At 40.8% G+C, this 243,793-nt stretch overlaps 7 protein-coding genes across 9 annotated transcripts; 3 read left to right on the top strand and 4 right to left on the bottom strand.

The window, feature by feature from the left end:
• Window positions 1–4,547: 4,547 nt before the first annotated feature.
• Window positions 4,548–125,428, bottom strand: MGAM (maltase-glucoamylase). Its single transcript, XM_055129602.1, is given in 71 exon segments — window positions 4,548–4,625; window positions 6,013–6,183; window positions 6,894–6,943; window positions 8,684–8,772; window positions 10,438–10,562; window positions 13,500–13,556; window positions 14,590–14,674; window positions 15,257–15,405; window positions 19,791–19,907; window positions 20,003–20,037; window positions 20,337–20,470; window positions 21,571–21,709; window positions 23,027–23,111; window positions 23,487–23,621; window positions 24,095–24,157; window positions 24,443–24,553; window positions 24,911–25,039; window positions 26,228–26,353; window positions 27,299–27,411; window positions 28,183–28,279; window positions 28,529–28,697; window positions 31,970–32,124; window positions 34,752–34,952; window positions 35,355–35,507; window positions 36,485–36,652; window positions 38,351–38,400; window positions 39,032–39,120; window positions 44,663–44,787; window positions 46,614–46,670; window positions 47,704–47,788; window positions 48,377–48,525; window positions 52,501–52,617; window positions 52,713–52,747; window positions 53,055–53,188; window positions 54,276–54,414; window positions 55,172–55,256; window positions 55,636–55,770; window positions 57,100–57,162; window positions 58,043–58,153; window positions 58,513–58,641; window positions 59,810–59,935; window positions 60,884–60,996; window positions 61,802–61,898; window positions 62,152–62,320; window positions 64,672–64,826; window positions 66,500–66,700; window positions 67,104–67,256; window positions 68,213–68,380; window positions 68,889–68,938; window positions 69,571–69,659; window positions 74,187–74,311; window positions 74,980–75,036; window positions 75,970–76,054; window positions 77,979–78,133; window positions 78,664–78,780; window positions 80,416–80,587; window positions 82,416–82,533; window positions 87,483–87,567; window positions 88,565–88,678; window positions 89,915–90,028; window positions 90,209–90,340; window positions 91,529–91,654; window positions 91,931–92,043; window positions 94,910–95,009; window positions 96,475–96,646; window positions 97,673–97,824; window positions 98,261–98,370; window positions 100,473–100,593; window positions 111,243–111,325; window positions 114,409–114,544; window positions 125,381–125,428. Coding segments are annotated over 71 exon segments (8,193 nt in total).
• Window positions 125,429–147,473: 22,045 nt separating this feature from the next.
• Window positions 147,474–148,478, top strand: TAS2R38 (taste 2 receptor member 38). The gene has a single exon (XM_004608214.2). It carries the CDS (start codon window positions 147,474–147,476, stop codon window positions 148,476–148,478), a length of 1,005 nt encoding a protein of 334 aa, XP_004608271.2.
• A 33,138-nt stretch (window positions 148,479–181,616) lies between these two features.
• On the top strand, window positions 181,617–189,466 carry CLEC5A (C-type lectin domain containing 5A). 3 transcript variants are annotated; one of them, XM_004608215.2, is made up of 6 exons: window positions 181,617–181,760; window positions 182,547–182,606; window positions 185,043–185,102; window positions 185,426–185,562; window positions 188,822–188,928; window positions 189,314–189,466. In XM_004608215.2, the coding sequence occupies exons 1-6, from the start codon at window positions 181,682–181,684 to the stop codon at window positions 189,426–189,428; spliced, it is 558 nt and encodes a 185-aa protein (XP_004608272.1). In that variant the 5' UTR covers window positions 181,617–181,681; the 3' UTR covers window positions 189,429–189,466. The 3 variants fall into 3 exon arrangements, with proteins under 3 accessions (XP_004608272.1, XP_054979665.1, XP_012788159.1); XM_055123690.1 differs by lacking the exon at window positions 182,547–182,606; XM_012932705.2 differs by lacking the exon at window positions 185,043–185,102.
• A 13,198-nt stretch (window positions 189,467–202,664) lies between these two features.
• On the top strand, window positions 202,665–209,466 carry PRSS37 (serine protease 37). The gene is made up of 5 exons (XM_055129593.1): window positions 202,665–202,698; window positions 204,698–204,839; window positions 207,290–207,543; window positions 208,052–208,188; window positions 209,317–209,466. Exons 1-5 carry the CDS (start codon window positions 202,665–202,667, stop codon window positions 209,464–209,466), a joined length of 717 nt encoding a protein of 238 aa, XP_054985568.1.
• Window positions 209,467–217,471: 8,005 nt separating this feature from the next.
• Window positions 217,472–218,371, bottom strand: TAS2R5 (taste 2 receptor member 5). The gene has a single exon (XM_004608352.2). The coding sequence runs from the start codon at window positions 218,369–218,371 to the stop codon at window positions 217,472–217,474; it is 900 nt and encodes a 299-aa protein (XP_004608409.2).
• Window positions 218,372–221,897: 3,526 nt separating this feature from the next.
• LOC101545939 (taste receptor type 2 member 4-like) lies at window positions 221,898–222,794 on the bottom strand. The gene has a single exon (XM_004608353.1). The coding sequence runs from the start codon at window positions 222,792–222,794 to the stop codon at window positions 221,898–221,900; it is 897 nt and encodes a 298-aa protein (XP_004608410.1).
• A 10,064-nt stretch (window positions 222,795–232,858) lies between these two features.
• On the bottom strand, window positions 232,859–233,773 carry LOC101546200 (taste receptor type 2 member 3-like). Its single transcript, XM_004608354.2, has one exon. The coding sequence runs from the start codon at window positions 233,771–233,773 to the stop codon at window positions 232,859–232,861; it is 915 nt and encodes a 304-aa protein (XP_004608411.2).
• Between the last annotated feature and the right edge of the window lie 10,020 nt (window positions 233,774–243,793).

Genomic DNA, 243,793 nt, shown 5'->3' with positions numbered 1-243,793 from the left:
CCTTGGATCTGGTTGCCTGCCTTCTCCAGCTCTGGGAATTTCTTGGCAATGATGTCTTTAACTGTGCTTTTTTCACTGGGGTTACTTCCCTGAGCTTCTGGTCCTCCAATGATTCTATGTTGTTCCTCTTTAGGTCAACCTAGGACTCTGGTTTTCTCTAGAGCCATTTTGAGGTCTTTTGCCATTACTTGTTGTTTTCTGTAAGCTTTGTGCAGCTCATCTTCAAGCTCACTGATTCTGTCTTTGGCTGTAGCCATTTTACTGTTGAGGGCTCCTACTGAGATTTTTAATTCATCTACTGATTCCTTAATTTGTGTGACTTCTGTTTGTAGCTTTGAAATTTCTGCTCTCATTTCTTCCTGCATTTTCTTGGTGGACCGTTCCAATGCTTCATTAATATTCTCCCTTAATTTATTGGGTGTCTGTTCCATGGTTGCTTGGAGTACATAGACTCTCCTCAAGATTTCCTCTCTGAATTCTTTATCTGAGAGGTCGTATAAGTGGGTAGCCCCTGTTGAGGTTTCTGGGATCTTTTCTTCATCCTCTCTTCATGGAGGGGATTTTTGCTGTTTCTTCATATTGTTATGAAAGTATCAATTTGGATCCTTGTAATTGTCTATCCCTATTCCCTCTTGCTGCAGGGGGGATGGTGCTCTGGCTGTGCTAATTTGATGATGGTAGCCTTGTTCCTATTCCAGAATTGTTCCTAATTCTCGGACACTCCTCCAGATATATGGGGGGCCTCTAGTGAAGGGTTTAAGGCTATGCTCTACTTAAGAAGGTTTTGTGCAAATTCTATTGTTCACTGAGAGTTATTGAGAAGTTAGTATAAGCTAGTGTACTATTTGACATAGAGTGAGATGGCCAGTGTGTTTTTCAGAGAAAAAGGTTATATAGATTATGCTTAATTAAAAGAATAATAACTGCATCTGAGTGAGTGTCCACCACTCCAGCAGGAGGCCACGCCCCTTTGGAGACCACGCCCCCATAGAACCAGGCCACGCCCCCGTAGCCTCTTGGGACTCTGGAATGCCTGGGACCTAGGAAAGCCAGGTTGGCGGGTCCCTGCAGGATAGGGGCGCCTTTAGAGAGTGAGCAGGGAGGCGTGGCGACCTAAAGTGGGGTGCGGGGGCGGGTTCCAGGGAAAGCCGGGAGTGCAGGTCCCTAGTGAGAGTCGTTTGCAGGGCATGTGGGCGGGCTTCAGGATTGGCTGATTACCACCAGGATGGGGCGCCTTTAGAGAGCTAGCAGGGAGGCGTGGAGATGGAAAGCGGGGTAGGGGTCAAAGTGATTTTTTTAATTTATTTTTTAATTAGTGAGTCACAGAGAGGGTACAGTTACAGATTCATACATTTTTGCTCTTGTTATTCCCTCATACAATGTTTGAGAGCCAATCCCTCCACCAGTGTCCATTCTTCACCACCAATGAATCCAGTATCCCTCCCACCCCCCCATTCCCATCCCCTCATCCCACGCTGCCTCTGTGGCAGGGCATTCCAATTTGATATCTCTCTTTCTTTTTGGGTGTTGTGGTTTGATATAGGGGTATTGAGTTGTCATCCTGTTCAGTCCCTATTTTTTTAAAATATATCTTATTTTGAGGCATGTAAACAGTGCCTTTGAAATAATTAAGTGGATCTTATGCTTCTTACTCAGGTCAAATTTTATTTTTGTTTTGCTGTTTTGTTTCTTTGGGGCCACACCTGGAATAATACAAAAGGCTTATGACTGGTTCTGCACTCAGGGATCACTCCTGTTGGGGCTCGGGGGGCCATGTGAGCACCAAGGATGAAACCCAGGGCTTGCCACATGCAAGGCAAATGCCCTACATTCTGAACTATGTCTCTGCCCCACAGGTCAAGTATTTCTTATCCTCTCCCTTCTTCCTATACAGTCTTATCAAAGAATTGCTTTTAACCCTTCATGAAATATCAGGAATATAGAGATATATGCACACCTTCTTTATCATTTTCCCACAAATTTATTATCTGTGATTTAGAGATACCAAGCAATATAATAACGTCTCTATAAGGATCCATTTATGTATGGATCACTTATTTATTTAGTTTTTTTGACACCACATGGTGGTGCTCAGAGCTTACTCCTGACTCTGCGCTACTGGAGGGACTCAAGAAACTCTATGGGGTACCAGGGATCAAATCCAGGTCTGGCAAATATAAGGCAAGTCTTACCCCTTTCTTTCTTTCTCTCTCTCTCTCTCTCTCTCTCTCTCTCTCTTTCTTTCTTTCTTTCTCTATCTCTCTCTTTCTTTCTCTCTCTCTTTCTTTCTATCTTTCTTCCTTCCTTCCTTTCTTTCTCTCTCTTTCTCTTTCTCTTTCTTTCTCTTCCTTCTCTCCTTTCTTTCTTTCTTTCTTTCTTCCTTTCTCTCTTTCTTTCTATCTTCCTTTCTTCTTTTCTTTCTTCCTTTCTTTCTTTCTTTCTTTCTTTCTTTCTTTCTTTCTTTCTTTCTTTCTTTCTTTCTTTCTTCCTTCCGTTCTTTCTTTCTTTCTTTCTTTCTTTCTTTCTTTCTTTCTTTCTTTCTTTCTTTCTTTCTTTCTTTCTTTCTTCCTTTCTTCTTTTCTTTTTCATGTTGGGGGAGGTCACATCCAGCAATGCACAGGGGTTACTCCTGGCTCATGCCATCAGGAATTTCTCCTGGTGGTGCTCAGGGGACCATATGGGATGCTGGGAATCTAACTCAGATCTGCTGCATGCAAGGCAAATACCTTACCAACTGTGCTATCGCTTCAGCCCCCAGAGCTTAGTTTCTTAAGCAGGGGAAAGTGTGGGGGACAATGAGAAAGTAAATAATGAGAGTAATGGGGGGGATTTGGACAATTTATGAAAGGTATAGTGCAGTAATATTGTACATCTAGAGCATAAATATAACACTATTGTGAACTATGTCACCCCAGTAACACTCCTTTTGATAATTATAAAATTTAGTCAATTTAACAATATTCTTCTTCATTACCTTATATTTACACTAAGTGTATAAACAGAAGGTAGATTTCTCATATTGAAAGAAAAAATAGACATTATCATGGAAATATATCTATTACTAAAGCAATCTGTAAATTCATACAAAAATGTGTCAGCTGAGCATTAATATGTAATTTACTTATCTGAAGTTTTAATTATTATTGTAGTTTAAACATTTTTATTGCCATTTTTGTTAAATTTGTGTTACAGGTTTCACATTTTTTAGTTGATACCGTTCCGAATATAATAATTTATATGATGATTAAAGCCACAAAGACCAAATAGTATGCTTCTCACTCTAAATCTTAAAAATATGCTCATGAGAATCATATAGAAAGATACAAATAATCAGGAATCTAATTATTTTACTGGTGGAATAGACTACAGAGACTCGGGGGCAAAGACAAGCTCACAAGAATTTGCTGGACAAAAGGAAATCTTAATCCTAAAGTGAGATGGATTACCACAAAAGTCAAAATACCACAAAACACCACAAAACTCAAAATTTCTTATAAATGTGTTTGTTTTATTTTTCTCTGGAAAGTGCAATACATGTTTTTGTATCAACTATGGTTAAAAACATTGGGCATAGAGTACAGGAAAGTACATTTAAATAAAAATGCTGTTTTGTACACCAAAATTACATCTTCGGTTCTTTTCTTGCTAAAATCTCATCCTCATCCTGATTCCCATAAGCTTAGAGTTTTCCCGATCATTTCTTTTTGCTTTCTTTTTCAATATATGTTTTAAATAAGGTGCTGTGATTTGCAATACTGTTCATGACAGTTGCATGCATACAGCACTCCAACACCACACCCACCACAAGACGTCCCAAAAGTCCCTCCCATCCGAACAATAGTACCCTCCCAATAGTACCCTCCACTAACGTCCCAATAGTCCCTCCCATCCGCCCCTTTTCCCCTGCACTTCCCTTCTAGACACATAACCATACACAGTAAGGGAGCAACAAAAGACCAAAGGCAACAGAACTGAAGAGTTGATCCACAAAACTCTCTTTTCTCTTCTCTGTAAGGTCACTGTCCTTGATATTTTTGTGTTACCACCTGAGTTATCACAAACATTTTAATCCTGCTTCTTGTCATCTTCCTTGCTTTATTTTCCTGATCTTAATATCATGTTTTCAGCTTATTTTCTTCCCTCACCAAACAAGCAAATAGAAGACGTTCTTTCTGGATACTTTACTGGGGTGTGAGTTAGCTCCATGACATGACACTGTCATGTCACAATTTTCCCGGTGTCCTTCTCAGTTGCAAGAATCAGACCCATTCCATGATTATACACACAAATATTTAATCTTCAGAGCATCTTCAGTGCACATTTTCTGAAGATCCACCAGTACCAAATCAATCACATGGAAAATTAAAATAACCCACAAATATTTGCTCACATCCCTGGATGCCTATTTGATCGATCATAGAGAAACAAAGAACAAAATTTTTAAAGTATTTTCTAATAAAGATCATAAATCAATAAACAATAATTTTATGAGCATGAAATATAAGTGGTATCAAATCCATGCATGGATGGGCATTTGCTTTAAAAGTTCATAGAGTGTTTTACCATGTCAATGAAACGAAGTTTTGTAAGCTGATGCTTTCGCTGGTCACAGTAATGCTTAATATCTGTTGGAAACCCAAGGAAAAGTATTAGACATCTTGTGATTGAAATTTCCCGTGCTCAAACAAATTCAGTACTAGCAATTGGTCTCTACAACACAGTGATTCTTCCATTATTTATTGCCAAGTTGACACACTGCCCTTGAGTTTTCAGGTAAGGAGGGTGTTTCTTAACTTCTTACAGTACAAAAATTGCTAAAGTGATAGAGAAAGGACATTCCTCAATAACGTAACTGAAGCGTCAACTTAGAAAGCGTGTTCTCACCTATCTCACACCAAAAAAGCATTTGCTGAAAAGGACATATGCATACCACGACTCACTGTAATACTTGGCACAATAGCTAAGATTGTGTCCTAGGTGCCCTAGGTGTCCAAAGAATGACAAGTAAATAATGAAGTTGTGCTGTATATATAATGGAATACTATACAGCTGCAAGAATGAAATAATGCAATACACCAAAACTTGGGTGAAACTGGAGGCTACCAATCTAAATAAAGTGATTCAGAAGGAGAAAGACAAATGCTGAATGTTCTCACTTATCTGTAGTATATAGAATAACAGGATAAGGAAATGACAGGTTTCAAAGGGGAGATGCCTAGATTACCCTGGTCCCTCAATTGTAGAACTAAGAATGATAAGGAAGGATAGAAACTGAAGAGGGAAGTAGAAAGAAGAAGAAAGGAGCCAACAAGGCTAGGAGGCAGGGGCAGTTTGAATATGAGGCAGTTTATCTCAAATTACTGAGAGCAAGTTGTTCTCAGTAAATATCTGAACCACAGAACAACAACAACGAAGTGAATGAATGAGATCTAAACTACAAGCGTGAAACTTAAAAATGTGTCTGTCAAGGAGGCAGGCTGGGGATATGAGGGAGATTGGGGACATTGGTAGAGGAAAGTTAATAATGGGCTTGTTGTTGGAAAATTCATGCTTGAAATTCAACTAAAAATAACTTTGAGAATCACAATGCTTCAATAAAAATCATTTTCAAATAAGAAATTAAATTTAGGTCTGAAGTGATAGCACAGCGGGTAGGGTGTTTGCTTTGCACACGAGCGACCCGGGTTCGATTCCCAGTATCCCATATGGTCCCCTGAGCACAGCCAGGGGAAATTCCTGAGTGAGAGCCAGGAGTGACCCCTATGCATATTCAGGTGTGACCCAAAAAGAAAAAAAAATAACTTTAAAAAACAACACATAAATTAACTTAAAATGATATAATAAAAATTAAATAAGCTAAAGTACAGAAAATTTGAAAATTATAAGTTAAACTATTCCTTGCAGTTCTTCACATTCAATGTTACCTCATCTAAATTGAAAGGGAATCAGGTAGGAGTTGTACAACCAGCTCAAGGCTGGGAGATACCATCAAATTTTTCAGTGGTCACAAACCTTTGTTGTAGAATTGTAGCTTGCTTTGGGTATAACAAACCCATTGATCAAATTCATCCTGATTTGGGCTGTGGAGGCACTCTCCACTCCCCAGATGTCAATGAATCCCAGCAGCAGAGGGTTTGAGTCAGTAATGTAGTTGTTAGAAACTATGTCACTTTTCATCATTTTCTGTCAATAGGAGATAAAAGAAATTAGAGGAGGTAGAAATAGAAAAACCCTTCAACTTTTTCTTTTTTATTTTTCAATATCAGAGATTGAACCCAAGGCCACAGACATGAAAATCTTATCTATGCTCTGATGTTGAACAATATCCCCGGTACTTCCCAAACTATTTTTACCATTGATAAATGTAGATGATTTCCATGTAGGCATTTACAATGTCAGAGTTATCTTCTGATGCTCTTGGATAGTGCCCTTGAAGGCTATGGTTTTGATACTCTATCCCTTGGTGCCAACTACCCTCTAACTTTGTACTGGCTGAGGGTCTGATAAGTATATAGCATTTCCCTGAATTCCAAGGAGACAAAGAGTCTCAGTATCAGAAACCCTCCATGTGAAGATGTCACAAATGTGCAGGTCAGTCCACAGCAATATGAGTCAGGTACTATAGGAGCAGTCTGTGCAGGTGTGACATAACTAATGAATGAAGCATGAAGGGTTTAATCACAGAAACTGCCCTAGGATCAAACCAAATCGCCATCTTCAGTTCAGAAGAAGTGGATAATGCATATTTAAAGAGTAATGAAGGAACTGTAGGTGGTAGCTTACGCCCTTCAGATTCTCACAGCATCAAGTACCACCTAGAATCCCGGTGCCATGCAGATAACCCAGGACACTGGCAGAACTCCATTATCCCTTGGTTTATCAGCCACACTTACATTGCTGACAGTGAAGTTTGCCAGGTAATAACTGCCTTGTCCAATGGTATCTGCAAACAACAAAATAATAGTCATGCAAACTTATGCTCAAAGTTCTATCACTTGTTAGTAGAGGAAGTAGACATGGATTTTTCTCATTTTCTGCACCATTTTTATTCTCTACAGAGTTTCTTCTTGTGAGGGCAGAGTTGGACTTTTCCCCCAGCCTCAGTTTGTACCAAATGTTTGCAATAAGTGTATACAGATCAGCTGTGTGGCAGAACCACCTCATGGCATGTGGTTTCCTAAACAAACTCTTAATTATTTTCTGTCTTGTGATCTAGCACTATCAAAAGCTCCCCTATCACCTCAGAATTTACAGATCCTGCTAGAGCACACATATGTGCACACACAGGGGTGAACACACCGAAAATACCAGAGCTGATGTCTTCCTTGGTTTAAGTTGAGAAATATTTAGGCAATTTTAAAATACAATCTTCAAAGTATAAACAAAATTTTCTTTCTCTCTTGTGCTTCATGTAAACCACAGGTTCAGGGAAACAGGAAACTCCATTAAAAGTTCCCTAAACAGAAACTTGTTTCAGACTTTTCCATGCTATGTTCTACACTTGGCGCCTCCCTCTTCCCCATGTATTTGCTTCTCATCTAATTTGCTGACATAAATCTAAAAGACAGCAGATATCCTCTAGAGCATTGTTTCCTAAAACAAAGGTGGCCATCCTATCTGGGGTCACATGATTGGATATGGAGTTGCTAAAAATTTGGCAATAGTAAAAAGTTTCTGAACACACAGTGACCAAAAATAAATTCCAAGTCAAAAGTGCCACCATAGATATTTGGGGAAGCTCTTACCTGTGGTACATTTCTTGGGTGAAAAAGGGTCATGAGAAAACAAAAATTTAACAAGTGTTACTCTGGAGTTATATTGTCAAAGACGGACAGTAGCCACTCACAAAATTTAAATTAATTAGTATGAAAAAATATTGGGCTGGAGAGATAGCTCAGCAGGTAGGGCATTCACCTTGCACGCGGCTGACCCAGGTTCGATTCCTTCATCCCTCTCGGAGATCCCGGCAAGCTACTGTGGGTATCCCACCCACACGGCAGAGCCTGGCAAGCTATCCATGGCATATTCGATATTCCAAAAACAGTAACAACAAGTCTCACAATGGAGACATTACTGGTGCCCACTCAAGCAAATCGATGAGCAACGGGATGACAGTGACAGTGACAGTGAAACAATATTCAAAACTTAGGTCCCCAGATGCATTAATTTCGTTTAAATTGCCATTACACAGATATACATAATGACTATTTTATTTGGCCACAGAGATCTAGAACATTCCCATCATAGTTAGTTCTATTGGACAGCACTTGCTGAAAATAGCAGTGCTTGAGCCAACTAGCTAAAAGTTTGTGAATTCCTTCAAGTTAAAAACACCCACACAAATGATAGAAGCACAGTTTTCTTTACTATCATAGTGAACTATATCTTTAGGAAATGTATCCTCCAACAAAAACCAGACAGAAGAATATCTCAGAGGGAATAAAGAGATTTTCCCTACAACTTCCACACTGCTTACACAGAACATTTGGTCATGCGGAAGTAAGTTTTATTAACTCACAGAAATCATGTACAGTATGCATCGAACAATTAGAAGTAATATATGGTTATTCTTCGTCTAACAATGCTGAGCAATAATAACCTTAGAAAGGGAAAAGGCAGGCCTATACAATGCTAAGGAACTTTGCCTCTGAGACGAACATGCATCAGAGCAGCCATTACTTACCAATGGTTTGTCCATCATCCCAGAAGAACTTGCCTTCAGCTGTCCCTTTATCATCCAAGGCAACCTTGAAGCCCATGAAATTTTGACGACTGCAGAGAAAAAGGAGAGAAATATTAGATAAAAACAAAGTCACAGCAACAAGCCCAGGTTTTTCATGAAAACAAAGAAAAGTCCTTCGTGGTGTAAAGATTGCTACCCAGATTCAGAAGACTTGGGATTTGCTTCTGATTCTTTTCTCCTTTAGCTATAGAACTTCAGGTCTGAAATGAGCAAATTAATCAATCACCTGATCAATGGAGATTTTTTTTCTCTAAGGCTACACAAGCCTACAAGAAATGAACAGTATCTCATTGGATTTCTTCCCTTCTCCATTGTGACAAAAATTCTGATATTGAGCTTTTTCTTTGTTTATGCCCTAATTTCCTAAACATGCATGCTGCAAATTCTGTTTCTACATAACCTAAGTTGTTTCATTTTTTGTTTATTTTGTTGGCTTTTGGGCAACACCCAGAGGTTTTCAGGGATTACTCCTGGCTCTGTGCTCAGACAACACTCCTTGCAAGCTTTGGGAGACCATGTGTGGTGCCAGGGAGAGAACCCAGGTCTACCACTTACCAGGCAAGTACCTTATTCACTGTATTGTCATGTTAGCTCTTAAGTTCTTCCACTTTGACTGCATTTTCAGACTTACCTGACAGGTTTCACAAATTTCAGTGTGTAGTTATCATTAGCTAAAATTATCAAAACTTACTGTGAGATTCTGAGTTCATCATTTAACCTCTTGTAGCCCTTTTGTCCAACAGCAAAATGTAAATAATTTTTTATTAGAATAGAAAACACTATTTTCTACCGTTTGGTATGGACCAAAGTTGACTCACAGGTGTGAAAGAACTGAAAATCGCTGATTGAAATCATACATGTTATTTTCTTATTTTTGTTAAGAAAAAATAATCTATAAGTATAACTTCCATTTTTAGTGGAGAACATAGCAAGCATTCATCTGACTTGATATTATTATTATTTCAGAGACTTAGGTCAAGAAATTTAAAAGGGATCCCAGCCTAAGGCATAAGTGGTAATAAGTTTGCACATTTTTTGATAATAACTTTCTTAGTAAAGTATTCACTAAGATCCAAGGTTTTCTAACATAAGCATAAATTACCATTGTCCCTGTATAATTTTTCAAGTAAATATAACTATTTCTAACTATTGTCTCATCTACATAGATATGATGTACTCCTCAATAATAATGGACTGTGGAGGAGGGATTATTGACACTTTGATGATGAGCATGGGTTGGAACATTGATTTTGAAGAGTTGTGAAATGGTATTCCTAAAACAAGAGGTCTTTTAAAAACACAACGGTACCTTAATGGAAAAAAATTAACACATAGGAAAACCCATAGAGCTGAAGAGATAGGATAGGGACTAAGGCACTCTCCTTTCATCCTACTAACCCTGGTTTAATGCCCAACAATACATATGGTCACTTGAACCTCACCAAGGGTTATGTCTGAGTACTTAGCTAGGAATAGCCCTGAACATATTCAGGTGTTGCCCAAAACACCACCAACCCCCACCGCAAAGAAAACTCATAATTACTTGTCAAAAAAATTGCCTGTAGAGATAAAACAAGCAAAACAACCAAAATGCTTAAAGCCCTTTGGAGCCTGAGGGTAAAGTTTTCAGATGACTTGGTTTCAGCATGATCTGAGCTTAGTGACATGCAATGAGTGACTGGTCAGTCACTCACCTGAAGTGTGTGTTTTGTGCAGGCAGTTGCCAGGGCAGAATGTAGCCTCCACGGACATGAAGATTAATGTGGTTGAGAGGGGCTGGCAAGTTCTTCATTACACCCCTTGCTTGAATGTCCTCACCCTGCAGACCAGAGGGAAAGAGATGATGAAGGTAAGAACATGCCTCTCTGAACCGGAAATCCCCATGCATCTTGTCACTCCACAGAACTTGCTGCCCTTCCTGACCTTTCACACACCCTCAACTACACTCTTCACACTTACCCAGCTGCTCCACAAACTGCTGCTCTGTCCAGCACCAGGTCAGGATCCCTTCTCACAGGAGAGGGGGGTTATTCACTTTTTGATGGGCTCTGATATACACCTCACAAGACATTTTTTCCTTCTCTTTCACCTTGATTCATCTTTCTTCCTCAATTTCCACTCCTACTGACTAATTATCACCTGACACATACTTGACAGGAAAGACCTTAGTGCATGGTCTTGTTTTACAAATCTTTCCCATCAATTCACTCTGTCTTCCTTAATGTTCAATATCTTTTTGTTAGGTCACACACAGCTATAGTTTGGGCTTCTACCTGGCACCAGTCTCAGGGATCACTTTTGGAAGTGCTCAGGGGACCATATGTGGTGCTAGGGTCAAACTCAGATCAGGAGTATGCAAGGCAAATGCAGTGCTTTATCAGCTGTACTAGGTCTTCTGATAAGAAGCTGGGCTGGAGCAATAGAACAGCAGGTAGAACGTTTGCCTTACACATGGCCAACTGGGGTTTGATTCCTCCATCTCTCTCCAAGAGCCTGGCAATCTACTGAGAGTATCCCGCCAGCACAGCAGAGCCTGGCAAGCTACCCATGGTGTATTCAATATGCCATAAACAGTAACAAGTCTCACAATGAAGACATTACTGGTGCCCGCTCAAGTGAATCGATGAGCAATGGGATGACAGAGCTACAGTTCTACAGTGCTACTAAGTCTTCGGCCCCAAGCTATAGTATCTTTCCTCCTGTGTAACAGGAATTGGTGGTCTCTGCCCTAAGGGCATAAACTTTAATTCCCAGGAAACCATTCTCCAATTTTCTCAAATTTGAGCACTATGGAAATCTCTGTTAGTGAGATAATCCTCTGTCTGTGAGATAATTCTCTGAGACTGTGCAGTGCTTTGAGAATGCTTACTATTGTTCCTCCAGTAGATGCAGTAACATCTTCCCCACCCCAAACCATCCTGTCTCCATTCATGCCAGTGTTCCTTGATAGGCAAAATCCCCCACTTAAAGACTGGTATTTTGTAATTATGGAGTAACTATACTATAATACATCTTCATTTCTGATTCCTGTTCATTTAGACACCAACGTCTACAGTCTACAGGATTAACAAATCCCATCCCAGAATTCTGAGCTTTTTCAGTTTTCTTTTTGGTGGCATGAAGAATTGCATTATATGATCTCTAAGAAAATTTCATTCTAAAATTTTAGACATTTTCCTCTGTTGATTGTCCTTCCTTCAAGTGAAACCCAAATTTAAAGATGGGCAGATATCTTTTTAATTAAATTCTTTATTTCTCTCAATTCCACTATATATTGTGGCTAAATATGATGATCTTAAATTTCTTAATTATTTAATTTCCAGAACCTAAGATCACAAACACGTTTACTTTCCTTCAAATATTTTGTGATCAATCAATTTCAATAATCTATGCTAAAATACACATAAAGATATGATATAAATTTATCATGTCAATACTACTCTAAAACAAGCAGGATTAAACATAGGAAATTACAACCTAAAAGGCCAATTATAGAGAATTTTTAATTAACTGCATAGCTATTATGATTGAAAACACTATTTTGAAACTCCAACATATGTTCTATGCCGTTAGAATAGAACATATGTTGTTCTATTCTACATAGGCCGTTACCAAGAAAACAACCACAAAGAAAACAATTAATATACAGTCTGCTCTTATTTATTTATTTATTTATTTATTTATTTTTTGCTTTTTGGGTCACACCTGGCAATGCACAGGGGTTAGCTCCTGGCTTTGCACTCAGGAGTTACTCCTGGCGGCGCTCAGGGGACCATATGGGATGCTGGGAATCGAACCCGGGTCGGCCAAGTGCAAGGCAAACGCCCTACCCGCTGTGCTATTGCTCCAGCCCCAGTCTGCTCTTAATGTCACAAAAATTATTAATGAAGAAGACAAATTCAATTAGTTCTATGCCTCCTCTTTTTAAATGAAGGCCATAATCCACTCAAACTATTTAATGCCTTACATGATGAAATATGAGAGGATGAGCAAAAACTGTAGAGAAAAATCTCTGTAGAGAAATATCTCTGGTGTATAGGAATCGGGCTGGAGCGATAGCACAGTGGGTAGGGTGTTTGCCTTGCATGAGGCCGACCAGGGTTGGATTCCTCCACCTCTCTCCGAGAGCCTGGCAAGCTACCGAGAGTATCTCGCCCGCATGGCAGAGCATGTCAAGCTCCCCATGGCATATTCAAAATGCAAAAAACAGTAACAAGTCTCTTAGTGGAGACATTACTGGTGCCTGCTTGAGCAAATCGATGAACAATGGGATGATGGTAAAACAGTGATACAGTGAGAAAAAATAGATTTCATTGCATGTATGTTCACAAAGAACAACAAGGCCATATAAAAAGCACTAAATTTAAAATTGTGCTCCAGATAATTTAATATAACCAAAAACTCTGTTGTTGTATTGGGAACACAGTTACTGTTGATAAGTTAAAATATGCCCATGATGTATTCCAATAAAACTTTATTTAAAAGATCAAGTGCCAGTCAGATTTGACACTGGAGTGTGTTTGACTGCTCAAAAGGAGAAAAAAATCATGGATCTCCTGGCTTTGTGGTAAGGATCCTTTGTGGCTGGGTTCAGGAGAATATATGGGGTGCTGGGGGTGGAAACTAGGGCAACCGCATGCAAGTCAAGCTCCCTCCCCGCGATACATCTCTCTAGTTCCTATTCTGCCAGAATTTTATCTGACATTTGAGCACACTCCTGTTTTCCCAGGTTGCACACACAATCAGAAAAACTTACCGTGTGGTAATCATACCAGCGGGCATCAGGAAAATATGCATTGACGCTTCTGACATTCTAAAATTAAACACAAAGGCATGGACAGTGGGCTGTGTTAGTTATCCAGAGCAGAGTAATCAATTTGCATAAAAGATGGGTCAAAGCGTAGTGACACCTGTCTCAGAGCTCTAGAAGTCAATAATATTGGGGGAGACTCTCCCTGCTTTCTCCTTCTCAAATGGAAAAACATCTCCCTAGGTAAAATGGCCATTTCTATAAAATCTATTGGGACATAGACTTGACAGAGATCATTATACTTGCTTTTAGACTTATCCTGCGGCCTCTCTAAAGAGAAAACTTGAGGCTGGGTTTAAAGCAACCCACGTTTTATGGTGTTTATGATGTCAGGACTTCACAGTACCAGATACATAGTTGACATATTGAGGTGCTTGCCTTGGACATGCTCAACAATAGTTCAGAATATGATACCACATACTGGTTTCAAAACCAGCCCCAAGAAATGATTCCTAAGCAAAGAGCCAAGAGTATTCCCTGAGCCTCATGGGGTATGACCCACATTCAAGCAAACACATAAAACATACTTCAGAAATTATTAGTAATGCAATAAATTTTGTGAGGATATAAATAACTATCATTTTAGTCAGAAATACAGTCACCACCGAAGTAAAGGAGCGGGTATCCCAAATCCTCTGACAGCAGGAAGGGAAGTACTAGCTAACAAGACTATATGCACTGGTGCAGAGAAAACTCTTATCAAAATTTTGTTTTTATGATGGTAGATGATGGCAACAAATTCTTCATAGTTCTACACCCACATGACCCATACTGCTGATTTCAATTAGTAAAGAGATGATTGTGCTTTTAAACATAGAAGGTTTCTCTTTTTCCCTGCTGGATTGTCCAATCAACTGGAATTTGTTGCACTGATTTAAAAGTTGGGGTTCCAAAGGACCAGAGCACTGAGTGAAGGACTTCATCTCTGAGGGAGAGGAGGGGACATAGTAGAATAAGGATCCCTACCAGAACAGTTTTTCTTGCCCTATTCACCTGCCTCTTGATCCCTTTATTTGTCAGAGGACTTCATACTCACAGGTTCCAGAACTGGGCTAACCAGGAAAGCTGGACCCAGCAGGAACTGACGGTCTATGTCCCAAGTGTTCCGGTCTGACACAAACCTGGATTGGAAAGACACGTTACCACCATTAGGATCCTCCAGCAGAACCCCAACCCAAGACCGTAAAGAAATTCTCCTGACTGCCTCTTACTATACTATCCATTACTTTCTGACCAGACACATTACTCACTATCTATAAAGCATGCTTTGCAGCTCCAGGAATGGCTGCATTTATGTATGTTATCACCATAGAATCTCCACGTTCCTCAACCTGGACACATTTCAAGTGCAAATATGGCCTTCATCCTTACAGCTTTCCCTAAAAGCCTTCTTTCATGACATGAAATGACCTGAGCTGCCACAAAAAGAAAAATAGGCAGATATCCTGATGTAAAAACTAGAAAGAAAATATTCTGTGCTATAAGTTATTCTTTCAGAGAAAATAAAAGATTAAATTTAATCTAGCCTTTGATGTAAGACCCAAGGCATGATTGAAAGAGTGCTGAAAGAGTGGGGAAGCATGGGCTGAGCCCAGAAAGCCATGACAAGGCAATCACAGTTTCCTTCTGATGTGAAAGCATTGTTTCCTTAACCCGAACCACAAAGAATGCAAGTGTCACTGGGGCCCCAGTGAGATACTCACTCGTGGAGTAGAGGTCGCACAACAGTACTGCCCTCTCTGTTGGCCTGGTACATCAGGGTATAGAGATATGGCAACAAGGTGTATCTGGTATTCAGGACACTTCTGGAGAGATCCTCAAATTCTTTATCCCAAGACACAGGGTCTTGATTCTGAAAAAGTAACAAAGTACTAACATTGGTGGGATGAGGTGGAGTGGGTGCATGGGGGTTGGGGGGGAATTAAGAAGGTCACTAAATATTTATTCCAAATGATAACAAACAACTAAACTAAGGGTAATTATAGATGAGACAATATTTTTAATAAACCAAAGTAATATTTTTACTGAAACTATTCAGAGGTAGCTAATAAACTACCTGCAGATAGAAAACAGAAAGAATAACATTTTTTTTAAAAAAAAGTGATGATTATTTTTCTTTGTTTTGTTTTTGGTTTTCTTTTTGGGTCACACCCAGCTATGCACAGGGGTTACTCCTGCTTGCATTCAGGAATTCCCTCTGGCGGTACTCACGGAAACATTGGTACCAGTCTATGTACCTGTTGACTATATGTCTTCTTTTAAAAACATCTATTCAGTTCTTGGGGCTGGAGTGATAGCACAGTGGGTAGGGCATTTGCCTTGTACGCGGTCAACCTGGGTTCGTTTCCCAGCATCCGATATGGTCCCTTAGCACCACCAGGAGTAATTCCTGAGCGCAAAGCCAGTAATCCCTGTGTATAGCCGGGTGTGACCCCCCCCCCAAAAAAAAGCAAAAAAATACAAAAAAAAATCTATTTAGTTCTTATGCCCATTTTAAAATGAAAATTTTCTATTTCCGTCACATTGTATTACATGTATGTAAATATTGTCTCCCTACCCAATACATGGTTTGCACATATTTCTACAATTTCAAAAGATTGTCTTTTAATTTTGTTGCTTCTTTTGATCCATGGAAGATTTTCTATTTGATAGAGCCTTGCTTGTTATTTTTGCTAATAGTTTTTGGTCTTAAAGTCATACCTAAAAATTCATGCCAAGAACATAATCAGGAAGCTTCCTCTCTCTTTTTTTCTGGAATCTATTTTACATATTTTCTTCTATAATGTTTCGATTTCTGGTATTATTTTTAGTTTATTTTGGCTAATAATGATATTGGTCTTCATAACCAGAGACCAATTTACTCGGATATATGTTGATTACCTAGTTTTACATAACATCACGTATTAAATATACCATCTTTTCTACACTGAGAATTTCTGGACCTTTCCTCACGTGTTAGTTTTCAGTGTATCCAAAGGTTTGTTTCTAGGCTCTCTCTTATGTGTCTATTTTTATGCCAGTATCATAATGTTAGGTTTATTATGGTTTTGCAGTACCATTGGAAATAAAGATTCATAATATTTCTTACTTTGTTCTTTCTTATGATTGTTTTGACTATGTACAGTCTTTTATAGTTCCATACCATTCTTCAGAGATTTTCTTTGTTACAACTTTAAGAAATTTCATGTGAATTTTTATAGAAATTAGCTCTATGCATGGGTTTAAATTTCACGGTTATCTTAGCAATACTAATTCTACTGATCCATAAGCAAGGAAGGTATTGCCACTTGTTTCTGTTGGACTCCTTTCATTAGTGTCATAGTTTTCAGTGCATGAGTGTTTCACCATCTCAATTATATGCATTTCTAAGTATTTTATTGCTTTTAGATGCATTATAAATGGATCGCTTTCTTTACTTCTTCAGATATTTTTGTGAATAAAATATAATTTCTAGAAACTATATTAGTTCCAATAAGTTTCTTTACCATCTATGGGGTATTTTATATATAAGATCATTAAATTATTGAGAGATCATTTCACATCTCCCTTGATTTTTGTATACCTTTTATATCTTGCTCTTGCCTGACTGATTGCTCTGACTAGGACTTCAACTACTATGTAAATTGGGAGTGATATTAATAGCACCTCTGACTTGTCTCTGATATTTAACAGGTTTTTAATGTTTCACAGTTGAATATAACATGTGTGTGTCAGTAAAGTCTGTATCATGTAGGCTAGATTCCTTCCAGTGGGTGAAACAAACGGAGTAAAAAAAAAAGTTTTTGTTAAGAGTTTTTATCATAAAAGGATGTTGTTCTTGTCATAAATTTTCTCTGCATCTATTGAGATTATGATATAAAACTATTTTTCATTTTTGTTAATGTGGATTCTCAAATTAAGTTGTTTGCATATATTGAACCACCTTTGCATGCCAAGGTTTAAATCATACTTGATAATGTTAACGAATTTATTTTTTATTTTTATTTATTTATTTATTTATTTATTTATTTATTTATTAGTTTGGGATCTACACCTAGCAGTGCCCAGGGTTTGCTCCAATGATCATTCCTGACAGTGTGCAGGGAGCCAGACACATTGCTGGGAACCTATCTGGAATTGTGGCATGCAAGGTAAGTGCCTTAATCACTGCACTATCTGTCTTGTCCAGGCAACTCATTCTTATTATGTTGAAAATTTGTTAGTTTTAAATCTTTATTTCTCAGGTATACTGATGTGCAATTTTCTTTTTTAATAATGTACTTATCCAGCTTTGGTATCAAGGTAATGTTCCTATAAAATGAACATTGGGAATGTTTAGTACACTTCAATTTCCAGGAAGTTTTAAAATAATTGTCATTAGTTCTTAAAATGTTTGATAAAATTCACTATGGAGACTACTTAGTCCTGTTTTTTTTTTTTGACTGCTTTTGACTATTGAATCAGTGTCTTTATTCATTGCTGTTCTGTTCATATTTTTATTTCTTCATGACTCCGTCTTGCTAGGCTTGTTTGTTTGGTATGCCTAGAAATTTATTTGTTTCTTGTAGGTTGTCTTAACATGTTAGTATACAATTAGTAATAGAAGAACCTCATGATTTCTTGTATTATCTTTTGTGTGATGTGCAAGATCATATTTATTTATCATTCTGCTTATTTATTTTATTTATTTATCATATGTTTATGGGGTCTTCAGATTTTAGGAAGTACAACTAGATGTTTGTTCATTTTTCTGTATCTTTTGAAAATCAGCTCTGACTTTTATTCATCTTCTTTATAACTTTATGGTCTATTTTCTTTATTTCTGACCTTATCCTTGGTTCCTTTATTCAACTTGCTTTAATCTCAGTTGATCTTTCTGCTTTTAGTCTCTTTAACTGAAAAGTTAGAGGCCCTTCAAAATTTTTTAACTGCAAAGGGTCAACGAAACAAACCTGTGGCAACTACTGGCTTCAACATGAAGGAAGAATGTGTTCGGTAATAATTTCTTGCAGACACTAAAGTGTCTGTGCAGTTTGGGGTTTGGAGAATTAGAGCCGAGTCCATCAGACGGTGCAGCTTCCTGCTCTAGGGGCTGTGCCTGGCAAGGAAGAGGCCCTTGGACAAGGCTTTCAGGGTCCCAGGACAAGCCTTTCCCTCCTGAGCCGGGCCATGACTAGAGGGAGGGCAAGAATTTTGTTGTTGTTGTTAATGAACATTAGGAATTTATCACGAAAAACTTTTATAGAACTACTTTTGGTGCACTACATGAACCTTTTTTTAAAATTGAATCATCTGTATTTTCATCTATAAACTTTTTAATATTATGTTTGTATTTTCGTTGTAAGATTTTTTTGTAATTTCTATTTCTCATGTTTATTCTTAAGTTCATCCTGTTATTGATACTTAATTTTCATAGATGACATATAACTGGTCAATAGGTATATATGGATAGATGCTAAATATTACTAAATGTGAGAGAAATACAAATAAAAACCAAATGACATATTATCACATACCTCTTTAAATGAATATTATCAAAAACATAAAAGAAAACAAGTTTTAGCTAAGAAGTAGAGGGAAGGGGGAATCTGTGTGCAGCATTGGTCTTAACTTAAGCTTCTGTGTGAAACAGTATATTTTACTAAAAGTTAAAAAGAGAACTGCCATATGATACAGCGATTCCCCTTGTTCCACTTGTGAGTTTGTGTCTGTATAAATATGTCTATATACAGAGGCAAAAGAAATTAATATATTAGATATATATTAGGACTCATATATATGCATAGTTTATGGAATATTACTTAGCCATGAAAAAGAAATCCTATCACTTTCAACAACATAGATGGATCTTAATTTCACCATGCAAAATGATATATGTAAGACCAAAAGAACAATATTAATTACTGTACCATATCATTTATATGTGGTATCTAAAAAAGTAGAACACATGGAAACAAAATGCAGATTGGTGGTTATCAGATATAGAGATGGGGGAAATGGTCAAAGGGTATAAACTTACTGTTGTAAATTGCGTATATTATAGTAATTTAGTATGTGTTATGGTGACTAAAGTTAAGAATACCATGGCATTTATCTGGAAGTTTCTAGGACGGTTGATATTAACGGGTTTCAGTATAAGGGTTTAGTTGTCTTTATGTTGTCTCCAGGGAACATAGATTTCATGAGTTTTAGCTCAGAACTACTGAAGACTATTTTCATGTCTACACAGAACTATTAAAATAAGGGCAAATGTCCTACCCTGGTCCCAATGGTGTTATGGTTCCTCGAGAAGGGGTAAAAGGCCCCCAGCTGCATCCAGCGAGCGCACATCTCATATTCAGCATCTTGGAAGAACCCACAAATATCTGCTCCTGTCTGAAAACAAGAATGGAATAAAATGTGGCTATGAAGGGCTTTTGAAAGATGTCACCATTTACCTGGTGATTGAGAGTGGTGTCAGGGTCACTTACATAGGATATGCCGAAGAGGCTGAACTCCATCATGCCTGCAACGAGAGCACAACTGTGTCAGATAACAAGGCGGCACCTGCCTCCTCCTGCTCTAGTAGACAATTTTTGTGGGTTTTTTTTTCAGGCTTAGGGTGAGGAAGGTTGTGTGAAGGTTGATCCTAGCAGAGCTCAGGGGACCATGCAGTGCCAGATGCAGAGCAGATGCTTCAGCCCATTGAGCTTCATTCCCAGCCTTTCCTCAGGTTTTCATCAGGGACCCTCTCTCCATGCCTCCCTGTCACCATCCCCCTGCCCCACCCCAGCCAGCAGAGACACTGGGAACAAGCCCACACACCAATGATAGATTTCTTCAGCTGGTCCCAGCCAGAAGTGTTGTCTCCCAGCCAGTGTCCTGCCCAGCGACCGGAAGACGGGTACGTGGAGCGGGTGACGACAATGCCTCGCTCTCCAGTCACCTCCTGCACACCCCTGGTTGGAGAGAAGGAAGGAGATGACTGAACCAGAGCAGAGCAGGAGAGGCCACAGAGGTTTTCTTCCCGGAGCTCCCAGGCCTACAGTATGGTGACTAAGTGCCACCGTGTTACTAGAGAGAATGCAGAAATGGAAGTCATGACGAGATCCCAGCTGACTGAGTCCAGATGATGGAAGCAATGATAATGGACATGCTTTTACAGGGCTGGAGCAATAGCACAGCGGGTAGGGCGTTTGAATTGCACCCGGCCAACCCAGGTTCAATTCCTCCATCCCTCTCCGAGAGCCCAGCAAGCTATCAAGAGTATCCGGCCCAAGCAGCAGAGACTGGCAAGCTACCCTTGGTGTGTTCGATATTTCAAAAACACTAACAACAAGTCTCACAATGGAGATGTTACTGGTGACCGCTCGAGCAAATCAATGAACTATGGGACTACAGTGCTACAGTGCTATATGCTTTTACAGAGTAACTTACATACATAATTCTGCAAAAAGAAAGACAATCGGCATGGAATAAACACACTGGGTCAAATTAGAGAAGTTTCTATTGCTATTTATTTGCTCAACACCTAGTGTTATATAGTCAGAATGACTAAAAGACTTTCTTTGGGATAATTCTTGTCATTTGTTCTAATAAATAAACAAAACACAACAATAGTAATTGAGAAAAGCATAAGTTGGCTACCCAATAAGAATGATTTTAATGTGTGTGTTAGAGAAAAGGGGGCGGGGCAGGGGGGAGTTCACCTTAGGAATAAAGGAGAGAGTGAGAGAGCTACCCAGTCCTCTGCATCCTTTTTCTGTGAGAACTCATTAGTTTGCATCAAATGCACTGTGTAACCACTGCTGGTAAACCTTTGTCCTGCCTCTGAGTTTCTCACCAGCAGGACAATGCCTTGTTTAGATCACACACTGCGAGGTCTGGCTTCATGCTACCAAGTGTTTGTATAATAAATGTATAATAAATGTGAGCTTTGACCCTGTTGTTAAAGTCCTATTAGCCCTTGTAAGGGGATTGAAAAGGAAAGTCAGTAGTGTCACCAGACATGGGCAATCCCTGCAGGTTGTACTACAGAAGAAGGGAGATGACAACTCACTCGTATGTCGGTCTGGTCTGGGACCACCCGTACAGGTTATGCACATTGTAGTGTTGCACTCTGGTGCCATCTTCCAGGATCTGCTCACTCTCCATGCACAGGGTCTTGCTGCTCAGACCTCTGTCCCTGGATTCCAGATCTGAGACGAGAGATGCAGTTATGGCAAAGCTACCCAGATGCTGTTCACCCCCAGCTTCTCTTCAAGGCATTGGCCTCCTTGCCACTGTAGGGGTCCCTCTCCTCCCCAGGGGGAATGAGGGCACACTCATCTCTGAGCTGCAGTAACACCCGCAGAGGGTTTCAATATCATTCTTCCAGGTTCCAGGGAGTGGGTAGAGTCACAAGGAAGGACACCCAGTGATCAAACCTTGGTGACTAACAGGCTCTAATCTATGCTTCTCTGTTGTACATTATCACATATAAATTAAGTATATATTACATGTAAATTACCAAAAAATGATTCTATAAATATATTAAGCCTCCCAATTTAGGTAAGCTTAAGTATTTACTGCAAGTCATACAATTATTGGAAAATGATGTTCTATAGTATAAATACTATAGCATAAAGTCTCTTGCCTGCGTGCCTGGCTGTCTTGCCCGGGGCCTCTCGGAGGGGATGGGCTCCAGCTTCCCTCCCAACCCTAAGCAGAGCTCCCGGCAGCCAAAGACCTCCGGTACCTAGCCACAGCCATGCTCAGGACCCTCTCCATACATTTGGACAAGCCTCACGCATGAAGGCACCAGAAGAGGAACTCAGGTGTGTGTAATCCCATCAATGGTCAACATCCAGATTTAAAAGCAAGCTCCCAGAATCTTATAACCTACTTCTCCCTCTGGGAGAAACTCGCAAGCTACTGTGAGTTGCCTGCTCATATGGGAGAGCCTTGGAAGCTTCCCCTGGTGTATTCATATGCCAAAGTAATAAGCTGGGTCTCATTCCCCTGACACTATAAGAGTCTCCAATGTGGCTTAGTTGGGAAGGCCGAGTAGAGAGAGGCTTCTAAAATCTCAGGGATAGGACGAATGGAGAGGTTATTGAGACTTCTCGAGAAATTCATGATCAACAGGATTTTGTGATTCGTGATTCATGATGTTCTATAACCGAGCTATGACAATAAGTGTGAGTCCAATGTCCATGTTGTCATGATAGATGAGGAAACAATTAAATTCCCCATTTGATGACCCAAAAAATAATCACAGAGGAATTGACATGTCTGGATTAGATCTAGCTTTCTGAACAAGTTTGAGGAATTCGTTCAGTGCACCAGTAATTTTCATACACCCATGTGACTGAAGTGCTTGAAGTCTATTTGTCTATGACATCCTCCTCCCACCTATAAAAACACCAGTGTGAATGTGTGCTAGAGGTCAGGAAAAGCCACTGTCTGCTGGACTCCTGCATGGGGTACACCTGATAGCCATCACTCTGCTAGCAGAGAATGCCAAGGATGCTTACGTGGCATATAGGGAGGTCTGTTCAGAGAGGAGTCTTTGCAGCCTTCAACTGCCCCATTCACAAAGCTTGAGGGTTCATTCATATCCTAGAAATGTCAAACAGGTTTATTTTACTTTTGAAAATGATTCATATGCTATCAATTCAGAGGCAAGGAAGTGGTGAATAAAATAATTCACTGTGTCATAAAACCCTGAATATGAACCCAGGGAAATGCACACAGTTCAGCTGAAAATGTAATATCAAGAGAGAGGTGTTTTTTTTAAAGTTCTTGTTTGAGGATGTGAGAGCAGGCTCCATTGCAAGAAATTCCTGGGAATCACATTGGGATTTACTACCAAGTGGACCAATTGCATCTGATATATACAATATCTTTTTCCATGATCACTACTAGTAGATTAAAGGTTAACCACACAAAAATAAATATTCCATTTATGTGTGCACAGACAAAAAACACACTTACAATCCATAAGCCATCATACTTCAGGCTGTTTTGGGGATTCCGCGTATTGGTGTGCAATTCTTTCAACTCATTCTTCCACCAGTTTATAGCTGAGGTTCGGAAAAAGTCTGGGAAAGCTGCATGAGCTCGGTACAGCTGTCATATAATAACAAGATATAATTTATTTCTAATTAAATAATTAATAACTACTCTGATCGTCCCTAAATAATGAATAAATTCTTCATATCTTCACTTTAACTTGGAAGTGAGCCTGAATCAATAGAAGAAGAGCAAGGACCTTATGCCTTACTCCACTGGTTGTGCTTGACCAGTGTGCCTGGTGTCTATTACTAAACCTTGGATTTGAAATCCCCTCTCTATTACTTGAAACCACAAGCAACTCATTTCTGCTCTGAGTCATTCGACTGAGAGTAAGAGTAACCACTTCTCAATTAGAAATTTAAAAAAGATGATGTAAAATAATTGTTACCTAGGGAGATACACAGGGCAGGCTCCCCGAATTTATTCCCTCACTATACCTACACCCAAGGCAAAATAACTCAGCAACCTAAATAAGATTGAATCTTGATGAAAACCATGACTTCCCCATACCCACAAGGGCCCCTTACCTTCACTTGAGTGTCCCAGTCTAGAGAACTGTTTATAACAACACCGGGTAAATCAGGCCAGACCTATGGAAAGAAAAATGTTCAGAAGCAAAGCACTAGGTAATTTCTCTCACCCTGGTAACTCCTAAGAAACTGTATGACGTGGATCTAGGGGTGATATATTTTTGTTTTCAGGTAAGATTGATTGGAGGGAAAGTAGACACCATGATGTACACAGTTCTTAAAAATTCCTTAACCATGCTGATAGGCACTGCTTGACTCAGAACTGTAATGGGAAAAGCCAAGAAACCACCTGCACAAACTAGTACCAAGCCCCCAGCAAAGGCTCAGAATCAACACTGATTTTACCTTTCCCCAGACAATGCTTCCATCAACTGGATCCTTGATGAAAACATCATCCTGTACCCCCAGCTCATATGCAGGATAGGGCTGAGTCTCATTGCCAGAAATGGCTGGATCCTGAAATGAATTCACACAGGTCAGGTGAGAACAGCCAAAGCCAGAGACTTTCTCAAAAAAATGACTCAAAAGAGAAGGCATTGCCTCCACTTGGACTCCTATGAATCTGCAGAAATACACGCACACATATATTATTTATTATTAAGGTAGCATTGGCTTTCACTCCATTTGATTTTGGAGTGCAGTTTTGCACCACATAAGTGTGTTGCCCTCACCCCACACCAGTGTATCAATGTTGCTTCTTCAGGTCCATAAGACCTAGAAATCTCTGTTCAAAAGAAACAGAAGATAAAGCATTCTCCACCAATTCCCATGGACTTTCCCAAAGAAACTCCTCACATTCCCATGGGGACTGACCAGAATGAGGATGATTCGCATCCCATCATTCTTCATGCGATCGATCAGCTGTGGAAAGCCCTGAAACTTGGGGCTGAGGGTGAAGTCCAGCTGTCGCTCCATGTAGTCAATGTCAGAGTATTGCACATCCTGGGGAGGGGAGATGCACAAGAAACTGAGACTGCTGGCTTAGACATCCCCCTTCCAGGTGAAACACCCACCCCCACACACAGCAAGTGATAATAAGTGTCAAGTGACTTCTTTCTTATTCTTTAAAACTCCAGTTTTGTTGTTTGTTAACTAGTATTCTGGGAAATTCACCTAATTTTCTAGTATGTTGTCATAAAATGGGGCAAGACGAAATGAACAAAGTCAAAAAATAGAGGTGATAAGTACTCTGCTAAGGATCTAACCAAAAAAATGAGTGATAAAGTGGCTTGTAATGGCCAATGGATAGAAGGTTCAGTTTTCTTATGATCAAAACCTGTTCTTGGATCCACAAGTGAAGAACAGACTGTGTTTCCATAGGTGTTTCTTCTAAAATGATCCCTACATTAGACTCCGGATCAGTCCAGAGTTCAGGGAATGGTGCATGCAGTTCTCACAAAGATTTTACCTATTACCACTGTGATGGACTGAATTTGACCCTGGTTTTGTTTGTGAATTAAACAACAGTAATTTTGGGGAAATCTTTTGTTCTTATGACACCAAGACTGTTCATAACTAAATGTATTTTAAAGCCGTTTCAGAGATTTGGAGGCATGATATAGTATAAAAGAACCCTTGATTGTTGGAAATGATCATTCTGGACAGGAACTGAGTGTTCAAGTGTGTAAAGGGATATACATGATAACTTTTCAGTATCTGTATTGGAAACCATAATGGCCAAAAGGAGAGAAAGAGAGAAATAGAGAGAGAGAGAGAGAGCAGTGTTTGCCAAAGAGGTGGGGTTGGGTGGGGTAGGAGGAAAACTGGGACTATTTGTAGTGAGAAATGTACACTGAAGGGGACAGGTGTTGGAACATTATATGACTGAAATCCAATCATGGACAACTTTATAGCTGTGTATTTTACTGTGATTCAATTAAAAGAATATTCTTTTTTTGAAAAAAAAGGACCCTTGGTTGACTGTAAGGGTCTCTCCCTTGGTGAGTCACATGAATCTAGATGGGGACAGTAATCTCCCAGAATTGCTGGGTTGCGATGAGTTCTGCATGGTATTCTATGAAAAAGATCTTTGCAAGTTGATCGAACACCTCCCTCCCAAACCAAACAAATGAACCTAGTACTGGCTTTTAGGATGTTTCAGAGCTAGCATACCACAGATTATGAACGTACATAGGGGATTTGGGCAGCCACCATTTTATCATACAAATCGGCAATCTCAGAATCATTCTGGTATCCATAACGGCACAGCTGGAATCCCAAGGACCAGTAAGGAACCATCACTGGCCGACCAACTAGCTAGAAAATTAAATAGAACATATTAGTCGTTAAATGAGAAGGTCTGTGTATTAAAGAATACAAAAAGCGGCACTCTTTTAAGTGCTCCAAGTCTGACAGTCAACAAATTCAATTCCAGAGAGAAAGAAGTGTGCAAAGCTCTTTTCTCATATGGGAGAAAGCATCCTACTAGGATTGATCACCATCTGTACAATTTAGGAGAAATGTGGTTTGATTCAGAAGCATCCTAACGTATTAGCTAATAACAGAATCTAAATGCCAAGCGGCCTGGGTTACCAGACAGGCTACAATCCGGTTGGCTATGTGACTCAGAAAAATTGAACTATCCTTTATATATTTCAATTTCTTCCTCTGAGTTACAGATAATAATGCTCTTTGCTTCATACTGTTTTGGAGGATGATGAAATAAGTGAAAAAATGTTCTGATACTCAGCAAATATCTCAGTGATATTCCATAGGTTTTATATGCAAGTTACTGCTGCTGCCAAACCAGCTGTCATGGTCACTATGACCAACAGAGTCACCAGTGAAATCTTTCTGTCACTTCCACTTCCAACAGCACTAACACCATCAGCATAACTATGCCGTGGCCAAAATCATAACCAATACTTCCACCACCACGTGTCAGTCACCACACCCATCATCATCATCACCACCATCCCTGATTATCACTTCTACCACCACAATCGCCACCACTATTTTTGTGGGCCCCCCCACCCACTGTCATTACTACCATTTATGTCACTCTTAGAGGCTTTGAGATGATAAGAACTGAATGTTTATCTAGATTTTACTTATTGTTGCTTTGTTGCTTGATCTATAAACCTGTATCCCAGAAGCATTCACAATTCCAGTTCCTATTTGAGAGCTGGACTAATGAATATGTCTGTGGGCGCTTTTAACATATTATATACACACATAGTAATCAATGAAATTCATTCTTACCTCCGTATACTGCTGAGTGACAAGTTCTGGAGTGGGCCCCAAGACCACATAAAAGTCCAGAATTCCCCCTATGGTGCGATATGTTAAGGCAGGCATGGGCTGGAATGTCACATCTGAAATTATAGGAAAGTACCAATCAGGCTAGAAAGTTTCACTGTGTGGGATTCCCCTCAAATTCATTCTGTATTCTCCCTCTTCCTGTTTCCCTAGTAGCTAATATTGAGAGGAAGTATTTTTATTATACTTACACAGAGTTGAAAAGTCAAAGTCACATGCTTCTCCCTGGATTTCTCCCCTTGGTGTGTCTTATTGAATACGTCTGATAAATTAGCTCATTTTATATTATTAGTGTAACTTAGGATAACTTATCTTAGAAAAACTTTCCTTTTACATAATCATCATGCATTGTCAAAATCAAGAAGCTGACATTCATAGAATACAACTGACTCAGCTACAGATCTTCTTTAGATTTCACCAATTTTCAAGTGTATGTTTTTCCCACACCACTTCCTGATTTTCCACCCTTTTCTAAATGTACCATACAAATTTCCTTCACCTCATAAGCCCCTCAGAGTATGCACTCTAACCCATAGCTTCACCAGTCCTTCAAAATACACCAACGTCTCTCACTGGTCGTCCTTTAGACTTTTAAGTGTTCCCTTAGTTTTGCTATCCCTGCTTTTGTAATTTCATCCAAGTTTAACTTGGGCTGATTCTTGTTGTCATTGAATAGAAATAAAGAGAAAGTTTGTAAAGAAAAATAATAATAATAACTGCCCAGAAGAAGATAATATTGACACCAGGGAGCATCTAGATCAAACACACTCTAAAATTCCTCAAGGAAGTTTCACAAAAACCAAGGGGAGATGCTGGCATTCTCTTACCCATGGCATTGCTGTTCAGCAGGAGCACCCCGTGGGCACTGCCATCCTCCTCCATGGCCATGTAGTAGGGTTGGACACCATAAGAATTCTTCAGGTACTAAGAGAGTCACGTGAGATAGTTGGTTAAAAGGGACTGTGGCAGAGAAAGAACAAAAATCACAAGCGTAGTTATATCTAGACTTATGTGAAATAAAACAAGTGACAAGTAAAGGACTCTAAAAATGTCCCACATGTCTCAAAGCAGAGTGTGACCTTCCGAGTGCAGTGTCGGAAGCCAGAGCATGATGGGAATCCCATGTGGGTGAAGAGAAGCTGAGTCGCCAGATGCCACCTGCTCTGCTCTTACCCCAGGGGGTTCGTCTCGGGAAAACATGCCCCAGGTGCGCCAGTTCAGGTCTCTTCGGAAAGACGTGTGCTCGTTCTCCCCAAAGCCATAGAGGTAGGTGGAGGGGAGGCGCGTGGAGATGCGAATGAACATGTCATTGAAAGTGAAGCCCAGGACCCGCGAGTCCCATCTGCAACACACACCGCAAAGGGGCATGTTTAGGAGAAAGTCATTCTACTGATTCTAAGTAGTGAACTTTCCAAGGACACTCAGACTTTTGATTCTCTCCCCTACTCAGAATACAGGGAGGGAAAGTCTATTTGATAGAAAGAATCATAGTTGTCCTGGGATCAAGCTGGATTTGATCCCTGGTATCCCATATGTCCCCTGAGGACATGTAGGAGTTATATCTGAGCATAGAGCAAAGACTGACCCCTGAATATCACCAGGTGTAGCCCTGAAACCCCCAATAATAATTATAAATAATAATAATAGTAATTGTTCTGGCCAAAAAAAAAAACCAGGAAGTAATCTTTGCTCTATTTTCCTTGATTTCTCATTCTTTTCAGTTCTCCTTTCAGAATATCAAGTTTTTATCACTCATCTTTGATTGCCATCACTCCTTTCCAACTCTAAGGACTGCTCTTGCTCCCCTAGGAAGATATTTTTAAAAAGACTTCTCGAGGGTTGGACAGACAGTATAAGCATTAAGGTGCTTACCGTGCACATAACCAACCCTAGTTCAATTCCCAGCACCACATATGCAGACCCAGGTGTGGCTGGGAGTGATCCTGGCACCCAGAACCATGTCTAAGGGAGTCCTGAGCACCACTGAGAGTGAAAATAGTCAAAAATTAAATCACGCACATCTCCTAATTATGACTCCCTGGTTTATAATTCTTAGTGATTTCTTCATTGATCACCTGAAGAACACCCAATATTCAGCTCCACATCACCTCACATATTTTCCTTTTCACAGTTTAGCTCAACAGATTGGACTTCTGTCCCTCTTTTCATGCTGGCTTTGCTCCTGTTGTGGTTCTATGAACTTACTAATACATTTATCTATAGCTTACCAACTCTTCTCCCAGATCTGCCTTGTCCTTATCTAAGTCATATGTTATCACTGTTATTAACATTAATTTGAATATAGTTTAAGTATGAAGTCTACAATAGTGCTAATATTTATCAAACCTCACCATCATCAAAGTACCCAAGACCCGCCACCAATATTCATACATTAATTCCTGTCTACTTCTTCCCACACCACCCCTTCCCCGATTTCAACTAAATAATCTCAGTCTTGTAATCTAAGGCCAAGGGTTTATCATTGTTAGATACTGTCTTTTATTTGGGTTTGGTCCATAATCCAAAGATGAGAGAGAGATCAGCTGGTACTGCCTTTCCTCTCTGATTTATTTGACTTATTTGACCTAATATGATATACTCCAGATTCATCCCTTCATCTGTCACTGGATATTTAAGTTGTTTTAAATCCTAGTTATTACACATGGTGCAGCAATGACACTGATAACACACAAAAATTCATTCAAAGAGAATTGAATATTCTTAGTAGTTCATAAAACAAATGAGGGAAAAATATAAGCAGAACTCTCCAAGATATGAAGTCATTTTTAGACAGACTCCATTAGCAAAAATAACAAAAAATGGGGGCTACATCAAATTACTGGGTATCAAGCACTCCAATTCTCAAAAAAAAAATAAGGCTCATCAAAAAAAGAGATCCATCAAAATATTGGAAATGGAGATAAACAAATTCTTTTTCCCAGAAAGGACATAGGGCCAACCATGCCACCAGAAATAATTAAGCCGTGTTTATTATAATATGCTGGTGTAATACAAATCATAATTTGAATGAGATACCATTTAACACTATGGAAAATGGTATACATCACAAAGAATGTAAACAATCAGTATTGGCTGGGACACAGTGAAAAGGGAATCTTCATTCACTATTGGTGGGAATGCCTCTATGGAAAATAGTATGGAGACTTCTCAAAAAATGCATAAAAGTATATACATTATGAACAGGTCCATTTTTTTTACAGATTTTTACATTTTTGTGCTCATGTTTCCCCCATACAAATATTGAGGACCCATCCCTTCACCAGTGCCCATTCTCCACCACCAGTAAACCCAGCATCCCTCCTACCCTCCCCAATCCCATCGCCCCCCACCCCACCCTGCCACTGTGGCAGGGCATTTCTTTTTGTTCTCTCTCTCTAATTAGGTGTTGTGGTTCGCAATAGAGGTGTTGAGTGGCCACTGTGTTCAGTCTCTAGTCTACATTCAGCCTGCATCATCCTTCCCCCGCTTGGCCTCTGACCGGATTATACTTGATGATCCCTTCTCTGAGTTACCCTCTCCCCAGAATGTGAGGTCAGCTTCCAAGCCATGGAGTCAACCTCGTGGTACTTATTTCTACTATTCTTCTACTCTTGGGTGTTAGTCTCCTAGCCTGTTACTTTATATTCCACAGATGAGTGCAATCTTTCTATGTCTTTCTCTTTCTGACTCATTTCACTTATCATGATACTTTGCATGCCGATCCACTTATATACAAAATTCATGACCTCCTTTTTTCTAACAGCTGCATAGTATTCCATTGTATAGATGTACCAAAGTTTCTTCAACCAGTCATCTGTTCTAGGGCACTCGGTTTTTTTCCAGATTCTGGCTATTGTAAACAGTGCTGCAAAGAACATATAAGTGCAGATGTCATTTTGACTATACTTTTTTGCCTCTCTGGGATATATTCCCAGCAGTGGTATTGCTGGGTCAAATGGGAGCTCAATATCTAATTTTTTGAGAATCGTCCATATTGTTTTCCAAAAGGGCTGAACTAGTCGGCATTCCCACCAGCAGTGCAGAAGAGTCCCTTTCTCCCCACATCCTCTCCAACAGTGGTTGCTTTTGTTCTTTTGGATGTGTGCTAGTCTCTGTGGTGTGAGGTGGTATCTCATGGTTCTTTTGATCTGCATCTCCCTGATGATTAGTGATGTAGAGCACTTTTTCATGTGCCTTTTGGTGAACAGGTCCATTTTAATTACACTCCTTAAAGAGGCTTACTTTAAGCATACATCAAAAGCACAGCATCAGAGGATCACCAGGTTAGTTTTCCCACCTATTCGCTGTCATTATCTAAACCCCATTGTGTATATTTTGAACTTATCTTTGTTATTTGCTAATTACATTTTCTTTGGTCATGAGAAGAGAGACCTCATTTTCTACAACCACCTTCTATAACATTTCTTAAATGAATCCCCAGGTTTCTGCTATTGCCTTGGTAACTATTCTGAGTGGATGGAACATTGCTTATAAGAATTGACATAAAAGAATGGATGATGTGATGTTTTGACTCAGAATATGACCTGCAGTGACATAAAGATAGAAAGACAATTGATCAACACCAGTTCCAAAACCAGACATGGAGATACTTGCATGATGGTGTCTGTGCTCTTCCGAATAATTAGAATCCCAAATGGATCTTCTGTAATTTTGACTTCATAGAGTCTACCTGCAGGGGTGCTGGATGGAGCATTCGGTAAGTTGAGAGGAACTGGGACTTCATAGCGTTTGTTGTTGGGATCATAAATCTAGAATAGAAAAAAATAGATTGTAGGTGAGAACAGTACTTTTGAAACCTTTACCCTTCATGGAATTTTGATATTTTTGACAAAGTCTGAAGGCTATATTACCTTATCTTCTTTATGCTCATTTGGATTTTATTGACATGTCAAAGAATAATGTTATAATTCTGACATTATTCAAATATGATTCAAATCTATTGCATTTATTTTAAAGGAATATATTGATATGAAAATACAATCATTTTGACATTGGTGCTCTCTTAAGAAAATCAATCTGTTATTTGGCGCTTATGTATATATTATTATTTTTTCAGTACATCGTATTTAAGTATATGAGGACATACAAATATATGAAAATTTCCAAACTGAAAAAAAGAATACCCTCCCAAAACATTAACTCTACATTGATTAGAAAAATTACTGCCCTTGCTAAATTGATTCATTAAGTATCCATTTTATTTCTGCTTGCCATACTACTAAAATGAAGATGTTGTCTTTAAGAAGAGAATGATCACCAGTGAAAATGAGAAGGACCAGCACAGTAAGACTCTTTACATTGGGGGGAAATTTTCTCCTGCTATTTCTAGCTAAGAGGGAAAGTTTAGAGGGGAAAATATAGGCTGAGTATGAAAAGCTCTGCAACCATTGATCGAATAAAGAAAAAAAGAACTTCGACTATCTTGAAGAAAGTTCCTTCTAAGGTATTTTGGTGAGAGTTTTCATTAAATGGGTGTTGGATCTTGTCAAATGCTTTCTCTGCATCTATTGAAATGATCATATGGTTTTTATTTTTACTTTTGTTGACATGATGGATTATGTTGATTGATTTCCGGATGTTAAACCATCCTTGCATCCCCGGGATGAATCCTACTTGGTTGTGATGTATGATTTTTTTGATGAGTTGTTGAATTCTATTTGCCAATATTTTGCTGAAAATCTTTGCATTCGTGTTTATCAGGGATATTGGCCTGTAGTTTTCTTTGTTAGTGGTATCTTTGTTTGCCTTTGGTATTAGGGAGATATGAGCCTCATAGAACCTGTTTGGTAGAGTCTGTGTTTCTTCAATTTCCTTAAAAAGCTTAAAGAGAACAGGCAACAGGTCCTCTTTAAAGATTTGGAAGAATTCACTAGTGAATCCATCCGGGCCTGGGCTTTTGTTTTTTGGGAAGACATTTGATAACAGCTTCAATTTCCTTGATATTAATGGGTCTATTCAAGTATTCCAAGTCATCTTGATTCAGTATTGGGAGATTATAGGAATCAAGAAATTTGTTCATCACTAATCATCAGGTTATGCAGATAAAAACAACTCCGAGATACAATGAGCTACACTGGCATCTCTCACACCAAGAGACTGGCTCACATTCAAAAGAACAAAAGCAACCACTGTTGGCATGGATGTGGGGAGAAAGGAACCCTCCTACACTACTGCTGGGAATGCCGACTGGTTCAGCCCTTTTGAAAAACAATATGGTCAGTTCTCAAAAAATTAGAAATTGAGTTCCTATATGACCCAGCAATACCACTTCTGGGAATATATCCCGGAGAGGCAAAAAAGTACAGTTGAAATGACATCTGCACCTGTATGTTCATCGTAGCACTGTTTACAATAGCCAGAATCTGAAAAAAAAACTAAATGCCCTAGAACAGATGACGGGTTAAAGAAACTTTGGTACATCTACACAATGGAATACTATGCAGCTGTCACAGAGGATGAAGTCATGAACTTTGCATATAAGTGGATCAACATGGAAAGTATCATGCTAAGTGAAATGAGTCAGAAAGAAAGAGACGGACACAGAAAAATTGCACTCATTTGCAGAATATAAAACAACAGAATGGGAGACTAACACCAAAGAGTTGGGTATGAGATTAGGAAGACCTTTTAATCAAGCTACACTGGCATCATTCATTCATTCCCTCACTCTCTCAATAAACATCTGAACGTTAACATTTTTTGTGCCAGAGTTCAGAAACATAAAGATGAAAAGACCTGACTCTGAAAAATAATTTTGCAGAAAAATACGCATAAAGGTAGCCCATCAGTATTTTATTTCATTCCTAGAAATTAAAAGATCACAACACTGTTTTGACTCTTTTTACACATTCTCCAAATTTAGTGTCTAAAATTTAACTGAGTCTTATTTTGCATAAGTCCAAGCCTTTTCAATGATCCCAGACCAATGAAAGATACCACCTTGTTACCACCTTGTGTAGGGGTACAAACTAGGGACCCTTTGTTTTTCCAGTCCTTTCCTCTCTTAGCTGACCAACTGATGATCAATAACCAGATACCAGCATCCTACTTCCTACCTCTCCCAAAGTTGAGCACAGTTCTGTATCTCTTTCCCTGTACCAGGTCTGACTCCGCTGGATCCCTCACATGAATCATATAACTCATCCCCTTCTAATATGACTCTCCTTTGCATTATTGTCCTCCTGATCATTTTCATTTTGCATTAGTACTTGCCAGATGAGAATAGATCTGCCTGTTGTTTGATTGCTCTCAGATAGTGATATGGAGTCAGGATAGCTTAGAAGAGCACATTTGTTTCAGTTACTATGACTAGCAAAGCTTTGTGGCACTGAGAAAACTGTCACTAGTAATTGACATATATACTGCAAACACTTACCTTAAACTGCAGCATCTCGTTCTTGTGGTAGGTGACACTCAGACTGAGCTCTCTCACAGGTGTGGAGGGGAAAGCGCTGGCAGGAGCCTCGGGTTTTAGGGAAAGGGAAGCTGTAATCCCATTTGAAACATTCTGAATATTGTGGACAGAGTACAGACTGTCTTTAAAATAGCAGTAAGGGACTCGCTCAGCGTTGGTTTCCTGGAAAGTAAAGTCAAAGTTAGTTCCACAACAGTCTGAGGACGATTAGAAAAAGAGGGGTTAGGGAAGGCATTTTAAAGGAAAGAAAACCAGACATTTCTCAATCCTTCAATTCTATCACTGATGCATATCCCTAGTCCGAATCTCCTTGAATCATATACACTCCTCAGGAGTGACATCGTTTGAATTCTTAGTCATCATTTAAATATGTGTAAAAACAGAAACATTCCCTCCACATTCCCTCCCTGCTCCTATTGATCCTTCACATTCAAAAGAAAAATTTAGGTTCCTTTCAGAATTCCTTTCTTTTCAAGGATTTTCAGGACAGACATGGGAGCTGGAGCTACATTCCCCAAAATACAAAGTACAAAGGGTCTGAATGTCTGATAACACAATGGTTACCTCCCAGACACAACCACGTGCAATGCATTTCTCCTGGGTGACACCATCCTGGTCAGGATAACAGTCTATTTTATCTTCATTCCTTGTATTCATTCTCCACTCCAAGGTATATGCTTCTCCCAGGGTAAGTTTAAGATTTGTGATGTAAGTGATCTGTATGAATAGAGAACGAGCAAGGGAAAGCATGCTCAGGAATGCAAGAGCTGACAGGTCAGATAGGTCCTTCGAATTTAGATACCTCAGACCTTTTACCTTTTTACATACTTTAACCTTTTTACATCTTCAGACTAGGACACCTGTTTGACCTCCTAGTCTATGGGCTGGTAGTTAAAACCATGGCAGCAAACTAATGGTTTTCAACCCCAACTTCACACCAATACCGGTTCATGGACCAGTGGTCGAGATAACTACCTTAAACCCTTCAAAGTCTGATCACAAATTCAATCCAAACTGATCTTTTTCAAAAAATGAATCCTGCCTATTGTACTTGTATACTTACAGATTAACACAAAGCTATTTTCAGTCCTTAGGGTCCTTAGATGGGTCTGGTCTACATTCTTGGTCTGAGTATTGTATCTGTGTAAATGCCCTTTCTGGAAAAACCATGCCTGCTTGTAGAATACACTGATAGTTGCCTACCCCATGTAAACGTTTCCTCTTACTCACTGTTTTCTGTTTGGAAAACAAAATTTCCAGATAATAACTAATTATTGAATTCATACCTACGGATATATGGACTAGCTGGCGATTCTTTACTCTCTTGCTTTGAGGGTCTGTTCCTTATTTTATTTATTTCCTCCCTGCATGCTCTTTTATACTGCTGTAACCAATCCCATTATAGCAGTTACTTCAAATTAAGCAGTTACTTCAAATCACAGAGGAAAAACATCCTCAATCCTGACAGTGTCAAACCCTGAACTAGTGCCAGCACCACTTCCAAAATGGAGGCAAAATGTGCACAGTTTCTCTAATTCATTCTAGCCCAGTCATCCTTCTTCTCCAAATCTTCTGTCCTTCCTAAACAGGTATTAAAGCATGCCTTAGTCCTTCAGGGATCCATGCAACTTGTCAAAAAGAACATTGTAAGCTATGAAAATCCTAATAAGCTATCCCAATAAATGGAGTTTTACCTGTCGTGTATTGTCATTAGTGATTTTGGGAGACATTTGAATTGGAGCACCATTGTGTTTCACTGTTACGTGCATAATAGGTGGGATCCCGAGTATTGTAATGTTTTGAAATTCTAAATTATTAGGATCTTTGTAGGTTGAAGGCAAAGTCTTCATATCCAAGCGGTCCTATAAAACAAGCAGAAGTATTTGCCAATAATAAACAGTTTCTCAAATACATTTTAGGATAACATTGGTTTTTGCTTTCTCCTCTGCCACAGGCACTTAGGTTTACTGAGTAACATCCATCACAATTCTCCCAAGGCACTTCCATTCCTCTGTGTTTGTCTGTAACCTCTTTCTTTGTGCTCTGCATCCCCAACCGGTCAATCACCTTTATTCCCAAATCAGACTCTGTTGACTTGTTAGGTCAAATCCTTCTTGGACACTGGATTTGTATTTTTAAGTGCAATATTGCTCTTCTCTTCTCCTTATGTGTTTGTATATTTACTTTAGAGCAATGTCATTTTTGTATAGACATAGAAAGACAGTTAATGTTATGCTTCTGTAACTTGGCTGTTAAATGACTCCAAAGAATATTCAGTCTTGGGCATCTGTTTTCTCAACCTAAGCCTCAGTTGCCCTTAGTTCCTAGCACCCCAAAAGCAGGGTCCTGACGAGGGCCTAATGGGCCCAAGGCAAGCTATGAGCTGCCCTGGCATTGTAATGGACCAGACCAAGTACCATAATACAAAAAAAAGTACAAATTCTTTCATGATTCAAAGAGTAAGAACTAGACTAGGACCCTGCTAGGGTTAGGAAAGACTAATCTGGCCTAAACACTGTATTCTGGGATCTATAGTGGGGCATTCCCAGGAGAACCAGCTACAAACTCAACGTATCTCTATGTCCATATAAAATGACTAATGTTATTAAGAAATAGAATTAAGATGAATGTTTAAGTGATTGCTGGACTAAGGAAAGGGAAAAAAAAAACCACCCCTAGGTGGTATTTCACCTTGAGCAGATCAATGTCTTATCTTTGTTTTATCTTTCATATGTTGATTGTGCTACCTGATCTGGGTGTAGTGGCTACCCCCATTGTTTAGAGGTTGGGACTAGACCGGGACTCTGTGAAGGAACATGAAGAGAGGAGCATGGGGGACAGGAGGGGATGGGAATGAGGGGCAGAGTGAGACTGGAATGGGGCGCTTAGTGTAATTGGAACAGACGCATGGGGAGAATGGAGTAAACGACCACTGGTCACCAACCAACCTAGAGGTCCTGTTCCTCCTTCACACGTCTATTGGCAGCGGCTGTAGGCCAGGGTGGGAAAGTGGCTCATGGCCACCCAATGCATGTGGAGGGACAGAGACTGTTGCAGCCCACTCACCACCTCAGTTACTTATTTTGTGATTACACAATACATCTTAGGCCAGATACCCAAAGCTCTCTGAATGGCTGTTAGCTGTTATTACTAATATGGACTCAAGAAACAGCAACACAGACAAATGTTCTTAAAACAGAACTTTTAAAGACTGACTACACTGAGATTCAAGTATTCTAAGCTAACTCATATATCGAAATGTGCTCATCCATAGTCATAAAAATATGACTAAAAATGTAATTATACACATCTGCTAATAGACAAATCTCACACCCAGATCTCATAAAAATATGCTATTTGTGGACAGGAAAGATCACTTAAAGGACTGGAGCAGATGCTTTGTATGCAGGAGCTCAGGGTATGTTCGTCAACACCAATAGCATGGATCCCAAACATGGTACCAGGAGTACCCCCAAGTGTTACAAGCTGGGGCCAAAAACAACAACAATAACAAATATAACACAAAATACACACACACACAACCACACACGAGTACTCACTTGGGTGACAGAAAACTCATAGAAGATATGTTTGTCTTGGGTCAAAGTATCTGAAAGTGAGAGAAAAGTAGTCAGACTGCTGTCTGCTTGCCAAAATAGAACAGATTTCACCCTGGTTCTCCTCGAAGCTACCTCTGACGAATGATGAGACTATAGTCTCCAAGGCCAAGCCTCCCTTTTCCCATTTCCTTCAACTCCAAGTTTTTTCATTGCATACTTCTTAGGCAAATCCATTCCCTGTGCTTAAGTTATAGTAACATTACTATGAAAAATGGCTAAGGTGCCCCGCAGCTAGATCGAGGCACCTTCACAAAGTGTTTTCTTAAGGTCTCACTAACAGGAGCGTGTCTTTCATATTATTCACAATAGTTCACAAGTAGTTGGGAAAGAAACATCCACTTCAAATGGCAGGAACAGTAAAGCCTCTCTCAGAAGTTCTTTGACAATACAAAGAAGCCTAGAATTACTTAGCTCAGCAATAGAAAAATTCTAAGAGGTAGAAATGTATTTTCTTTCCACTTTTGGTTCCTCTACCACCACCCCTAAACATTATACCTCAAACTAAACTTCTCAAGAATGGTTAATGGTTCTGTGCCTAGTGAGATTTCTTCCACAGTGGAGTGGTAGGGTAGCTTAGAGATGCAGGCTTGAGTGTAGCAACAAGGTAGTAATAGCGCTTACCTATCGATTGTCCATCATCCCAGAAGAGTTCACCTTTCGCTTCTTTTTTCTCATCCAGGGCAATGATAAGACCAAGAGCGTTCTTCCGGCTGTGGAAAAAAATACATGTATGAGACAGGCTTAGGATTCAAAGAATCTTTTTTCCACAGATTTCAACTGGGGAAGATTAGACACAGCAGAAAGTTCTGTTTCTTCATATATGTCAAGATCAAAAGGAGCCTCTTCCAATAGAATCAGAATCTTCAGTCAGAGGAGATAAGAATACCCTGAAAGACCGGCAAGGAGCTGGAATCACTGCAACAGGGACAATTAAAGCTGTGGGTGCAGCTATACTTCAGAATACAGATGACTAGAAGATAAAGAAATTGTAGACAATAATTGGTTCAACTGAATAACCAGTGGTGACATACAAAAGAGCCTGAGGATGTAGCTCAGTGATAAAGCACTTGCCTTGCATATATGAGGCATTGGGTTTAATCCTCAGTTCTCTCTCTCTCTCTCTCTCTCTCTCTCTCTCTCTCTCTCTCTCTCTCTCTCTCTCTCTCTCTCTCTCACACACACACACACACACACACATGTTTATTTCATTGGGGAACTTACAGATCTTCCCTCATTTAAATTTCTTTGACTCAAAAACCAATAAAATTGATTAAAAATTATTTTATGAAATGACAACTTTCCTAATTTGATTATCGATTTCTCTTAACAGAAAAGTGAAACAATATGGTATCCAGCTTTATAGTTTAGAAATCACAAAATAATATTTCAAAAGCACCTAAAATTGAAAAATAGAAATAACTATAAAGAAAGGCCATTTCAGCCAGTTGTTTTCAACGTCTAGTCTGCTGGTCTGTAGATACTTAAGCCCCAATTTCCTGCTTCTGCTGAATGCACCAGTGACCCCACATTCACTATTGCGGTCTTTTAGGGTTCAACTCTCCACTCTGTCAACTAGATTACTTGCTTTTATGTAACACATGTTGGTTGAGTATCTTTTACTTGCTAAGAAGTCTAAAAGACCCAAAGAGAAATTGATCACAGCTCCATAGAGGACCGAGAATATTATAAGAGAGATCCAACAATTTTAGTCAATGAAGCAGAAAGCAAAGAGTGACGCCGAAGGTAAAATACGTATATGAAACACAGAATGATGGGGTGCCCCGGAGGGGTGTGGGTGAGACCCCTCCCCACCCCAAGGGACCAGCCCTGGCAGCTGAAAGCTTCCAGAACTCAACTGCCACCATGCTCATGGCCACTCTCCACATGTTCAGGCCGAGCCTCACCCACAAGTGAATCTATTCCTGGACAATTTATACCACATACCCTACACATACCTGAAGAGTATCGCAACATATTTGATGGGGTTCTAAGTAGGAGGCAACCACTTTTAGAGGGAAATATTTTGTTTACATATATATGTATATGTATGTACATACATATATTCATATATACATAAACACAAGGTTCAACCTTTAATAACATGTTAGTGATTTCTTATAGAAGGGCTTAATGACCCCTTGGTGAAACATTTTTGTAGTATTATCAGCAGTTCTTCATAACAAACAATACAAAATATATTATTTCGGTTTTGCATTGGGGCAGGGCTTGGGGTTCAAGATGGAAACATCCGAAATATGGTAGCGGGAAGGTGTAATGGTGGTGAGATTGGTGTTTGAATATTAAATGTAATCAAATATTGTGACTACTTTATAAACTAAAAAATATTTTTTTAAAAGTACCCAGAATAACATTTCTAGGGTCCCAAAGACCTAGATGACCCAGAAAGATCCACACGCTCAATAGTGCCTGATCCCAGATTACCTACAACACAAGATCCCTGTTCTGGCTTCCGACCTAGGAGAGTAGAAACTATCTATCTCTACAGGAAGGGACCCATGTTTAGATCAACAAATTTGAAAACAAAAAGTTGTTAATCAGCATACAAGGAAACTACCCAACACATAGGATTCTATTCCCCTAAAAACTTGAGGTAGTAGAGCTTTCAGAGTATAAAATAATGGTGATTGAGCTACTTAATATTACAGATATAAGAAAACTCAGCTATGGAGCAAGAGAGTCCAGAAAGAAAAATGCTCAGAAAATTGTCGGTGGCAGCACTCCCTCTGCTGGAAGGGTTGGAGAAGATCTCTGCAGGTGGAATTGGAGTTAGGTATGAAGGAAAACAGTGAGTATAGCAAGGTATAGCCAGGGATGGGCCAATGACAAACAAAGAAACTAAAAATTGAACAATAAACATAGTGAAATAAATGGGTAGATTTAAGAAGAGTGATATTTTTGGTGAGACTCGTCCATAGAGTATATTAAGGAGAAGTGGTGGTTGGGTTGTTTGTTTTTGTTTGTTTGTTTTTAGTGGGGCTCCCAAATAGTGTTTGGGGACTCTTAGAGTCACTCCTGATAATTTTCAGCCAACCAGATTGGTGATTCAATGCAATAACCAAGAATATGGTGTTTCTGGGGCCCTGCAGGATCACAGATCACCAGGACATGCTCAGCAGTAATCAGGGGATGATATGTGGAATCAGAATGTGAATAGCCCTGAGTACTATTCAAATAAATAGCCTTTGAACTTCAAGTAGGAGAAAAACAAACTGAGGTTTTTCATTTTGAATACATGCTTGTGGTATCTGAATGCAGAAGAACCTAAAGGTGGCAACCAACTGGTCTTAGACACAAATGTGTTTTCCATAAATACCATTAAAATAAATATCTACATTTTGTAAAATCTAAAAGAAAAGGAAGCTCAAATACAGACTCCTAGTCTCCAATCAACTTGCTGTCTATTAAAAACACTCAGAGTCTTTAAGAGACAGATACAGAATGAGCCTCCTTTGTAGAAAGGGGGACTGTGATTTGAGACTTAAATCAGAGCAATGAGAGAACTGGAACAAAAGGAGGGGACAGAAAGTTCACAAGAAACTTTTAAGCCCATTTCTTATCACAGAATTACTCAGTGGGAAAAAATGAGAAGTTGAGGCAATAGGAAAAAGAAGATGGACCTCCCCGCTCCAGTTCCTCACCCCCCACCATACACACTCATCAATAACTTAGAAATGAAAGAAAATGAATCAAAAGCACAGCCTGATAAATTGATGGCTGGGCTGAGGCAGGCAGGGTGATACAAACACCTCATTTGCTGAAACTGAGAGGTTTTAGGGCTAAATTTCCAGCAGTTCTGAAAAAGAAACTGAAGTTTGACCATTTGGCAGTCAGTGTGTTTTGAAGAAAAATGCAATAGATTTAGGAGGGGCAGAGATTAAGGTTTTTTGTTCCAAATAATCTGAACAAAAACTCTAAATCACAGCTTTCTTGGATGATGACAGCAGGCATGAGTCATCCAGGGCACCCCAGAGTGGGGCTGGTGAGCCCAGCACCTTCCCAAACAAAGCCCCAGTAGCCAAAAACCTCCACACTGCACAATTGCCGCCATGCTCATGGCTGGACTTCACTACTGGGAATGAACCTCATCCAGAAATTGATCTGTTGAAAATCTCAATTATGCAGGTTTTGTGACTGAAATCTCCAGGCTCTCACAGAGTTGGGGGTGGATACCTCTCCACATCTCCCTGTTCTTCTGGAAGCCTCAGCAGTCATGCCCATGAACTGCCTCTGGTGCCAAATAAACTCATTAACCGGCAATGATCCAGAGACTCATAAATAAGTCTGGAAAGTTGCAGAGATGCTTCTGGATTCCATGAATCAGGTTGAGTCATCCATGGCACCCAAAGTCACCATCCACTTAAAAATTTCACTTGAGCTGTATCATCCCATTTAAAATTTTTGAATTCCTGGAGCACACAGCCTCATTTGCAGCCATGCAGCATCTCAAACTCTGCGTCACTGATTAACCAGGAAAAGCACACCACATTGGATAGCATGTAAAATAGATGACAACCAGTAGCAGTTAACAAAATATTAACATATAAATTTTATCCTGTAAACTTAGGACTTAATGACTGACTCCATGGTGCAGATACAACAATCTTCACACACTTTGTTTTAAGGAAATGTGTTTTGATCACTAATTGAGAATTATTTATAAAAATCTATGTAAAATAAAATAATCAGGGCCTGTGATAGGTGCAGGCTTGAGGGGTGGTTGGGAAAATTGGAAACAACGGTGGTGGGAAGGTGCAATTGTAGGGGATACTGGTGTTGAAATATTGAATGCACAAACTACTATGAGCAATTTTTAATAAATAAATTTTTAAAAGTTTAAAATAAGAATATACCACAGGGATGAGAGAAAGAGAGAGAGAGACAGAGAGAGAGAGAGAGAGAGAGAGAGAGAGAGAGAGAAGAGCCTGTCATTGAGGCAGGCGGGGCTGGGGTGGCATAAGGGTCCATTAAGATCCAAGGTTTTCTAACATAATTTTTCAAGTGCATATAACTGTTTCTAACTATTCTCTCATCTACATAGATCTGATGTACTCCTCAATAATAATGGACTGTGGAGGAGGGATTCTTGACACTTTGATGATGAACATGGGGTTCGAACATTGATTTTGAAGAGTTGTGTAATGGTATTCCTAAAACAAGACGGTCTTTTAAAAACACAACGGTAACTTAATGGAAAAAAATTAACACATAGGAAAACCGATAGAGCTGAAGAGATAGGATAGGGACTAAGGCACTCTCCTTTCATCCTTGTAACCATGGTTCAATGCCCAATAATATATATGGTCACTTGAACCTCACCAAGGGTTATGTCTGAGTACTTAGCTAGGAATAGCCCTGAACATATTCAGGTATTGCCCAAAACACCACCAAACCCCACTGCAAAGAAAACCCATAATCACTTGTCAAAAAAAATTGCCTATGTAGGCATATGCTACCCGAGCCCATGTGCTGCTTGCGCCCACGTGGCCGAACACATGTGGTGCCTGTGCCTTGTCGCCCGCATCTCCCCTCTTGACATGTGTGCTTTTGTGCTTTCCTATCTAACGCTGGGATGAGTGTAAGGGCTCTCTCCGCCCTTGGAGAAGCCTGCGTTTTCTCACGAGTGTATCACTCTGTTTCTCTTACTCTCTACTCTCTCCCACTTCTCTTCCTCCTTCCTTCCCCAAACCCTCCAAATAAAATCTGTTTACTTCACTGCTTGTCTATTCCTGAAATTCTGCGAGTGAGACAAGAACCTTGGAAACCCTGGGCCTTGTAACTTTTAGCATTGCTATGTATTCATATATTTGATGCAGGCGGGTAGATAGGCAAAGGCCCTCAGCAATGAAACTTAGGTCAACAAACTTCTGGGAAGGAAAGTTCTAAGTGACTCACGCTAAGAAGACTCCAGAACATTCTGGATCAAGAACACCCAAGAAGAGCCTATAAAAGCCAGCCCAAGAGCCCATTCAAGGCTCTCTCTACCCTTAGAGAAGCCCACATTCTTTAATGCATTACTCTCTCTCTCTCTCTCTCTCTCTCCTCAAACACCCTCAAACACCTTCCAAATAAAATCTGTTTTACTTTTAAAAAAATTGCCTATATAGATCAAACAAGCAAAACAACCAAAATTCTTAAAGCTCTTTGGAGCCTGAGGGTAAAGTTTTCAAATGACTGGGTTTCAGCATGATCTGAGCTTAGTGACATGCAATGAGTGACCGGTCAGTCACTCACCTGAAGTGTGTGTTTAGTGCAGGCAGTTGCCAGGGCAGAATGTAGCCTCCACGGACATGAAGATTAATGTGGTTGAGAGGGGCTGGCAAGTCCTTCATTACACCCCTTGCTTGAATGTCCTCACCCTGCAGACCAGAGGGAAAGAGATGATGAAGGTAAGAACATGCCTCTCTGAACCGGAAATCCCCATGCATCTTGTCACTCCACAGAACTTGCTGCCCTTCCTGACCTTTCACACACCCTCAACTACACTCTTCACACTTACCCAGCTGCTCCACAAACTGCTGCTCTGTCCAGCACCAGGTCAGGATCCCTTCTCACAGGAGAGGGGGGTTATTCACTTTCTGATGGGCTCTGATATACACCTCACAAGACATTTTTTCCTTCTCTTTCACCTTGATTCATCTCTCTCCCTCAATTTCCACTCCTACTGACTAACACCTGACACATACTTGACAGGAAAGACCTTAGTGCATGGTCTTGTTTTACGAATCTTTCCCATCAACTCACTCTGTCGTCCTTAACATCCAATATCTTTTTGTTAGGTCACACACCGCTATACTTGGGGCTTCTACCTGGCACCAGTCTCAGGGATCACTTCTGAAAATGCTCAGGGTGGTGCTAGGGCCAAACTCAGATTAGTAGTATGCAAGGCAAGTGCAGTGCTTTACCAGCTGTACTAGGTCTTCTGATAAGAAGCTGGGCTGGAGTGATAGCACAGCAGGTAGAATGTTTGCCTTACACATGGCCAACTGGGGTTCGATTCCTCCATTCCTCTCCGAGAGCCTGGCAATCTACCGAGAGTATCGCGCCCGCACGGCAGAGCCTGGCAAGCTACCCATGGTGTATTCAATATGCCATAAACAATAGTAACAAGTCTCATAGTGGAGACATTACTGGTGCCAGCTCGAGCAAATCGATGAGCAATGGCATAACAGTAATACAGTGATACAGCGAGCAAAAATAGATTTCATTGCATGTATGTTCACAAGCCCTCTATAAAAAGTTATTAACTGAATCAGAGGGTAGTTGTATTCTTTTCTTCAAAATCCCCAGTTCTAGTCTCCATAGTGACTGAAGCTACTTACATTCCCACCTGCAGTTTGCTGGGCATTTTTTCCCTCCACTTAGTTATCACTTTGTCTTTTAATCATTTTTTGATGGTCATTCTTGCAGTGGGAAGTGGTACATCTTGTTGCTCAAAAATGATTAATTTTGCTTTCCATTTTCTACTGTTTGACCTTCTGCATGTTTGGATTTTTATCAGTGAAGGTACTTTGAATTTCCTAGTGGACTTTTTAAAATCCATCTATCTTTCAGGATATCTTTTCAACAATACCCAACTCCCCCAAAGGTTTTCTATTTTAACCTAGTCTGTCTGAATTCCACAACGTTTTTAGATAATTGCTCTATTCCTTTCACATGATCACATACATTTCAGTAATAAGTTCCATCAGTTTGTTTATTCTCTGTAGCAGGTATTAATAAATTTTGAATGCAAGGGCCATATAAGAAGCGCTAAATTTAAAATTGTGCTCCAGGTATTTCTTTTTTTTATTTTTTTTCTGCTCCAGATATTTCTGATATAACAAAAGAACTCTGTTGTTCTACTAGGAACACAGTTACTATTGATTAGTTTAAAAAAATCCCATGATTTATTCCAATAAAACTTTATTTACAAGATCAAGTGCCAGTCAGATTTGACACTGGAGTGTATTTGACTGCTCTAAAGGAGAAAAAAATCATGGATCTCCTGGCTTTGTGCTAGGGATTCTTCTCGGCTGGGTTCAGGAAACTATATGAGGTGTTAAGGGTGGAAACTAGGGCAATCGCATGCAAGTCAAGCTCCCTCCCCGATATACATCTCCAGTTCCTATTCTGCCAGAATTTTATCTGACATTTGAGCACACTCCTGTTTTCCCAGGTTGCACACACAATCAGAAAAACTTACCGTGTGGTAATCATACCAGAGGGCATCAGGAAAATATGCATTGACGCTTCTGACATTCTAAAATTAAACACAAAGGCACGGACAGTGGGCTGTGTTAGTTATCCAGAGCAGAGTAATCAATTTGATAAAAGATGGGTCAAAGAGTAGTGACAACTGTCTCAGAGCTCTAGAAGTCAATAATAATGGGGGAGACTCTCCCCACTTTCTCCTTATCAAATGGAAAAACATCTCCCTAGTTAAAATGGCCATTTCTATAAAATCTATTGGGACATAGACTTGACAGAGATCATTATACTTGCTTTTAGACTTATCCTGCGGCCTCTCTAAAGAGAAAACTTGAGGCTGGGTTTAAGGCATGCCAAGTTTTATGGTGTTTATGATGTCAGGACTTCACAGTACCAGATACATAGTTGACATATTGAGGTGCTTGCCTTGGACATGCTCAACAATAGTTCAGAATATGATACCACATACTGGTTTCAAAACCAGCCCCAAGAAATGATTCCTAAGCAAAGAGCCAAGATAAGCCCCAAGCATGACGGAGTATAACTCATAGTCAAGCAAACACACAAAATATACTTCAGAAATTATTAGTAATGTAATAAATTTTGGGAGGATATAAATAACTATCATTTTAGTCTGAAATACAGTCACCACCAAAGTAAAGGAGCGGGTATCCCAAATCCTCTGACAGCAGGAAGAGAAGTACTAGCTAATAACAAGACTATATGCACTGGTGCAGAGAAAACTCTTATCAAAATTTTGTTTTTATGATGGTAGATGATGGCAACAAATTCTTCATAGTTCTACACCACATGACCCACACTGCTGATTTCAATTAATAAAGAGAAGATTGTGATTTTAAACATAGAAGGTTTCTCTTTTTCCCTGCTGCATTGTCCAATCAACCAGAATTTGTTGCACTGATTTGAAAGTTGGGGTTCCAAAGGACCAGGGCACCTAGTGAAGGACTTCAGCTCTGAGGGAGAGGAGGGGACATAGTAGAATAAGGATCCCTACCAGAACAGTTCTTCTTGCCCTATTCACCTGCCTCTGGATGCCTCTACTTGCCAGAGGACTTCATACTCACAGGTTCCAGGACAGGGCTGACCAGGAGAGCTGGACCCAGCAGGAACTGACTGTCTATGTCCCAAGTTTTCCGGTCTGACACAAACCTGGAAAGAGAAGACACGTTACCACCATTGGGATCCTCCAGCAGAACCCCAAGCCAAGACCGTAAAGAGACCCTCCTGTTTAGACTGGACTGCCTCTTACTATACTATCCACTACTTTTTGACCAGACACATTACTCACTATCCATAAGGCATGCTTTGCAGCTCCAGAAATGGCTGGATCTATGTATGTTATCACCATAGACTCTCCACGTTCCTCAACCTGGACACATTTCAAGTGCAAATATGGCCTTCATCCTTACAGCTTTCCCTAAATGCCTTCTTTCATGACCTGAGATGACCTGAGCTGCCACAAAAAGAAAAATAGGCAGATATCCTGATGTAAAAACTAGAAAGAAAATATTCTGTGCTATAAGTTATTCTTTCAGAGAAAAAAATTAAATTTAATCTAGTTTTTTATGTAAGACCCAAGGCATGATTGAAAGAGTGCTGAAAGAGTGGTGACACATGGGCTGTGCCCAGAAAGCGATGACAAGGCAATCACAGTTTCCTTCTCATGTGAAAGCATTGTTTCCTTAACCCGAACCACAAAGAATGCAAGTGTCACTGGGGCCCCAGTGAGATACTCACTCGTGGAGTAGAGGTCGCACAACAGTACTGCCCTCTGCGTTGGCCTGGTACATCAGGGTATAGAGATACGGCAACAAGGTGTATCTGGTATTCAGGACACTTCTGGAGAGATCCTCAAATTCTTTATCCCAAGACACAGGGTCTTGATTCTGAAAGAGTTACAAAGTGCCAACATTGGTGGGATGAGGTGGAGTGGGTGCATGGGGGTGGGGGGGGGAATTAAGAAGGTCACTAAATATTTATTCCAAATGATGATGACAAACAACTAAACTAAGGATAATTATAGATGAGACAATTATAGATGAGACTCAGGAATTCCCTCTGGCGGTCTCACTGAAGCATGGGCACCAGCCTATGTACCTGTTGACTATAGGTCTTCTTTTTAAAACATCTATTCAGTTCTTATGCCCATTTTTAAATGAAAATTTTCTATTTCATTACATTGTATTACATGTATGTAAATATTGTCTCCCTACCCAATACATGGTTTGCACATATTTTCTCCAATTCCAAAAGATCGTCTTTTCATTTTTTTGCTTCTGTTGATCCATGGAAGATTTTCTATTTGATATAGTCTTTCTTGCTATTTTTGCTAATAATTTTTGTCTTAAAGTCATACCTAAAAATTTCAATGCCAAGAACAGAATCAAGAACCTTCCTCTCACTCTTTTTCTGGAATCTTTTTTACATATTTTCTTTTATAATCTTTCTAGTTTTGGGTATTATTTTTAGTTTATTTTGGCTAGTAGTGATATTGGTCTTCACAACCAGAGACCAATTTACTCGGCTATATGTTGATTACCTAGCTTTACATAACATCACATATTAAATATACCATCTTTTCTACACTGAAAATTCCTGGACCTACCATCAAGTGTTAGTTTTCAGTGTATCCAAAGGTTTCTTTCTTGGCTCTCTCTTATGTGTCGATTTTTATGCCAGTATCATAATGTTAGGTTTATTATGGTTTTGCAGTACCATTGGAAATAACAATTCAGAATATTTTTAACTTTGTTCTTCTTTCTTATGATTGTTTTGACTATGTACAGACTTTTATAGTTCCTTATCATTTTCCAGAGATTTTTTTGCTACAACTTTAAGAAATTTCATGTGAATTTTTGTAGAAATTAGCTCTATGCATGGGTTTAAATTTCACGGTTATCTTAGCAATACTAATTCTACTGATCCATAAGCAAGGAAGGTGTTGCCACTTGTTTCTGTTGGACTTCTTTCATCAGTCTCATAGTTTTCAGTGCATGAGTGTTTCACCATCTCAATTATATGCATTTCTAAGTATTTTCTTGCTTTTAGATGCATTATAAATGGATCGCTTTCTTTACTTCTTCAGATATTTTTGTGAAGAAATATAATTTCTAGAAACTATATTAGTTCCAATAAGTTTTTTTACCATCTATGGGGTATTTTATATATAAGATCATTAAATTATTGAGAGATTATTTCACATCTCCCTTTATTTTTGTATACCTTTTATATCTTGCTCTTGCCTGACTGATTGCTCTGACTAGGACTTCAACTACTATGTAAATTGGGAGTGGTATTAATAGCACCTCTGACTTGTCTCTGATATTTAACAGGTTTTTAATGTTTCACAGTTGAATATAACATGTGTGTGTCAGTAAAGTCTGTATCATGTAGGATAGATTCCTTCCAGTGGGTGAAACAAACAGAGTAAAAAAAAAACGTTTTTGTTAAGAGTTTTTATCATAAAAGGATGTTGTTCTTGTCATAAATTTTGTCTGAATCTATTGAGATTATGATATAATTTTATCTTTCATTTTTGTTAATGTGCATTATCACATTAAATTGTTTGCATATATTGAACCACCTTTGCATGCCAAGGTTTAAATCATACTTCATAATGTCAACGAATTTTTTAATTTATTTATTAGTTTGGGATCTTCACCTAGCAGTGCCCAGGGTTTGCTCCAATGATCATTCCTGGAATTGTGCAGGGAGCCAGACACATTGCTGGGAACCTATCTGGAATTGTGGCATGCAAGGTAAGTGCCTTAGTCAGTGCACTATCTGTCTTGTCCAGGCAACTAATTCTTATTATGTTGAAAATTTGTTAGTTTTAAATCTTTATTTCTCAGGTATACTGATGTGCAATTTTCTTTTTTAATAATGTACTTATCCAGCTTTGGTATCAAGGTAATGTTCCTATAAAATGAACATTGGGAAAGTTTAGTACACTTCAATTTTTAGCAAGTTTTAAAATAATTTTCATTAGTTCTTAAAATGTTTGATAAAATTCACCAAGGAGACCACTTAGTCCTGTTTCTTTTTTTGGACTGTTTTTGACTATTGAATCAGTGTCTGTATTCATTGCTGTTCTGTTCATATTTTTATTTCTTCATGACTCAGTCTTGCTAGGGCTTGTTTGTTTGGTATGCCTAGAAAGTTCTTTGTTTCTTGTAGGTTGTCAAAAGATGTTAGTATACAATCAATAATAGAAGAACCTCATGATTTCTTGTATTATTTTTTGTGTGATGTGCAAGATCTTATGGATTTATCATTTTGATTATTTATTTTATTTATTTATCATATGTTTATGGGGTCTTCAGATTTTACGAAGTCCATGTTTTGTTAATTTTTCTGTATCTTTTGAAAATCAGCTCTGACTTTTATTCATCTTCTCAATCACTTTTATGGTCTATTTTCTTTATTTCTGACCTTATCCTTGGTTCCTTTATTCATCTTGCTTTAGTCTCAGATGATCTTTCTGCTTTTAGTCTCTTTAACTGAAAAGTTAGAGGCCCTTCAAAATTTTTTAACTGCAAAGGGTCAACGAAACAAGGCTGTGGCAACTACTGGCTTCAACATGAAGGAAGAATGTGTTCGGTAATAATTTCTTGCAGACACTAAAGTGTCTGTGCAGTTTGGGGTTTGGAGAATTAGAGCTGAGTCCATCAGACGGTGCAGCTTCCTGCTCTAGGGGCTGTGCTTGGCAGGAAGAGGCCCTTGGACAAGGCTTTCAGGGTCCCAGGACAAGCCTTTCCCTCCTGAGCCAGGCCATGACGAGAGGGAGGGCAAGAATTTTGTTGTTGTTGTTAATGAACATTAGGAATTTATCACGAAAAACTTTTATAGAACTACTTTTGGTGCACTACATGAACCTTTTTTAAATTGAATCATCTGTATGCTCATCTATAAACTTTTTAATAATATGTTTATATTTTTGTTTTAAGATTTTTTATAATTTCTATTTTCTCATGTTTATTCTTTAGCTCACCCTGTTATTGATACTTAAATTTCATAGATGACATATAACTGGTCAATAGGTATATATGGATAGATGCTAAATATTACTAAATGTGAGAGAAATAAAAATAAAAACCAAATGGCATATTATCACATACCTCTTAAAATGTATATTATCAAAAACATAAAAGATAACAAGTTTTTGCTAAGAAGTGGAGGGAAGGGGAAATCTGTGTGCAGCATTGGTCTTAGTTTAAAGCTTCTGTGTTAAACAGTATGCTCTTTCTCAAAGTTGAAAAGAGAACTGCCATAAGATAGAGCAATTCCCCTTATTCCACTTGTGAGTTTGTGTCTTTATAAATGTGTGTCTATATAGAGATGCAAAAGAAATTAATATATTAGATATATATTGGGACTCATGTGTATGCATACTTTGTGGAATATTAAATTTAGACATGAAAAAGAAATCCTATCACTTTCAACAACATAGATGGATCTTAATTTCACCGTGCAAAATGAAATATGTAAGACTGAGAGTCAATACAAATTGCTGTACCATATCATTTATATGTGATATATAAAAAAGTAGAACACAGGGAAACAAAATGCAGACTGGTGGTTATCAGATATAGAGATGGGGGAAGTGGTCAAAGGGCATAAACTTGCTGTTGTAAATTGCATATATTCTGGTAATTTTGCATGTGGTATGGTGACTGAAGTTAACAATACCATGGCATTTATCTGAAAGTTTCTAGCAGGGTAGATATTAACGGGTTTCAGTATAAGAGTTTAGTTGTCTTTATGTTGTCTCCAGTGAACATACATTCGATGACTTGTACCTCAGAACTGGAGACTCTTTTCATGTCCACACAGAACTATTGAAATAAGGGCAAATGTCCTACCCTGGTCCCAATGGTGTTATGGTTCCTCGAGAAGGGGTAAAAGGCCCCCAGCTGCATCCAGCGAGCGCACATCTCATATTCAGCATCTTGGAAGAACCCACAAATATCTGCTCCTGTCTGAAAACAAGAATGGAATAAAGTGTGGCTATGAAGGGCTTTTGAAAGCTGTCTCCATTTACCTGGTGATTGAGAGTGGTGTCAGGGTCACTTACATAGGATATGCCGAAGAGGCTGAACTCCATCATGCCTGCAACGAGAGCACAACTGTGTCAGATAACAAGGCGGCACCTGCCTCCTCCTGCTCTAGTAGATCATTTTTGTGGGTTTTGTTTGTTTGTTTTCGGACTTAGGGTGAGGAAGGTTGTGTGAAGGTTGATGCCAGCAGAGCTCAGGGGACCATGCAGTGCCAGATGTGGACCAGGTGTTTCAGCCCACTGAGCTTCATTCTCAGCCTTTCCTCAGGTTTTCATCAGGGACCCTCTCTCCATGCCTCCCTGTCACCGTCCCCCCGCCACACCCCAGCCAGCAGAGACCCTGGGAACAAGCCCACACACCAATGATAGATTTCTTCAGCTGGTCCCAGCCAGAAGTGTTGTCTCCCAGCCAGTGTCCTGCCCAGCGACCGGAAGACGGGTACGTGGAGCGGGTGACGACAATGCCTCGCTCTCCAGTCACCTCCTGCACACCCCTGGTTGGAGAGAAGGAAGGAGATGACTGTGGACCAGAGCAGAGCAGAAGAGGCCACAGAAGTTTTCTTCCCAGAGCTCCTAGGCCTACAGTATGGTGACTAAGTGCCACCGTGTTACCAGAGAGAATGCAGAAATGGAAGTCATGATAAGATCCCAGCTGACTGAGTCCAGATGATGGAAGCAATGATAATGGACATGCTTTTACAGGGCTGGAGTGATAGCGCAGTGGGTAGGGCGTTTGCCTTGCATGCAGCCAACCCAGGTTCAATTCCTCCATCCCTCTCTGAGAGCCCAGCAAGCTACCGAGAGTATCCGGCCCAAGCAGCAGAGACTGGCAAGCTACCCTTGGTGTGTTCGATATTTCAAAAACACTAACAACAAGTCTCACAATGGAGATGTTACTGGTGACAGCTCGAGCAAACCCATGAACAACAGGATGACAGTGCTACAGTGCTATATGCTTTTACAAAGTAACTTACATACATTATTCCGCTAAAAGAAAGATAACCACCTTGGAATAAATGCACTGGTCAAATTAGAGAAGTTTCTATTGCTATTTATTTACTCAACACCTAGTGTTATATAGTCAGAATGACTATAAGACTTTCTTTGGGATAAGTCTTGTCATTTGTTCTAATAAATAAGCAAAACACAACAGTAGTAACTGAGAAAACCATCAGTTGGCTCCCCAATAAGAATGATTTAAATGTGTGTGTTGGAGAGACGACAGGGTGGGGGAGAGGTCACCTCAGGAATAAAGGAGAGAGTGAGAGATCTATGCAGTCCTCTGCATCCTTTTTCTGTGAGAGCTCATTAGTTTGCATCAAATGCACTGTATAACCACTGCTGGTAAACCTCTGTCCTGCCTCTGAGTTTCTCACCAGAAGGACAATGCCTTGTTTAGGTCACACTCTGAGGTGTCTAGCTTCATGCTAGCAAGTGTTTGTATAATAAATGTGAACTGTGACCCTGTTGTTAAAGTCCTATTAGCCCTTGTAAGGGGATTGAAAAGGAAAGTCAGTAGTGTCACCAGACATGGGCAATCCCTGCAGGTTGTACTACAGAAGAAGGGAGATGACAACTCACTCGTATGTCGGTCTGGTCTGGGACCACCCGTACAGGTTATGCACATTGTAGTGTTGCACTTTGGTGCCATCTGCCAGGATCTGCTCACTCTCCATGCACAGGGTCTTGCTGCTCAGACCTCTGTCCCTGGATTCCAGATCTGAGACGAGAGATGCAGTGATGGCAAACCTACCCAGATGCTGTTCACCCCCAGCTTCTCTTCAAGGCATTGGCCTCCTTGCCACTGTAGGGGTCCCTCTCCTCCCCAGGGGGAATGAGGGCACACTCATCTCTGAGCTGCAATGACACCCGCAGAGGGTTTCAATATCAGTCCTCCGGGGAAGGGTGCGCCACAAGGAAGGACACCCAGTGATCAAACCTTGGTGACTAACAGGCTCCAATCTACACTTCTCAATGTACATTATTACATATCAATTGAATATATATTACATGTAAATTACAAAAGTACAAGATTCTATAAACATATTAAGCCTCCCAATTTAGGTAAGCTCAAGCATTCTACTGCGGGTCATACAATTATTCAAAAATTGTGTTCTATAAGCGAGGTATGACAATAAGTGTGAGTCCAATGTCCATGTTGTCATGATAGATAAGGAAACAATTAAATTCCCTATTTGGTGACCCAAAAAATAATCACAGAGGAATTGACATGTCTGGATTATATCTTGCTTTCTGAACAAATTTGAGGAATTCATTCAGTGGGGCCAGTAATTTTCATGCACCTATGTGATTGAAGTGCTTGAAGTCTAATTGTCTATGGCATCCTCCTACCACCACTAAAAACACCAGTGTGAATGTGTGCTAGTGGCCAGGAAAAGCTGCTGACTGCTGGACTTTTGCATGGGGCACTCCTGCTAGCCATTACTCTGCAGGCAGAGAATGCAAAGGATGCTTACGTGGCATATAGGGAGGTCTGTTCAGAGAGGAGTCTTTGCAGCCTTCAACTGCCCCATTCACAAAGCTCGACGGTTCATTCATATCCTGGAAATGTCAAACAGGTTTATTTTACTTTTGAAAATAATATTTATGCTATCAATTCAGAGGCAAGGAAGTGGTGAATAAAATAATTCACTGTATCATAAAACCCTGAATATGAACCCAAGGAAATGCACACAGTTCAAGTGAAAATGAACTGTAATATCTAGAGAGAGGGATTTTTTTAAAGTTCTTGTTTGAAGATGTGAGAACAAACTCCATTGCAAGAAATTCCTGGGAATCACATTGGGATTTACTATCAAGTGGACCAATTGCATCTGATACATACCATATCTTCCTTCATGAGCACTACTAGTAGATTAAAGGTTAGCCACACAAAAATAAACATGCCATCTATGTGTGCACAGACAAAAAACACACTTACAATCCATAAGCCATCATACTTCAGGCTGTTTTGGGGATGCCGCGTATTGGTGTGCAATTCTTTCAACTCATTCTTCCACCAGTTTATAGCTGAGGTTCGGAAAAAGTCTGGGAAAGCTGCATGAGCTCGGTACAGCTGTCATGTAATAACAAAATAATTCATTTGTAATTAAATTATTAATAACTAAATAAAAATTTAATATAAGGATTATATGTAATTTATTTATTCTAAACAAGTATATTGGGCAGCAATGGGCATTAACTGAGACCTTAATTGAGACAAATTGGTGAACTTTGGATTAACAAAAGAAAACAAAGCCTAATAGAGCAAAGCCTAAATAATATTCTGCGGTTATCTCTATTACAATGAGGATGAAGGAAAAAAGCACATTTTAAATGGTTTCTTAGCATTTGGAAAGCAGCCATTAGACGTCCCTTCCCTTTCTATTAATGTAAGAAGCAGAAACTAACACTGTGAATTCACTGTCCTTTGTATTAAATGTTCAACCCTCGACTCTCCCCTGCAGTGTCCTCCGCGTTCCTATGACATGTGGATGGCCTGGAGAGACACAGTCTGGGAAAGAGAGACGGCTGCTGCACGGCTCACAGTCTGGAAAGCCAGAACCTGATGACCCTCCCCTCCTGGCTCCGTACCACTGAGAAAGAAGACTGACATGTAATAGACTAGACTATTTAACTAATGGGGCTGGAGCGATAGCGCAATGGGTAGGGTGTTTGTTTGCCTTACACATGGCCGACCCGAGTTCGATTCCTCTCCCATCTGGAGAGCCCAGCAAGCTACGGAAAGTATCTTGTCTGCATGGCAGAGCCTGGCTAGCTACCCGTGGCGTATTCAATATGCCAAAAACAGTAACAAGTCTCACGATGAAGATGTTACTGGTGCCCGCTTGAGCAAATCGAGGAGCAACAGGAAGACAGTGTCAGTGGCAGTGATTTAACTAATATCAAACTGTGTTTTCTGTGGCTCAGAATAAATTGAAAACTTAATTGTGAATCTAGTAACTGAGAGAAACTAAGAAAGAAGTTTTAGCCCTTCTTACCAATCGTCCCTAAATAATGAATGAATTCTTCATGTCCTCACTTTAACTTGGAAGTGATCCTTAATCAATACAAAAAGAGCAAGGACCTTATGCCTTACTCCACTGGTTGTGCTTGACCAGTGTGCCTGGTGTCTACTACTAAACCTTGGATTTGAAATCCTCTCCCTATTACTTGAAACCATAAGCAACTCATTTCTGCTCTGAGTCATTAGATTGAGAGTAATAGTACCCACCTCCCAATTAGAAATAAAAAAGATGATGTAAAATAATTGTTACACAGGGCAGGCTCCCCGAATTAGTCCCTCACTATACCTACACTCAAGGCAAAAAAAATTCAGCAACCTAAATAAGATTGAATCTTGATGACAACCATGACTTTCCCATACCCACCAAGGGCCCCTTACCTTCACTTGAGTTTCCCAGTCTAGAGAACTGTTTATAACAACACCAGGTAAATCAGGCCAGACCTATGGAAAGAAAAATGTTCAGAAGCAAAGCACTAGGTAATTTCTCTCACTCTGGTATCTCCTAAGAAACTGTACGACGTGGTTCTAGGGGTGATACATTTTAGTTTTCAAGTAAGATTGATTTGAGGGAAAATAGACACCATGATGTACACAGTTCTTAAAAATTCCTTAACCAGAGGTCATGAATTTTGTATTTAAGTGGATCGGCATGAAAAGTTTCATGATGAGTGAAATGAGTCAGAAAGAGAGAGACAGACATAGAAAGATTGCACTCATCTATGGTATATAGAATAACAGAGTGGGAGACTATCACCCGGGAATTGTAGAAATAAGTACCAGGAGGTTGACTCCATGGCTTGGAGGCTGGCCTCACATTCTGGGGAAAGGGCAACTCAGAGAAGGGATCACCAACTATAATGTAGTCAAAGGCCATGTGGGGGAAGGGAGTTGCGGGCTGAATGAGGGCTAGAGACTGAGCACAGTGGCCACTCAACACCTTTATTGCAAACCACAACAGCTAATTAGAGAGAGAGAACAGAAGGGAATTCCCTGCCACAGTGGCATGGTGGGGTGGGGGGAGATGGGATTGGGGAGGGTGGGAGGGATGCTGGGTTTACTGGTGGTGGAGAATGGGCACTGGTGAAGGGATGGGTTCCCGAACTTTGTTTGAGGGAAGCATAAGCACAAAAGTGTATAAATCTGTAAATGTGCCCTCACGGTGATTCACGAATTAAAAATAAATTAATTAATTTTAAAAAATTCCTTAACCATGCTGATAGGCACTGCTTAACTCAGAACTGTAATCGGAAAAGCCAAGAAACCACCTGCTCACACTAGTACCAAGCCCCCAGCAAAGGCTCAGAATCAACACTGATTTTACCTTTCCCCAGACAATGCTTCCATCACTTGGATCCTTGATGAAAACATCATTCTTGACTCCCAGCTCGTATGCAGGATAGGGCTGAGTCTCATTGCCAGAAATGGCTGGATCCTGAAATGAATTCACACAGGTCAGGTTGGAACAGCCAAAGCCAGAGACTTTCTCAAAAAATGACTCAAAAGAGAAGGCATGGCCTCCCCTTGGACTCCTGTGAATCTGCAGAAATACACACACACATATATTATTTTTTATTATAGTAGTGCTAGCTTTCACTCCATTTGATTTTGGAGTGCAGTTTTGCACCACGTAAGTGTGTTGCCCTCACCCCCACAGCCAATGTATCACTGTTCCTTCTTCTCAGTCCATAAGACCTAGGAATATCTGTTCAAGAGAAACAGAAGATGAAGCATTCTCCACCAATCCCCATGGACTTTCCCAAAGAGACTCCTCACATTCCCCTGGGGACTGACCAGAATGAGGATGATTCGCATCCCCTGGTTCTTCATGTCTTTGATCAGTTGTGGAAAGCCCTGAAACTTGGGGCTGAGGGTGAAGTCCAGCTGTCGCTCCATGTAGTCAATGTCAGAGTATTGCACATCCTGGTGATGGGAGATGCACAAGAAACTGAGACTGCTGGCTTAGACATCCCCCTTCCAGGTCAAACCCCCTCCCACACACACACCAAGTGATAATAAGTGTCAAGTGACTTCTTTTTTATTCTTTAAAACTCCAGTTTTGTTGTTTGTTAACTAGTAGTTTGAGAAATTCACCTAATTTTCCAGTATGTTGCCATAAAATGGGGCAAGATTAAATGAACATGGTCAAAAAATAGAGGTGATAAGAACTCTGCTAGGGATATAAGAAAACAAATGATAAAGTGCCTTGTAAAGACCAATGGTTAGAAATATCAGTTTTCTTATGATCAAAACCTGTTCTTGGATCCACAAGTGAAGAACAGAGTGTGTTTCCATAGGTGGTTTCTCTAAAAAATATCCCTACATTAGACTCTGGATCAGCTCAGAGTTCAGGGAACAGTGGCTGCAGTTCTCACAAAGATTTAACCTATAACCACTGTGATGGACTGGATTTTGCCCTGGTTTTGCTTGTGTATTAAACAATAGTATTGTTGGGAAAAGCTTTTGTTCATATGGCACCAAGACTGTTCATAACTAAATGTTTTTTGAAGCAATTTAAGAAATTGGAGGCATGATATAGTATAAAAGAACCCTTGGCTGTTGAAAATGGTCACTCTGGACAGAAACTCAGTGTAGAAGTAGGTAAAGGGATATACATGATAGCTTTTCAGTATCTGTATTGTAAACATAATGGCCAAAAGTAGAGAGAGAGAGAGAGAGAGAGAGAGAGAGAGTGTTTGCCAAAGAGGCTGGGGTGGGTGGGGTAGGAGGAAAACTGAGACCATGGGTGGTGGGAAATGTACACTGAAGGGGACAGGTGTTGGAACATTATATGACTGAAATCCAATCATGGACAACTTTATAGCTGTGTATTTTACTGTGATTCAATTAAAAGAATATTTTTTTAAAAACCCTTGTTTGACTGTAATGGTCTCTCCCTTGGTGAATCACATGACTCTAGATGGGGACAGTGATCTCCCAGAATTGCTGGGTTGGGGTGAGTTCTGCATGGTATTCTGTGAGAAAGATCTTTGCAAGTTGATTGAACACCTCCCTCCCAAATCAAACAAATGAACCCAGTACTGGCTTTTAGGATGTTTCAGAGCTATCACACCACAGATTATGAACGTACATAGGGGATTTGGGCAGCCACCATTCTTTGATACAAATCGGCAATCTCAGCATCATTCTGGTATCCATAACGGCACAGCTGGAATCCTAAAGACCAGTAAGGAACCATCACTGGCCGACCAACTAGCTAGAAAATTAAATAGAACATATTAGTCATTAAATGAGAAGGTCTGTATTAAAGAAAACAAAAGAGGGGACTTTTTGAAGTACTCCAAGTCTGACAGTCAACAAATTCAATTCCAGAGAGAAAGAAGTGTGCAAAGCTCTTTTCTCATCTGGGAGAAAGCATCCTACTAGGCTTGATCACCATCTGTACAATTTAGGAGAAATCTGGTTTGATTCAGAAGCATCCTAACGTATTAGCCAATAACAGAATCTAAATGCCAAATGGCCTGGGTTACCAGACAGGCTCCAATCCTGTTGGCTATGTGACTCAGAAAAATTGAACTATCCTTTGTATATTTCAATTTCTTCTTCTGAGTTACAGATAATAATACTCTTTGCTTCATACTGTTTTGGAGAATGATTAAAATAAGTGAAAAAATGTTCTTATGTTCAGCAAATATCTCAGTGATATTCTATAGGTTTCATATGCAAGTTACTGCTGCTGCCAAAACAGCTGTCATGGTCACTATGACCAACGGAGTCACCAATCAAATCTTTCTGTCACTCCCACTTCCAACAGCACTAACACCATCACCATAACTACACCGTGGCCAAAATCATAACCAATACTTCCACCACCACGTGTCAGTCACCACACCCATCATCATCATCATCATCATCATCACCATTATCCCTCATTATCACTTCTACCACCACAATCACCACCACTATTTTTGTGGCCCCCCCCCACCCACTGTCATTTATGTCACTCTTAGAGGCTTTGAGATGATAAGAACTGAATGTTTATCTAGATTTTACTTATTGTTGCTTTGTTGCTTGATCTATAAACCTGTATCCCAGAAGCATTCACAATTCCAGTTCCTATTTGAGAGCTGGACTAATGAATATGTCTGTGGGCGCTCATAACATATTATCTAAACACATGGTAATCAATGAAATTCATTCTTACCTCCGTGTATTGCTGAGTGACGAGTTCTGGAGTGGGCCCCAAGACCACATAAAAGTCCAGAATTCCCCCTATGGTGCGATATGTTAAGGCAGGCATGGGCTGGAATGTCACATCTGAAATTATAGGAAAGTACCAATCAGGCTAGAAAGTTTCAAGGTGTGGGATTCCCCTCGAATTCATACTATAATCTTCCTTGTCCTGTTTCCCTAGTAGCTAATACTGAGAGGAAGAATTTTATTTATACCTACACAGAGTTGAAAAGTCAAAGTCACATGGTCCTTCCTGGATTTCCCCTGTTGATGTTTCTTATTGAATACGTCGATAAATAAGCTCATTTTATATCATTATTGTAACTTAGAGTAACAAGTCTTAGAAAACTTTCCTCTTACATAACCATCACGCATTGTCAAAATCAAGAAGCTGACATTCATAGAATACAACTGACTCAGCTATAGAACTTCTTTAGATTTCACCAATTTTCAAGTGTATGTTTTTCCCACACCACTTCCTGATCTTCCACCCTTTTATCAATGTACCATACAAATCCTTCATCTCATAAGTCCCTCAGAATAAGCACTCTAACCCATAGCTTCACCAGTTCTTCAAAATACACCAACATCTCTCACTGGCTGTCCTTTAGACTTTAGGAGTTCCCTTAGTTTTGCTGTCCCTACTTTTGTAATTTCAGCCAAGTAAAACTTGGGCTGATTCTTGTTTCACTGAATAGAAATAAATAGAAAGTTTATCCAGAAAGAAAAATAATAATAATAACTGCCCAGAAGATAATAATATTGACTTCAGGGAGCATCTAGAACAAATAAACTCTAAAATTCCTCAAAGGTGTTTCACAAAAAAACATTCTCTTACCCATGGCATTCTCTTACCCATGGTATTCTCTTACCCATGGTATTCTCTTACCCATGGCATTGCTGTTCAGCAGGAGCACCCCGTGGGCACTGCCATCCTCCTCCATGGCCATGTAGTAGGGTTGGACACCATAAGAATTCTTCAGGTACTAAGAGAGTCACGTGAGATAGTTGGTTAAAAGGGACTGTGGCAGAGAGAGAAACAACAAAAATCACAAGCGTAGTTATATCTAGACTTATGTGAAATAAAACAAGTGACAAGCAAAGGACTCTAAAAATGTCCCACATGTCTCAAAGCAGAGTGTGACCTTCCGAGTGCAGTGTCGGAAGCCAGAGCATGATGGGAATCCCATGTGGGTGAAGAGAAGCCGAGTCGCCAGATGCCACCTGCTCTGCTCTTACCCCAGGGGGTTCGTCTCGGGAAAACATGCCCCAGGTGCGCCAGTTCAGGTCTCTTCGGAAAGACGTGTGCTCGTTCTCCCCAAAGCCATAGAGGTAGGTGGAGGGGAGGCGCGTGGAGATGCGAATGAACATGTCATTGAAAGTGAAGCCCAGGACCCGCGAGTCCCATCTGCAACACACACCGCAAAGGGGCATGTTTAGGAGAAAGTCATTCTACTGATTCTAAGTAGTTAACTTTCCAAGGACACTCAGACTTTTGATTCTCTCCCCTACTCAGAATACAGGGAGGGAAAGTCTATTTGATAAAAATAATCATTGTTGTCCTGGGACCAACCTGGATTTGATCCCTGATATCCCATATGTCCCCTGAGGACATGTAGGAGTTATATCTGAGCATAGAGCAAAGACTGACCCCTGAATATCACCAGGTGTAGCCCTGAAACCCCCAATAATAATTATAAATAATAATAATAGTAATTGTTCTGGCCAAAAAAAAAACCAGGAAGTAATCTTTGCTCTATTTTCCTTGATTTCTCATTCTTTTCAGTTCTCCTTTCAGAATATCAAGTTTTTATCACTCATCTTTGATTGCCATCACTCCTTTCCAACTCTAAGGACTGCTCTTGCTCCCCTAGGAAGATATTCTTAAAGAGACTTCTCGAGGGTTGGACAGACAGTATAAGCATTAAGGTGCTTACCGTGCACATAACCAACCCTAGTTCAATTCCCAGCACCACATATGCAGACCCAGGTGTGGCTGGGAGTGATCCTGGCACCCAGAACCATGTCTAAGGGAGTCCTGAGCACCTCTGAGAGTGAAAATAGTCAAAAATTAAATCACGCACATCTCCTAATTATGACTCCCTGGTTTATAATTCTTAGTGATTTCTTCATCGGTCACCTGAAAATCACCCAATTCCAAGCTCCACCTCACGTCACATATTTTCCTATTCACAATTTAGCTCAACAGATTGGACTTCTGTCCCTCTTTTCATTCTGGCTTTGCTCCTGTCTGTGGTTCTATGAACTTACTAATACATTTATCTAAAGCTTACCAACTCTTCTCCCAGATCCGCCTTATCCTTATTTATCTAAGTCATATGTCATCACTATTATTAACATTAATTTGATTATGGTTTAGGTATGAAGTCTACAATAGTGTTAATATTTATCAAACCTCACCATCATCAAAGTACCCAAGACCCGCCACCAATATTCATACATTAATTTCTGTCTACCTCTTCCTTCCCCCACCACCCCTTCCCCGATTTCAACTAAATAATCTCAGTCCTGTAATCTGAGGCCAAGGCTTTGTCATTGTTAGATACTGTCTTTTATTTGGGTTTGCTCCATATGCCAAAGATGAGAGAGATCAGCTGGTACTGCCTTTCCTCTCTGATTTATTTGACTTATTTGACCTAACATGATATACTCTAGATTCATCCCTTCATCTGTCACTGGATATTTAAGTTGTTTTAAATCCTAGCTATTACATTAGGTGCAGCAATGACACTGGATCACAAACAAAAATTTATTCAGAGGATTGAATATTCTTAGTAATTCATAAAACAAATGAGGGAAAAATATAAGCTGAACTCTCCAAGATATGAAGTCATTTTTAGACAGACTCCATTAGCAAAAATAACAAAAAATGGGTGATACATCAAATTACTGGGTATCAAGCACTCCAATTCTCAAAAAACAAAATAAGGCTCATCAAAAAAAGAGATCCATCAAAATACTGGAAATGGAGATAAACAAATTCTTTTCCCCAGAAAGGACATACGGCCAACCATGCCACCAGACATAATTAATTAAACTGTGTTTATTGTAATATGCTGGTGTAATACAAATCATAATTTGAATGAGATACCATTTAACACTATGGAAAATGGTATACATCAAAAAGAATAGAAACAATCAATATTGGCTGGGACGCAGTGAAAAAGGAATCTTCATTCACTATTGGTGGGATTGCCTCTATGGAAAATAGTATGGAGACTTCTCAAAAAATACATATCAGTATATACATTACATATATAGAACTTTCATGTGACCCAGTGATTAATTTCTTGGCATCTGCCTCCAGAACAGAAAATCATTCATTTGGACAGGTCCATTTTAATGGCACTCCTTAAGGAGGCTTACTTTAAGCATAGCATCAAAAGCATAGCATTGAGGATCACCAGGTTAGTTTTCCCACCTATTCGCTGTCATTATCTAAACCTCATTGTGTGTATTTTGAACTTATCTTTGTTATTTGCTAATTACATTTTCTTTGGTCATGAGAAGAGAGACCTCATTTTCTACAACCACCTTCTATAACATTTCTTAAATGAATCCCCAGGTTTCTGCTATTGCCTTGGTAACTATTCTGAGTGGATGGAACATTTCTTCTAAGAATTGACATAAAAGAATGGATGATGTGATGTTTTGACTCAGAATATGACATGCAGTGACATAAAGATGGAAAGACAATTGATCAACACCAGTTCCAAAACCAGACATGGAGATACTTGCATGATGGTGTCTGTGCTCTTCCGAATAATTAGAATCCCAAATGGATCTTCTGTAATTTTGACTTCATAGAGTCTACCTGCAGGGGTGCTGGATGGAGTTTTGGGTAAGTTGAGAGGAACTGGGACTTCATAGCGTTTGTTGTTGGGATCATAAATCTAGAATAGAAAAAAATAGATTGTAGGTGAGAACAGTACTTTTGAAACCTTTACCCTTCATGGAATTTTGATATTTTGATAAACTCTGAAGGCTATATTACCTTATCTTCTTTATGCTCATTTGGATTTTATTGACATGTCAAAGAATAATGTTATAATTCTGACATTATTCAAATATGATTCAAATCTATTGCATTTATTTTAAAGGAATATATTGATATGAAAATACAATCATTTTGACATTGGTGCTCTCTTAAGAAAATCAATCTGTTATTTGGCGCTTATGTATATATGATTATTTTTTCAGTACATCATATTTAAGTATATGTGTATATACAAATACCTGAAAATTTCAAAACTGAAAAAACGAATACCCTCCCAAAACATTAACTCTACTTTGATTAGAAAAATTACTGCCCTTGCTAAATTGATTCATTAAGTATCCATTTTATTTCTGCTTGCCATACTACTAAACAGAAGAAGTAGTTGGCTTTGAGAAGAGAATAATCACCAAAATAAAATGAGAAGGACCAGCAGAGTAGGACTCTATAAATTGAGAAAAGAAAATGTCACCTGCTATTTCTAGGTAGCAGAGATAGTTTAGAGTGGAAAATATAGGTCGAGTATGAAAATCTCTGCAACCATTAACCACATAAAGAAAAAAAAAAGACCATGTAGAAAAACACATGCAAAGACACAGAGAATTAAAATAGAGCAAAAGAGGCAAATAATGTGGAGAGAGCTACTAGTTAGTCAGGATAAACAGTGATGAATCGCACAGCAAGGAACTTAGGCAAATTTATTTATTTCTTAATTTCAAGACCAGTTCAAGCCTCCCCTGCGTTGTAGCGCTGTGATGATCACCTTTATGGTGAATTGAAAAGAGCATCGTCCTCGATGAGATGTTGTGAAAGAAACCAGTACAGTTTGGTATGAGATTATGAAGACCTTTCAGGCACGCTACACTGGCTTCATTAATTCAATTATTCACACTCTCAATATACATCTGAGTGCTAACAATTCTGTGCCAGAGATCAGAAACGTAAAGATGAAAGGACAAATACCTGACTCTTAAAAATAATTTTGCAGAAAAATAGACATAAAGGTAGCCTATCAGTATTGTATTTCATTCCTAGAAATCAAAAGATCACTACATTGTTCTGGCTCTTTTCACACATCCCCCAAATTCAGTGTCATAAGTCCAAGCCTTTTCAATGATCCCAGACCAATGAAAGATACCACCTTGTTACCACCTTGTGTAGGGGCACAAACTAGGGACCCTGTGTTTTTCCAGTCCTTTCCTCTCTTAGCTGACCAACTGATGATCAATAACCAGATACCAGCATCTACTTCCTACCTCTCCCAAAGTTGAGCACAGTTCTGTATCTCTTTCCCTGTACCAGGTCTGACTCAGCTGGATCCCTACATGAATCATCTAACTCATCACCTCCTAATATGACTCTCCTTTGCATTATTGTCCTGATCATTTTCTTTTTGCATTAGTACTTGCCAGATGAGAATAGATCTGCCTATTGTTTGATTGCTCTCAGATAGTGATATGGAGTCAGGATAGCTTAGAAGAGCACATTTCTTTCAGTTACTATGACTAGCAAAGCTTTGTGGCACTGAGGAAACTGTCACTAATACTTGACATATATACTGCAAACACTTACCTTAAACTGCAGCATCTCGTTCTTGTGGTAGGTGACATTCAGACTGAGCTCTTTTACAGGTGTTGAGGGGAAAGCTCTGGCACGAGCCTGGGGCTTTAGGGAAAGGGAAGCTGTAACCCCATTTGGAACATTCTGAATATTGTGGACAGAGTACAGACTGTCTTTAAAATAGCAGTAAGGGACTCCCTCAGCGTTGGTTTCCTGGAAAGTAAAGTCAAAGTTAGTTCCACAACAGTCTGAGGACGATCAGATAAAGAGGGGTTAGGGAAGGCATTTTAAAGGAAAGAAAACCAGACATTTCTCAATCCTTCAATTCTATCACTGATGCATATCCCTAGTCTGAATCTCCTTGAATCATATACACTCCTCGGGAGTGACATCATTTGAATTCTTAGTCATCATGTAAAATATGTGTAAAAACAGAAACATTCCCTCCACATTCCCTCCCTGCTCCTATTGATCCTTCACATTCAAAAGAAAAATTTAGGTTCCTTTCAGAATTCCTTTCTTTTCAAGGATTTTCAGGACCGACATGGAAGCTGGAGCTACACTCCCCAAATTACAAAGTACAAAGGGTCTGAATGTCTGATAACACAATGGTTACCTCCCAGACACAACCACGTGCAATGCATTTCTCCTGGGTGGCACCATCCTGGTCAGGATAACAGTCTATTTTATCTTCATTCATTGTACGCATTTCCCACTCCAAGGTATATGCTTCTCCCAGGGTAAGTTTAAGATTTGTGATGTAAGCGATCTGTATGAATAGAGAAAGAGCAAGGGAACATGCTCAGGAATGCAAGAGCTGACAGGTCAGATAGGTCCTTCGAATTTAGATACCTCAGACCTTTTACCTTTTTACATACTTTAACCTTTTTACATCTTCAGACTAGCACACCTGTTCGACCTACTGGTCTATTGACTGGCAGTTAAAACTATGGCAGCAAACTAATGGTTTTCAACCCCAACTTCACACCAATACCGGTTCATGGGCCAGTGGTCGAGACAACTACCTTAAACCCTTCAAAGTCTGATCACAAATTCAATCCAAACTGATCATTTTCCAAAAGTGAATCCTGCCTATTGTACTTGTATACTTACAGATTAACACAAAGCTATTTTCAGTCCTTAGTGTCCTTAGATGGGTCTGGTCTACTTTCTTGGTCTGAGTATTGTATCTGTCTAAATGCCCTTTCTGGAAAAACCATGCCTGCTTGTAGAATACACTGATAGTTGCCTACCCCATGTAAAAGTTTCCTCTTACTCACTTTTTTTCTGTTTGGAAAACAAAATTTCCAGGTGAGAACTAATTACTGAGTTCATAGCTGTGCATGTTTGCACTAGCTGGCCAATCTATACTCTCTTGCTTTGAGGGTCTGTTCCTTATTTTATTTATTTACTCGCTATATACACTTTTATACTGCTGTAACCAATCCCATTATAGCAGTTACTTCAAATCACAGAGGAAAAACATCCTCAATCCTGACAATGTCGAACCCTGAACTAGTGCCAGCACCACTTCCAAAATGGAGGCAAAATATGCAGTTTCTCTAATTCATTCTAACCCAGTCATGCTTCTTTTCCAAATTTTCTGTCTGTCATAAAGAAGAATTAAAGCATTCCTTAGTCCTTCAGGAATCCATGCAACTTGTCAAAAAGAACATTGTAAGCTATGAAAATCCTAATAGGCTATCCCAATAAATGGACTTTTACCTGTCGTTTATTGTCATAGGTGACATCGGGAGATGTTTGAATTGGAGCACCATTCTGTTTCACTATTACGTTCATAACAGATGGGATCCCGAGTATTGTAATGTTTTGAAATTCTAAATTATTAGGATCTTTGTAGGTTGAAGGTGAAGTCTTCATATCCAAGCGGTTCTATAAAACAAGCAGAAGTATTTGCCAATAATACACAGGTTGTCAAACAATACATTTTAGGATAACATTGGTTTGTGCTTTCTCCTCTGCCACAAGCGGCTTAGGTTTACTGAGTAACATGAATCACAGTGCTCCCAAGGCACTCCCATTCCTCTGTGTTTGTCTGTAATCTCTTTCTTTGTGCTCTGCATCCCCAACCAGTCAATCGCCTTTATCCCCAAATCAGACTTTGTTGACTTGTAATGTCAGATCCTAATAGACAAATCTCACACCCAGATTTCATAAAAATATGCTACTTGTGGACCAGAAAGATAACTCAAAGGACTGGAGCAGATGATTTGTATGCAGGAGCTCAGGGTTAGTTCGTCAACACCAATAGCCTGGTTCCCAAACATACATGGTACCAGGAATATCACCCAAGTGTCACTAACTTGGGGCCAAAAACAACAACACCAAATACAACAAACAATACACACACACACACACACACACACACACGAGTACTCACTTGGGTGACAGAAAACTCATAGAAGATATGTTTGTCTTGGGTCAAAGTATCTGAAAGTGAGAGAAAAGTGAGTCAGACTGCTGTCTAGTTGTCGTAATAGGACAGATTTCACCCTGGTTCTCCTCGAAGCTACCTCTGACGAATGATGAGACTATAGTCTCCAAGGCCAAGCCTCCCTTTTCCCATTTCCTTCAACTCCAAGTTCTTTCATTGCATACCTCTTACGCAAACCTATTCCCTGTGCTTGTTATAGCAACATTAGTATGAAAAATGGCTAATGTGTCCCACAGCTAGATCGAGGCACCTTCACAAAGTGTTTTCTTAAGGTCTCACTAACAGGAGCGTGTCTTTCATATTGTTCACAATAGTTCACAAGTAGTTGGGAAAGAAACATCCACTTCAAATGGCAGGAACAGTAAAGCCTCTCTCTCAGAAGTTCTTTGACAATACAAAGAAAGCCTTGAATTACTTTGCTCAGCAATACAAAAGTTCTAAAAGGTAGAAATTTATTTTCTTTCACCTTTGGTTCATCTACCACCACCTCTAAACATTGCACCTCAAACTAAACTTCTCGAGAATAGTTAATGGTTCTGTGCCTAGTGAGATTTCTTCCACAGTGGAGTGGTGAGGTAGCTCAAAGATGCAGACTTGGGTGTAGCAACATGGTAGTAATAACACTCACCTATAGATTCTCCATCATCCCAGAAGAGTTCACCTTTCGCTTCTTTTTTCTCATCCAGGGCAATGATAAGACCAAGAGGGTTCTTCCGGCTGTGGAAAAAAATACATGTATGAGACAGGCTTAGGATTCAAAGAATCTTTTTTCCACAGATTTCAACTCGGGAACATTAGCCACAGCAGAAAGTTCTGTTTCTTCATATATGTCAAGATCAAAAGGAGCCTCTTCCAGTAGAATAAGAATCTGCAGTCAGAGGAGATAAGAATACCCTGAAAGACCAGCAAGGAGCTGGAATCACTGCAACAGAGACAATTAAAGCTGTGGGTGCAGCTATTCTTTAGAATACAGATGACTAGAAGATAAAGAAATCATAGACAAAAATTGGTTCAACTGGATAACCAGTGGTGACATACAAAAGAGCCCAGGGATGTAGCTCAGTGATAAAGCACTCGCCTTGCATATGTGAGGCATTGGGTTTAATCCTCAGTTTCACACACACACACACACACACACACACACATTTATTGCAGTTGGGGAACTTACAGACTTTCCCTCATTAAAATTGTTTTGACTCCAAAGCCAGTAAAATTGATTAAAAAACATTTTATGAAATGACAACTTTCCTAATTTGATTATCGGTTTCTCTTAACAGAAAGTGAAACAATATGGTATCCATTTTTAGTTTAGAAATCACAAAATAATATTTCAAAAGCACCTAAAATTGAAAAAAATAACTATAGAGAAAGGCCATTTCAGCCAGTGGTTTTCAAAGTCTAGTCTGCTGGTCTGTAGATACCTAACCCCTAATTTCCTTCTGCTGAATGCACCAGTGACCCCACATTCACTATTGCGGTCTTTTAGGGTTCAACTCTCCACTCTGACAACTAGATTACTTGCTTTAATGCAACACATGTTGGTTGAGTATCTTTCACTTGCTAAGAAGTCTAAAAGACCCAAAGAGAAATTGGTCACAGCTCCATAGAGGACCTAGAATATTATAAGAGAAATTCAACAATTTTAGTCAATGAAGCAGAAAGCAAGGAGTAACGCAGAAGGTAAAGAATGTATAAGAACGCAGAATGATGGGGTGCCCCGGAGGGGTGTAGGTGAGACCCTCCCCACCCCAAGGGACCAGCACTGGCAGCTGAAAGCTTCCAGAACTCAACTGCTACCATGCTCATGGCCACTCTCCACATGTTCAGGCCGAGCCTCACCCACAAGTGAATCTATTCCTGGACAATTTATACCACATACCCTACGCATACCTGAAGAGTATCGCAACATATCTGATGGGGTTCTAAGTAGGAGGCAACCAATTTTAGAGGGAAATATTTTGTTTACATATATATGTATATGTATGTACATACATATATTCATATATGCATAAACACAAGGTTCAACCTTTAATAACATGTTAGTAATCTCTTATAGAAGGGCTGAATGACCCCTTGGTGAAACATTTTTGTAGTATTATCAGCAGTTTTTCATAACAAACAATACAAAATATATTATTTCAGTTTTGCTTTGGGGCAGGGCTTGGGGTTTAGGATGGAAACATCTGAAATATGGTAGCGATGGTAGCGGGAAGGTGTAATGGTGGTGAGATTGGTGTTTGAATATTAAATGTAATCAAATAGTGTGAACTACTTTATAAACTAAAAAATATTTTTTAAAAGAACCCAGAATGACATTTCTATGGGCCCAAAGACCTAGATTATCAAGAAAGATCCACACGCTCAATAGTGCCTGATCCCAGATTACCTACAACACAAGATCCCTGTTCTGGCTTCTGACCAAGGAGAGTAGAAACTATCTATCTCTACAGGAAGGGACCCATGTTTAGATCAACAAATTTGAAAACAAATAGTTGTTAATCAGCATACAAGGAAACTGTCCAACACGTAGGTTTCTGTTCCCCTAAAAACTTGAGGTAGTAGAACTTTCAGAGTATAAAATAATGATGATTGAGCTACTTAATATTACAGATATAAGAAAACTCAGCTACGGAGCAAGAGAGTCCAGAAAAAAAAAAATGCTCAGAAAATTGTCGGTGGCAGCACTCCCTCTGCTGGAAGGGTTGGAGAAGATCTCTGCAGGTGGAATTGGAGTTAGGTGTGAAGGAAAACAGTGAGTATAGCAAGGTATAGCCAGGGATGGTCCAATGACAAACAAACTAAAAATTGAACAATAAATGTAGTAAAATAAATGGGTAGCTTTAAGAAGAGAGATATTTTTGGTGAGACGCATCCATAGACTATATTATGAAGAAGTAGTGGTTGGGTTGTTTGTTTTTGTTTGTTTGTTTTTAGTGGGGTCTCGTAAATAGTGTTTGGGGACTCTTAGAGTCACTCTTGATAATTTTCAGCCAACCAGACTGGTGAGTCAATGCAAGAACCAAGAATATGGTGTTTCTGGGGCCCTGCAGGATCACAGATCACCAGGACATGCTCAGCAGTAATCAGGGGAAGACATGTGGAATCAGAATGTGAATAGCCCTGAGTGCCCTTCAAATAAACAGCCCTTGAACTTCGAGTAGGAGAAAAACAAACTGAGGTTTTTCATTTTGAATAAATGCTTTTGATGTCTAAATGCAGAACAACCTAAAGGTGGATAATAGGAAAAGGTAACCAACCGGTCTTAAACACAAATGTGTTTTCCATAAATACCATTAAAACAAAATCTACATTTTGTAAAATCAAAAAGAAAAGGAAGCTCAAATACAGGCTCGTAGTCTCCAATCAACATGCTGTCCGTTAAAAACACTCAGATTCTTTAAGAGACAGATACAGAGTGAGCCTTAGTAGAAAGGGGGTCTGTGATTTGAGTCTTAAATCAGGGCAATGAGAGAACTGGAACATGCGGGGACAGAAAGTTCACAAGTAACTTTTAAGTCCATTTCATACCACAAAATTACTCAGTGTGAGAAAATGAGAAATTAAAGCAATAGGAATGGGAAGATGAGCCTCCTCCCTACTGCTGTTACCCTGCCCCCCGCCACACACACAGACACACACCAATAACCTAGAAATGAAAGTAAATGAATCAAAAGCACAGCCTGATTGATGGATCATTGGACTGAGGCAGACAGGGTGATACACAGACCTCATTTGCTGAAATTGAGAGGTTTTAGGGCTAAAGTTCCATCAGTTCTGAAAAAAACACTGAAGTTTGACCATTTGGCAGTCAGTGTGTTTTGAAGAAAAATGCAATAGATTTAGGAGGGGCAGAGATTAATGTTTTTCGTTCCCAATCATCTGAACAAAAACTCTAAATCACAGCTTTCTTAGATGATGACAGCAGGCATGAGTCATCCAGGGCACCCCAGAGTGGGGCTGGTGAGTCCAGCACCTTCCAAAAAAAAAGTCCCAATAGCCGAAAACCTCCACACTGCACAGTTGCCGCCATGCTCATGGCTGAACTTCACTATTGGGAATAAAACTCATCTAGAAATTGATTTGTTGAAAATCTCAATTATGCAGGTTTTGTGGCTGAAATCTCTAGGGTCTCACAGAGTTGGGGGTGGCTACCTCTCCACATCTCCCTGTTCTTCTGGAAGCCTCAGCAGTCATGCCCATGAACTGCCTCTGGTACCAAATAAACTCATTAACCGGCAATGATCCAGAGACTCATAAATAAATCTGGAAAGTTGCAGAGATGCTTCCGGATCCCATGATCAGGCTGAGTCATCCATGGCACCCAAAGTCACCATCCACTTAAAAATTTCACTTGAGATGTATCATCTCATTCAAATTTTTTGAATTCCTGGAGCATACAGCCTCATTTGCAGCCATGCAACATCTCAAACTCTGCATTACTGATAAACCAGGAAAAGCACACCACATTGGATAGCATGTAAAATAGATGACAACCAGTCACAATTAACAAAATATTAACATACAGATTTTATCCTGTAAACTTAGGACTTAATGACTGACTCCATGGTGCAGATACAGCAATCTTCACACACTTTGTTTTAAGGAAACGTGTTTTGATCACTTATTGAGAATTCTTTGTAAAAATCAATGTAAAATAAAATATTCAGGGCCTGTGATAGGTGCAGGCTTGAGGGGTGGTTGGGAACATTGGAAACAACGGTGGTGGGAAGGTGCAATGGTAGGGGATATTGGTGTTGAAATATTGAATGTTACAAACAATTTTGAACCATTTATTAATAAATAAATTTAAAAAATTTAAAAATAAGAATATGCCACAGGGATGGGAGAAAGAGAGAGAGAGAGAGAGAGAGAGAGAGAGAGAGAGAGAGAAGTCCCTGTCATTGAGGCAGGCGAGGCTGGGGTGGTGTAGGCTGGAAGAAAATTGGGCACTGATGGTGGGAAATGTACACTGGTGAAAGGGCAAAAGGATGGATATTGGAATATTGTATGACTGAGCCCCAATCATAAACAACTTTGTAGCTGTTTATCACATAGTGGTGCAATAAAAAACAAGGGGCAGAGTTTGATGACACACACCCCACCCAAACACACACACACCCTAGTGATCTTCCTCTCCACCACCCACACCATGCTTCAGCTTCTTCCATTTGGACAACACGTGAAAACAGTTTGCTCAGCTTAGTCAGCATTTCTGTTCAGTGGAAATTCCCCGCTGGGCAGTACCTGGCCACTGTGGTTGTCGCTGGCTGCTGGGTGGGGAAGATGTAGCCTCCTCGGAGGTGAAGTCCGATTTTGTCTTTAGGAAGCATCATGGTCTTTGTTTCCTTCCTCCAGTTCAGTTGGGCCCCCTGAGGCAGGCAGACAAAGCCAAGACCTGAGTCCCATCACAGACTCACCTCTAGCTCATGGGCTCAGTTATCCACACTTCTCTCCTCTCCCCACCCAACCCAATGTCTTGTTTTATCAATCATGCATGAGAAAAAGAAAATTCAGAGTAATCTGTTTTACATTAGCTGAGAGAACATTTTGATCAGAATCAGGCTGTCACTGTATCATTGTCATCCCATTGCTCATCGATTTGCTCGAGTGGGCACCTGTAACGTCTCCATCATGAGACTCCATTGTGAGACTTGTTGTTACTGTTTTTGGCATATTAAATACGCCACGGGTAGCTTGCCAGGCTCTGTCGTGCTAGATAAATATTATAGGAATTGGTCATTACTATAACAAGGTATCTGACTACCAATCAAGGTCAAATTGTCCATCGGTCCCCACAATAATTGTCCATATACTGAAGTCGACCTTGTTGCTGAAATAAAGTGTATGGAAGTATTTTTTCAGATATTATCAGATTGTTACAAAGCAACGTAGACTTGCTTCTTTAATTTAGCCTCAGATTTGCAGCAAACACTAGAGGAACACTGCTCAGTCACACAAATGGACGTGCTTATGCACACCTTGTCTTACACCTGCAACTTGGCCTCAGGGAGTTTGAGAAAAAGTCAAAGATACTCACGGTCTCATAATCATACCAGACAGCATCCGGTATATATGCCTCCACTTTGTCTGCACCCTGGAATCAAAACAAGATATTGTTCTTCATTTCTAATATTTACTAAGGAATGTTTTTTAAACCAATTCACATTTAACTGAGTATATAAATGGTCTTTGTGTTTGCTATCAAATAGCACCTACCCTCCGCCTATTTTCTGATAGGAATAGTAGCAATAACTTGGCAAACATTCCTCCACCCCAAAAGGCAAAAGGCATGTTTATCATCTTCATCTTCATCATTATCATCATTAAATGGAGCATATTATGGTTAAAAAAAAGACCCTCAGCTTTGGGGGCCAGAGAGATATTACAGTGGGTAGGGCACTTGCCTTATATGTGGACAGCCCAGGTTCAATCTCCAGTATTCCATATGTACCCCGGAGCACAACCAGGAGTAAATCCTGAGTGCAGAGTCAGGAGTAACCCCTGATCATCACCAGGAATGGCCCTCCAGTTTTTTTAATTCCAGCTTTTATCAGTGGATTCCTAACAGTCCCCAGAGATGAGTGCCATTATTCTGTCCTCTTCAAGGTTGAGGCACGTGGCCTCTCTCTGACCAGCACGAAGCAGCAGAGACAACAGTCTTCCTGGTCTCTGTCCTACCTTGTCTCTTGACACAGAGCAAGTCTTCTAGGATGCTCTGGAGACAGAGAACACTGCACCCAAACTTACAGGAAGACGCTGATGCTTCCGCACTATCTGGGAACCTGGTCCCACAGGTCCCACCACATACTTAAGTCTTTAACTTGTTGCTTAAAAAAACCTATGGAAGTATTTTTTTCAGATGTTATCAATATTGGTGTCAATTTTGATGTCCTCTTTGGTATCCTTTAAATATCTCTTGATATTCTCTTTGGAACAAAATCAAGAGCAATGCTTGCAGAAAGGGACATGCAGGGTACAACAGGAATGAAAACTGAGACCAGTGTATCTGGGTGGGGGGCACACTTGCCTGCTGCAGCACAGGTGTGATGAGGAGGCCAGGACCCCATAAGAACTGTTGGTGCACATCCCACGTGCTGTTGTCAGTATAGAACCTGGAAGTGGGAGAGATGACCATTGAGATGCAGGCGATGTTCCTAACAGTTCTCCCCACAAGCTGACTAAAAGAAGTCGGCTGTCTCCTGGGGCAACTCCTTCCAAATTACTCTGACATGCTCAAACCCCACCACCCTTCTTCTACAATCAGATCCAACCCACCAGCCCAATTACCCTCTGATTCTTTTCCAAGATTGGAAAAAATTTCCTTTTTTCAGTACCTATGCCAGGCAATGATTTCAGACAGTAACTTAATTTTCTATGCCCCTCTTTGAAAAATTAATGAAATCACCTGTAGGATAACATAGCCACAAGGAGCTTAGGTTTATTCCAGTCACACCCATCAAGGTGCTCCCGAGTCACTCCCATTTCTTTGCTAACTGTAACCACTTCTATGTTCTCTTCCCCAAACAGTTAATCAGCATTTCCCCCTAATCAGACTGTCAATTTGTAAGGTCAGATCTTTCTAGGACACTGAACTTATATTGTAAGTTAATATTGCCTTTCTCCTCTCCTTGTGTGTTTTGAATAGTTTACTTTAAAGCAATGTCCCTTTTGTATAGACACAAGAAAACAATATTATGCTTTTGTAACTTGGGATTTAATTGGCTTCGAATATTATCTATTCCCGGGCATCTGCTTTCTCGACTTAAGCCTCAGTTGCCCTCAGTTCCTAGCACCCCAAAAGCAGGGTCCTGACAAGGGATGGGATGGACCCAGGGTAAGCGGTGAGTTATGTGTTACCCTCATATCGAGATGGGCCTAGCCAAAGTGCCTAATTCTTAACAATAAGTTAAGAGCTTGATCATGGACAAATGCTGTCATGATCCAAAAGGAACGACGAGACTAGGACCCTGCTAGGGATAAGAAAGACTAATCTGGCCTGAGCACTGTAGTCTGAGATCGAGATGGCCCCAGGAGAGCAGTCTTGTAAGCTTAATGCATCTCTTCCTGTGTCCATACAAAATGATTAATATTATGAATGCTTATATGTTTGCTGGACGAGGAGAGGAGAAATACACTCATGCATGGGATTGACCCTTCTGTGGGTTGTCCTGCTGAAAGAGAATCTGTCCTAGGAGCAGCATCCCCTAAGGGAAAGAATTTTAACCCTATTGACTGTGACCACACCTATGTTTAAGCCCCAACCCCCTCATGCTGGGGGGATTTAACTAGGCTGGAAGAGCAGGTTGGGGGAGAGATTCAGAGCTGGGAGAGACTGGAACAGGTGCGTGGAGAGAATGAAATAAACGGCAACTGATCAATCAACCGGCTTGGCCCTCTTGGGCCCTCGTTTCCTCCTACATCTGCCCCGTGGCCTGGGTCGCCCCAGCTGGGCGAGCGGCCTGGGACCGACTCCTCCAAACTCCGGGGTCAGCCGACAAGGAATATGACTGAAACCTGATCATGAATAGTTTTGTAATTGTGTATCTCATGGTGATTCAATAAAATAAATAATTTCTTAAAAGAGAGGTTCTTAAATATTTTTATTTGTTAGTAGGCAATAACCAATCTGGAACTCATTATTTTATTAAATGGAAGACTTGTCCCTAAAGCCTGAACATAGTGTGATGCAGAAGAGATGGTTACCTTCTGGATATTGAATCTTTTAAATGATTCAAAAGAAAGAACTTTGATGATTTTTCTAAGAGAATTAGTTGGTTGCAGAACAGAGAACAGACACCAAGTCCCAGGAACGGGAGGGCAGTTTTCTGCCACAAAGAGAACAGTCTACAAAGATAGACACTGAATCCCTAATATAGTATGTGGGTAGCAATAGCTTTGCAAATACCAACTGCATACCAGGGTTTTACATGTATCCCCATATATAATGGGAGACTACTTTAGCCTTTGCTCTGGTGTCTCGCCAAGTCAATGACACCCACTTACATTAACAAAATCCCTTAGGTTTGGTCAACTCACTCATGCACAAGGGGCCTCGCCACGGTGTCTCCCCTGGTGTGGGCGCGATAGAAGAGGGTGTAGAGGTAGGGCAGTAGGGTGTAGCGAATGTTCAGGTACTTCCTGGAGGATTTCACCACTTCAGAATCTGCTCCAAAGAAGGCGGGATCCTGTTCCTATGAGGGAAACAAGGGTTTGTACATGCAATATGGTTCCAGGCAAGGTTCCTGCAAGGTTCCAGGCTCCATTCAAAACAACCCTGAGTTTCTTTGTGGAAAGACCTTAGTGGCCTAACGGCATCCCAGTTAAGCAATGGGCCATCAGTTCCCCAAGCAGGTGGCCATTCTTCACCTGGCATCTCATCCTGCCTCATTCACAGCTTAGGGTGCTTTTCTCTGGAGGCTGCTGCAGGTCTCATTTTAAAGTTTTGCCTCATTAAATTCTTATTGCAAGATAAGCAATGGAGTTCGTGTGCACAGATGGAACCCCTTAGACCCACCATTCCCAGGAGGCTGTAGGAGCAGGCACAGGGTCTGGGACAGCACGTGTGTGAATGGAACAATGCAAGCTCTGGTCCACTGTAAACAGCAGCATTTATTGGCCAGAGTGAAGCACCTACAGGAACTGTATCCACAGACATCTTGCCAAGGACCCAGACAGAATCCAGTCCCAGTGTGTGCCATGTTCATTCTGACGGGGGACTTACCATGAGATCTTTGCTGTTGTGATTTCTGGAAAATGGATAAAAGGCTCCCAGCTGCATCCAGCGTGTGCAGAGCTCCTCAGTGGTGTTCATTAAGAAGCCACAGATGTCAGCTCCTACCTGGAAGGACACCCAAGCATCGTGTGTGCTTAATTCCTCAACCCCACCTGAGATTCCTATCCCAAGTGATCTTTGTTGACCTCTTCCCAAGGAGGCTAATACAACGTGCTCGGGAGTGAGTAGTACCCTGTGTTCACTCTGTTCCATGTTCCATTGGTTGGCTTGAGTAGATTGCTTTCCTTTACTGTGTCTCAGTTTCTTCCTTGTATTAAAGTAGCCACTAATGGGTACATAGGGTTTTAGTAAATGGGGTAATATAAGTAAATCTCTTTTTAATGAGTAGTTAGAAATATTGATGGTATATATATGTATATATATATTGTTTTGGGTCCACCACTGGTGCTCAGGACATACACTAGCTCAATGCTCAGGGATCACTCCTAAAGATATCAGGGGACCATATGGGGTGTCAGGGATTGAACGCAGGCCAGCTGCTTGCAAGGAAAGCACTCTACTCACTCTGCTATCTATCCATTTCAAGCTATTATTACTTTGCCCATACACTACCAGAATTAATCTTCCAAAGGCCACACCTCCATGGTCACTCCCTATTAAAATATACTTCATACTGTTGGGGTCTACTCTTTTAGTCCTCAATACCTAGTTCCAAGCAATCTTCCACAAAGCATTGCCTATTCGTCACTTGTACACACCAATCCTTAGAATTACATCAAATGAGCCCCCAAAACTGCTTTTGCTAGACTGTAGGTTAACTTCTGAACCTACCTTGTAAGTCTTGTAAAGCCTTGTAAAAAAAAATTATGTAATTTTTCAAAGTTAAGTGCCATCTTCCCCAAAGGATTTCTCTCAACTCTCTCCTGCAACTCCTTGTATGTCATATTCTTGTCAGAGTTAGTAAAACCCTTTCTCAAAATCTCTCCTAACATTTTATTATATATTCTTTGAGTTATACATCCCTCTTGCCACTTGTTATAACTCTTTGCTTACATCTATATCTTCTTTACTAAATTGTGAAGACTTTGGTGAAAAAAAAGCTATTTCTAACAGTATAGTTTTTTCATCCTCCATCATCACCAGGCATACCTAGTCAACACCTTGCATGTAGATGACCTCAGTGGATACATATGATGAATTTAACTAAAACGTTCCAAAGCCGTTTTGAATGCAGGCAGCATCACGCACCTCTCTGAGTGCAGGATTCAGAGATGTGTTCCGTTTGTGAAATGATCCATAGCATGTATAAGGATTTGAGCATATTATTGCATATATATATTACACTGGGTTGTACTTTTATCTTTATAAGGCAGCCTAAGAAAGAATACCATGGGAGCAAACTTATGTGCTCTACTTTCAAAAGAATATGTACTCTCAAAAGAGTAAATTTCTGGGGCCAGAGCGATAGCACAGAGGGTAGTACATTTGCCTTGCATGCGGCTGACCCGGGTTCGATCCCTGGCATCCCATATGGTCCCCAAGCACCACCAGTAGTGAGTCCTAAGTGCACAGCCAGGAGTAACCCCTGAGTATCGCTGGGTATGACCCAAAAAGCAAAAAAAAAAAGAGTAAATTTCTGATCGTGGATTGTAGAAAGGAGAGCCTTATGATTCAGACAGTTTCTAGAATGGGAATGCCTAAGAATTGAGGTTTGTGAAAGAGCTTAAAATCAGGACTGACCATTGGAATACCAAACAGGTTGAACTCAAGCATGCCAGCAATGGACCACTGGAGGTCATCCCAGGTAGCTGCATTGTCTCCTAACCAATGGCCTGCAAACTTGCCAGATCCCGCAAAGGTAGAGCGGGTTAGTATAAAGCTCCTCTTTCCAGGGTACAGTTTCTTGGCAGCTCTAGAAGAAAGAGAGAGAGAGAGAGAGATTTGGGGAGTTAGAAGGTATCACCAGTGTGCTGCAGCTCTTGGGAAAAAGCCATAACACTGAGGATCTAAACAGTGAATAGTACTCCGCTTCTTTGTTTCTAATACTCTCCTTGAAGGTTGTTCTTGGGACCAGACCACATCAGTATGTTTATGTTGTGCTTTGTTGTATATTAAGATGTGTTACAAACATCATTAATGTCATCATTTCAAATAATTTCAAAATCAGTCTTGAAAAGACTAATTATTCAAGGCACACAATTTTTATGAAACAAAGATAAAATTTAACTGGACATAGATGTATGTGCATTGGTCTGTCACAGCAGGGCGTTTTAAACATACACAAAAATAAACTTATTAATATCCTTTTGGGACTTCATTTTGAGTAATATTCTTTTTAAGTAGAAATACTTTAAACATACAGTTGTAATAAGAAGATACTTGTAAGAATTCTATTTGAGTCTCACTCTAGCACTCTGTCAAAAAATTTTAGAATTCCAAGAGCATGTACCCTGAAATTTCATACAATTATGCTACTTATATACCAAGAGTAGCATACCACATTTGATGGGTGTAAGGTAGAAAATAACCAATCTTGATTTAAAAATATATACTTATATGATTATATATGTACATTTGTATATATTAGCACACAAGACTCAAACTCTAACAACATACTAATGATCTCTAATTCAGAGGCTTAATGGCTCCAAGGTGAGATACAACAACTTTCACACACTTTCCTCTAAGGAAATCTTCTTGTATCATGTTTAGTCAAATATTTGTAACAAGCAATAAAAAATGAATTATTTAGCATCTTCTTTTAGGGAAGACTTGGGTGGTGGTGGGAAAATTTGAAATAATGGTGGTGGGAAGGTGTAATGGTGGTGGGATTAGTGTTGAAATATTGAATGTAATCAATTACTGTGAACAACTCTGAAAATAGACAAATTAACAAAGAATTCTATTTGTACCAGTCCACTTATATAAGTAAACATAACTTTTTAATCATCTGTATTTTTAACTTAAAAGTCTATACACATTATTTTTCTTTGGGGGCCACATCCAGCAGTGCTCAGGGCTTACTCCCGGCTCTGCATTCAGGGATTAACCTGGTAGGATTTAGGGACCATTTGTGGCACTGGGGATTAAGTCCCTCAAGGCAAGCACCCTATTAGCTGTACTATCACATCAGCCCATACATCCTTAAAAGATTTTGGTCTATAAATTTTTCCAATCCATTATAAGAAGGCTGGAATTGCATCTATGACTGTAGTACTAACTATTTTGGGTTTGGGTCTGACTCTCTTGTTGTTATAGTGTCAGGGTGTGATTACCAGTGCATTTTTCTCCCTATAGAATGGGTTCACACACAGATGTAGATAAAACATGGGAGCAGATGCTGAGTCAGTATCTAAAACCCCAAAGCATGTGAGGTCTGGAAGTTACTCAGTCCTTCATACTCTATTCTAGGCAGTGTGCCCCAAAGGAAAATGTATGGGTCTGGATTTACACATAAATGGACTTGAGTTCTGCTTTTACAACGTATTGATTAATCCCTGTACCTCATTCGAGCTACTCTTTATGTCATTCATTCATTTTGCCATTCCTTTTTCTCCTATTTTATGCTTCCTATAAATATATACTGGATTGCTTCTTCCCTCTGTGCCAGGTAGTATCTTCCTTCATCAATCTCACTAACTCTGCTTATCTTGTAGAGTTCTTTAAAATGGTAAACTGATCCACAGATCTACCCAGGTCAATCATTGGATCCCATGACAGCATAGCAACAGTGGCCTTACTCTGCTGTGGCAATTGCCATGGAGTAGCCGTACAGACTATGGACATCATACTGCTTGCCCCAGTGCTGTACCGCATCTAAGCAGAGAGTAGTGCTGAACAAGAAGCCATCCAGAACTCCTGGGAAAAAAGAGAAATACGTCTGTCAGTCAAAGTCTTAGAAATAAATTCTCTACTAGACCATCATAGAATTATAAAAGGTGTCCTCCTGGACTGACACTAGGCATGGCTGTCCTCCCAAAGATCACCCAGCTTTATATTATCAGTTTGCTATATATGCACAGTAGTTTCTCTGGTAGCTTATACACATTTTCTTTCCAGGGAACTCAGGAGACCACAGGCAAGCATTTAAAAGTAAGAGGATCAAGTAAGACCAGTAGTACAATTTCAGTTCTTCAAACGTGGCTTAGGTTAAGTGGTTCAAGAATAGTGATATTGGGCTGTTTACAATAGCCAGAATCTGGAAAAAACCCGAATGCCCCAGAACGGATGACTGGTTGAGGAAACTTTGGTACATCTATACAATGGAATACTATGCAGCTGTTAGAAAAAAGGAGGTCAAGAATTTTGTAGTCAAGTGGATGGGCATGAAAAGTTTCATGCTGAGTGAAATGAGTCAGAAAGAGAGAGACAGACATAGAAAGATTGCACTCATCTATGGTATATAGAATAACAGAGTGGGAGACTAACACCCAAGAACTGTAGAAATAAGTACCAGGAGGTTGACTCCATGGCTTCGAGGCTGGCCTCACGTTCCGGGGAAAGGTCAACTCAGAGAAGCGATCACCAACTACATTGTAGTCGAAGGCCATGTGGGGGAAGGGAGTTGCGGGCTGAATGAGGGCTAGAGACTGAGCACAGCGGCCACTCAACACCTTTATTGCAAACCACAACAGCTAATTAGAGAGAGAAAACAGAAGGGAATGCCTTGCCACAGTGGCAGGGTGGGGTGGGGGGGAGATGGGATTGGGGAGGGTGGGAGGGACACTGGGTTTACGGGTGGTGGAGAATGGGCACTGGTGAAGGGATGGGTTCCAAACTTTGTATGAGGGAAGTATAAGCACAAAAGTGTATAAATCTGTAACTGTACCCTCACGGTGATTCTCTAATTAAAAATAAATAAATTAAAAAAAAAAAAGAATAGTGATATTGGGGCTGGAGTGATAATATTGCAGGCGGCCGACCCGGATTTGATTCCCAGCATCCCATATGGTCCCCTGAGCACCACCAGGACTAATTCTTGAGTGCGGAGCCAAGAGTAACCCTGTGCATTGCCAGGTGTGACCCAAAAGCAAAAAAAAAAAAAGAATAGTGATTAATAAAAAGGTGGGAAGCATCACCTTTCCCAGCTCCAAACTTACCACAAAGTGGTAGTAATTAAAAAGGCATGGTATTTCAATAAAGATAGACATGCTGACCAATAGAATAGAGTTGAATACCTGACACACACCCTCAAATATATGATCATTTAATCTTTGGTAAAGGAACAACAAATAGTAAGTGGAGCAAGGAAAATCCCTCCAACAGGTGGTACTGGACAGCTACATGCAGAAAAAATGAATTTAGAATTCTTTCTAATAATGCCATGCACAGAAATCAGATCAAAATGAATTAAAGATCTTAACATCAGACTTGTATTCATAAGGTACATAGAAGAAAACGTAGGCAAAACCTCCATCACGTTGGAGCTAAAGGTTTCTTCAAAGATAAAACATCACTGAACAAGCGAGTAGAAGCAAAGGTAAATAAATGTGACTACATTAAATTAAGAAACTTATGCACCTCAAAAGAAATATGGTCTAATATACAGAGATAGCCCACAGAATGGGAAATTTTTACCCAATACTCATCTGACAAAGAGTTAATATCAACGTTATATAAGACACCAGCAGTACTTTACAAGAAAAACATCCAATCCCATCAAAAATGGGAGAGGAATTAAAATTTTAGAATTCCTGTAGTGCGTGGCCATAAAAGTGGCCACAGGACATCTCATATTCTGCATGATCTACCATGAGTAGCACACCACAATGGAAGAGACGTTATGTAGAAGGCAACCAATCTCAGTTAAGAAAATATTAATACACAAGGCTTAACCTGTAGCAACAAGTTATCAACACAAAATAAATCATTTAGGGCCTGATATTGGGGCAGGTTTGGGTGGTAGTTGAGATAATAAGAAATAATGATGGTGGGAAGGTGTAATGGTGGTGCGATTGGTTTAGAATATTTAATGTAATAAATAATGGTCAACAATTTTATAAAAATAAAATAAGTTTTTAAATAGGGAGAGAAAATAAACAGAAACTTTCTAAAAGAAAAAAATTTGGATAACCAAAAGGCATATGAAAAACTGTTCTACATCACTAATCATCAGGGATATTCTAATCAAAACAACAATGAGATATCATCTCACACCACAGAAACTGGTACATATCAAAAAAAAAAAACAGAGCGACAAGTGCTGGTGCAGATGTGGGGAGAAGGGACTCTCCTTCATTGTTGGTGGGAATGCCAATTGGTGGGAATGCCAATTGGTCCAGTCTTTTTGAAAAACAATATGTACATTCCTCAAAAATCTAGAAATTGAGCTAATATTTGACCAGGCAATACCACTTCTGGGAATATACCCTGGGATACACAGCAGAAAAGTCTAGAGTTCTTTTTTTTTTCTTTTTGGGTCACACCTAGCATTGCACAGGGATTACTCCTAGATAAAGTCATGAAATTTGCTTACAAATGGATAGACATAGAGAGAATCATGCTGAATGAAAATGAGTCAAAAGAGACAGATACAAACTCGAAGTGGTCCCGGCCGTCGGAAGTCATGCCCTCGACCCACCCTCGGCGCCATCTTGCCACAATCCACAGAGAAGCGGCAGGCATTCTGGTGAGCAACGTGGCCCGGACAATGCTCCGGACCTGAATCGGGGCCAGCAACACCGGGGGGGGGGGGGGGGCGGAAGGAGGAGGTGCCGCCAGCACACCTTCTCCAGATGGAGCCCTGGCAACACTGAGCAGCAACTAACATGGCTCCTGGATTTGGGACTGGGACACATCCTAGCCACGCGGCCGCTAATGCGGCCGCGCAACCTTTTCTAAAACCTGAAAACATATAATCTTTTAATGGAAAACTAATTATCAATTGCCTCCTTATTAGGGTTATCTTGTTTGGGGATATAACTCCCACAACAATAGTGAGTTTTGTGTTGAAATATGGAACGTAATCAAGGTGAAGAGAAAATGAAGTGAAATTCATCAGTTATACAGTTGGGGTGGGGGACGGGGGGTATACCGGGGATTTTGGTGGTGGAATATGGGCACTGGTGAAGGGATGGTGTTTGAATACGGTATAACTGAGACATAAACCTGAGAACTCTGTAACTTTCCACATGGTGATAAAATTTTTTAAAAAAATAAAAAATAAATTAAAAAAAAAAGAGACAGATACAGAATGACTGCATTCATTTGAGACTAATGTCCAAGTCCAGGGAAAACAGGGGCTAGGAGGACTGCTCAATGGTTGGAAGCTTGCCACATGAGTGTCTGGGGAGTGAAGGGCAGAAAAGATATAGAAGGACCAGTAGGACAATGATAGTTGGGAATGATCATTTTGGATAGGAACTGAGTGTTGAAAGTGGGTAAAGGGATATACCTGATAACCTTTCAGTATCTGTACTGCAAACCATAAGGCCCAAAAGGAAACAGAGAGAGAGAGAGAGAGAGAGAGAGAAGGATTGCCTGCCATGGAGGGAGGTAGTGGACATTGGTGGTAAGAAATGTACATTGGTGAAGAAATGGGTGTTGGAACATTATATCACTGAAACACAATCATGAACAACTTTGTAACTGTGTACTCACTGTGATTCAATTGTTAATTTTTTAGAAAAGAATAGTGATATTGACTGAAAGGGTAAGTTACTGTTTCACTCTACTAATAACATCTAGTCAAGAAAGGAGCTCCATTCTCTTTTATTAATCTCTCTTAACTTCCTATTGAACCTCACTGGTTCAGATACAAATTAGATCTTAATTATTGCAAAATTTTTCAAAAGTTTGCTTGCTTCTAATTTATTCATCTTTGAATTCATGACATACATTAATGCCAGATCAATATTTCTAAAACCGTCTTACTATTCTATTTTTCTCTTACTAAACAAACAAGTTTCTATAATCAAAAGAATAGAGAGAAAACTATTTAAGCACAGATTTTAATCCCTTTACATTTCATTCCAACATATCTGTCCCAAATTTCTATTTCCCATCAGAAGATAGGAAGTCTTTAGAAGTGTTATAACCCTAGTTTCTCATCACATTCTTCATCGTGATCCATTAATTTTTGTATTATGTCATTTGGGAGCTACAGCCAATAGTACTCAAGACTTATTCCTGGCTCTGCACTCAGGGATCACTCCTGTCAAGGAATAGTATAGAGTGCTGGGGATCAAGCCCAGGTTAGCCAGGTGTGTAAGGTAGTGCCATTTACTTGCTATACTATCTCTTCAGTTCTCAATGTTCATTTCTTAATAAAGACAATACAACTCATCTGTGAGCTCTAGCTACAAAGTTTTTTATAAGTTCTGTGATTTCAGAACTACAACCCTAACATTGTTGTCAAAATTCAATCAGAGCACACAAACATATTCACTGACTTGACCTCACAAGTCATAGGCTCTGACTCCCCTCTATCTTATGGTTCATGTCTATTCCTTACATTCTGAATATCATCAAATTTGATCATCATCTAAAAAACAAACCTGATTATGTGGTCTCTCTTTCGTAAATCTGGCCCATAGAGTAACACACTTGAGATCTACATAAACTAGCCACTATCCTCTGTCTTCTGCACCGTGTCTTCTCAAAAACAATTTAGACTATAGCTTATCCATTCTGAATTTATGCCACTGAAGGAATACATAAAGTACTTTGATTTTCTTTCTTAGTTTTATGCGTACACTCCCACATTTTTCTTTCCCTGTGCACAGTTACTTGCAAATGTCCTTGCCAGTTTGCTCATTTCTATTTTAATTAATATAAAGGACCAAATATGCATTGCCAGCAAGACTTACTGGGAGTGAATGGGGGATAATTTAGATTGCTTCTGGAACATCCCGTAACTGAACCATGAACAAAGTTGGCGACCTCATTCATATCCTATAAGACAGGGAAAATATATCAAGAAAATGGATTGTGTTATACTAATGGTATCCTCTTTATGTAAATAATCAGAGAAATAATCATAGACATTTCTGTTTCAAAAAAATTCTGTGTACATGGGAAGAAATAAATCTTCCTGTCTCCTTTACCCACTGAAGATTTCATGCTGAAGTTTCTTAGAATCCCTTTGAGATGATATGCTTAGAGTTACTAGAACTGAAAATGCTCTAAACAATGGAAAATATTTTATTATTATCTGTGTATATGATTTGCACATTTTCTACATTTACAAATAAAACTGTCAACACACAAAATTGCATATTCATAGTCATAAAAACAATGAGAGGGCAAGCTTGTGCTAACAGCTATGCAATTGAGATGGCAACCAAAGTCCTGTTGGTAAACATCTTTGGTTGATAAATATCATTTTAGAAGGCTTTTCCTTCCAGCTTTTTAGATCTATGGATAATTTGAATATTCTACATTTCTCTAATAAATAGGAAAAAGGTCCAGTTCTTGAGCTTCCTGAATATTGCTGAACAGCTGCTGCTTTACATTTGTTTTCAATTAACCTTACAGGAGGCATTAAACCGTAGCACTGCCATGGTTTTGTCAGACAGCTGGGGACTTTAGCTCTGGACAGTTGGTCCAACATGTGCAAATGAAAGAGCACTGAACTGGCCATATTTTGAATAGATTCTATACTTTGCAACAGCATGATGTATTTTTATTTTAGCCCATTCATTTATAAAGGAAAGCAAGACTTGGGGAAAAGAGAAGATCTGAGCTGACTGTCAACTCTAATAATTTTAGTTTCACTCTAAGCTAAAGGTTTCAGTAAAATGGTTAAAATAGTGAGAGAGTATTTGATAGAGGCATTATAGCTATCCTTGCTTTTCTTTCCCTTTCCTTCTATTCTCTATGATTTTCTGATACAGATGTACACACTCTGCATGTCATCCATGAAAAGAAAATCAAAATATTCAAGACTCACAATCCAGATTCCATCATACTCCACTTCTTTAAAGAAACGCTCAAATTCATCTGTCCACCAAGCAGCACACTGAGGGTTGGTATAATCAGGAAACACAGTTTTTCCAGGCCAGACCTGTAGCAGAGAAAAAAAATTACTGATCAGATTAAATTGACTGAATAGAGGACTGGGACTTGCCTTGTGTCCAACCCAGGTTTAATCCCCAACACCTCATGTGGTCCCCCAAGCACTGCCCGGAGTGATCCTTGAATGAACCCTGAGAGTAAGCCCTAACTACCACTGCGTGTGACCGCAATACAAACAGTCACAAATTAATTAATTAACTAATTAATTGACTGAGTATATATAGTTAGAGAGCAGTTTTTTAAACTAATCTCAAAGAGATGCCAATTGTTTCAGTTCCACAGCTCCTGGACACTTCTAAATTTGACAATACTGACATCCCAGTAGGAGCACAATTATTGTTTCAAGGGACTTGCCAGTGCTTGGAATGTAAGAATGAGAAATATGGGTAGGTATTTAGGGAAGAAAGATGAAGGGTAGGGGTTTCAGCCTGGGTGCCCATGCCTCTGCACAGCCGGTGGATGTGGAACGAGCGGGAACCAGAGACAATTTAGGATTTGGGGTTCCAGCAAGTGCTTGCACCCATGTATGGAGACTGTGAACTAAGCTTTTGCTACATGCTGTTTCAGGAAGGGAAATGATTCATTTTCAAACCTAAATCTTCGCGGACTTAATTACTATAATACAGAAATTGTAAACCGCGCGACATTTTATCTCTTCATTCTCATCAGTGGAAAACTTATTATCAAATATTTCCTTGTTAAAAGAGCTGTATTCTTGGGGGATAAATTCCAACAAAAATAGTGAGTCTGTTTTGAAACTCTAATAACAATAGTGAGTTGTGTGTTGAAATCTGAAATGTCATCAAGGTAAAAAGAAAAGGAAGTGAAATTATCACTCACGCACGGTGGGGGGAGGGTTGGGGGATGAGGTGTAAGATGTATACTGTTTTTTGTTTTTGTTTTTGTTTTTGTTTTTGTTTTTATTGGTGGTGGAAATTGGGCACTGGTGAAGGGATGGGTGTTTGAGCATTGTATAACGGAGATATAAACCTGAGAACTTTGTTACTTTCCACTTGGTGATTCAATAAAATAAATTTAAAAAATTTAAAAAAAATAAAAGAGGCTTTAACCTGTCAAAAAAAAAAAGATGAAGGGTAAAGTTTACCCCAACATGTAAGGCAACTGGTAACATAAAACAGAACAGTTTTACACAGAAACACACACACACACACACACAAACACGACAACTCACTCTGCCATTCCACAACTTTCCCCTTTGACTTGCCTCTCCGATGATTGGAGTTCCATCAGGAGTTTCCACCCACACCTTCATATTTGAGCCCCTGTCATATGGTCCATAGGGATTAGTCTGAGAAGAGTTGTTAGAGATGGCTGGATCCTAAAAAGGGGGCAGAAGGGACAATGAATAATTTTATATTAGGTTAGACGCAATGATAATATATTGAATCAGTGACTTTGTGAGTCATAATTCTTAAATTGAATTTTTTAAATACACAAAAAATAAAAGAGAAGGTATTGGAAATTGGCAGGCAAAGAAGGGGGTTGAAGTGGCACATACCACAATGATGACCAATTTCTGCCCATTATTGTGCAACTCCTTAGCAAAATTAGGGAAGTCCTTGTATTGTACTGGATTGTAAGTGAAGTCCTTTCTTTGATCCATATAGTCAATATCAGCGTGTTGCACATCCTAAAAATATACAGATGCCCACAAATCAGCACATAGATGTTTTGTTGTTAAAATGAGTTGGAAAGCTTACCATTATGATTATTCCTGAGAACAACTGATTCTGTGTGGGACTCTCAAGAGAATTCTTTTTTAATGTTCCTGATTTTATTTGAGATGTCATGATAAGCATTACTGTTAATGATAGGGTTTCAAGCCTACAGTCTTCCAACACCAACCCTCCACCAGAGTGTCCACTTCCCTCCCATCATCTGGATCCAGCCCTGGCATTGAAGTGCTTCTTTTCCAATAGCAATTTCCAAAGCAAGTGATCAGTTGTTACCTACGACTTTATCTCACGTAGGCATCATGCTATTAACATCATCTTACCCTGCCCACAGGCATCAAAAATCAATCTCACTGATACCTCACAATTATTTTTAAAAATCACTAAAACTGTCAAAATATATACAGAGCCAGAGATGTCTATCTACCTATCTCTCTATATATACATATATATATACATATATATACTGTGACATATGTATATACACATATCTGTGACATAAGTCCTAATAAATCTAAGATAAAGGGTGAAGGTATTGTCTCTCCCACTTCCTTCATTTCACTTTACTACCCCCATTATTTTATTTTTCTCTTCTACTTCAAGTCTTTATCAATTGTTCCTTCTGAGTTTGCCTAAATTAAAACATAGACCCCAAAATAAAATTGACTCTTGTTCTAGGGTCTAAATGTCTGCCTTTCAGGGAATGAGGTAATGAAAGTAGAAAGTTATCCCAGAAACTTTTTGGTTTTCCCCTTTGTCTCTCTAATAAACCCTCATCCCTTTTATGATATATTAGATTCAAAACGTTAAAAATAATTACACGTATGGATTGTATCATTTTGTCACTTAAACAAGGGGAAAAATGGCTGAAGAACTCAAAAATGCATTATTTAAAATTAAGTCAAGGAAAATTTTCCTAATATGACATTAAAAAAGGCAAAGAAATGGATTGCTTCCAACCGCATAATTATGGCCTGTTTCCTACTAAAATGAATCTGTCCATGGGAAAATGGTTGGTCCAGCAGAATTGTCTGGCTTTTTGCCTATGTAAAACTCTTGTGTATATCACTCAGGCAAGAATCACTCAGGGGAGAAAGTAAGACAAGGAGATTCTGACTGGGGAGGATTCCTAAGGCCTTACTCACAAAAGGAATCTGGGCGTCCCGGTTTCTCTTCACGACTGTTTTCATGTTATCTAGGGATCCATAATCATAACGGCTGAGATGAAATCCAAGTGACCAGTAGGTGGGAAGGACTGGCCGTCCAGTGAGCTGAAAGAAAGTTTTATTCTGCTTTAATAAAACTTTCTCTAAACCTTGGTTGGCGGGTACAAAGCATGCTCCCTTTTCTCTGCATACTAGTTCACTAATGTCAGAACATTGTTCTATTTTTTAACCCCTTTATAACTCATCCCTGAGGTACTCCACTCAAAATAGTAGATTTATATAAGAATAGGCATTTTTTGTGAGCCCTATTGCTTATTTGGTTGATTTTTCTTTGCGCTATTTAGGATTTTCTTGGTCAGCACCATGACAAAATGAGATTACCTCTAGATACTCTTGAACAACTTGCTCTGGAGTGTCTCCCAGGAACACATAGAAGTCAAAAATGCCTCCAATGGTGCGGTAAGTGATGGCTGGGGCAGGCTGGAGAGTAATCTCTGGAAAAATTTTATAAAGGAGAGAGAAGTTAGAATTTATCCTAGAGTAATAATTATAACATTTTAGATTAGAGGATCACCACTCATGTGAACTTAAATAGTTGACTCTAATGCCGCAACATTTGGCAATGAGGGAACAAATGTTGATAATTACAGTCTCACAGCACCCCAGATCCCAAGGCATGAGAAGAGACTAATTCCCAACATTGGTGGTTACAGTATAATATTCCCATGTCAGAAAATAGGTTTCATAAAAATTCCATTAGTTTCATGGTGTTCCAGATACTATGTCACCAAAACTACTTTAAGTTAAAGGCCCTTGAGTTTTTGGACTCCCCTATCAACCTGAAACCAGAATCTCTGTAAACAAATAACTTGGTCATAACCACACCCCGACCCAAGAACTCTGTTATCTCTGAGACAAAGAATTTATGCCCCATCAAATAGCTGTCATCAAAAGCAGGCTGTTTCACCCAGTTTTTCTTCCTCAGCATCATTTATCTTTCCATGTCATTTGTTATCCCACTGGTGCCCTTTTTATATCCCATTTCTTCCTAGAAACTATGAGTCACCAAAAGAGCCAATATCTCTCCTATTTACCGATCAGGAATTCTAGGCTATCAGCCCCCAACTCTAATTGCTCTTCTCCAAAGCCCTTGTGTGCACATCTGTTGCTCTGAGATGAATTTTGTCTTTTTCTCTTACTAGCTTCTCTTGTCAGTTTGCTTTATAGGTTCCCATGAATTAAACCTAAGAGGGTAGAAAGTTTGCTGAGAGTTAGCCATAGAACATGCTGTTTTTATCCCCATAATCTTCCACAGTTATAAGAATGCAACCCACCTAGGTGCTAGCTCAGTGAGTCTCAGAGCAAGCAAGAGTCAAACTTAAGCCAAAAAAAAGGCCAGACATTGTATCATAAATTCTAAACTCCAAACACAAGTCTCAGAAGTGATGCTCCTGGTACTTTTTTTTAAGTAAAACAGATTTTATTTGGAGGTTTTGAAGGGAAGGAGGAAGAGAAAGTGGGAGAGAGAGGAGAGTATCATACTCAAGAGAGAACCCAGTCTTCTCCAAGGGCAGAGAGCCCCGACACACATCCCAGCATTAGACAGTAAAGCATGAAAGTACACATCTCAAGATGGAAGATGAAGGTGACAGGTGTGCTTGACCACATGGGCACAAACAGCATATGGGCTCGGGCAGCATATGCTCCATTCCTGGTACTCGGTCATAGCACAACTCATAGAGTGTCATGATTCCAGGACTTTTCTCCTGAAACCTGACTTGACTTGGGCAAGAGGGAGTGGTAGAGAGTCCTTATTGCACCCATGAGTACTACCTGAGTACTGCTAAGTACTAAACACAGCATGGTAGAAATAGTAGGAAGTGTTAAGATAGAGGATCTGCCTTACACCCCTGAGTATACTGCCTGAGTACTACCCATAGCATAGTCTCACACCACAAAAGTGATTCCCCAGTACCACAACAAAAGTGACCCCCAGCACATTGCAGTCAAGTTTGAGGTCGAACTTCCATGGTCTGTATTCATACTGAAAATCAAGATCAAGTAAGCTTTTGACCTTCCACTTCACAGCAGGTTTTTGTCCTCCCTGAGCTCACCTTAGGACACCTGTGTTACCGTTTGACAGTTGTCCCACTCCAGTCAAGTGCCAAATTCTCCACAAAAACTCTTACCACAACAATTAATAGGTATGTAGATAGAGAGAGATGATATAGAAAGAGAGAGAGAGATGAGTAATTTGCTTTCTGTTCCTTTCCTATTCTGAAACCATGGGGGGGCGGGGTCTTTGAATCATCCAAGATTCAATTAGATGTCTTAGAATCATCTTGGATCACATATATTGAGTCTCAAAGTTGCTGAAAAATTTATATCTTTATTTTTTATTTAAAATTCCCTGAAAAGTAGATGCATTTGTAAACTGATTTGAAGGTGGCTTACAAGACAGAGATTCATGAATGAACTAGAGGCTACAATTTTGAGAGCAAGGTTTGCTCTCAATTTCTATGCTCATCTTATTGCAGGTCAAAAATGGTTTCTGAACCATCCAGGCTATTTGGAGCACAGAACCTGTCTTGTGCTTCTCAGGAGAGAAGAAGATCAGTGTTCTATGCCCAACATCAACATAAAGAGTCTATTGTTGATTTCCTAAGATGATTGCACTGGTATGTGACTCATTGCCACCTGAGATGTACTATTGATGTAACAGGAAAACAAGATGAGAAACACCTATCTAGTCTAAAACCTTCAATAATACCTAGCTAGCTCAGGTGGTAGAGCATGAGAGCATAAAACCTTCAAAGATGGGTGATCTAGACACTTTCTAGTATCCTATCATGTTACCTCATTTGATCTTAAATAATTTGATCTTACACTGCATGATCCTGGAATTTCATTTGACCTTGCTCACCTTGGATGGCTGAAAAATAATGTTCACTGTTCAATCTTAGCTCCCTGGTTAGACTCAACACCTGTCATCATCAACACCTGACTCAGAGGAATTGTTGCTTTCCTCTCAGTGCCTCAATCAACCCCTCTACAGGATCAAAGTTGAAAAAGTAAAAGCACATTAGTAAAATTGTCTTAGTGTTCGCTGTCTTCCCTATATTCTATGAAAACTAGGCTAACAGAGGTTAGACTAGACTCAGCATCATAAGCCTGGAAAGAAACCCTAAACTACAGGAAATGTTAATGAAGAACAAAGAACAGGAAGTCCAAGAACACATTAAGCCCCAAACTTCCATTTAGCCATTACTATAGAACTCTGTTCCTTTTTTCTCAATGTTTCAAGAAAAGGACTACATATCACTCATGCACTATCTCACACACATTCCTTCCGTCTCTTACCCATGGCATTGCTGTTCATCAGAAACACGCCAAAGGAGGATCCACTTGTATCTTCTAGGCACAAGAAGAATGTCTGTACACCATACAGGTTAGTTCTATCCTGCAGAAAGATAATATAAAAATAAAAGTGTAAAATCGTCTAGTCTAAACCTTATAGAGTTCTAATATCTGCCAGGCAACCAATATGTGGCTAAAAAGCAGATATCTGAGCCCTAACAGATTTCTGTGAGGCCTGACAGGCCTTCTAACACTTGTCTTCTAAACTCAAGAACGACTTGAAAGTTTTGGAAGAACCGTTTTGGACACATGCTACATCTCAACCCAAGTGGAATCCTAGGTATGGAGACAGACTTGGATATTTTGTTCAATTTCACCCTGTCTTTTCAACATGCAGTCACATTTGATAATCACTATTCTCAAATGATATGTTTAAAAATTTGGTATACAGGCAACTGGCATTGTAGATAAATAATAGAAGAAAGAAGGAATACAGATCCCGCACTATACACTTTGAGGATCAAAGGCTCCTGTTTTCTTCATTGATCCATCATTAGTTCTGCGTAATCAGATAAGTTGCTGACAGACCTGTCAGAGGTATTACTGGGCCTAGAAATTAACTCTTCTTTGGATTTAGCAATCAAACAAAACAGATGTGAAAAAGCAAAAGAGAAACTGAGGAGAGAAAAAATACACCAAAATTCTATTTCTTCTATTCTTGCAGTGCTCTAAATTTTCTTCACACAAAGAATGATTAAAATAGAGCTTTGTAGGGGCCGGAGCAATAGTACAGCGAGTGGCGCATTGCCTTGCATGTGGCTGACCCAAGTTTGATCCCTGAACACTAAAAGGAGTAATTCCTGAGTACAGAGCCAAGAGTAACCCTTGAGCATTATCAGATGTGACCAAAAAAGCCAGAAAGACATGGAACTTTGTGGATAGTTTATCCTTTTTTACTAACAGCCCTGTTAAGTTAGTAAATTATGAGAGTCAACTCCCTACTAAAAGTGGTATCATAACATATTGTAAACAGCACAATTCAAAGTAAGTGTGATTTAATACCTTATGTTGTTAAACTCTTAGTACTTTTAGTAACTATCAGTAATGCGTAGTAACTCTGAGACTCATTACTTGAAAAAGTATGATGCACATAGGTTACTATTTAAAGAGCAGGAGCAGGTGCTGGGTCAGATAGTAAGCAGGTAAGGTGTTTGTCCTGCATGCAACTGACCTGGGTCTGACTTTCAGCACTAGATATGGCCCCCCAAGAGTAATTCCTGAGAAGCGCTGGGTGTGGCCTCCAAACCAAAATAAATAAAGAACATGTACTATATGGCAGATAGTTTTCTTGTGGCTCTATACATATAAATTCATTTAGCTTATATCATAACCCTTTGAGAATAGCATATTGACCCATTTTATAAATGGAGAAAGAGAAGTACCAGAATCCAGACCCAAGTGAGCTCCACCTAGAATCTAAACCTTAACCATGCTACTGCTATCTAGGAGTGACTCTTCTAGATGAGACTGAGCTTTTCTGTGGAGAGAGATGGATCCTAAAAGCCTACCCTATTGGGGACTGTGTCTCTGGAAAACAGAGTCCAGGTCTTCCAATTCATATCATGCCTGTACTGCTGGTGCACGTGTTCCCCCAGGCCATACACATTGGCACTGGGCAGTCGCATAGAGATCTGCAGGAACTGGTCAGCAAATATGAGCGGCCCGATGCTGGAGTCCAACCTAGACACATGTGCAAAACACAGGGTCATGACGGCAAGTAGAGAGAACACAGTTGCTTAGTGAAGGGCTCTTAAATTTCAGTGATTCCATGCCTTCTATTTAACTGCCCCACTGAGTTCCTGTGACAGTTTTCCATGGATGCAAGAACTCAGGATTTCTCAAGAGTGAGTACTGTATTGCAAATTTCTTAGGTTTATCCCTAGCCATCCTACCATAGGACCAGATCACTCTTCCTGATATAGAAGTTATTCCACAAATAGTTATGGCTGGACAAATGATTAGAAAGACGGAAGATACACATGCTGAGTGAAATGAGTCAGAAGGAGAGAGAGACATAGACTGATAGCACTCATTTGTGGAATATGAAAAAAGTATGAGATTAATACCCAAGGACAGTATTAACAAGGACTAGGAGACCTCGTCCACATTTGGAAGCTGGCAACAAGGAGGGAGTGAGGGTGGAGGCAATTAGGATAGAGACGGGACCACTATGAAAATGGTAGTTGGAAATAATCGCTCTGGTCAAGAATTGAGTGCAAAATGTAGCTAAAGGGATATACAGGATAACCTGTCAATATCTGTATTGCAAACCATCATGCCCAGAAGGAAAGAGAGAAATAAAGAGAGAGAGAAAGGTTGTAGGGGCATGGTGAGAGGGAAATTGGGGCTATTGGCTGTAGTAATCTTACACCGGAGAAGAAACAGGTGTTGGAACATTGTATGACTGAAACCCATCCATGAACAACTTTGTAACTGTACTTCCCAGTGATTCAATTTTTTAAAAAAATGGAGATAACTAAAGGTAAAAATGAACAAACAAGGAGGAAAGATGAAGGAGGGAAGAAACAAAATAGTGTACACTTAGAGCTGTCCTCTGGCCACCAGCCACGGCAGGTCACCTTCAGAAAGATTGCTGAAATGCACACCTTCTAGGCTCGTCTCCCTTCCCCAGAAGTGTCCCTTTGCTGAGCCTCAGAATGGTTTTTAATACTTACAGAACACGTTTTTATAGTTTGTAATACTTACAGAACACGTCCGTTGCTCTTCCTGATCACTTGGATGCCAAAAGGGTTCTGGGAGACCTTCACATCATAGAGCAAGTTAGAAGCGGCGTTTCCTTGGAAGGGCTTCACATTTTCATGAGGCACCTCAAATCTTTTCTTGTCTGCATCTGTCAACTGCCCAGAGAGAGGAGGCAAAGAGAGCCAAAATGAAAACTCGCTGTCTCCAAAATGGGAAGAGCTCCTGGGCTTCCCAATCTCTCTGTACTGGAACTTAGGCACGAACCCAGTGAACACAATATCTGAAGGACATGTGCACTTTATTTCATCCATGCCAGCCCCTATCTCTATGGCCTCAATTAGTCTTGAGGTGGATACGCTGAGAGCCGTGACCTCTAGAATTACCCAGATTCACCAGTTTCCTCTACACTGTATTTATTTAGGGAGTTATCACACTAAGGAAAGCTTAGCTCTATCAGCCAGGTGCTACATAAGAATCATCACCATTGAAGAAAACCCCTGCATTAGCCAAACTTTATTTTCTCATGGTCACTTCACTCTTCAGGTTTGGAACAAAAGCCTCTAAAATTCAAGACATTAAAGCCCCCAGAACCTTGAAGTGGAAGCGGCGAGAGGTCTGCTTTTCAGCTGTGAGGAGAATGTTCCTGATGCTGTTTCCATAGACAGATGGAGCTGGCAAACTTCGCAGCTGTGCAGTGAAGCCTAAAGCGAGAGAGAGAGAGAGAGAGAGAGGGTTTTCAGAGCTGACTATATGAATGTATAAGACAGTAGGCACAGAAAATTCGACTTTTGCTTAAAGGGGTTGGTAAAACGGCTTTATTCTCCAAAAGAAAAGAGAGGCAGATAGAGACATCATTCACACCTTGACTCAGGTTCAGAATCAACTTCCAGGCAACTCTCCTGCAAAATATGATTGAAAACTGGACACACACAGAAATCTCAGACCCGAGCAACTTGCCGCAAAGATGGCCCGGGACTTTGCAATCGGCCTTCTCCGCTGGGCCACTCCAGATTGGGGCAGGTGCCGTCCCACCACCTGCCTTCTAAGAGCTCCGGCGGTCACCCTTTTCTAGAAGTCAGTAAGAAGCACCAGCTCCCACATGGCCACGATCCAGAGACACACACAGGAATCTCGGACATGAGCAACCTGCAGCAGCAACTTCTTCAGGCCCTAATTATTAAAAACTTAGAATTCCTAAAGTGTGCAGGCACTTTTGTGGCTGTGTGACATTATATTATATCCATAGCAAGCAATACAAAACACATTGTCTAGCAATTGTATTTTCAGCAGGTATGGGGGAGGTAGGACTGGTCTCAAAATATCTAAGGTAACTAACGTAGAGAAAGAATACCTTGCCAGTTCTCTGCCTCACAAGCCGGAGGAGGTATGGAAAGTGAGGGGAGGGGAACATTGGGGATTTGGGTGGTGGAAAATGTGCACTGGTGAAGGGATGGATGTTGGAGGACTGTATGATCGAAGTTCAAACATGAAACTTTTATTACTGTATCTCATGGTGAATTAACAAAAAATAAAATTAAAAATATATATATATCATTGAAAACTTCTCCAAATGCCTAACACTATTGTACCCATGGAAACAAAGACATTCGGCAACAGCCTTTGCACTCTGTGTGTATGTCTGACTAATATCCCTGCCCGGTTATCTTCAGGCTACGTCACAGCTGCTTCATTGCCCTTGTTACATGATAAACCAGGTCATAGTCGAGATTGTCCTAAGTCCATTAGGACAAGAGGCCCAGGAGGGTAAGAAGCTTCTCCCTTGATGTTAATGGGCTCCCCAGAGGTGTCGCCTTCCACTATTCCCCAGAACGTTCATCATTATTCCGCTCTATACCTGGGGGCTAGGGAGGGATCAGAATGAGCTGTTCACTCCCCAGATGCTGACACTGACTAGCTAACATTCATCAGATGTTTCCAAACTGACAATAATTTTCATGTCATTAAAGCTGCACTTTAGAGGATGGAGGTTAAGGTGCATGCTTTGCTTAGAGCCAAGCCTGTTCCATCCCTGACACTGCATGGTGCCTCGAGCACTGTCAGTTATAGCTCTGGTGGGCCTGCACACACCACGAAGGTAGCCTGGTGGTCCCTGGAACTGCAGGGTCCAAGCAGCACCATATCCTCAGACCCTCACATTGAACAACCGTCTTGACTGGGCCAAAATCATCAACAATACATCTCTTCCCCAACCCCCTAAACAATACTTGGGAATAGATTCTAATTCTAATTTCAATGCTAATTTAAAAGCGGTACCTGCCTTACACCACAATTAAATAAGTAGAATCAATGAAGACTGAAACGTATCTTTCTAAGTAACTTGGAAGTAGCAGTCAGCTTAAGTACAAAAAGGTATTAATAACCTGTTCTTTTTTATTTTTAATTTATTTAGTCATAGTCAAGTTGAAGAGTTACTCATGAATGGGTTTCAGGCATACAAGAACCCATTCTTCTTAAGTGGGCAAGTCCCAATGACTCTAAACTAGTGGTATATAGTAAAAAAGAAACAAAGTGATAAATAGATAAAATCATGTATTATCAGAGTTGTAAAGTCATTTCAGAATCAACTCCTTTTCTCTGTAAGTTAGAAACCTGGTTTTCCCAGGGTTACAAAGGTAAGTCCAGAGTGGGCAATCTCTGAATTCCCGAGAAGGTAATTTTTCTTGGTGTCAAATAAATTGTAGTTTTTATTATCATGGGCAGGCACCTGTGCCAAACCTTCCTTCTGCAGCCCAGGGGCCGTCCTCTGAGTATCTGGCCTCCTGTTCCTGCCAATGCAGCTTACCTGCATTTGTGTCTTTCACGGGACCCTCCATTTGATAGCCATGATTCTTAGAATAGTAGCACCAAGGAATTTTGATGTCCCCTTCAGGGTTCCAGCAACAACCACGCTGTATACAGATAGCCTGAAATGAGAGACTAGTTAAGAAATTGCATGGATCGGTAGATTCCATTTATAAATTAAACTTACCATTTATAAATACGAGAGTATCTTGCCCACACGGCAAAGCCTGGCAAGCTACATTCGATATGCCAAAAACAGTAACAAGTCTCACAATGGAGACGTTACTAGTACCCGCTCGAGCAAATCGATGAGCAATGGGATGAAAGTGATTTATAAATGGCACAGTAACATTACTCTCATTTTACAAATAAGGGAATTGATACTTGGAGAAATTATGCTTTATCACTCATGGCAGAGTTTGTACTCGTAACTGATGGTTTTAAACCAACATCCTGCCTTGTTACTGTCATTTTTAATAGGGATTGTAACCAATTCCATATCTGTCGCACAATAAAATTAAGAAATTGAATTAATATTCTGAAATGAAATAGTTATAGCACCAGTAACCCAAAATTATAAGTGGAGTTTCTTTTATAATAGTTGGGCGGATAAAAAAAAAGTTAAGTTTATTCATGCACCTTGAAATCAAATCAATTCTACACGAACTTAGAAATGAAGATGCATATGTGACATACATGATCTATATTAACATATACATGAGTATATATCTATGTATATTTATCTATGTGTATATTAAATATTGATATTTACAAATATACATTTATATACCTATAGTCTAAACTCCTACCAAGGCAGAGAGGAATTTTTATTTGAAATAGTAAAAGACTCTAGTTCTTAAAGACTAGGTCTTCACCTTACACCCCAATTTAAGACAAATTCAAAGACTGAAATGAATACAATCCCTTTCTCACAAGTAATCTGGGAGCAGTAATCAGGTTAGGTTCAAAAAAATACAAAGAACCAGCTCCTCATGATTGGGAGCAAGTCCAGTAATTCAAAACTCTACAGAACATAGTTCAGCAACTAGAGTGTAGTGAAAGAACTTGACCTTGCTCATTAGATTACAGGAAAACCTTATCTCTTTCTTGCTCTCCTTTCACTTGTTCTCTTGCAGCCCTCACCCTACATATGGGGGTTGTATCAAGGAGGAGCCCACCAGGCACAGGAAGTGAAGGACCCTCTGACCAAGAGCCCATGAGGAATTGAGTCCTTCAGTCCAACAACCGTTGAGTAACTGAGTGACATCAATGCAGGGATCAAAAAGGAGCCTCTCAAGGGGTCCCAGGAGATTCCTTGACTGCAGTGGTCAACAGCTCTTAGCCAAAAGCACCAGCTCGCCCAAGATTACATCTCCATGGCCACTTAATACCTCTATTGCAAACCACAACACCCAAAAGGAGAGAGAGAGAGCAAAAGGGAATGCCCTGCACAGAGGCAGGGACGGGGTGGGAGTGGTGGGAGGGATGCTGGGACCATTGGTGGTGGAAAACGGGCACTGGTGGAGGAATGGGTATTCAATAATTGTATTACTGAAAAGCAAGTGTGAAAGGTTGTAAGTCTGTACCTCATGGTGATTCATTAATAAGATTTTTTTAATTGCATCTCCAACCACAAAAATTGGGAGAGATATGTTCAGCCACTCAACTTGGGGGTCACTTTTTACAATAGTCCAGAGAGATACTTTTGTTCACAGAGTTTAGTATAACATTGGTTTGTCCTTGCTGCCTTGCCACAGGGAGTTTAGGTTTATTGGGTTACTCCCATCACAGTGCTCCCATTCCTCTCTGTTTATATGTAACCTCTTTGTGCTCTGCTTCCCCAGTCAATAACCTTCATCACCTAATCAAACTCTGTTAACTTGTAAATATTGCTTTTCTCTTCTCCTTAAGTCCTTTGCATAGTTAATTCAGAGCAATGTCCTTTTTGTATGGACACAGGAAGACAGTTAATGCTATGCTTTTGTAACTTAGGATTTAATTGACTCCAAATGATATTCACTCCTGGGCATCTGTTTTCTTGACTTAAGCCTCAGTTGCCCTTGCTTCCTAGCACCCCAAAAGCAGGGTCCCGATGAGGGACTGGATGGACCCAGGGCAAGCTGTGAGCTACCCTGGCATCAAAATGGGCCAGATCGAAGCACCATAATACCTAACTATAAGTTAAAAGCATGGTCATGGACAACCTCTGTCATGATCCAAAAAGTAACAGCTGGATTAGGATCCTGCTACAGTTAGGACAGATTAATCTGGCCTGAGCACTTTAGTCTGAGGTCTATAGCAAGATGTCCCCAGGAGAGCCACCCTCCAAGCTCAATGTATCTCTGTGTCCATACAAAATAACTAATATTAAGAATTAGAATTAAGATGTTAATTAATATGTTAATTAAGGTATTGGACTAAGGAGAGGAGAAACATCCCTAAATGGTATTTTCCCTTGAGCAGAATAAGGGCTTTCATATGTTGATTGTGTTACCAAACTGGGTGTGGTGACTACCCCCATTATGGGGAGATGGGGAGAGACTAGAGAGAGACCAGGGGCAGCGAGAGGGAGCATAGAGAGACTAGCGTGGTGGACAGGAGGAGACAGAAATGAGGGGCAGTGTGAGACTAGAACGCGGAATTTAGTGAGATTGGAACAGGAGCGTGGAGAGAATGGAATAAACGGCAACTGATCACCAACCAGCCTGACCCTCATCTCATCCTTCGTCTGCCCTTAGCATCGGCCAACCCAGGTTGGGGAGCGGCCCAAGACCACCAAATGCAGGTGGCAAGAGACCCATGGAGGATTTTCCTAGCCACCCGGAGATTACACAACAGAGGAAGAACCTGAGACCTACAGATATAAAGGTCAGATTCCATAGCTAGTAGGAGGGCAGAGACCAAAGTTGAGTTCTCATAACCTGCATTTCCCTTTTCCTGGTTGAATTCTGCTGAGCACATTTTCAGCAAGTTAAGTTTTGACAAAAAAAAAAAAAAAAACAGAAATTTGCATGACTATTTGAACAATCAGATTTCATCAAAGGCTAATTTTTTGCACCAATAGCCATAGGGAGGAGAGAATAACCATGTCTTTCTGCAATAACATCATCACGAGACCAGCTTTAATGACGCATTCAATGTTCATCAGTAGTTACTAATTTTTCCTTTCACTCAGTTAAGACTTTAGTGTTTTATTACAAAGAAAGGGGAATGTGTTGATAAAAATGTTAAAGAAAACGATTTTTGCTTACTTCCCAGAGATAAATTGTTTCTTCTATGGATTGGGGAAAAAAATCAAAGAGTGATTGAACAGCTTGATGAAGGGCTTATTGTTATTGACTCATGTCAAAACACCAGTCTCCTTTCAGCTCGAACATGATGCCCACTCAATACATATATTGCAAACCACAATACCCAAAAGGAGAGAGAGAGCAAAAGGGAATGCCCTGTCACAGTGGGGGGATGGGGTTGGGGTGGTGGGAGAGATACTGGATCATTGGTGGTGGAGAATGGGCAATGGTGGAGGGATGGGTACTCAATCATTGTATGACTGAAATGTAAGCACAAAAGTTTGTAAGTCTGTAACTGTACCTCACAGTGATTCATTTAAATTACTTTTTAAATAAAAAAATTAAAATTAAAAAAACATCAGTCTCCATCATGGAGCTGAGCAGTAGTGAGAACTGGAGAGTGGGGCAGAGTTTGGGGCATATAAAATTAAAATGAGTGTTGAAACCAAGGAAAATAGTTATAGCAAGAAGCTATCAAGATGATACATAAAGGTACATGAAAATAATTAGACCCCAGACACGAAATTCCTCTTTAAGTTGGACAAGAATTACAACTTAAGTGAAACTGGAAAAATAATATAGAATTTGGTATGATCTCCAATGCAGTATCAAGGTGAAAGCCGCAGAAAAAAATTCTGTAGTGTGTGAAATAAGGAAGTAAAACAAAGGTAAAATTTAAGGGTTCCAGAGTGGAGTATAAATGTTTCAGAAAAAGTGAAAGTTCTACTCAAAGTGAATGTGACAAGAAAAACTATCAAAAGAGCTTGCCACTTCTGCAATTCCCACGGTCTGGGTGCTTTACATTCCCAAACTGTGCTTATGTTTGCCATAAGTATTCGGAGAACATTGGGCAGGACTTGAGAGATCACTAAAATTTAAATTATGCTTTCACCACAATTTAATGAAATTCCTTTAATTTTATGAAATTCCTTGCACTCGGTCAACAGCTATTTTTTTTTTAGCTTGTGAACTTTCCTGAGCATACTCTCATTTCACTGATAAGAATTTGAGAGTTTGCAAGCAAACAGTGATTAGGTCACGGCATTTTTCAGAAGCAAAAGCTGGACAGTTCCTAGCGCATAGAATCAGGCTGCCTTAACAGGCTGCGACCTAATGGTAAAACCATCAGTTTAAGGCATAAAACAAAACCAAGGTTTTATCCAGAGCTCTATAACTTACTGCTCTTCCTAAACGATGCTTCTCCACTAATGCTGTGCAAACACAGAGTCATTCTGAGGGTGGACACTCACAGCAGAAAGCAATATACTCTGATACATTATAAAACTTGACTCATTAAATACTCATTTGATAGGAAAATGGAATTTGGAAAAATATATCATAAGCTAATATATAACAACTAGTTGATAGTGTCTGTTATCAAAGATGACAAAGTTTCTAATAAAATAACCTTTCAAATACTATCATAAAGATTATTATTAGCACTGTAGCTATCCATATGATAACACGGACTTGCTAACTATTCTCAGCCTTGTCATTTGGTATGGTTACAGGGGTCTGCAGGCTTTTCTAATCATTTATAGGAATCTTGAAAAGAGAAAGGGTGGTTTTGCTTGTTTGTTTGTTTGTTTTGGTTTTTTTCGGTTTTTTGTGTGTGTTTTGGGTCACACCCAGCAATGCACAGGGGTTACTCCTGGCTCTGCACTCAGGAATTACTCCTGGTGGTGGTCAGGGGACCATATGCGATGCTGGGAATCAAACCCAGGCCAGCCGCTTGCAAGGCAAACACCCTACCCGCTGTGCTATCACTTCAGCCCTCAAAAAGGTTTTAAATTATCCACCAACCCAACCCTTTCCTGAACTACATTTCTGGAATTTGCACTAAACTTTGGACCCCCTGTCATCGGTGGATCTTTTAGCTCTGAAATTATGAATAAAAAGCTTCATCAAGGAAGCAGAAAGAGATGGGTTATCTCAAAATGCCCAGATTTGGAATAAGTTTAGAGCTCTCCCTATCAAATCTGCATGGGAGGATGTCCAAGTAGTGTTCCCCAAAGTGGGCAATAGCGCCCCCCCTAAGGAGTACTGGAATGATGGGGATGAGATTAGTCACTGGTACAGTTTGGAGGGTTCTTTCTGTTTGTTCATACCAGATTGGGGGTTACTGAGAGATGTTTTTAAGAGTCAAATAATTTTGAGAAGTCTGGTCTAAGTGGAGCCATACAGACACAAAGAAAAATAACTAGGAAGCAAAGAGATAGTACAGTGGCTAATGCACCCATCTTGCTCTTGATCCACCCACCATTCAATTCCGGCATCCCATGTAGTTCCCCCATGAGTTATTCCTGAATGCAGAGCCAGGAGTAACCACTGAGTGTTGCTGGTAGTGACCCAAAAACCAAGGGGAAAAAGAAAATGAACTAGTTTTCTACCGACTAGTTCCTAGTACACTGTGACAGGTCAAAGTATGGCATGGGGGGGAGATCAAACATCTCCTGACTTAGTTAGCCCAAAACTCTATGTAAGTACAACATGTCTAGACCACAAATTCTAAACCTTGACAAAGTAACACATAAAAGGACCTCTATCTTAGACTCCAACTTTATTACAGTCATATTTCTCTTTCCCATCTAATATTTTGGTTAAGTAGAGTGATCCGCTAGGTGACATACACACCTCTTATTTCCTCCTCTCTTCATTCCATTGGTCAAAAGCCTATTTATCTTTCCAGACTGTCATTTTCTCTTTGATACTAATCTCTTCTATCTTATGATTCCCAATATCTTTGTTATTTTTGATATCTTTATTTTATCACTGTATCATCACTATATCACTGTCATCCCGTTGTTCATCGATTTGCTCGAGCGGGCACCAGTAACGTCTTCATTTGTCCCTGTCACATGCTAGTGTAGCCCAATGGCATCTGCTCATTCCAGGAACATGAAGAGCACATTGTTGTTACTGCTTTTGGCATATCAAATACGTCACGGGTAGCTTGCCAGGCTCTGCTGTGTGAGCACCTTCTTGCAGATTATTTAGTTGGCATCTCTACTAGTGGAATTTATGACAAGGAAAATGAACTTAATCGACCCCATGGCCCTCTTGATAACCGCTGTAATATTTGTCCTCATACTCAAGTGGACTTCTACCCCTATAAAGGAGAGAGGATAATAAGAAAAGGAAATGAAGTCTTTTTGTAGTATGACCTTTGGGCAGACCGAAATAGCAGCTCTGAAAAGCACTGGGCATTACTGCAGCCTCTTCACAGGGATGGCTATAGTGTTACAGGGGCCAGCACTCCCACCTGCAGCAAGCTTCTATTCTGTGCCTGATAGAAACTTGCTGATGTATGCCACAAAGCATCACTCAGAAAGCTGCACTTGGTTTTTATGCTTAACAAGAAAAGTGATAGATAGTGTATGTGTGGTGCACATTACAATCACAATATCTGTTGGATATCATTGGTTTGTCCTTTCTCCCTTGCCACAGAGTTTGGGCTTATCTGGTAATAATCTCTAAACTATTCTAGACTACATTGGTATGTCCTGCTCCCCTGCCACTAGGAGCTTAGTTAGATCAGTCACGCCCATCAGGGTGCTCCCGAGTCACTCCCATTCCTTTGTTTATCCATAATCACTTCTATGCTCCCTTCCCCAACTAGTTATTCAGTCCTTCCCCTAATCAAACTCTGTTAATCTGTAAGGTCAGACCTTGCTAGGACAGTGAACTTGTATTGTAAGTTAATATTGTCTTTGTCCTCTATTATGTCTTTTGAATAGTTTACTTTAAAACAATATCCTTTTTGTATGGACAAAGAAAGACATTTATTAATATGCTTTGGTAACATGGGATTTAATTGGCTTCAAATATTATTCACTCCCGGACTGTAAAAGTCAGAAAAATATGAAAATATATAGGGACATGGTATTATAGAATTGGAAACAAGTTTATCTTTGGATATTATTAATGACTGCATGCTAATTAATTAATGAATGCTCAGAGATAGGAAAATTATTAAAACTTGAACTAAATGAAGGAAACATACAATCTGTAGTATTAATTCATATCTCTGAGAAATGGCCAACATCCAGAGACTATAAAACCAAGCTCCCGGAAGAGAGCGACACAAGAGTCTCCTGGCTCATTGCCTGGCTATATTCACCAGGGCCCCTTGGAGGGGGTGGGTTGAGTTTCCCTCCCTGCCCCAAGCAGAGCTCTGGCAGAAGACTTCCAGAACCCAGCCGCAACCATGCTCAAGGCCCCTCTCCACATATTCAAACCAGCCTCATGCATGAAGGAAGCAGCAGAGGAACTCAGGTGTGCAGGACTGGGGCTGAGATCTCTAAGTCTGCTTGGATCAGGACTGGGCCTCTTCCGCCCAGATCCCCCATTTTCCAGTAGCTAGGTGGTCATATCCAGAAACTGCCCCCAGGGCCGTGTAATCCCATCAATGGCCAACATACAGAGACTATAAAACCAAGCTCCCGGTTTATAGTGTTTATAGCCTAGTTCTCCCTCTCTGAGAACCTAGCAAGCTACTGAGAGTTTCCTGCCTGCATGGGAGAGCCTGGCAAGTTCCCTGTGGCGTATTCATATGCCAAAGCCAGTAACAATGATGGGTCTCTAACCCTGAAAGAGCCTCCAATGAGGCACTGCTGAGAAGAATGAGTAAAGAGAGGCTGCTAAAATCTCAGGGCTAGGACAAATGGAGACATTGCTGAGACCATTCGAGAAAATTGACAATCAATGGGATGTTGATGATGATGAAAGTATCAAAACTCAATAAACCAAACACCTCACAACAAATACTCTATCCACTAGATTATCATTCATATTTGAAGTAACTATACAGAACTTCAGGAATCAATAACAGCTCAGTTTAGGGAATTCATGGCTTTAAAACCAGTTATGTAAAATGTGTTAAAAGAGCTTTTTTTTGAATTACAGGAGAAACTTACCACATGGTATTGAATATGGTACTCACTAACGGTATATATGGGTTGTCCTCTACTAGGTTAAGAAAGTTTAAAAACATAGAACAACTAGTCATTACAAATGGATTTTTATTGATTTATTTTATAATAATTCTATTTGCCACTTTAAGTGTTTTGTGACCAAGGAATATGAAGTAAATTTGCTATATGCCTGACAAGGGGGCAAAAAATAAAAGAAGCTTCTTTTGTGACAGGAAAGATATGATGATTACTGCAGTAAGGTTCAAGAACAAAATAAAATTCAATGCAATGTCTTAGATGCCAGATTGAAATCTAAGCTATGCAAATGAGAATATGAGTATACTGTATTTGGTTAAATAATTAAAATTGTCTTATTGACATGGGTTAAAATTATATAGCAATTAATCCTCTTATATTTATTTTGTTGATTGATCTTCTGATATTTTCATTTGCCATTTCTTTAAATTCTGTTGTAGCAAGCAATAGAAAATTACTGTTTTATGCCTGCTAAGGGTTAGATTAGGGGGTGTTAGGGGCCTTGGGGACACTGGTGGTGGGACTGATGTTGCAATATTGTAAGCTTGAAGCAATTCTATTATGAATAGTTTTGTAAATCATGATGTCTTAATAAAATTTTTTAAAGAAAAAAAAAAATATTATTCACTCCCGGGCATCTGCTTTCTGGACTTAAGCCTCAGCTGCCCTTACTTCCTAGCACTCCCAAAAGCAGGGTCCCGACGAGGGACAGGACGGACCCAGGGCAAGCGGTGAGTTATGTGCTACCCTGGCATCGAGATGGGCCTGGTCAAAGTGCCTAATGCTTAACTATATGTTAAGAGATTGGCCATGGACATGTCATGTCATGATCCAAAAGCAACGACGAGACTAGGACCCTGCTAGGGCTAGGAAAGACTAATCTGGCCTGGGCACTGTAGTCTGAGATTGAGGTGACCCCAGGAGAGCAATTCTATAAGCTTAATGATCTCTTGCTATGTCCATACAAAATGATTTATAATATGAACACTTATATGTTAGTTGGACAAAGAGAGGAGAAACACACCCATGGGATTCCGCTCTTGGGCGGATGTCCTGCTGAAAGAGATTCTGTCCTAGTGAAAGCATCCCCTAAGGGATAGAACTTTACCCCCTATTAATTGTAACCACACCTATGCATAAGCCCCAGTGCAGCATCCTGCACTGGATTTGAGGTGGCTGTAGGAGGGAGTTGGAGGGGAAGCAGAGAGAGAGAATGAAGTAGGATGGGAGAGGAAGAAGCAGGAAGAGAATCAGAGGAGAATGGAGATGGGAATGGAATAAACTGCAACTGAGACCAACCAGTCTCGCTTCCATTCCTTCCTTCACCTGCCTTATCATCACCATCAACCTCCCCGGGGTGGGGGAAGCAACTGGAGACTACTGAACGTGGATGGCGGGAGAGTCAGCGCCGCTGCCCTGTGCCCTGTGCCTGGCGCAGTGCCGTGAGGCGCTCCTCGCCCCTTTCTTTTCTTTTTTGTGTTTTTACACAATATCTAGCTGGACTTCAGCATATTATGAAAAAACACTGTGCTACATTGCAGTCTAGAGAATCTGCCACAGAGCCAGCACCAAGCCTGTGAACCGGAAACTCCTGGTTTATCTATTAGCAAAACAAGAACAGGTAGGTGAGGGGACAGAGGTTTATGATAGGTAGAATAAGGAGAAAGGCAGAATTGGCAGACAAGAGCTGGAAAGCTTATTCCAAAGGTTTCCCAAACTGTATTCCAGACCTACTTCTGAGTTGGAAAACCACTGAGGCAAGGCTCCAGGGTGCCCATTTCTGCTTAAGGAAATACCCCTTGAGATAAACCCACTTAAACTTTTGTCCGGATATGCACAGAGTGTTCAATATGCAAAACTTTGGCTGGGTTAGCTTAGCATCAATAGGCAACTGACTGTACAATGCCACCCTTGTTTCTCTAAAGATCATTGGTTCAAAGCAGTAAGTATCAATTGTGAAGAGAAGTTGAAATTCTCAGTCCTCAGCTGTTAAGCCCTTCACCCCACACTTCTGTCTCTTATTTCTGTCGTTTTTTCTTAATCCCTAGTGGTTCCTCTGCTTCAACCCTATTTTCTGGGACTGGTCTCTGGCAAATATCTAGCTGAACTTCAGCAGATTATCAAGACTGAAGTAATAACCCAGATGCATGCACTCTCTTTAATCTGTTGCCTATTACTATCTTCCTCCCAAAATACAACTGTCGAAACGTTGTCCTTATTTAAAATTACCTTGACCCCCTGTGCATGGCTTTGTTTTTCTGTTTTAGATCCTAGATAACCCGTGGAACTGTGAACGAAGAGGGACAGACAGATAGTAATAAACAAGCGGTTTTAAAGGCAGAAAAGACACCCAGTTGTAGAATGAATCTGACTTTTGTATGAGACATGCTTATACAGGAAACAGTTTAAATAAAATAATGAAATTCAGATTTGTGGGTAAACTGTGCTTCTTTGGTTTTTTACAAAGCCTATGGACACAAGGGAATTTTCCAACTCTTCCTGTTTATACTATCATGCAAGTATGGATGATACCTCTGTGGGTGTCTGGTCAAGGATGCAGCTGATCCGATCTTCTTTATTTATTTTCGCACACTCAGTAGCATCAGGAACTGCACCTAAAAGCCAGCATGAAATAATAATTAGACAGATTCAATATCAAGCATTCAATATTCCCATAGTTCTCAACACCTTTGATTATATGCACTCCGCAAATGATCAAGTTTCCTTCACTCTGAGGTCTTGCAATGCATACATTCACTCTACAAAGACTCCTTTTGCTTCTGTTGACTGTAGGTATGTATGCCTGTATCATTTCCTACAAACAAGAACCTTCCCTACAAGACAGCACCTACAAGATCAAGCACTTGACTCCACCACTAGCTTGGGAACCCCCCAAGGAAAAAAATCAGTTATCTCTAATTCTGGAATCAATAAACTATGGTCTGAGGACTGAATCAGGTCATTGCCTAATTTTCTTTTCTTTTCTTTCCCTTTTTTTTTACTTTTTAACTTTATTTTTAATTATAGTATCCTTAGGCCTAAGCCACATGAGGTATTTTCTGGTATTTTGTGGTGGGGGGAGGAATTTGGGGCCACACTTGGTGACCCTCAAGGCTTACTCCTGGCTCTGTGCTCAGAGGATGATATACAGTAATAGCCATTGAGCAGAATCTGCCATATGCAAGACAAGCACCTTAACCCCTGTACTCTCTTCAGCCCAGGTTTTATACTTTTTAATGCATTGTCTATAGTCGCTCTTTCACTAAGAAGGGAAAATTGAATGGTTAGGACAGAGATTCACAAAAGGTAAGACATTAGTTATCTGGTTCTTTACCAAAACATCTGGAGGTGTTGCTCTGTCCTTCTCTACCCCCTGCTCTGGTCCTTCTCTATCCCCAGCTGCTGATTTATACATGCAGAGGAGGATGTTGCATTGAATGTTACTCGCTAATCCTAAGAACCTGAATTCTGCTTACTCTGTCTTTAAACAATACTTTTGAGGGAGAACATTCTGATGGAAATGTAGTCTTCTGTGACAAAAACTGTAGAGAGAGACCAATAACATAGACATTGGCAGCTAGATTTCACCAAGGCACTTTAATTGGATTTAAGAAACGATCAAGTAGAAAATTCAGGTTGATTGTGTACTACCATCAGGAAGAGAGATTTCTTTAAGGTGTTCTGCAATAAGCTAATAGAAGCATTCAGACAAAATAATGAGGGTTGGAACCGGTTTTCTTTTCATTTGCCTTTCTAGTTCGAATTGGTGAGTTGAAAAATCCCATATGGAGACTAGCTTCTGCCTGAAATGAAAATTCCATCTTCAGGATTATAAAATGGTCAGTTGAGTCATTGTTTAATCAATCTAACTTCTCACAAGTGTAGATTGCATGATCTGGGTTCGAGGGGACAAGGAAGAAGGACATGCCAGGTACAGATTGCTCCTGGAAGGTATGGGTTCATCTGGCTCTTAGATGAATCTCAGTTAAGTCATGAATAACTCAGCATGACTCATTTTAGAGCAAAACGGTTCAACAACTTTTTTAATATAAATAATTTATTCATTCCTTCAGAATAGTAGGAACTTGTTCTTTAAATACTAGAAAGATGAGTTTCTGTTGACATTAATTCAAATAATGATTCTCCCACCTCCCCTTCCCACACACCCCCTTGTACACACACACACACACACACACACACACAAGCACACACATGTACACACCGCATTTTTCCCCTGGAGGTCGTCCAAGTCAGTTTAGGAAAACTATGCTGTCATTGTTCCTTTTTCTGTTTGTTTTTTTCATTTCATGAAAAGTTTATTAGAAGCAAACACTAGAGAGGCATAAAATCTACCAATATAAAATACATGCATTTTCAGTGATGTTTGGGCCTAGAATTCCAAGTCAAGCATTGGTAGCATATCAATAACATCTTGTAAATTTATCCAACAGCTATTAGAGCATGGTTATGTGCTAGTTATCTGGCAGGTACTTGGAGAACATCAATGAGCAAATAAACATATTCTTAACAGATGAATATACCAGAAATGTGGTACAAACATACACTGGAATATGTTAAAGAGGGGAATTCTGAATATTATGTATCTTAGAATTAGTATTATTATTATTATTAATTATTATTATTATTATTCTGTTTTTGTTATAGAATCAGGACCCTTAGGCTCCAGCAACCTTTTGTCTGCTGGAACCTGAGTTCAGCCCCCAGGACTGCATAGCCCCCAAACACCACTGGGAGCAGTCCCCATCACAGAGCTGAAAGTAGCCCATGAACATCACCGGTGTGATTTCCACATCAAAACAAAATAAAGTTAAAATTTAATAAATTAATAAATCAAGGAATATGCAGCATGTACAACATAAAGAGGAAATGAAGACATTGTACTCAGTAAAATAAGTCAGTCTCTGAGAGACGGATTCAGCCTCCTTGGTGTCTAGTTCTGAATACCCAGTGGTCAAATTCATTACGTGTAACATCTTAAACTCAAGGTTTACTGAATGATAAACTGAATTAATGTAAAGAGAAAGCACTTATATGAATAGCTCCAAGCAGTAGTGTGCTGGCAAACTGACTCTTCAAAACAATTAAAATAAGAAGAAAAAAATAAGTCTTTGATTTATAACTTTTGCTAATTAAAAAAAATTATCTGGGACCACAAATTTTTAACAAGCCTTCTCTGTTAGATTTTTTAAGAACAAAATATGCCTGAAATACTTTAATTTATTATTTGGTATCTCATTGCTTTCAATATTCTTCTTTCAAGGGTCAGAGATGTCACTCAGCATATGTAAGGATCTGGTTTGACTCTTTGTATACACCCACACACACACACATACAACAAAACAGCATATTGTTAATTGTTAGTCTTAATAGAAATAAAATTTTTCATTGAAAATCAACAAATGATTTCAAGAATTGCTGTGAAATCATGCACCAGGTTAAGCGGGAAGAGAGTCAGGAGTTAGTCTAACTACAGTGAATGCCTCTTGTACAGGCACTGCTCACCAACACACATGTACATTTATGCACTCTATATACATCTATGGACAACACACATGTGTAAAACATCTATGCACTCCTGCCAACATGAAAGCATCACTTCCTTGCCATGGATGAAGCATTTGCTCCAATCAGAGTGACCACAGAATCAGAAAGATGGGAGTTCTTGGGTTGTTTTTACCTGTTGACTCAGATGCAGAAGAACCATCTTTGAATAAAAGCACAATTAGAGGAATCGTGACAATAAACAGTGTAAACAGAAGAAAAGTGAGCATAAGCTCAAAGCCACTGAGTTTTTTCAGCTTTTTTATTGCCATCTGTAAAAAAAAAAGAGAGAGAGAAAACAGTTTTAGATTTGAGTTTTACTTATCATATAGCTAGCAAGTTTCCTAAGAGAAAGCTTAAATGGATAATGAAGAGGAAACAAATTACATAACAATCCACCCCCAAAACCACACATTATGTCGATTAAAAGTCAACACTTAACCAGTCTCATCTGGTTTTTATGCTTCTTAACTCCTTAATGCACCTGTGCAACTTACTAGAATCATGTTCACAAACTATATGTCCTCCGGAAACCTTCTCACATACTTTATGCCTATAGTTATAATGCTGACAGTCCGTCTGCTTCTACTACTTTTTAACAGGACAGTGAAAATGAGTCTTTTACCCTACCTGAGTTACCACTCTAAGCTGGACAGTCATAAAGTGAACGTTCTCTGCTCAGTAAACACTGAATGAGGCATGGGCCAAAAGTACTGGGCCCTTATTCCACAGGGGGCTGCTTCCCTTGGAAACCCACAACTTTTTCCATGAATCTAGCAATGTCAATCATCATTTTCTCCATAGTCAGTGACATGGAAAATGTTGAGAATTCTGAAATGTGGTGCTGAGCCTCTCAAAAGTACTCTACAGGAATATTTTCTGATTGAGGAATAAGACTGAGTTAAAGGCATTGCCCAAGACCCTTTGTGTCAGTAGGCACCCAAGTCTAATTGTGAGCTGAGATATTTTTCTCTGAAACCCCAAGCACAGTGTCTGCTTCTCTTTCTTCATACTTGCAGGTTAATTTCATTTCGTCCATCTTTACAGGAAGGTATATATACAGCAGTTTGGAAAGGGGGGTGAGGAAAGACTCAATCTATGATACTAAACTTTCTAGTAGGTTTTTAAAGCACTCCTGGTGACTCAAATATTCAATTCCCTTTCTCTCCTGTTAGAGAATGGCTGTGAACATTTTTAGTTCATCAATGGGTTTGATACTATAGCATCGGACATTCTTCTAAGAGGATGGTTGGCAGAGGGGTAGGAATGTGAAACTGAGGGTAGCGAAATAAGGGGCAAAAACCAAGAAGTAGACAATAGCAAAGGAAAATAAAATCACATGTTCTGAAACAACGCTGGAATTAGGTGGTGGCTGTTTAGGAAAAATCTGCTTCCATCAATATCCAATCAAGTACCTCCAGAGTAGCCCTTCTACTGTTCATTTGTGATTACAAATGAAAGGTTTTCCTTGGTATGAAAACTTTCAAACAAAGTAAGTATGAATTCCCATATGACCCAGCAATTCTACTTCTGGGCATCTACCCCAAGAACACAAAAGCATTCATTTGAAAATATAAATGCATGCCTATGTTCATTGTAGCACTAAGTACAGTAGCTAGGATATGGAAGCAACCTAAATTCCCATTAATGAATTGAAGAATTTTTTTAAAAAGCTGTGGCATATGTACACAATAAGAATTCTATGCAGGAACAGAAGTTTACTCAAAAAAGAAATACAAATGGCCAAAAGGCACATGAAAAAATGTTTCTCCACATCACTAGTCATCAGGAAGATTCAAATCAAAACAACAATGAGATACCATCTCATACCACAGAGACTGGCACACATTCAAAAGAACAAAATCAACCAGTTCTGGTGTGGATGTGGGGAAAAAGGGACACTCTTTCACTGTTGGTGGGAATGCCGACTGGTCCAGTCTTTCTGAAAAACAATATGGACAGTCCTTCAAAAACTAGAAATTGAGCTTCCATATGACCCTGCAATACCACTGCTGGGAATAGATCCCGAGGATGCAAAAAAGCACAGTAGAAATGGCATCTGTACCTATATGTTCATTGCAGCCCTATTCACAATAGCCAAAATCTGGAAACAACCCAAGTGCCCTAGAACAGAAGACTGGCTAAAGAAACTTTGGTACATTTACACGATGGAATACTATGCAGCTGTTAGGAGAGATGAAGTCATGATATTTGCTTAATAAATGGATAGATATGAACAGAATCATGCTAAGTGAAATGAGTTAGAAAGAGAGGGACAGACATACAGGGACTGCACCCATTTGTGGAGTATAGAATAACATAACATGAGGCTGACACCCAAAGACAGTAGATACAAGGGCCAGAAGGATTGCCCCATAGTTGGAACCCTGCTTCATGAGCAGAGGGGAGAAGACATATGGAATAGAGAAGGAATTACTAAGAAAATAATGGCTGGATGAATCATTCGGGATGGGAGATGTGTGCCGAAAGTAGATAATGGACCAAACATGATGACCTCTCAGTGTCTGTGTTGCAAGCCATAATGCCCAAAAGTAGAGAGAGAGAGTATGGGGAATATTTCCTGCCATGGAGGCAGGGGGAGGGTGGGAAAGGAAGGGGTATACCTGGGATATTGGTGGTGGGGAATGTACACTGGTGGAGGGATGAGTGTTTGAACATTGTGTGATTGTAACCAAATATGAAAGCTTGTAACTATCTCACAGTATCACTATATCACTTGTATCACTGTCATCCAGTTGCTCATCGATTTGCTTGAGTGGGCACCAGTAACGTCACCATTGTGAGACTTGTTACTGTTTTTGGAATATCGAATACACCACAGGGAGTTGCCAGGCTCTGCCGTGCAGGTGGGATACTCTCAGTAGCTTACCAGGCTCTCCAAGAGGGGCGGAGGAATCAAACCCGGGTTTGCCACATGCAAGGCAAACTCCCTACCCGCTGTGCTATCACTTCACCCCATCTCACAGTGATTCAATAAATTTTTTTTTCATCTGGACTTTATAGATCTAATAAAATTACATTAAGAATTGAAATGAATTATACATTATTGTGCTCATGTTTCCCCCATACAAAGTTCAAGAACCCTTCCCTTCACCAGTGCCCATTCTCCACCACCAGTAAACCCAGCGTCACTCCCACCCTCCCCAGTCCCGTCTCCCCCCCACCCCACACTGCCACTATGGCAGGGTATTCCCTTTTGTTCTCTCTCTCTGATTAGGTGTTGTGGTTTGCAATAAAGGTGTTGAGTGGCCATTGTGTTCAGTCTCTAGTCTACATTCGGCACGCATCACCCTTCCCCCGCATGAATTCCGACCACATTTTACTTGGTGTTCCCTTCTCTGAATTGCCCAAAATGAGAGACCAGCCTCCAAGCCATGGAGTCAACCTCCTGGTACTTATTTCTACTATTCTTGGGTGTTAGTCTCCTACTCTGTTATTCTATATTCTAAGATGAGTGCAATCTTTCTATGTCTGTCTCTCTCTTTCTGACTCATTTCACTTAGCATGATACTTTCCATGCTGATCCACTTATATGCAAACTTCATGACCTCATTTTTTCTAACAGCTGCATAGTATTCCATTGTATAGATGTACCAAAGTTTCTTCAACCAGTCATCTGTTCTAGGGCACTCAGGTTTTTTCCAGATTCTGGTTATTGTAAACAGTGCTGCGATGAACATATAAGTGCAGATGTCATTTCGACTATACTTTTTTGCTTCTCTGGGATATATTCCCAGCAGTGGTATTGCTGGGTCAAATGGGAGCTCAACCTCTAGTTTTTTGAGTGATTCAATAAAATTTTTTTAAAAAAGAATACTATACAGCAGTGATAAAAGATGAAATTTTGCTGTTTGCTGCTACAGGGATGGAACTGGAGATAGCCTGTTAAGCAAAACAAATCAGAAGAAGGAAGACAAATACTGAATGTTCTCACTCATCTGTGGAATACATAGATACAAAAAAGGGAATAAATAATTGAATGAAGACAAACCCTTGGCCTTTGAGTCTAACACTGAGATTTCCCAGCAGGTGGTCAGGGGTGGAGGGAGGGGGAAAGGACAAGGCAGACCACTTAAGAGAGATGGAGGGTCTTTGGCATTTTGGTGTTGAAGACCTCTTTTCCTCAAGTATGCCTAATTCCTTAGGTTCACAATACCAATTTTACCCCAAATTATGAGTATCCAGAGAGTGATGATTCTACTGCTTCTTCCTCTTTATTGTTCTCTAATAGTATAAGCTTAAGTACCTCCTAGTAGAATAAGCTTAATCAATCCTAACTGAAAATGTTCTACTCCCTGATCAAATATTTACCAAATAGCTAAATAGTTGCTAATTATAGGGGCACTCTGATGTATTTTAAAGGATAAAATAGCATCTCCCTTCTGTGAGCTTAAAGTCCAGTATTATCATGCTATTTTCTTCTCCTCAGTAAAAGCAGCAGCATATAAGAAGAGTATCCTTACTGCATAATAGATGTGAAATTCATTCCTCGTCCTGAAAATAACTAGTGAGATGACCTTGAGAAATTTGTTTAAATGGTCTGGTTCTAAGTTTCATTTGCATTGAAACTACAGGAGCTAAAATAGTCGAGTCAGCTTCCGAAAGTCGTTTTTCCCCCACACCTCATGGTGCTCAGGGCATACTTGTGACTCTGCATTCAGGAATCTCTCCTTGCACTGCTTGGGTTTGGGGATTGAACCCAGGTCAGCCTACTAAACTGTCATGCCGGTTCATCCACCGGCCATTTTTGAGTAGATCACACCACTTGCTGGAGTCTTGATTGCTCCCTTCCACAAAAGATGTCTGTATCCTGTTACTCCTTTCTTCCTTCCTTCCCATTGTATCACCAAGTTCTACCTCTGAGCTTGAAGAGACTGAAACTTGGTTCTCAGTCTTGCCATTTTATGCCGTGCTTGTCAAAAGGAAATTTACTTTAGACCCTTGACTCCCAGTGTTCTTTTTGGTAAAAAATGGCACTAATCATCCCTTCTGTTACTATAAACCATTGTCACCTTACTGTGAGAATTAAAGACTCTTCCCATGATAAAACATGTCATCATTATGGTAGCATTTACAAGAGGATAAAGCTAATGTAACATAGTTAGCATAGAGGATGCAGTTAGGTCTCGAATAAAACCTGTCTATCCACTTTGTAAGCATGACATTGAACCTAGCTCTTTGTTTGACAAAGGGACAGATGCAAACTCCCCGCCCCTGTTCCATGAACCCTCTCGTATATGACCTCCTATCTGCTGAGTGCTTTATGGTTTCCCACATCAGGTGATGTACTCAATCTTTATCTAAGACGGAAAAAAAGAAAATCAGAAAGAGTCATGGGCCATCCTGTGAAAATAAAACCCACTTTCTCCACGAACCCATCCAGTTCTCCTCTCCCAAACTGTCTTGGAAGTTACAGTTATCTTCACTCCAAAAATAACACATCCCTACTGTTCTTCCTTCAACTTTTAGATCAAAACTCCCTAGCTTAAAAATCATAAATTTTCTGTTCAAAGCTATTGTTCAACATTTGCTGGCTTCTCCACCCAATTGATGTGTCTTCACTCAACCTCCAGCAGAAGAAGCTTCCCTGAGTCTTTCTCTCAATGATTAAAGCTAAGAGGGTCTGCTTCTCATACAGGATGAGAAACTGCCGCTTCTCAGTAATAACCCTTTACAAAATGAAAGGGGATACACTTGGATGAAACTAGAGGTTAAACTTGGATGAAAGTGAAGTGAGTCAGAAGAAAAAGAACAAATGCCAGATGATCTCACTTATCTGTGGTATATAGAATAACAGGACAAATGGAATGGAAGGATCCAAAGATTCATGACCTTGGATTATATAAATGAGGTAGATAGGGAAGAAAAGAAATTGAAGGGAAAGTAAGAAGAGGTGGACAGTAGGGTCAGGGATCTCAGGTACATTGGTGGTGTAGTATATGTGGTATATGTATATATGTAAACTATACCACCAACAGCAACGTAATCATAAGATCCAAACCACAACAATCACATCTGAAAATGTTCATGTCAGCAGCTGGAGAAATAGCACAGTGGGTAGGGCATTTGCCTTGCACATGACCAATTTGAGTTCAATCCTTGGCATCACATATGGTTCCCCTGTACAGTCCTCCAGGAGTGATCCCCAAGTGCAGAGTCAGGAGTAATCCCTAAGGACCACCGCATATGTTCCCCAAACAAGAAAAAACTAAAAAGTTCCTGCCTAGAAGGCAAGTTGGGAAATGAGATGGAGCCTGGGGACATTGGGGGATGAAGCGGACATAAGTGATGAGAATTAGTGTTGGGACACTAAACGAAAGTCATCTATGAAAAACTGTAAATCATGGTGCATTCATAGAAAATTTAAAATAAAAAGTAAAATATCTTTATATATAATATAATAACCAAAACTCAGAACAACAACAACAATAAACCCTGAAAATAAAAAATAAAAGAAAGGGGATCTAATCTTCCTCTAAAAGGTGGGTTAGTTGTCTTGTTTTCTCCAAAATAAATGACCCAACTCAAACCATTCTAATTTATTCATTTATTCTTTCCCCAGTAGCTCACAATCCAAAAGGCTTTACAATATTTACATTGCATGTGAAAATCTCATAAAGGCTGATAGCTTTTCATGCCTAATAGAATTAAGTTAAAATATGAAATAGAGTGAAATAAAGTTTAAAGCAAGGAGAGGAGTTACCAAAAGACCCCCTCAAGGGCTATGTCTCCTTTTCATTGGTTATTGCTAATAGCTGTAAAATGGGATGGAGACTGGGGTACGCCCCGGTTCCCACGCGGCCGCCCGACATCAGACCTTTAGCCGCCACCCCGTCCTGTGCCCCGCGACCCCTGCCATCCCATCCGGCTCCCTCCAATGGGCCCTTTTCCCAGGCCTCGAGTTCCGAGAGCCCCCACAACGTAGAAACTGGGGCGTGGCCTGTATCTCAGGGGGCGTGATCTAAAAGGGGCGTGGCCTCCTGCCGGAGCAGCGGCCTCTAACGCGGTCTCAGTTATTATTTTCTACCTTAGCACATTAGGTATAGTCTTTTTCTTTGAAAATCGCTTTGGCCCATCTCAATCACTTATGCGAAATAGCCCATTAGGTTACTTCAACTTTAGAAAAACTATCAGTGAATAAGAGAAGCTTAGCAAAATCTTTGTAAAGAGAACTTAGCCTTAAGTCTTCATTAAAGCCCCCACATCAATAAGGAAGAAACGCCTGAGTATAAGGAAGAACTCTAGAATAGGAACAAGGCTGCCATCAGCAATAGCACAACCAGAGCCCAAACCAGACTGAAGAAAAGAAATAATAAAAATTAGAGCAGAAATTAATGACGTGGAAACCAAAAAGACAATCCGAAAGATCAATGAAACAAAGAGCTGGTTCTTCGAGAAAATAGATAAGATTGATAAACCGCTAGCAAGACTCACAAAGAAAGGGAGAGAGAGAACCCTAATAAACCGAATCAGAAAGGTCTATACGCCACAAAACAAGAGAACCTAAAAGAAATGGATGAATTCCTTGATTCCTACAATCTCCCAAGACTGAACAAAGAAGACTTGGAATACCTGAATAGACCCATTAATATTAAGGAAATTGAAACTGTAATCAAAAATCTCCCCAAAAACAAAAGCCCAGGCCCAGATGGATTCACTGGCGAATTCTTCCAAACATTCAAAGAAGACTTATTGCCAGTTTTCCTCAAGCTTTTCCAGGAAATTGAAAAAACAGGAACTCTCCCAAACAGTTTCTATGAAGCACACATCTCCCTAATACCAAAAGCAAACAAAGACGTCACTAAGAAAGAAAATTATAGACCAATATTCCTGGTGAACACCGATGCAAAGATCCTCAACAAAATACTAGCAAATAGGATCCAAAAACTCATCAAGAAGATCATACACCATAACCAAGTGGGAATCATCCCGGGGATGCAAGGATGGTTTAACATTAGGAAATCAACATAATCCATCATATCAACAAAAGAAATATAAAAACCATATGATCATATCAATAGATGCACAGAAAGCATTTGACAAGATCCAACATCCGTTCATGATGAAAACCCTCACCAAAATGGGTTTTGGAGGAACTTTCCTCAAGATAGTCGAAGCCATCTACCACAAGCCTACAGCAAGCATTATCCACAATGGAGAAAAACTAAGGGCCTTTCCTCTAAGATCAGGCACAAGACAAGGATGCCCACTCTCACCACTTCTCTTCAATATAGTATTGGAAGTACTTGCGATAGCTGTTAGACAAGAAAAAGAGATTAAGGGCATCCAGATAGGGAAGGAAGAAATCAAACTCTCACTATTTGCAGACGATATGATAATATATCTAGAGAAGCCTAAAGCCTCTACTAAGAAACTCTTAGAAACAATAGACTTATACAGTAAAGTTGCAGGCTACAAAATCAATACCCAGTAATCCATGGCCTTCCTATATACAAACAATGAGGCAGAGGAAAGGGACGTGAAAAAAGCAATCCCATTCACAATCGTACCCCAGAAAATCAAGTACCTCAGAATCAGCTTAACCAAGGAAGTAAAAGACCTCTACAAAGAAAACTATAAAACGCTACTCCATGAAATAAAAGAGGACATGAGGAAATGGAAACATATACCTTGCTCATGGATAGGGAGAATCAATCTTGTCAAAATGGCAATACTCCCCAAAGCATTATACAGATTCAACGCGATCCCTATAAGGATACCCATGACATTCTTCAAAGAAACGGATCAAGCCATCCTAAAATTCATATGGAACAACAAACGTCCACGGATTGCTAAAACAATTATTGGGAAAAAGATGATGGGAGGCATCACCCTCCTCAACCTCAAACTTTATTACAAAGCGGTAATAATTAAAACAGCATGGTACTGGAACAAAGGCAGACCCGCAGACCAATGGAACAGGGTGGAATATCCCTACACACAACGCCACATGTATGATCATCTAATCTTTGATAAGGGAGCAAGAGATGTGAAGTGGAGCAAGGAAAACCTCTTTAACAAATGGTGCTGGCACAACTGGACAACCACATGCAAAAGAATGGGCTTAGACCTCGACCTGAAACCATGCACAAAAGTCAGATCAAAATGGATTAAAGACCTCAACATCAGACCACAAACCATAAGGTACATTGAAGACAAGGTAGGCAAAACCCTCCACGATATTGAAGATAAAGGTATCTTCAAAGATGACATGCAACTGGCCAACCAAGTGGAAACAGAGATCAACACATGGGACTACATTAAACTAAAAAGCTTCTGCACCTCAAAAGATACAGTGACCAGAATACAAAGACTATCTACAGAATGGGAAAGCATATTTACACAATACCCATCAGATAAGGGGGTAATATCAATGGTATATGAAGCACTGGTTGAACTCTACAAGAAGAAAACATCCAACCCCATCAGAAAATGGGGCGAAGAAATGAACAGAAACTTTCCCAAGGAAGAGATACGAATGGCCAAAAGGCACATGAAAAAGTGCTCTCCATCACTAATCATCAGGGAGATGCAGATCAAAACAACCATGAGATGCCATCTCACACCACAGAGACTAGTACACATCCAAAAGAACAAAAGCAACCGCTGTTGGAGAAAATGTGGGGAGAAAGGGACCCTTCTACACTGCTGGTGGGAATGCCGACTGGTTCAGCCCTTTTGGAAAACAATATGGACTCTTCTCAAAAGATTAGAAATCAAGCTCCCATTTGACTCAGTAATACCATTTGACCAGCAATATATTCTCTGGGAATATATCCCAGAGAAGCAAAAAAGTATAGTCGAAATGACATCTGCACTTATATGTTCATCGCAGCACTGTTTACAATAACCAGAATCTGGAAAAAACCTGAGTGCCCTAGAACAGATGACTGGTTGAAGAAACTTTGGTACATCTATACAGTGGAATACTATGCAGCTGTTAGAAAAAAGGAGGTCATGAATTTTGCATATAAGTGGATCGGCATGGAAAGTATCATGCTAAGTGAAATGAGTCAGAAAGAGAGAGACAGACATAGAAAGATTGCACTCATCTTAGAATATAGAATAACAGAGTACGAGACTAACACCCAAGAATAGTAGTAATAAGTAACAGGAGGATGACTCCATGGCTTGGTGGCTGGCCTCACATTCTGGGGAGAGGGCAACTCAGAGAAGGGATCACCAAGTATAATGCGGTCGGAGGCCATGCGGGGGAAGGGTGATGCGGGCTGAATGTGGGCTAGAGACTGAACACAGTGGCCACTCAACACCTTTATTGCGAACCACAACACCTAATTAGAGAGAGAGAACAAAAGGAAATACCCTGCCACAGTGGCGGGGCGGGGTGTGGGGAGATGGGATTGGGGAGGGTAGGAGGGATGCTGGGTTTACTGGTGGTGGAGAATGGGCACTGGTGAAGGGATGAGTTCTCAAACTTTGTATGAGAGAAACAAGAGCACAAAGATGAGTAAATCTGTAACTGTACCCTCACGGTGATTCACTAATTAAAAATAAATTAAGGGGAAAAAATTTTTTAAAATGGGATGGAGACTGTCCTTACATCAATATTTAAGATTTAGTGTTTATCAGCATGATGTGTTGAACACTGAAAAAAATGGCACCCAATACTGAGAGTCAAACTAATTACTGTATGCTGAATGAAGATTTTCCAAAACTATTATAGTCACTGATACTCATAATATGAAATTTCACTGAGAGAAATTCAACTCATAAATGCAGTTGTTCACATGTAAAAACGATGTATACATATATAAGGGTTTCTCATTGTACACGATATATTTTAAAAAGCTGAGAAAAATGTAGAAACTCAGAGGAATGAATAAAATGTAAAATTAAATCCAAAAGTATTCATTACGGATGTTTTTTAAAGGCCTGCAAACTTTTAGCCAGTCTGCTAACCAAGGGGTGGAGCCTAGCTCCCTGTCCCTCACTGTTTAAGAGAGGCCTGGACAGAGGGCCTCGATCCTAACAAACAGAATGTGACAGGACTGAGGGTGTGTGGTTCCCAAGACCGGGTTATCAAAGGTGTTCTCACTACTTCCCTACACTTTCTCTTGGATTATTACCTTGTTCCTCCTTCCTTGAATCATTCTTGAGAAAGCCAGGTGGTACATCGTAATGGAATTCAAGGAGAAAAAGCTCAAAGGTCAAGCACTAAGGTCTTTTCCCGAAGTGCTGTGAGGGAAGCATTTCAGAGATGAATATCCCAGCCTCAGTCAAGCCTTCACATGACCTGACTGCATAGAGCCCCAAAAACTGTTGACTGTAACTTCATAAAAGACCTTGAACAAGAATCACCCAGCTAAACTGCTCTTGCAATTATTTATTTATTTATTTATGTATTTATTTATTTATTTATTTGCTTTTTTTGGGTCATACTTAGCTATGCACAGGGTTATTCCTGGGTCTGCACTCAAGAATTACTCCTGGTGGTGCTCTGGGGACCATATGATGCTGGGAATCAAATCCAGGTCAGTTGCATGTAAGGCAAATGAGGCAAATGCCCTACCCACTGTGCTACTGCTCCAGGCCCCTGCTCCTGCATTCTTAACCCACAGAAACTGTGAGATGATAAATGCTTGTTGTTCAAGCTGCTGAAGTTTATAGTAATTGACTCCACAGAAATAATTAATATAGATGAATAATATGACTTTTGAGTAAAATTCCAGTTTCATTATAAAAATCTGCCTCTTATTGAAAATCTTTATTTCATCTATATTTAAATATGGATAACCGGGGCTGGAGCGATAGCACAGCGGGTAGGGCGCTTGCCTTGGGTTCAAATCTCAGCATCCCATATGGTCCCCTGAGCACCGCCAGGGGTAATTCCTGAGTGAAGAGCCAGGAGTAACCCCTGTGCATTATCGGGTGTGACCCAAAAAGCAATAAATATATACATAAATAAATACATAAATAAATATGGATAACCTATGAAAATATATTTATATGTAGGCATATGATGAACTGTATCTGTAGATAATAATATATAAGTATATTTGTATATTTGAGAGAAACAGGCAGAATCATCTGCTTGATTTCCTCAATTCTAGGATCTTATTTGGCTATATTTATAATGTTAAGAAAACAGCTTAGAATTTTTTAAAAAATAAGAAAATTGGCAAAAGCATATGAAATAGGAAGGTAATTTAAAGATTTTTAAGAAAAAGTATTCAAAAGCTTATATTTATCAGTCCATCATCAATACTCATTACTTTGAGTATTTTATTATCTATGTAAACTTCAATGTCAGTGGAAACTGTAATGCCCTTTACCAGTGACTAAGAAAATGCACTAAGAGGTTCACATAATCTACTTTAACAGTCCACATTAGTTACTGCCATTAGTCACTCCCCAATAAGGAAACCTCAGCAAGGTTCAGTACACCTGCCTGCTGTAACACATTTGATAAAAAGCAAATCCATAATTTGTACATCTGCCCTTTGGGCTCCACAGCCAGAACTTTTTAACTTTCACTCTATATTCAATGTCCTGCCCCACATTGCACACCAGATTAGGTGTTCTGTGGAATTGTGGGTTCATCAACTATCTGCGTCATTAGCCAAATACCTATAAAGTGCCTGGCATGGAAGAAAGCACTTTCATGCGCTATTTCTTACCGTGTGCCTCACAGCTACCAAACCAGTAGGCTCCTCTGTTCCCATTCTACAGGCAAGCCAACCAAGGCTTGTGGAGGAGACATTGCCCAAGCAATCTGAAGATGAAAGCGACCCCCACCACAGGATGCAAGTGCAGAAAACTTACAAATCTTTGAACAGTTTGGATTTCTAAATGAAGATGACATAGGATATGTGGGAGATAGCTTCATCTTTTTAAGGACAAATACATGGCTACAAAGCTTATGGAGAGGAAGAAAAAAGAACATTCTGCAACCCTCTGTCTCCAAAGCACCTGGGGAATTAGAACACTGGATGACTGAAACCTAATATGAACAGCTTTGTCAGGGTCTATCTCACAGTAATTTAATTTTAAAAGTTTTTTTAATAAATAAAAAATAAAAAGGGTTCTGAAAGCATGTGAGGTGATCAACCCTCTGCAAGTTCATGGTCCCTGTCACTGTTTTAACTTCTCTAGAAAAGAGCGAGGAGAATGCGCTACCTTTTCTCTATCACTGCAGATCATTTCTACCCCAATATGAAATTGCTTCCTCACGTTCTACATGAAGGTGTACAAGCTGCATACAAGTTTAACTATACTGGGGTGATAGATACAGACTTGGTAGAGAGGAAGGAGCACACACACACACACACACACACACACACACACACCAAAAAAGAAAAGAGGATCAATTTTTGTTTTTGTTGTTGTTTTTGAGTCACACCCTGCAATGCTCAGGAAATAGTTCTGGTGGCACTCGGGTTACCATACCATAGGATTCCGGGGATTGAACCTGGGTCAGCCGAGTGCAAGGCAGACGCCCTACCCGCTGTATTATCGCTCAGGCCCCGAGGACCAAATTTTATCTGTGCATATATCACATTATGTTTTACTATTGACATTTCTTTTTCATTTGTGGTAACAAGTTAATAAAGGCATTTTGACTAGAGCTCAGCACAAATGCACCCATATCATACTCACACACCCAGGCACACGAGTCGAAAACATACCTCATTGCTTCTCACAGTTCAGCTCTCTCTGAAGACAATGTAGGGATGGAAAAAGAGGAGCCGAGGCTGCGGAGAAGACAGAGCCCAGGCACTGTGACAGTGGCTTCACAAGCAAATAACAATTCAACTTTTATTCTCACTGTCATATTTTCTGGTTAATGAGTAATCCTGGTTTGAACATGCCTGCAACCTTGGAGTAAAATGCATTCACCAAGCTAAAGTCCCCATCAAAACCAGGAACTCAATGTGCACAAAATACATGGTCTGAGTCAAAGGCTAGAGAATGAAAAAAATCAAAAAATATATAAGGCCCTGGGTGTCTAGAAAGAGTCCTAATCTATTCTGTAATCAATCCCTCGGAAACTTGCTACAGGAATTAGTAGATCAAATTTCTATTTGTGTTAAAAAGAAACGGTTTTTTAAAAATGTTTCCTGATACAACTTCTTCTCTCCCCTACTTGAAGAGAAACTTAAGCCTGTTGGTGTTGTGAAGACCTGAAAGAGCCTCTGACACTTCCTAGAGACCTCTCGAGAATTCCCTTTTTCCAATGTTTGAGATCAGATTAGGAAAGAGTAGGAAACACACCAGTTCTGTGGCACTAGAGCTGCTAGAATACTTGTTTTAAAAAGCAATCTGTTTCTTTAATGATCTCTTAACTAAGAGAACAAGCTGCAGCTCTAAAGGCCGCTGCAACTTCCAAAGAGTATGAGTTGCACATCAGGATGATTGTCGCCATTGGAACACCACTGGGATCCCTGCTGGCAGCAAAGACTTGGGGCTGCTAGCACTACTGTGGCCAGCAGCCTAACATTATCTTTGGAAGACTGCAAGCTTCCGTTGGATTCTAGCCAATAAAAAATCTATATTATCTCCCCCTTCCAGTTCACTGGAAGGATCTGTGTCTGCCAGGGGACAGATGCTCTCTCGGCAGGGAGCTGCCCTTCCAGTGAAGCAAGAACTTGGCTGCCACTGTTACCAAGAAATTGAAAATGAAAGTGAGGACAGGTGTTCAGAAACTGATTTTTTGCCACTGGACAGTAAATGTAGGTATGATGTCCCAAATAATTTTTTTTAAAAAGAGGAGCTATGCTGATATTTACATAGTTTCAAATTTTGTTTTGTGATATTTTATTTTTAAGATTATAAACATCTCAATCTGTCACTAGAAAATTTATTTTTTTAATTGTTCTTTACCAGATAGTTTTTAAAATCCTTATTAGTTATTGTTGTTCCCAAACATTTGCTTTCACAAACCAGTAAAAATTCCTGGGGCGGGGGGGATAAAACGAGACCAAAGATCAGTTGTATATGTCACATGAAAAAATTCAACAAATTCCTCCACCTATTATCACTGTCATTTCATAGTAGATTGACTGTTCATAAGAAATCAGTTCATCCTTTTGAAAAAATCTATTTTTTTGTCTTAACTTTTCTCATTTCACTGACCACTAGTAAAACATCTCAGGAACCCCCAGAACCTGATATTAGGAGCCAAGAAATACCATAGTTGTTTGCAACACAAAATCGAGGAATCTGACCTAGCAGCAGCCCAGATATAGACTATCGTCTGAATCCTCAGCCATTCCACCCAAGTGGACTATTCAATGTTGCATCTGAAGCACTTTGATGCTCAGCAATACAACCCCCCTCAGTTTTACAGATAAGGAAAATGGAAGCAGAAATGTAGTGAGATTCCGAGGCTGTAGTTATAAAGAAGAGGCCTTAATGATGGGACATCTCAGCAAAAAGAGCTATAGAAGGCAGTTGTGGGGGAGTTGGGGGTGGCAGACATACAGTGAGAACAGACATTCAGCTCACAGCTCACAACGAAACATGTGAGTTTTCCATGTGGGTGGGTGGGACAGGGGGGTTAGTGAGAAGCTGTTGTAGCATAAAACTGACTCTAACCCCCTGCGCAGACCTCAGAGAACTAGATGGTCTGTCTCTTGCAGTCTTGACTCAAGACTTGACTCCGACCTATGCCTCTGAACAAAACAAACCAATGTCTGAAGGGGGCTCTGCCTACGGTGGCAACTGCTCACCTTTGGAGTGGCACAAAATAGGAGGCCCAGCTATCCCGGGAGCTTCCACAGACCCGTCCCTCAATGCCATGGCTGGTGAGTCACGGTCATACTGAGTGCAGACATCTCTTCCTTGCCAGCCTTCCCCAAACCAGTCCACTCACTTTGAAAATGTATTTAAAGACAACTGCTTTCACTTACTTGATCTGCCATGAGGTCATGACTCATAGCTTAAGAAGCTAGACCCTAAGCAACACTATTCAGTCTTCTGTTCTAAAACCTATAATCCTCAGGGTCTAATCTTTTGGACGAACTTCAATCTCTTTATCCTCTCCTTAATACCCCTTTATCGTACTTATTCCATATGCTAATTTTTTCTCACCAGGCATCCATAAACTTGGCTCAGCATTACTTTAGTATAAAATATGTAACTTAAGTCCAGTCCTCTAGCAGAAACATGCATATCCTCTCTGTCCCTATGCAAATCTCTTCTGTGGAAAAGTCAGGTTTAAGAATTCACTTTGAAGGGGAGGGGGAGGGGAAACTCACTTTGGTGCCAGATAAATACTGCAAGGATTAAAGCACTTGCTATGGGGCTGGAGCAATAGTACAGCAGGTAGGGTGTTTGCCTTGCACACAACTGACCCGGTTTCAATCCCCGGCATCCCATATGGTTCCCCAAGCACTGCCAGGAGTAATTCCTGAGTGCAGATCTGGGAGTAACCCCTGAGCATCGCTGAGTGTAACCCAAAAAGAAAACAAAAAAGCACTTGCTATGCATGCAGGCAGCTGATGCTGGTTCAATTGCCAGCAGTCACGTGGTCCCCTGAGGATCATCAGGAGTGACCTCCCAAAGCAAAGAGCCAGGAGTAGTCCCTGAAGATGACTGGGTATGACCACAAAGTGATCCTCCCCACCAAAAGAAAAAAAAACTTACTGTATCATTAAATGTCTTCAAATGTTTGATTTATGTTGTCTCCATTTTCTAACAACCAGAGTAATAGAGTCTTCAAGAACATACTGTTTTGAAAAAGAGGAGAGGCATCACCTTCCCCAGCCTCAAACTGTACTACAGAGCAGTAATAATTTTTAAAAGCATGGTACTGGAACAAAGAATATATTGTTTTTTAAGTGAACCACTCCAAAGTATTTGCAGGAACACTAGCCCCAGATTGGAGCCCTGCTGATGGTTCCCTTGCAGTCTCAAGCAAAGGTGGATGCTGAAGAGCTTATTCTATACTGGTCAAGAGGGAACAGTTGAGCCCAAGAGTGTTTGGGATTATTCACTGAATAACGTCCTGAAAGAAAATAGGGTAACTGTCTGTTACCAGGTTAGATGATCTTGAAATTAGTCCTGTGAGCCTTTAGCTGGGAAAAGATGGCTATAACATTGAAATCAGTGTTAACTCGGGCCAGAAAGATAATACAGCAGGCAAGGTGCTTGTCTTGCATGCAACTGATCCAGGTTCGATCCCCCATATCCATATGGTTCCCCGAGTCCTGCCAAGACTGACCCATGAGAGTATCACCAGGTATGCCCATCCACAGAAAAATAGAAATCAAGATAAATCATTTCTTGGACAGTTGTCTCTACATAAAATCTTCAGGTGTTGTATAATATAATGTTTCTTGTCCAGGAGCCAAATGTCTCCCAGTGGGCCCCCAGATATTTCAAGGAATCCACAGGTAACAACCAGGCCAATAGGGATACAGCATGAGACTAGGGACCCACCAGTAGGATGCGGGGACACTGGATAGGAACAAGTTCAGAAGGGGACCAAAATCAGAAAGCATTTGAGAAACACTGGATTAGTGTAGACCCTGTTGTATCACAGGATTCATCTTGGGGATTCAATTAGAATCAAACTAGCCTGAACCTGACTGTCCTATCCACTATTTACTTGCTACCAACTTGGGCAGCATTTAAATTTTCTGAAGCTCAGTTTCCCTTCTCAGTAAATTATAGGCAATAATATGCGTGCCAGAACATTATTTATAGTGCCTGACACAGTTTCCCAGTGTCTCTTATCTTTTTTGAAAGTGAAGTCAAATACAATACAGTTATCTTAAATTCTCTTACGAGCTCTTTGCCTAGCTCACCAGCCTTCAAATCAGCAATTGTGTCACAGGGCCAGAGCAATAGAACAGCAGGTAGGGTTCATGCCTTGCACAAGGTTGACCCAGGTTCCATCCCCAGTGTGGCCACCCAAGCACTGCCAGGAGTGACCCCTGAGCATTGCCGGGTATGACCCAAAAAAGACCTCCTCAAAAAGAAAAAATTAACATTACTAGATTAATTTGGAAGATGTGGTGTCTTCCATCCATGGAGCAGCATCATAGACAAGCAGAAAGCACAACAAACTCATTTGTACCTTCCACAACAAATTGATTCCAGAGCAGTGAAGGAAAACCAGGCCTAATCCATTACTTAGTTCTGTGGATCTCTTTGGAGTTTTCCTTCCCCCTCACCTCTGCCTCCAAACTTCTGTCTCCTACCCCCTCCGCTTCTCTCACACATGCATCTCACTACATCACAACACATCACATCGCTCAGGCTTCGAACCTCCTAATCCCTAATCACAAACCATCTCTCCCAGCTCATGGAGCCTGCACGCTTTCAGCTGTACCTCTCTTCCTTTTTTAACTGAAGCTGGGCTGGTTTTATTTCTTTCCTTTCAGATACCAGTCCTTCACATCTGAGACTAACTGGAAAGTGAGCACAAGAGAGAGAGAGAGAGAGAAGGTGACAGAGAGAGAGACAGAGACAGAGAGAGAGAGGAGAGAGAAAATTTAGGGGGTAAGTCACCTCTCTGCCCAGAAACACCGTGAGCAAGGTGTAAGTAGAGGGGACTTACTACAGAGAGATCTATGACTCAGGGTTTTGCACAGCCTTTCCTCCTTGTCTATCTGTTAATCTCCCATGTGCCAACAGCGTGTACTCACTATGGGTGTCCAAGGAAAGAGCTATTTGGAGCACGAAGTACTCACGTGCTAGTAATAAAAGTCTACATCTGTGTCACACATGGCCATTGTCAGAGCACTTTAGTCTATATTATCACTTTATATACAATCTGTGCAATGGTGCAGATATTTTAACCCCCATTGTATAAATGAGGAAACAATTCTCAGCTACTAAAGGTCACTCAGGTGATTGCAGACTCAATACTTTTAAACTCCAGGATTATGTATCAATGTTCTTATACTGAGGTCAATAAAGTCAGAAGGTTTCCCTTTTAGACTGAATATTTGATCACTTATAAAAATTTTCACAAGCTGAGAAGGTTCAGGTATTTAGGTCCTTGCTTTGTATGCAATCAACCATAGTCTGATCACCGGCATCATATTTGGCCCCCTGAAGGATCCCCTGAGTGTAGAGCCAGAGTAAGCCCTAAAGATCACTACCAGTTATAGCCCATACCACCACCCTCCTCCCCAAAAACTGTTTAAGGTGAACTTTCCACCATGATCTCTAAATAAAAACTCTCCAAATCCTCCCATCTTTACTACACAGGTAACTTAATTTTTTAATTCCAATCTTGAGTATATGATTGACTATATAAAGATGATTTCCACATCTTTCATGCTCGGACTCCACATTCAGCCACACCTGCACAATCCTAGAGGCAAACACAACCTACTCGTAACCCACTAAACACAGCTTCTTGGACCAGAACAAAACACCTCACTTGTTCTCGTCCAAGAAGCTGTGTTGAACCAATCTCACTTGAGCCAATCTAAACAGGCTCTTCCCCCAAGAACTGAGTATTTGAGACAGATTCTGAAACATATTGAACTGAGTCTTTGTGAACATGTCATGTTGTTGAGGAACAGAAATTGGGGTCTTTTACTGAAAACCTTTGCTTTCCAAAAAAGAACAGAACAAAGATGTAGAAAGTAGCAGGAATGAGAGTTCAGTCAAGCTCATGCAAGAAAAAGCAAAGAGACCAGCTTCTACTGTTTTCTTATTTCTGTAAAGGCCAGCATACAACTGAATTTTATGTGATTCCCCCTGCTTCGTCACCAAAATACTATCTCTACTGCAACTACCACCACCACTTCCAGCACTAAAGACAGCATCACCATCATCACTGTCATTTACTGAGGGTCTCTGCCTAGAAACCAACTGGTCTCTGCTTCCCCGCAATGGCGGGCTTCACTGCCTGCCTTATCCAGCACAGCTACCTTCACTAAGAACCATTCTAGCCAGACCTATAAACAACCCCTATTTTTCTCACACTATCAGGTTTTTCTGTCTTTTAAGATCATTGCCAAAGATCTTCATCCCCCACAGTCTCTGAGAATTGTTTAGCATTTCCATTTGTTCCCTTTAGATAAGGATACATACAGTCTAGAATGTTAAATACTGAGAGCTACATAGTATATTTTAGAAGTTCAAATTTATGGGCCCAGCATGCTTCTGCTGTGCTACCCTATTAACCTAGAAGTTCAGTTTTACTCAAAGATCATTGGGAAAGAATAATTTGAATCAATTATTTTTAATTAACAGTTTTTAACTAAAAATAACTAAATTTTAGTTAGTTATCGTATCATAACATGCAAATATACAACGTTTTTCAGCATAACCTACTAAATCATACAGAAATTATCCTCTGTGATAAGGCCCTGGTTAGCTCTGTCCCATGAAGTCCCACCTCCATCGATAAAATCTGATGAGTCCTAATAGCAAAACCTCCATTATCGGGCTAAGAGGTGATACTGCTATAAAACACTATTCAACAGATTCCTGGTTTCAGGCACAAACCAGGATGCAGGAAATCAGCATGGAACCTACTAGAAGATACAAACCATAAATCCCTCAGTTAATCACAATGAAGAGATAAGCCCCTGTCTCAGTAGGTCACTGTTCCCTTACAACTCAGAAATACTAATCAGTAGGATGCAGGGAACATTTGATCCACAGGAAAAAGTTATCCTGGGCCTGACTCCAAGGTCTAAATCACTTAAATAACTTCCCACACATGGCAAAATGGGCCCACATCCAAGAAAGATACATAATTCCGGACAAGGCACAACACTGGGTCTTAACTCTGGAGTAAATGTTTCTTTTCCTCTTCTTTGCAAGTGACCTCTTTCCCTACTAAATTTCTGTCTATAATGCTGTCTGTACTCTTTCGTGAGCTGTACACTCCCTCTCTCCCCGCAACAAAATGCTAAAAGAATATTACGGAAACCATTTTGCCTCTCGAGCAAATCGATGAGCAATGGGATGACAGTGGCAGTGACAGTGACCATCCTGAAAGCACTGACAGTATCTTTTCACCACGCACAGGCTCTATCAGCCCTTCTTGCCCTCTACCTCAGTTTCCCTTCCCTGCATACTTTCCTCTCTTCTGCTCCCTTGAAATGTATCATGCTTGTGTTCTCTCCACTGCTGGACAGAGAACTCTCAAAGTGCCAGCACCGGGAAATGTTCTCTTAAATTTTTATTTATGAAACAGAACAGAGCTGTGATCATTCAATGTCTTACCTACCAACCAACTTTAACTTAAAATTATTTCATCCTTAAATAATATTTGTGAACACAATGAAGGAAGCATGAAAAGGGGTTCCAAGGCATATGCAGATGGATTCTCTTCCCACCAAGAAAATTACCTGTATCTAAGCTTGAGGCTGGAGTGATAGCACAGCGGGTAGGGCTTTGCCTTGCACACGACTGACCCAGGTTTGATTCCCAGCATCCCATATGGTCCCCCAAGCACTGCCAGGAGTAATCCCTGAGTGCATGAGCCAGGAGTAACCCCTATGCATTGAGAGCTGTGACCCAAAAAGAAAAAAAAAGGCCTTTAGTAGATCCCAATACACAAGATTCCATGTTGCTACAAAGCTGATTTGATCAGGAGTGGGCACCTAACTCAAAGTCAATCCTCAAATTGGCTGGCGTCTTAGAATACAATTTGTTTCTAATGACTATTTGACTCAGATTGTCTCTCTGGCTGGAAGACAGTCTTAGCAGGTTCGGTTGCCTAGCAAGATCAAAATATAAAAGCAAAGAATCAGAAATAAGATCTGTGTGAGACGTTAATCTTATCCACCCCTGCCAGCACCACTCTGCCCACCTCCTTTTGGCCATGAATGGACAAAAAGCACTGTAAGAAGGAGCAAAAATGGCATCCTTTCATTTCCTCCTTTGACTTCCTGTTTCTTGCCTCTTCAAAAGCAAATCTGCTGGAGGGCAAGCCAGCCATATCCTCTCACAGGCTTCACAAACTTAGATGAGCACCAGGATTTGGAGCCTTTTGCACAGGCAAATAGGCAGTCAGTAACCTGATTCAGCTTCCAGGACATTCTTCTGAAAGACATAAAGGGATCACGATGATTTAAAGAAAGAGATTTCCTTTCTTAGATAATGAATGAGCAACCTGGAGCAGAGATTCTTTTTTGGCATGGTTTCAAGTGCTCAAAATTCCAATGAATGGACTTTGAAATTCTGTTGGCTTTTCCCGCTCACAGTTCAAGTGCCAAACATAACGTCCAACCTCAGGCACAGACAAGGAGGGAAGTAAGGATTCTTTCTGTGAAATCCCAGCCGATGTTTGCGTTTTCTGGGCTGCTCATATCAGAAAGAAAGGTAGCACAAGACAGATTTATCTTTTGCTGAGAATATTTTAAAAATCAACTATTAGCACATTGCCACGATCGGCAATGAAGAGGCGAGAATTCAGACGTGAAATACAGAGAAACAAAACAGAACAACAAAACCAAAACAAAATCTACAAAAGAATGGTGATGCCAGAAGAAAGGGGGCGGGCATGGGAAGAATAAAGAGAGACATCAGCTCAATGAAACTTCCAGGTACACTAGTTTTCAGATTGAAAACTCTGGGCCCCTCTGGGAAGAAGGAAGTCCTCTGCCTGCCAGAGCTCCAGCAGCTGCCCCCACCCCCCACGGCGTCTGACATGTTAACAGCCCAGCTTCCCAGTTACATAATATCCGAAGACTAATACCAAGTCAATGAAACATCCGGGTAACTGGGGTTTTCTCAGAGTGGGAGACCCGCAGCTTCCCCCACGACCCCAGTACTGCTAGAGCCCCACCAGCCACATCCTCACTCTGCCTCCTCCAACATATAAACGGCTCAGCTTCACAGCTTCACAACTAACCTCAAGAGTTGCACAAAACTTTAAGAAAACCTTTCCTGGTGTGCGCACGTTGAGGGTTCTCTGCGCAGCGGTGAAGAGAATGCAAACCTGATTTCCAGAGAGCAGAAGAGAGAGGAACGTGGATAGGGAAGCCAAAGAATTGTCCCCATTCGACAGCTCCCAGAGTGCACAGCTGCATACATGGCTGTGTGATGCCTCCAAATTCCACAGCCCTGACAGCCCAATAAGAGCACAGCAAATTAAATTGGAAAGTAGAATAGAAGCCTTCTGAGCTCAATAAATAGAAACGATAACACAGAAGATTCAGCTAGCAACAGTTCGCTAAATCCTCAGACAATGACTTTAATATTAATATTGTAAGATGTAATAATTTTCACAAACTTTCTTTTACTGAACTATTTTTATTAATTCCATTTACCATTTTGTCATAATCAAATCAATATAATTTGCACTGTCCTCCCATCGTTCATCCATTTACTCGAGCGGACACCAGTAATGTCTCCATTGTGAGACTTGTCGTTACTGTTTTTGGCTTAGCAATACACCATGGGTAGCTTGCCAGGCTCTCCTGTGCAGACCGGATACTGTCGGTAGCTTGCTGGGCTCTCTTAGAGGGATGGAGCAATCGAACCTGGGTCGGCCACATGCAAGGCAAACATTCTACCTGCTGTGCTACCACTCCAGTTGGAAACCAATATAAAATAAACAATTTTGTGCTTGCTAAGGGAGGGGCTGGCACATGGCCAACCCAACTTCAATTCCTCCACCCCTCTCAGAGAGCCTGGCAAGCTACCAAGAGTATCTTGCCCGCACAGCAGAGCCTGGCAAGCTACCCATGGAGGATTCGATATGCCAAAACACTAACAACAAGTCTCACAATGGAGACATTAGTGGTGCCCACTCGAGAAAATCGATGAGCAATGGGATGACAGTGATACAGTGATGCAGTTGCTAAGGGAGTAGGCTTGGAGGTGGGTGGGAAATGGGACAATGGTGGAAGGAAGGTCACACTGGCAGTAGGATTGGTGTTGAAACATTGAATACCCAAAACAATTGTATTATGAGCAACTTTATAAACCACAAGTTTTTAAGTAAAGTTATAAAAAAAAAGAAGGAATTTACTAGGTGGTAGATAGAAGCCAGACCTTTGGTTGTAGGCGTGGTATGGTATGTACATTTAGTCATGACGAAAGCTTTACTCCAGATAATTACAACAGTACTATAAATCAGTATCACCTCAATAAAAAAAAATTAAAACGTGAAGGGATGAAACCAACATTAGCAACACCTGCCATAAGAAAAAATGGTAAATTGGATATGTGGAGTATGCCTTTAATACAGGATAGGCTTTAATACAGCTTTATTGGACAACTCTTCTGGCTTTTAACAAAATAACACACACCCTACACCCCGCTTTCATGATTCTCATGGAACAAGCTGCTCACAGCATGATTGGAGAATGCCTGGACTCAGGCTATCTGCCATCCCAAACAACTCTCATCTTCACCTTCTAACAAGTAGCTGCCATTTAGGGTCAAGAGTCCTGCTAGCATTTGGCAGTTAATTCCTACTCCAAAAAAAAAAAGATCATATGGATTCTGAACAAAATCCCAGCTTCTCTGCCATGTTCCCTGTTTTGGGAGGTGTGTGTTACATATATTACATGTCCTTCAGAGGGCGGGCGGCTCTGAGATTAAAAGGACTATCAGCTCTTCATAGTACATTAAGTGAGGCCTAAGAATTCAACTGTAAGTGGCCTGGCCTCTCTGAGAAAGTGAACGCAATGGCTAGAGGCAGCGGGAAGGCAAGGCAGGAACACCAGGTGTGATGGTGTTCTACACACCACCAGGTGGTAGCTCTGATGTAAAGGTGAGGGTTTGTGTTGCGGGCTGGCTGGAACTAGGGGGAAACCAGCTTGGATTCCAGAACTAGAGGGGTCGCCTTCATTGTTCCATTACCCGGAGAGACAGGCGATAAGGATCGCATCCTCAGTCTCCGGGATTCTTGGATCAGGACACCTGTTCTTTACCCTCAGAGACTCCGCCATGGTAGGATGAGCATGAAGACAGTCGCCAGATGGGAGAGGAAGTGGATGAAGGATGTGAGAGGAAGACCCCGTTGCTGTAGAGGCCAGCGCGCTAGGAGAAACGTTAGTACAGGGAGAAGATGTTTGTCTTGCACGCGGTCAACCTCAGTTCCATACCTGGCACCATATGGTGCTGGAGCACCACCAGGAGTGACCCCACAGAAAAGGGAGGAGCCCCTGACAACACCAGATGTGTTCCCTAACACCCCACCCCTATATATTGCAATAAGCACAAAGGTAAAAAAAAAATTAGAGTTGGTCACTCTCACATTAGGAGCTGAGCTAGGGCCACGTGCATCTGGAAGCCAGTCCCATGGGCCTCAGATGGTCCATAAAGCACAGAGGCACCTTTTGACATCAGTGTCTAGTCACTAACATGATCCTCGTTGCATTCCTAGTGATGAGGTGAGGGGGTTGAGGTGCAGGCAACAACTCCATTCCTGTTTTCCACATCATGATGATTTCATATATGTACATGTTGTATCTAACACTCATCCCCTCCATCTCTCTGTGTATAATTTTCTACATACAAATATCTGTTCTTATCACAAGAACATCTAAGTCCCACTTTCTGAGTAATTTTTAATTCTATAATAAAGTTATACTAACAATAGTCATATATTATGTCTTCAGATCTGATTCATCGTAGAACTTTATAAGTAATGTAAGTAATGACATTTTTCTCTAGTTTACTTGACTTTGACTAGTGCCCTTGAGGTCCACTATGCTGCCCTTCTTCCTCATGGTTGAATTATAGCCCATTTTGTTGGACACATCTCCTTCGTCATATTATCCAGGAATGACACTCAGCGTGTTTCCATAATAATGAATGATCCTGTAGTGGACATGGGAGGCCAGATATCTCTTTAGAGATCCTGTTTTAATTGTTTCAAAATATATGCCCAGAGTAGAATTGTTGGAACCTGATACTTCTTTTTGATTTCTGGAAGAGTCTCCACACTTTCCCACAGTGCTATAACTCATCTACTTCCCACCTGTGGTGCGTAAGGGCACTACGGGTCTTGTCTATATTTTGATGATTTATTTTTTTTTACCTAATACAGCTCCAACATGTCATTTAGCCTGTAACCACTCATATATAAAGAAATCCTTAATTGCATTCTTTGCGTTTTTACTTTAAAAAGAACATCTTTATTGATTGAGATTTTGTATCTGACAATACTGTTAGTAATGCTTTCCGATGAATGTAATTCCAACATCATACCAGTGTACCCACCTCCCTCCCCCAAGGACCTCAACATCCCACCATTTCAGAACCTGCCCCCCAATCAGCTGTATGGATCTATTCTCCCTGTATGTTGCCTGGGGCTCTTTGTTGCTCCCTTTCGGTGTTTCTTTAAGTCCCACATATGAGAGAGATCATTCTGAATCTATCACTTTCCTTCTGACTGACTCTTCTCATCCTCTAGTCCTATGCATGTTACTATGAATTGCACGACTTTGTTCTTTCTTAGAGATAGAACAGCTCAGTTTGGATGACCACCTATTAAGTAGTCAATAGCCAATAATGTTGGACAGAAAAGCTGTTGTCAAATGTGTTAGTAGTGCATGCCTTTCAGTTGCTGTCTAGTATACTACTGTATAAATATACTACAAATTATTCATATATTTACCTGTTGAGAGACACCAGGTTGTCTATAGTGGCAGTGTTGATATGAATAAAGCTGTTACAAATGTGATTACATAAGACTTCTTGCAAATGAATTTATCTTTTGATAATGGCCATTCTAACAGGTATAGAGTGATGTATCTGGGTAGCATCCCATATCCCCAATTCTCAGATATGATCTACTCCTCTGTACTAAGTAACACTTCTAATCCTTTATTTTACATTTATGTCTTTTTCCTTTATGTCTTCAATGTCCACCTCAACCTTTGAAATACTCTTGCCCTCAATAAACATCATTTAAGATCCCCATCAATCTGGTCATTAAAAATATTTGAGCAAGGCTTTCCCAGCGAATAAGTTTTGGTATTATCAGTAAAGTTATTATCAATACCTATTTATTAATATTTGTGGATTCTGTTGATTGACTTATCCATGGTTTTCTTTATTACCAATAGTTTTTGCATCGAACTAATTTATAGTAAGTTTTTAAAGTCCATCCAAAGAAATAAATTCCAAGATCCAAAAAATAACCACAATGAAATCCAAACACAATTTTTTATTTTATACAATTTTTAAATCCACTAACATTTTTGGGGGGAAGGTCACATCCAGTGATGCACAGGGGCTACTCCTGACTCATGCACTCAGGAATTACTCCTGGAGGTGCTCAGGGAACCATGTGGGATGCTGGGAATCAAACTCGGATTGGTCGCATGCAAGGCAACAGCCCTACCCGCTATGCTGTTGTTCTAACCCCTTATATCCACTAACTTTAAAAACTCAAGTGAATACATGTCTCTACATCTGATCAAAAAATTGGTTCCTGCCACTATTTTTATTAGCACTTTAGTAATTTAGCTGCTTTTAAGTCCCTGGTTAAACCAGTTTTCAAAAAGCATCTACTTGCTAAATATTATGCACACACAAGGGACTGTTGATCCCAAACACCGTGTGTTCTTAAGTTACTTGGAGGAAGTATCCATGTGAACCTTTCTACTTGTCTCTGAAAAAACTTTTAGTTATTGAAATATTAATGGGGGATTTGATCCTTCCACAATCAACCTAGAGCAATGACTTTATTGGTTGTTAAATAAAAGTTACCATCTTGGTATAAGTTGCTAACTCTGAGGTGATACATTTCTCTGAATTTAGGAACACAGCTCCTTTCCCACAGACTTTTGGTGGGATACTGTCACCTGGTGCGTTGAAGAGAGTGGCAAGCTAGCTGCAGTAGAAAACACAGTTCTGTCTCAGTATTCTCAAGAAAGGCAGGACAAGTGAAGTGAATGAATGAACAAATATATTAAATTAAAATTCTTTGCTATGTGATCATGTACAATGAAGTACCGTTTATCTGCATATTAAGTGTTTAGAATAAAACAGGAATAAAACATTACTAAAACTGTAATGACTGACTCCTATCACATTGCTTTAAAAAAAAGCTTTCATGAAAAGAAAATACACACAAAAAAGCCATAGCATAACTGAAACAAACAAGGAGAGAATTCTAAAAATCAGGAAAATAATTAAGGACAGAGAACAGCAAGTAAGGCATTTTGCCTTGTATGCACTGACCATGGTGGGCTAAGTTCTGAGTAACCACCAGCAGGTGGGACCTAAAAAAAATTGCAAGGGGTATGTAAGAATAAAACAGGAACATCATCAAAGACAAGCACTTTACAGCCATGGGAATGATTACTTTTATTATATTTTCTCCATAAACATACTTATTTAGGTATTTTTCTAATAATACCATATTCTCTGCGTGGCTCTCTTCTGGGAGCTTTATTTTATAGTCTCTGGATCTTGGCCATTGATGGGATTACACAAACTGGGGGCAGTTTGTGGGTGTGACTGCCTACCTACTGGAAGAGGGGGAATCTGAGTAGAGGAATCCCAGTCCTGTTGCGAGCAGGCTTGGAGATCTCAGCCCCGGGTCCCGCACACCTGGGTTCCTCTGCCTGTTCCTTCATGTGTGAGGCTCATCTGAGCGTGTGGAGAGTGGCCTTGAGCATGACTGTGGCTGGGTTCTAGAGGTCTTTGGCTGCCGGGGCTCTGCTCAGGGCAGGGAGTAAAACTCAACCTGCCCCCCTCCAAGGGCCCCTGGTAAAGACAGCCAGGCACAGGGGCAAGAGACTCTGCCAAGATCAACCGTCAACTCTGCCATCAACAGCCAAGATCCAGAGACTATAAAAACAAAGTTCCCGAAAGCATGTGGCAGCTTTTGAGGCCACATGATCTCTTATTGTCTAGTTCTCCCTCTCAGAGAACTCGGCAAGCTACCAAGAGTATCCTGCCAGCCCAGCAGAGCCTGGCAAGCTCCACATGGAGTATTCTATATGCCAAAAATAGTAAAATGATGGGTTCATTTCCCTGACCCTGAAAGAGCCTCCAATGCGGCACTGTTGGGAAGAACGAGTAAAGAGAGGCAGCTAAAATCTCAGGGCTAGGATGAATGGAGATGTTACTGGGGCCTGCTTGAGCAAATTGATGAACAACGGGATGACAGTGATACAGTGATACCATATTCTCAATAATTTCTTATATATTTTCTGTTAAATTATTCCTCAGCATTATATTTTTAAATTTTCAATTGTGTAGTATAGCATGGGTTTTTGTAATACACCCATATATATTTAACATATACATGACACTCTGCTCCACGTACACTTCTTGAAATTACTTCTTCAGCCAATGATATTAATATATCCCAAGGTAACCTTTCCATAGTTACCTTGGGCATATGTGTGTGAAAATCCCTGCTATCTGTTGTTCTCTTAGCAAATCATTAACTATATTAACTATTATTATCTATAGTTTTCTTTCTGTGCAATAGATCTCTGAAACTTATCCATCTTCTATAACCACAACATTTACCCTTTGAACACCATCTCCCCATGTCCCTGTCTCCCAACTTCTGACAATCAATCAACAGTCTACTTTCTATTTCTACGAATTTAACATTTTTAAAAGTTTCTACATATAATTGATATTACACAATCTTTTTCTTGAGATATTGGACCTACTTAACACAATGCCTCCTATGTTCAAAATGCAGGATCCTTTTTCTTCCACTTTAAAAAAATTAAGTACACTTATTTACAAAGTTATTCATAATTGAATTTAGACAGACAATATTGCAGTACAGATCCCACCATTAGTGTCAATTTCCCTCCACCAGTGTTCCCAGGTTTCCTCCCATCTCCCCACTCCACCCCACGCCAGCCTGCCCCCGTGACAGACACCTTTCTAGGTTTGATTGTAAAAGTGTGGGTCTCTTGATTTCAGTGTTGTTGACTCTGGTTTGGATATTTGGTTCTATTATTTCTTAACACCACCTTTGTACCTGACTCCCCTGAGCTGGCCCCTATTGCTTCTTAACTGTCTCTTATCCGCCAGCCCCCATTCTTTCTTTCCTTCTCCCTATAGTCTACAGTCAGGGTTGATCAGGGCATTTCTCCCTTTAAAATATTATATTCCCTCATCCAGTTATTCTAAATACCACATATAAGTGATATTCTTCTTCTTCTGGCTTACTTTATTTAGCATGATGTCTTCCAGTTCCATCCATGTCATTGTGAATTGTGTAATCTCATCATTGCTTACAGCTGTGTAATATTCCATTGTGTATATTTACCACTGCTCACTGACTTTCAGTTTGGACCTGGGAGTGAGGGGTCTATTCCAACCTGGTGTAAGACTGAAAGTTCATAGACGCAGATGCAATCTACTGACTGGAATCCATAGATGCAGGTCAACGACTGATGGTCCATTGGCAAATTCATTCAGGGCAAACTATGGTTATATATGGACAAAGGCATGCAGTACATGCAGGATGTGTAGGACTAGTGGTAAGAGGGAAATGGAAAAGAGGAGAGTCAAAGGCTACGTGGGCTATGTGCTGATATAGAGGGCATGTGCAATGTGAGGTCTTTGAATATTCTACTAAGCAAAGTTGTCTAAGTAATAACAAGGTTGTCAGTCTGATCAATACATTCTAGTGGTGGCCCATATGATGAGGTATCCCATTACAAGCCCGGTCTTCAATAGACAGCCAATCTTTAATCCCCAGGAGATGTCAGTCTCTTACCATCAGTCTGGTACCATTGTCTGTAACTGGGAGGGTTGGTGGAGGGGGGGTTGCCCATTTGGCTATTCTAGAGCTTCCCCACAGATCATCTAATCCAGATCATTTAAGAGCTGACCCAGCAAGAACGCCTACATACCACATCTTCATAGGATCTCCTTTTTAAGGCAGAATAAAATTCCACCGTCTGTATATGCCACCATTTCTTTATCCAATTATCCACAGATGGGACGTCTCCATATCTCCTGTACTTTTCCATAAAACAATAAAGAATGTGCAAGCTGTCTTTCCTAGGTTCGGAACCCTTGGCTTTTAGATATACACCCTGAAGAATGGTTGTTGGAACATATGATAGCTTATAACACTTACTGATCAAGTGTCACGTGCCAAGCACGTTTCCAAGCATGAACTGTGCAATAATTCACTAATTGTCTCAACTCTCCGAGGTCAATGTCACTTTGATCATCATCTCCATTTCATAATAAATAAATGAAGACATATAACCAAGTGATAGGGCCATAAAGAAGGGCAGCGGCAAAACCAGTCTGTATATCCAAGGTCCCTGCCTCTAGATGCCACAAAAGCCCTTTCTCTAGGGCATATCCTAGTACCCAGCATGCTCAGAGGCAGTCAACTGCCCAGAGGGAAAGGGAAGAACTATCGAACTCTGCCCCTTAATCTCCCCATAGAGACCAACATTCAGCTTCACCTCTCATATGCATTCAGTCAACAGAATAAATGAGTGTCTAAGAGAAGCATGAAGGATGATAAGAAAAAGAACATGAAAATTTAGAGCACTTGTAAGAATGGAAAAGAAACACTATAACACTTTCTAGATGTGAAAATGAAATCAGTCATCTTCAGTCCCCTGGAGATGAAAGTGAATTAAAGATATTGAAAAACCAGAGCATACCCCCTCTCTGAGAATATTTCAAAGGGGAGAAAACTGGACTTCAGAAATTATAAGCATGTCTGTTAAGACCTACTGCTCAGGAATATTAAAGTGTCCTAGATAAAATCTATGAGGACATTGCTAAATACTTCCATTGTTAAACATTTCATTCATTTATTCATTCAAAGAAATTTTTACTGAATACCTTCTATGTGACCTTCTGAGACATATTTTTTCAAGTGGTAGAGAGATGTGATAAATCATTGAACAGAAGCAGAAGCACAAGAGAGATGAGATCAGGTTGTGAGTGCCCCACTGGGGATAAGGGTTTCTGTGTCTGAGATGCTCATCAATGAACTCTCTGATGAGATGACTTCAGAGACCTTTTGAGAAGATAGTTAAACACTGGATCATGGAGAAGGAAAATAATCAGATCGTGGGCTAAGCCAACACCAAGTTTCTGTAGTAGGAAAGTACATGGTGAGTTAACAGGATAGGAGAGAGGATCAGGTGGCAAGAGTGGAAGGACAGGGAAAGCTTGTGTCACCAAGAGTATCTGAACAGGGACAGATACCCTGAATATGCAGGGGCTCTAGAAGTCACTAATGGCTTAGATTCCATGAGAATGAAGATGGGAGTCCCCGAAAGGATTAAACAGAGCAACAATATGACCTAAGTTATATTTGAACAAAGTGGTGACTATGGTTTTGTGGAAGATGGAATGAGTAGGGATGGTCAGGCAAGCACATAGCTAAGAGCTTCTGTGATGATCCAGGCTATCTCCCTTCCTGGCAAGGTTAGTCTTGTTCATGTTCATATTCCCCTTGCCATAACACAGCACCTACCATAATCTCAAATTTTGGATAAAATTTTTGTCAGTGGTCATCCCACCAAGCTTGTGCTAGTATCCTGAGAAGAATATGCATACTTAGTAGCACTGTAGCACTGTCGTCCCTATTTGCTTGAGCGAGCACCAGTAACATCTCCATTGTGAGACTTGTTGTTACTGTTCTTTGGCATATCGAATAAGCCACTGGTAGCTTGCCAGGCTCTGCTGTGCAGGCGGGATACTCTTGGGAACTTGCCAGGCTCTCTGAGAGAAATGAAGGAATCGATAGTATAATGAGATGCAAAAATAATACAATAAAAGTCCTATCTTAAGGGGTGATATACAGCATGCAATAAGAAAGAGAGAGAGAGAGAGAGAGAGAGAGAGAGAGAGAGTGTGTGTGTAAGTGTTCAGACCTTTGTCCACTAGGAGTGTATGCTTTGCCTGTTGCCAGGTGCCATGAAACCATAAACAAATTCTACTCCACCTCTCCACCCACCCAGGTGCAGATGGCATGCAAATGGGGGACTTGGGAAATTGGAAGCTTGCCCTGTTTGCATCCCTGGGGCTGTGCCATGGTTCTCTGGGAAATTTGTTGTTCAGAAAACAGCAAAATATCCTGCCTCACACAAGGAGTCGAACCATCATTCCTCCACTCTTAAGATGTGCCCTAGTGTGTATCCAAGAAATTCAGCACCACTACTCTACACGTCCTGCCAGAACTCTTTGTGCAGCTGCTCAGGGACAGATCGAAGGCAGAAACCTGAAGACTTGTGAAGGGAAGGTCTTGGTTCTGGATGGACATTCGTTCGTCTCTGTCGGTGAATAGGTGGTAAGGTTTGGATTCGCCCAGTAAGAAGAGACAGCATGGTGAGACTCTCTCCTGTTGTCACTGTGTCCTATGAAGTCAAGGGTGCATTTCTGTTCATTTCCTTTCTGCAATTCATTGCGGGAACCCTTGCCAATGCCTTCATTGTCTTGGTGAATTTGAGGGACGTGGTGAGGAGGCAGCCACTGACCAACTCTGACCTTGTCCTGCTGTGCCTCAGCCTCACCCGGCTGTTCCTGCACGGGCTGCTGCTTCTGGATGCCATACAGCTGACCCACTTTCAGCGGATGAAAGACCCGCTGAACCTCAGCTACCAAATCATCATCATCCTCTGGATGATTACCAAGCTAATTGGCCTCTGGTTGGCCACCTGCCTCAGTCTCCTCTATTGCTCCAAGATTATCCGTTTCTCTCACCCTCTCCTGGTTGCCTTGGCTTTCTGGATCCCCAGGAAGATCCGGCAAATGCTCCTGGGCAGTCTCTTCTTCTCCTTTGTCTGCACCACTTTCTGTTTGGGCAGCTACTTTAGTCAACCTGGCTTCGCCACAACTGCGCAATTCGTGAATAACAGCATGAAACTCAACTTGCAAATTGAAAAACTTCATTTATTCCATTCATTACTCTACTGCAGCCTGGGGTCCGTCCCCCCTTTCCTGATTTTTCTGCTTTCTTCTGGCATGTTGATTGTGTCCTTAGGGAAGCACCTGGGGACAATGAGGGCCATATGTAGGAACACTCAGGACCCCAGCCTGGAGGCTCACATCAGAGCACTCAAATCCCTCGTCTCCTTTCTCTGTTTTTTTGTGCTGTCGTTCTGTGCTGCCTTCACGTCGGTGCCTCTGCTAATGCTGTGGCACAATAAAATCGGGGTGATGATCTGCGTGGGGATCATGGCAACTTGTCCCTTGGGACATGCAATTATCTTGATCTCAAGCAATGCTAAGCTGAGGAGAGCAGTGGAAACCATTTTTCTCTGGGCTCAGAGCAACCAAAAGGTAAGGGCAGGCCACGAGGCAGATGCCAGGACACCAAATCTCTGTTGAGAGCAAAAGTGAAATGTTCGAATTTATATGAAGTTGCCTCTGACTGGCCATCAGACTTTCAGAAACCTGTTTCATTTCCTCCTTAAAACACAACTGAGACTCACTCCACTCTATATCAGATTAGTCATAGAAGAATAAAATGATTAAAACTCTATACAGAGTCCATCCAAGTAGAGTGGCATTTGTTCCCAGGTTGACTCTGACTAAAGGGACCAAACAGAGAGGGGAGGTCAATCCTTTGTGTTCTGTAATTAGTGCTTGTTGTAAGCCAGCCCATTAGAAAGGTCCTCTTTGGAACTAACATTTAAGGCCCAAGAGATAGCACGGAGGTTTAAGATACTTTTCTTGCATGTGGCTGACCCTGGTTCTGTGCCCTGAGCAGAGGATTCAGAGTCCCCCCCACCCCCGGCACTGCTAAATATGGCCCAAACATACCACCCAAAAAAAATTAAACCTCAAGATAATACGGTGATTTTTCACATGACAAATAAAACTGATTTCATGTGTGTATATATTCCAATAAAATGTTATACATTGTCAACCTTGGCTTACAGTATCATCTTCATTTGATTTTTCTGCAGCGTGTGTCACAAGGCTGTTGGTTAGAATACCACCATCCAAATGATTTCTCTGGGGTGAATATGATTCTTCACCTACTCATATGGCTGCTGGTAACGTTCCCTGTGGGCTATTGGAATAAGGCCCTCAATTCCTGTCACTCAGGCCTCTCCAGAAGGCAGTTCACAGCTTCCTTTACCAGAGGGAGTGAGAGTGTGATCAAGACACAGGCACAGTCCTCCTTAATCTTATCTTGGAGAACACAGTCCTCTCCATTGGCCAAATTCTCCTTGTTGGAAGCAAGTCACTGTGTTCAGCCCACATTCAAGGGCAGAATGTGGACTAGGAGAGGGGACTCTGACTGTGCTTGAAGTCTGCATAGTTCAGGAAGAAAAGAACTTGTAGTAGGTTAAGAATCAGGGTCTTCAGACAATAGAAATACTGGAAGCTCAAAAAAATGGAATTAAATACCAGGAAAAACAAGGTAATTTTAGGAGGGAGATGTAACTTCTAGAGCTATGACTTTGCAGTCATACTGTAACCCTAAACATTAAATACATACATGTTCTCATCATTGGATTGATGGCACAAGAGGAAATACATGTGGAGGTGTGTGTAAGAAAACTTAGCCCTCTACTCTCAGAGTGAGTCAGTAAATGACAGAATTTAAAACATGGAAGAAATAGATACAATAATATAGTGTTAAAATCAGTGCTAGCATAATATTTCAACATACTATCCTGGAAACTATATAAGCTTCAAGCTCTGTAATTTTCATGGAAGCAGAAAATATGAAAAGAGAAACCTAGGAGAACAATTATGTCATCACTTAAGCTTCAAGGTGTCTACTGTGTTAAAATTCCTACAGAAACTGCAGGCTAGGGATCACTTTGACATTTCACTGATTCAAAAATGTAGTCTAGATTGCACTCATCTGTGGAATATAAAATAACAGAATAGTAGACTAACACCCAAGAATAGTAGAGATAAGTACCAGGAGGTTGGCTCCAAGGCTTGGAAGCCAACCTCACACGCTGGAGGAAGGGGCAGCTCAGATAGAGAACGGAACACCAGGTAAAGTGTGGTTTGAGGACCCGCACGGGATAGGAGATGCGTCCTCAAAATAGACTATAGACCAAACACGAGGGCCACTCAGTGCCTCTATTGCAAACCACAACACCCAAAAGGAGATAGAGAATAAAAGGGAGTTCCCTGCCACAGAGGTGGGGTGGGGTGGGAGGGTTGGAGTGAAAGGTGGGAGGGATACTGGGAAAACTGGTGGAGAATGGGCACTGGTGGAGGGATGTAAACAAAATGCAAACATCAAAGTTCATAAGTTTGTAACTGTATATCAAGGTGATTCACTAATAAAATTTTTTAATAAAAAAATATACACAATGAGATGGTTGATGTTAAAATCATTTTTTTAACTTAAAATGAAAAGCAAAGCAAAGGCAAACATAAATATATCACTGTGCTAACTTGGATGACATTTCAAATGTGAATGATGCTATTCAATGCATTTCTATTTTAATAGTGATGATCAAATAAAATGTTTTAATACATTCAAAGCAGTCATTTCTCAGGCTAAAAGGCTGAGTAATAATTATGTGAAGTGTTCATCATCCATGCAGGAGAGATTTCTGCCAAAGAAAAATAATCAATCCAGTCTATAGATTTGAAATAACACGATGAAATTCTAATTGTTAAAATGTCAATGAAATAAATGCCCATCTAGTTTAAAATATTTAGTGGAAAACTTGAAATTATATATTTTTCTAAAAATCATGTAAGCATACTATCATGCATTTTTGTGCATTACTCCCATGAATTAGTATGATGGTATTATTTAAATCTTGATATTTAACCATGGAGTTAAAGTTAAAAATTACCCCTCCTATCCCACCCGGGAAGGGAGATGCGTGCTGAAAGTAGACTAGAGACTGAACAGGAAAGGACCAACTTGCAGGAAGCTTGCAGGAAGGGACCAACTCTCAATACCCCTATTGCAAACCACAACACCCAAAAGGAAAGAGAAAGATCAAATTGGAATGCCCTGCTACAGAGGCGGGGTGGGGGGGATGGGATTGGTGGGTAGGAGGGATACTGGATTCATTGGTGGTGGAGAATGGACACTGGTGGAGGGATGGGCTCTCAAACATTGCATGAGGGGAAAAACAAGCACGAAAATATGTGAATCTGTAACTGTACCCTCACTGTGACTCACTAATTAAAAAATAAATTAATTTTTAAAAATTTACCCCTCCTGTTTGTCAAATAGGTCAAAATTCTTTAAAAATCCAATACCACATCACATTAGAGCTAATGGGTTATTTTTAACTAAACTATGACTTAATGTATAAATATGTATTTTTTAATAAAATTTAACTACTGTGTACATTAAAAAAATGTAGTCTACCTGCTTCACAGAGAGAAGGGAGAGTGATAGATATTTGCTCAGTGGGCATCCTGAACCCCAGAGCCTCTGTGTGCCCTCAAACTCCCTGTCCTTTTGAAGATGACACTTGGCCCCTTGTTCAGTGTTTTGGGAGACCTTGCCCAAACTCCACAGCTGAAAGGAATGTTTGTGGCGGTTGGAGCAATAATACAGTGGCCAGTCAGTGTTCGTGCCTTGACTCAGCTGACCCAGGTTCAATCCCCAGCACCCTATATGAACCCCTGAGCCTTGACAGGAGTGGTGTCTGAACACCACTAGTTGTGGTTTAAGAACCAGAAGGAAGAATCACAAAGATGGGAAGGAATGTTTGTGGAGATGCTGTCTTCTCTTCTACTGCCTCCACAGTAAGCAGAGTCTTGCTGCACACTTGGAGTCCCATCAGAAAGCCTCTCCTAAAAACACATCCTGAAGGTCTCCCGAGAAAGTCTCCTGCACACAGACATGTCAACTGGCTTCAGAGACACCACAGACCACCCAGAGAGGCTCCCGGTCCTGCTCTCTGTGGGCACCAAAAAGGTGCCGCACCCACATCTCGGGCACTTGGACTTGACAAACCAGTTCCTCCTCCGAGACTTTCCAAACACCTCCTTTCCTCACCTCCAAAGGCTACAAGTGCAGGGGCCCCTGCTTTGCTTACCTCCTCCTGGACAGCAAAGCTGCCTAAGTGACCCTCAAGGTGGTGGTCTCCACCCTTCACTGCACATTAAGATAGACTGTGGAGCTTTGAAAAATCTGAATTCCCAGGTCACAGAGAGGTGCATGAAATAGCATCCCAGCAGGTGGGACCCAGGTGTCCTTTTGGAAGCTCCAGACATAATTCCAGGGTGCAATCAGCTGCAGGGATCACTCTTCTTTTTTTTTTTTTTTTGCTTTTTGGGTCACACCCGGCGATGCACAGGGGTCACTCCTGGCTCATGCACTCAGGAATCACCCCTGGCGGCGCTCAGGGGACCATATGGGATGCTGGGATTCGAACCCGGGTCGGCCGCGTGCAAGGCAAACGCCCTACCCGCTGTGCTATCACTCCAGCCCCAGGGATCACTCTTCTTTGTCAGGTTTTCTTGAAGGGTTATCTCGGCCTTGTAAGAGCAAAAATGTTTCCATCTTTATTTTCTTTAAGAAATGAATTTTTTTTTACTAAAATACAGAAATCCAAAACCGTGTGGCTGCTAGTGTGGCCGCTTGACCTCATATCTCTTCGTTCTCAGCAATGGAAAACAAATTATCAAATGCTTCCTTTTCAGCAGGTCCGACTTTAGGGGGAAGAAGCTCCAAATAATAATAGTGAGACTTTTTTGTTGAAATATTGAATGTAATCAAATAAAGTGAAAGAAAAGTGAAATTTATCAGTTACACAGGCGGGGTAGGGGGCTGGGGAGGTGGGGGGTTGGGGGAGGTAAACTGTGGTTCTTGGTGGTGGAATATGTGCACTGGTGAAGGGATGGCTGTTTGAGCATTGTATAAATGGTACTTAAACCTAAAAGCTTTGTAACTTTCCACATGGTGATTCAATAAAAGAATAAATTTTTTAAAAAAAGAAATGAATTTCTTTTTGCTTTTTGGGTCACACCTGGAGATGCACAGGGGTTACTCCTGGCTCTGCACTCAGGAATTACTCCTGGTGGTGCTCAGGGGACCATATAGGATGCTGGGATTCAAACCCGGGTCTGCCGCATGCAAGGCATATGCCCTACCCTCTGTGCTATCACTCCAGCCCCAAGAAATGAATTTCTTTTGAAAAATGTTCTTTATAAAATTTAAATTTTTCCAACCTGACATATTTGATAGCATTCACCAGAAAAATCATTTGGCCCTAAAATTTCCAAATGTAATAATAAAAATTGTTTTTCTTAATAGAAAATGTATCAAATTAAAAGCTATGTAATAGATATTGTTAGGATTTTTTCTTCTATGTCTTTGATAAACTTTATTTTTCCAAGTAATGAATTTATCTTATGTAAGACAAAAATGTATTATAATAAATTTCATTATAATATCCTTTTACTATTATTGAGTATCTGTAGTTTTTTTGCTGTCCTCTTTCATTCCCAATTTTAATAATGTGTAATCTCTTTTCAATTTATTTCTTTAGTGAAATATCTTATCAATTTATTGATATTTTTGAGAAATAGACTTTTGGTTTCACTTTTTTCTATGTATCTTTTATTTTCTAATAGTCCTTTAAACTAATTCTTTCCATCCTAATTTCTTAGATGTAATATCTCTTCTTGATATAGCTTGTTGTTGTTTATTTTCTTTTTGGGTCACACTTAGCGATGCTCAGGGGTTTCTCCTAGCTTTGCACTCAGGAATTATTTCTTGCGGTGCTTGGGAGACCATGTGGGATGCTGGGAATCAAACCCAGGTCAGCTACATGCAAGGCAGAATTCCCTCCCCGCTGTGCTATCACTCCAGCCCTAGATAGCTTGTTTTTGAGGGGAATCTTCCAAGTTGTGCTCAGGGGACCCAGCAAGGTCAGTGGTTTAATGCAAGGACCTGAGGGTTTGGTGCTGCCAAGGTCCTACAATGCAGGGTTTGCTGGTGGCGTCAGGGGTCTCCAGGGTTGCACCTGACAATGCTTGCGGAATCACGCAGCACCTTGGCCCTAAATTCCTGTACTATCTCCCCAGCCCCCCGATATGGCTTCTTAAGAGAGAGAATTAGACATAGATTTGAAATCTTTTATTTTCTGTTCTAAAACAAATATTCAAAAGTATATAGTTTGCATATTTTCTCTCCCCTATAATTTCAAATGTTTACCATAATAAGATGCACTAAAACACTCTCTCCTCACCTAATTATCAATTATTAATTATTGTTCTGGTGAGAACATTAAACCTCTGTTCTCACATCAGTTTTCCAGTAGAAGATTCATCACTGTTAAGGAGAGTTGCTATGTTGTACCTTTGAGCACTGTTACTCAACTGGGGTTCCCCAGGGTATCACAAGGGGTAAATATTTCACTATGTGTGAGTGGATGGTAATGGGACAGGACTAGGGTGTGGGGCTGGGTGGGGGCCACAGGAAGGAAGCAAGACTGGGGTACGGCGACTGTTGGAAAGAGACTGAGAAACACAAAAAGTTACTGATCTGATTATTTTTTTTCACCCTTTAGACAATATCTCATTTTCCCCGCACTATATGCCCTGCTAACCTTTATTCTATTTCTATAATTTACAGTTTTAGATTTTAAATATAAGTGAGGCTATATAGAATTCATCTTTGCCTGAATTGTTTTAGTGGAGCTGCTCGAGCAAATCGATGAGCAACAGGATGACAGTAACAGCGATTTTATATAAATTTATTTATTGAATCACGGTGAGAGCAGTCACAAAGCTTTTGGGTTAAGTCTCAGTCATACAATGATGAAACACCTCTCCCTTCACCAGTGCACATTTCCACCACCAAAACCCCCAGTATACCCCCCATCCCACACCCTCCCCCTACCTGTGTGGCAGATGATTTCCTCCACATTACTCTCTCTCTACTTTGATTGCATTTAATATTTCAACACCAGACCCACCACTATTATTTGGGATTTTACCACCGTACTCAGATCTGCCAAAAGGCAACATTAGACAATTTGTTTTCTGTTGCTGTTTATGGATAGCATATGATGCCATGCGGCCGCAGTAGTGGCTGCACGATTTTGGAATTCTGAAATTTTAATAATTAAATCTGGAGGAATTTCTGCCGAAAGCCACTGGGTTCCGAGATTTATTTCTGAGTCTCTGGGATCATGGCCTTTAAGCAGCTTGATCAGTAGCTAGAGGGGCTGTTTGTGGGCAGCGACTTGGGGTCTTGGGATGGGGGAGGAAAGGGCCAGCTCCACCTCTCTCCCATGAGGCCCCCTGCGTCTCATCACTGCTGGTTCATACCTGACTGTCCATTGACCTCTGAAAGATGGTAGCCACCGAGCCACCAGGGGGGATAGGCATAGGGTGGCCCAGGACCAATATCCTATTCGAAGTCTGGATGTATTTCTACCAAAAGCCGCTGGGTTCCAAAATTTGTTTCTGAGTCTCTGGTATCATGACGTTAAGCAGCTTGATCAGTAGCCAGAGAGGTCGTTCCAATTCTACTTCCTAATATGTTATTTTGTATGGACACGGTAAGAGATACTTTGAGCGTGTAGGGTGGCTCTCCTAGGGACATCTCGCCACAGACTCAGACTACAGTGCTCAGGCCAGATTAATCATTCCTAACCCTAGCAGAGTCCGAATCTAGTTATTACTTTTTGGATCATGACAGAATTTGTCCATGACCATGCTCTTAACTTATAGTTAAATATTATTACACTTTGGCCAGGCCCATTTCGATGGGGTGCTAGGAAGTAAGGGCAACTGAGGCTTAGGTCGAGAGAACAGATGCCCTAACGTGACTATCATTTGGAGTACATTAACTCCCGGGGCTGGAGAGATAGCACAGCGGGTAGGGCATTTGCCTTGCATGCGGCCGACCCGGGTTCAAATCCCAGCATCCCATATGGTCCCCTGAGCACCGCCAGGGGTAATTCCTGAGTGCAGAGCCAGGAGTAACCTCTGTGCATCGCCAGGTGTGACCCAAAAAGCAAAAAAAAAAAAATGGAGTACATTAACTCCCAAGTTACAAAAGCATAGCATTAACTGTCTTCCTGTGTCCGTACAAAAAGGACATTGCTCTGAATTAACTATGCAAAGGACTTAAGGAGAAGATTTTCTCTTCTTGCAATATATACAAGTTAACAGAGCACAAAGAAAGAAGTTACATATAAACACAGAGGAGAGGGAGCACTGTGATGGGAGTAACCCAATAAACCTAAACTCCCTGTGGCAAGGCAGAAAGGACAAAGCAATGTTATCCTAGACAGCAGTGCTATCAGGTCACTGGTTAAATATACACCTATCAAAGTCACAGCCTTCTGCTTACAGGATTGGCACTTTAAGTCACTGAGCCATGCCCCCAGCTACTCGTTCACCTTTGCAGGCTGCCTCCCACCTGGGTCATCCATCTGCCTCAGGCCAAATCAGTCTACTGTCAGAGCAAGAACAAGCCTTGAGAACCACTGGGTGTGGCTAAGAGCAAACAAGTAAAAAACTTTCTTAATAAAAATATTTCCGTGTGTTTCTCCCTTGAATATTGTATATTTGTGCATTTTTCAATAAATACTTCAGAGAAGGATAACATTAGGGGATTTTCAATTCAGGTGATTTATGAATTTTAAGATATAAAGAAAAAGAAAACAATGTCTATTTGCTGTAAGTGCTTCAATTTACTTGAAGGAAACACACCATCACATCAGGAACAATTAAGTAGTGTTAAGAAGTTACATGCAGGGGCTGGAGCAATAGCACAATCAGTAGGGCATTTGCCTTGCACGCAGCCAACCTTGGTTCAATTCCCAGCGTCCCATATCGTCCCCTAAGCCCCGCCAGGAGTAGTTTCTGAGTGCAGAGCCAGGAGTAACCCCTGTGCATCGCTGGATGTGACCCCCCCCCCCAAAAAAATGGAAGCTACATGCAATTAAGGTCAGAATTGTACTGGAGCACATCACTGATGTCTAAAAAGTTGGTGAAAATAAGTAACTTATTCATAATTAAAATTCATGACCAGAATTTTAGATGAGAAATCTAGTGAAAATTCATAGACAAAGGTTTAGAGGTAAAAAAAGGAGCACAGAAGGTTCAAGGTATGCAGATTAAGTTCTGATTATAAAGTCAAATCAAATTAATGTTTGTTGTTATCACAGAAACTTAAGTAGGGAAGTGACATAATGTGTGGTCTAATATTGTTTTCAACAGGAAGAATCATGTTTTACCCATTTTCATTCCAACCATAATGAAAGATTTAGACTAGGACAGGGTCGGTTGGACCAGTGGAGGTAGAATAAAAATAAGATTTTCTTTTTTTGAAGAACAATGTCAACTAGTTTCTAGGTAAGATTCTTGATGGAGGAATAAAATCAGGGAGTTTTTTAGGGTGAGAGTATATTATAATGTGCTATAATCACTAGCAAAAATAAAGAAGTTAATAAAGGAAGTCAAACTGAGATGGGGGAAATGGTAAGTGTGGTTTAGGGCATATTACAACTAGCTGACACCATGTCATGAAATTGGAAAATTCCAGAAAATTTTTGTAAATTGAACCGAAATTGATGTCAGAATGTAGAACTAGATTTTGTGAACATCAAGAGAGTCGCTGGCCTAGAAGAGCATAAGGGTGTTTTTGGTCCCTTTTAAATTTTATTTATTGAAAAACATAAATTTTGATTGGTTATAAAAGTAGAGTTGGTAAGCCTAGAGATGCAAACTTATGTAACAAGGGACAAATGGTAATGAAATGGTTAGAATAGATCATACTTTTTTTTTTACTTCCAAAACCTTGTTTCTTCTGAGAACAGTCACGTTCAGAGGGGTAACTGCTTCTCTCTCATTCTTCATGAAATGTTTATCATGACCCTGCCTCAGTCATATTTGGGGAGGTCCATTCCAGATCCCTCCATTTCAAGTTAACACTTGGAATTTCCTAATTTGTTCTGAGAAGGTTGTTTAGTCCATGGTATTCAGCAACTTCCTGCCATATTTTCTCTCACAAGTCAGAATGAGTGGAAACAAGAAGAGGGTATAGCAAAACCTGATTATATTTGGTTCCTGATCTTTCAAATGTCCAGCTGCACTCTTGTCAGGTCTTAGTTTTCTTGTACAATATATTATGCTCTTGTGTAAACCAATATACACATTTGCCTAAATTTGTTTGATTTTCTTATATTTGCAACCCAAAGGACTTTGATACTGTGAGTAGTACAAACCCATACGTGGAACCGTGTCTATAAGCAGACACAAAGAGAAGGAACAACTATTTCAGTTTTCTGTGTACCATGAAATAAAAACATAGATTTTATAATGGCCTTACACAGCCTCTATTCTAAAATAATGAAGAAGTAATTTCCAAAATCTTCTATAAAAGTAAGTAGCTGGGGTCAGAGCACTAGTAAAGTGAGTAGCGATCTTGCTTTGCATGCAACCGACCTGGGTTCGATCCCTGTCACCCCATATGATCCCCCAAGCCCACCAGGAGTGATCCCTGAGCACAGAGCTAGGAGTAAGCCATGAACACTGCCAGGTGTGTCCAAAAAACTAAAACAAAATAAAAAACAATAAAAGTAAATAACTATAGTATATACAAAGAGAATTACTTCTAAGACCTTTCTCATAATAGGTGTCATTCTATATGATCTATTTTATTTGTAAGAAATGGCTAATTTACCATTCTTAAGATCAATTTCACAGGGGCCTAAGAGATAGCACAGTAGGTAAGGCACTTGCTTTTCACATGACTGACTGCTGGTGAAAACAGTCAGCCTGCTCATTATCAGACACCCTCTTGACTGACTGTTGGTGAAAACAGTCAGCCTGCTCATTATCAGACACCCTCTATGGTTCCCCAAGCCTGTCAGGAGTTATCCTTGAGCACAGATTCAGGAGTAAACCCTCAGCAATGATGGTGTGGTCCAAAAATCAAAACAAAGAAATATCAAGTTTACATGGTCTATTTTTATGTAAGTAATTATAAACCACTTCAATGAGTGTCCTTAGCCATGTCTTTACTGATTCAACTCCATTAGCAAGGAGAACAAAAGCAAAAATAAAGGAGACGACAGCAACATAAAAACTACTTCACTGAGAAAGAAATCACTATAACAAAAAGCACCCTGCAAAATGGGAGGAAACTATTCACACACCACACATCTGACAAGAAGGGTAATATCCCGGATATATAAAGCACTCATAAAACTCAGTAACAACAGCAATCCATAAAAAGCTATCGGGGGATGGAATCTTCAAAGAAAACAGTTACATAGGAAAAACTCGGTATCCTTGATTATCAGGGGAATTCAAGTTAAAACAATTATACATTAATTCACACCAGTGAAAATGGTCAATATCAATAAGACACAGTGGTGTGGGGGTCTTGTCCTGTCCAGCAGGGAGGACCCTTCGTGGGGTTGAGGAGAGGACGCAGCTGAATGAACAGACACAGAGCCAGAAAAGCAGCAAGAAAGAGGAGAGAGAGCTTTATTCCACTGGCAGCTACAGCATTTATACTTGCCTGCTGGGAGGCAGTGGTATGGTATGCCCGGACCCCCGTACAAACAGTAGTCAATCACAGATTGTGACATGTCCATTTATCATGTCAGGCACAGGTATCGGCTAGTGTAAACAATGGTGGAACAGTAAGGTCAGTAAGGTCGGTAATGGCAACCTTGTTACAGGAATTTTAAGTAAGCCCATGTTTGAGAAGAGCCAGGCTCTGTCTTACTTGAAGATGAGTTAGGCGTGTAAAATGGCTCCCTACACAGTGGCAGTGCAGATGTGGAGAAAAAGTTACTATCATCCACTGCTAGTGGGAATGTTCAAGCTTCCACCTCTATGAAAAACAGCATGGAGGCTTTGCAAAAAGCTTAAACTAGAACTACCATACGATCCAGCAATTTCATTCTGGCATCTGTCCCAAGAACACAAAAAAAAATACTCATTCAAAAACATATGTGCACACGTATGTTCAGTGCAGCACTACTTACAACAGCCGAGATCTGAGTATCTAGAAGTTGAGGTACCTTCACACAATGGAATACTACTCAGCTATCACTTCACTTGTATCACTTGTCCTGCTGCTCATCAATTTGTTCAAGTGGGCGCCAGTAACATCTCCATTTGCCCCTGTAGCGTGCTAGTGTAACCCAACAAACGTTGTTCGTTCCAGGAGCACAAAGAGCCTCAAACCATTCATTCAGGGTTTTGATGAAGAAGTCTGACCATCTCGTTGGTGGACGTCCTGTGGAATCCAGCCAGTAACAGCTCTAGTCCAGCGGTCATCTCCAAGTCGAGTTACGTGTCAGGCTCATCTGATTTTCGATGCATTGGCAAACGAGGCAGCATCCCTGATTCTTGATCATCCACAGAGGTGGGAACTCTGGATTGCTTCTCTCACTTGAGTGAAATGTGATACTCCAAGCATAGCTCTTTTGATTCCTCCTTGGGATACCCAAATAGCATTCTCATCCTGTTTTTATAGGGCCCAGCTCTCTGAGGCTTATGTTAGTGCAGGAAGAACGGTGGAGTCAAAAAGATGTGCCGAGAGCCAGAGGTTCTTTGCTCTCTTCGATGCTCTTGAAGGTGTTCCATGCCACTTTCTTCCTCCTGCGCAGTTCTGGTGCCACATTCATTTGTCACATTGAGTTCTCGACCGAGGTACACATGGCTGCTGCACTCAAAGATTTTTGATCCATTGAGAGCAAATGGAACATCAGGAATTAGTCTGTTTCTCATGAACATTGTCTTCGTGAGATTCAGCTACAGTCTGACCTTTCCACACTAGTGGTGGAAGTCAGCCAGCATTTGTGCCACTTGGCTAATGTTTGGTGTTATTAGAACGATGTCATCAGCGAAGCAGAGGTGGTGTAGTTGCCAACAATCTATCTTCACTCCCATTACTTCCCATTCCAGTTGTCGCATGTCGTTCTCGTTGGTGGCACTGAAGAGTTTCGGTGAAATGGTATCACCCTGCCGAACCCCTCTCATGTGGTGAGTGGGCCTTCAGCATGTAGCTTGCAGTCAAACATTCGCATAAACAGGTTGAGAAAGCCATTTTACAAGAACTAGAGGACTGGGACATTTTTACAAGAGCAGGATGGTTAGCCAACAGGAACAGACAGATCAGCGGTCTGGACGTCTTCTGTTATCTCCCCTAGTTGCCCCGGGTGCCATTAGTTACTTTTAGTTTTACCTTAAGGCCACGACACAAGTAGATTGAAGTCTAAGCATACATAAGAGCTGTGGAGTTACAATAAAGTATCTTTTGCTTTTGCTCGCCTCTGTGTGTGTGTGTGTTTGTCTCCCCTCTCCCTATCACTCTCGCACCCTCTCCCCGTGAACCCCGTTATCCAGTTCCGTGGGACGGGACAGTTTCAGTGAAATGGCATCACCCTGCCGAACCCCTTTCTTTTTTTTATAATTTATTGATTTTTTAATTAGTGAGTCACAGTGAGGGTACAGTTACAGATTCACACATGTTCGTGCTTGTTTTACCCTCATGCAATGTTCGAGAGCCCATCCCTCCACCAGTGTCCATTATCCATCATTTATGAACCCAGTGTCCCTCCCACCCTCCTATCCCATCCCCCCCACCCCACTCCGCCTCTGTGGCAGAGCATTCCAATTTGTTCTCTCTCTCTCCTTTTGGGTTCTGTGGTTTGCAATAGGGGTATTGAGTGGCCGTCATGCTCAGTCTCTAGTCCACTTTCAGCGTGCATCTCACTCCCGCTTGGGATTTCCAATCACATTTTACTTGGTGTTCCCTTCTCTATCTGGGATGACTTTCCCCCAGCCCGAACCCCTTTCTTAATGTCGATGATCACTTCCTTGTAGAATGGTGAGATCCTGGTGGTGAACCCGCAATACAGCTCACGGAGGATCCTGATATACTGAGTTTGAACACCCTGTTTGGCTCAGGCTTCAATGACTGCTTCAGTCTCAACAGAATTAAAGGCCTTCTTTAAATCAATGAACGTTAGACAGAGGGGTATCTTGAACTCTCATGAAACCTCAGTGAACTTGTTCACTGTGTGGATATGGTCGATCATGCTGAATCCTTTTCAGAACCTGGCTTTCTCTCAGGCTGTTCTTCATCTAGTGTTCTGCTAATCTTATTCAGGATGACACGAGTGAACAACTTGTAGACGACGGACAACAGGCAATAGTTGTCGATGTTGTGGATATCTCCCTTCTTGTACAACAGAACGGTCCTGATGCTTTTCCATATGGACAGGTAGCATGTGAAGAGCCAATTCACATTATATTCACATTATATTCAGCTATAAGAAAATAAAAAGTCCTGCATTTTATTCAGTGTGAACTTAACTGGAAAATGTCATGCTAAGCAATATAATAGGAAACAGAGACAAATTCTGGATTATCACACTCTTAAAAGGCAAAAAAAAAATATTTTCCACTAGAAGAAAAGCAAGAAACAGTGTTCAGTATAAAAAACAAACAAACTCTTTTTTTTGTTTGTTTCTTTTTTTTTCAGAGTGTAAAAAGCCCTTTACACTCTGATGGCAAAATTAAAGTTATCTTAAGTTGGAGGACAGAGAAGAACAGAAAGGAAGCAACCTATGGACTGTGGTGTGTAGGATAACATAGCCTCAGGTAGTTTAGGTTTATTGGGTTACTCTCATTAAGGTGCTCCCATTCCTCTGTTTATTTGTAGCTTCTCTCTTAGTGTTCTGTTGACTTGTAAATGTTGTTTTTCTCTTCTCCTTGAGTCCTTTGCATAGTTTATTCAGAGCAATGGCCTTTTTGTATGAACACAGGAAGACTTAGCAAATGCCATGCTTTTGTAACCTGGGAGTCATTTGACTCTACAGGATATTTTCCTCCTGGGCATCTGTTCTCTCGACCTAAGCCTCAGCTGCCCTTATTTCCTAGCACCCCCAAAAGCAGGGTCCCGACGAGGGACGAGACGGACCCAGGGCAAGCGGTGAGTTGTGTACTACCCTGGCATCGAGATGGGCCTGGCCAAAGTGCCTAATGCTTAACTATAAGTTAAGAGCTTGATCATGGACAAATGTTGTCATGATCCAAACAGTGATAACTAGATTTGGACCCTGCTAGGGTGAGGAATGATTAATCTGGCCTGAGTGCTGTGGTCTGAGTCTGTGGCAAGATGTTCTCAGGAGAGCTGCCTTGCAAGCCTCAATGTATCTCTTGCTATGTCCATACAAAAATAACTAGTATTAAGATGTTAATGAGTGTTTGGAATAAGAAGAGGAAAAAACCCTTAAGAGGTACCTTGCCTACTGGCAGTCAGGAAGGACTTTGGAATGCCCCTAGGTTGTGTTCCCTTTGAACCTGACAGCCCTCAAGAAGGGCTTTCTTATGTTGATTTTGCTACCTAGCAGTGTGTAATCTAGGGGCAAGGGTGAGAGAGGAAAGAGGGAGGAGAGAGATGGGAGAGAGGCTGCAGTAGATCCAGAGAGAGGACGGAGCTGGGAGTGCGGGAGAGGAGAAAGATGGAAGATTGAATAAACGGTAACTAATCAGCAACCAGCTTGGTCCTCATTCTTCCTTCGCCTATCCTTGGCCAACGGCCGTCCCGATCCAGCCCATACACAGCGATTCCAGAGCACCGAACACGGGCAGTGAGACACAGCCGCCCAGAGGGCTCATGAATGCACACGCCCCTCGGTGTGCCTTAGTTTTTTACAGTGGTGAAGGATAATTGACTTGGTAATTTTGTAGTGGCCATAACATTGTATTTCTAAAACATCAAGCATTCATACTTTGTGTTGTTTATTTCTGAGAGTTAGTGACTTGTTTTTTTCAAATATCAAGTTTCCGTTTTATTTTTTTTCTTTTTACTTAAATTTCAAATAAATGTGTTTATTTATTGAGCAATTTTTAATTTTTATTATAGTTTAGATAATAGGGTTGGGAAGCATTTACAGTCTTAAGACCATTAACTTAAAAATATTTTAAAAGGCAAATTTGGAGATAATTAATTAATATAAATACAATACCACTTATATGTGCCTCAAATACCTATAAAATTTCCTCACATTATATAAAGTTATGGAATTATGTCATTACATATGTGTGTGTGCGTGTGTGTATAGAACTATACAAGAATTATAAATATCAAATCAGGTGTATATTTGCTGCTGGATGAAATAAAAGAAGTGACTGCGAATAGTACAAAAGGAGTTTTAGTTGTATTGTGACATTTCATTTTTTTTAACTTTGGTTTTATTTCTTGCAAAATAGATACGATAACATCAGAATTACAAGTAACATTACTATAATTTATGGAGACAAAATATGTAAGATACCTAAGAAAGTGCTCTTGATGATGTTCAACAAATATAGCAACTTTTGTTTTGTTCTGATATGTATTTAATCTCATAATAGTTACTTAAAATGAAAACTACATTGATGCATGAGATGAGATAGTTTTTGACAAAAGAAAATTATCAGTGGGTTACAGAGAATATTTCATTTCTTGATTTTGGTGTTCTACTTCCAATGATTCAAGGCTAAGTTTCATATTTTTGTATAATCACTGTATCACTGTCATCCTATTGCTCATTTATTTGCTCAAGTGGGAGCAAGTAACATTTCCATTCACCCCTGTTGCGTTCAGGGTCAGGGGAATGAGGCCCATTATTGTTACTGGTTTTGGCGTATCGAATACACCATGGGGAGCTTGCCAGGCTCTACCATGCAAGATTCTGTATTTGTAGAATAATAAATAATATTAACCCATAATTAATTCTTACAGTCTAAAAAAAGAATTAGTGTTCTAGTTTCAAATCAGAGACTAACAGAATAATAAAACATAGACTGTTATTTAAACTTCTTTACTTTAAACAGAGATCAACAAATGGGACTACATTAAACTAAAAAGCTTCTGCACCGCAAGAGATACAGTGACCAGAATCCAAAGACTATCCACAGAATGGGAAAGGATATTTACACAATACCCATCAGATAAGGGGTTGATATCAATGGTATATAAAGCACTGGTTGAACTCTACAAGAAGAAAACATCCAACCCCATCAAAAAATGGGGCGAAGAAATGAACAGAAACTTTACCAAGGAAGAAATACGAATGGCCAAAAGGCACATGAAAAAGTGTTCTGCATCACTAATCATCAGAGAGATGCAGATCAAAACAACTTTGAGATACCACCTCACACCACAGAGACTAGCACACATCCAAAAGAACAAAAGCAACCGCTGTTGGAGAGGATGTGGGGAGAAAGGGACCCTTCTTCACTGCTGGTGGGAATGCCGACTGGTTCAGCCCTTCTGGAAAACAATTTGGACGACTCTCAAAAAATTAGATATTGAATTCCCATTTGACCCAGCAATACCACTGCTGGGAATATATCCCAGAGAGGCAAAAAAGTACAATCGAAACAACATCTGCACATGTATGTTCATCGCAGCACTGTTTACAATAGCCAGAATCTGGAAAAAACCCGAATGCCCCAGAACGGATGACTGGTTGAGGAAACTTTGGTACATCTATACAATGGAATACTATGCAGCTGTTAGAAAAAAGGAGGTCAAGAATTTTGTAGTCAAGTGGATGGGCATGAAAAGTTTCATGCTGAGTGAAATGAGTCAGAAAGAGAGAGACAGACATAGAAAGATTGCACTCATCTATGGTATATAGAATAACAGAGTGGGAGACTAACACCCAAGAACTGTAGAAATAAGTACCAGGAGGTTGACTCCATGGCTTCGAGGCTGGCCTCACGTTCCGGGGAAAGGTCAACTCAGAGAAGCGATCACCAACTACATTGTAGTTGAAGGCCATGTGGGGGAAGGGAGTTGCGGGCTGAATGAGGGCTAGAGACTGAGCACAGCGGCCACTCAACACCTTTATTGCAAACCACAACAGCTAATTAGAGAGAGAAAACAGAAGGGAATGCCTTGCCACAGTGGCAGGGTGGGGTGGGGGGGAGATGGGATTGGGGAGGGTGGGAGGGACACTGGGTTTACGGGTGGTGGAGAATGGGCACTGGTGAAGGGATGGGTTCCAAACTTTGTATGAGGGAAGTATAAGCACAAAAGTGTATAAATCTGTAACTGTACCCTCACGGTGATTCTCTAATTAAAAATAAATAAATTTAAAAAAAAAAAAAAACTTCTTTACTTTTGAATTTGAGTTTTTTTAAATAGAGTTAAAATATTTCCTCCAGGATCTGAAGGACTTGCATGCCTTGCACTTGGCTCCAAACACACCAGAAATGGCCTCTGAGCACCTCCTGACTACCCTCACCAACTCTCACTGTCTCTCAGGCTTGAACAAGTCACATTCTCAGTCTCCACTAACCATCCCTCACTGTCTCCCAGGCTTGAACAAATCCACAGTCTCAGTCTCCAGCATGGCCCCAGGAGTACCCCTCAACCCGTATCACTTAGGAGGTTGTCCCCAAAAGTATTTTCTTCAGTGTGAGTCATTTGTCCAATTAAGTCAAAATGCATATAGTTCTGACAGATATTTTTCTTATACCTACTTAACTTTCACTCACATCACCTGTGAAGGCCTTCTGAGTCTGTAAATCACCGGATGTTGAGCCATAGTAATGCAAAAGCATATGAAGGAGAGAGTTTTCCTTTACTTAAAAAAGTGGGTGAGGGGCAGGAGACGTCGGAACTTAACTTTGGAAAATCATGTACAATATTCATTGTCAAACAAAACAATGAAATATGTGGCTTGATGTACCGTGATAGCAGTAAATTCACTATTTCAGTCTCTTTAACTACAAGTGTGCTGGCCGTAACTATAATCATGTATGTGAACTATTCAACAGGTTTTCTAAAACCAAAGAATGCTGTTCCTCAAAAATATTCCAAATTTCATCTTAACAAAGAAATTGACTCTTTTCTTTAATTTTTAATTTTATAAGGTAGTTCACAATATTTGATTACATTTAATATTCAAATACCAATCCCGCCACCTTTACACCTTCCCACCACCACACTTGGGATGTCCCACCCCAAGCCCCAAGGCCTGACTGACTCTTCTTAAAGCATTTCCTTGTAGTTCTTACTTTAACAATTTAGCAAAAGATTACACCATCTGTTTGCAGAGACGTCTTAGCTTCTATTTCTCAAATTGATTTTGGTAAGTAATATTTGTATAGTAACTTTTCTATTTTCTTTTATAAGTCTAAAGCTCAGTGGCTTAGATCTGTTTGTAGTAGTATGCTATGCTCACCTCCCTCCTGCCCCGGTCAGCTCTGTAGACCTGCTGTCCAGTTCCTCTGCCCTTGGCCGTGGTTTCCTCTTGCTGTGTGTCCACAGGTCTCACACACGAGACCCTTGTGCCCGCCACTCTCTGGCTCGGTTCGTGTCGCTGCAGGCTGTATGATTTTTCTCCTCCTTACAGCTCGTCGTGCTCCCTATGTGTATAGGCGACAGTTCCTGGCTCTGTTCATCTGTAGTTGGGCAACTGGGTTGTTTCCGTGTCCCAATATCATAGCAGGTGCTGCAGTGAACACAGGAACACAGGTCTGGAGCAATAGCACAGTGGATAGGGCATTTGCCTTGCACGCAGCTGACCCTGGTTCGATTCCTCCATCCCTCTCAGAGAGCCCAGCAAGCTAATGAGAGTATCCCGCCCGCACGGCAGAGCCTGGCAAGCTACCCATGAAGTATTTGATATGCCAAAAACAGTAATAACAAGTCTCACAATAGAGACGTTACTGGTGCCCACTCGAGCAAATCCATGAGCAACAGGATGACAGTGATGCTCATCATATTTCACAGAATTTAAGATAGCATCAATTAATTGTGTACATCTTTATTTTGTACACAATTGAGGACGAATAATGAGAATCTGCCAATTTGATTACATCACAATGTTATCATTGATCATGATATATGAATCCATATAGGCCAATAATGTTCGACATGATTGCTTCTCAGCATCAGTGAAATATGACATCAAATCTGTGTATGTGTTCATCAGTTCCTAATGTTGATTAGCTCATGCGCAGAACACAGCAGAGAGTACAACAGAGAATACAACTGAGTAGAACAGAAGACATCAGCCAATCATATAGTGAATTTGTGAGTCCAATTTATCCTGCTTGTGTTTCCAGACTTTTCAAGACTTGGCTAATCCACAGCTTTGATTACCACAGCCATGAACAATGCTTCATGAGGAGTGATGCAATGGACAGATTGCAATCCTTGCCATTGCAAAGTGTTGCCATAGTGGTTTTAAGTTCACTAACACTAAGAATTTTTCTCCAGTGACACTTTACTAAGTTTACCTTTCTATAGAAATATATTAATCTTCGCTCAGACACAAATAAACAAGTTCTTGGTGCTTTCATTTTCACAGACACCATTTTAATAAATTCATTATTTTCATAAGCTTTTCCATCAGTGCCACAAATCAACATAGTTGCTTGGAATTATTATTTATAATCTGCTTTCATCTTCTTGGGTCCTTTCACCTGTTACAAAACAGCATGCTACTTAAGCCTTCTCCACTGATTTCTCAGGTTTCAATATTCTAAGCAATAACATTTCTTTTTATAATATAGCCATGACTATTTGGTTCTGTTGAATACATATAATTCCTTCACTACACATAAAATATTTCAGAAATCCATCTTCTGTAAAAAAAATTATGGGAACAGTTTCATAAAAATGTTTGTGAAATATATTTTTTATTTGCGTTCAGAAATTAAACCTGTGGAAATTCTAGTTCCAGTTAATTAAGTTTACATCATCTTTCTTTTCTCTAGAAAAAAATTGTAGTTCTTTAATTATTTTATAATTGAATCTTAAGTTTATTTCTTGGCAGACACATTTTGCATTTTCAATGTATAAAATATAGTTTATTTCTCACAAAGCAGTGTGTGTTCTCCATATTTATGGAAGCAAGTAAACTCTATACTATCTTTTGTTTTCTTTCTTTTGTTTTGTAAAGTATGACCCTAATAAATGCCTATTCTAAGAAAAATAAATTGCTTTGCAAATATAGCAGCTGGATTCTTCCCTTTGAGTACTGCACAAAAGACATAGTCATGAACCCTGAGCCCTGCTCCTACTAACTTTTGCCCTGGTTTAAGTGTGTCTTTAGTACTGACAGAGTTTTTAAAATTGTAAATACTTATTTAAGTATTTACTTAAATACTTAAAACTTTAAAATGCTGAGTCAAATTTCTCAAATCCGCTGCAAAAATCAAATAAATTTTATTTAGAAGCTATGGACCACTAGTTCTACCAATCCACAACTCTCTAACAGGATATGAAAATGAGAGGTTTTCCATTTGAGCAGAAAAGAAAGAGAAGAAGAGAAAGAGAGAAAGAGGGAGGGAGGGAGGGAGAGAGAGAAAGATTAATGAGATAAATTCTTAAGACGTGTCACTTTGGTGAAATAACCCAAATTGAAAAGGTGGAGTAGAGAGAGACAGACATCGAAGGACTGCACTCATTTGTGGAGTATAGAATAACATCACATGAGACTGACACCCAAGGACAGTAGATACAAGGGCCAGGGGGATTGCCCCATAGCTGGAAGCCTGCTTCGTGAGTGGATGGGAGAAAGCAGATGGAATAGAGAAAGAATCACTAAGAAAATGATGGCTGGAGAAATCAGTCAGGATGGGAGATATGTGCCAAAAGATAATGGATCAAACATGATGACCTCTCTGTGTCTGTGTTGCAAGCCATAATGCCCAAAAGTAGAGAGAGAGTATGGGGAATATTGTCTGCCACGGAGGCAGGGGGAGAGTGGGAAAGGGGGGGGGGGGTATACCCGGAATATGTGCACTGGTGGAGGGATGGGTGTCGGGCTGTGTTTCCCTGCGGCAGAGAGACAGAGAACTGACCAGCAGCTTCTCTCTCTGCAGCCGGGGCAGTCCGACGGTGTGGGTGAAAGTCTCTCCTGAGGGACCTGTAAAGGTGAAAGGGTTAAGGAATGACTCAAGACTCGTGAGGGTCTAGAGCGTTTATTCAAGGCAGAGTTGATGCTTATATACTTTGCAGGGGGATTGAGAAACTCGTAGGTCACGTACACAACGTACACAGCAAATGGGCAGTGAAGATAGGGGGCTTGTGCGTATAACCATTAACTTACACATCCTTGACAATTTGATCAGAGTGAGAGCAGGAACAGAGCTGTCAGCCCTAACTGTTTTCATTGTGGCTCAATATCCTGTTAGCGGGGGCTCGTGAACGTCTGTTTTCAGTCCCTCTGTTGAGGCAGGCGGAGGTCATGCAGAGATCACAAGCTGTGGGGGAGAGGGGCCTAAGACTTCTCGTCCACGGCTCCCCACAGCTCCCCCTTTTTTCTTTACTTTAGCAGACAGGCGGCAACTCACGGGTCCGCTGCGGACGGTTGCAGCAGGAGCGCAGCCTTCGCCACGCTCTGGCTACTCTGGATCGCACCGACGGAGGCTTCTTGCTGAGCATCTCGAAAGCCGCAAGGTTGAGATATTCAGGTGGTGACATCTCAACAGTCTCCAGGCGCTGGTACATTACGTTGGGATGACTTTTTGTAGCTTCGTCGATTTGAGTCTTCACGAAGGTGGTCAGGCGTCGAAAAACCCATGGGCCAAAGGATATGAGCAACATAAAGCCAATAAAGGGTCCCAGTAAAGCTGGGAGCAATGTAGATAACCACGGTGTGGTTGAAAACCAGTTCTTGTACCAGCTCTCACTCTGATCAATTTCTCTGCGTCTATCTTCTAAATTTTTCTCTACACGTCTGATACTATCTCTGACTAGGCCTGTTTCATCTTTAAAAACACAACACTCTTCTTTTAAAGCAACACACACTCCCCCTTCCCTTAAAAACGCTAAATTTAAGCCACGACGGTTCTGGAGGACCATTTCTGCCAAGGAGTTAACAGTATTAGTGAGATGGTCAAGGCCCTGTTTTAGATCAGCAATGTCCGCATCAACCAGTCTCTGGAGAGTGGCAAGATGACCACGCGTCTCAACTAGGGAGGCGATGCCAGTTCCAGCTCCAGCAGCACCAACCGCCAGGAGGAGTCCGACTGTGATGGCCGTAATGGGCTCGCGGCGGTAGCGTTGGGAGCCGCGCAGGGCGAGGTCGGAGAGCAGATCTGTAGGGGAAGAAGAAGGGGGATCCTCAGGGGCCGAGGCCCTGGGTTGGGTGAACGGCTTGATAAGGCGCTCCGGGAGCCAGCGGGTTTCTTCCGTATCAGGGTTATGGACGCAGGCGTGGCCTTTTCCGTAGATGCATCCTGGCAGAAAGGAGTCCATCCCCTCCCTTTTTCAGGGCTGGGAGAGATCCTGGTTTCCAGGGTTTTTCTTGATGCTGAGTAGGCCCAGATTGTGTCAGTCACACAGATTGCCGGATTTCTCATTTTCCATAGCAGTGATGATTTCCATTCTTTCCTTAAGCCAGCCGGCCTCTAGGGTCTCCCTGAGGTTTGTAGGGTACTTGAAACAGTACCTGTTAAATACCTGCTCCTGTCATTTAGACCAATCCCTTGACTGTTTCCCTGAAAGAGGGCTTTGGGGTCCCATAACTGATTTTCCTGTCTGCATGAGGGGTAGACCCTATTACAGAGAGGAAAGACTTTTGTCTGGATTTATGCAAACCAACATAGTGCCATGAAGCATCAAAAACATACTGAAGGTACAAAAGAAGAGAAAAGCAAACATTTCACTTTACTCACAGTGAGATGCAACACACCCATTTGTTGTGGGTCCTAGTCAAAGAAGCTAAAATCTGTAGAGGAAAAGTGTACAATTTAACATCATATTTAACCCATTCAATCCCATGTTGAAAACCTTGACTTCCTATTAATGAGAGCACTGTACTGGAAGTCCAGTGTACAGTTAAACATGTCTAATTCATTTAATCCCATTTGAAAAACCCTTGATTTTCCGCAATTTTTGAAGAATTCAATTATCTAAGAGCACTGTAACAGGAGTCCAGACAATCCATCCAATATCTCTTCCATAAATCCTACCAAAAAACATACTAGAACAATTCTGCATGTGATTTAAAGAGTTTCTTAAAACAGTGATCAGTTTCTTTCCTTCAAACACAACCTCAAACCTTCTACACTTCCCTTTATGTTCATTCTGTCCTGTAACTTTCCTTCAACTCATTTCAAAATCAACTTCACTTTAACAGGATTCCTTTCCTTTTTCCAACTGATGATATCTGCATCCATTATCTTTCTGACTTAAGACATACATCTATATTCTTTATAGTCCCACAAGTTTAAACTCCTATTTTACTGAACTCAGTACAACATGATTTCCCAAATTTGGACACTAGTTATCAATCATTTCATTTAACATGACAAAACTACTTTCAGTGTTATTTCAAAAGCATTAGGTCAGTTCTATAGATATTCAACAACTTTAAAGATGCTCACAACTAAAGTTCTTACAACATATTCATTGGGCAAAGGTTCATTCCACATTAGAAATTAACCAGGAGACATCTTAGAATTCTGATTTCTAGGAAAACACAAATATAAAGATTAAAACACTCATAGATTACCATAAAACATTAAGGATCTCACACTTGCATACAAACTTCTATGTGATGGTCAGAGCTAGATATGATATCTGGTGACAAAGCTTTGCAATGAATAAAGTTATCAGAATAATAACATGCATCTACATGTACTAGACAGACTGATTTAACAATAGTCAGTAAAATTTCCCACATTTTCCATGAAATACTCCATTCTTATCTCAAACTTTAACCAAGGCACAATGCTATGGCTTCAGACTATCAGGCTGACACCTGAGATTAATCTATTATAATTCTTTGCTAAGTATCTCTAGAAATTTTAGTTACCAAAAGTCTCAGAGATCAAATAAAATACCAGTAGGATAAGATTTGCAACCAAATTCATAACTCTAGAAACTCATGTTTTAACTAAACTATTACTCTTTGAACCTGCTTTTCCACAATTATTTCAGCTCACATTCTAATAATCCAATGCAGATGCATATGTACACTGACACAACAGCATAAGACCTTTAAACCATCAATTTTTATAAAACATGAGTAAACCTTCTTTGGCTTAAATCCAATAGTTTTTGTATCTTAGTTATTTCAAATCATGAGCTCTCTAACAATTCCACAATACAAACATGCTTTCAGACACAAAAAGAGTTCCCTTTTTTTTTTTTTTTTTGACTAACCTTTGATAATAACATAGAAAAGACACTTGGACTGTCAATGTTTATGGAAACATAAGAAAACTATTTTGATGGCTTCTGTACCTCTGTTTGTAAACTGGCTAAATTCCTCATTAAGATTGGCTGAATCTTGTAAAATAAAGCCTTGCATCCTCTGAACGCTTTATTTCACTTTAGTTTTAGGTGCTACTTCTGCAGCTCTTCCTAGATAGTAGAGACTCTGAACTTCAGAAGAATTACAACTGTTAATAGCCATTAATGTTCTTACAATAAGAAATCTAGATTGAGAATTTTGCATTTTCCATAGGTTCAACATAGGCTCAACATTCGGATAAGAAATCTCTGTTTAACAGAGGTTAATCTCTGTTTAACTTGGTCTAACAAGTTCCAAAAAACACCTCAACCCTTTAAATTGCTTGACTACATACCACTTTGATCTCTTGTAGTGATCCTGCTTTCCCTGGTCTAATTTTTACTGCTGATTTTCACTCTGACTCCAACACTCAAGTTCAAGTGTTCCACATAGAGACAGACAGACAGACAGACAGACAATGAATTTACTAACAAAAAAAAAAAACACCACTACATGTGCACATGTATGCATTTGATCGATCGATCTGACCCTTCAAAAAATGGCAGGAAGAGAACTGACAGACTGAGAAAGGAAGGAGAAGTCCCCAGGGCAAAGTTAAGCCCTGTCGGCCGATTGGGAACATTACTCCCCGTTTCTCTGCCTGACCAGCCGGTTTCCTGCTTGTTAAAAACGGGTCAAGAAAGCGCTTTTGTTGATATAAGCCGGCAAAACTATGACCAAGTTGTTGAAGCTTAAGGTTGCCAGATGTTACTATTTTAAGATCAAGACTACTTCTGAGGTGGATAGACCACCTTAGCGACACTCTTATTCATTCCTGATATTATTAAACACTCAACCACATGATCTTGCATTTTCCTGACTTCTCTGCTGATAATAATAAGCATAACTAAGAGAAATATAATGAGACAAATATACACACACACTAAAGGCACTTGCACAAATCACACTCCTGCACTCATTCGGACCGGTCCTCTTTCATTCCGGTGCGCACCCAACGCAGCACATTCACACAGAAATTGAGTCCACATTACCTTTTTCAAATGGGCAGTGCGGAGCTGCAACTTTTGAGTGCGAACGGAGGAGGGTAAAAGTTCAAAACCCAGAAATAAGTGAGGAGGGTGCAGTTGAATCTTATCTTGGGAAATGGAAAATCCGTGAGATTGAAGGGAGGAGACAAGGTGATTGGCGGCACGGATCAAGAGATCCTGGTCAGAGGAGAGCAAAAGAATATCGTCCATATAGTGATAAAAGGAGACGGAAGTGTAAAGGGAGCGAAAAAGGGTCCACATAGGAGGCTACATAAATCTGACAAAGAGTAGGGCTATTCGCCATGCCCTGTGGAAGAACTTTCCAATGATAGCGAGCTGCCGGGCCGGCAGCGTTAGTGGGAGGTAAGGAAAAGGCAAAACGAGGACAGTCTGTAGGATCAAGGGGAATGGAAAAGAAACAATCCTTAAGATCCAAAACTATCTTATGGGAATCCTTAGGGAAGGCGGTGGGGACAGGGAGACCAGGCTGAGTCGCTCCCATGGGGTGCATTGAGGCGTTAATTTTTCGGAGGTCATGAAGAAGGCGCCAAGCGCCGGATTTCTTCTTAATTACAAAAATGGGGGTATTAAAAGGAGAAGTTGTGGGCTCAATGTGGCCCGCGGCAAGTTGTTCCTGAATTAGGGAAGCGGCGGCGGCCAGCTTTTCAGCCGAAAGAGGCCATTGCGGGACCCAAATGGGGTCATCAGAGGACCATGAAATGCGCAGGGAAGGCCGAGGGTTGGGGGAAACGGGGGGAAGCAAGGAGGAGGCCGGGGGCAGGGCAAACTGTGCATAAACGGAGGTTGGGGAGGGGAGAGGCTGTGTCCCGGAGGTGTAGCCGAGGCCCTGACGGCCAGGGTTGGGGGAGAGGGAGATGGGTTTAGTTATCCCTTGCAAAAAACGGCCGAGGCCTTTAGAGGGAACATAGCCAGAGGCTAGCATTTGGTCAAGGATCTTTCTGTCTTTGCACTTAAGGATAACAAGGCCCATTTGATCCATGAGGTCACGGCCCCAAAGGTTAATAGGGAGGCCGGGAATAATATAGGGGCGAACCAGGCCGGAGTCACCGTCCTCATCTTGCCAGATGAGAGGACAGGCACTGAGAAGGACTCGCTTGGCCGTACCAGCAACACCGCTAACAGGGTTGGGGGAAGGAGAGGTAGGCCAGTCGGCGGGCCAGTCCTCGGGGGAAAAACAGGTGGTATCAGCTCCAGTATCAAGGAGGCCGTGGAAACGGCGACCCTGAATAGATAGGGAAAGAATAGAGGAGGGGCGCTCCTGGCAGATGGTTTTTATCCAGTAAACATCGGAGGAACCAGGGTGGGTGGCGCCGCGGGGGCACTAGCTGTACGGGCTTAAAAGGAGCAACAGCATGGAGAAAAATTTCCCCGGTGTAATCATTATCAACAATAGAAGGCTGAATAATAAGGCCATCAAAGGTGGAGGAAGCTCGGCCAATGATCATAAAAAAATATCCAGGCGGAGGGGGGCCAAAAATGCCAGTGGGGATGGAATAAACACCGCCCTGGGGTGTTAATAAGTGTGGGGCGGAGGCACAGAGGTCAAGTCCTGCTGAGCCGGGGGAGGCCCGGAAGAGGGTGGAGGTAGAGGGGCGTAATCCAGCAACGGGTACTGGGGTGCTGGCGGAGGGGCATGAGTTCCCGCATACAGGGCCTGGGCCGGGGCTGGGGAGGTGCCCGCCTGAACCCCCGAGGCTGGGACAAAGGGAGTAAAACGAGGCTTGGGGCGCGGGGCCTGGGGGCGGCCCCTGAGGGAGTTTCCCTGAGCCGCGGGTGGCTGGCGGCGGGTAAGGAGGGGGTTAGGGCCCAAAAAATTCCCATCCAGGTCCGTGGTCGCGCGGCAGGAGGATTTCCAATGGCGGCCGCGGCGGCATCGGGGGCAGAGGGAGGGGCGCTCGGAGGTGGAGCCAGCCTGCACAATAGGGCCACGTCGCTCCGGGCATTTCCCAGCAAAATGGCCAGGGCGACCGCAAGAGTAGCACACGTGGCCAGCATTTTGGCCTTGAAAAGCCACTAAGGCTCCAGCCACCTGTGTTGCAAAGGAATGAGCATTTTTGCAAAGAGAGATCATTTCTTCTAAGGACCGAGAGGGTTTAGGGGAACGAAGAAGTTGACGGCAGGCAGGATTAGCATTTTCAAAGGCAAGCTGCTTAACAAAGGGGTTAGAGGTATCCGAAATGCCTGTGGTTCTGTCAGTAGCTTCCAAAAGGCGGGTAATAAAGGCATGGTACGGTTCATCATCAGCCTGTTGAATTTTGGCAAGGGGAAGAGAGGGGGCAGAGGAAGAGGGAAGGGATTTCCAGGCTTTAAGAGCAGCCTGCGATGTAAGGTTAAGTAAGTGATAAGGGAGGTCCCGCTGTGCATGAATGGAGTCATAGGGCTTTGAGCCCGATATCTGGAGGAATTCTAGTTCATTTGTCCGGGCGAGATCTTTACAGTTATTAATGAACTCCGCCTCCCAAAGAATAATTTGTTCAGGGCGGAGGCAGCGGCGAGCAGTGATGCGCCATTCCTCGGGGAAAAGGTTGCCGCCGTAAGCGAGGCTTTCCAAACAGGAGAGGGTGTAGGGAGCCCGAGCACCATAATCCTGAACGGCTTTACGGAGTTCCCTAAGAGAGGCCTGATCGAGGTCCCTAAACTCGAGTTCCTGGCGATAGATGTCGCCAGGGCCGCGGCGAGGGGGCGGAGGAGAGGGCTGCGGGAGAGCACCCGCCGCCTCCGCAAGGGTCGGAACAGGACGGGGGAAATCAGAGGGCTGGACCGCAGGGACAAGGCGGCGAGCCGCACCCTGAGCCTGTGAGCGGGTCGTCATGGGGTGGATTGAGGAGGCGGAAGATGCAGGGGAGCCCTCCGCCGGAGGGGCAGCAGGGGCGACAGGGGTGGAGGGAGGGTCCTGGGGGACGGGGCGCAAAATAACAGGAAAAGCCTGTGGAGTGTCAGAAGGCGACAGGAGAGAGAGAAGGCGGTCTATAGAGGAGGATAGGCGATCCATCGCTGCAGCCGAAGAGGCCTGCAAAGGGGGATCAGGAGGAGTTGCAGCAAGAGAGATTAGGGGAGGGTCCCCGTGATAGGCTGTTGCCGCGGCATCCAAGTCGGCCTGGTCTTCGGGAGACAGGGGAGTGGGGGAGGGTGAGCGTTCAAGAGCAACAAAAGAAGAAGAGGAAGGAGTGGGAGGCGGAGGGGCCGAAGCTGAGGCAGAGACATAAGGTGGGGGGCATGAATCCGAAGGGAGGACGGGGGTCTGTGCGCGGGAGGCGGAAGCCAAAAGAGCTTGGCCATCCTTGATGATAGCAGCACAGGATTGGAAAATGGGAGCAGCGGTAATAATGCCATCAAGGAGCTGCCAGTATTTTAAGATGCAGTCCTTGAAGGCAGGGTCATGCCGTTCGTCGCAGTAGGTGGACAACTCGTCGCCTAGGGAGAGCCAGGTGGAGCGAGCAATTTTAGGAGCAGTAATAACGAATGAGGGAGAAGCCTTATGTAGGATAGCAAAGAATTGGGAAAGGTCAGCTTTGGAAACATGGACCTTGCGGGAGACTAGTTCGTCGAGGGGGCGGAGGAACTTGGTCTCAGTACTAACAAGGGAGCCCATAACGCAGGGCGAGAAGAGGGAGGCAAAAGCCTGAATACTGTGGTCACGAGGACGTAGCCAGAGGCGAGGGGGTCGACTAAATGTAAAAAATGGGGCGACAGGGTCGCGAGGTGCATGCACGGAGGAAACTCACACGTATTCCGACTCCGAGGGGACGAACACGAGGAGACCCGGGATAGACCGTCGACCGGGGAGGAGAGACGGGGGATCCACCGACGTTGGGCGCCAGTTGTCGGGCTGTGTTTCCCTGCGGCAGAGAGACAGAGAACTGACCAGCAGCTTCTCTCTCTGCAGCCGGGGCAGTCCGACGGTGTGGGTGAAAGTCTCTCCTGAGGGACCTGTAAAGGTGAAAGGGTTAGGGAATGACTCAAGACTCGTGAGGGTCTAGAGCGTTTATTCAAGGCAGAGTTGATGCTTATATACTTTGCAGGGGGATTGAGAAACTCGTAGGTCACGTACACAACGTACACAGCAAATGGGCAGTGAAGATAGGGGGCTTGTGCGTATAACCATTAACTTACACATCCTTGACAATTTGATCAGAGTGAGAGCAGGAACAGAGCTGTCAGCCCTAACTGTTTTCATTGTGGCTCAATATCCTGTTAGCGGGGGCTCGTGAACGTCTGTTTTCAGTCCCTCTGTTGAGGCAGGCGGAGGTCATGCAGAGATCACAAGCTGTGGGGGAGAGGGGCCTAAGACTTCTCGTCCACGGCTCCCCACAGATGGGTGTTTGATCGTTGTGAGATTATAGCCCAAACATGAAAGCTTGTAACTATCTCGCAGTGATTCAATAAAAAAAAATTTTTTTAAAAGGTGGAGCATTACATACTGGTGTTATGTTTAGAGAACAGAAAGCAGTCATAGAGTTAGATGTCTCTTTCAATTCCCACAGAAGAAGAAGTTTCTCGCAGATACATCAGTTTCAGTGCTTCCCCCCAAATCCTCAACAAGAATCTCTTTGTCCTGTGACATTTTATCTCCTCTTGATAATATTTGAAAGATAAGTTCTTTTTGTTTTTGCTATCCAAGAGTATTAATTTTATTGATAAGCTACATCAGAAAGTTCCTCCTCCATTATTTAGAGAGTTCGTAAGAACAAGTTTCTGATCTAGAGTACTAACCTAACTCTAATCATAATCCATATTTGCACCTACCTAACTCTAAAGATAATCAGGAAGGATTCCACACCATGTGAATTCCAGCAAGATGCGGAAGATTTCTGGATTATAATTATCATCTAATACAATGCGGAGTTCCCTCGACCCAGAGCTTGAAACTGATTAAATTGAGGGCACAGAAAATCAGAATCCCAGGAAGTTATGCAAGTAAAATAAAAAGAAGTTTTAATGTTTCAAAATTCTCAAAAATATGTATATCTTTTGAGTCAGCACTTAAATTTAGTAACACAGCACTGTAGCACTGGCGTCAGGTTGTTCATCAATTTGCTCAAGCAGGCACCAGTAACATCTCCATTGTGAGACTTGTTACTGTTTTGGGCATATACAATACGCCATGGGTACCTTGCCAGGCTTTGCCATGCAGGTGGGATACTCTCGTAGCTTGTTGGGCTCTCTGAGAGGGACAGAGGAATCAAACCCCGGTCGACTATGTGCAAGGCAAACCCCCTACCCGCTGTGCTAACATTGACTTGTAGCTAAATGTATGACATGTTTTCTTTAACTTTTTCAATTATCCTTGCCAATATTTTCTATCCACTTCCTATAAAGAGGTCATGTAAGATTCATAACAGAAAAACCATATAACAAAAAACAGCCTTAGTATGCAATAAAATAAAAACTTCTTAACTTCTTAATAATGAGTTGGGTAGTGTTCGCTCCACCCCTTAGATCCAGCAGAGTGCCACCCTCCAGAAACACTGAGCAGCTGCTCCCTCTCATGGTACCCGGTCTAGAAGATGAACAGTGGGAACCAGACAGCAGTCCAGGATAAAGTGGTCAGAGATGGATGACAGTGATGGGTGCAGCTGGGACTCAAAAGATTTGCTCAGAAACGTCACATGGATTTATTCTTTATTTTCTTTATTTATTATGTTTCAAAACATAATTTCAGTTTTGAAAAATAATGCAAGGAAAGTAGAGATACTTTCTAGACAGACTTCACCCAGATTTTCTCTTGATACACATTTTAGTACGTTTTTCTATCCAGCGTATTTCAAGGAGATTCCGACCAGAGAAAGGGAGGGATCTGTGTTGAGGTATTTTGTTTTCCATCTTCTCCTTTAAATGTTCCCCTGTAGTAGAGAACCTCTGGCAGGGACCTTCCTCTTGCAGAGACTGCAAACTTCTTGCCCCACCTTCTCTCTTTGCCAAGAACACTGACAGGAGGAAGTGTTGCCTCCGAGATGTTGCCAAGACAGAAAACCCATATGAAGACAGAAGAAACTTGTCTTAGGAGCATATCCTCAGAAGAAATCAGGTCTGCAACTAACAAAAGATCCCCACCTGCAAACCAGCCAAGGAGAGGGCAGGTAAGTCTGTCTGTCTTCTCTGTCTGTCTTGTTGGCTCTTTTCCATGGTGAGAACTTGGGGACAACCAATCTCATCAGAAAGATTCCTGACACAGTCATGAAGAATGAGGTGCCGGAGAGCTGAAGTCAGTATGGAGGGGGCTGTACCTTAAAGTCCCGAATAGCAAGGCTCATTTCAAGATTCAGAGTTCTTCAAGTCCCGGAGAGGAGTTATTTCATTTGATGGAGCTATAGAAGGCCACTAGTGGGGAGAGAACAGGACGCTGGAGATAAGAGGTCAGTGAAGGGAAGGATGCTTGCTGTGAAGCACAAAGGCCCCCCAAACAACATGGCACAATATTATTTTTTCTTTTGGACAGGGAGGAAATGATACTTTATTTGGTGGCAGAGGATGGAGAGGGTGGTGACTCAGGAGAAAGGAGATACCGCACCCTGTCCACAGGCCGTGCCTGTCCCCAGTGAGGGGCTGAGGCTATGCAGACAGGGCCATGCCACAGGCAGGCATAGGATACTGCTGTCCCCACCCTCCGGGGACCAGGCCCTAGCCACATTGCTCTGGCTCTACCCCCTTTGGGGTGATCCCCACCCTAGTCAGTCTCCTCGCCCATTTCCTCCTGCCCCTCCTGGAGAAGGAGCCAGAGATTTCAAGTCCCACCAATCACTTTCCTGCCCTGCCGCAGGTGTTAATTGTAAGCGCTCTGATGGGGGGTCTGGAGGCTTTGTGCCCAGTATCCTGACAAGTCCCTTTGCAGGCCCCCATCTGTCATCTGCACAATGTCCCTTCCCTGAGGATGTGCAGGGGCTGTCAGCAGCCTGCGGTTCCTCAAGAATAATCTGTGTCTTTATTTGGTCTCAGAATGAGAAAAACGGTTCCAGGATGCTGTGGACAGCCTGTACAGGGCATCACATAAATCCTGCCCAGCTCTTGCCTCCCTACACCCCTGCAAGGGCAGAGACCAGCCCCAGACCCCTGGGGGAGACACCCACTGGCCTCACCGGGCAGCACATGGCCCAGCCAGGCTTGTGACCTAACACCACATTCTTATCCAGCAGAGCTGCCCTGTCTCTTTGGTCATAGGTTCCTCCTAATATCTACTCAAGATGTACCACTCCAAGACACACCACTCAAGACATACCTACTCCAAGTAACCCCCAGAGCTCTGGAGAAAGATACTGGCCCATGTCCTGCCAGAAGGAAGTGGAGTTCTGGATTCTGACCACGGTGCTGCTCTCTAATCCCCACAGCCTTCATCTCCTCCATCATGAACTGGCACTTGATAATCTCGGGGCTTATTGTAGTGGCTCTTAAAGTTGTCGGGATGACCTTCTTCTTGCTTTACTGTGAGTATTTGTACAACCTCTTCTCCCAACCCCATTTTCATCGAGACTGTAAGGGTTAAGAGCCCATGTCTTTCCAGGGTCAAGCTCTGACAACTTGACCATATGCTTCTCACTCCCTGATACACAGTGACCCGGGTTCCTTAGTCTACCTTGCAGATGAAAAACTGACCAGAATCTAATGGGGAGAGCCCTACCCAGGGTTTGACCACATGAGTGTTAGTTCAGTAATCTGAACTGAAGCCCTCAGCAATGTCTGTTATTATTGTTAGCATTTAAAAATACAGCTCAGACCCCCCAGTGAGGGTCTGGTCTGAGCTACGTTTTAAGATGATGACACTTTTATGAGGGAGAAATTTATGTGTATACAGAAACCTAGCCAGAGAGAGAGAGAGAGAGAGAGAGAGAGAGAGAGAGAGAGAGAGATTGCCTCACAAAAGAATTATGGAAGTTGCAGCAAAATGGAATCCATGAGTGGAATCTTCCCCACACCCAGAAGCCAGAATGGAAAGTTAGGGAGGAAGGAAATGTATTGAGAAGGCAGCCTGTGGGCGACAGGAGTCTTCCTTTCTGCCCAGTCTGAAAGCGCAATTCCTGACAAGTAGGAGAATGGGAAGAAGATGCAAGGAGGGAATTCACTCCTCACAGAAAACCCACACACGGTTCTGCTGAGCTGGGCTGGATATTCCACAGGAAGGCACCCAGGGCCTCCAAGGTTCTGTGTGATGATGATTAAACTCATCCTGCTGCTAAAGTAGGGAGTGAGACAACGGTTGATTTTCTTTACAGTTCCACAGATTTTTGGTGAAGGTGACGTCCACTTCACCCCCACCGGAAGCTATGGAACAGGTAACATGCATGACAAATGTTTCCTCTCCATCCTGCCAGTTTTGATGTGCCGAACCCTGACAGGCCTTTCTCAAGGGTGCCTTTTCCAAAAAATTCTTTGGCGTGAAACATCTCTGTAGACCTGCTAATTGTTCAGGGTGGATGGATGAACAGGTTATAGGATCTTAATGTGCAACTGCTGACTCTAGTTTCCAATACTCCAGTCTTGAAAGTTGTAAAGAGAGTGAATCTTCAATGTTATGATCATACACACTGAAAATGGTAGTTCCATGAAGTGAAGGAAGTATTAACTAACTCTGTTTTGGTAATCATTGTACAGTATATGAAATCATCACATTGTATGCCTTAAACTTACCCAGTGGAAAACGGAGAAATGAGTACATCTTGGATGGAAGGGAGATCTTCTGATCAATTCGCTTCCTTTTATAGATGGAAAAGTCTGGGTGAAATTTGTATCTTCCATTTTCTTCCAGGGAATGTAGATCATTTATTGCCATTTGATGTGAAAGTACTTTATAAACTAACATGTTATACATCTGAAGGAATTTTTAGAAAGAAATCTGCGTCCTTCCCATAAAAGAATAAAAGATTGCTTTCTTTATGTGCCAAGCACTGTCTGATAGGCCATAAAGGAATAGTACAAGAAATAGGATTCAATTATCCCTGATAAAGTACCAGACTGAAGCAAGAAGCTAGGAGGGTTGAGAGATGAGTAGACTTGGTCCTCCCTATCAGACTCATCACCTCCTGAAGCCTTCTCTGGGGCTTCCCTATCACTTCCTCATAGGACACCTGCTACTATATACATTTTCAGGAGAAAGAGAATGTCTTGTTCATCATTATATCCTTCAGGGGTGCCCAGTATGGTGAGCAACATGGAGAAGATGCCTGTGGTATATCATGGAGTTCCATCACAACAAAAGCATTTCATTATCTGTAGTCTTTAAGACTGAAAGCCACCGTGTAGAGTTTGTTAACATGTTTTAGTAGTTGACTGGGTGTCTGTGTGTGCTAGAGTAGTCCTCAACCCTGGTGAGCAAATAATTGGGCCTGCAGAGCAACTCTGAAGCTACTTCAGCTTCCTTCTCTGTAAGTTGGCACTCTCACAAGAAATGTGGCATCTTGGAGGTCTTTCAGTTCCCCGGTTTCTTTTTTAGAAAATGGATGCTCGTCTTCACCCAGAATCACTGTCATCCCTTTGTTCATCGATTTGTTTGAGTGGGCACCAGTAATGTCTCTCACTGTGGGACTTATTGTTACTGTTTTTGGCATATTCAATACACCCGGGTAGCTTGCCAGGCTCTGCCGGGCAGGCTCGATACTCTCGGTAGCTTGCCAGGCTCTCCAAGAGGGGCGGAGGAATCGAACACGGGTCACCCACGTGAAAGGCGAACGCCCTACCGCTGTGCTATTGCTCCCCAGAATACTCCCCCAGAAAGTTCTGCAGTGGCTCCCAACTGCACTTGCTTCAGTTAGATTTAATCACATGTTGATAAGAACCCAAAGATTGCCTGTCCAGATTCCAACTTGGCATACAGAGTGTGAGCAATAGAAATAGAGCAGGGGAAGTTGTGTGGATGGGAGGGGACCAAGTCCAAGCTGATCTTTGGAGATCACTCTACCAAAGGAATTAGTAATAAAGGATCCTGAGATTTGCATTCATCCATTGCTCTTATTTTTCCCCTTTCTGCACCTGGGCACTTCATATCAATTGCGACACCAACGAAAAACACAAAACAAGAAACAGCATTGGGGTGTGGAGCATTCAAATGATAGCACTGCACTGCACTGTCGTCCCATTGTTCATCGATTTGCTCGAGTGGGCACCAGTAATGTCTCCTTTGTGAGACTTGTTGTTACTGTTTTTGGCATATCGAATAGGCCATGGGTAGCTTGCCAGGCTCTGCCTTGCGGGCGGGATACTCTTGGTAGCTTGCTGGGCTCTCCAAGAGGGACAGAGGAATCGAACCCGGGTCAGCCTGCTGTGCAAGGCAAACGCCCTACCTGCTGTGCTATGGCTCCAGTCCACATTCAAATGTACTAAGACAAATAATGATACTAATTAGGTAGAAGGCTCAGAGAAGGAAAGTAGCTGGGAAATTCTGACACAACACAGCTAAGAACCCTTACCATATTATTTCCTTTTTTTTATTTTTTTAATTTTTTTGCTTCTTGGGTCACACCCAGCGAAGCTCAGGGGTTACTCCTGGCTTTGCACTCAGGAATTACTCCTGGCAGTGCTTGGGGGACCATATGGGGTGCCGGGGATCGAACCTGGGTCGGCCGCGTGCAAGGCAAACGCCCTACCCGCTGTGCTATCGCTCCGGCCCCACCATATTATTTCTAAGGGAACTGCCCCGGGCTCCAAAGGGCTGCTCTAGTGCTGGAGTCCTACCTGCTTCATGAAGCTACCTCCATGATTTCTTTTCATTTCAGTCACAGAGATTTTTGGGACCAGCAACACCAGCGTCATGCCTACAGAGAGCTCCGGAACAGGTAAATCACATGGTTATAGCCTCCTCCCCACTGCCCACAAATCTGATATATTGACTTCGCTAAAATTTGTCTTTCTCATTGCCTCTTCCCCTCTGAAATATTTTTTGTTGAAAGAGGCCTGAAAATGTCTTAATTCCTTCCCTTCGTGGTTTATACAGAAAAACTGAGATGAGTTTGGGTGAAACTTCTTCCCAGAAAAAGTGATTTGTATCAACACCACTGTTTACCGAGAAATCCACATCTCACTAATTTATCACTCAATTCCAAGATCCACACCCCCAAACCACTAATGTCTATCTCTATTTTCTCTTGGATATCTTTAGCCTGTCCCAGAGGTTGGGATTTTTATGAAGGATCATGTTTCTTCCTGTCTTCCTTTGAGTTACCTTGGAATAAAAGCAGAGAGTTTTGCGAAGCACAAGAGTCAACTCTGGCCATTGTCAACACACCAAACAAACTGGTGAGAGTGTGGGATGGGACAGGAACACAGTGGACCCCACGCCAGCTTCCTTGCGGGGACCACAGGGCAACTGTACTGGTGGAGCATGTGGAACTCCACAGGGGAGGTAGGGTGTAAAATGCAGAGGAATTGTCTGAGTGCTCAAGCCCCTTGTTCTGAAACTAGGATTGGGTGGCCCTTTACGGAAACTTAGGGTTATGCCTTCGATCCATTTGAATGAGAGAAACCACACTCTATGTTCTCAGTCATGGATTGGTTGGTCTATGGTTGGCCAGGATATTGAAGACAGGAGTGGAAAAATTAAAAATTAAAAAAAAAAACACAGAATGGGTCAAATGAGTCAATGTTTATAAAAGATGTCTTGAAAACCTTTAGAAGGTCTGGAGAGATAGTACTGCAGTTAAGGTGCTTGCACTGTATGCAGTGAACCCAGTTCAATCCCTAGCACCACATTTTTCCCCCAAGCATCTTTAGGAGTGATTCCTAAGCACAGAGCCAAGAGTAAGCCCTCATGAATATGGCCAACAAACAAAAAAATCAGCAAACAAACAAAACTATAGAATGCTTCATTATGGGTTATCAGTAGTCATCTCAGTCTGACTACTAATAATGAAGATGCAAATGAACAAATTATGCCAGAGAGATAGTACTGCAGGTAGGGCATTTGCCTTGCTCATAGCCAACCCAGGGTTAATCTCTGATGTTCTATATGGTACCTTTAACACACCAGAAGTGATCTCTGAGTTTACAGCTGGCAGTGCAGAACAAAAAAAAAAAACACATTAACAAATTAGTAATATTTTTAAAAAGAAACAATTATTCATAGAAGTGAGACTGTAGAATGCAATGATTATAATGAAATTAGCTAATAATTATAATAAAATTTTTACTTCATTTTATCCTTGTGATAATTGAGCAGGCATTTTAATATCCTATCTAAGAAGATACTAGAGCCCAGAAAAACAATTTGACCAAAGTCAGACTGCTACTACCTGGAAGAACCTTGAATTGAACTTAAATGTCTCTAACTCTAAACTCAGGCATCGGGATGCTAAACTCAGGCATCGGGATGCTAAAGACATTCAGACTAAGGATCCAGGTAGGAAGTGGAAAATGCTTACGTAGGAACCAGAAACAAGGCAGGAGAGAAAAGGCAAAAGAAGAGATGAAAGAAAAGTGGAATGTGAGGTTTACAACCTTGAAGGACTCTGTCACTGTCACTGTCATCCCGTTGCTCATTGATTTGCTCAAGCGGGCACCAATAACATCTCCATTGTGAGACTTGTTGCTACTGTTTTTGGCATATTGAATATGCCACGGGTAGCTTGCCAGGCTCTGCTGTGCAGGCAAAATACTCTCGGTAGCTTGCCAGGCTCTCTGAGAGGGCGGAGGAATTGAACCCAGGTCAGCCGCATGCAAGGCAAATGCCCAACCCACTGTGCTATCGCTCCAGCCCCTTAAGGACTCTACCCCTAAGTTTTCTGATAACTCAAGGCCATTCTAGGCATTTTCCACCTAATATTTAAATGCTAATCACACACCTCCATAAAAAAAATAAGCTCACCACTTCAATGGCTTGCTTCTGGCACTGGAATCTATATTTCCAGCTTAGCTTTCTCCTCTAGATTTATCAAATCCCTCTCTAGTGTTACAGAAGCACCAAAACTTCCCATGTTCAAAACTAAGTCCTTGATTTTTCCTCACTACTGTTGTATCACTACCTCCTCTTGTATTCCAAGTCCCAAGGAATAGCTGTGTCACTCAAGAGGGAACAGAAGTGGGTTTGGGAAATTCAATTATTTATCCAAATTTCTTGCTAGCCAAGCTCTTTCCTTTCTACTCCCACTGATAATCTCTCATCTGGATTTCTTCAGAATTATTCTGACTCTCTTTGCCAGAGGTTTTACCCTTTCTTATCCATGCCCAAAGGGACATATCATTGGTAGACCTCTGAACTGTGCTGTTTCTATATAAAAGTTAGGGAATGCCCAGATTATCTCAGTGACACACGAGGTGTATGTAGTAAAGCCTCTATCTTCTCTCTGGGTTTATCTCCAGTCCACTTGCCCTCTCCCTCTACATCAAGACTGAACAACTGCAGCTCTTCCACTGTCCGGGACAGCTCTGTGATCTACCTGGATCCTGTACTCCTTAGAAGTCCAATTCTGACTCATCCCTCTCCTACTTTAATCTAATGAACAACCATCTCCCAAAATTCATCACATGTTACCACCTTACCTACCATCTCTCTAGAAAACACTCTGTGCATGAGAATCAGTCACTTCCTACTTGTGCAGCCGAAGAAAGTTAATTGATTACATTTGGTGATTAATCTCTAAACAAAATAAAATCCAATGTTTCAAGGAAGGGGAACATTGGGAAAGAAGGGATAAAAGCAATGCCAAAGGGCTGGAAAGAGCATTCAAGTGAGCATGGAAAACCCCTGGTACATGAGTCCAAAAGAAAGTGCAGGAACCCCCAAATTTTACAGTGCTCAGTGATGTTTTTCATGTAGAAACTCGGATATATTTTATTAGTGTCTGTCTTACAACTACTTAGCACTAATATTTCTTATGGAATTATCTGACATCGCAACATGCATTTTGTTTGTTTATGTAGGGCCACATTACCTAACAGTGCTCAGGAGTCACTCCTGGCTCTGTCCTTAGAGATCACTCCTGGTGGTACTCAGGGGACCATATGTGCTGTTGGGGATAAAACCAGGGTAGGCCACATGCACAGCAAAAGACCTAGCCATTGTCTCCGGTAATACACCTTTAAATTTCTGTTTTAATTTACCAAGGATTTGAGTAATTTCCTTGACTTTTCTGGAAATAAAACAACCCTAGAAGTAAAAAATTATTCTAAATCATCCTTTTTTGAAATGTTTAGTACCCCTTCTCTTCATTTTCAGTGTGGTCTCTTCATTTATAAAGCGACACAAAATCACCTTGGATTGGGTTAGAAATGAAAATTTTTGGACACGTATACCAGATACACCAAACCAGAATCCAAGAAATTGCTAGTACATTTGGTGTACATTTTTCACAAAACCTTTAGGTGACCCGGGTGCTTTGTGTACATTGAGAATGATTTCTCTTGGGTTGATGGTGAGAGTCAGAGCAGCCATCCTCAGACTCTTCCCAGTCTTCTTCCCAGAGTCATAGACAGCCATGGGGCCAATGAGGATGGTCACTAGCAAAGGTCAGACAGCAGCACAAAAACTCTTCATGTAACTGATTTGCTTTTTAATTTCTAGACATTTCTCCAGAACATTGCTGGTGATGAGCGCTATTTTATTGGTTTATTCTACCAGCATGCAGAGAATCAGTGGCGTTGGATCAACAATTCCATATTCAAGGGCGAGTATGTTAATATCCCGCATTTGTGAGGGAATCTTGATTTGCCTCCAAAGACCAGACCTGAGGTCCAGAGGGGGGCGGGGGGGTTTCTGAAATAGCATAAAGACTGGGATTTGGCTCTGTCTTCTATTCCTCTCCTTTCTTCCAATCCACCTGATCCCAGAGAAATATTTTTGTCAATATTTTGTCCTGGAAAATATCAAATATATCTAAATGGAGAGAAGATCTTGATTAGGAAGCAGGAGGGGAGGGGAGGAGAGTTGGATTGGGAGGGAGAGGAGGGCGGAAGGAGAGCTGTGTTGTGGAACAGAGGAGGACAGTTGGGAGCAAGTCAAAGGCAAGAGAGACACCATGGGCCTTACCCACACATACTCTCTCTTCTCATTTAGAGTCTCCAATATGAACCCAAATTTCAACTGTGTGATCATAGGTTTAACAAGTACATATGACGCCGCCTCCTGTGACACCAAACGCCGATGGATCTGTGAGAAGAGGGCCAAATGAGTGTGGTTCTTTGGCCTCTGAGGAGGAGGAGAAGAAAGGAGAGAGAGAGAGAGAGAGAGAGAGAGAGAGAGAGAGAGAGATTTCTAATTGGGACAATGCAGGAGCCTTGGATTATAGTCAACCTCCCACAGGTTGCTAGTTAGGCTCTTTAATGAATCCTCAGTTCACACACAGGCCCCTTTCCAAATAAATTTATAAACATTAGAGGGAAACCAATTTCCCATTCTGCACCAGCAATTTCCTCAAGACTCCATCTCCCGGTAGGAGGCACCTCTGACTGGATTAGAGTTAATAATGCCTTTCTCATCTCCATATCGAGATGCCCTTGCGTCTAAAATAAAGAGAGCCTGTATTCTGTTTGGGGGATGACCAAGACAGCCATCTGCAGCCATCTCTTGGATGACCAAGAGATGATCAGTCTAGCAGAGACAATGGATGTTTCTATAAAACTGAACATTCCTGATGATCAGTGGGGCTTCACTTCTCGCTAGCATCAGTTTTATCCTTGGAGCACATAGTGGCACCCAGAAACTACAGACTAAACAGGTGTTACCATTACTCCAAAAAGAACATGAGGGAGAGGAATAAGTTCTTGTGACCACAGCTCTGTTCCTAAGAGACCCCTGCTCACATTGTCCCAACCCAAGGCAGGACAGCAGAGGCCCTCTTTGGTTTAAATTGAGGTAGTGAGAGAGGGAAGCATTCCTGGAACTTGAGTTGGTTCCTGGTAATGCAGAGGGCTCTGGGTAGAGCAAGATTCTACTCAGACAACCCAAGAGCCAAGATGACCCGTCATTGAAAGTCTGTGACTCAACAAAGTCCTAAAAAGACACTCAGTCTTGGCATATTATTAGTCTTGACCTAAATTTCCATTTTACCAGATTTTGACTACCTGACTGTGTTGGTCTGGTCTATTTTAAGAAATATGTACCACCTCTTATGTCCCAGTTGTCACAACATATTTCTGCCTGCAAGTCGAGCAAGATCCTGCAACCTGGCATGGTCTAGAGACCCAGAGAAGCCACAGCCTTGCACTGATTAGCATTACACTTCCCCCAGGTCTGGTTCAGTTGACTAAACAGTAGAAAAGAGTTGACAAATGCAGAAAGGAAATGCCAAAATAAACAAAAAGTCTCAGGCAAAAAGAAAAAGTTTATTTGACTATCCTTGAAGAAAGACAAGACAAACGTAGACAAGCCTTGGGGTGTGTTGGCTACCCTATGCACGTGGAAGATAACCAAGAGTCAATCATCCGCCACTCATGGGAAAGAGAAAAGAGGTGTCTTTTGTGTATTCTGAATAACATGAATTAAGCCATAATGGAAGATTGTTAAAAAAAAAAACAATAGAAATTATGGTCACCTAAGGAAACTGTTGACCATTCATACATAGAGCAATGTGCCCCATGACTGTGCAACAGTAGATATGTGCTAGAGAAAATTATTTCATTTTTTTTACAGTACTAAGTTCTTTTCCTGTATTGTCAGGCTTCACAATTTGGAGTTAATTAGCATGACCACTAACAGTTTCTTAAAAGGAGGGAGAATACTGTTCAAACTACTAGAAAGAGGTGGTGAGAGATCATAGGTGTTTGGGATGGAGAGGCTGTTTGAATCATGTTGGCAATCTGACTGAATACAAGTTCCTGTGTGTTAGAAAAGAACAGATTCTGTAGTCAAGGAGTTGGGGTGGGGATGGGAAGAGAGTCTAAAAAAAACTAAACAGAATTATACTCTGAAGTTAAGCTCCAGAACTCAGTCCAAAGGAAGAAAACCACAGTCATCTGTTTGGAGAAGGGAGAACTAAGATTGCCACACTTCCTTTCTATGACAAAATAAATTGCAGAATTCTATAACCAGGAAATGGAGACATCTATCAATTTCTCTGGTAGACAGTCAAGATGAGGAAGTATTTCTGAGGGAGTTTTAAAAGATGGTCATAGAAAAAAAAAAGATGGTCATAGAGACTTAGGTTCTTCTCTTAGAAGAGAGCATAAAACTCACCATAGCTGTGCCGCTGGACCCTGTGCCAGGATATTTCATTTGGGGCTCCCAGGAGGGGGCAGGTGAGGTCCCTCCCCACCCCAAGGGACCCAGCCCCGGCCGCTGCAAACCTCCAGAACTCAACTGCCGCCATGCTCACAGCGTCTCTCCACACTCTCAATCCAAGCCTCACCCACAAGTAAATCTATTCCTGGACATCTCATGCTTTACACCACTCATATCCCAAGAGTAGCATGCCACATTTGATGGAATTTAAAGTAGACAGCAACCAATCTTAGAGGGAAATATATTTTTACAGATGTATATATATGTGTGTGTGTGTGTGTGTGTGTGTGTGTGTGTGTGTGTGTGTGTGGTCATAGGGCTATAATGGGATGGGTGCAAAGAGCATGTAGGGCTATGTGCACTTAATTTACTACTGGAGGGATGAGGAGATTGCTGGAATTTTGGAAGGGTAGATAAGTCGGATCTTATTGGTTGGTAACGGTTCATGTAACTTTTAAAGCTATGGAAGTTATTGAATTTTAGACCAGTTGTAGAACATGTGTCTTGCAAGTGTGAAGTCCTTGCTTCAACCCTGTTATGCCTCCCAAATAAAAAATAATAATTTTTAAAATTGGAAATTTAGTAAACAATTGGTTTAGGATTATGCCTTTTCTTCCAATACGCTATGAGAATCTATATATATCATTGCCTTTTCTGTATCTTTATCACCTTATTTACAAAGTAGGGTGGTATTACTTATATAATGGAATTTTTGTGCATTATGATCCTTACTATGTATCTGATGGTATCAGATAATAGGGAAAGCACTTTGTGATAGATGTGTCATTGAGATCTTTATCCAAAAAATGATCTTCGATTTGCTAGGAGGTGAAGGTAGGCAAGTAACTTAGTTTTTCACAGCCTATTTGTTTACATGGGGATGGGTGGGGAGTGAGCCTGAGTGAGGGCTAAATTACATAGATATTAAATGCTTATCTTCATACTCTCTGGCTTACATTCAAATTATCTTTTAAAAGAGCTACTGGCCTCATGACCAACAACCTTAGTCATGAGACTTTGTGTTTGCTCCAGTCCTCTATATTGATTTGCCATGACTGATTCATGACTGGGAACTTCTTTTTTCCATCCCCACCCCAAAGTCTCCTCTTTTGGTGACCTTTGCTTTCTGATGAGTAAGGTTTCACTTCCTGTGCCCCTCTCCACACAGCTGAGTAATAATGCAATGGGCACCCATGATTTCTCCAACATCTTCACTATGACCAGTCAGAAAGTTAGAAACAACAGACATATTTGATTATCTTGCAAGCCAATTCATGGTCAATCTTTCTCAATTTTAAAGCATCATATTATTTCATTCTAAGACACTTTCATAACCTGAGCTTGCGTGATCACCTTTTAGGTGTTGTTCATATTTAAAGTTGTACATGTACAACTGCCCAACATGAAAACTAGAATCTTCATCATAATTTGCATCTTATGAACTCTGCTCCTAAACAACCCTTTGGTCTTCTCCCAACACAGATAATCCCCTTCCTAATCCAACTTATTATTTAATTGTGAATTTACATGTCGTAGCACCATAGTACCTCCAAATTTCCCTCTTCATGATATGAACAACATATGACCATCAGTAAATGTTCACAAGAGCTCAAACACATTCACAACTTTGTAAGATAATGAAAAGTTATTTTCAAAAGATTAAACCCATTTTCAATTGTACTGTAATGAAATGATAAAAACATATGAGAGGGGCTGGAGCAATAGCACAGCAGGTAGGATGTTTGCCTTGCACTTGGACGACCAGGTTTCAATTCCCAGCATCCCATATGGTCCCCCAGCACCGCCAGGAGTAATTCCTGAATGAAAAGCCAGGAGTAACCCCTGTGCATCGCTGGGTGTGACCCAAAAAGCAAAACAAAAACAAAAGCAAAAAAATATGAGAAATTGTATTGATTCACATGTGACCTAAATCTGCTTTTCCCTATTCACTATGTAATGATTATATTAAAATTTTTTAATTTTAAATGGAAATTCTGAAAATAAATTTATTATATGTCACAGAGCTTTTCACTTATATGTTAAATAGTAAAAGCTGATGTAATCTTCCTTATTGTGCTTGCTGTCTTAATCAATTATCTACATAGCAGTTAGAAAATTTTTATTAGAACATAAGCTAGTTAGAACAATAGTGAGGAGAACTGAAACTAAGGTGGAGAGTGTGGTGTTGGGATATTTTATGCACAAAACCCTATTCACTAGGTTCTGTCCCTTTTCTTCAACATCCAGCCACAGTTTTCCAATTATCTTCTATAAAGAAGTTAGTCTTCTAAAAGCTCACAAAGCTTTATTTTATCTAACTTCTGTGATCGCTAATTTTATTTTCTCTAATAGTCCCTTTTGTTCAACTCATTTCAGTATTTTTCCCTCTGGTTCCTTTCCATTTATTGTTCATTATTGTTCACAGCACCCAGAATGTTCTTTGATACCTAAATCACTTACTCTTTGGCCTCTCTTAAACTCTCCATTAAAAACTTACTTTAATTGTCAAGGTTCCCAACAGATAATCCTTTCAATTCCTACTTTTCTTCACAGAATTTTTGTTTTACCGTAAAACATATTAATAACTCTACTTAGATAGAACTGAATATTAATAATTTGACAGCAGTGCACCAGATTCATCTTTATTAGTATTATTCAAATATTAATTATTTTGCTTTATTATCCTTTGATGTCTTAATTTTCTTGTGCAATGAAAAGTTTCCTGTGACTGGATTTAATAAATTATTTTATAATTTTAAACTTCAAGGTGTCTTATTTGCAGCACCTTTCTTTACTATGTTGTAGGACGAAAGTAGAACTATAGATCCATAAAAGAACTCAACTATGTCACTGCATTCTTCTGTTTGTTTGCTTAAAGAAGGTAGATTTCTGGAGAAGAGATGGTAAACCGAGCAAGTTTGGGAGCCTCTGAATTCGATGAATTTACTGACTTACTTCAGAAGAGAAACACCTGTCGGTGACTGAAGCTTTCCCAGACCCTCTGTGGCTACAATTGTTCCACTCTTCCTGTACCCTCTTGTGGCAAGATTCATAAATGTGTACATGCCCTTCATTCTGCAAAGCGCTGGGCCAGGAGTTTGACAGTCTCACTTTTGTCTTCCCAGGGACACAACTACTGATCAAATGCATAGTCTCCCTTGCATACAGACTTTCTGCACCCACACCCCAGCCTTCTTCCTAATCTCTTTAAGCTACAATCAGGAATGGACATGGGGAACCAGCCACAGAGTGTGGGATGGGGCTGGAGGGAGGTATGGTTATTAGTGAGACACACTAAGTCCTGAGGTGGATATGGGGCATTTGGAAAGAATTCAGGCAACATAGCCCCAGAACTTGGCAAGCAGGCCTTTCTTTCTGACCAAATGATGCTGAATTAATAACAATGTAGAGTCTTTTTAGCTGGATGCAATCCACTTGTTTAATTTTGTTTGTTTTCATTGACAATGGAATTGCATCAATGGAAATACCACTGAATCTAATACCATAACATGTTCTGCCTGCCTATGCATTCTTCAGTGTATTCTTTGGATTTGGGTCTAACAACCTTGTTCCAGCCTTCTCCCTTTGTCTGGCTCTCACATTCCTCAGCACACTGAGAGAACTGACTCCCACCGTTGTCATGTAGATGTACAGCAATTTCAGAGCTGCTAACTCAGACACATTCACCCTCACTCAACCCCCACTCAAGTAAGACAAGGTATTACTAGCAAGAACACTAGGGTTCTGCATGGTTCCTTTATTCAACTTGTCTTAGAGATTCCAGCCCAAACGTTTTTATTTTTTACTTATTGTTTATTATTGAATCACTGTGAGAATGGTTACAAAGCCTTCTGGCTTAAGTCATACAATGATCAAACACCCATCCCTTCACCAGTGCACATGTTCCACCACCAAGAACCCCAGTATACCCCAATCCCACCCTCCACCCTGCCTTTGTGGCAGATGGTTTTCACTTTACTCTCTCTTTACTTTGATTACATTCTAATTTTGATAGAAAACCCACTATTATTATTTGGAATTTTCCCCCAACAATCAGACCTGCTGACAAGGCATTATTAGATAATTTGTCTTCTATTGCTGATAATGAAGAGCATATGATGTCGCAACCTCGCAGTTTTGGAATTCTGGTGTTCTAGTAATTAAGTCCAGAGGTATTTCTGCAGTAGCAAGAGAGACCACACTATTGCCATTGCTCACCTATTTATTTTGTGATTATACCGTGGGTATTATGATTTGCAATACAGATGAGAGAAGGCAAGTGTACTTAAGGAAGAAAGGAGAAGAAAGCAGAGGGCTGGCACCTGGTTGTACAGCCCTTGTTTGTTGTCAGAACTAAGTTTCTAATCTTCTCTCACTGCAGGAGATTTGGTGCCCAGCTCCTCTCCTCTGCAGCATCCCCACCCACTCTTCAAGTTCTAGGTGTTGTGATTCTAGGAGAGAAGCAAAAATGTCTAGAGCATTGTATGACCCTCTCCTCACTCCCAGGAGCGGGAACCTCTTGTTAGATACTCACCTGTGGAGAAAGAGACTGAACTGGACCCTTCTATGACTTCCCAGAACTCTAACACATGCAACATCCTCTCTGACCACTGGTGAGCATGCTCTGTATGTGAAAGCAGACTTCTACAATCTCTGCTCCTCACCCTAGCACATAGGGAAAGCCAAGAACAACAGTGGGGAACACAATTGCCTCTCACTTTCTCACTCCTTGCCTACTCCTCTTTGTCCCCAGAGAGAGATATTCACCCAGGAACTACATTTGTCAAGTTCATGGAAACAGTAGGGATGCAGCTCAGGTAAAGCCAGAGAAACTCGCCCCTTTTCCTCCCGAGGCTAATCAAATTTGGGACCACAGTCATATTAAGTAACTTGAAATTCCCCACTTAAGAACTCCTAAATTAATCCTTTCAAGTTTTCAACTTTTATCTACTTTTTATGATTTTGTATATACTTTGATACTTTTTTTAAAATATTAACCAAGTTTTTGGTGGTCCCAATTTTACATTCTAGTAAATGATGATGATGATGAAGATAATGAGTAAACCATTTCTTCTGACTGGTTATAACATCTGATGTGCTCTTCCCTAACACATCAGATGTTCTAACTTTTAAGCATTTATATTGTTCCTTTTTTATTTCTTTTCTTCCCTCATCTGTGTTCTTTGAAATTCTTTCCATCATATTATTTCTCTCAAAATGAAAGTCCTTCTTAATTATACCTGTTCCTTGACATTTATTTTTCTCTCTAACTTTTTAAGCTATGCATTGTATATCTGTAGTTCAAAAATCTAGTACTTCCCCATTTGATTTTATTTGAGATTAATGTATTAATCTTGTCTTCCCCAGCAGTTGTGGTGGATGCTGGGTGAGTGGATGAAGAGATAGAACAACATCCTAGTTTGACAGTGGACTATGAGAGTTCCTGGCATGTAGGATTATCATTTTTAAACTGGAGAAATCCTAGGGCATGGGGTGAGTGGCCATCTTATCTATAGAACAAGGATTCCCCTACCTAGACAGAAAATGCAGGTGATTCATTGCCTAACTGTTCTGCATACAATTTTTTCATTAATATCACTTTTTACCCTGTGTAGAAGGTGCTGGAGTGATAGTACAACAGGTATGCTTGCCTTGCCATCAGCAGTCTGCTCTTAGAGCCCTAGCATCTCATATGGCTCCCCAGCATTACCCAGAATGATCCATATGCACAGAGCCAGCAGTAAGCCTGAGCACCACTGGGAGCAGCCAAAAATGAATTAATTAATAATAAAATGAGGACCTGGTTATCTGAACCTTCCTTCATCACTTCCTGACTAACATAATCATATACAAAAATGAGACAACTTTAGGGAAAGGGAGACAGCTCAAAGAGCTAGAGTACATACTTTATATGCAGGAACTGCAGCTTCAATCCCCAGCACCACATGGCCCCCTAAACCAGAAGCAACTCCTAAATAATGTGTTGGAAATAACCAGAAAGCACCCTGTGACCCCAAAACAAAAATAAATAAATAAATAAAAACACAGATCTAGAAGAGTCAATGCTGGAAACAGCCTACATGTACTTCAGGGGCCGGAAAGTCAAATCATGTGCATCCAGACCATACTCCATAATTTAGAAAAATGAGCAAACTATTGATATGCACAAAACTTGAACAGGTCTCAAGGAAATTAGTTAATAAGTGAAAAAAAATAAGTCAGTCCTAAAATGCAACTTACTTACTGTGTGACTCCATTTTTAAGACATGATTTAAGACATTTTTTTTTATTGAATCACCATGTGGAAAGTTAGATTTAAGATATTTTTAAGACATGCTCAAAACAACAAAACAATAGAAATGGAGAACCAATCATGGAAGGATTATGGAAGGAGAAAAGATAATAAATTGGTGTGTTCAGAGAAGGCAACCTGAGGGTCTAGATAAAAGCCTATATCTAGTGTTTACACAAAACAACTAGCATATTATTAGGAAGTAAATGTAATACAGTTGTTTAAATGGATTACCAGTAAAGGAAAGGAGAAAACAACATGCCCTACATGGAATTTCACCTCTGGGCAGATGTCCTAGAAGGAATCTAGAGTGCTGAATCTCCTAGATGGAATACCAGCCTTGTGTGGTCCTCCTAGAAGATTTTTCCCTGAAGAAGATGCTTTACATCTGTTTATTGGTTTATTGTTTATGTTATGTTGATAAAGTTGAATAAAGTGCTACTGGTTACAGTCTGTGGACTCGTTTCTTTGTCTATCATCCTGGGGAATGGTCATCAACCCAGAACACACCAGAGGACCCTGCTCACTGTGGTGAATCAGACACTCTTCAACACAGTTCTGCGCATCCCTTTTCTCCTAGCCCTAAACAACTTGATAAGGCAATACCCTCAGGTATTTGCCAAACACCTTCAACAAATTTGACAGAAGACACTTCATGCTGATACTTGAATCCTGTTCTAAATATATGCAAGTATAAACTGTTTGTAAAAAACTATCACTAAGAAAGTGGGGGGTCTGAACTACATGAAGTAGAAAGTGCAGGTGGGAGAATTAGAAATGAATATTCTAAAATTTTATGTTGTCTAGAGTTTTCCTTCCAGTCCCGATCATTAAAGTAGAAGAGGATTCATCAGTCATACCTTCATGCTCTCAGTTAGTCGGCATGAGAATTTATTCTCAGTAAACTAAAATCTTCCCTAAGGAAAGAGAAAGTTCAGGAATCTGAGCTTAATTCACACCATATAAGGAAAAAAAATCAAAATAAGGACAAAGTTAACCTTCTGTAGAATTAAAATTCATCCCATACTTAAAACCAGTCAATTCTTTTCATCAGTTTCTTATTCAGACTATGTGACCAGCAACTCTTGTTCTCCAAGTCCTACTGACTCCTCTCCTTTCTGGGATTCTGATGTCACCAGCCCTGTGTATGATGTAAGCTGCATGTCACACACAGTCCATCCCTCCTCAGGAATATTACACAGTACAGGCTATAGATCAAAGACCAAATATGTATAAAAGTTGACAACAAGTCCTATTACACTACTGGCTCTTGTTAGACCTCTAAATCTGTTCTTACCCCCTCCAGACATAGTCTCTCTCTCTCTCTCTCTCTCTCTCTCTCTCTCTCTCTCTCTCTCTCTCTCTCTCTCTCTCTCTGTGGCTGACTTTTTACAGATTGATGGCAAAATATTAAAATAAACTATTCTCTCTGTTTATGTCCATTCTCCACTTTCTTTTAGAAGTAAAATATATTCCTTTTTCTGGTTTCAATTTTTATTTCTTCCCCCAGTTTTACTGAGCTATAATTGACACTTAACATTGTGTAAGTTTAAGGAAAACCATGGTTTGTGTTAGTACATTTACACACTACAACATAATTATCCTCCTGGCTTTAGCTGACACATCTAGCTTGCATAATTATAACTGGTCAGGGTAATTATATTATAATTAATTGGTCACCTGGAAACTTTTGATGCATAATAGCACAAAGTTATGCATGAATCACAATGACATATTCATCTTCTAACAACATACACGCAAGTTCTCAATATATCTACAAGTTTCAATCCCATTCCCCCACCTCCCGAGTCCTGGTAATTGCCATTCTAGTCTCTGATTTATGGTTGTTGTTGTTTTTATAGATTTCACACAGAGATGAGCTCGAATACTGTGTTTGTCTTTTCCTGTCTTATTTTTCCTATCAAAACGGCCCCAAGTTCTATGCATACTTTGCAAATGATATTATTTTCATGACCAAATAATAATCCATTTTGGTGTGTATGTGTATATTATCTGTCATATATCATCTGTAGAGTTAAAATTCATCCCATATTTAAAACCAGTATATTATTTTCACCAGTTTCTTATTTAGACTTATTTAGGCTTATTTAGTCTATGTGACCAGTAACCCTCCCTCTCCAAGTCCTATTGGTCCTTTCGGGATTCTCTGATGTCACCATTTATTGGTTGGTGAGTATTCAATTATTTTCCTATCTTGGCTACCCTAAATATTTCTGCAGTAAACAGGGTGGTGCAAATAAGATTTTTTTTATTTATTTCAATGTAGACAAAATCCACAATTGTTGATACAAATCTAGAGCTGAAATTGATTAGATAACAAAGTTCTAATGTTAAAATTAATTCATATAAAAATCAATTTTTACTGTAAGAATTATTATATCTTATCACGGGTTATTAAGTACTTGTTTAAGAATTTTCTAAGCTGCTTGTTGTTAATTAAAGCTTCTCTGTTACTGTTTCAGTTTGTTTTCCTTACTTTCCCATGCAATCTGGTGTGCTCCTGCTGGAATGTCAGTATTGAGGAACTAGTACGTTTCATGGCAGTCCAGAAACTCCAGGATATCTGGTCTGGGCCAATAAGTTGACATGGCCGAGACTGTGGGAAATAGGCTAGGCTGCCAGGGATTCTGAAAGTACTGGAGAGGGAAGTGGGCACAGAGACTGCCCACACTGACTTCAAGAAGCACCAGAGTTCTCAGTCTGGGCACCAGGATACTTGAAAGTTTTCACAGTTTGGTGTCTCTACAGAGAATACTAATGCAGTGGTGGTGTTGAGCCTGCAGTGGTGGGGTGTGGGTGGGGCTACTGGGCCTTCAGCAGGACGGGTACTAGGCCCGCCTGACTCCCAAGGGTTCCCTGGAGATTTCAGCTGCAGGGAAGAGTGTTTTTGTGAATTTTAGCTGTGTGGCTTGCATCTCCTCAGAGGTTTAGTCGTGAATTGGCAGAGCAGGGCTAGTGGGTGAGTCAACATGGCAGCAGCTATGGGAGGACCAGATATTTTTTTTTATCCATATCATTTCTCTTGGATCGATACACAGAATGAGGTTGCTGAATCCTGTAGTATCACTGTCACTGTCACTGTAGCACTGTCATCCCGTTGCTCACTGATTTGCTCAAGCGAGCACCAGTAACATCTCCATTGGGAGACTTGTTGTTACTGTTTTTGGCATATTAAATACACCACGGGTAGCTTGCCAGGCTTTACCGTGCAGGCGAGATACTCTCGATAGCTTGCCTGGCTCTCCGAGAGGGGCAGATGAATTGAACCCAGGTCAGCCTCGAGCAAGGCAAACGCCCTACCCGCTATATTATCACTCCAGCCCGTAATAATCCATAATCCTATAATAATTCTATTAAATTTTGTTTTGTGATATACAAATATATTTATGAAGAATATTAAATAGGGAAATCTGTTAGCTGGAAGAGTGAAACACTAACAAAGTGAGTCCTTAGAAATATAATATATTCTGTAGAATAAGATTATGATTCGTATGTCTCCATATACATATAAAATCTTAACACTAGCAGAAAAAGAATTCAACAAAAATTTACACACATATGAGAAAATATTTAATATCACATACATACCTACATACATATGATTCTAAAGGATTTTTTAAGAGAAGTTGCAATAATATCTCAATAAAACAAATTTTTTAAAAATTTATAAGACCAGAGTGATAATACTTGCCTTACTCACAACCTACAAGATGTCAATCCTTGGCACCACACATGGTCCTGAGTCCTTCGGGGTGTGGCTCAAATGCAGAGCCAGGAGTAAGCCCTGAGCCCAAAGCATTGGGTGTGGCTCAAAAACAAACAAAAAGGAAAAGACTAAGTAGTGGCAATACTAAAATGATGTGAATACTTGGAACCATTAGGAAATGGTTTAAATAAGTTTAAAAATATAATAAGTTTAAATATAAATAAATAATAATAAGTTTAAGATATATAAGTTTAAAAATATAAATAGGTATTTTTAAAAGAATTTGTCTCAGTGTCTTGGCTCCCTAAGCTAGCTACCAGCATTACTGTTCCTTTTCTCATTAGAATGTGCCCCTGTTATGAAAGGGTTGTCACTACATTTGTCATTGGCTCAGGAATCTTACTAGGTTAAACAAAAATGAAAAGATCTTAGAGGTCCGGCCTTTTGAATGGTCACCAACAAATAGTAGTTCCAGTTTATAATGGACTTTAGAATAAAAACTTTCTGTGATTGTCAAAATATTTCTCCTATGAATGTTTTCATTTCCACATTTCCTGACCAACACAAAGTTGGTGACAGCCAGACCCAGCGAGTGATGGTTACAGTGATGAAACAGTGATTAAGGGAAAGATGAAACTAGTGTAACAAAGATGGGAGGGGCCGAGGGGGGAAGTAAAGTAGATTGTGGAGGCTTGAGAGCAGCAAACCTTACATGTGTCCTCACGAGCTCAGGTGGAGAACAAGTACTTCACCTCTGGCTGTAGAAATTCCACCATAAAGGTAAATCCAGAACCTAGAGTTTTGTTTTGTTTTGTTTTGTTTTCCTGCTCAGACAGCTCAGGCAGATAAATTGGGGGAAGGAAAGCAGATAAGAGGAACCGGATCCAGAGGCAAAGAAACTAGAATTATTTTATTGAAAGACCCCAATAGACAGGCATAATTCTCCACCATGGACTGGACTGGACTTTTGTCATCCATCTGTCATCTGGACTTTTCCTCTTCATCCCTTTCTCCCTGTTTACCCCCAGAGCTGCTTCCAGTAGCATTGGCTGTCTCCTTTCCTAACAAAACCCACTGATTCTACCAGGTGTTCCAAAGAAGAAGATTCAGTCTAGAGTTTCACGCATTTTGCCGATGATCTTTGTCTTCATCTCAGAGTCTGAACTGCTATGAAACTTATCTTCTGTCTGAGTATCCTTGCTGGTATGTATCTGTCATCTACTCTGTTCTCTAAGGCACCGATCAATAGAGGGTTGGAAGGAGAAAAACTTGAGGTGTTGGGAGGGTTCAAAAGAAGAATCATGCAAAGGCTCTTGGGGCAGAGTAAGCTCTCCCCCTTCCGCGGCTAAGCTCTAGGCCCGCTTGCGGTACGCTCCGGCCTTAGGGGGTGCTCAGAGTGACAGTTCATGTTAGTTATTCCAAAGCATGGGTCTCATCACCCTCTGGGCGAGTTCCAGTGTAGTCCTAAGAAGCAACAATGCATTTCCATATGAAAGTCTCCTATATTGAAAGGTTATACACCCAGAATGCAGGGAATGGAGTGAGTGAGAACAAAGGCTTGAATTCAAGGGTCTGCCTCCTCCCGACTCTGAGCTCCGATACTCCTGGTGGCAAAATTCACTGCTGAGACGGGTCCAGCATTCTCTGATTGCCCAAACTGTATCCAATATTAGCATTGTGAGTTTGGACAAGTCGATCTGTTCGTGCTTCAATTTCTGTAGTCAAAATGGGTAAATCACTGACTTCATTAAAGAGATGTTGTAAAGATAAAATCCATGTAAAGCACATAGGAACAAGAGCTGGATATCTCATATCCTTGTTACTGTTCTACCATTTTTTATTATTGCTGTAGATAAGGCAACAAGGTTATATTAGTATTGATCTTGGTATACAACTAATCACTTCTCCCCACCACCGAAGTGCCCAATACCCTCCTCTAATATCATTGTTGCTTGTAGTCTAGCTCTTCATTCTCCCCACCCTCTTCATTGCTTGGTAATTACGGTTTTGTAATCCAAGGTCAAGGGTTTGTCTAGCTCCTTACTACCTATTACCTTCGCCCTTTCCCCTTATAAGATTTTGATAGTATGATCACAAAAGAATCTTAGTAAAGTATAGGTCTAGGCTTGAGAAGTAATAGTACTAAGGGCAGAAAATACAAAAGTAGTACTTCATTTCTCGTCTTAGAATGTGTATTCCTGCCCTCCCCTTCTCTAGTTTTAAAATTTAAGCTATTTGTAAAAACATGACATGTTCATATTAGGATACTTTGAGATGCAAAAAAAATGAACATTATTAATAAATCCACCTCCTAATTAACACATGTTAATTTTTTAATTTACTCCCAGGTTTTAATTTTATTTACATTTGCATTAATAGTATTTTTTTATTTGTTTACTTGTTTTGGGGTTGGAGTGATAGCACAGCAGGTAGGGCATTTGCCTTGCATGCGGCAGACCTGGGTTCGATTTCTCCGTCCCTCTCGGAGAGCCCGGCAGCTACCGAGAGTATCCCACCCACATGGCAGAGCCTGGCAAACTACCTGTGGCATATTCGATATGCCAAAAACAGTAACAAGTCTCACAATGGAGACGTTACTGGTGCCCACTCAAGCAAATCGATGAGCAACGGGATGACAGTGGCACAATGATACAGTTACTTGTTTTTATGTCAAATGTACATTTCTGAATTAAATATACATCTTTATTATTTTAGCATAAAGAAAGTTTATCAATGTTTTTTCACTCTTTAATATTATTAGTAAATATAATGTTAATACATATGATGATCCATTTGTTCATATTTTTTATTTTAATGTCCAACATTATTACCATATTGGATATTTATATTCCCAGTGGTTATCTATTAACAAAAGTATTAAAGTGAGTACACTTATTCATAATATTCATCTATATTTTATTATTTCTTTAGAATAAGTTCTTAGGGTCAGAAGTTATGAATCATAACTCTTGACCTGTTTCTAAATATATTTTTAAGAGAAACAGAATTAATTCATATCCCTATAAATGGTGCTGTCAGTTTTAAATTTTTGTAAATATTTTAAATAAAATTTAATTCATATTTTTCTTAGAAAAATAGCCATTTTCACACTTCTTGATCCACTGAGTGCCTCTTTTCTTTTCAACTAGGAATTTTTTACTAGTTTTAAGAATGCCTTATATACTGAGTATTATTTTCTCAGGGGTGTTGCCCTTCGCTGATTCGGTTGTACAGAAAGAAGACCATGCTCCTTATTTGGCGTACCTCAGATCCCACTTCACACCTTGTGTGGGCGTACTTATCAAAGTTAATTGGGTACTAGCCCCGTCTCACTGCTACTTACCGTGAGTATTGGCCAGTGGAACTCAAATGGAGACAACTTTACCTCCAAGGCACAATTAAAGAAGTCTGAAGAAATTTTTGGTTGGGGCTGGAGCTATATAGCACAGCCTGTAGAGTGTTTGCCTTGCAGGCAGCCGACCCAGGTTTGATTCCCAGCATTCCATATGGTCCTCCAAGCACCATCAGGAGTAATTCCTGAATGCAGAGCCAGCAGTAATCCCTGAGCATTGCCAGGTGTGATGCAAAAAAAAAAAAAAAAATGTTTGGTTGGTGCAATGGAGTTGTGGAAAGGGAGGATATATGCTGTTGGCATAATGAATAGATGACAAGCCAAGGATGGTTTTGAAACACCGTCAATGCACAGGATCCAATCCAGTATGTCAATGTTGAGGAATCTGTATATTTTGTTTCCTCAGTTTCCCATCGATTTTCCCAAGTTTGGTTTGGTTTGACTTGTTAAGTGGCAGTATGAATGGTAACTGATACTGTATCCAAATTGGACAAACTGAGACTATTTTAAATAACTAATAACAAGCAGTGGTATTTCCTATACACTATACAAATAGTGGATTAGCAGTGTGACTGAGAAAAATCAGAAATTAGTTTTCTCTTTCGGACAGATTTAGCAAACTGTTCAGAGGAACTAGGTAAGTAGTAGATCTTTACAAATATTTGGGCATTCCGGTTTTTTGTTTGATTTTGTAAAATTAGGAATTGAAAAGATTGTGCTCCTGAAGAAAAGGAATGCAGGTAGTCATATCTGTTGGTTGAAACTCAGGATTTGAATATTGTATTAAAATTCCAGCTCAGTAACCTAAATTTTCTCAGGTTCCATTTATTCTCTTTTAAAAAATGAGCATAATTTTTTATATTTGTTATTATAATTTAGGAAACATAACTACAATCATGATAATATTTATGGCATTTGTGTATAAGTAGTTTCATCCCAAACCTTCAAAGAGCCCACTTTATACAATCAATTTCCTCATTCTGTCTCTCAATAAATTGCAGGTGGAGTGAGATTATCCCATATTTATCCTTACCCCTTCGACTTATTTCACTTAGCATGATAACATCCAGGTTCATACAAGTGGCAGCAAACTTTTTATACCTGCATGGATTTCTACTGTGCATGTCTATCATATCTTATATCCATTCATTTGTCATAGGATATTTAGGTCATTTCCATATCATGGCTATTATATTTAGTGCTGCAAGGAACATAGTGTCCATATAACTATTTGAATAAGTTTTTAGTTTGGGAGTGGTAGATACAATAAACCAATGTGCCATCGTTATTTGCTTTTTTATTTTGTTGTGCTGGGGATCAAACCCAGGGCTTCACACATGTTGAGGCATGCACTTTACCACTGAGCCACATACCTGGCCCCAAAACGGACATAATTGCTATTTCCCATGCTTGCATGAGACTGAAAACTAAAAGTACTGAATAAATAACTATCGTGACCAATCTTACACTTTTTTGTTTTGTTTGGGGACCAACAGTACTGGGGGGAGTGAAGGTACAGGTACCTATGTGGTGTCAACGATCATATCCAGATCCCACACATGCTCTTTGATCCATCTTCCTCATGTTAAAATATGTATGTATTGACTTAATAAATCCTTGAGTCAGAAAAAATATGCATTTTACACACAGAGAGAGAATTACACATACATACACAAAATAAATAATTGAAAAGTTCTATTTCTAGGATAGATAAGGGGAACACAAAGAATAATTCAGTTCTCAGAGTTAGTATTTTAAAAGGTACAATTACTGACCCAAACTTAAAAGAGCAAGGTAGCAAAGGAGAAGTAATAAAAGGAGAAGGGACAAAAGTAGAGAGGGGCAAGGGTGGATTTCGGAGGATAAATGCTTCAACCTGCTCTTCAGTCTTTTTCCTTCAAATATTGCTTGGTGCTTCCTATTGGTGAGTTATGAGGACAAGAAAGCCCCTTGCATATATGTGTGTGTGTGTGTGTGTGTGTGTGTGTCACATTGTAAAGGAACAGAGAAGACAAACCAAGTAAGGTTGTAATTTGGTCTGAGAAAACAAACAAAAAACAATACTCAGATCACCCACACAAGAATAGAAATTCTCATGGAGAGGAGGAAAACTATTTATTTATATGTTATGCATATTATTTTCAATTACAATTAGAAAATGAAATGAAAAAAGAGTAGTGTGAATGCACCACCAGTTACTCTATAGCCACAAGAAAATTAATTCTATGTGATTCCATTATTTCCCTTGCAAATTTAGGACTAAGAATAGAATTAACCCATCGTATATCCACCTCGAATATACCTTCTGTGAGAATGAGCAGGGAGGTAACCCATTTCAGTGCACTGACTGGCACAGTATATGCTACATTGCAACACTCCCTGTCAGCTTCGATGATGGTGATGATGGTGACGGGGGATTGCTTCCAACTCTTCTCCTTCCAGAAATCTGAAAGTGATGTTGGGAAATTTTAAGACAAGAACCATAGACGGAACAGAGCAGACCATTAGCCCCATTCACATTATCCGCTACTGGAACTACAGTGATAGCAACCCGCAGGATGATATCATGCTCATTAAACTGGCTCGTCCTGCGCAACTCAATGCCAAAGTCCAGCCCATTTCCATCGCCAGCACCACCCCTAAGCCAGGCACCGTGTGCGTGCTCTCGGGGTTGGACTGGAGCCAAGAAAACAATGGTGAGTACTCCTCCCCCGGCCAAAAGGATTCACTAGAGTTCCCTGAAGTGTGTTGTGTCCACAGATGGGAAGAGGGAAGGAGGGTGGGGGGCAGTCAAAGGGCGTTACCAATGTGAGTGGTCTGGTGAAAGGGTGGTTTCCACCCTGTCTAGTTTTTGTTTGTCCACGTCTGATGCCCCACTGCAGACCTTCGGACTCTCCTTTATCAGTGGCCCAGTTCACAGAGAGAGACTGTGTTCCTCCTTCCTGTTTAGGCTCATTTTACACACAAATGACACCTCTGAGAACCTGATCCAGATCACTTCTTATTTTCCTCTAAAACTGGACACAGAGGGGGAAAAAAAAACACGTGCCCTTTAAAGACTCATAAAGGCTATTTTTTAACACTCACGATTGACCCTCATAATCATGCATAAGATCATGTCTTCTCTTTTGTTTTCCTAGAGGGTGGTGGTGAAAAGTAAATAACAAACGTGAACAGAAGTTCTTTTATGGTTTCATCCCGCAGGCAGACACCCTGATTTAAGGCAGAATATGGAGGGTCCTCTCATGACTGATAAGGCATGCCAGAACACTGAGCAAGGAAAGAGTCACAGAAACTCCTTATGTGTCAAATTTGTGAAAGTGTTCAACCGAGTTTTTGGGGTAATCTTTTATCTACATTTCTATATTTTTGACTTGCTTGCATCTACTGAAGTCCATAATCATTTTATTTAAAAAGCCATTGGAAACCCCTTTTCTCAAATGATAGTTGGGAAGTTGATAATGCTTCCACAAAGTGAGGCTGGAGCAATAATACAGCAGGGAAGAGTGTTTCCCTTGAGTGTGACCAGCCTGGGTTTGATCACTGGCGTCCTATGTGGTCCCTCCACCCCTGCCTGCCCACATGTCCAGGCATTACCAGGAGTAAGTACTGAGTTCAGAGCCAGGAGTAACCCCTTAGCATCACCAGGTGTGGCTCCAAACCAAAGCAAAAACGAAAAGGCTACCACAAAGCCCTTTTCCAAAACTGAGATCTCTTTAGAAATGTCTTTAATCATGAAAGGGTTTTCTATAGCTGATAACAATGCTGGGTTTTTATTCTCAGAGTTGCAAGAAAATATAAACTCATTTGTATTTATTTATTTTTGTTTTGGCGTCACACCCAGCAATGCTCAGGGGTTACACCCCGCTGTACCCTCAAAAATCATTTCTGTGTGGGAGGGATACTGGGTTCACTGGTGGTGGAGAATGGACACTGGTAGAGGGAGGGCTGCTCGAACATCGTATGAGGGAAACACAAGTATGAAAATGTGCAAGTCTGTTACTGTACCCTCATGGTGATTCACTAATTAATAAATTAAAAAATAAATAAATAGTCATTCCTGCAGGTACTCAGGGGACTGTATGAAATGCCAGAGATAAACTCAGTTAGCTATATGCAAGACAAATTCCCTACCTACTTTTCTCCAGCCCGAAAATAAGCATCTCCTTTAAAAAAAAATTATTCAAAATTTCATACATTGAAGCTGACTACAAACCAGAGCAAATAAAAGGGGTTTGAATCATTTTTACCTGTGAGTTCTAGAGAGGATTCTCTTTGATTTTGTTTTTCCAAGATCACACAGCAGGCTAGTTAGAGCAAAACTAGAAAAAAAGGAACCAGGCTTCCTATGTCCTGATTCATACGTTCCTAGGCATGTCATTTGTAGAGCTACTTCAAGCTGGGGAGAGAGAACTCTTCTGAGAAGCTCTGACCCTTGTCTCTCCTTCTCTCCGCATGATCTCCAACAGGAGGTGGCTGTTGCTACCGTCATCTGCAAAGACAAACTCCAGGGGATTGAGGTTGGACACTTCATGGGAGGAGATGTCGGCATCTACACCAATGTTCACAAATACGTCTCCTGGATCGACCAAGTCACTAAAGAGAGAAAAACAAACTGAGATGCAGCTGGCAGTGGCAATCTACTGGCTAGACAATTGGCTCTACCACTGACCACAGTGACTGTTACTTTGCCTAAATCCAAAAAATAAAAGTCAAATAGAAATATTTGGATGCATCATGGCCATTGCTTGTGGTTTTTACCTTTGTGTCTTAGCCCATGTCCCATCTGATGAGAAGAATCAATAATAAAATTGAGTACAGTGCACAGTGTACTGTACTGAGTTACATCCATTATTTCCATTTTATTTATTTTTATTTTTCAAAGTGCCAGGGATCACATAAGCCATGCAAGGCAAATGCTCTTCACCAAGCTACACCCCCAACCCACACCATCCACTATCTGTTAATGTTTGTAACAAACTTTGAAATTGTTTTACATCCATACTATAGATGAAAAAATGAGTTTGATTAACATTATCCATAGATAATGATATTAGATATTAGATACTTTAAAATGTAAGAATCTTAATTCCATGTTCTCAGCAGCAATGTTGTTTGGGAAGACCATGATCATAACACAGAATGTTGGCTGCTAATTTTCTAATTTTTTGTTTTTGAGCAAAACATGTTGGTGCTCAGTCAGGGCTTACTGCTATTTCTGTGCTGGAGGGTCATTCCTGGCAGTACTCGAGAACCATATGTGGTATCAAACTGGGTCAATCTGGTGCAAGGCAAGTGCCTTATATCTGTACTATCTGGCACCCTGATGATTTTGGTTTTGGTTGGTTTTTTTTTATTTTAACATTCAAGGAACTTGAAATTCTCATTTGAGCCTAAAATATGAACACTTAGATTTCCTTTTTTTTTTTTGCTTTTTGGGTCACGCCCAGCGATGCTCAGGGGTTACTCCTGGCTCTGCACTCAGGAATTACTCCTGGCGGTGCTTGGGGGACCCTATGGGATGCCGGGGATCGAACTCGGGTCGGCCGCATGCAAGGTGAATGCCCTATCCGCTGTGCTATCGCTCCGGCCCCATGAACACTTAGATTTCTTGAGAATGATCATGCTTCATTTCACTGCTGTACCTGACTGCAGCCTACCACTGGGACAGAACTCATGGATAGATAGAAAGAAAGAACTTCAGGACAAATTCATCAATCAGAAATCAAACCACAAATGATATGTGGTAGTTCCAGAGAAAAGTTAAAAAAAAAGTCTAAATCAAATATGAATATAATCTTATAATCTCAAAACTTTAACAAAGCTGAAGAGACCAAGAAGACCAAGAGATGAAGGAAGAAATTGTGTTTAGCCATAGATCAGGGACAAGGTCAAAAAATTAACAAAAATATAAAAAGAGGAACCATTAGGTCTCCTGAGACATTTTTAGCTCAAGAGAAAGAACAGAGGTAGCTCTTATGAAGAAAGCAATGATCAGGAAAATGGGTGGGAAAACCAGCTATTCAATACTATGAAAATATGTATTTCTGCGTTAAGTATCTGAAAGACTAGGCAATCAATTTTATTAGGATGTCTGCTTCAACCTAGGACTGTCAACAAAAACAATCTGCATCAAATAAACATTTCCTATTATATGTGAATACCATCATCAACGAGCAAAAGCTCATGATAGAAACTAAAACCTTAAATCATCACTTAGGAAAAGTAAGAAAGACAAACACAGAGGACATAACATATAAAAGGGAAACATAGCAGAATGCATTTTTCAGTGATAGCCACAACAGTATCTCCCATACTACAAGCTCAAGCTAAATATAATCTTGTCACTCCCCCCTAAAGAAGTGGAATCTCTTTCTCTAATCAGAGTATCTCAACTTGGGCACTATTAACATTTTGTATATTTTCAATTTTGATGTAGCAGACTGTTCTGTGAATGAAGAAATTCTTGCAGCATTCCTGGTCTCTACTATTTGATGCTAGAAGCACTTCCTTCTTCCTCAGCCATAAACATCCATCTGGAACAAAATTGTCTCTGGCTGCAAAACATAGTTTTAGTGCTTTGAGTCTGAATGAGCCTGTTAACTCTATTTGGAAAGGGAATTCTTTGTCTGCTCTGTGCTTAGCACTTTAATGTCTAGCAATGTTCACTTCTTAATATGTTTGGGAATGTTCCCTCATATCCCAGGAAACATACCCAGTGACATGGAAAAGTCAAGTAGGTTCCCCAATTAATTTCAGAACCAACAACATCGCTGGCCAACTGTGTAAGTCAGTCTCTCAGCCCAGGGGATTCCACATTTAATTACAATTGTCTGAGGAAACACCACACACTTGAAATCAGTCAACACATATACAAAAGATAATAATTGACTGCTTTAAGTTATTGCATTGGGGATAGTTATGCAGTATAGAAATAAAAAGGAGCTTGTTCATGATGATCTCATAAGGTTTCCTGAGTCAACCAGAGGTGATCCCTGAGTATAGACCTAGGAGTAAGCACTGAGCACTGCAGAGAGTAGCCCCAAATCTCTCCATTTCATCTATGTTGCAGGAAAAGGCAAGACTTCATATTTTCTTAGAGTATAGGAGTATTCCACAGTAGGCATATATATCTATATGTCAAAAACAATAACAAGTCTTACAATGGAGACGTTACTGGTGCCCGCTCGAGCAAATTGAAGATCAAGGGGAAGACAGTGTGACAGTGCTATCATATATATCATCATTTGTATCACTTGTCATCCCGTTGATCTTCGAGTTGTCCGAGCGGGCTAGTGTAGCCCAGTGATATCTGCTCGCTCCAGGAACACGAAGAGCCTCAAACCATTCATTCAGGGTTGACAAAGAAGTCTGACTATCTTGTAGGTGGGCAGCCATGTTGTCTATTGACGTCCCATGGAATTCAGTCGGTAACAGCTCTCTGAATCACGTTACATGTCCGGCCATCTGATTTTTGACGCCTTGACAAACTAGACAGTGTCCCTGATTCTTGATCATCGACGGAGGTTGGAACTTTGGATTCCTTCTCTCATTTGAGTGAAATGTGATATTCCAAGCATAGCTCTTTCGATTCCTCTTTGGGATACCAGAATATCGTTCTCATCCTGTTTGCATAGGGCACAAGTCTCTGAGGTGTATGTTTATACATACACCTCAGAGTGCAGGAAGAATGGTGGAGTCGAAAAGATGTGCCTGGAGCCAGAGGTTCTTCGTCCTCTTAACCACTTCTTCGATGCTCTTGAAGGTGTTCCACTCTGTTCTCTTCCTCCCATTCAGTTCTGGCATCAAGTCGTTCCTCATAATCATATATATCTGTATATATATATATATAATATATATAATATCTTTATCCACTCATACATTGGTTGGCACATGTATTGTTTTCAGGCTTTAGATATTGCAAGTACCACTGCAATAAACTAGTGTTGCAGTTCACATAAGTGTGAGTATATCTTTTCAAATCAGTATTTTGTCTTACTTGAACTATTAGGAATGTAGTTGCTGGATCATATGGTAGTTCTCTCTTTAGTCACAAATCTTCATAATGTTTTTCACTAAGGTTGAATCAGTTTACCAACCAAGATAAGTGAGGGTCCCATCTTTTCCACATTCCCACCAGCACTTCCTATTTCTGGCCTTTATGACTAGGATCAGACTGGAGCGATAGCACAACCAGTAAGGTGTTTGCCTTGTGTGCAGCCAACCCGGGTTTGATTCCTCCATCCCTTTCGGAAAGCCCAGCAAGCTACCAAGAGTATCCTGCCCATACGGCAGAGCCTGGCAAGCTACCTGTGGCATGTCCAATATGTCAAAAACTGTAACAAGTCTCACAATGGAGAAGGTACTGGTGCCCATTCGAGCAAATTGATGAACAATGGGATGACAATGCTACAGTGCTACAGTGCATGACCAAGATCATTTTCACTGGTGTAAATGATATCATGATTTAAATTACTCTGATAAGTGATATTAAGCATCTTTTTTCACACACCTGTTGATTATTTGTATGTCTTTGAAGAATTGCCTATAGCAATTTTCCCTCTTTTGGCTCTTTTTTGGGGGGGAGGGATGTAGTGGGGGTGAGTGTCACACCTGATTACTCATGTGTTACTCCTGGCTCTGCACTCAAGAATTTTTCCTGGTGGTGCTCAGGGGACCATATGAATCTGGGAATCAAACCCTGGTTGGCCACATAGAAAGCAAATGCCATACCCACTGTACTATTGCTCCTGCCCTCTTCTCCTTAATAGTGATAGGACATTGAGAAAGCGTAGGAAAGCTCAAGTACTAATTTCTTCCTTCTATAGGGATCAGAGTCATTAAACACTTTCATAACTTATGGTTCAGAAAAGCAAAGCAAAAACTATATTAGAGTTATAACTGAAAGAACAATAAATACATAACACTAATGAAATTGAGGAAAGAGAATTGGAATAAATTCCACTTGAATGACGTATCCTAATATTTGATGAATAGGATTCAGATGTTACATTTTTAAGTTGATTAACCAAAAAGAAGAGAAAAAAATCATATTCTTTAAAGTTACAAACATAATAACCAAAAGAAGTGAGATAAAGAAGAAAGCTGGTGAAAAAAAGGTCAGCCAAGGCGTGTATATCAGGAGGGGAATGAGGGAAGGCTGTTGTTTGTGCTCTACCTTCCTGTAACTCTGGAATCTTTTTTGGCTTCCTCTAGGCTACACCAACAGGTCACACTTCACAACAGAGAGAAAAACTTGTACTACTTACATTTAGTTTACTACATCTGGTTTTAAGAGGGGGGGTGCATTTTATGGTTTGAGGTGGGGGGTCACACCCAGCAGTATTAAGGACTTACTCCTGGCTCTGCACTCAGGGATAACTCCTGGAAGTCTCAGGGGACCATCTGGAGTGCCAGAGATCGAACCTGGGTTGACCGCATGTAAGGCAAGTGCCCCAATGGCTGGGCTATTGCTCCAGCCCCATATGGTATCCAGATCCACCTGCAGCTCCTAATGCAAAGTAGGAAAGATTTCATTACATGGGAGTCCATCCAACAGCACAGATTTGCCTCCAAATTTGTTTTCTTATATAAAAACACAAAGCAGACTCACACCTATCAGATGAACCATGTATAGAAATGGAAGGAAGTCCAACCTCAAGAGGTAATGGGAACATGCAAGTGTTTTGTCCTGCAAATAAGGTTTAAAAGACAAGTCATAGGTGCTTTAGTCCAATCTGTTTGGGATCTTGGTTCCCAGACATTCAGCCAACACAAAATCCGGTAGGCCTGTTGCTTCTATCGCCTGTTTAAAGATACTTATAAGCTTGAGAATCTTATAAGGATGCTTATAAAATACTTATAATCATGATCTAGATTTTACTAGGTCAGTCCTAGCAAAGTTTTACACATTATGAATAAGAGAGAGTTCTGGTGAACTTAAAAAGGCATCTATCACATTTGAAATCTCCAAATCTGGACCTGTTTGCCTGCATTACTTACAGGTTATCTAGAGTAAAACATCACTCCAGACTCAGTTTGTTCACCTATAGAATGTTGATAGAATGACAAATAGCATAGAGTTTCTGTTGAAATAAAATGAGAATGGATGTATATAAGAAAATATGACAAAATGAAAAGCTTAGCAAAAATCTCTAACACCATTATTATCATTATTACAGCAATTAGTCACAAATGACAACTATGAAAGTAGCCATGGCATAATATAAATTTGTTCTCCTTAAAAAAATAATGAAGAAAAGCCACCAAGTAACCTGAAAATGATGAAGATTATCGTTCTCAGTAATAAGACATGTGCTTGCTGAAACTGCAAGCCATTCCCAATATCATCAGCCAAATCAACTCTCTCTGCCTGAGAACTAACGTCCAACTGTGCCCAGTATGTGCCTCATTTCACAGCTTTGGGTTATGAGCAACACAGGTTAGAGCAAATGGGTTAATAATGAGGTGGTTAATGAGAAGAGAAAAGTATCAAGGCAACAAGATAGCTCAAGTGATGGAGCATCTGGCTAGCGTGCGCATGCCTCTGTGTTTAATTTAGCACGGAATGACCCTCAGCATCCAGTGCCACAGACAAAAGCACCAAATGCTGAACTTGGCCCACCGCTCAGGAACTACCATTTCCGGAAGTGTCCCCTGTGCTCTCCCCAAAGCAGCACAGCTTGGTGTGTGACCTAGCAGCCACCTGACCATTGTCCTAAAAGACAAGAGTAGTAATCATAGAAATTTCCAGAAATATAAGTGTTTGAGGGTTTGTTGTTGTTGTTGTTTCATATTAGAACTAGTATAGGGTCCTTTGGATCCGGCTGCGGAGCAAGCATGATGGAAGAGCCCAAGGGAGCGCCCTTGGACTCCAGGCAGCCCACTGAACTAATTCCGGCATGGGACCAGAGACCCCACGGTGCGCTGAAACAGTGGGACCCGGGCATCCCCCAATTCTTTTAACCTGTCTCTCTCTCTCAACTCCTCCCTCCTGAACACAGCGCAGGACTTCTCCATCTTATGAGCACCATAAAAGGGTAAAAGTTTGTAGTGATGTTATTTCTGGTTGTACTTTCCCTGGACTTTATACAGAAACCCAAAACCGCGCGGCCGCGGACCTAATGTCATCTTAGCATCAGCAATATGTAATGGTTCGCTTTTAATGGGTCGGACTTTTGTGGGAGATCCTAACAAGAATAGTAAGTCTGTTGCTGAAATATTGAAGGCAATCAAAACGGTAGCCATCTCTCTAGACTAAACTAAGCTATATCCCCACGCCAGCTGAGAAGAAATTTTCTTCTTTCTCGGGAAGAAACACGGCGTGTCGTCAACTACAGTGTGATGTCCATTAAGCAAACAGACCTGGTGGCGTGGGAATGGGATATAAGGGGAAAAATTATGTACATGGAACAGTGGGACGCTGGTGGAATCTCGAGCCGGAGCCGATACCAGCGCAAGACCTTCGGTTCCAGAAACTGCTTCCAGACACTCTACTAGTCTATCAACTAAGCCAGAGCCCCACGTCTGCTGATGACGGGAAATAACCATCCTTTTCGTTTTTTTTTTTTTCCCTTGTCAGGCAGCGTGGCGATTACTAAACAGGCGTGAACTCGGTGGCGTGGGGCAAGGGGGAAAAAGAAAAGTTATGTAACAAACAGCGGGACTTAATATCTCTATATTCTTAGCAGTGGAGAACTATCAAATGCCTCCTTGGCAATAGGACTGCTTTTCTTTTTTGGGGGAAACCCCAACAACGGTAGTGAGTTGTGTGTTGAAACATGGAATGTAATCGAGATAAGGCATAAACGAAGTGAAACTTATCAAGTACAAGGGTGGGGACTGGGGAGGTGGGAGGGGGCGGCAGGTATACTGGGGGGGTTGGTGATGGAGGATGGGCACTGGTGAAGGGAAGGGTGTTTGAGAATTGTATAACCGACATAATCCTGAGAACTATGTAACCCTCCACATGGTGATTCAATAAAATTTAAAAAAAAAAGAACTAGTATAGGAAGATGAAAAAATTTCATACTTTTAAAAATATTTTCTGAAATGACTAAGATAATGATTAGATGCAATTTCATAATTAATGATGAGTACATTGACTGCTCCCAATCTGTGTGCTATCGTTAGAAAAACGGCATATATGTAATTTTTTTTAAAATGATTTATTACGAATAAAAAGTATAGAATACTTATTTAACCAAAGTTAAATCTTCAGTCTTGGGGCTGGAGAGATAGCACAGCGGGTAGGGCGTTTGCCTTGCACGCGGCTGACCCGGGTTCGATTCCCAGCATCCCATATGGTCCCCTGAGCACGGCCAGGGGTAATTCCTGAGTGCAGAGCCAGGAGTAACCCCTGTGCATCGCCAGGTGTGACCCAAAAAGCCAAAAAAAAAAAACCCAAAAAAAATCTTCAGTCTTGATTTATATAATGTGTTAGAATCATGTACTCTACAATGAAAAAAATACGTAGTCTGGGTTATCATTCTGTATCCCCGTTCTTATTTATTCAGTTGGCATTAAGGAAAGAAATTATACAGAAACATGAAAGAAAGCTCCAGTGTTGAGCATTATCAACACAGTGTCTCAAAAGTGTAGTCTCACCACACTTCTCACTCCAGATCACTGATCCCAAGATCTCCAAGCACAAATTGTCTTCCACAGGATTCTCTGACAAGTCTGCTTCACCCTGGGATTCCCCATGATCAATATGACAGAATGAAGAGCAGGATAAGCACCCATGATTATCTCAGAGATGAAGACTGTAGAGAGATTAGATTCAAAAGACTTGGAGGTGATGGAAATCGGGGTCGCCAGGATATAAATCACATGGAGCAGCAGGAAGCAGCCCAAGAACTTCAGGACAGTGATGTGCGCCTTGGACCGAGGATCCTTCCTACCAGCTGTGTGGACGCGCATCTTCCTGTGATGTCTAAACAAAGAGACAATCAGCATCCCAGAGGAAACAAGAAACACCATGAAAGGCAAGCCACTTCCTGCACTGAGCTTCAATATGCCCATATAGTGCCAGTTTGAAAGAGGGATCACAATGCTGCTGTTTCCTTGACTAGGAACGAAGTACTTTAAGCTAATGTGGGCTATCAGCAAGCAACTGATCATGAGGTACCCCAGGAGGCACCCGAGACTCAGGCAATAAGCCCTTCGTTTCAGCCACACGTAGACAGGGTGTTCAAAGGTGGTGATCTTCCTGCAGTAGAAGATGCTGAGGAAAGTTGCAAACCACAAGCTGGCCTGGCTCACCAGAACCCAGGAAACGTTAACGTAACGAAGCCAGAGGCTGCGCTGGAACAGTGGAAACAGACTCAAGTCCATCATGATCAACCACTGCAGGAGAAATCGGAAGACAGCCAGGCCCAAGACAATGGGGTTGTACAAGGACCCCTTGAGTGACCTGGTCCACTCGCTAAAGCTCCAGACAGCCAAGATTCCATTTCCAACCAGGCCAATGAGAAATTCGGCCACTGCCACCAGCATCAGGAGTCTCAGCGCAGTACTCAACATAGCTGGGTGCAGACCCTCTCACTACTGCAGGTCAGATTCTCGGTGAGTTTCAGATTCCCGAAGGTTAAATTGCTCTCAAAGAAAACATTCATATCACCACCCCTAGACTTGATCAGCTCCTGATGCAAGCTGTGCTCAAGCACAGACTGACAGCTGAGACCAGGAACAGAGAGTTGGGAAGTTGTGATGACCTGTCTATTTGCATCTGCCTGAATGAACCTGAGCCTGAAATCAAAACTGAAAAGCATACTTCTCAGACAGAAAAGTGTCCTTCTCCAGAGTATGGCTACCTCCCATACACCAGCACATATTATATTATCTCCCTGTATGAACGACCACAGCAAAATGGTCTCAGACTCTATAAAGTGCCAGATGTGAGCTCACGTGTACCAGAAATTTTATCTTCCTGAAAAGGTCTTCAAGTATGAAAATATGATAGCTGAATAAAGTCAAATTTAAAACTATATTTTATGATCCAAGACATAAGCCATGAAGTCTTGGAGAAGAAGAGAGAGGACTAAAACATACTACACTGAAATGCCAAGTAATTTTTTAAAACATGTATCAGGTAAAAGAGAGAGAGATAGAGAGAGAGAGAAAGAGAGAGAGAAGCATTGCTTGGAAACAAAGAGATAGTATAGGAGTTATGGTTTTTGCCTTGCATGCAGCTTATCTGGAGCCTACAGGGGTCAGAGGTGGCAGACTTATAGGGATTACAGAAACCGGTATTAACAGAACAGGTTTAAAAGAGAAAAAAAAAAGGAATGAGTAAACCCAAGCAACACTTTTCAGAACAGGCTATACATTTCATAACATTCAAGTGTTACACATTTTCCTGTATCAATTTCATGAGTTTGAAATTTTGAGGAGAGATATGGAGTAGTCAAAATTTGAAAGATCATTTATAGGCAGGACTTGATACCCCTTCACTTGAGAGCGAGCTAACTTCTGAACAAGAGCGTCTAAGCAGCAAGCAAAGCTCCCCGCTAAAGCACAACCAGAAATCAGCTATAAACCCCAGCACAGCCTCACCAGCTGACACCGACTCATGCATCTGAGTGATGGAAGACTGGCAAAGTACGTGGAATTGGAAGAGTGAGACTCAATTGGAGAAGGGAGTCACAATGCCAAGGGAAGTGCCAGCATACTCCTTTAGTGTTGTCAACCTGACTCTGCCAGGCAAGAACGGAAATTTTGGAAAAATGGTTCCTAATCTCAGGGAACTTTCTGATGGTGAAGAAGATGCTACTGATAAATTCTGACCACTGGAACATAAAACTATCCTGGTGTTTCAAACTAGTGGCAGTAGGACCAACTAAGCCACATTTTCTCAGTAGCCACCCTCTACCCTAACACACACACACACACACACACACACAAATAAATAAGGCATATATGACTAGAGTCCAGAAACTGAGGATATGAAGGCAAGTCTTCTACATGGATAGGGGTAGAGAGTGGCCACTTAGGTGAAAAGGGAGTACGTAGTCCTGCCAGTGGGTTGTTCCCTCTTCCACTAGTAACACTTATTGCTTGCAGTTTTCTGTCCCTTCATTAAAATTTCCCCCTTCCTGCCATTTCCACTTCAACAAAAGAGAATTACATTACACACTAAAGCCACAGGAGCACTGTCTACAAGAAAACAAATAGAAAAGTAAATACAGTTGCATAAGCAGGAAAAAAAGCAGCATATAAGCATGCAAAGATGGACTTCCTTCCTAAAATATCTTGAAAGGGGATGGAGCAGTAATAAAGCAGGTAGAGCACTTGCTTTGCGTGGGTCAACCTGGGATGGATCCCTGGCATCTCATAGGGTCCTCTCAGCACCTCCTGGAGGAGTAATTCCTGTGTGCAGAGCAGTGCCAAGTGTGGCCGAAACACAGAACAAAACAAAACAGTGGTTATTTAATTTTGCTCATGTAGGCACTTTTTTATACAAAACGTCATAACATGTTGCATATCCAGGTTTATATTTTTATTTTCGGTGTATCACATTGTTCATAGATTTGCTCGAGCGAGCACCAGTAATGTCTCCATTCATCCCTGTCACGCAGTTGTGTAGCCCAATGGCATATTGGGGGCTCTTTCAGGATCAGAGGAATGGAGGCCGTAGTTGTTACTGTTTTTGGCATATCGAGTACACCTCGGGTAGCTTGCCATCCTCTGCCGTGCGGGCGGGATACTCTCGGTAGCTTGCTGGGCTCTCTATTTTTATTTTACTTGTGGAACTATTGCCCTATTCCAGATCATATAAAAACATTCTTTGACTATCATTTATCAGTTAATAACTACATATATATTTCATAATAAACATATACATTAGAGTGCAGGGTTACGGCACAGCATAAGCTACAGAGTAACATAATGGAGACACACAAGTACAGACTCAGAACAACAGGGATGGTCCTGAGCAGTCCTGGGGTCAGTTGAAAACTCTCTGGAGTTGGATGGCTGCCCCGTGGTGTTGGGATCCAGAAGTTACCTCTAGGATGGGAGCTGCTCCACTGTTTCGGGCACCTCGTCTGTGTGGCCCAAGGTGGCCAGTTAGCACATGGACCTTCCTGTCCATAGGAGGAAGGAAAGGGCCAGGGGAAGAAGGAAGGGCCTGCTATCTTCTGGGCACCACCTGTAACTGCCATCACTTCCATTCATTCATATTGGTAAGACTTGGTCATGTAGAAATAATTACACACAAGTAGAATTAATCTTTAAAATTATGGGTATCTAAAAGTTTCTTCCTATGGAGTAGAGTGAAGAAAGAACGGATTGAGGGGAGCCATGAAGGAATCTGTGACTAGTATAGAGCTCTGATGTTTTGTATGAATGTAATCACTTTGATTTTAAATTCTCATCTCAAGATTCGAATAAGATGAAATCCTCCAGATTTGATAGCACAAAACATTATTTCAGTAATTAGTAATAGATATGGAGTCCAGATTCTACCAGAACAATTCTAGAAACTTAGTCCTTCCCTTTCTTGGAATAATCAATAGCCTAATTAGTGCAGAACCCTTTCATGTAAATCTCCAATAATATCCATCTCCCTTCTCCTTTATCTTAATTTTCAACTTTAATTTTTTCTTTGCACTGCCTTAGAGTGATTTCAATCATTCTCATGTCTCCCAGTGACCATTTACTATCACCCAAACTTGATTCAAGTGTCCTAAGCTCACCCTAGAAAACTGGCCTAGTGATGTGAGCTATAAAGTATGGCAGAATTGACCATCAAACTTCAGTAACTAATGGAAGGATGTGCTTATTTCCTTTATGTAGGGATGCGGCATCCAGTGCAAAAAAAAAAAAAAAAGATCAGGAAGGAACAAGCATGTTCCTTAGAAAATGTCCCTAAGTTTAACTTACAAGTCAAACTATAGAATAAAATTAAATACAGACACTCAAACCCTAGTGACACATGCCAACAGTTACAGATAAAAATTTAGAGCACTATGGAATTCTGCTCAGGAAACTATCTTGCTTCCAAATAATGAAGTTACTCCAACCGCTGTTGACTATTGAAGTCCCACTTTTAGTTGAAACAAAGAATCCTCTTTGCTTTTGCCTTCAGTTTAGGATGTGTCAGAATAATGAGAACAGAATGTCCCGGGTGGTAAATAGAGGAAACTATCATACATAAGGCTCTGACGCCCACCCCTAGCCTTGCAAAGGAGCGTAAATAATAGAGCATCGTGGCAGCAGAGTAGGGAATATAGAGGACCAGGAAACAGATCATCAGCTTCATGGCGCCCACATGAGCTTCCGTCTGGGGATTCCAAAAGCCAGAGGCATTTCTCCGCATCTTCTGTATGTGTCTCCTCAAGGAATGGATTAGCAAGGAAGCCGACGTCACATTCACGATAAACTGCAGAGATGAGCCCAGGATGAAAAAGGCCACTGAAGACAAGATGTTCTTCGCATCGAATTCTGTGGAGTTTTTCCCACTCACAGGTTCTGGAGGATACAGTGTCAGTCTGAGTGCAATGTACAGGAGGGTGATAAAGGCAGAAATCAGCACACCAGCCACCAGCAGCCCAGGGATCTTTGGGGAGAGATTTTGCTTCAGTAGGAGAAACACTGAGTGTTGGAAGTTAGAAATCTTCACACAGTACAAGGTGTTCAGCAAGGTCACAAACCACAGACAAACGGAGTCCAGAAACATCCAGCACACCAGGAAAGAAATGGATATTTGGGCTGACCTGACAAGAGCTGGAGAGACAATGAAGCAGATCCTTTTTAGGAGAAACAGAGTCATCAGGAAACACCGCACCACGCCCAAGCCGAGCAGGAGTCTGTCAGAAGAGGCGATTCGGCGACTTTCCATCCAATTCTTACCATTGAAAACTACAACAAACAGACTTGCAGTGAGTCCCAGAAAATCAAAAATGGTGGCAACAATTGAAGCAGATAAAAACACTCTAGGAGGCATCTTGACTCGTGGAGGAATTCAACAATTGCAGTGATGCCTTTAGCAAGAGAAATACCGAAATGGAATAGGCACAGATCCAGCAGAAAAAGAAAATTTCCTTCTTTAATTTCCACCAGTGGCAAAAGAGCCATTAAGTGCTGCAAGAGCCAGCTGCTTTTACTGAATGCAAATCTTCCAAGGCTTGAATTACTATTTCTTCACTCAGATCCTGTTTTCCTTAGAAAACACTCATTAAAATAGCCTATCTGGGTAAAGTTAGGAGTCCACGCCGCCAAACCAGGGACATCTGCAGAGAGAATTTGAAACTTTGTCCACCAACTTCAATTTCAAATGACAGTTTTCTTTTTCTTCCCTTTCCTCAGCCAAGGCAGATTATATTCCTAGCAGCCTCAGAGTCCAGTGCTCTCCAGGCTCAGTAATCTGTGATGTGTGCTGTTTTCAGGATTTTGTTTTTCCAGCGCTGTAATCTGTTGATGTTGCAGTTATTTTCTCCCACCATGAATCCAGTCCTGTCACTATGGCCCTCTGATTCCTTGGCGCCTTCAGTGACTTCATTTTCTGATAGATCAGCTGCAAGAGCCTAACACTTCCTCTTAAAAGGTCTTTTCACTTCATTCCAACCTTTCATGATGAGTCTTTTACCAAGAATCTCCTCACCAGTCCCATTTTTAGATTCCTCTATGCTGTGGGGTTTTTTTCCCCCAAATTGAAACCACTTCATTTCCTTTACAGATGAGGTTTGCTTAGATCATACATGCTACTTCTTCATACACATTGACCTAAGATCTGTATACAGTAATGCTTTATTGTAGTTAGAGGTTTGCTTATTAAAATGTAACAGATGTTTACTCAGCCACTTTACTGTAGAGGTTTATCATTTCTAAAAGGGTTTCTTTGTGGAACTTAGCTCTATGTATCACATCAAATCACCTGCAAATAGTGGTAACTAAACTTCTTTGCCAATTTGAATCCCTTTCACTTGTTTCTTACCAAACTGCTGTGGCTTGGACTTTGTGGTGAATAACAATGATAGCAAAGGCGCTTCTTTCCTTATGTCTGGTGACAGAAAAAAAGTATTTTTTTGTTTTGAATATCTTAGCTGTGGGTTTGTGATACTAGCCTTTACTGACGTAAACTTCCTTTATCCCTATTTTGTTGAAAGTGCTCATCATAAATAGATATTGAATCTTGTCGAAATATTTCTCCGTATCCATTGATAAAAATCATATGATTTTTATTTTTTGTTTTGTTGATTATTTGCATATATTGAACCATCCTTAAATCTCTGGAATAAATTTGAATTCCACTTGATCATGGTTCATGATACATTAGGAGTTGAGGACTTTTCCTACCTGGGGTGGCCCAGGGACGGTAACTGAATGTGGAGTCCAGATGCATTTCTGCCCAGAGCCGCTGGTTTCTGAGATTTGTTTCCGAGTCTCTGGGGTCATGGCCATTAAGCAGCCTGATCAGGAGCCAAAGAGGCCGTTGGTGGGCGCCGACTCAGGGTTTCGTTGGGGCGGAGGAGGAAAGGGCCAGCTCCACCTCCATCCCATGAGGCCCCAAGTGTCTCATCGCTGCAGGCCCAGACCTGGCTGTCCACTGGACTCTGGAAGATGGCAGCCCCCAAGCCACCAGCGGGAGCAGGTGAAGATCCTGATTTTTGTTTCATTCACTCTGCTACGAAGAACCATAATTGCATTTTTTCATTCAACCACTCTATTCTTCCTTTTGCTCAGTGGTTTCTGCTTAAATTTTTCTCATACTTCATTTTCTTCATTTAAATCTTTCATTTCTCTTTTCTTCTATTGATTTCCTTAATTCAAACATCTTTCTATAGTTTTGAAATCTTCATCAGGGAGCTTAGAAAGTTTTGGTTTACATAAGTTCTTCCCAGTCTTTGGTCTTCATCCATCAGTGGATAGAAGAATTCTCCAACTTCTTGATTGTGCCTAGCGTTACATAGAATACAATAATCTTCACTCTTTCCCATAAGGAAACTTTTTGGTAGTATTTTCAATGGTTTTTTTATAACAAATAATACAAAATATATTTTGGTTCTGCTTTGGGGCAAGGGTTGGGGCTCGGGATGGAAACATCTGAAATATGGTGGGGAGAAGGTGTAATGGTGGTGGGATTGGTGTCTGAATATTAAATATAATCAAATATTCTGAACTACTTTATAAAATTTTTTTAAAAAGAATTTGATGTTCAAGCAGAAAGTTACTTAAAGCATCAAGTAGTCCAAGTTCCTACTTTGAAAATGACTTGTTTAGGAAGCCACTTTAAAGTCTTCTCTGGCCATGAAAAGCATCCAGAAACCATTCTTTTGTACAGGTCTTCTAAAGACTGTAATACCTCTTACATCTCCTAAGAAGATAAATGCTAATCAATGACAAGTAATGTGATAACTGGTTAAAATGCCCCTAAGAGGATTAAGAACTTGTCAGCACAGACTTCTGAATTTTTGTAGTGAAATGGATTGCCAAGACCCTTTCTGCTGCTCTGTAGCCCAAACTCAGAAACCCACAGTTCAGACAGTGTTTGATGGCAAGGACCACCCTGCCCCATGGCTAAGAACAGCACTCTCTTGAGTGAGTTCTCTAGAAGAACATTTATTTCACCCAGGGGCCATTAAGCCCTTCTATAAGAGATCATCAACATGTTGTTAAAGATTGAAACTTGTGTGCTTACATATATGTATATATATATATATATATATATATATATATATGTTTAAAAAAATTCCTCTAAGATTGGTTGCCTCCTGAGAGTGGGCACTGATGGAGGGATGTAAACGAAATACAAACATGAAAGTTCATAAGTTTGTAACTATAAAAAAAAGAATATTTGCAATGACTGAAGTTTGACATCATAAAGTAATGCAAATGTTCATGTGCAAAATTATTATGATATCATTTTAATGTCAAAAAAAAGATTGGTTGCCTCCTACTTTGAACCCCATAAAATGTGGTGTGATACTTTTGAAATGTGGGGGGAGGGGTGGTGTGGAGTGTCACGTGACCACGAATGCAGTCACATAGCCCAGGAATAGGGTCACTCGTGGGTGATGCTCGGCCGAGTGTGTAAAGAGCGGCCGTGAACAGTGCAGTGGTGAAGTTCTGGAGGTTTTCAGCTGCAAGGGGCTAGGTCTCATTGGGCGGGGAGGAGTCTCACCCAGCCCCTCCACCAGTGCTCCCCTAGTTGAAAACAGCCTGGCATGGGGTCTGGCAGCCTAGTTATGGTGAGTGTCATGTTATGCTCCCTTCTGGGAGAGAAGGACATGCGACTCTGGATGGTGGCCGATGACGTGATTACCTGGCACCAGCAGAAGTGGCTTATTAGAAGCATCAAATTCTTGCCAAAGAAGTATGACCTTTGGGCTGGAGCAATAGTACAGTGGGTAGAGCATTTGCCTTGCACGTGGCTGACCCATGTTCAATTACCAGCATCCCATATGGTCCCCCAAGCACCACCAGGAGATAGTCCTTCATACAGAGCCAGGAGTAACCCCTGAGTATCACCAGATGTGACCAAAAAAAGCAACAACAAAAATGACTTTTATGAGGTTTCTAGATTTCACTTAGGAGTGCCAGAGAGATAGTACATCAGTTAAGGCACTGCCTTATATACAGCCAACCCCAGTTCAGTCCTCAGGACCATATATGGTACCCTAAGCACCATCAGAACCACTCAAGTACAAAGCCAGGAATAGTCCCTGAGCCACAGGAGAGCCTGGCAAGCTTCCCGTGGCATATTTATATGCCAAAAACAGTAACAATGATGGGTGAAGAGCCTCTAATGTGGCACCATTGGGAGGGACGAGTAAAGAGAGGCTGCTAAAATCTCAGGGCTAGGACGAATGGAGACGTTACTGGGCCCGCTCGAGCAAATTGATGATCAACGGAATGACAGTGATATAGTGATACAGTGTTACATGAGGACTGAGGTGAAGGTTTTGGGGTTTTTATATTAATTTTTTATTATATTGAATCACCGTTGGCTAGAGCATTACAAAGCTGTTCATGATAGGGTTTCAATCATACAATGTTCCAACACCCATCCCTCCACCGGTGTAATTTCCCGACACCAATGTCCCTAGTTTCTCTTCCACTACCCCCTCCACAAAACACCCCCCACCTCAGCCTGCCTCTGTGACAGTCTCCTCTTTTCTCTTTCTTCCTCTCTCTCATTTTAGGCATTATTGTTTGCAATACAGATGCTGAAAGGTTATCATGTATATCCCTTTACCTATTTTCAACACTCAGTTCTTGTAAAGGTTTGAACTGTGCAGTGCTGGGGAGCAATCTGGGGCTTACACACACAAATTCCAATTGTGCTGCCATGATCACTGCTGGGAATTGCCAGTCACAAACACACAGCAGCCTCTGTAGCACTGTGGACTGGCAGACCGGCCCTGCTTCCCAGAGTTTGCTGTTGTTTGTGTCTGCTAGGAGATGTGGTGTCGATGTCCAGAAGGCTGAGCCCAAGATTAGGGTTTATGATCACGTGTACCCAGTAGCAACTGTAGCACCAAGCTGACCTATGCCATTACCAGGATGTTTGCATTTTTGAGGTTTTTGACAGCAGCTATCTTGCCAAGCTCAAGCAGCATGGCGTTTGATAAGACATGTTTAACTGGGCCTGCACTGCAATTGAATGTTCAGATTTAGGCTGAATGTGGGCACAGAAGGAAATTAAGAGAAGGGAGCCAGGGACGATAAGTGGATTATTTGTTTCTGTTGGTTGGTTGATTAGTTGGTTGGTTGGTTTTACTCTTCAAGTGCTTTCTGACTGATGGTACTTTGCCCATTTTCTATCAGATGTGGACTGGGAGGAACTTGCTGTGTTAAATTTTGGGATGAGAGTTTCTCTTATCTCTAGGTGTGTTTCCCTTCCTTTGGGAGGTTGGGCTGTGTCCTTGTGTTATTTCTTATTCAAAGAGGAATCAGAGACAGCATCACCCTGCAAGCCTGAAAGAGATCTCAGAGCTTATTGTCTTCCATATAGATACAGGCCCCCGAAAAGCTTGCCTGGTATAATTATCTCTTCCTAATCTTTTTTGTAAGTGTAGAATTTTTTAATTTAATTTTATTTTGTTTTTGTGTTGGTTTTTGTTGTTGTTGTTGTTGTTGTTTGATGGTTTGTTTTTGTTTTGTTGGTTTTTTTTAATTTTTAACAGGGCCAAGGATCACCAAATCCTGGGCCTCACTATCACTGAGTAACTACTACTGAGCCACATGCCCAGACCAAATGCTGAGATTTGGGGCTGCTTTATGGCCCCCACTTTCTTTACCTTCGCAAGGTTCCCTATGCTTGAAAATCACTCAAAGGAGTGAGTCACTCCTTTGCTTTAAAATACCCGCTGCTGCTCCTTGTTCCATAGTGTAAATTCTCTTGAAGATAATGGCTGGTCATTCAGAGACTTTTTTCAGTAGGGTCCAAGGCAGGATTGTACATTTAATTCAATTTTTGCTATAAATTTTGCTGTAATGATAGGAGAGTGCTGTGTGATTCCATACTACCTGGCCATCTTAGTCTCACTTCCTGTCCAACTTCAGGGAAATATCATGGATATTGAGTAACAAAAGAGCATTGAAAGTCACTAAATCTTTTTTATTATTATTATTATAATCCTTCTGGACTCAAATTACAGCTCAGTTTCTTTTTTTAAATTGACAATCTTGGCTCAAAAGTTCAGAAAGTACAAGATTAGAAGGAGTCTTATGGAACATGGGAAACAGTGACTCCTGGTGGATAATTGGGAGTTTTCATGAGATACTGTCATAGGTGGCTCTCTAGTGCGACCAGTTGTGTCTAGTGCCCAGTACAACCTCCAAAACAGATCTATTTAGAAATGATATGGTCTGAAATACAAACGCAAACATATGGGATGTTCTGTGTGGTGCCAGGTATCAAATTCAGTGCTTCATACAAGTGAACCATGTGCTCTGCCATTGAGCTACGTCCTAGTCCCCAAACACAAACACGTAAATACAAAGCACATGGATCATTCTCCTCTACATACTTTGAAATATGGAACTTCATCATGGGTGGAAGAAAGCTAAATTCTGTTCTCCTTTGCATGAAACAAATAAATTTAAGAATGTTGAGAAGCTACAACCAAATCACTGAAACCAAAACAAAACAAAGGTGGCCTTTTCCGGATTTTCTCAAAACTGGGCCTGAGATATTAGGGAATTCTATCTTGTGTGGCACAATTGGTGAAGAATGGTCAATAAAGTATCCCAGATTAAATTTAGAAAAACATAACCTCTTTAAAATAAACGAGCATCTCATCATTGTTCTTCCAGGAACAGGCAAGATTCTTTTACAGTATCTCACACACTACCCACCCATGCTGAACTTTATTTGTTTTTGTGTTTGTTTTTTTGCTTTTTGGGGCCACACTCGGCCATGCTCAGGGGCTGCTCCTAGCTCTTCACCCAGGAATTACTCCTGGCGGTGCTTGGGGGACCATATGGAAAGCCGGGGGATTGAACTCAGGTCAGCCGCATGCAAGGCAAATGCCCTACCCGCTGTACTATCACTCCAGTCCCATCTTGCTGAACTTTAATTAATGAAAGTCACATATAGCCGGAGTACATAAAAGAGTCTAAGATTTCCAAGGGTTGGAGAGATAGTTAAAGCACTTACCTTGTACATAGCCAACCCTGTTTTTATTTCTGACAGACACTACATATGGTCCTCCTGAGCACCACCAGGTGTTACCAAACACTTAGCCCCTCTCCTTTCCCCATAGGAGTCTAAGATTTTCTGGGAATGTTCTCTAAATTACCCTGAAAAAGAAATTTAAAAGATCTAGAGACCACACTTATGAATCTAATTTAATCTTCTCAAATAATATTTTTTCATTTTTTTCTAAACAGACTAAAACAAACTGCAACTCAGAAAATTCTTCTCACATAACCCATAATCTATACCCAGGAAAGGCCCAGGAGTGGTGATTTAGGCATGTTCACTGCCATATATCTGAATTTTAGAGTCTGGGTAGGGTTTTTTTGTTATGTCAAAAATATTACTTCAGAGTGAGGGAGATATCTCAATGCCTAGAGCTTACATGCTTTCAAAATAAGAATACTAGTAATATTTATTTTGTGTTTAATTAACATGAGATTCTAGCATTTTTCTTATGTTCCCTAACTCACTCCTTGATGTAGGATAACATTGGGTTTATCCTTTTAGCCTTGCCACAGGGAACTTAGTTTACCTTAAAGGAATGTATGGACACAGAAAGACAGTTAATATGCTTTGTAACTTGGGAGTTTATTGACTCCAATAAGATTTACTCCTAGGGATCTGCTTTCTCAACTCAGTTGCCCTTAGTTTCTAGCACCCCAAAAGCAGGGTCCCGACAAGGGACTGAATAGACCCAGGGCAAGCTGTGAGCTACCCTGGCATCAAAATGGGCCAGGCCAAACAGCCACAATACTCAACTGTAAGTTGAGAGCATGGTCATAGACAAATACTGTCATGATCCAAAAGTAAAGATGAGACTAGGACCCTGCATTCTCCCAACAAAATATTACTGCTATTCCTATCTTACAAAAGAGGAAAGTAAAGACAGAGATGTTAGGAGTATCCCCAATGTTATCCAGCTACAAAAAAATTGGGGTCAATATTTGAACCCAGGCTATTTGACTTCAGAGCCCACAATTATAATCACTCCATACCTAAGAGCCCCGGGATTGACATAAATTAGATTCTTGTCTGCCATAGATCCTAACCGAATAGATTCATAATTTTGAGAATGCAACTCAAAGTGCTATTATTCTTGTTTACTTGTCAACACTATTCAGTGATAGAAAGTTAATAAATGCCTCTATAATTATGATTAAACATATGAACCAGATTTTTGTGAAACTCTGTTTCACAAAGTGTTTTAAATTTTATGAATTACTCATTGGTTTCCCACATCACAAAATTTCAGGAATACAGCTTCACACCTAAATGTACCTATGTCTTATCACACCCACCACTCTGGTACCATTGCCACCACACTATAAAATATCCCCCACAATCCATTTCTTGCACTTACTCTTCTTTCCTTCTGGTTGCCATCATGTATTTCAGAGTATAAGAGTCATTGTGTTACATAAAACTCTGATATTTAAAAAACAAAAACAGACATCTTCTGTTAACAATGGTTGAACTTTGATTCTATTTAAAAAATTTAAAAATTATTTGAAATTCTACCTTATCAACCCAACAAAGAAATGTAAGAACAACTGAAGTAAAAAGACTTTGTCACCAGACTGAACTACAACCTAATATTCTATATCTTCATTTTCATTCTATTTATTTTAATAAATAAAGTAGAACTTTTGAGTTCTTAATAAAAGCTTATTTATGCACTTTGGGAATTACATAATAAATTTGTGAAAACTGGTAGCCTATAGGAATTGATGCATAACTCATATGCCTTCCAATAATAGCTTCATCTATTGAGAGCTTTATAAAATACACTCTACTCAAACACAAAAAAAGAAGCCTAGCTCGAAGTGTCCTAGTCGAAGTTACCTCCACACGGGGAACGCTTCTTCCTTTCTCTTCTACTGTTCAGTTAAACTTTGCTGCCTTCCAAGTAGAGTCTGAGCATCTTTAGAATAATTTTCCTACTTGAAGATATGGAAGACCCTAGGAATCGTGAATGAACAAAACTGCCATTCCCGTACCAGCCACACACACACACACACATACACACACACACACACACACACACACACACCTGTGTTTCACCAAATAATTATCATCACTAGCTACCTCTGGCATCTCTCTCTCTCTTTCTCTCTCTCTTTCTCACACACACACACACACAAACACATATACACAACACTTGCATTATCGTGTGTGTATGTGCGTCCTCTGTCCTTTGAGGGGTGGTCCAAGCCAGAACGTAACACACCAAACAATTGTCATCATCATAACAACCTAGCTCTTGCATCTCTCTCTCCATTTCCCTCTCCCTCTCTCTCTCTCTCTTCCTCCCTCTCTCTCTCTTTATCTTTCACACACACACACACACACACACACACTCCCCACCATGTATTTCACCAAATAACCATTGTCAATGGGCTGGAGCGACAGCGCAGCAGGTAGGGCATTCACCTTGCATGCAGCTGACCAGGGTTCGATCCCTCAGCCCCTCTCGGAGAGCCCGGCAAGTATCTCGCCTGCACGGCAGAGCCTGGCAAGCTCCCATGGCATATTTGATATGCCAAAAACAGTAACAACAAGTCTCACAATGGAGACATTACTGGTGCCTGCTCGAGCAAATTGATGAGCAACGGGGTGACAGTGACAGTGACCTTCAGAAGTTGATGTAGTAGTCCACAGTTTAAATGAGAGATGAATGATCAGGGAGATATTATTTTTCCTAAGGCCAGAAATATAAAACAGATGGCCCTCCTCATATTTTAAACATATTTTAGGGGGCTGGAGTGATAGTAGCGAGGATAGGGTATTTGCCTTGCATGCGGCTGACCTGGGTTCGATTCCCAGCATCCCATATTGTCCCCTGAGCACTGCCAGGAGTAATTCCTGAGTGTAAATCCAGGAGTAACCCCTGTGCATCACCAAAATGCCAAAAATAAATAAACAATAAAATAAATAAACACTTTAAACAAGCATAAAGGAGAAAAAAATTTTTCTTCTCACCATGGAATCTATTGTACAGTTTGATATACACCATCTTATTACCAACAGTATAAACTGCTGGTTTATACTGTCGGTTTATAAAGCCAGCAACTGATCATTAAGTTCATTTGAGAGTTTTTCCAATATACCATGTCTGCATAGTGAGTCTTCTTTTATGTTAATATTTTTCAAGATTGTTTCACATTCTCAAACAGCTGTGCAAGAGATAAACCATGAAGCTTCCCAGCTGGAAATGACAAAGCAATGGAGTCTGTTTCCTGCGGATGTTGTTGAACTGGCACCATAGGAGGAACAAGAAGAGTTCTACTGTCTTGAGTCAGACTAAAGGAACATCGGGACCCACCTGTACCCTTTGCCACTGGGGGAATGGGCCCCTTGGATCTGGTCTACAGAGGACAAGATTTATGCCAGAGCATTTGTACAAATGCCTGCTTCAGTCTATTATGTCCCAGAATGAGAATAAATGAGTGGCAAGAAGGATAAAATAATTTAATTATTATCCCAGTCATCTTAATCATCTTAGTTCCTGGTAGGAAATGGCTGGATGATACCATCAGAAGAGCAAGATAATAAAGTAGAAATAGAAAGAGGAAAGAGAGGATGAGTTTGATGGCCCTTTTATGGGCCTCCGTGGTTGAATCTCTACAGTTAGTACCACTTTTCTTCATCTGCTGCATGTGCCTCCCCAGGGAGAGGATGAGCAGAATGTTGGATGCCAAGGACACTATTAGGGGAGGGAGGTTCCAAAGCATCCCAAGACCATGGACCAATTCATAGTAACTCTTCTTTCTGCAGTACTCAGAGATATTCCCTGTATCATTGGTTCCAGAGGTAACAACAATGATCTTAAATTCATGGATCAGAAACAAGGCACTGGCACAGGACAGGAGCACTGCACTCAGCAGCGTCCACACTACCATCCCGGAGATTCTCCGTTTGAGCCAGAGGAAGGTCGGGTGGGAGAAATTGGCGATTTTCAGGCAGTAGAGGACACTGAGGCAGGTGACAAGCCAAATGCTTAGATCATTTGTAAATGTCCAGATAATTTCAAGAATTTGCTTTCCTATATTGTGTTCATATGCTTTGGAAGGCACCATTGAAATACCATCAATCAAGAGAATCCACAGGAGAACAATCCGAGAGAGAGCCAGGATTGTGATGATGAGGTCGAACAAAGAGAGCCTCTTGCTCTTGAACCAGCCACAACCATTGACCAATCCTATGAAACCATTCACCAGTGTTCCAAGGATGAATTGGATGAAATACAGAATCAAGAACAAACACTTGTTGAAGTCCAACATGTCTACCAGTTGGAAGAGCAGATTTTCATTCGTCTGTTGATGTATAATCTTGCTGAATTGAAATTTCCCTCTGTGATTCTGTAACCTCAGTTTGCTGCTTTACTGTAATTTTCTCTGCCCGGTGATGCAGGTGTAGAGCACAATTTAATGAACCATCTGTAGCTTTTTAGGTTAGTCTCTCCTCTTCACAGAGGACAGAGATTGCCAGATTCCACCCAATCTAAACTCACCACGCTTTGCTAAAATGCAAATAGAGTAGTGTCTAGTGTTACACGGAGTAGGAAAACATCTGGCTCTCAAAGAAGATGGATGACTTGAATTCAATTTCAAAGAGAAGCAGAATTCTGAGCCAACCAGAGCTCAAACATGGATGTCACCAGAAAAGTCATATAGAATCATTTAAAAGAATGAGAAATCACATTCCTGAGGACTCCAAGACATACACAGGTAGGTGGAAATTTTACTGTGTTTCTATCAAAGTCATCCTGAGGAGAAGTTTAAGTGCATGAAATAGAAACTGTTAAGTCTATACTATTTGCCCCATATCAGAATTAAAGGGTACGCCCGGGAAAAGGGTGAGGCTCAATAGTAGAATGCACTGGTTTGATCCCAACTACCATCCCACACCACCATGTATGAGCATAGCACCGTAATAAGTGCAATCCCCAAAATTACAACAAAGTATGTGACCCTCAGCCACAAACACTGACTTCTCAACATTGCGAAACCAAAGATGTGTCTCTTGGGGTATGTTTTACTTGAGAGAGCTCCAAGTTCTTTCCAACTGAGCCATATCATCACAAATTATTAATTATATAAATAAATGAAAATAAGAATCAAAAGACATAGCAAACAAGTTTCAAAATAATGAATTATCAGAATGCCTAATCAATGTATTGGTAAGTCAGTGTTCATTATGCTGACAACGATCTGCAAACCAATCTTTTTTTTTTTTTTTGGTTTTTGGGTCACACCCAGCGATGCACAGGGGTTACTCCTGGCTCTTCACTCAGGAATTACCCCTGGCAGTGCTCAGGGAACCATATGGGATGCTGGGATTAGAACCCGGGTCGGCCGCGTGCAAGGCAAACGCCCTACCCGCTGTGCTATCGCTCCAGCCCCCAAACCAATCTTATGTAAGTAATGACAGACAAATCTTGACCATGATCAATAGTAATCATTTCTAAATGGAGATACAAATAAATATCATATGTATCAAACAACCCACTTCTATATAGCTAATAGGAATAAATCATAAATTATATATTAACTACATATAAGTGCTTATCAATACATATAAAACATGTATCAAATCAAATACAGTAGATTTACAACCTTTCAACATAATTATTTTTTGCTTTGAAATGATGCAAAAGCAATACATCTTTACTAGAAACTGATTCAAATCTTGAACTTGCATTTTGACCCAGACTATTGACATGTGGTGTCATCAATTCTTGTGATGCTGTGTAGAAAGTCTCTTTTCCCAGTTAGTCAGGCAACCATAGGGTAAAAATAAATGTCACGCTACACTCTTGGGTGTTTTTATAGTTTTAATAAGCCATCATACATTTGTGTTTCACTGTGTTATTAAAAGTATCTTCTCTCTCAGTTATGACATGTTATTTTGCTTTATTTTTCATGACTTTTTGTTCTAAAAGATTATTGTTATCAGTTAAATTTATGTCTTTTCTGAGACATAGAGGTAGCTTATAAAACTGAGCACATATTTGTGTGTGTGGAAGCCTGGGTTCTCTCCCTGGTGCCACATTGTTCTCTGAACACAAAGTTAGGAATAGCCCTGAGAATCACACAGTATGGCTCCAAACCAAGCAGAAATGTGATTGTATTTTCTATGCTAATACATTTTGGAAAAACTTCTACACCCAAAATCAAGAAGAATTTATAGTTTTCACTCTGTCTTTGTTCATCTTTTCACAATTAAGTCTTTAAACAACAAAATCTGAATTTTTAAATAAAAGATGTAATGTAGGTGTCCAACTTCATCTTTTCCAGTATTAATAAACACTTTTTACAGGAAAATAAAAAACAATGGCAATGTTGACATGCCAAAAGTCAAACCCCAGGCCTCAGTACATGGTAAGCATATATTATATCACTCAGATAGTTCTCTGATCCCATTTCCTAGAACTTTCTTTGAATTTTACCCAGTTTTTAATAATTACATTGTTAACTTAATGTTGAATATAATCAATTTTATAACATACAGTTTCCTTATTTATGTGTTCTGCTTCTGGGTCCTATGTAATTTTTTTATTAGTTTATTTTTAATTAGAGAGTCATCGTGAGGGTACAGTTACAGATCCATACATCTTTGTGCTCATGGGTCCTATGTAATTTTTACTGGTTTTGAATTTGTTTATACTACTTCTAAGCTATACTTCAATTTCACTGTCATTTGATTGTTTTTCCCTTTGGGTCATACTGAATGTGCCTAGGTCTTATTCCTGGCTCTGTGCTCAAGGATCACTCCTGGCAGGGCTTGAAGGACCATATGGGTTGTTGGGTACACTGCATGCAAGGCAACTGATCTACCAGATGTACTATCACTCTGGCTGCCATATTTGATTTTGTTTAATGATATCATACTGACGGACAGAGTAGGTCCCTCACATCATTCTCCCTCTTCAGAATCATATTGCCTATTTCTTTTTAAAAAAAAAAACAATGTAGGAGTACTGCTATTTGTTCAGCCATTGATTAGGCTGATTGAATTGGGCATGAACTCCACATTACTTTTTTATTTTATTGTATCACCATGAGATAGAGCTACAAAGCTTTCACGTTTTAGATTCAGATATACAATGATAGAACACCCATCCCTCCACCAGTGCATGTTTTCCACCACCGATGTCCCAAGTATCCCCCCCACCATTCCACCCCACCCTCACCCTGCCTCTGTGGCAGACAATTCCCCCAATACTCTCTCTAATTTTTGGCATTATGTTTTGCTCAAATTTCCCCACCACAATTCAAAGCTACCTGCCAGGGACAGATGCTAGATAACATATTTTCTGTAGCTCATTTTGAATATCATGAGAGCTCACATGGCCAGATTGTAAATGTAAATTTCTAGATTGTAAATGGTTGGGTTCCAAGACACATCTATGTATGGCACCAATTCATTTTGGGATTCAATTGGGAGTCTCTGAGCCAGGGCTGTTGTTGCATTAAATGGAGTCTGGAGGCAAATTGTGGTCGTGACAGCCCATCTTCTGGGCAGGTGGGGACCTGGGGAGGGATGGCTCGGGTCCTCTGCCTCCAGGTTGCCTCCTCTGCCTGGAGATTTAGTCCTGAACCCGCATACCTGGACCTTGCGTGTGGAAGCTCTTGGTCACCGGGATTCCATCCAGAGTAGGCGGGGAGAGTGCACCTGCTCCACCTGGAGTACCTTGTGATATTGGCTTGGTATGGGGCCCAGAGAGATCTCCGGCGCTGTGGTGTCTTCCAGGACTCACTGCTCTGTCTCTGGGCCAGGGCTGTTGGTGTGCTAAGATGGCACCGGAGGCAAATAGTGGTCATGACAGCCAGTCTTCTGGGCAGGTGGGGACCTGGGGAGGGACAGCCTAGGTCCTCTGCCCCATGCGACCTGCAGATTTAGTCCTGAACTCTCATACCCAGACCTTGCTTGTGGAAGTTCTTGGTGACCGGGATTCCATCTGGAGTAGGCGGGGAGACTGCATCTGCTCCATCTGTATATTGCCTATTTCTGAATCTTCACTTATCAATGGAACTTTAGACTTAAACTATCCCTGACTCCAAAAACTTCAGAGATCTTAATTTGTTTTAATCTGTAGCATCACTTTGTTTTTTTTTTTTTAAGCTTCATTCTATTTATTTTTTTTTTAACAATACAAGACCAATGTTTATTGCTATTTATCTGCACAGAATAAATAGTAAATTAAATGTTTTAAATTACACTATGTACAAAATCAGGAACAAGGAAAGTAAAATTCAAATATGAGAAATCAATCTTACAACAGTTATTTAATACTTCTTATTGATAAAACCACAAACTACATTGAAATATATTAAAGAGGGCTTAAATGGAGTGAAAGACAATGAGAATAAACTGGAAGAATTGTAGATTCAATTCAACTCAAATTGCAATCTTCTATACTGTGAAACAAGCTATCACTAAACAAAGATATCCTGTTGGAGAGGAGAAAATATTTGCACATCATACTTACAAATATGCAGTTTTTTCTTAACTTAAGGATTTTCTTTTTTTTTTTTTTTAATTTTTTATTGTGGAAAGTTACAAAGTTACAAAGTTTTCAGGTTTAAATCTCAGTTATACAATGCTCGAATACCCATCCCTTCACCAGTGCTCATATTCCACCACCAAGAATCCCAGTATAGCTCCACCCCGCCCCCTCACACCCCAAACACCCCCACGCCCCTAGCCCCCCCACCCTAAGCCCCCCCCGCCTGTGTAACTAATAAATTTCACTTTACTTTCACTTTGATTGCATACAATATTTCAACAAAACTCACTATTATTGTTTGGAGAGTCTCTCCCCTAAAGTCAGACCTGCTGAAAAGGAAGCATTAGGTAATTTGTTTTCCATTGCTGAGGATGAAGAAGTGTGAGGTCGAGTGACCACACTTAGCGGCCTCTCAGTTTTGGGTTTCTGTAATTTAGTATTTTAGTAACTAAGTCCAGAGAGATATCTGCCAGAAGTTGCATCGTTGTAGCATCACTTTGGAGAGGGCTGAGACCTTTACACAGGATGTTCCTAATAATCAGTCTTGTTCCAATATTTAGCCTTCTTGGAATATGTTTCAGTTATATTTCTATGTTTTCCATAGAGACCACATAATCGTCTCTAATTTGATTTTCTTATACTCCTGTACGTGATATATTTTTTACATTATTATCTTATTATTGTTTGCAAATGGATGTATACTGATCTTGTTTTCTGTAATCCTTATTATTCCAGCTATATATTATTTTGTGTTTTCTATGTAATAATTCACAATTTTATTTCTTTCTTTCAAATATTAATACTATTGCTTTTTCTTCCATTACTGCTTCTTAAAGCCTAAGTACAACTACATTATTAACAGAAGTGATGACAATCCTTTCTTCATTTCTATTTTAAGAGAAATATTATTTTCTATTTTCACGAATGGTTAGGGTATGTCTTTAACACGTATCCTTTTTTATATTTACAAATGACTAAGTTTAGCATATGTCAGAGGGTGATAACTGCATCTTGGGTAGAATGAGCTGATATCATCACTTCTTCCTTTGAAGCTAAAACAAGCATTAACAAATAATTCACTGTATCAGGAGGTCAGACAGATCTACACATCTGTTACAAAAAACTTGGTGCCCAACTATGGTATGTGAGAGAAAAAAAACTCAAGGCTGACTAGAGTTATTAGAGAAATGAGTGATCAGTGTGTGCAGAATGAAAAGGAGCACTCTGGGCATAGAAAACTTGTGATCATGTTAGCTTCTCTCTTCAGTCTTCTGAAATGGAGACAGAGTAGTGATGGCAAAATAGATGACCACATAAAAACCCACATGTCTTATAAAAATGTTTAAGCACAAAATCCATCATATCAATAAAAGGAAATATTTTAAAATATGATCATATCAATAGATGCAGAGAAAGCATTTGACAAGACCCAGCACCTGTTTATGATTAAAAAAATCTCAGCAAAATGGACTTTGAAGGAACTTTCCTCCATATAGCCAAAGCCATCTACCACAAGCCCACAGCAAGCATCATTCTCAATGAGGAGAAACTAAAAGCCTACTCTCTAAGATCGGGGACAAGGCAGGGTTTCCCACTGTCGCCACTCCTATTCAAATAGTAGTAGAAGTTCTTGCCATAGCAGTTAGGCAAGAAAAGGATATCAAGGCATACAGATAGGATAGGAAGAGGTCAAGCTATCACTATTTGTGGACGATATGACACTATACTTAGAAAATCCTAAAGACTCTACAAAAAAACCTCCTAGAAACAATAGGTTTGTATAGTGAAGTGGCAGGCTACAAAATCAACACCCAAAAGTCCATGGCTTTACTATATACAAATAATGAAAGAAAAGAAAAAGATTTTTTTAAATCCCAGGGGCCAGAGCGATAGTAGAGTGGGTAGGGTGTTTGCCTTGCACACAGCCAACCCAGGTTTGATTCCCAGGATCCCATATGGTCTCCCAAGCACTGCCCAAAGTAATTCCTGAGTGCAGAGCCAGGAGTAGAAAAATCCCATTCACAATAGAGACTCAGAAAATCAAGTACCTCAGAATGAGCTTAACTAAAGAGGTGAAGACCTATACAAAGAAAATCACAAAACACTACTTGGAGAAATTAAAAGATGACATTAGGAAACGAAGACACATCCCCTGCTCATGGATAGGGAGGGTCAATATTATCAAAAATGGCAATACTCCCAAAGCACTATGCAGATTTAACCTGGTCCCTATAAGGATACCCATGACATTCTTCAAAAAATAAACAAAACACTCCTAAAATTCATATGGAACAATACACCCCCACTAATAGCTAAAGCAATCCTTGGGAAAAAGAAATTGGGTGGCATCACCTTCCCTAACTTCAAACTGTACTACAAAGCAGTAGCAATTAAAGCAGCATGGTATTGGACTAGAAACAGACCCGCAGACCAGTGGAACAGAGTTGAGTATTCTGTCACAGACTCTCAAATATATGATCACTTAATATCTGATAAAGGAGCAATAAATGTGTAGTGGAACAAGAAAAGCCTCTTCAACAAGTGGCGATGGGAAAACTAGGCAGCTACCTACAAAAAAATGAACACTGACCTCTGTCTAATGCCAGGCACAAAATTCAGATCCAAGTGGATTAAAGACCTTAATATCAGACCTGAATCCATAGGTTACATGAAGGAAAATGTAGGCAGAACCCTCCATGACATTGAAGCTAGAAGCATCTTTAAGGATAAAACACCACTGACCAAGCAAGTGGAAACATAAACAAATGCGACTAAATTACACTAATAAATTTCTGCACCTCAAAAGAAACAGTGAACGAAATACAGAGAGATCCCACAAAATGGGAAAGAATATTTAATGAATACCCATCTGATAAGGATTAGTATCCAGGGTATACAAGACACTAGTAGGATTGTACAAGAAAAAAAACTTTCAACCCCATCAAAAAATGGGAAGAAGAAACGAACAGAAGCTTCCTTAAAAAAGAAATACAAATAGCCAAAAGGCACATGAAAAAAATGCTTTATATTGCTAATCATCAGGGAAATGCAAATCAAAACAATGAGATATCATCTCACACCACAAAGACTGGCACACATTCAAAAGAACAAGAACAATCAGTGCTGGCGCAGATGTGGAGAGAAAGGAACTCTCTTTCATTGTTGGTGGGAATGCCAACTGGTCCAGCCTTTTTTGGAAAACAATATGGGCATTTCGTAAAACACTAGAAATTGAGCTTCCATATGACCCTGCAATATCACTTCTGGTAATATATCCTGAGAGTGCAAAAAAGCAGAGTAGAAATGACATCTGCACCTGTATGTTCATTGCAGCACTGTCCGCAAAAGTCAGAATCTGGAAAAACACTAGTGCCCAAGCACAGATGACTGGTTAAAGAAACTTTGGTACATCTACACAATGGAATACTATGCAGCTGTTAGGAAAGATAATATCATGAAATTTGCTTATACGTGGATGGTCATGAAGAGCATCATTCTAAGTGAAATGAGTCAGAAAGAGAGGGACAGACATAGAAGGACTGCACTCATTTGTGGAATATAAAATAACATCGTATGAGACTGACACACAAGGACAGTAGACACAAGGGTCAGGAATATTGCTCCATGGGTGGAAGCCTGTCTTCTGAGCTGGGGGAGAAGGTAACTGGGACAGAGAAGGGATCATTAAGTCAATGATGGTTGGAGGGATCATTTGGGATTGGAGATGTGTGTTGAAAATAGATAAAGGACCAGACATGATAGCCTCTCAGTATCTATATTGCAAACCATAATGTCCAAAAGTAGAAAGAGAGTACAGGGGAAATTATCTGTCATTGAGGCAGGGGGAAGGTTGGGAAGGGGGGGATACTGAAGACATTGGTCGTGGAAAATGTGCACTAATGGAGAGATGGGTGTTTGATCATTGTATGACTAAAACTCAAACATGAAAACTTTGTAACTGTATCTCATGGTAATTCAATAAAAAACAAAACTGAAAGCAGAACAGCTGAAAAAAACAAAAAAAAATGTTGAAGCAATAGTGTTTTCTGTGACAATCAGTCTGACTGTACTGCACTTTGGGTCACTAAAGATTTTGAATGGTTCTCTCTCATCTGAATGCAAGTATCACATGACATAAAAAGTAATGATTCTCCTGTATATTCAAATAATGTAGAAAATTTTTATTTTACTTTGTGGAACATTTTTTAAGGAGATAAAAATTGTCCTCACTCTTCCCCTTGGAGACCCTGTGCCACCTGGAAAAGCGCCCCCCGCGTCCCGTGCCCGCCCGCGGCAGCGGGACAGCTCGGAGCACCCCCTCCCCGCCGGGCAGGTCCCAGTCATTCGCCCACCGCGCCTGATCCCGCCCTCCCGTGTCCGACAGGTATATTGGCTCTTCCCCTTGGAGACCCTGTGCCACCTGGAAAAGCGCCCCCCGCGTCCCGTGCCCGCCCGCGGCAGCGGGACAGCTCGGAGCACCCCCTCCCCGCCGGGCAGGTCCCAGTCATTCGCCCACCGCGCCTGATCCCGCCCTCCCGTGTCCGAACAGGTTAGGGGCGTGTCCTGTCATTTGGGGGCGTGGCCTTAAAAGTGGGCGTGGCCTGTTTCCGGAGCGGCGGCCGCTAACGCGGCCGCAGATATTTTTCCTACCATTCCACACATTGTCCTTTGGCTACAATTGATTGAACCCATTTCTCCGAAGAACTCCCTCATTATCTTAGTTACTATATGTTGATACTCAACTAACCTAGCCTATCCTAACTTCACAAAAACTGTCAATGAACACATCAACTTGCACAGAAAAGTACTTTGTCAAAAGAGCATAACCAAAAATTTTTAGTCGAGGTTCCTCCCAAGTTAACGAGAGCTCCAGATAGTAAAGCCCATAACAACATGAAGAAACTGAGAAAATCCCCACCACTAGGAGAGAGCCAAGAAAATATCTCACTAACCTCAGCAGCGACCTCCCAGAAATACACCCTCCTCTCAGATAGAGAATTCAGAGAGGAAATTGTGAGGATGATTCATGAACTCAACACAACTATGGAACGAACATCCAATAAATTAAGGGAGGATATGGATGCCGCGTTGGAACGCTCCACCAAGATAATCCAGGAAGAAATGAGAGCAGAAATTTCAAAGCTACGAACAGAAGTCACACAACTAAAAGAATCAGTAGATGAAATGAAAAACTCCGTAGGAGCCCTCAATAGTAGAATGACTACAGCCGAAGACAGAATCAGTGAGCTTGAAGATGAGCTGCACAAAGCATATAGACAACAGCAAATAATGGCAAAAGACCTCAAAATGGCTCTAGAGCGAGTTAGAGTCCTAGGGGACGACCTCAGGAGAAACAACATAAGAATCATGGGAGTGCCGGAACCACACGGAACCAATCCCAATGAAAAAAACACCATTAAAGACATCATTGCTAAAAAATTCCCAGAGCTAGAGAATGTGGACATCCAGATACAAGGAGTCCGAAGGGTGCCAGCTAAAAGGGACCCAAATAGAAAATCCCCAAGGCATATCATAGTCAGAATGATGGATGCCGTGGATAGAGACACAATACTGCAAGCAGCAAGATCAAAGAAGGAGATCATATACAAAGGTGCACCCCTTAGATTCACAGCAGACCTATCAGAAGAAACCCTCCAAGCCCGAAGACAATGGTGGGATATAGTGAAAAAACTTCATGAAATGAATGCCTCACCAAGAATACTCTACCCGGCTAAACTCTCAGTTAAACTTGAAGGAACCATACATTATTTCATGGACAAGCAACAGCTCA

This window comes from Sorex araneus, chromosome 1, assembly GCF_027595985.1.
Source record: "Sorex araneus isolate mSorAra2 chromosome 1, mSorAra2.pri, whole genome shotgun sequence".
NCBI lineage: Eukaryota > Metazoa > Chordata > Mammalia > Eulipotyphla > Soricidae > Sorex > Sorex araneus.
The sequence above is the reverse complement of the archived record's forward strand: the minus strand, read 5'-3'. Positions and strand labels throughout refer to the sequence as shown.

Bases quoted from the DNA above. Each gene is read 5' to 3' on its own strand.
- CLEC5A (XM_004608215.2), top strand. From the start codon at position 181,682: ATGAACTGGCACTTGATAATCTCGGGGCTTATTGTAGTGGCTCTTAAA. The intron at 185,103-185,425 runs GTAAATCACATG...GGATATCTTTAG, and splicing joins TACAGAGAGCTCCGGAACAG to CCTGTCCCAGAGGTTGGGAT. The intron at 188,929-189,313 runs GTATGTTAATAT...CTTCTCATTTAG, and splicing joins AATTCCATATTCAAGGGCGA to AGTCTCCAATATGAACCCAA.
- PRSS37 (XM_055129593.1), top strand. From the start codon at position 202,665: ATGAAACTTATCTTCTGTCTGAGTATCCTTGCTG. The intron at 202,699-204,697 runs GTATGTATCTGT...TTATTTTCTCAG, and splicing joins CTGTCTGAGTATCCTTGCTG to GGGTGTTGCCCTTCGCTGAT. The intron at 208,189-209,316 runs GTAATCTTTTAT...GATCTCCAACAG, and splicing joins TGTTCAACCGAGTTTTTGGG to GAGGTGGCTGTTGCTACCGT.
- LOC101546200 (XM_004608354.2), bottom strand. From the start codon at position 233,773: ATGTTGGACTTCAACAAGTGTTTGTTCTTGATTCTGTATTTCATCCAA.
- TAS2R5 (XM_004608352.2), bottom strand. From the start codon at position 218,371: ATGTTGAGTACTGCGCTGAGACTCCTGATGCTGGTGGCAGTGGCCGAA.
- LOC101545939 (XM_004608353.1), bottom strand. From the start codon at position 222,794: ATGCCTCCTAGAGTGTTTTTATCTGCTTCAATTGTTGCCACCATTTTT.
- TAS2R38 (XM_004608214.2), top strand. From the start codon at position 147,474: ATGGTGAGACTCTCTCCTGTTGTCACTGTGTCCTATGAAGTCAAGGGT.